At 41.9% G+C, this 261,128-nt stretch overlaps 7 protein-coding genes and 1 non-coding gene across 12 annotated transcripts; 4 read left to right on the top strand and 4 right to left on the bottom strand.

The window, feature by feature from the left end:
* The first annotated feature begins 21,266 nt into the window (after positions 1–21,266).
* Positions 21,267–61,426, top strand: cfap97 (cilia and flagella associated protein 97). 2 transcript variants are annotated; one of them, XM_020497027.2, is made up of 10 exons: positions 21,267–21,580; positions 21,805–21,927; positions 22,467–22,537; positions 28,719–29,072; positions 29,972–30,150; positions 32,777–32,945; positions 35,256–35,634; positions 35,852–36,153; positions 58,486–58,654; positions 60,420–61,426. In XM_020497027.2, the coding sequence occupies exons 4-10, from the start codon at positions 28,752–28,754 to the stop codon at positions 60,548–60,550; spliced, it is 1,650 nt and encodes a 549-aa protein (XP_020352616.1). In that variant the 5' UTR covers positions 21,267–21,580; positions 21,805–21,927; positions 22,467–22,537; positions 28,719–28,751; the 3' UTR covers positions 60,551–61,426. The 2 variants fall into 2 exon arrangements, with proteins under 2 accessions (XP_020352616.1, XP_020352615.1); XM_020497026.2 differs by lacking the exons at positions 21,267–21,580; positions 21,805–21,927; positions 22,467–22,537 and adding an exon at positions 27,561–27,841.
* Positions 39,674–39,765, bottom strand: trnar-ucu (transfer RNA arginine (anticodon UCU)). The gene is given in 2 exon segments: positions 39,674–39,709; positions 39,729–39,765. It is a non-coding gene; the product is annotated as a tRNA-Arg (tRNA).
* Positions 61,427–62,259: 833 nt separating the features above from the next.
* On the bottom strand, positions 62,260–65,360 carry slc25a4 (solute carrier family 25 member 4). The gene is made up of 4 exons (XM_020497025.2): positions 65,114–65,360; positions 63,353–63,839; positions 63,082–63,222; positions 62,260–62,891 (listed from the first exon to the last, which is right to left on the bottom strand). Exons 1-4 carry the CDS (start codon positions 65,222–65,224, stop codon positions 62,734–62,736), a joined length of 897 nt encoding a protein of 298 aa, XP_020352614.1. The 5' UTR covers positions 65,225–65,360; the 3' UTR covers positions 62,260–62,733.
* Positions 65,361–66,492: 1,132 nt separating this feature from the next.
* si:ch211-197n1.2 (EF-hand calcium-binding domain-containing protein 6) lies at positions 66,493–148,329 on the top strand. The gene is made up of 18 exons (XM_020497024.2): positions 66,493–68,284; positions 69,643–69,809; positions 71,135–71,235; positions 71,518–71,595; positions 73,127–73,315; positions 79,444–79,584; positions 82,215–82,351; positions 83,493–83,635; positions 83,792–83,991; positions 87,191–87,301; positions 95,084–95,149; positions 97,220–97,330; positions 129,755–129,890; positions 134,562–134,686; positions 137,620–137,863; positions 146,116–146,288; positions 146,530–146,701; positions 147,074–148,329. Exons 1-18 carry the CDS (start codon positions 67,951–67,953, stop codon positions 147,311–147,313), a joined length of 2,868 nt encoding a protein of 955 aa, XP_020352613.2. The 5' UTR covers positions 66,493–67,950; the 3' UTR covers positions 147,314–148,329.
* A 10,457-nt stretch (positions 148,330–158,786) lies between these two features.
* Positions 158,787–161,514, bottom strand: helt (helt bHLH transcription factor). Its single transcript, XM_020496096.2, has 4 exons — positions 161,323–161,514; positions 160,614–160,718; positions 160,290–160,386; positions 158,787–160,039 (listed from the first exon to the last, which is right to left on the bottom strand). The coding sequence occupies exons 1-4, from the start codon at positions 161,347–161,349 to the stop codon at positions 159,555–159,557; spliced, it is 714 nt and encodes a 237-aa protein (XP_020351685.1). The 5' UTR covers positions 161,350–161,514; the 3' UTR covers positions 158,787–159,554.
* A 12,530-nt stretch (positions 161,515–174,044) lies between these two features.
* On the top strand, positions 174,045–227,835 carry acsl1a (acyl-CoA synthetase long chain family member 1a). Of its 2 annotated transcripts, none has more exons than XM_020497023.2 (21): positions 174,045–174,149; positions 199,257–199,458; positions 207,226–207,340; positions 208,248–208,312; positions 208,623–208,724; positions 209,432–209,531; positions 210,135–210,310; positions 210,557–210,589; positions 210,789–210,840; positions 212,364–212,437; positions 213,055–213,132; positions 213,628–213,762; positions 214,327–214,461; positions 219,758–219,853; positions 220,406–220,478; positions 220,756–220,844; positions 222,802–222,918; positions 223,929–224,072; positions 224,311–224,412; positions 225,546–225,617; positions 225,833–227,835. In XM_020497023.2, the coding sequence occupies exons 2-21, from the start codon at positions 199,264–199,266 to the stop codon at positions 225,971–225,973; spliced, it is 2,094 nt and encodes a 697-aa protein (XP_020352612.1). In that variant the 5' UTR covers positions 174,045–174,149; positions 199,257–199,263; the 3' UTR covers positions 225,974–227,835. The 2 variants fall into 2 exon arrangements, with proteins under 2 accessions (XP_020352612.1, XP_020352610.1); XM_020497021.2 differs by lacking the exon at positions 213,055–213,132 and adding an exon at positions 212,935–213,012.
* A 1,659-nt stretch (positions 227,836–229,494) lies between these two features.
* primpol (primase and polymerase (DNA-directed)) lies at positions 229,495–251,686 on the bottom strand. Of its 3 annotated transcripts, XM_031837602.1 has the most exons (15): positions 251,348–251,441; positions 250,987–251,051; positions 250,678–250,893; positions 250,214–250,308; positions 249,925–250,063; positions 247,590–247,737; positions 245,210–245,312; positions 244,288–244,397; positions 243,832–243,994; positions 242,564–242,667; positions 240,840–240,926; positions 237,637–237,745; positions 231,501–231,577; positions 231,240–231,286; positions 229,495–231,037 (listed from the first exon to the last, which is right to left on the bottom strand). In XM_031837602.1, the coding sequence occupies exons 3-15, from the start codon at positions 250,858–250,860 to the stop codon at positions 230,756–230,758; spliced, it is 1,647 nt and encodes a 548-aa protein (XP_031693462.1). In that variant the 5' UTR covers positions 250,861–250,893; positions 250,987–251,051; positions 251,348–251,441; the 3' UTR covers positions 229,495–230,755. The 3 variants fall into 3 exon arrangements, with proteins under 3 accessions (XP_031693462.1, XP_020352607.1, XP_020352606.1); XM_020497018.2 differs by lacking the exons at positions 250,987–251,051; positions 251,348–251,441 and adding an exon at positions 251,442–251,686; XM_020497017.2 differs by lacking the exon at positions 250,987–251,051.
* Positions 251,687–251,728: 42 nt separating this feature from the next.
* casp3a (caspase 3, apoptosis-related cysteine peptidase a) lies at positions 251,729–258,386 on the top strand. The gene is made up of 6 exons (XM_020497020.2): positions 251,729–252,000; positions 252,830–252,969; positions 254,288–254,416; positions 255,230–255,405; positions 256,638–256,752; positions 256,990–258,386. The coding sequence occupies exons 1-6, from the start codon at positions 251,936–251,938 to the stop codon at positions 257,217–257,219; spliced, it is 855 nt and encodes a 284-aa protein (XP_020352609.1). The 5' UTR covers positions 251,729–251,935; the 3' UTR covers positions 257,220–258,386.
* Positions 258,387–261,128: the final 2,742 nt, after the last annotated feature.

The raw sequence follows: 261,128 nt of genomic DNA, 5'->3' as shown, positions 1-261,128 counted from the left end.
GACTTTAATGCAGGAAACTTAAATCCTTTTTTACTTAATTTATACCAGCAATCTTTATTGCACTCCACACTGCCCTTTCCCACCTGGACATAAGGAACACCTACGTGAGAATGTTGTTCATTGACTACAGTTCAACGTTCAACAACAGTGCCCTCTAAACTCATCACTAAACTAAGGACCCTGGGACTAAACACCTCCCTCTGCAACTGGATCCTGGACTTTCTGACGGGCCACCCCCAGGTGGTAAGGGTAGGCAACAACACATCTGCCACACTGATCCTCAACACAGGGCCCCTCAGGGGTGCGTGCTTAGCCTATTGGGAGGAGGTCAGAGACAACAACCTCTCCCTCAACGTGATCAAGACAAAGGAGCTGAACATGGACTACAGTCAAAGGAGGGTCGGGCACGCCCCGGTTCACATCAACAGTGCTGTAGTGGAGCGGGTCGAGAGCTTCAAGTTCCTTGGTGTCCACATCACCAACAAACTATCATGGCCCAAACACACCAAGACAGTCGTGAAGAGGGCACAACAATGCCTATTACCCCTCGGGAGACTGAAAAGATTTGGCATGGATTCTCAAAAAGTTATACAGCTGCACCATCGAGAGCATCACCGCCTGGTATGGCAACTGCTCGGCATCCGACCGCAAGGTACTACAGAGGATAGTGCGTATGTCCCAGTACATCACCTTGGCCAAGCTTCCTGCCATACAGTACCTCTTTACCGGGCGGTGTCAGAGGAAGGCCCTAAAAATTGTCAATGACTCCAGCCACCCTAGTCACAGACTGTTCTCTCTGCTACCACACAGCAATTAGTACCAGAGCGGCAAGACTATGTTCCAAAAGGCTCCTTAACAGCTTCTACCCCAAGCCATAAGAATGCTGAACAGTTAATCAAATGGCTACCCAGACTATTTGCATTGACCCCCACCTTTTTTTTACGCTGCTGGTACCCCCTGTACAGTGGGGCAAAAAAGTATTTAGTCAGCCACCAATTGTGCAAGTTCTCCCACTTAAAAAGATGAGAGAGGCCTGTAATTTTCATCATAGGTACACTTCAACTATGACAGACAAAATGAGAAGAAAAATCCAGAAAATCACATTGTAGGATTTTTTATGAATTTATTTGCAAGGTATTTGGTCACACTTGTATTACCTGTATTAATGGCACCTGTTTGAATTTGTCCAAACACGACGAGTTGAGTTTTTACCAAAAAGTTATATTTTGGTTTCATCTGACCATATGACATTCTCCCAATCTTCTTCTGGATCATCCAAATGCTCTCTAGCAAACTTCAGACGGGCCTGGACATGTACTGGCTTAAGCAGGGGGACACGTCTGGCTTTGCAGGATTTGAGTCCCTGGCGGCGTAGTGTGTTACTGATGGTAGGCTTTGTTACTTTGGTCCCAGCTCTCTGCAGGTCATTCACTAGGTCCCCCCATGTGGTTCTGGGATTTTTGCTCACCGTTCTTGTGATCATTTTGACCCCACGGGGTGAGATCTTGCGTGGAGCCCCAGATCGAGGGAGATTATCAGTGGTCTTGTATGTCTTCCATTTCCTAATAATTGCTCCCACAGTTGATTTCTTCAAACCAAGCTGCTTACCTATTGCAGTTTCAGTCTTCCCAGCCTGGTGCAGGTCTACAATTTTGTTTCTGGTGTCCTTTGACAGCTCTTTGGTCTTGGCCATAGTGGAGTTTGGAGTGTGACTGTTTGAGGTTGTGGACAGGTGTCTTTTATACTGATAACAAGTTCAAACAGGTGCCATTAATACAGGTAACGAGTGGAGGACAGAGGAGCCTCTTAAAGAAGAAGTTACAGGTCTGTGAGAGCCAGAAATCTTGCTTGTTTGTAGGTGACCAAATACTTATTTTCCACCATAATTTGCAAATAAATTCATTAAAAATCCTACAATGTGATTTTCTCGATTTTTTTTCTCATTTTGTCTGTCATGGTTGAAGTGTACCTATAATGAAAATTACAGGCCTCTCTCATCTTTTGTGGGATGTGTGAGAACTTGCACAATTGGTGGCTGACTAAATACTTTTTTCCCCACTGTATATGGTAAAATGGTTCTAGCTTGCATGTCTCCCTGGGTGCTCAGGCACGTAGCCTGCCTAGCTCACAAACTAGAATCAGGGCGCCCACTCCGACAAGGTTAATTGACCCACAGCCCCAACCGGTGACATGATATCATTGACATGACGTGCAAATGAGCGATAGAAAACCGATCGCACAAATATCACCATTCCCAAATAAATTGTACGGGTGCCCCATGCAGCCCCCGCAAGATGCCGCCCTGGGTGGCTGCCCATGTCGCCTAGACCAAAATCCGCCACTGAATTCATGCAAGCATGATTAAGTCACTTTGGGTAAAAGTGTCTGTAAAATGGCATATTCAGTTTGACAAATCAACATTGAGATGTCGCACACTTCTGAATAATATCCTGGGATCAGGTGATTATCCTGGAGGCTGGGAGGTTCGCAAAAAGTACTTTCATTTAAAGGGTGTCAGGCTGGGATGTCCTTCAACCTGGAACAAGGGGGAAGAAATTAACTTCACTGCTCAAATTTTAGTGCTGGTTCAAGTTGCAAATTGAAAGCTTCCATTTTTCTGTATGTTATTGGACAGGATGCATTGGACATTTACAAAAGCTTTCAGCAAGACGACGCAAACTTGACATTGACTGTGCTAATGGCAAAATTTGAGGACTACTTTGTACCAAGCCAGAACGTCACGTTTGAGAGATACAATTTTTTCTCTCATGATCAGAAACAAGGAGACAGTTTTGACCAGTATTTGACTGAGCTGAACACACTGAGCAAAACGTGTGAATTTTAAAATCTGAAAGACTCACTAGTGAAAGACAGGATAGTCTGTGGCATACTTGATAATTGACTCAAGGAGAGATTGCTGCGTGAGCAAAATGTTACTTTGGATAAAGCAGTGAATATGTGTCGAGCAGCTGAAACCACCAGAGCACAAGCTAAAGAGCTGTGCAGGGATGAGACGTCAGTGTATGCAATAAAAAGAGAGGAGCAATAGACACAACGCCTTACAAAACAAAAACAAGCAAAAGAGAGAAATCAAAACCCTACATGTGGAAAAATTTTATTTATCCACAAGCCAAAAAAATGCCCTGCATATGGCAAATCATGTAACAACTGTGGGAAAAATAATCATTTCTCAAAATGCTGCAAAGCTGAGGCTACAAAGAAAAAGGTTCACACAGTCGAGGAGATTGAAGAATTCTTTGTTGATTCTGTGGAAATATGCAATGCAGTAAATGCTGAATGGATTGTGCCATTGACTGTGAATGAAACTGTAATACCATTCAAGCTTGAGACTGGAGCACAGGTAAACCTGTTATCGCTGGATGACTACAAAACACTGAAGGTGAAGAGCAAATACACCCGGTGAAAATTAAGGTTACTGGTTATACTGGGGAGAACATACCAGTCAGAGGTAGCTGCATAGTAACTTTACAGCATAAAGGAAAACAGTTCAGAGCACAGCTGCTGATTGTGGAAAATAGTGTACAGCCTATTCTAGGAATCATTGCATGTGAAAAGCTCAATTTGTTAAAAAGAGTTACATCACAGACTGAAAATGACCAAGAATCAATACTGGCTGAGTATGAGGATGTGTTTGAGGGTCTTCGATGTTTAACAGGAGAACACAAAATATGTACTGATGACAAAATTACTACAGTTGTGCATGCATGCAGAAAAGTTCCATTTGCACTGAGGAAAAAGCTCAAAGAGGAACTTGGACGCATGGAAAAGATGGATGTCATCACAAAAATGGATGAACCTACAGAATGGGTAAGCTCACTGGTTATTGTGGTAAAAAGAACGGCGATCTCAGGATATGTCTAGACCCGAGAGATCTCAACAAAGCAATCAAGAGAGAGCATTTCAAGTTGCCAACCAGAGAAGAGATAATGTCGCAGTTTGCTGGAGCAAAGTGGTTCAGTAAGCTTCATGCCTCAATCAGGATTCTGGCAAATGAAGCTAGACGATGCAAGCTCAAGGCTATGCACATTCAACACACCTGAGGGCAGGTACAGATTTCTTCGTCTACCATATGGGGTTCTCTCAGCGCCAGAGGTCTACCACAAGACAATCCACATGATCTTCGAGCACATTCCAGGAGTGGAGACTATGATGGATGACATCATCGTCTGGGGGTCCACAAAAGACGAACACGCTGCGAGAGTGAGACAAGTGCTGGACCTGACACGAAAAGTCAACCTAAAACTAAACAAGGACAAATGCGAGTTTGGTGTGAAAACACTTACCTTCGTGGGAGATGTACTTTCAGAGGATGGAGTCAAACCAGACCTGAGCAAAACATCAGCCATCAACAACATGGAGCGCCTGAAGAACAAGGACGATGTGAGACGCTTCATGGGCATGATCGCCTACCTTGCAAAGTTCATACCTCAACTGTCAGCACAGTCCGCTCCACTCAGATGTCTTCTGGAACAGAAAAATTAATGGGAATGGTCCCATGAACAGGAAAACTGCTTCAAAAACCTAAAGAAGACAATCACAAAAGAGCCAGTTCTCAGGTTCTATGATCCAGAGAAAAGCACAAGGATTTCTGCAGACGCGTCACAGTTTGGCCTGGGAGCAGTTCTTCTGCAACAGCATGACGACACATGGCAACCCGTCGCTTATGCGTCCAGAGCCTTGACAGGCGCAGAGACAAGGTATGCACAAACAGAGAAACTACTGGCAAGCACATATGCTTGCGAAAGGTTTCACCAATACGTCTACGGACGAGACTTCGAAGTAGAAACCGACCACAAACCATTGGTGTCAATCATGTCTAAGCCACTTAATTATTGTCCAATGAGAATCCAGAGAATGTTGATCAGACTGCAAAAGTATGATGTGAAGATAATCTATATCCCAGGAAAGTTCATGTTCGCCGCCGACACTCTTTCTCGAGCAGTTGACAAGAAGGAGAGCTTCGACACACAGAAAAACACTGAGATTCAGGTCTACGTCGACATGATCGTAAGCATCACTTCCTGTGTCTTCTGAGAAAATGGAGCAGATCAAAGAGAGAGACCGCAGCTGACCAAACAATGACAGAGTTGAAAGAAACAACACTGATAGGATGGCCCGCACAGAAAAACAACTGTCCAAGGAGAATACAGGATTACTGGATATGCAAAGCAGAGCTCACTGTTGTGGCTGACATAGTGTTCAAGGGCAACAAGATTGTCATTCCCATGACACTACACAAAGAAATGCTACAGAAAATACACGAGGGCCACTTGGGTGAGGAAAAATGCAAACGACGAGCACGAGAAGTAATGTACTGGCCAAGAATGAACCAGGAAATCAGCCAGACCACTGCTTCATGTGAACTGTGTTTGACCTATAGGCCAAAGCAGCAAGCAGAGCCACCAATGCCTCATCCAGTACCCAACAGACCCTACTACAAAGTTGGATTTGACCTTTTTGACTGCAATGGCAAAAGTCACATTGTTGTTACCGACTACTACTCAAACTACCCTGAAGTAGCAACACTGCCAACTACCTCCAGCAAAGCTGTAATCACCTACCTGAAATCAGTCTTTGCAAGACATGGGGTTGCGTCTGAACTGTGTCGGACAATGGCCTGCAGTTTTCAAGTTCTGAATTCCGATCGTTCGCAGACGACTGGGGATTCCGACACAACACCTCCAGCCCCAACTACCCAAGGTCCAACGGCTTAGCAGAGAGTTCAGTCCAAATTGTCAAAGGTCTGATGAAAAAGGCACACGATTGAAGGGAGGATTTCCCAAAAAATCTGATGATCTACCAAAGCGCACTGCTGCAGAACAGACTTTCACCTGCACAAATGTTGATGGGACGTCGCATCAGAACCAACCTACCCATCCATGAGGACTTGCTAACACCCAGAGGTGCAGAAAGACAAACAAAAACAGCGACACAACAAAAGTGCAAGACACTTACCTGAACTGAAACCTGGAGATCATGTACGACTCCGAGACATCCCTACAGGAACCTGGATGCAGCAAGGGTGTGTGCAGAGAGAAGTTGCACCGCGATCCTATGAGATCCAAACGGAGCATGGATCACAACTGAGACGAAACAGAGTGGATCTAAGGCAGCAGCCATTCACTCAAGGGACTGAGATTCATCGGGAGGATACTGCTGAAGCGTCAAATGCCTTTAAAAATGGACAATTCAGTCAGAACACCCTGACTGACAATGAACGCTGTCCAACTGTTTCAGGAAGCACTTCAGCAGAACGACCAAAAAGGACTGTCAAAGCCCCTGAAAGGCTTATTGAGAATTGCTAAAAATAAATAAATAATGCAAGAAAGGGGCACCTGGACTGAATGTTTTGTTAATGTGAATAGAAATAGAGCCACAATAGAGTATTGTTGGACAGACTATATTTAGTTGAAAAACGATTTTATTTTTAAGAAGAAGAAAAAATTGGGGGAAAGAAATGTGTTATTGAAAATGGCATGTTATGCAGGTTGAGTAAACAAATGTGATGTGACATGTGTAGTTACATAGAAAAGTCGTTTTCTTTTAAAGGAAAGAAGATGTGTTGTTATGTGTTAATAACATTTAGACTACGTTACCCAGCAGGCTATGCGGGAGTTGGTTAAAGAATGCCTTGCATGGCTAAACATGGAGTTTTCTAGCTGAAGTATATGTTCATTAAAAGTAGTTAAACCTACGCCCCGGTTTGTCATTGTATAAGGAACAAACATAACATCAATCAGGTCATAAACTTAGGCTATTGTAACAAGGCACATGCCAGCGTTATAGGCCGACTGCCTGTGCCCAGATGCCCACTAGGCTTTCATGGCAATGATTCGTTAGAGTTCACTTTGCCACGAATGAGCCCTGTTGCAGCTGTCACTTTCATCCGCTATAAGGGTGGCAGCATTAGGATCACGTCCAGCTCCCGTCTACTTATGTGATCTAGTGGTGGAAAGCATTGTTTTTCAACATTGCGTAATTATATTGATATATCTAGTGAACTGTCACACCCTGATCTGATTCACCTGTCTTGTGCTTGTCTCCACCCCCTCCAGGTGTCTCCCATTTTCCCCATTATCCCATGTGCATTTATACCTGCGTTTTCTGTTTGTCTGTTGCCAGTTCGTCTTGTCCGCCAAGTCCTACCACCGTGTTCCTGTGTTTCCTGTGCTCTAGTTTTTGTTTTTCTTAGTCTTCCCAGTTCTGACCTTTCTGCCTGTCCTGACCCTGATCCTGCCTGCCGTCCTGTACCTGCCTGACTCTGATTTGGATTACAACCCTTTGCCTGCCTTGACTTACCATTTTGTTTGCCCCTTGTACTATAATAAACTCTGAAACTCGAACTATCCGCCTCCTGTGTCTGAATCTGGGTCTTAGCCTGAGCCCTGATATGAACAATGGATGAGCAACAATGGACGTGACGGATAGAAGTAGTCACTACAGATGTGATCAAGCCTTACATCAAAGTTGCCTGAAGCTGGATGGAAAGTGCTATGCCCTGACCAGTTATTCAGAAGAAAATCCCCTATTACTGTCTAATTTACATAAGTTAACTTACCAGTGTGGACCCTAAACAAACACATTCTACACATTTACAAACTACCTGTTTTAAAGTGTTCTTACAACAATTTTGTTACTGAAGCTTATATATAAAATAACCTGACAATGATCCGCATCATATTGGTAGACAAAAATTGTAAGTGTGTTATGCAGGTAAACACAACTATCCTTACAATGCAAATCAGTAATATGAAGCATTGTTGATCCATCCTGTTCCAATGTAATGGATGTAGGATTTTCTACTGCCTAGAATTGAGGCCTTTCCCATTCATTAGGAATTTAGCTAGGCCCCTCTTGGTTCTCATTGGCAAAGACTGAACTAACTTTAGGGGTTATATGTTAGACTCTCCTTTTCCACTTTGCCCAACATGTTATACGACAGAGGTTGTAAATAAACAATTTTTAAGGTAATATAACTTTGATCATTATTATAGTACTGTGAAACCCATAGCCGAATGGTTTCAGACTGAGCGTTTCTCAGTCTGAGGTGTCCATTTACTTACAGTAGTGTGTTGAGTAGTTATTGCTTTTTCTTCAGTGGAAATACAGAATATGTATAAAAATACCACAAAAGCTAAATCAAGCAGACATGTATGACTATTTTATCATGTTAATCATTCCTGAAACATGCAAACTACAAACATGAAATGCGTTATGAAGGAACTTGTGTAGGTAACAGAAGGCCTACATGATTTTCTTCATAATGCATTTCAGGTTTTGTGGAGCCTCAATTACACAATTTTCTTCATAATGCATTTATTACAAGGCTACACTTTTTCATGTACACTATCAGTCAAAAGTTTAAGAACACCTACTCATTCAAGGGTTTTTCTTAATTTTTAAAAACTATTTTCTACATTGTCGAATAATAGTGAAGACATCAAAACTATGAAATAACACATATGGAATCATGTAGTAACCAAAAAGGTGTTAAACAAATCAAAATATATTTTATATTTGAGATTCTTCAAAGTAGCCACCCTTTGCCTTGATGACAGCTTTGCACACTCTTGAAATTCTCTCAACTAGCTTCATGAGGTACTCACCTGGAATGCATTTCAATTAACAGGTGTGCCTTGTTAAATGTGAATTGTTAAAAGCCAATCAGTTGTGTTGTGACAAGGTAGAGGTGGTATACAGAAGATAGCCCTATTTGGTAAAAGAACAAGTCCATATTATGGCAAGAACAGCTCAAATAAGCAAAGAGAAATGGCAGTCCATCATTACTTTAAGACATGAAGGTCAGTAAATATGGAAAATGTCAAGAACTTTTAAAGTTTGTTCAAGTGAAATCTCAAAAACCATCAAGCACTATGATGAAACTGGCTTTCATGAGGACCGCCACAGGAAAGGAAGATGCAGAGTTCCCTCGGCTGCAGAGGACAAGTTCATTAGAGTTACCAGACCCAGAAATTTCATCCCAACTAAAATGCTTCACAGAGTTCAAGTCACAGACACATCTCAACATCAACTCTTCAGAGGAGACTGCATGAATCGGGCCTTAATGGTTAAATTGCTGCAAAGAAACCACTACTACAGGACATCAATAATAAGAAGAGACTTTGTTGCGGAAATTCTAATCAAAAGGAAGAGAGACTGCAGATTCTTCAAAACAACAACTTTTTATTATAAGATTTGCACATCTATAGCTGGTTAACAATCCCTTCAACAGTGCAACGTTACGAGCCCCAACGAACAAGAGTTTGGTCTCAGCTTTTAGAACCTTTTTCTACAGGGCAGTTTATCAGGTGTGTGAGAGTATGGTGGAAACATAGCGCACAATTACAAACTGATGTCAGTTTTAGTTACTCCTGTCTGCTGATAGAATTGTCGCTGCTGCTCAAGCTAGCCTCTGTTATCTTCATATCTCTACATAGCTGTGCTCTTGAAAGATACGAAAAGAACAGGATGGACCAAAAACTATGGTCACTCAGAGGCTCTTTGTCTTTGGCCGTGTGACTAAGTTGAACAGAGAAAGAGTGGAAAAATATCAGCTTCTTCTTACAAGACCTTGAAACAGACAGTGGAAATGTACAGGTTTAAGGTTCATACAGCACATGTGCAGAAAAGAGTTTGTCAATTTCCACCATAACTTGTTTGGGACAAGAAACACAAGCAATGGACATTAGACCGGTGGAAATCTGTCCTTTGGTATGATGAGTCCAAATATGAGATTTTTGGTTTCAACCGCCGTGTATTTGTGTGGTTCCCACCATGAAGCATGGAGGAGGAGGTGTGATGGTGGGGGGGTGCTTTGCTGGTAACATTGTCTGTGATTTATTTAGAATTCAAGGCACACTTAACCAGCATGGCTACCACAGCATTCTGCAGTGATACGCCATCCCATCTGGTTTGCACTTAGTGGGACTATCATTTGTTTTTCAACAGGACAATGACCCAAAACACACCTCCAGGCTGTGTAAAGGCTATTTGACCAAGAAGTAGAATCATGGAGTGCTGCATCAGATGACCTGGCTTCCATAATCACCCAACCTCAACCCAATTGAGATGATTTTGGATGAGTTGGACTGCAGAGTGAAGAAAAAGCAGCCAACAAGTGCTCAGTATATGTGCAAACTACTTCAAGACTGTTGGAAAAGCATTCCTCGTGAAGCTGGTTGAGAGAATACCAAGTGTGCAAAGCTGTCATCAAGGCAAAGAGTGGCCACTGAAGAATCTCAAAATAAAAAATATATTTGGATTTGTTTAACACCTTTTTGGTTACTACATGATTCCATATGTGTTATTTCATAGTTTATTCTACAATGTAGAAAATAGTAAAAATAAAGAAAAACCCTTGAATGAGTAGGTCTGTCCAAACTTTTGACTGGTACTGTATATAGGCACAGCAAGCATCTAAAGGCACAGAAGTAGAGTGTGGTGGAACAGAGGAGCTCACTTTCCTAAATCAAAGGCGATAATTTCACATACAATTCTTTGTTGTCCTATAGACAGTGTAGCGTAGCCATAGAAACAATCCCCCCCCAACCCCCACTCTGTGCCTCCCTGTTATTGTCATGCAAATGACATGACAGTGACGAGAGACAGGTTGATTTGGGTTATTCCAATGTTTTTTTTCCCTATGTAGGGTTGGGGCCCTTTTGTTTAAGCATGTTATTCCTGCGTCTAACCAGATTATTAAAACCCTGTGTGACAAATGGAGAGGAGGAGAACAGTAGCTTTGAGATGCAGCAAGGCATCATGCTTATCCCAAGATGATTATTGCTTACTGGACAGTCTCATTGTTACTGCCTTTGCAGTTGAGCACTCTCATTTTTCTGTTAGATGGATGAGGATTGTGATTCCTGTTGAATTAACTCTACTTATACAATGTGTAGCCTTATTCATATTTTTAAATGACTCAGTTATAAAAGCCCAATTTACCCTGAGTATGAAACACTAGACAAAATTGGCCCAATCACGTTTTTGACCTCAACTTCTAATCAATTACTTCTATGGAGCTGTGTCGAAAAGGTATGTTTTTTCCCTTATAAGACGCAAGATGCTCTGCTTTGAGTATATGACAGTTGCGCTCCCCTGAGAAACTGTGAGAGGAGACATGTTTTTTGTTGCTAAGATATTCTCACCTGGCCTTTGTGTACTAGCTTGTGTATTCCTTTGTCAAAACAAAACACAATGAGAATGTTGACAATTGAACAGCAATTTTGTAAATAGTAATTATTACAGAACACCTAGAAACAGTAAAAAGCGATTTATTTTAAATGTTATTACAAAAGAACTACAAAATAGAAGTTATTTATTTTAAATCCACAATTTCAATCCCTCCACAGACTCGTATGGGATCTAGATAATTGTTCTAACCTCTCTGGATTACAACTTAATTATGATAAGTGCACTATATTACCCATAGGATCACAAAAAAATACAACTTTTACATTATCATGTAGTTTACAAAAAAAATGGTCTGATGGTGAAGTGGGCATACTCTGTATTCATATTCCGAAAGAAAGAAATTATCTCACTACAATACATGTTAATAGAAAGTTAGCAAAAATAGTGCATTCAACATGTCAGTACTTTTTACAAAACCAAGTAGTGAGGAAGTCAACATCTCCTCTACTTTGAACTATGAGAGATTGACATGCATATTATTAATGTTAGCTCTACATGAACATTTAAGGGCCAGTTGTGCTGCCCTGTTCTGGGTTGTTGTACTTTTTCCAAGTCCCTCTTGGTGGAAACTGATCACACGACTGGGCAGTAGTTCAGGTGCGACAAAACTAGGGCCTGTAGGACTTGCCTGATATTGTTGTTAAGAAGGCAGAGCGGCTCTTTATTATGGACAGGCCTCTACCCATCTTAGCGACTGTTGCATCAATATGTCTTGACCGTAAAAGTAGACAACACAGGGTTACTCCAAGCATTTCCACATTATTCATTACAAGATTTAGTTGAGGTTTAGTGAATGATTTGTCCCATATACAATGCTATTAGTTTTTGAAATATTTAGGAATAACTTTTTTCTTGCCACCCATTCTGAAACTGACTGCAGCTCTTTGTTAAGTGTTGCAGTCAATGTAGTAGCTGACATATATAGTGTTGAGTCATCCGCATACATAGACACACATTCTTTACTCAGAGAGTCAGGTCATTATTTTAGTAATGGGCCTAGACAGCTGCCCTGGGGAATGCCCTACTTGGAATGTTGGAGAGGCTACCATTAAAGAATAACTTCTGTGTTCTGTTAGACAGGTAATTCTCAATCCACATTATAGAAGGTGGTGTAAAGCCAAAACATATATCCGTTTTTCCAGCAGTATACTATGATCGATAATGTCACAAGCCACACAGAAATCAGTAATTTGTTTAAGTGGTGTGCATGTTGAATTTCCCTCACTATAAGCGTGCTGAAAATATGTTAATTTATTTACTTTAAAAAAACACTGTAACTGGTCAAACACCATTTTTTACAAATGTTTACTAAGTATTGGTAACAGACTGATTTGTTCTACTATTTGAGGCAGTTGTAACGGTTTCCTTTAGGTGAAAGAGAGTCGGACCAAAATGCAGCGTGTAGATTGCGATCCATGTTTATTAAACTGAAGCAACACGTCTAAATACGTAACGAAAACCGAAACAGCCTAATACTGGTGCAAATAAACACAGAACAAGGACATCAGGACACTAAGGACAATCACCCACGAACACTCAAAGAATATGGCTGCCTAAATATGGTTCCCAATCAGAGACAACGATAAACACCTGCCTCTGATTGAGAACCACTTCAGACAGCCATAGACTTAACTAGAACACCCCACTAAGCTACAATCCCAACACACCACATACAAAAACCCATGCCACACCCTGGCCTGACCAAATAAACACAAAATACTTCGACCAGGGCGTGACAGCAGTAAAGGGTGCTTTACTATTCTTGGGTAGCGTAATGACTTTTGCTTCCTTCCTGGCACACACTTTTTTGTAAGATTGATGAGATGGCAAATAGGAGTGGAAATATCATTCCTAATCATCCTCAGTAATTTTACATTCAAGTTGTCAGACCCAGGTGACTTCTCATTGTTGGTAGACCATATTAATTTGTTCACCTCTTCCACACTCACTTTAAAAATTATAATGCTTGTCTTTCATAATTTAGTCAGTTATACTTGGAAGTGTAGGTGTCACGCCCTGACCGTAGAGCTTTTTATATCTCTATTTTGGTTTGGTTAGGGTGTGATTTGGGTGGGCATTCTATGTAAATTTTTCTATGTTTTGGCCGGGTTATGGTTCACTCTTTTAGAAAGAGTGTCCAGATTGTCTAGCCCGGCTGATTTGTAGGGGTCCAGATTTTGCAGCTTTCAGAACATCAGCTATCTGGATTTGGGTGAAGGAGAAATGGGAACGCTTGGGCGAGTTGCTGTGGGGGGTTTGCTGATCAGGTTAGGGGTAGCCAGGTGGAACGCATGGCCAGCCATAGATAAATGCTTATTGAAATTCTCAGTTATAGTGGATTTATCGGTGGTGAGTGTTTCCCAGCCTCAGTGAAGTGGGCAGCTGGGAGGTGCTCTTGGAGCTGTCCTTCTGCTTGTCTCCACCCATCTTCCCCACTTATCCTCTGGGTATTTATACACTGTTTGTGTCAGTTTGTCTTGTTTGTTAAGCTTACCATTGTTTGTCCTGTCTTCTCCCAGCCTCTTTTTTTCATCCTCCTGGTTTCTGACCCTTGCCTGTCCTGACCCTGTACCTGCCCACCGTCCTGTACCTTTGCTCCACCTCTGGATTACCGAACTCTGCCTGTCCCTGAGCCTGCCTGCCGTCCTGCACGTTTGCTCCTACTCTGGATTACCGAACTCTGCCTGTCCCCGACCCCTGCCTGCCTTGCCCTGTTTGTCTGCCCTTGTTACAATTAACATTGTTACTTCACAGTCTGCACTTGCGTCTTACCTTGATACCTGATAGGAGCTGAGTTTTCCTTTTTGCCTAAAATTTAATTTAAGGTGCTCCAAAGCATTTTTACTATAATTCTTGATATCATTTATTTTTGTGTCATAGTAGTTTCTTATTCTTTTTGTTCTGTTTAGCCACATTATTTCTCAATTTGCAGTAGGTTTGCCAATTGGTTATGCAGCCAGACTTATTCTCCATTCCTTTTGCCTCATCCCTCTCAACCAATCCACAGGGATTTAACCATTTTTTCAGTCATTTTCTTAATGGGTGCATGCATTTTAGTAACTGGAGTAAACAATTTCACAAATGTGTCAAGTGCAGAGATTGGTTGCTCTTGATTACACACCACAGACCATCAAATATTCTTCACAAGGATGTAGATTTCATTCCTATGCTGTTTGTAAATACCCCGGTAGCTCGACTGATAACCGGAACTAGGTTGCAGTCACTTTAGTTTGAAGCTTTTCCTTGAGTGGGCAGCTTGATCAAAGCCAGTCAATATTTAGGTTCCCCAGAAAATATTCTTCTCAGTTGATATCACATACATTATCAAGCACTTCACACATATTATCCAGGTACTGACTGTTAGCACTTGGTGGTCTATAACAGCTTCCCACCAGAATGGGCTTTATGTGAGGCAGATGAACCTGTAGCCATATTACTTCACCAGTATTTGGCATGAGATCCTCTCTAAGCTTTACTGGAATGTTGCTCTGAATATGCAACACCAACCCCGTTAGCATTGCTGTAGATGTTATAACCATGTATTGCTACCGCTATATCAAAGGTAGTATCTAAGTCAGTTTCAGAGATAGTCAGTATATGAATGTCATCGGTTATTAACGATTTCATGTGCCTTGTTTCTTAGGCAACACATGTTAATGTGGGCAATTTATTTGCACTATTCGGGAATGCTTGATTGTTTTACTGAGCGGCTTATCAGAAGTAGACATCAATCAATCAAATGTATTTATAATGCCCTACTTACATCAGCTGATGTCACAAAGTGCTGTACTGAAACCCAGCCTAAAACCCCAAACAGCAAGCAATGCAGGTGTAGAAGCACGGTGGCAAGGAAAAACTCCCTAGAAAGGCCAGAACCTAGGAAGAAACCTAGAGAGTAACCATGCTATGAGGGGTGGCCAGTCCTCTTCTGGCTGTGCCGGGTGTAGACTATAACAGAACATGGCCAAGATGTTCAAATGTTCATAGATGACCAGCAGGGTCAAATAATACACTACAAATAGTCAGCTCTCAAAAACAAGAAAAAAAAGCTATAAAATGTGGGAAATATTACTTAAAATAAGCAAAATTATTTGCCAACAGAACAGGACATTTTTACTTGCCAAATGTTTTTAAACAAGTAAAAATATATCAAAGAACGCACAGATATCTTAAAACTTGTGCGTGCAGACTAAAAACAAGTAATTTGTCTGGATACAAAGAAAAGATTTAAGAATAATTTTCTCAATATGTCGGAAAATGTGCTTAAATGTAGCAAATGCTAGTGCCATCATTTTGAAATAAGGCTATATGTTTAGTAAATATATGCAAAAACAACAACAAAGGCCATTGGTGGTCAAGGTGAAAATGTAAGACCAATGGGAAGATAACAAACATAACATTGCTTAAACCTTCTTATAATATACAACAAACGCCCTGCCTATTTATTAAAGGTTATCGGATCGGTTCTCAGATGGGCCAATACACAGTTCTGTTATCGGGACTGGAAATAAAAAAATTGTATTGTGCAACCCTAGTCAGTAATTCACTTTTTCTACTCGGCCATAGCCTTTTTATATGAAGATGTCATGTCATGGATGGCGTCCGAGAGGACTTATGTCTGCAGCACAGAGAAGAGTGTTGCAATGCACTTGGGATATGTGATGTGAAAGGCGTAATAACACGCCATGAGATACGTCACGCTGGCATAGATGTCCTCTTTTAGGAAGGTCACCACAGGCACGGTTCAAATGGCCAGTACGCAGTTGGTTTCACAGACAATCACGACAGGGCTGAAGAGTGGTCTTGCCTGAAGTAAGGTGTTGGGGTCTTCTGCAGACTGACACAAACACAAAGAGAAAAACAAATATGACCACAAAGACAATTCACACTCTTTGTAGGTTATGGTTAAGTAATGAAGTAGTTTACCCCTGTCCCTGCTATGGCTTCTCACGCTGCTCAGTTCCCACACCGTATCTCATTTGAGATTCGGTCTAGTGTTAAACAGGCTAAAGAAGCATAGGCCTACTTAAAATTAATACATTTGCTTACATGAACCAGTTCTCTGAAGCAGGGATACACTTGAAGTATCTTGGTTGGCCTGTCCTGCTCCTTAGTAGCATCAGTCGATGTAGGCCCGTCTTGCTTGGAATTCAAGGTCCAGGAGCTGGGAAACATCCTTCTGGTTGGGTCTGGCCTTGGTTTAGTACATCTCCTGTAGAGTTTTATAATGTCTCGCCTGGTTCTGTAGGCTCTCAGTAGTTTCTGATGCCAGAAAACCCGACCAAATAACATTTAAAAATGTAGACTGAAATTAAGACCAGTGATTCCGCTGGTACTACCCCCCCCCCCCCCAACCTCTCATTCCACAGAAAACACTGAAGACTAAACAAACAGTCTTTTTTGTTTCTAGTCCCTCATTTAGAATAGTAGAAGTTGCATTTATACAGAAACACTACCCACTATTTCAATTTGTGTACTTACCACCCAACTGTTCAACCTCTGGGGTGCTGCATCTAGATTGTGGGGATCTCTCCAAGATCAGGGTTGAGGAGGTGGATTCATCAGTCTCATCAGTGGACATCTCCTGGCTGCTCTGAAATCTAAGGCTTCGTGGCCTCTTTCTTGAAGGGGTCGCTCCCTGCTTCTTTTTGGGGGTTGTCACATTCTGAATCCTTTTCAAAAGCTGCTTCTTCACAGATTCCTAACAAACAACAAATTGTTTGTGTTATAAATCACATTAAACAAAATCGAATCCAGAAATGAAACGATACAAGCAGACACATGTTGCTCTGATTGATCTGGATGAAGCACATCCCTCCTATTTTGAGTGTCAGATGTTTGCACTTTGGCTGCCAGGTTCCAACAGTGCTACGTTTGGAAACATGTGTTGAATACCTGAGTAGTGATTTACCCACTCAGCTCCACTGGTTGTAGATCTAAACCAAAAGATAGTGCAAGCTAATTAAACTAACGTTAACGCTAAATTGTCTCCCATATTGAAAATCTTAGGCAGTTAATCTTTGCTTGCCTAGTGTTGATGTCATTTTCCATGGTTGGTACTTGGAAGCCTGTCCTTCCTGTCTCTCCATGTTGGGGATCCCAGTCTGCTCTGGACGAGACCCCCCTACTTTTTAGTTCTGAGAGCCTTACGGACTGTCTGACAGGTTCGATCAGGTCTGTCACTGTTCCTACCATTACCCCTTCCACATGGAATGTGCTCCCTCCACGTTCAGCTTCGTCTATCATAGTTCTGGCTTGAGCTACAGACTTCCGGATGTCCCGTCCCATTTCCTCCTCATCACGTCCAGGTCTACTTTCGTTTTCCTCGTCTTTACTGGGGTGATCTCTTGACGAAGCCCCGACGGAACATTTTCCCTGTGACACCCACGACCCTTGATCATCTTCTTTATCTCTGCGTCCGTACCAGTCAGTGTTCGGAGTAGAGGAGAGCTGAATAAGATCGTGGCCCTCTTTCCTTAAGAGGCCCGGTTGAGATCCACCTTCCCTTGGTTGTGTGTAGTTCGGCAGGGACCCACCTGGGCCTTGTAGTGCTATGGGGCTTGAGCAATCGGGCCTTTCTTCACAGACTAGTAGGCCATCTTGAATACCCACAGTCATGTTCCCTTTTAGCTGTCCTCCCTGCACCATAAAGACCGGGGCCTGTACGGCGGCTGGGGAGGTGTGGGTTTTAAACGGGTTGTGTGGGAGGTGTGTGAATGGATTTTGTGAATAGGGAGGTGGCACTTCTCTTCCTGTGGCAGTGGTGGGTATAGAGAGGGCGGGGCTGATGGGGTGGTCACGGTGGGCGGTAGTGGTTTGTGGTTGTTGATTTTGCCTTCTCTGACGTCATCTGAGGCCCCGGCAAGCATATCAGGTTTTTTGTGTGGGCGTGTCCTTTTTGTCTCTTGAATTGCCCACGTTCCTATTTTTAGCTCAGCTTCCGCGCTCTTCCTATTCTTCGTCCCTTTATTTAAAAAAAAAAGCCTCTTATTTATTTCTGTTTCTCTGTTATTACTGTGTTCCACTGCTTCCTCTAATTCTCTCTCCATAGCGACGAGCTGTTCCCTTGACGGGGCGACTCCACTAATGTAACCTGCCTGTGTCCATTTCAGCCTAATTCCCTCCCATACTTTCTTTATAGATTTATATTCCTGTTTTCCCCCTGATCTCTCCTGTATTCTCAGATCTAAATATTCGTTGAATTTGAGTTTGGGAATGGTGGTTGTGGCCTTTCTGTCATTTAACTATGTCTGGGTTTAATAACTATCTTCATACACTTAGCCCGTCACTTAGTCTAAACCAGCGATGTATTCACGGTGCTCACACAGACTTATCTCTTGTGTCTCACCCTCGTGCACAAAGAGTTTTGTAGAATTACTATACTATAATATCGATGGGGATATTCGCGAGATAATTATGCGTCTAGGATAGTTTATTGGAGTAGACTGTACTAAAATATTGAAAAGGGATATTCGCGAGATAATTATGCGTCTAAGGTATTTATAAAAAATAAAAATAAAATCTACAACTACCCACATTTCTACTGCCTGGCCAAATGTTAGTGTCCCTAACACCTACTTTTGGGTCAGTGTCAATGTATTCAACTGCCTTCTATAATATTGGCAACTAATTCTAGGCAACACCAACAGCTCGAATTGGACAAAAATCAACTCATTACACAGCATGGCGGCCGCACCACCCCGCCCCACTTTTGACTCGGCGGTCAATTTTAGAGTCAGTGGTCAGTATCACTCGGTCTCATGAAACGGTCAATCAGTGACATTAATCTGGAGAGATCAGGTTTAATTCCTTCACTCCTAGTCCAATCTTAATCTATAACCGAGGCTCCTGGTGGGATGCCAGCTCCACCAGTCCCAGTCTTGGCTACACGTCTCGATCAATTAACAAAACATTTCATACATTTCATTTCACAGAGTCATCAAATCCTCACTGTGCACCTATACGATCGCCACATCATCTAGTGTCAGGCTATGTAGATAAGATTTACAATATATCACAGAGTCATCAAATTCCTCACTGTACACCTGATCGATTCATATCAACCACTGTCAGGCTATTTGAATATGAAATGACAATTTATCACTCAGATATCATTACGGAATGCCTTTTGTTATCGGATAATTTTTCCCATAAATTTAACAGGAATTCATACCTACGCCTTTAGTACTTCTGATCAATAATTTGGATAATGACTATGATATAATATGCAGATTTTGATTTAACAGGTTTCTGCCTACCTTATATTGTCGAGCTCTTTAGATCAGTTTCCTAAGGCGAGTTGAATCCCCGATGGCTCCTAGTAAACAGGTCGCCCGTCCTTTGAATCAGTCGTCAACTTGTCTTTTCTCTCATCAACTCTCTATGGACCGAATTCATGGGTTTAAACCATCCTCTGCTACCAATTTGTTGATGAATAGGTATATGAGAAACGAGACCAAGTCGAGACGCTGGACAAGGCGGATACGGTATAGTAAAGGCCGTTTATTCAAGAGTAATTATATCTGGCAATTACTTGCATGGCTCCGTTTCGTCAAGTTCTCGTGCGAACCATTGGAAAAAGAAAGAGAGCCCGGTCACAATCGTACAGTTCATTTTATAGATTGAAATGACGTAGGTAGATTCTAGTAGTCCTGGCTTTCTGGTAGGTTGTTTGCAGATGATAGACAGTCTCCTACAGCCTGGTGTCAGTATCCCATTGGTTCTCGACGGAGTTCTTTGTCTTTGGAGCCCATCCAGAAGGGGAGGGGCTGCGTGTGTGTGTGTGTGTGTGTGTGTGTGTGTGTGCGTTCCTGTCTTGGCAAGTCTGTGTGTCTTTACAGTGAGGGTCTGTGTGAGAGATATTCTGTATGGCCCTTCCATGTTTTACTGTGAAAATACGTTGCTATGTGTTGTCACAGTTATAGCAATGCAATAGCAGTAAGCTGGTCATTTGCATAGGAAATAGCACTTCATTACACTAGCTAAGATTGTAGACAATGACTGACACCATCGATAATTTAGCTTCGCTGTCTTTGGCGCCCTTTCTATTTATTTTCTATTGTCAATAGAAAGGGTGCCAAAGACTGCAAAGCTAAATAATCGAAGGTGTCAGTAATTAGGGCACATTTACAACTCATCAACGAATGGCCGTTCGTGCAGTTATTAACTGCTAAAAGTCAACGTTAAAGTACCTAGTTCAAATTAGCATGCTAACTTGGTTAGCCAACTTTCCAATTCAAATGAACGTTAGCTAATGTTAGCTTGCTAAGGAGAAAGATAAACGGGTATAAACAAATGAACATTACCTTTTAATACTGCGGTTGATATATGTTCCATGCCTGGATGTGTGTCATCCATGCCAACTTCATTCATGGTGTTAGATGACTCAAAGATTTGGACCGTCTTTGACATTTTTGTTATAGGCCTCCCTTATGTAGCTAGATAATGTGTGAACGTATGTACGTCCGTTAAGCATTATCACACGAGGGGGAGTGCTGAATATCAGCACAGCTGTGATTCGGTCATAGGTACGAGGCCGCAGATAATAATATTCAGTATAACAGCACGACCACGAGTGTGATATTGCATTTATACAACAGTTCTACAAGCGCAATTTACTAGTTAACAGTAATAAGCAACATCAGATTGTGATTTGTTTATTTATTTAATAATTTATTTGGCTCCGTCAACACACATAGTTCCACAACTGGACTGAGACACATAGTTCCCCAACTGGTCTGGGACTGGACTGTTGCCAAGCACCACATATACATTTTCCTACACACTAACTTGCTACTGCTACTTTGTATAGGTCTACACTTACCGTCCTCTCCTGACGACCATTCATAATTGAACTCAAATGTTATTTTTGGAAATATGTTCATCTTTGCGGTGCGAAGTTAGTTACAATTTAAGATAGATAACGATCGTTAATGTAATTAACGGTTATTAGAACACCTGTAAAGCGGAGTGATACATGTATAGTTAAAAGTCCCAGTGCTGTTGTACTCTAATCAAATTACTGGTCGTATTATAAATACTTGTCAACATCATTTTCAGTTCTTTCCGCCCTTTTCATCGAAAGCAGTGGGAACGTTTTACTTGCGTTTTCTTTTAGTAATGTTCAAGATGCTTTGGCGGTGCGTTTTTATTACTTTTGAATTGAAACTCTTATTGAGCCATATCAATAGATTGCAGTCGCAGCCCTGATTTCTGGTTGCTCTGTGGTATTGACGGATGCACTGAGAAATATAGAGTGTACAATTCCTTCTATCATCATGTAAAGAGAAACCACCTTCAACACCTACTTGATTGCATCCGACCAGATGAACAGCCATCGGAGGAAAGCAAAGTACCATCGGAACAAGTAAGTAGCTAGTTAGCATATTTAATGAACGGACGATACACGGACCAAAGTCCTACTGTCCATAGGCTATTCGATCATTTTAGCTATAATGACTCTCATGGCTAAAGCTGGGTTAATGTGAAAATAATCAATGATAAATAGGAACAAAACACATAAATAGCTCTATTGGTGAAACAAAATACCATTTCAAATAATAATCTGTTTCTTTGATGTGTGGTACACAGGACAACATTCAACCCGATCAGCTACTAGCTAACTCCAGCATCACTAATAATCAACTCCATACATCTGACTCAGATGAAGGGCAAAGGGGCATTAACCAACACGGAGCTGTCACAGTGCAACAAGTAAGTTACTCGGTTGGTGGCAATCAACTGAAATTGACCATATTTTTAAAGTACTTACATTTACTAATAGCATTCACAGTCAGTCTTCGCAACCACTTATCCTGCCACAAACATTATACTTGTCATGAACTAGTAATGTCCAGCCCGCACATGTCAGGATACTACATTCAATGTAAAATATATATATATATATATATATATATATATATATATATATATATATATTAAAAAAGGATCTGACAACACATGCCACTGCTTTTGTGATAAATGCCAGAGCCAAGCATGGTCTCTCACAGGTAAGATGCTTTTTCTGAACAGAGCACAGCATTTGGTTTGTTACATTATGCAGAGCATTTTGTAGTGGTTCAGTGATGGTTGAGTTCATCCTCAGTGCTATGTTGTCCACCTTACTATTATTGATCCCTTATGTTAATGAATATGTCATAAGCAAATCTGAATATCATAGGTAAACATGATGGTGTGTTCCAACCTCCATGACTGATGACTTCCCCACCTCTCTCGCTCTCTCTCATTTTCAGAAAGGCGTGAATGACATTGTTCTGGGGTACAGCAGTATCAATCATCACTATTGGACAACCTCAGGAAGCAGGTCAGGTCAACTTGAAAAAGATGCAATGGATATATTTGACAATTTCATTGACCCTTTTGCTGGTGTTGCAACAACATATAGACAGGACAGTGTTATTAAGAAGCAGTTTAGCTGTTTGGACGCAGAGGAAATTCCAATTGCTCGAACCATATGCAGGATCAAATGTGGAGGATCAAAATACATTTTCATCAAAGATAATAAAATCATTTATATACCATTAGTCAAAAGTCTAGAACAGTTCTTATCAAACCCAAGGATTTTGTCTATGGTTGAAAAGGGACCCCAGATGTGCAGGGAAAGTTTTTTTAATGACATTGTTGATGGTGCTCTTCTAAAATCACATCCCTTATTTTCAGAGAAACCAAAGGCATTGCAGATTGTTCTGTACACGGATTAAGTAGAAATTTGTAATCCACTAGGATCCTTTACATCAAAAAACAAGTTGTTAATGGTGTACGACACCATAGGAAATATACATCCAAAATACAGGTCTAAACTGGCTGCTATCAGGCTACTTGCCATGGCTAGATCAGCAGACCTCTGTCAATCTGGTGTAGATGTAATATTGAATAGAATCATGGAAGACATGGATGATTGTACAGTGGGGTTAAAATGCTAACTATTAATGGAGAGAAAACGATATATGGTGCCATGGTCCCTCTCTGTGGAGACACCCTGGCACAACATGAACTAGCAGGGTTCAAAGAGCGTGTGGGCTTTGCCTACAGTAAGTGCAGACACTGTGAGTGTTCTTTTGACTACATGCAGTCACACTTCAATGAGGATGCATATACTAAAAGGGCATTGGAAAAGCATGTCAGACAGTGTGATGAAATAGAAAAGGCACAGACGGACTTGCTTCGCAACAGCCTGAGAACAACATATGGGATCAATAGAAGGAGCAAGTTAGTTGAATTCCCAGCCTTTGATATCATACAACAAACTCCGCAATACATTATGCATGTCATTCTGGAGGGCATAGCCCCATTGGAAGTCAAATGTGTTTTGAATCATCTTGTCTTGTCAGGACAACTTGATCTGGACACAGTGAATTCTGTTATTCTTGGTTTCCCTTATTCCCCTCTAGATGTTAGAGATCGGCCATTCCCAATTTCTGTTAGTACATTAACGTCAAGTGATGGTAAACTAAAACAGTAATCTGTGCAAATGCTTGTCCTGCTAAGGATATTGCCATTTGTTTTGGAGAGTTTGGAAGTCAATGCATATATACACACAACTGATAATTGAGCTAATAGAGATTGTACAGATAGTATTTGCACCTGTTCTTTCCATTGTGACTATGTCTAGGTTGAAGGAGCTTTTTCCAGACTGCAATGTTACACCTAAACAGCATTATGATACATTTGCCATCACAGATAAAGTTATTGGGGTCAATGGTTAGACATATGTGTATGCGGTTTGAGTCTTAACATGGTTTCTTTAAACAATGGGCTTCCAAGCTCAATATAAAAAATATTTGCAAGTCTTTGATCAATCAGAACCAAATATATGAAAGCTGCCAAAATGTTGACAGTTCCAATGCACCCATTTTTTTCAAATGAAAGTGAGATGGGACCTGTATCAGAGGTTAAAGAAATAAACAATATTTACGTAGAAAATTGAGGGACTTCCTAGGTTTCAATGAAGTAAACCATGCTGTATCAGTCAAATGGCTTGTAATAAATTCTAATAAATACATAACTCAGAAGTCCATGATCTTTGCCAAAGTATGCCAGGATTTGGACTGGTCAAAAACATATTTCTTGTTGATTCTAGGCTTTATTGTTTGGAATATCAACCATTTCAAACTATATGCTTTGATAGAAACATCATGGTTTATCAAGTTGAGGTCCCACACCTTGCACAGGCCACTGAGTTAGTGGATGCTAAAAAGCTGGTTTATTTAACCTCTTACACAATTAGCAACAAGATCCAAACTTATGTACAAGTCAAATACCATCTTGGGGATGTAATAGAATTGTTCAAATGACTCAAAGTGTGTTCCCCAGATATGAAAAGTGTACTGTCTTTTTTCTGTACTGTATTTTGTCTACATGATTGCTGTGCTGTGTGTAAGATTGACATTAAAACAGTGAATTCCATTTGGTTATCTGTTCTAGTTTCGAGCACTAAGTTACTCAGAACCAGTAATAACAATCTCAGTAACAAGTTATCTTATTAAGATAATTAAGGACAAAAAATCTTGAAACAAGTGAAATGCTCCAACATAAAAACTGTCTGATAAGAAGAAAAACAAGCATATATTGCCTTGATTTAAGATATTTAATCTTACTTAGATTTAAATTTTTGTAGTGTAATAATCACAGTGGTTGTAGAAGGTGTAACAGGTCAGCACCTCAGGAGTAAATGTCAGTTGACTTTTCATAGCCGATCATTCAGAGTATCTTTACCGCTCCTGCTGTCTCTAGAGAGTTGAAAACAGCAGGTCTGGGACAGGTAGCACGTCCAGTGAACAGGTCAGGGTTCCATAGCCGCAGGCAGAACAGTTGAAACTGGAGCAGCAGCACGGCCAGGTAGTCCTGAGGCATGGTCCTCCAAGAGAAAGAAAGAAAGAGAGAAAGAAAGAAAGAAAGAAAGAAAGAGAGAGAGAATTAAAGAGAGCATACTTAAATTCACACAGGACACTGGATAAGACAGGATAAATACTCAAGATATAACAGACTGACCCTAGCCCCCCAACACAAACTATTGCAGCATAAATACTGGAGGCTGAGACAGGAGGGGTCGGGAGACACTGTGACCCCGTCCGATGACGGGGCCAAACAGGCAGTGATATTTATGTTTGAGCTGATAGTGGAGGGTGAGCTGCATCCAGCCAACTTCCTACGAGGGCACACCACCTCAGTGCTAACAATATAACTCTGGTTCATAGACACATACTTACTGCATGCAATTGATATAGGATCAATAGAGGCATTCAAGGGACTTAGAGGGACATAAATTAATTTACTTACATTATGACTTACAATGCTTCTGGGACTATGTACATTTTCTGCAGCACTACGACAACTCAGCGATACAAGTAGGGATTATCTGAGCAGGGCTTGGTTCATTGATAAGTCATTCTCTCAACGAAGCCTTGAAATGTGTGGAAAGAGTCCAGGAGTCAAGATGATTTGGATGGACTTCGTCATGCCTGTAGAACATCTTCTGTTTCCAAAAGGTGTCAAAGTTATCTATAAAAGGTATGCCAACAGAATGGCAGTAGTCTTTAAACCAGATATGAAGTGCTAAGGGCCTCCTGAACCTTTCGTATCCGCGACCCAGCGTCGGCATGGGACCAGAAATAATTGGATGCTTTTCAGAGCCTTGGAATGGCAAGCCAGACAAAATTAAACAGGCCTATTTATCTAATGAATATGTATTCGGAGGGCAGAAATGACTGAATATTAAAGCATTAGACCTCTCACTAAAGGCTTAAATCATACAAAAGATATACTCAAATCCAAACTGTTTCGCTAGCAGATTAGTAAGAATGTCAGCCCGTGTTCAAGAAGGGCCTTTTTCCCTTTATTCAGATTACAACCTCTCACTTTCGGGATTTGAAAATAAATATATATTTTTTAAAACAAGCGGGTGGAGGATTTCTGTTTAATCCTCAAAAGACAGAACAAATATTACAACAATTTACATTGTCTAATTCTCTGTATGGTAATAATAACCTATTTTATATTGTAAAGTGGTTTCTTGCATCATACAACACAATACAATTTACAGTCACCTATTTGGCACATCATGTTACAGACCAAGTAAAAAAGTATTAATATCAAGCCCTTCATAATGTAAAAACATTTTTTAAAGTCTCATGCAATGTAGGCCTGCGCTGAACACCACATATAGGCTATATCATAGAAATCAAAAGCTTTTTCCATGTGAAAATGTTATGGGATTTGCTCCATAGGTTTTGTTGGTAGGCCTACATTATGCTCAGATAGCCACAATAGCCTATTGGCTACTGTCTAAAACTGTAAGGGTACAGCCTCAGTGTTCACTGTAAATTCTCACAATGTTCAAGTTTCTGCTCACAAGACCTAAAATTTGCTCAGTGCCCCCCAAAATTGTAGGGAGCATTGGTCACAGCTCTCGCAATTGTCAGCTGTTGTTAGAATGCATTAGATTGACAGTAACAGTCAGTCAGATTAGGCTACAGATAAAACACCGGCTGATGTTGTCAAGCATATTCAGTTCATATCCATAGTGTTAATATTTGTTTAGTGATTTAAATTAAGACCCCATCCCCAAAAGCTTATTCCAGCAGGTTATTGGACAATACAAGCAATTTTTACCTCTAAATCGCCTCACTATTCATGTTGAATAAATTAGAATGTCAATTTCAACTAAGCAAATTGCTAAATCGTTCAGTTTACATCTTGCCTAGGCTACTGTAGGCTATCTGAAATTAGATGTAGGCCTATCAGGGGCTATAGGCTACCTGCATTTAGCTAAGCAAACCAATGGCAAACTGAATTGCAATCATAAACCAAGATTTGTGTCAGTAGCCTATGCCTATAGAAATGACAAGCCAATCTAGCAGATAGGCCATTTATAACGGGTTGTATGTAGTCTTAACATTTGGCACTTATTATTAAGGCACCATTGCCAGAAAAATTGCATACCATTCGTTTTTTAAAGTTCTTCCAAGTGTTTCTTGGGTAGAGATTTCGATATCCTCTGTCTAACTTTCATCACTCTAACTCTCCTGTCAATTTTATGCCAAAAGTATACAGTTAAATCGACACCCATTGATAGAAAATGATCTGGACTGAATGATCTTTTCTCTTGCAACATATTCAAACTCATTTATTACTTTAGCGAACTCGCAATACTTATTATTTTGATGGAAACCTGATCGTAACGTCATTACAAGTTACTTAGAAGATAATCCATTTTAATTTGTTCGATTAATTTATGGAAAAACAGTTTATTGGATTTCATGTGTCAAGTACTCTCTTGCTGCGCAAAAACGATAGTTTTCAGGCCTTGGGGTGGTTTGAGGGTCATTGGGCTAGAAATAAGGTAACCTGGCAACCCTGTCCACAGGGTTTAGTCTTCCGGAAAGCCACACCAAAAAGAAGAAGACGTTGCTTAGTTACATTAGCTATCCAACCCACACATATTTAGTCTAGCTTCGTTTCATGTAACGTTAGCAAACTACTTTCAATATGCCATTTAAAGTAACGTTACATGGAGACTGCTTGGTTATAACGGCATAGACAAAAAGAACAAAGCTAGCTAATTAACCAACTGATTTGTCTTGAGTCATACACTTAGCGTGCATGCCAGGTAAGATCGTAAAAAAAAACATATAGTGTGCTTTATTGTAGCTAGCTAACGTTAGCTAGCTAGGTTAGGCTGACGTTAGCAGAGCTTTCTTGATAGGATCAGCTGCCTTGATGCGGTCTTTTGTAGGATACTGACTTGATAACGTTATAGTAAAGTTAACTGTCTGTCTTTATGCTAGCTAGCTAACTTCCATTTGAGATGTGGATGTTTTACTTGAGCTAGCTAACGTTACTAGCTTTCCCATCAATCAAGGCTACACTGAAGCGTTATATGCAGTGTCCTGTAGACAAATAAATCACTGAATGCAGAATGCCCTGGGTAACGTTACTTTGGGTACTGACTGTAAATGTGTCAGTCTTTCTACTAGCTAGGTAACGTTAACTACTAGCTAGCTTAACAGTAACTAGCTAACGTTAACGTCAGTGATATCAAGGAACTTCCACACCGTGCTAACGCTAACGTACACCTATTAACTGTTTTACTAGAGTTAGCTAGCTCTTCTATTAGAAATGTGGATGTTTTACGTTGATCAATAAAACCTGCAATTAAGTGCTATATGCATTGTCCTGTGGTCAAATAAAATAGCTAAATGCCTTTGGCATTAGGTACTGTAAATGTGCTTTTTAGACTTCCCTCACAGTTAGCTAGCTACTGTAGCTGACATTATGTAGGTAGCTAGATTGTGTGTGCGAGGCAGTTTATCAACAAATACAATGCATATAGCCTAAACATTGCTAATGCTGGTTTGATTAAATATGTCAATCATTGATGATTGGAGGGTCACCTATAGGCTACCGTTTCGAATTTAAATGAAGTATTAACCAGCTGAGAGTATCGAATATAAATAAAATAAAAATGTCCCCTTATCTCTCTCCAGTTCTCGACCAGAGTGCTGAAGGAGACAACTGTTATGTACAGCCCCAAAGAACTGGAGGGCGAGGTGGATCACTCGTTTTTCGACAGCGACGCTGATTGTGACAGCATCAGCAAAGAGCAAGGGAAGAGTGAAAGAAAGAGTGAAATAAGCTCTGAGGCTAGAAAGGAGCCAGACATCCAGCCGGAGGCTCCACAGACAGAGCGGCGTAGTGGTACAGAGAGGTCCGGTGGTGGTACTAGGGACCCTAGTCCTGCAGGAGTAATATTTCAACCGAGGACAGAGGAGAAGGGTCATGGCTTTGAGGCCGAAGACAGGAGGAGCAGGTCTTCTAGCATATCGTCCAATAAATCAGAGGTAGGCATGCTAATGGTGAGGCTATTTGGTGAATGTTCTGTAACAAAGGCATGAACAAGGATTGTCTGATGAAAATAACCACTGTCATCTTTTACCCTTTCCCTTGTGACTTTTCCCAACCCCTTTACCCAGGTCAAGGTAAAGTCACAAGGAAAGGGCAACAAGTGCTTTTATTATAAAATCAGAATGCACCCTATCTGTAACCGATTTACAGTGCACATGCAGGCATAACAGTATGCAGGAGTAATAACTTGTACTAGACAAGTTGCGGGGCTCCTGAGGGGCGCAGCGGTCTAAGGCACTGCATCTCAGTGCTAAAGGCGTTACTACAGACCCTGGTTCGATTCCAGGCTGTATCACAACCAGCCGTGATTGGGAGTCCCATAGGTCTGTGCACATTTGGCCCAGCGTCATCCGGTTTAGGGTTTGGCCGAGATAGGCCGTTATTGTAAATAAGAACTTGTTCTTAACTGACTTGCCTAGTTTAATAAAATTGTAAAAAAAAGTCTGTGGCTTCATCATTCTACATTACGCCACAAGGTGGCATTATGCCACTCAATATAAACTGCCCAGGCATGGGGTACATTGGAATTGAGGCCTAATCAAAATCAATGTCAAGGAAGCATAATTATTTGAAAAAAAGATATGATTTAATCTTAAAAATGTCCATTAGAATTCCAATTGTTTTTATACAATACAGTACAGATTTAAAACAAACAGTATCAAATCAAATGCAATCCTCATCATTCATGTTCTTAGTGATAATCATTTCAATAACATGTCCATCAAAAGCTTGAGAACTGTTCCATGACCAGGGAGCTGCCTAAAACAAATATGTCTAACCATGGTCTATTGTAATATTTGTAGTAGTTGTAAACTATATTCACTTACCTGTCTAGTCGGAGGTGAAGGACGGCAGCGGTGCAGAGGAGGTATCTAGCATCCACTCTAAGAGCTCCAGCGACATCCGCACGGCATCATCGGCAGAGGAGCAGGAAGAAGGCGCCGATGATGAAGATGGCTATCATCAGAGCCAAGATGAAAGCGAGGAAGAGTCAGGGAGGCCACTGGGTCAAAGGTTCAAAGATTTAATGATTTTTTTTCCAGATTTTTTAAATTTATTTTTAGGAATCCTATATTTCCTTCTCAAAATTTAAATCAGCATACAATTTCTTATCTTCGTGTATTTATTATTTATGTGGCTATTGAGATTATAAATGTCTTTCCCAAAGGAGGCCTGGCCAAGATAGCAGCAAACAAGCATGTAACATTATGCAGGAGTGTCAAACTCATTTCGTGGAGGGCAGTGTCTGCTAGTTTTTGTTATTTCCTTTCAATTTGTGTCCAATTAAGACCTAAACAACCAGGTGAGGGTAGTTCTTAACTAATCAGTGACCTTAACTCAATGAGTCCCACTGTAATGCTGGTGCATTTTGGAATTATAACCCTTTTTAAACATTTTTGTTTGAGTTAAAGACTACTGAGTTGGACCATTGGATGTGTTTATTTCGTCTGCATCCGTAGATACCAATACTGAATCAGAGAGGTGCGGGTGGCTGCCTTAGTTGACGTCCACATCATCGGCGAGCAGTTGTTGTTGGGGGTTAACTGCCTTGCTCATTAGTCTGTGATTAACGGGGGCTGAGCTAGAGCAGTGTTTGTGAGACATGGGTGGATCCTCAAGGAGCCCGGGCTGGGTCTTACAAAAACATCTGTAGAGTCCTAATTGTTTGAGCTACAAACTATTAAAAGATATCTACTCTGAGACTCACAAACATGCACATGTAACATGTTTTGTTTTATGATGTTCACAAGCTACATGAGTTGTTAGGTAAGGGGTTCTTCTACATAGAAGATCATAGGAAATCCCAGGACATAGTGTGTATAATACTGTAAAAAGGTCACATACAGTGGGGAGAACAAGTATTTGATACAGGTTTTCCTATTTACAAAGCATGTAGAGGTCTGTAATTTTTATCATAGCTACACTTCAACTGTGAGAGACGGAATCTAAAACAAAAATGCAGAAAATCACATTGTATGATTTTTAAGTAATTAATTTGCATTTTATTGCATGACATAAGTATTTGATACATCAGAAAAGCATAACTTAATATTTGGTACAGAAACCTTTGTTTGCAATTACAGAGATCATATGTTTCCTGTAGTTCTTGACCAGGTTTGCACACACTGCAGCAGGGATTTTGGCCCACTCCTCCATACAGACCTTCTCCAGATCCTTCAGGTTTCGGGGCTGTCCCTGGGCAATATGGACTTTCAGCTCCCTCCAAAGATTTTCTATTGGGTTCAGGTCTGGAGACTGGCAAGGCCACTCCAGGACCTTGAGATGCTTCTTATGGAGCTACTCCTTAGTTGCCCGGGCGGTGTGTTTGGGATCATTGTCATGCTGAAAGACCCAGCCACGTTTCATCTTCAATGCCCTTGCTGATGGAAGGAGGTTTTCACTCAAAATCTCACGATACATGGCCCCATTTATTCTTTCCTTTACACGGATCAGTCGTCCTGGTCCCTTTGCAGAAAAACAGCCCCAAAGCATGATGTTTCCACCCCATGCTTCACAGTAGGTATGGTGTTCTTTGGATGCAACTCAGCATTCTTTGTCCTCCAAACACGATGAGTTGAGTTTTTACCCAAAATTTCTATTTTGGTTTCATCTGACCATATGACATTCTCCCAATCTTCTTCTGGATCATCCAAATGCTCTCTAGCAAACTTCAGACGGGCCTGGATATGTACTGGCTTAAGCAGGGGGACACGTCCGGCACTGCAGGATTTGAGTCCCTGGCAGCGTAGTGTGTTACTGATGGTAGGCTTTGTTACTTTGGTCCCAGCTCTCTGCAGGTCATTCACTAGGTCCCCCGTGTGGTTCTGGGATTTTTGCTCACTTATTTCCTAATAATTGCTCCCACAGTTGATTTCTTCAAACCAAGCTGCTTACCTATTGCAGATTCAGTCTTCCCAGCCTGGTGCAGGTCTACAATTTTGTTTCTGGTGTCCTTTGACAGCTCTTTGGTCTTGGCCATAGTGGAGTTTGGAGTGTGACTGTTTGAGGTTGTGGACAGGTGTCTTTTATACTGATAACAAGTTCAAACAGGTGCCATTAATACAGGTAACGAGTGGAGGACAGAGGAGCCTCTTAAAGAAGAAGTTACAGGTCTGTGAGAGCCAGAAATCTTGCTTGTTTGTAGGTGACCAAATACTTATTTTCCACCATAATTTGCAAATAAATTCATAAAAAATCCTACAATGTGATTTTCAGGATTTTCTTTCTCATTTTGTCTGTCATAGTTGAAGTGTACCTATGATGAAAATTACAGGCCTCTCTCATCTTTTGAAGTGGGAGAACTTGCACAATTGGTGGCTGACTAAATACTTTTTTGCCCCACTGTATATGAAAGTTGGATAAATGGAAAGCCAATTTTAGATGGGGTCTCAGGACTGATAGGGTTAATTGATCAATCATGTACAAGTGAGGAGTGAAAACCTGCAGACACTTGCCATCCGTGCAATGATTTTGACACCTGTGCATTACAGACATCAAATCAACAGTATAGTGTTCCTATATGCAGGCAAAGCATTTGCGTCCTCTATTCACCAGGTTGTGTTCTTATCTAGACTGTGCCATGTCATTCAGTTGGATGGGTAAGCCTTTGTTTCATGACCTTATATTTTGTTAACCCAAGGTTGATACCCGGACCTAATGGGACACAACACGTCATTCCCAAGAAGCCTGTCAGGAAGCTCCGCCACAGGAGTTTGTCCCCATCTTCCACTTCATCCGAGTCGGAGACGGATGAGAGCTACAGCAGTGGGGAGAGCTGCTCCTCCGAGCCCTCTCACTCTTTGGACATGGTAGGATTACAACTTGTTCTTGTCTAACTGGCTGAGGCTAGTCATTCTCAATCCTGCTCCTGGAGAGAGCTGCTCTACTGCTCGGCTTCGTACGCATACCCAATGGTTACTTCGAGGAAGGGAGGAAAGAAGGATGCATTTTAAGAGTATTCGCATAGGGTCTAGCTATTTGTCCCAGCTCAGTAGTGAAACACCTGGGTTGAATTCACCATGAACCAAACGGGCTGAAATGGGGAGGGACCTAATAAGAAACACTCATTTTTATAGCAAAATGTTTTGCTACGGTTTGCACTAATGAAGATGAGGACGGTAAGGGGGTCTTCTACACGGCTCCAAAAAATAAAGGGAGCACTAAAATAACACATCCTAGATCTGAATGAATTAAATATTCTTATTAAATACTTTTTTCTTTCCATAGTTGAATGTGCTGACAACAAAATCACACAAAAATTGTCAATGGAAATGAAATGTATCAACCCATAGAGGTCTGGATTTGGAGTCACACTCAAAATGAAAGTGGAAAACCACACTACAGGCTGATCCAACTTTGATGTAATGTTCTTAAAACAAGTCAAAATTAGGATCAGTAGTGTGTGTGGCCTCCACGTGCCTGTATGACCTCCCTACAAAGCCTGGGCATGCTCCTGATGAGGTGGCGGATGGTCTCCTGAGGGATCTCCTCCCAGACCTGGACTAAAGCATCCGCCAACTCCTGGACAGTCTGGTGCAACGTGGCGTTGGTGGATGGAGCGAGACATGATGTCCCAGATGTGCTCAATTGGATTCAGGTCGGGGGAACGGGCGGGCCAGTCCATGCCTTCCTCTTGCAGGAACTGCTGACACACTCCAGCCACATGAGGTCTAGGATTGTCTTGCATTAGATTAGGAGGAACCCAGGGCCAACCGCACCAGCATATGGTCTTACAAGGGGTCTGAGGATCTCATCTCGGTACCTAATGGCAGTCAGGCTACCTCTGGCGAGCACATGGAGGGCTGTGCGTCCCCCCAAAGAAATGCCACCCCACACCATGACTGACCCACCGCCAAACCGGTCATGCTGGAGGATGTTGCAGGTAGTAGAACGTTCTCCACGGCGTCTCCAGACTGTCACGTCTGTCACATGTGCTCAGTGTGAACCTGCTTTCATCTGTGAAGAGCGCAGGGCGCCAGTGGCGAATTTGCCAATCTTGGTGTTCTCTGGCATATGAAAAACGTCCTACACAGTGTTAGGCTGTAAGCACAACCTCCACCTGTGTACGTCGGGCCCTCATACCACCCTCATGGAGTCTGTTTCTGACCGTTTGAGCAGACATCTGCACATTTGTGGCCTGCTGGAGGTCATTTTGCAGTGCTCCTCCTGCTCCTCCTTGCACAAAGGTGGAGGTAGCGGTCCTGCTGCTGGGTTGTTGCCCTCCTACGGCCTCCTCCACGTCTCCTGGTGTACTGGCCTGTCTCCTGGTAGCGCCTCCATGCTCTTGACACTACGCTGACAGACACAGCAAATCTTCTTGCCACAGCTCGCATTGATGTGCCATCCTGGATGAGCTGCACTACCTGAGCCACTTGTGTGGGTTGTAGACTCCGTCTCATGCTACCACTAGAGTGAAAGCACCGACAGCATTCAAAAGTGACCAAAACATCAGCCAGGAAGCATAGGAACTGAGAAGTGGTCTGTGGTCCCCACCTGTAGAACCACTTCTTTATTGGGGGTGTCTTGCTAATTGCCTATAATTTCCACCTGTTGTCTATTCCATTTGCACAACAGCATGTGAAATTTATTGTCAATCAGTGTTGCTTCCTAAGTGGACAGTTTGATTTCACAGAAGTGTGATTGACTTGGAGTTACCTTGTGTTGTTTAAGTGTTCCCTTTATTTTTTTGAGCAGTGTATATAGAATATCATAGAAATCCTAGGACCTAGTGTCTATAATACTGTAAAAAGCTCACATAGTTGCTGTCACAAACTCCACACAGTTGTAATTGACTAGTTGGACATTCATTTGCCACTGAGCCTTATTTTTTTCAAAATCTGTTGATGAGTTGAATCAGGTGTGATGGCGCTAAGCTGGGACAAAAACCTGCAGTACTTAACTGGCACAGGAGTACTGAGAATCACTGCTAACTGTATGTCGATCTGCATAACAGTCTGGAAAAGGGCATCAGCATCTGCTAAATGACTCAAATGTAAATGTTGGCACTGTTATGGTTGCAGTAAGTTGTTCAACAGGAGGTAAGACACTCTTAAAATCCAGAATTTATCTTGTTTTAACTGTTAAAACAACTCCCTGAATGCATCTTATTCTTCCTTCAGGTGCATACTGGATGCCCAGAGCCCTCTCCCAAGCCCGGGCTCCCAACCCACCAGACATCCATGCCCTCCTCCCCCAGATGGAGGCCCCCCAGGCTGGGCTCGGCAGCGCTCAGAGAGATGCCTCACACCACCGTCACCCTTGAAGAAGAGGAAGACACAGTGACTGACGTGACCCCACTGTCCACCCCCGACGTCAGCCCGGCCCAGTCCCTGGACCTGGGAGTGGGGAGGGTGGTGGTGGAGGAGGAGGGTGTGGGGCCTGGGGGTGTGGGTGTCAGGCAGCATAGAGGGACAGAGGGGAGCGCTCCCACTGGTAACCTCAGCAGCATACCCCAGGAGGAGGAGGAAGGGGGCTCCTGGAACCCAGATGTAGAAGAAGGTGAGGTGGGGAGAAGCAGGGGCTGAGGTGTATGTGCGGGCAGGGGGGTCAGTCCAGGAGGACAGGAGCTATCTGAGAAAGTGGCGGTTTACATATGTTTTTTATAAATATTTTCATTGACATGCAGATGCTCCATTTGTAACAAATCAGACAGCTAACTAACAAAATGTTTATCTGCTGCTTCCTCCTCTGTCATCTCTCCCTCCTCTCTCTGAAGCCTTCCTCAGTCGCCTGGAGAGTGGCCTGGCCATCGACTGCCCCAGTGGAGGCAGGAATAGGAAGAATTACTCCTTTAGCAACGACGAGGTGCGGCAAATTGACCGGGAGAACCAGAGGCTGCTGCGCCAGCTGTCGCGCCCCTCGCCCCACTCGCGACCGGGTAGTACTGGGGGCACCAGCACCACCAGTAGCTCCCGGAGGAGGTCCAACGGAGGAGGAGGGGGTCCGCCCCCTGTCCGCCTCTACCACAGCGCCCTCAACAGGCAGCGCGAGCAGCAGCGTATCGAGAAGGAGAACCTGGTGAGTGTTCTTCTCTTTTTGTGTGTGTAACTTATCTTTTGTAATTGGGTGTTTGGCTTTATTGTTTCAAAGTTAAAATGTGTTTATTGGGATTTTTTGTTTATTTCAAGCTCAAATGAGTCCAGGCTTGCTTCAAAGTGGATGTACAGTGCCGTGAAAAAGTATTTGACCCCTTTCTGATTTTTCTATATTTTTTAAGCTAAAGGTGGCACAACCAGTTTGAGTGTAAGGCAATTACTTTTTCACACAGGGGCATTAGGTGTTGCATAACTTTGTTTATGAAATAGGTATGTAACTGTTGTTATTTGTTCACTCGGGTTCCCTTTATCTAATATTAGGATTTGGTTGAAGATCTGATAACGCTAGCATCAATCATATACAACAGTAGAGGAAATTAGAAAGTGGGCTTATACTTTTTCACAGCACTGTAGCTGTGCCATCAGGAGCATATTATTGTATATTATGGTTAGAAGATCGCTATGAACTTGGCACTTGGCTTCACCCTATGATGTACGTTGCTGCAGCAAAGGCATTTTGAAAAAGTAACTCTTTACTGCCCAGAACTGTTCCATGTTATGTACAGACTAAAAGTTCCACGTCCTTAAATGAGGCCTTGCTGGCTAAACCCAAAGTCCCAAACAATCCTCCAAAGGACAATATTTCTGTGAATTTTCTGGAAAACATATGTAATGGGCATTTTGGTTCCATTTTCACACAAACTGCTGCCTGCGTGCACACAATTTTACTCCGAAAACTATAATCCTCTACTTGTGAGGCAGTGGAGGCTCCTCAGAGGATGAAGGGGAGGACCATCCTCCTCAGTGAATTTCATAAAAATATGAATGGTTAAACATTTTAAAAGTTTTCCTTTTTAGATTAAACTATACTAAATATAATCACGTCACAAAATAATTGATTAAAACATACTATTTTGCAAAGAAGGTCTACATTAGCCTCAACAGCACTCTGTAGGGTAGCAACATGATGTAGCTGGAGAACAGCTAACATGTTGTCAACCCGATCAGAGAATTAAATCTAGTACTGAAAGCATAAGCTACAGCTAGCTAGCACTGCAGTGCATAACATGTGGTGAGTAGTTGACTCAGAGAAAGACAATAGGTGAACAGTTTTGAACAAATACATTTCTTCCAAACTGAAGGAGAAGCAAGAGAGAAATATACAGTGCATTTGGAAAGTATTCCGACCCCTTCACTTTTTCCACATTTGGTTACGTTACAGAATTATTCTAACATTGATTAAATTATTGTTTTCCCTCATCAATCCCACATAATGACAAAGCGAAAACAGGTTTTTAGACATTTTTGCAAATGTATTACAAAAGAAACTGAAATACATTATTTACAGTATTAAGACCCTTTGCTATGATACTCGAAATTGAGCTCCGATGCATCCTGTTTCCATTTATCATCCTTGATATGTTTCGACAACTTGATTGGAGTCCACCTGAGGTAAATTCAATTGATTGGACATGATTTGGAAAGGCACACACCTGTCTATATAATGTTCCACAGTTCACAGTGCATGTCAGAGCAAAAACCAAGCCATGAGGTCGAAGGAATTGTCCGTAGAGCGTCAAGACAGGATTGTAATCAAGGCACAGGGGAAGGGTACTAAAAACATGTCTGCAGCATTGAAGGTCCCCAAGAACAGTGGCCTCCATCATTCTTAACTTCTTGCGTCGAGCAATCCCGTATCCGGGAGCGTAATCATAGCCTCAAGCTCATTACCATAATGCAACGTTAACTATTAATGAAAATCGCAAATGAAATGAAATAAATATATTGATTTTCAAAATATTATTTTCAACCATAGCTACACAAGCATTTGTGTAAGAGTATTGATAGCTAGCATAGCATTAAGCCTAGCATTCAGCAGGCAACATTTTCACAAAAACAAGAAAAGCATTCGAATAAAATCAATTTACCTTTGAAGAACTTCAGATGTTTTCAATGAGGAGACTCTCAGTTCGATAGCAAATGTTCAGTTTTTCCAAAAAGATTATTTGTGTAGGAGAAATCGCTCCGTTTTGTTCATCACGTTTGGCTAAGAAAACCCCCCGAAAATTCAACGCCAAACTTTTTTCCAAATTAACTCCATAATATCAACAGAAACATGGAAAACGTTGTTTAGAATCAATCCTCAAGGTGTTTTTCACATATCTATTCGATGATAAGTCATTCGTGGCAGTTGGGTTTCTCCTCTGACGCAAATGGAAAAATACACGCAGCTGGAGATTACGCAATAATTGCAACGGAGGACACCAAGCGAGCACCTGGTAAATGTAGTCTCTTATGGTCAATCTTCCAATGATATGCCTACAAATACGTCACAATGCTGCAGACACCTTGGGGAAACGACAGAAAGTGTAGGCTCATTCCTTGCGCATTCACAGCCATATAAGGAGACATTGGAACACAGCGCTTTCAAAATTTGGGGCATTTCCTGTTTGAAATTTCATCTTGGTTTCGCCTGTAGCATCAGTTCTCTGGCACTCACAGATAATATCTTTGCAGTTTTGGAAACGTCAGAGTGTTTTCTTTCCAAAGCTGTCAATTATATGCATAGTCGAGCATCTTTTCGTGACAAAATATCTTGTTTAAAAAGGGAACGTTTTTTTATCCATAAATTAAAAGAGCGCCCCCTATATCCAAGAAGTTAAATGGGTGGGGGTTTGGAACCACCAAGGCTCTTCCTAGAGCTGACTGCCCGTCCATACTGAGCAATCGGGGGAGAAGGGCCTTGGTCAGGGAGGTGACTAAGAACCCAATAGTCACTCTGACAGAGCTCCAGAGTTCCTCTGTGGAGGTGGGAGAACCTTCCAGAAGGACAACCATCTCCGCAGCACTCCATCAATCAAGTGGCCAGATGGAAACCACTCCTCAGTAAAAGGCACATGACAGCCCGCTTGGAGTTTGCCAAAAGGCACCTAAAGAAACAAGATTCTCTGGTCTGATGAAACCAAGTTGGAACTCTTTGGTCTGAATGCCAAGCGTCACATCTGGAGGAAACCTGGCACCATCCCTACGGTGAAGCATGGTGGTGGCAGCATCATGATGTGGGGATGTTTTTCAGCGGCAGGTACTGGGAGACTAGTCAGGATCCAGGCAAAGATTCCAAAGGTGTTTCAACAAAGTACTGAGTAAAGGGTCTGAATACTTTTTATTTTTAATACATTTGCAAAAAAAAGTTTGACCTGTTTTTGCTTGTCATGGTGTGGTATTGTGTGTAGATTGATGAGGGGGGGAAAACTATTTAATCAATTTTAGAATAAGGCTGTAACAAAATGTTGAAAAAAGTCACTATGTTCAATTTAGCTCACAAAAATGTGTGTTTTTAGTAGCTCGTTGAGAAATTATTATATGTATTTAACCAAAGATATATATCAGAATTTTGCCTTACTCAAGTCTCTTTCGAAATGCTATACTACTTTTTTCAACTAAGATAATTTTTGTCTTCCTTTATAATTTTTTCCTGTATCACTTTCTTTAAACAAAAAGTGCGACTCCGGTGGGACTCGAACCCACAACCTTTGAATCACCTCACATTCACAAGCCTAGAAGTCCAATGCGCTATCCATTGCGCCACGGAGCCACCTGTTGCACATGTGTGAAACTGAATATTTTGAAGTGTGTGTGTGTGTGTGTGTGTGTGTGTGTGTGTGTGTGTGTGTGTGTGTGTGTGTGTGTGTGTGTGTGTGGGGGAGGGAGGGAGGGAGGGAGGGAGGGAGGGAGGGAGGGAGGGAGGGAGGGAGGGAGGGAGGGAGGGAGGGAGGGAGGGAGGGAGGGAGGGAGGGAGGGAGGGAGGGAGGGAGGGAGGGAGGGAGGGAGAATTGCCAGGGTTGCGTATGCTGTCTGTGTGTCTGAGAGCACAGGCCGGTCAGTGAAAGCAGACACAGTACAGCCATAGAAAGACTGTAGCAGGTGGCAGTGGACACAACAGTGGTGGCAGCACAGATTGACATTATATAGAGTTCAAGGCCAACCCCAACCTCTACTCCAACAGCCCTGTACTAAGAGAGATTTGTTTTAGTATTTATTATAGATCCCCATTAGCTGCTGCCATTGCAGCAGCTACTCTTCCTGGGGTCCAGCAAAATTAAGGCAGTTTATACAATGAGAATTGTTTTAAACACTGTAAATGTTTAATTTAAAGGTTTTATGGCACAGATTACTATATTTAATATAGGAGAGTCACGCCTATTCCTTCCTAGCGCTCATACCATTTTTGGGTTGGATCTTGCCTTAAACTGGTTTAGCGCCTAATCTACTGCTCTCCAAACTTTATTTGGAAAGTATGGAAATATTAAACACAATCATGCACTGAGACATAAAAAAGGCATTCCATTAAAATAATAATTTCTTAGGTGGTCACTGGTGTCGTGTCTTTACTATCATTAAATTAAGACTTTTAGTTTTTATCAAAGATGCTCTGTAATTAGTATTACGCGATTAAACTGATTAATCATGTAACTGTAATTAACTTGGAAGTCGGGGCACCAAGGAAAATATTCAGATTACAAAGTTATAATTTCCTAAAATAACTTTTCAGATATTTTATATCTGATCAAATAGTCTTCTGAATAATGAATTATTTATTTTACCTCACGTTAGTCTCATTCCAAACGTCATAAATTGTTGGTTATCTGCACAAACCCAGTCTTCACTATGAGTCATCCATACATCAATTGTCTTAAATCATTTATTTATGACTAACTAAGTAATTCACAGAAATGCATAAACAAACCAACAAAGTCTATATGGTTACAAGAAATGATAAGGGAATGTGCCCTAGTGGGCTAAACCGGCATCACGGCTTTGTGGACAAAATGGGGAGTGGGAGTCAGCTGAGAAGTCACTACAGAGTTGATAATTATAACAATTGAAATGCTAATCCTTTACACATGAACGCTGACTCATTCGGGAACAATTGCAATCAATATATATATTTACGTTCAGTGTGTCGTCTTCATCACTGTTGAAAAGTTTTTCTTTTGTAGAATTGTCTGTCTCTCTCTCTCTCTGTCATGGTTATAGTGGATAGTTCAGAGTGACATTCATTCATGTTGTTGTAGAATGGATGTTTCGGCGGTTGTCGTTCTCCGCGTTCAATGATACCGAATTCCTAGCTGCAGACTAGTAATTAATATCAAAGACTTGTTCTTATTCTGTCGGTATCGATAGTCTAAGAGTTTAACCACGTGGTATGGTTAAAAGATTCAGCAATGGTCTGCAACCTTTGTACTCCCATGATTGAGAGAAACATGGTCTGCTTGAGAATTTCTCAAAGTTGGGTTTTATTCGGAATTGCAGAAAAGGGCTGTTCCAGGATGCCTGACCCTAACTAGGCTCATGGGCGGTCCTCTGATTTAGTTCAACTCAAAAGGGAATTGGAGTTTCCTTCATTAAACAGTCCAAAATCACATTACACAATTTTACAAACAGTATCATACTCACTCATTCATCTTATACAACAATTACATGTAAACCTCATATCTGAGGCTATTATATAAAGAGCGTTATGGTAATGTGGCCACACCGTCTCCAATGAGCTTCCCCAAGTTGTAACAAACAGACCAGTTCGTAGCTGGATTCTTCTCCGATCTTTTATACCTTCTCCGGAACATGAAATTTGTTTGGACCTCAAGTTCTTTTGTTCTCTATGAAACTTCACTCTCTGTCTCTATACTGTGTGGCCATGAGGCAGGTTCTTCTCCTCAGGAATTTACGACCTCTCTCTGACCACAGCAGCCTAGTTGAAGGAGGCAAGGGGGAGGCAGGGAGAGGGGGATGGGGCTTGCTGTACCCAAAGAGGGCAACGTCATGACACTGTTTACTAATGGAAAGTACAATCTAGTAAACCTCACATCGGGTGACGTGTCGATGCAGAAAGGGGCATCTTTACAATTGCACTGTTCAACACCCCCATATGGATTTGGTGTAATTGAGGGATATAAGTATTGGGAGCAGCATAGTCTCTTGTGACTCTAGCACTGCTTTTAAAGGGATAGTTAAACTAATTTACATATTTAGATACAATGCCTTCAGAAAGTATTAATACTTACTCCACATTTTGTTGTTAGTTTGAATTCAAAATGTATTAAATAGTTGTTGTTTTTTCACCCATCTACACACAATACCCCATAATGAAAGTGAAAACATGTTTAATTTTTTTTTTCTCATTTATTGAAAATGAAATACAGAAATATCTCATTTACATAAGTATTCACAGCCCTGAGTTAATACATGTTAGAATCTCCTTTGGCAGCGATTACCGCTGTGAGTCTTTCTGAGTAAGTATCTAAGACCTTTGCATACCTGGATTGTACAATATTTGCCCATTTATTATTTTCAAAATTCTTTAAACTCAAATTGGTTGTTGATCATTGCTAGACAACCATTTTCAAGTCTTGCCATAGATTTTCAAGCAGATTTAAGTCAAAAATGTAATTCCCCAACTCAGAAACATAGTCAGGTCCCACAGCACATTGGAGTTGAAATTAAATAATGAATATGAGCTGAAAGTGTAGACGTTCAGCTTTAATTTGAGGGTATATAAATCCAAATCGGGTGAACTGTGTAGGAATCACAGTACTTTTATATGTGGACCGAAAGTAATTGGACAATTGGCTGCTCATCTGTTACATTGCTAGGTGTGTGTTATTCCCTTATTAGTTCATTTACAAGTTAGCAGATGAAACGTCTAGAGATTTTAAGTGTGGCATTTGCCTTTGGAATCTGTTGCTGTTAACCCTCAATAAAAGTTCCAAAGAGATGTCACTGCCAGTGAAGCAAGCCATTATAAGGCTGAAAAATCTAAACAAGTCCGCTAGAGAGATATCAAAAACATTAGGTGTGGCAAATCAACTATTTGGTACATTCTTAAAAAGAAAGAATGCACTGGTGAGCTCAGGAACACGAAGAGGCCCGGAAGACCTTTCCCTGATGAAGAAAATACCCTTCACAATAATTGGCCAGAACAAGAACACCCTTCAGGAGGTAGGCGTATCTGTGTCAAAGGCAACAATCAAGAGAAGACTTTACCAGAGTAAATACAGATGGTTTACCACAAGATGTAAATCATTGGTAAGCCTCAAAAACAGCCTGACCAGATTAGAGTTTGCCAAAAAACATTTTAAAAAGCCTGTACAGTTTTGAAACAACATCTTATGGACAGATGAGACAAAGATCAACTTGTACCAGAATGATAGGAAAAGAAGAGTATGGAGAAGGGAAGTAACTGCTCATGATCCGAAGCATACCACCTCATCTGTGAAGCAAGGTGGAGGTAGTGTTATGGCGTGGGCATGTAGATGGGGAAACCCATGGAGCGGTGCACAATTGGACTGGGCGCAATGCATGCTGACACGGTCGCCAGGTGTACAGTGTTTGCTTCGACACATTGGTGCGGATGGCTTCCGGATTAAGCGGGCATTGTGTCAAGAAGAAGTGCGGCTTGGCTGGGTTGTGTTTCGGAGGATGCACGCCTCTCGACCTTCGCCTCTCCCGAGTCCGCACGGGAGTTGCAGCGATGGGACAAGACCGTAACTACCAATTGGATACCATGAAATTGGGGAGAAAAAGGGGTAAAAGTAATAAAACATCTATTTAAAAAAATAGATAAAATGAAGGCAAAACGCTGCAATAACAAGCAGGAACTGAAGACAGCTGCAGCAAAGGCCTGGCAGAGCATCATAAGGGAAGAAACCCAGCATCTGTTGATTTCTATGGGTTCCAGACTTCAGGGAGTCATTGACTGCAAAGGATTTGCAGTATTAAAACATCCCAATTTAAATGTATGATTATGTTAGTTTGTCCAATTACGTTTGTGCCCCTAAAATGCTATGTATAAAAATGGTTGTAATTCGTACACGGTTCATCCAAAACCCTTAAATTAAAGATGAAAGTCTACACTTAAAGCACATTGTGATTGTTACCTTGTTACCAAATCCATTGTGGTGGCATACAGAGTCAAAATTATAGAAGTTGTGTCACTGTCCAAATACTTATGGACCTGACTGTACACTGACTTCTAGGTAAGCAACTCCAGTGTGGATTTGACCTTCGTTTTAGGTTATTGTCCTCCTGAAAGGTGAATTAATCTCCCAGTGTCTGGATTAAAGCAGATTGACCCAGTGCTTCGCTGATCCAGTGCTTCGCCTGTTCTTCACTCTATTCCGTAGATTATTTTTATCCTGAAAAACTCCCCAGTCCTTAAGGATTAAAAGCATACCCATAACATGATGCAGCCACCACTATGCTTTAAAAATATGGAGAGTGGTACTCAGTAATGTGTTGTATTGGATTTGCCCCAAACATAGCACTTTGTATTCAGGACAAAAAGTTAAATCACTTTGCCACATTTTTTGCAGTATTACTTTAGTGCCTTCTGTACAGGCTTCTTTCTTTTCCCTCTGTCAATTAGGTTAGTATTTTTGGAGTAACTACAATGTTGTTGATCCATCCGCAGTTTTCTCCTGTCACAGCCATTAACCTCTGTTTTAAAGTCATAATTGGCCTGGTTTCCTTCCTCTCGGCAACAGAGTTAGGAAGGACGCCTGTATCTTTGTAGTGACTAGGTGTATTGATACACCATCCAAAGTGTAAATAATAACTTCACCATGCTCAAAAGTATATTCTAAATTAAATAAAATTTGTCACATTGATTTTAACAAAATTGACAATGTGGACCCAGAGGATATCACTTGAAAGTATTAATTAAACACTTGTTTCCAAAGTGTTTCTCAATGGTAAAAACAATAATGAATATAATGATTTAAAAGGCAAGACATAATTACAAATAACCATAAATACATTCATTTATATTGACATCCTGAAAAGTGGCATTATTCACTGCACTTCTCCCTAACCTTAAAAATCAACCATATTCATTTCACGTTAAAAAAAGCTATTAATTGCAAATCATACCGATCCTTCAAATAAATACATCTGACCAGCAGTAAGGGGCACAAGGGGCCGTGGAGTGTTTTTTTCTTACTTAGACAATGTCCAAATGAAAATCTTTGCCTGCTTTTTAAAGCTATTTTTACTTTTTCTTTGCTTGATCTCAAAGGGAAGGCTATTCCATAGACAAATGCCTCGCAGTACTGTTTACTCTTGGGATTTTACAAGACATAACACTAGATCTGGTATTGTGGCTGTGTTGGTTATGGAGTAGACCATATCAATGTGGTTTTTCATGTAACCTGGGGCATATTTAATAAGATGTCAAACATATGATTATGTTTAAGTTGGTCCACTCTGGACTCGAAAGGCATCAAGCCCACCTCCCGGAACTCCTGTACCCCCATGTGGGTCCTAGGGGGGACATTCAGCATATACAGTGGAGCAAAAAAGTATTTAGTCAGCCACCAATTGTACAAAGTTCTCCCACTTAAAAAGATGAGAGGCCTGTAATTTTCATCATAGGTACACTTCAACTATGACAGACAAAATGAGAAAGAAAATCCAGAAAATCACATTGTAGGATTTTAAATGAATTTATTTGCAAATTATGATGGAAAATAAGTATTTGGTCAATAACAAAAGTTTACCTCAATACTTTGTTATATACCCTTTGTTGGCAATGACAGAGGTCAAACGTTTTCTGTAAGTCTTCACAAGGTTTTCACACACTGTTGCTGGTATTTTGGCCCATTCCTCCATGCAGATCTCCTCTAGAGCAGTGATGTTTTGGGGCTGTTCTTGGGCAACACGGACTTTCAACTCTCTCCAAAGATTTTCTAAGGGGTTGAGATCTGGAGACTGGCTAGGCCACTCCAGGACCTTGAAATGCTTCTTACGAAGCCACTCCTTCGTTGCCCGGGCGGTGTGTTTGGGATCATTGTCATGCTGAAAGACCCAGCCACGTTTCATCTTCAATGCCCTTGCTGATGGAAGGAGGTTTTCACTCAAAATCTCACGATACATGGCCCCAGCCATTCTTTCCTTTACACGGATCAGTTGTCCTGGTCCCTTTGCAGAAAAACAGCCCCAAAGCATGATGTTTCCACCCCCATGCTTCACAGTAGGTACAGTGCCTTGCGAAATTATTCGGCCCCCTTGAACTTTGCAACCTTTTGCCACATTTCAGGCTTCAAACATAAAGATATAAAACTGTATTTTTTTGTGAAGAATCAACAACAAGTGGGACAATCATGAAGTGGAACGACATTTATTGGATATTTCAAACTTTTTTAACAAATCAAAAACTGAAAAATTGGGCGTGCAAAATTATTCAGCCCCTTTACTTTCAGTGCAGCAAACTCTCTCCAGAAGTTCAGTGAGGATCTCTGAATGATCCAATGTTGACCTAAATGACTAATGATGATAAATACAATCCACCTGTGTGTAATCAAGTCTCCATATAAATGCACCTGCACTGTGATAGTCTCAGAGGTCCGTTAAAAGCGCAGAGAGCATCATGAAGAACAAGGAACACACCAGGCAGGTCCGAGATACTGTTGTGAAGAAGTTTAAAGCCGGACTTGGATACAAAAAGATTTCCCAAGCTTTAAACATCCCAAGGAGCACTGTGCAAGCGATAATATTGAAATGGAAGGAGTATCAGACCACTGCAAATCTACCAAGACCTGGCTGTCCCTCTAAACTTTCAGCTCATACAAGGAGAAGACTGATCAGAGATGCAGCCAAGAGGCCCATGATCACTCTGGATGAACTGCAGAGATCTACAGCTGAGGTGGGAGACTCTGTCCATAGGACAACAATCAGTCGTATATTGCACAAATTTGGCCTTTATGGAAGAGTGGCAAGAAGAAAGCCATTTCTTAAAGATATCCATAAAAAGTGTTGTTTAAAGTTTGCCACAAGCCACCTGGGAGACACACCAAACAAGTGGAAGAAGGTGCTCTGGTCAGATGAAACCAAAATTGAACTTTTTGGCAACAATGCAAAACGTTATGTTTGGCGTAAAAGCAACACAGCTCATCACCCTGAACACACCATCCCCACTGTCAAACATGGTGGTGGCAGCATCATGGTGTGGGCCTGCTTTTCTTCAGCAGGGACAGGGAAGATGGTTAAAATTGATGGGAAGATGGATGGAGCCAAATACAGGACCATTCTGGAAGAAAACCTGATGGAGTCTGCAAAAGACCTGAGACTGGGACGGAGATTTGTCTTCCAACAAGACAATGATCCAAAACATAAAGCAAAATCTACAATGGAATGGTTCAATAATAAACATATCCAGGTGTTAGAATGGCCAAGTCAAAGTCCAGACCTGAATCCAATTGAGAATCTGTGGAAAGAACTGAAAACTGCTGTTCACAAATGCTCTCCATCCAACCTCACTGAGCTCGAGCTGTTTTGCAAGGAGGAATGGGAAAAAATTTCAGTCTCTCGATGTGCAAAACTGATAGACATACCCCAAGCGACTTACAGCTGTAATCGCAGCAAAAGGTGGTGCTACAAAGTATTAACTTAAGGGGGCTGAATAATTTTGCACGCCCAATTTTTCAGTTTTTGATTTGTTAAAAAAGTTTGAAATATCCAATAAATGTCGTTCCACTTCATGATTGTGTCCCACTTGTTGTTGATTCTTCACAAAAAAATACAGTTTTATATCTTTATGTTTGAAGCCTGAAATGTGGCAAAAGGTCGCAAAGTTCAAGGGGGCCGAATACTTTCGCAAGGCACTGTATGGTGTTCTTTGGATGCAACTCAGCATTCTTTGTCCTCCAAACACGACGAGTTGAGTTTTTACCAAAAAGTTCTATTTTGGTTTCATATGACATTCTCCAAATCTTCTTCTGGATCATCCAAATGCTCTCTAGCAAACTTCAGACGGGCCTGGACATGTACTGGCTTATGCAGTGGGACACGTCTGGCACTGCAGGATTTGAGTCCCTGGCGGCGTAGTGTGTTACTGATGGTAGGCTTTGTTACTTTGGTCCCAGCTCTCTGCAGGTCATTCACTAGGTCCCCCCGTGTGGTTCTGGGATTTTTGCTCACCGCTCTTGTGATCATTTTGACCCCACGGGTGAGATCTTGCGTGGAGCAAGATCGAGGGAGATTATCAGTGGTCTTGTATGTCTTCCATTTCCTAATAATTGCTCCCACAGTTGATTTCTTCAAACCAAGCTGCTTACCTATTGCAGATTCAGTCTTCCCAGCCTGGTGCAGGTCTACAATTGTGTTTCTGGTGTCCTTTGACAGTTCTTTGGTCTTGGCCATAGTGGAGTTTGGGGTGTGACTGTTTGAGGTTGTGGACAGGTGTCTTTTATACTGATAACAAGTTCAAACAGGTGCCATTAATACAGGTAACGAGTAGAGGACAGAGGAGCCTCTTAAAGAAGAAGTTACAGGTCTGTGAGAGCCAGAAATGTTGCTTGTTTGTTGGTGATCAAATACTTATTTTCCACCATAATTTGCAAATAAATTCATAAAAAATCCTACAATGTGATTTTCTCGATTTTTTATTTTTTTTTTCTCATTTTGTCTAATGAAAATTACAGGCCTCATCTTTTTAAGTGGGAGAACTTGCACAATTGGTGGCTGACTAAATACTTTTTTGCCCCACTGTACCTGATAACATTATTTTGCATGACCTGCATTCGCTTTTTCAGCTTTTTGATAGCCCACTATACCAAGCAGAGCAGGCATAATCAAAATGACACTGAATCAAGGTTGAGACCAGCAGTTTCTTAACTTTAATGTTAAAATATTGAATGTTATGATATAAACATTTCAATTTGTTCACCATTTTAGAAAGGATTTTAGCAGCAATCAGGTCTCTAGAAAAGGATTGATCTAGGGACACACCAAGATAAGATACTTGTTTTAGATTCAATCTCCTTGCCTGCACAGTTTACCGTTATCTTGTCAGCCCTAAGCATGGCATTCCATGGCTAAAATCAGTTGATGATAGGACTTAGACAAGTTGAATACAACAGGTAGACCTTACCGTTAAATGCTTACTAGCCGTTAACCAACAATGCAGTTCAAGAAATAGAGTTAAGAAAATGTTTACTAAATAAAATAAAGTAGCAGAATAAAATAACAATACCGAGGCTATATACAGGGGGTACTGGTACCGAGTCAATGTACAGGTTAGTCGAGGTAATTTGTACATGTAGGTAGGGGTTAAGTGACTATGCATAGATAATAAACAGCGAGTAGCAGCAGTGTAAAAACAAAGGGGGGCGGGGGGGGGTCAATGTAAATTGTCCTTGTGGCCATTTGATTAATTGTGCAGTAGTCTTGTGGCTTGGGGGTAGAAGCTGTTAAGGAGCCTTTTGGACCTAGACTTGGTGCTCAGGTACCGCTTGCTGTTTGGGAGCAGAGAGAACACTCTATGCCTTGGGTGACTGGAGTCTTTGAAAATGTTTTGGATCCTGGACTTCCAGACGGGCTGCCCCCAGGTGGTGAGGGTAGGTAGCAACACATCCGCCATGCTGATCCTCAACACAGAGGCCCCTCAGGGGTGGGTGCTCAGTCCCCTCTTGTACTCCCTGTTCACTCATGACTGCACGGTCAGGCACGACTCCAACATCATCATTAAGCTTTCCGATGACACAATAGTGTCACCAACAATGACGAGACAACCTATAAAGAGGAGGTCAGAGACCTGGCCATGTGGGGCCAGGACAACAACTTCTCCCTCAACGTGATGAAGGAGATGATTGTGGACTACAGGAAAAAGAGGATCGAGCATGCCCCCATTCTCATCGATTGGGCTGGAGTGGAACAGGTTGAGAGCTTCAGGTTCCTTCAGGTGTCCACATCACCAACGAACTAACATGGTCCATGCACACCAAGACAGCCGTGAAGAGGGCACGACAAAGCCTATTCCCCCTCAGGAAACTGAAAAGATTTGGCATGGGTCCTCAGGTACTCAAAAAGTTATACAGCTGCAGCTGCACCATCGAGAGCATCCTGACTTGGCCACGCATTTGTGGGTGAACAGTGAGTACAGGAGGGGACTGAGCACGCTGATGATCAGCGTGGCAGATGTGTTGCTGCCTACCCTTACCACCTGGGAGGCGGCCCGTCAGGAAGTCCAGGGTCCAGATGCAGAGGGAGGTGTTTAGGCTCCTTAGCTTAGTGATGAGCTTTGTGGGCACTGTGATGTTGTGGGCACTATGCATTCTCACATAGGTGTTCCTTTTGAGTGCTACAGGGCGGGAGTCATTTTAGGCAGGTTACCTTTGCTTTCTTGGGCACAGGGACTATGATTGTCTGCTTGAAACATGTTGGGATTACAGACTTGGTCAGGGAGAGGTTGAAAATGTCAGTGAAGACACTTGCCATTTGGTCCACGCATGCTCTGAGTGCACGTCCTAATAATACGTCTGGCCCCGCGGCCTTGTGAATGTTGACCTGTGTAAAGGTCTTGCTCACATCGGCTATGGAGAGCATGATCATAGTTATCCAGAACAGCTGGTGCTCTCATGCATGCTTCAGTGTTGCTTGTTTGCTAGTTTGCAAGCCCTGCCACATTATATATATATTATAATTTGTTTTGCCCGTCTACCAATAGGTGCCGTTCTTTGCGAGGCTTTGGAAAACCTCCCTGGTCTTTGTGGTTGACTTTTGCATGTGTGGGGTACAGAGATGATGTAGTCATTAAAAAAAAACATTATTTTCTATGTGGTGTTCTAGTTTAGTTTTTCTATGTTGGTGTTTGGTATGATTCCCAATTAGAGGCAGCTGGCTATCACTGTCTCTAATTGGGGATCATATTTAAGTAGCATTTTTTCCACCTGTGTTTTATGGGATATTGTTTTGAGTATGTGCACGTAGCACCTCTGTAGTCACGGTTTGTTGTTCGTTTTTTGTTTTGCTAAGTTTCACTTTCAATAAATTATGTGGAACTCAACATCCGTCTCTGGTCCGTCTCTACAAACGAACTTGACAAATATTCTGGAATTTATCTAATAATTGTTTGCAGTGATTAGATAAAGTATGTCATCCTATATGTCAGAAAGTCACCCTTTTATCTCCAAAACTCGCACTGTTATTGTGCAATGAGCAGTGCTGGCTGGGACAGGCTGTACAGTACTGTAGCTGTCTTGCAGTGCTCTCTTTCGCTCTTTCTTGCTCTCTCTCTCTTAACTCATCAAGAGGGGGAGGAGAGTTTCTCTCCCTCACGCTCTCCCTCCCTCTATTCTTAGTGTGGTAATTGAATATACCGTGTGATGTATATACACCTCTCTCAAACTCGCACACACACTCTGTCTCTCCATTGACAGATGGCACATTTGTCCAGCATTGGAGTTGTTCAGGGTAGTTGACTGTCCTTCTCACTCATTGTACACTATATAGTTTGAGAGAAGGTATCACTTTATGTGTAGAATCCCAAGTAGATGGTTTGTAGATGTTCAATTACCATCAACAACATTTCAACTAACGATCCACTAACAATAGCCCTAACCCTGACCTTAACCTAACCCTTATTCTAACCCTAACTTTACCAAGCAGTTGCATATCAACAGATAGTATGGCTCTATGCATATTTTATGATATTGTTATACACATTGTCTGAGAGATTGTATTGGTTTACACAAAATATTTTATATATATTTTCTAGCAAGGGGTTTAGTTATAGTACCGGTCAGTTCTGCCTCCTATGGAGTATGGGGGACCATTCTTAACCTTTCCCCTATTTCCATTCCTAGTTCTTCCTGACGGTCTCACTTACTGATATTTCCTCTCCGTAGGGCTTGTTGGTGGGAGCGTGACTGCATGTGACATTTTGAGCTACTGGCTGGTTATTTTTACTCTCAATGGGCCACGTTTTTACCTCTGCTTTTCAGGGCTCACTATACTCTCCCAGTTTCATTAAGGTCTCTGGTGGTAATGGCCTTGGAAATGTTTCTGTTTCTACATGAACTGTCTACTCACATTAGATAGTTGAAATATATATAAAAATGCCATATGATCTTGCCACAGTGACCCAATTATTTTGTGTTTTGGTAATGTGTTTGGCTAATACTTTAGTTTAATTTCCACTTTTATTTATCCAGTTTCTCATTGAAATAAAATCTATTTGCAAGAGACCTAGCTATTGAACATGATCGGAGGGGTCAAGTAGTTTTAATTAGTGTGGACTGTGTCTAAAGAAGAGTTCATGTGAACTCGTGCCATGTACTTCCAATAAGGGCAAGGTCATGGCTAAGGGCCAACCAACCAGTTAAATTAGGGAGAGGGGCCCAAAGCCTCATAAGTCAGCAAAGCGTTTCTCTTTACCAAGGAATGGTAAAGGGGGGGGGTTATGACATCGTAGAACCTCATCTGCATGCTCATCTTATTGACCGGATTTAATCAAATCCATCTCTGAATGAACTACTGTGCAACATAAATTTAATAGGACTCTCTCTCTCTCTTTCTCTTACTCACTCACTCACTGACTCACTCACTCACTCACATACAAAAGCTGTGCAGTAGACATACGGTGTTCACAGTTAATGTACATATGTTGTGTTTTTAACTAACTACCAGCACACATACTTTGCGGCTGTCGCAAATCAAAATATGTCCAGATTGCGTCATCTTTTGTCAATAATGTGTTAAAGATAGAGTCAGCGATATGACGTAGATGCAGAAAGTAAAGAGCATAGTAGTTCAATTTCCGCAACAACTTAGTGCGTTGAAGCGTGAGGATCAACTTCACTGCTGTTTTGGTGCCCTGGCTCATCTCAATATCTTCAGTGCTGCTCGTGGCAACATCATTTCGCATCATTTCGCCTTTAAAAGGGCAATCAACAGTTGCCATATCCATTTATGGACTCATAGTGCATTTGGCTTGACTAGTTCCACATTTTGTTACATTACAGCCTTATTTTAAAATCCTCATCAATCTACACATAATACCCCAAAATGACAAAGGAAATACAGGTTTTTAGAAATTTTTGCAAATGTCTAAAAAAGAAAAAAATATCACACCTGTATTTGGGGAGTTTCTCCCATTCTTCTCTGTAGATCCTCTCAAACTCTGTCAGGTTGGATGGGGAGAGTCGCTGCACAGCCATTTTCAGGTCTCTCCAGAGATTTTGGATCGGGTTCAAGTCCGGGCTCTGGCTGGGCCAAACAAGGACATTCAGAGACTTGTCCCGAAGCCACTCCTGCGCTGTCTCGGCTGTTTGCTTAGGGTCGTTGTCCTGTTGGAAGGTGAACCTTCGTCCCAGTCTGAGGTCCTGAGTGCTCTGGAACAGGTTTTCGTCAAGGATCTCTCTCTGTACATTGCTCCTTTCATCTTTCCCTCGATCCTGACAGTCCCGGGCGCTGAAAAACACCACCATGCTTCACCGTAGGGATGGTGCCAGGTTTCTTCTAGACGTGATGCTTGGCATTCAGGCCAAAGAGTTCAATCTTGGTTTCATCAGACCAGAGAATCTTGTTTCTCATGGTCGGAGTTTCGTTTAGGTGCCTTTTGGAAAACTCCAAGCGGGCTGTCATGTGCCTTTTACTGAAAGGTTGCTTCCGTCTGGCCTGATTGATGGAGTGCTGCAGAGATGGTGGTCCTTCTGGAAGGTTATCCCATCTGCACAGAGGAACTCTGTCAGAGTGACCATCGGGTTCTTGGTCATCTCCCTGACCACGGCCCTTCTCCCCCAATTGCTCAGTTTGGCCGGGCGGTCAGCTCTAGGAAGTGTCTTGCTCGTTCCAAACTTCTTCCATTTAAGAATGATGGTGGCTACTGTGTTCTTGGGGACCTTCAATGCTGCAGACATTTTTTGATACCTTTCCTCAGATCTGTGCATCAACAGAATCCTATCTCGGAGCTCTATGGATAATTCCGTTTTTGCTCTGACATGAATTGTCAACTGTGGGACCTCTTATATAGAAAAATGTGTGCCTTTACAAATTATGTCTAATCAGTTGAATTTACCACCGTTGGATTCCAAGTTGTAGAAACATCTCAAGGATGATCAATGGAAACAGGATGCACCTGAGCTCAATTTCGAATCTCATAGCAAAGGGTCTGAATCCTTAAATTAGGTATTTCTGTTTGTAGTTTTTTAAATACATTTGCAAAAGAAAATCTGAACCTGTTTTCACCTTTTTATTGTGGGGTATTGTGTGTAGATTGAGGGAAAACAATAATTTAATACATTTTAGAAAAAGGCTGTAACGTAACAAATTGTGGGAAAAGTCAAAGGGTCTGAATACTTACCGAAGGCACTCTATATACCCATTGATTCTTGAAGAATATGACTTATATATGCCTCATGAGCTTAGTTCAACTTTCATACCCCATCAGAACCCTAAATATGGGCCTCCCGAGTGGTGCAGTGGTCTAAGGCCACTAGAGATTGGTTCGAGTCCAGGCTCGGTCACAGCCGGCCGCGACCTGGAGACCCATGGGGCGGTGTGCAATTGGCCCAGCGTCGTCCGGGTTAGGGGAGGGTTTGGCCGGCAGGGATGTTCTTGTCCCATAGCACACTAGCAACTCCTGTGGAGGGCCGGAAGCAATGCATGTTGACACGGTCGCCAGGTGTACAGTGTTTCCTCCAACACTTTGGTGCGGCTGGCTTCCGGGTTAAGCGGGCGTTATGTCAAGAAGCAGCTTGGCTGGGTTGTGTTTCGGAGGACGCACAGCTCTCGACCTTCGCCTCTCCCGAGTCCGTACGGGACTTGGAGCGATGGGACAAGACTGTAACTACCAATTGGGGAGAAAAAGGGGAACAAAACAATTCATAAACAAACCCAAAATATAAGCTTGTTTTACTCCAGTGTTTGTAAACAAAGTAAATGTTAACAAACACTGTTTTGCTGTTTTTTTAAACATGTTTAAAACTGTACTTTTTGTATCATGGATGGTCAGTCCTTTCATCCTTAACTCTGTCTTTGAATTTGAGAGTGGTTATATTTCTACAGCCAATTCATGAACATGCACCTGTGGAACGGTCATTAAGACACGAACAGCTGACAGATTGTAGGCAATTAAGGTCATAGTTATGAAAACTTAGGACACTAAAAAGGCCTTTCTACTGACTCTGAAAAACACCAAAAGAAAGATGGCCAGGGTCCCTGCTCATCTAGACATGCTGCAAGGAGGCATGAGGACTGCAGATGTGGCCAGGGCAATAAATTGCAATGTCTGTACTGTGAGACGCCTAAGACAGGGAGACAGGACTGACAGCTGATCATCCTCGCAGTGGCAGACCACATGTAACAGCACCTGCACAGGATCGGTACATCCGAAAATCACACCTGTGGGTCAGGTACAGGATGGCAACAACAACTACCCGAGTTACACCAGGAACGCACAATCCCACCATCAGTGTCCACAATAGGCTGAGAGAGGCTGGACTGAGGGCTTGTCGGCCTGTTGTAAGGCATGTTCGCACCAGACATCACCGGCAACAACGTTGCCTATGGGCACAAACCCACCATCTCTGGACCAGAGAGGACTGGCAATAAGTGCTCTTCACTGACGAGTCGCGGTTTTGTCTCACCAGGGGTGATGGTCGGATTCGCGTTTATGGTCGAAGAAATGAGCATTACATTGAGGCCTGTACTCTGGAGCGGGATCGATTTGGAGGTGGAGGGCCCGTCATGGTCTGGGGCAGTGGGTCACAGCATCATTGGACTGAGCCTGTTGTCATTACAGGCAATCTCAACGCTGTACGTTACAGGGGAGACATCCTCCTCCCTCATGTGGTACCCTTCCCGCAGGCTCATCCTGACATGACCCTCCAGCATGACAATGCCACCAGCCGTACTGCTTGTTCTGTGTGTGATTTCCTGCCAGACAGGAATGTCAGTGTTCTGCCATGGCCAGCGAAGAGCCCGGATCTCAATCCCATTGAGCATGCCTGGGACCTGTTGTATCGGAGGGTGAGAGCTAGGGCCATTCCCCCCCAGAAATGTCTGGGAACTTGCTGGTGCCTTGGTGGGTGAGTGGGGTAACATCTCACAGCAAGAACTGGCAAATCTTGGGGAATCCATGAGGAGGAGATGCACTGCAGTACTTAATGCAGCTGGTGGCCACACTGTTACTTTTGACCTCCCCCCTTTGTTCAGGGATACTTTATTCCATTTCTGTTAGTCATGTCTGTGGAACTTTTTTAGTTTGTATCTCAATTGTATAATCTTGTTATGTTCATACAAATATTTACACATGTTAAGTTTGCTGAAAATAAACGCAGTTGACAGCGAGAGGACGTTTATTTTGGTTTTATAATGGTAATGGCTCATGTCCAGTGGATTTGTAAGGCTTGTTCCCTTTGACACTGTTGACAGATCCAATTTGTTTAACTGAAGTGTGCTAATAATATTATGTGTGTGCAGCATGCCTGCAGCTGCCTACTCTATCAATGACACTGGGCTGGCATAATCAAAATAGACAAAGTGGTCTGTAGTGCACAATTACACAATATTTACCTTTTGAAACACTATTAGCTTATACTGTACAGTCGTGGCCAAAAGTTGAGAATGACACAAATATTAATTTTCACAAAGTCTGCTGCCTCAGTTTGTATGATGGCAATTTGCATATACTCCAGAATGTTATGAAGAGTGATCAGATGAATTGCAAAGTCCCTCTTTGCCATGCAAATGACCTGAATCCCCCCAAAACATTTCCACTGCATTTCAGCCCTGCCACAAAAGTACCAGCTGACGTAATGTCAGTGATTCTCTCGTTAACACAGGTGTGAGTGTTGACGAGGACAAGGCTGGAGATCACTCTGTCATGATGATTGAGTTTGAATAACAGACTGGAAGCTTCAAAAGGAGGGTGGTGCTTGGAATCATTGTTCTTTCTCTGTCAAACATGGTTACCTGCAAGGAAACATGTGCCGTCATCATTGCTTTGCACAAAAAGGGCTTCACCGGCAAGGATATTGCTGCCAGTAAGATTGCACCTAAATCAACCATTTATCGGATCATCAAGAACTTCAAGGAAAGCGGTTCAATTGTTGTGAAGAAGGCTTCAGAGCGCCCAAGAAAGTCCAGCTAGCGCTAGGACCGTCTCCTACAGTTGATTCAGCTGCGGGATCGGGGCACCACCAGTACAGAGCTTGCTCAGGAATGGCAGCAGGCAGGTGTGAGTGCATCTGCACGCACAGTGAGGCGAAGACTTTTGGAGGATGGCCCAGTGTCAAGAAGGGCAGCAAAGAAGCCACTTCTCTCCAGGAAAAGCATCAGGGAAAGAATGATATTCTGCAAAAGGTGCAGGGATTGGACTGCTGAGGACTGGGATAAAGTAATTTTCTCTGAATCCCCTTTCCGATTGTTTGGGGCATCCGGACAAAAGCTTGTCTGGAGAAGACAAGGTGAGCGCTACCATCTGTCCTGTGTCATGCCAACAGTACTTCATCCTGAGACCATTCATGTGTGGGGTTGCTTCTCAGCCAATGGAGTGGGCTCACTCACAATTTTGCCTAAGAACACAGCCATGAATAAAGAATGGTACCAACACACTCCGAGATCAACTTTTCCCAACCATCCAGGAACAGTTTGGTGATGAACAATGCCTTTTCCAGCATGGTGGAGCACCTTGCCATAAGGCAAAAGTGATAACTAAGTGGCTCGGGGAACAAAACATTGATATTTTGGGTCCATGGCCAGGAAACTCCAAAGACCTTAATCCCATTGAGAACTTGTGGTCAATCCTCAAGAGGTGGGTGGACAAACAACAACCCACAAATTCTGACAAACTCCAAGCATTGATTATGCAAGAATGGGCTGCCATCAGTCAGGATGTGGCCCAGAAGTTAATTGACAGCATGCCAGGTTGGATTGCAGAGGTCTTGAAAAAGAAGGGTCAAAACTGCAAATATTGACTCTGCATCAACTTCATGTAATTGTTAATAAAAGCCTTTGACACAGTTATGAAATGCTTGCAATTATACTTCAGTGTTCCATAGTAACATCTGACAAAATATCTAAAGAAACTGAAGCAGCAAGCTTTGTGGAAATTCATATTTTTGTCATTCCTAAAACTTTTGGCCATGACTGTATACCATTCGGTACCAGATAGTTACCAATGGTGTTGAATACTTTGCAGTACCTAAAGGTATCCATTGCTAGACACACAATTATATTATGATTTTCAGGTCCAATCTGGAAAAGGAATGTAAAATAGTGTTTTATGCTCTGCCAGTGTTTGAAAATGTTGATGGGCACCTAATGGCTTCATAACCCTCACCGTATTAATAGAGCAGTTAATAGCCATTTCATATCTGCATACGTCACCTTATGACAACGACCGCAAGTTAATATTGTAGTTATGTCTTGCAATTGGTGTTTGCACTGCATTTGAATGTGATATGTATATGTTATGAATGTCTTAGGATGACATTATACAGGTACCTTCATTGAAATTGTTACCACCATTTCTCACCAGGCTTTCCTGCGGAGGCTAGAGTCAGTGAGGCCTACCCGGGGCATGAAGAGGGCAGAGCAGCTGGCAGACTACCAGCGCCAGGCCGGATACCTGGGCATCGCCACCTCGCTCTCTGCCATGGACAGATCGCCCTCCAAGATGGAGCGGTCCTCCAGCAGAACGCCACCAGGTCAACTCTCTGAAGAACTGATGCTCAATAGCTCTCAATAGCCCAAAGACAATACTTATTTCTGTCATTCATTAAGAGAGACTGAATTGGCATCTTTTATTTTTGTTCTTTTGAAGGATCACTTTACTCAAAACATATTTTGGTATTTTTTCCATTAGTCCACTGTTAAAATATTCCCTTTTTTATTTTAGCATGTAATGTTTTCGAGATCATAAGCACTGAGCACTTCCACTGTAGCCAGGGCAAACAAATTTTCATGATATCAAAAATAAATCATAGCATTCACTAGTTTTTACATGATGAAGTAGAATCATGATGAGAAATAATATTAAAATGTATATTCCTAAAACATAAGTTGGAAATGATATTGTTGCTGCTTCCTGTATTTTTTATATATACTATATACTATAGCCGAGTGTCACCGGTTTTAAATGTCCAAATTCATAATCAATATGCTGAAATAAGTTGTGATATTTGAAGACTAAAACATACATATTACTCCCTAATGTATGCACACGTGTCACACTTGTGTTCAGATTACTTGTATTTTGATAAATTATCTGCTCACGCATAGGGCTGCTCACGCATAGGGCTGCTCACGGTGATTGTCAAACTAACTGCCGGTCTCACGGTAATTGACCATTAATTAACATAAACGCATGTAGCATCTTCTGGCTTCAACACATAAGCCTACAAGCCACTGATGCAGACCTTTGGAGCATCTACATTTTATAAAGTCTAATAAATCCATGTAATATAGCCTACACCATCACAATAAATCCATTATTTATTTTAGACAGGTCTAAAGAAACATGATATGAAGAAAATATAGTTATTTCAGAAGAACAGGATAGCATACTCTGAGTTGTCCTTATGTATGGTACTGATCTGGCTATGCCATATGGCTGTGGGCTACACTAGTTCATTTAGCAGACAACATTTGCTTAGAATTCCATGGAATTATTTTATAGTATGAAGAATACAATTGAATAAAATAAAATATATTTTTTCCAAATGATTTGAGTGAATGCGCACATGTGGAAATCTGTGGTGAGCGGTTAACAAAGAAACAGTTACTCCTATATGCTTAATTTAGAGTTATTTATGTAACTTTAGTTGAGCTATATGTTTTGATTTTTAATACTTTCTAAGGCTACATGATGCGACTCTAATGATGATTTGAAAAAAGTTGCATGAAAGGCATGAGCTCTGCTTAGTTTTTTGTGCAGGCTGTACACACTTTATCAGTCTCTCTCTTTCACAATTTGACAAGCACTTGATAATGCCTCAAATTTCCCGGCGGCATCCGCTTTGTGTGGCCGTACTGCATACTGTACTGAAAGTGGCTACTGACATGCACCATTTTTCTTATGAACAAATATTAAAATATAGTTTTTGAGTGATCTGTGTTTAAAATGCACAAAATTATAACAAATGCTCACAGCTGTTTTTTTGTTTCCCTTTTTCCCACCCCACAAACGTCAAATGTGATGTACTGTTGTACTCGAATGTACATAGCCCATATATTTTTACATTGAGGGAGTTAAATTTGGGAGAAGGTAGTACATCATATGTGTAGTATAGTAATACTAGTATGTAATTGATGTAGTAGCAATAGTATGTAAATCAGTAGTACTATTGATGCATGTTGTCTTGTTGTTTCATCATATGTGTAGTATAGTAATACTAGCATATAATTAATGTAGTAGTAATAGTATGTAAATCAGTAGGATTATTGACCCCTGTTTTGTTGTTTTTTCTTCAGGAAACAGCCCCAGGCCTGGCAGTACCAACCGCAACCACGATGGTGCCAGGGCATCATCTGCCATCGCTACCACCTCCACACCCCTACCCAGGCACGCCAGTACGGCAGCGTCCCGAGCAGCATGGTCCTGAGAGCTGTGCTCAGGGAGGAGCCCCATTCCCCAACTCCCCCACCCCTTCCAAGTCCTTACCTATAAGTCAATAGTTGCCCATAAACATTGATCCAAGGTCAGTTTGACATAAGTTGAGGTTGTTAGAGGAGTGTCCCACACAATGAAGGATCTGTGTCAGAGATGTGCGAAGCCAGAAATTGGTCACACTTTGTCCAAACTAAATCTCCATTGTGCTCTGATCATGCACTTGTCCAGTGATTCTGTTTTAGCCCTCAATTCTAATAAATAAAGGGATCTGACACTGTCTGTTTCCCAGATTTAGACTAAGCCTAAAATAACTTTCGATAAAAAAAATTCCTTGGAGCATACTTTTTAGTCCAGGAGTAGTAGGCTTCATTTGGGTCCGGAAAACCAGTCCTATATGATGTAAGAATGATAGTGTTGCCGTTATACAACAATTCTCATAAAACTGCTTCACTATTGCTTCCCAGGACCTACAGGTAGCTGCTATAAAGTATTGTGAACTGTTCTTCTGTTGTAATGGAAGATATAGCCTGGCTATAGCCTAGATATAGGTAATATGGTTCAACTATAAAAAATAAAATAAAAACATTCCTTTGTCAGCTTAGCAGGTGGTGCTTATCAATATGCTTAGTGAATAGAGTAAGCACTAAGTATTCCGTGCTGTATTTGCACTCTTGTGAAATATTTTCAAGTGGAACTTTTCTGTAATTGTTCTTACATTATCATGAATAATGAGAGAGATATATCTTTGTGGTCTGGTAAAGCTTTTTTTTTTGAATATTATGGGAGAATTAGTCATATATATTTTTATTGTGATCCTGTGCAAATTTCTTGATGTTTTCCAATAAAGCTGCTTGTTGCGCACACCAATCATGTCTGTCCGTGGTCAAATGAGCTCAAACAATGTCCACAGGACTTTTACACTTGTGGCAGCTGTCTTTTGTAGGCCAGTTAGCTGCATAGCATCCACGTGGCAACAAAGACTGCCAATGCAGACACACTTAACGGGCAGCAAATCTGGCATGTTGTGGACATGAATAATTATCACCCACAATGACATAATGTCACGCGCACACACACACGATGGCTACAACAGCGGCAGGGGGAATAGACCAGTGATTGGCTGTGTCATGGTCAGAAGTCCTGACACAGCACTATAAGTCATCAACAGAGAAAAAAACAAGGAAAATATTAACCAGTAGTTGTAATTAATTAGTACTATAAGCTTACTCAAATAAATTGTTTTTTGAGGGTTGGCACAGGAAAGGTAATACATTTGTATGTTGGTAGTGGTATTGCAAACATCAAGTTTGTTGGCCTTTTTTGTATTTTTTATGTAATTTATAGTAATGTCTATGTATAGCCTAGTAAAACCTGATGTTTGAGAAAATTTGAGTAATATTAGATTTGTATCTGTTATGTACATAACAAATACTATGAAGCATGGCAGCTGATGAGGCACTGGGCTATTTGATCCCCATCTAGGCTGGCTCCCAATAGAATGATCTCTATAACCAGCCCAAGAAAATGGGATGGATGATATTTCTAACCCTAAGTCCCCAAGTCAGACCCCGGAACTAGTAACCCTTGCCTAAATGTTTTGATGTATTATGTTATACTGTATATTATGTTATATATTGTATACAATATTTCAATAAAACATATATGAAATATGAATGACAAAGGAATGCACCAAAGCAGAGGGCCTAGTAGGTATTTTCATCTTTATTAAAATAAGTAAAATAATGTTTATTGTGGGACATGAGATATGACACAACACAGGAACATAAGGCCCTTGGAAGACAGCAGCTGCTGTGAAGAGTACATTCATTTGACTTACTATGAGAGAAAGAAAGAACTGAGGAGAGTGGATGAATCTTTGTTTGCAGTAGGCATGTAATTAAATGGAAAAATCCCTTTTCTGGACCAGTTTGACAGTCAACTGGCAGGCCTCGATGTGCGTTTATCTGTACATCTTGGGTAAGATATATACAGCTTTCAGAGTCGGTGCGTTCCTCACACATGACCAAATACACTGGCGAGAAGGATAACTAGCAACCAACTCCTGGGCTGGCTCAATAGAATACACATATACCCCCGATAATTCACCCAAGCTGTTATCATTATATGATCCAATTAAGACATGTGGTGAAGGGTTTCCTATGGAGTTGTGAATGTTTATGTGTACTTCTTGATCTCGTCGTAGAGCACCAAGACGAAGGCGCCGCCCATGCCTCGGATCACGTTGGACCAGGCCCCCTTGAAGAAGGCTTTGCCTCCCTCATTCTTGGCGATCTTCTTCCAGCAGTCGATTGTGCCAGTGTACATGATGTCCGCTATTGAAATCGACACATTGATCATTAAAATGTGAAATATAGGCCTACTGTAGGCAATTCAATGAGAATTGCCATGAGTAATGTGCTGTAACCTTTATTTTACTAGGCAAGTCAGTTAAGAACATATTCTTATTTACTATGACGGTCATTCATTGATATGATTCAACGAGTAGGCCTACAACTAGCTCACCTGATTTGCGTCCAGACTGCATCATCATACGACGTCTGACGGTGTCAAATGGGTATGAAATAATACCGGCAACTGCGGTGACGCTCTGGGCAATCATCCAGCTGACGAAGATGTGCGTGTTCTTGGGGTCGGGCAGCATACCTAGACGATGACGCAGAGCAACATAATTGGGATTCTGCGCCTATTTTTTGTAAAATACAATACTTTAAACAACGTCTGATTGCAAACAGCTACTTATATGTATGATTTTACTTTAGCTCATGCTCCTCACCCTTGGCTGTGTCATAGACTCCGAAGTAAGCAGCTCTGTAGATGATGATGCCCTGGACAGACACGTTGAATCCCTGGTACAGGCCCTTGATACCGTCGGCTTTGTAGATTTTGCTGAGACAGCTGCCAAGACCGCTGAACTCTCTCTCAGCTCCACTTTTTCCGATGTCGGCCGCGAGCCTGGTTCTGGCGAAGTCAAGTGGGTAAACGAAGCAAAGAGAGGTGGCACCGGCCGCGCCACCGGATGCCAGGTTCCCGGCGAACCAACGCCAGAACTGTGTCTTCTGGTCCACTCCTCCAAGGAAGATCTTCTTGTACTTGTCCTTGAAAGCGAAGTTGAGGGCTTGGGTGGGGAAGTAACGAATCACATTGGCCAGGTTGCCTCTCCAGAAGGAGATAAAGCCTTGCTCTTTGGGAATCCTCCTGACGCAGTCCATGATCCCTTTGTACTGCATTTCCTTTGTGATTTGTTGGCTGGCATGTTGGACCTGTAGAGCAGAACAACAGAAGACAATACATTTTTCAATTTAGCCTCAATTCAGTATGCAAAAAAACAACATGTCAATCGGATTTTATCATTGTACTTTAGGCCTACTTTGTATTACGCAACTGAAGTTGAGCTTTTTTACTTATTTTTATTTATTTATCCATTATTTTACCAGGTAAGTTGACTGAGAACAAGTTCTCATTTGCAGCAACGACCTGGGGAAAAGTTACAGGGGAGAGGAGGGGGATGAATGAGCCAATTGTAAACTGGGGATTATTAGGTGACCGTGGTAGTTTGAGGGCCAGATTGGGAATTTAGCCAGGACACCGGGGTTAACACCCCTACTCTTACGATAAGTGCCATGGGATCTTTAATGACCTCAGAGAGTCAGGAAACCTGTTTAACGTCCCATCCGAAAGACAGCACCCTACACAGGGCAGTGTCCCCAATCACTGCCCTGGGGCATTGGGATATTTTTTTTAGACCAGAGGAAAGAGTGCCTCCTACTGGCCCTCCAACACCACTTCCAGCAACATCCAGGAACTGACCAGGACCAACCCTGCTTAGCTTCAGAAGCAAGCCAGCAGTGGTATGCAGGGTGGTAATGCTTATAGCAAGAGCGTAACAATATTGAGTTTGTTGTTGGGAAAATTCCTAATTCACTTTAATTCAATGATACTCACGGGTTTGTAGGAATGCATGTGTGCAATTTTTGTTATAATGAGCTATTCTCAGCGCTGTTGTATACTGGCCATTGCTTCATGTCACTTGAGCACAGTCTGAGTGTATTGGGTTGCATGCGTCTGGATAAATTTAGCTGTAGCCTAGGCTTAAACCAAATATCGCCGCTCTTATATCCAAACGATTATCGACATTTTGGAATAATTAATTATCATCCTATTAATCGAAACATAGCATTACGTGTACTTGAAATCAACATTAAAATATAAGAACGCATCAAATAAATTAACTTTTTGTTATTCAAAATAGTCATTTTTCTTTCATGACCTGAAATTCATATGATTCGGTTTCTGTTCTGAATGAAAGGCCAAATCCTGAGTCCTATCGAATCCAATTAGAAAACTCAATACCACCTTGGACAGCGACAAGTCATGTGCGTAAGAAACGTCTCCAATGAGCTTTTCGCATGTCTTTCTGAATGAAAACCATTTGCCAAATTAATCTAATTGTATTACAATCTTACTCAATGGATAACCAATAATATATTAACTTTATGACAGAGACTGGAAAACAATTATTCTCACTCAGTCTTACCTGGAGCAACAACTTTACTCTCTCAATTGGAGCAACAGCTGTCTTGGAGATGGCAGCAGCAATGCCACCAGCCAAAAAGTCCTTAATGAAGCTAACCACCGCGTCCGACATGTTGTCAAGTTCCTCCTCGTGGAGTAGAGGTCAGACCGTAAAAGTTCCAGACAGTCCTCACCAAGACACCCTCAAAGAAACCCAACGCCCCTCCAAGTGGACGAAGCGCCCCCATCTCGCATAATATATCTGGGCTATATATCGCGAGAATTTGGGGGTGATGGATATGCAGACGGTCGAACAGATTGGCGAGGCTAAATAAATATCCTAGGTTAAGGTTCGAATCTTAGCCATGTCTATTAAATAAAGTGTAATAGAACACTTCGGGACTTTTAAAGGGCAAATTCAAGTCATTTTCCAGTTATACAGTGGTGTTAGATAATAATTCTTATTCTGCTATTTAATAACATCACAACATCACAGCTATTTATCATTATTTATGCACTATTTATTCTTTAGGCCAAAGTTTTATCGCAGTTTAGGGTGGGCACCATGATACAGTGTACAATTAACACATGGGTAGGCTAGCTTAGTTTAGCTTTTTAATGTATCTTCAGAATTCAATATATAGGTCTTATTGTTCTGATAAATGTGATTTAAGAGGTTAGGCCTGGAAATTAGGCCATCAAAATTCACACATTAACAGCGAGAGCGAGAGGGTGACATTGTTGCTGGTATGCATGCGACTTTGAAGACTTTAACTTAGCTTGCCAACTTTTTAACATTGTGGTGGTGTGGTGAGGATTTGCTTCATAGCCTGACCTGTAGCCTATGATGCGTTTTGAAGAGCCGGAAGCGCGCGCGTCTCCATTTAACAGAATGTCAATGTGACCTACAGCGCAGAAGTAGGTCATATGTGCTGATTATGGCCTTCTTTGTAATTATCATTAATTGTCAATGGAATTGTATTTTTCATATCTTCAGGCCTGTTCCTGCTAACAACGTTGGCTATTTAGGACCAGCTTTCACCCCTGGAACGAAAGTATTCCTCCGTTTTGTATGCATTAGGCCAACACCTTCAGCCAAACATGTTACAGTAGGTTCGTCGTTTTGACCATTTCTAACCTGTTGTTCCAGCTTTGAAAACAGACTCATATTCTTGCATTTCTCACACACAGGAAAGCATGTTTGATCGTTGCTTGGATACAGCCGAATATAGTCTCTTCCAGAACATTATGTAGCTTGTGACTTAACCAACACAATAGTAACCTATGTCAACAAAACATAAGCCCTGTAATTAAATGTACAAAAGGACCTGGAGTTGCTGCCAAACACCCGCGTTGCGCCCACACCATTCACTATCACTTGGTTGCTGAGACAGTAACAGTCGAATTCAATCAAGCTCTATTTTATTGGTATTTCTGGATGGCAAAACACAATACTTCTGTTTGCAAGAACAATAATGCATCAATAATGTACCTAAAATACTAATGTTTTGAATCAAAGAGATGTTAATGTACACACATATTAAGTTATAGCCTACTTGCTGTCTATAGTCTGTACTGTGTGGGAAGAATATAGCCTACTATTTTACTATAGAGTTTTCCTATACTTACAACCCTGATTACCGAGTTAATTATAAACTATCTGCCCCAAAACCATTGCTTTGCCCTTTCACCTGTGACAAATAATAACGTAGGTGAATGCCAGCAGAATCCCATTGATAACTAATAAGCTAATGAGTCTGTGTGGTTATAGAAGCCCACCTTGTTTCAAATTCCAAGCACAACGTTAATAGCCCATACATGCTCCTCGTGTCAGCAATTCCATGAGACCTATGGCTGCTTCGTGGAGATCAAGAGATCCTGCACACGAATAGGTCATGTGTGCGCGCAGGGGGCGTCGATGTCTACAGATAATTACCCGACAAATGCGTTGCTCCGTGCTCGGCGTGCATAGGAGCTTGACTTGTGCCCTGTTGCAATGGGACCAAATCCTACGCGCACGTGCCCGCACATTGCAATAGGCTAACTGCGCAAATTACGCAAATGGATGGTGGGATTTATTATCACTATATGACTACAGTTATGCAATGAGTAATGCGAGTAATGCTCTCACATTTCCCTGGTTTTGCTGCACACCAATTTTAGCAGTTGTTTGCAGGCTGCATAGCAACTGCGATCAGTGCATTGCATTTTGACAGGCAGCAATAAATATAATAGGCTATTGAAACCCACTCAAATAACTTTAAATGGGACGAATGCTATAGGCCTACTTTAAAACAAGTATAATTAAGGTTGCATGTAGGTTACATTTCCCACAGTTCGGAAAGTGTGTTGTTTAAAAAGTTAAAAATAAAAACCTTACATTGATGGCTTTTTGGAAATCCAACCAGTTTTCCACGTTGATTCAACTACATCACATTGCATTTTTTTGTAGAAATGACATGTAAACAACGTTGATTCAACCAGTTTTTGCGCAGTGGGGTATTTCAACTGTGAGGCTATCAATTTGTCAAGTTGCACACATAAAAATACCACATAAAGCCAAGAACAACACCATTGTTCTTTGAGTTGACAACTCCACCCCACCATTTACCACCGCAATAAATAAACTTTGATGGAGAGGGCTGGAGTGCTTTCTGTTGTCTGTAGCAACCGCGCACCTATAGCCTATTCTGCAAAACCAACTCGAGTTGGAGACGAGGCACAAAAAGTTAACCTTTGCCGTCGTACGCAGTGAAGGAACTTCAGCATAGAGTAGCATAAGCTATCGAGGAAGCATTAATAACGAATATAGTTGCTATCATCACCATGTGACGTTTGCGACCGTTTTTATCCTGGAGTATGACAGATACAATGTCTAGACTGTCCTCGGTTGCTTCTCTTCGACTACCAGCCATTCAGCACCCGTTATCAAGACTCATAGACCCAGAAACCCTCTCTCTCAGAGGATACTCCAGAGATTACGCTGGGAGTGACGAAGTTGTACCGCCGCTGTTGCGGGATGGGGACCTCGACTTTGTTTTCCGAGGTCAAAACACAAGAAGGGCCACAGGTTATCCTTATGACAAGGCTCCGCCGAAGCAGAGCAGTTTCAGCCTGGTCTCGCAGCCAATCCCCGAAGGAGTCGAAGTCTCAGTAGCCCTTGATCCGGTTAAACCACGGCTGCCCATCTTTGGTGAGTAGCCTATAGCAACCTGATCTCTAGCTAAACGAATAATAGGATGGAGAAATACTGCGCAACAAATTTGAATAGTCTCTCTCTCTCTCTCTCTCTCTCTCTCTCTCTCTCTCTCTCTCTCACACACACACACACACACACACACGAATTCCTTTCAGTACCATAAACAGCACCAGAACAGTTTCTCTGGTCCAAATCTCCATGTGGTGGCGCCCTTCTACAAAAAAATGTGCGACGTTTGGCCAGATGCTTCTGCTATTGGAGTTGGTAATTGTTGATTATCTTGGGAGTATTTTTTAAAGTGGATATGATCAGTGGTGGAAAAAGTACTCCGTTTTCATACTTGAGTAAAAGTAAAGATACCTTAATAGAAAATAACTCAAGTAAAAGTGAAAGTCGCCCAGTAAAATACAACTTGAGTAAAAGTCTAAAAGTATTTGGTTTTAAACAAACTTAAGTATCAAAAGTAAATGGATTTGATGAAATGTACATAAGCATCAAAAGTACAAGTACAATTATTAACCATTTCAAATTCCTTATATTAAGCAAACCAGATGGCACAATTATATATATTTACTGATAGCCAGGGACACACCCAACACTCAGACATAATTTACAAACAAAGCATTTGTGTTTAGTGAGTCTGCCAGATCAGAGGCAGTAGGGATGACCAGAGATGTTCTGGGAATTGGACCATTTTCCTGCCAAAATGTAACGAGTACTTTTGGGTGTCAGGGAAAATGTATGGAGTAAAAAGTACATGATTTTATTTAGGAATGTAGTGAAGTGAAAGTAAAAGTTGGCAAAAATCTAAATATCTAAGTAAAGTACAGATACCCCAAAAAACAACTTAAGTAGTGCTTTAAAGTATTTTTACTTAAGTACTTTTTACACCACTAGATATGATAGACTACTAGGTCTAGTCTCTTCAAATATGGCAAATGTAATGTAGAACTCAATGTCTAGTGTTATTACAAATTCCATGAACTGCTGGATTGCAGGGTTGGGATAAAGTTCCAATTCAATAATAGGAAGAAAGGGCAACTATTTTCAATAACTTCTCAATAAACTGAAAGGAATAGTAGAATATATTCATAAATTCAAATGACTTCCTGAACTGACTTCAAAATGGTAGATTTTTTACACCTATCCCATCAGATCGACTAGCCTAAATGCAATCCACAATGACTTTGTGACTGTGTGCACTAAACTGGAGAATGCCGATACCCAGAAATAATTACAATTAATGTGTTAAAATTAGGACTGGTGAACTGCAATGCAATTAAACAGAGTTTGCACTTATCAGGAGTGGTCATGATCCTGGTATGCTGTGAATGTGGTTGTACTTTGGATAGGTCAGCGGGTGGCACCAGAGAGCAGGGGGAGCCGAGTCACCAGCCTAACCAGAACCATAAAAACCAGCATCACCAGCCAAACCAATACCAGCAGAACCAGTATCCTTACCAGAACTACTACCGCAGCCTCCTTCCCTGAGGCCCAGCTCAGGATCCAAGTGGACCAGGTACTGTCCCTCCCTCTTTCCGCCTCTCTCCTTTCATCCGTTTTTGGTCTCTTTTTCCCTCTTTTCACTACATTTCACTCCATCTGACATCTCCTATTCAACTTCTCTCCATTTTTCAAGGGTGCTTATTCCTGTTCAACACTCAATGGAATTCTTGATTTAGGTCTAAGTCTGACCATTTGATCCATATTATATATTCCAAGACCACAGACAGCTTCTTAGCTATGAGCTCGACAACAGCAGAATTGTGCAGGAAGTCAGACAGTATTGCTCTCCTTCCACATCAAAGTCAGTCTCGTTCTTAGTTTAAATAACAGACACAGATATGATGTGGAGTTGGGGTCCGGAGTAACGAAAGGGGGTTCAGTGGGGTCCTTGAACCATGCTGAGGGAAAACCCATAGGTACCCAGAGAACCTCATCCCCATTGGTCAAGAATGGTTAAGAGGTAGAGAGGTAGAGAGGTAGAGATTAGCATTTTGAGTGTGAGTGTGTTATGGCTGAAATCTGCAGATGTCAGACGGGAATAGCTGACCAGGTTTAGCCCTGTCTAGAACCAATTGTTTTTCTTTATTTGTACTATTTTCTACATTGTAGAATAATAGTGAAGACAAAGCACAAATGCGCCCACGCAGGCATGCAAGTGCACACACACACACACACACACACACACACACACACACACACACACACACACACACACACACACACACACACACACACACACACACACACACACACACACACACACACACACACACACACACACACACACACACACACACACACAGTTCAGTCGTACATAATATGCTGTACACTCATGCACAATGCAGTGTTCAGAGTACACCTACTGTGTGCACACATAGACACACACACCAAGGCAAACATAAAAATGCACAGACAGTCGGGGATACTGCCTGTCAAAAGGGATCCACAACAGTTATCTTAATACCCAAACCCCCTCCCTTGCTCTTCCTTAGATCAGAAGAAGTCCCCTGATAATAGAGACGATGAACGTCAGTCAAAGTCCTAACCTACCAGCAGGAAGGGCTAGCCTGCCTATGACATCAGCATAGTTCCTAGTGGATGTCACTTAGCTTCCTCTGTTTTGTTGGATGTGAGATGTTGAGTCATTATTGTTTTGACATGGTCAAAGCTGTCAAAATGAATTTTGATTAAATGTTTCATGTTCTGATGGTTGATTGGTGTATTGAATGAACTAACAAAATGAATGAACAACTGACCAAATTAATTAACAAATTAATGCACTGAATAGACTGAGTGAGCTATAGTCACTGCATTGATATCTTTGTGTTCTACCTCCAGCTTGAGCACGAGCTAAGGCAGAACATTCAGTTGTTAGGACACTTGAACCTTCAACGAATGTTCAAGAACAACCATCCGGAGGGAAAAGCACTGGCCAACAGGTTAAGCTTTGACTAACACGAGCACGCACGCATGCACGCGTACACACACGCACACACACACACACACACACACACACACACACACACACACACACACACACACACACACACACACACACACACACACACACACACACGCACACACACACACTTTTAAAAAATGATATTACCTACACAAAATCTTCTCCCTATACATTAACACCTACAAACACACAGCTACAGGATGTCCTTTATCCTATATGGTTTCTTGATCCCTCCCCTCTCTCTTGTCTATGCTCACAGAGATGTGTTGCTGATGATCCTCACCAAGTTTCTGGGCCGATTCATCACACTGCAGCAGTACAGCCAGTTGCTGCTCCGGTTAGTACATCAACCAATTTTAATAAATATCACATTTTAGTAGTATAGTGCATTCAAATGCATTTGTTGCAAAGTGCTGGGTAAAGGAGTCAACGAGGTTGACAGTATAAAGAAAAAACATAATAGAAGTCTTAACTCTACAGGGCGGCAGGTAGCCTAGTGGGTAGAGTGTTGGGGCAGTAACTGAAAGGTCGCTGGTTCGAATACACGAACTGACATGGTGGAACATCTGTTGATGTGCCCTTGAGAAAGGCACTTAACTCTAATTTGCTCCCTTACAGAAAGAAAGAATAAACTCCTACTATGGCTGACTGTTTGAAACGACACATTTCACTGTACCTATCTGGTAGTACCAGTCAAAAGTTTGAACACACCTACTCATTCAAGTGTTTTTCTTTATTTTTACTATTTTCTACATGGTAGAATAATAGTGAAGACATCATAACTATGAAATAACATATGGAAACATGTAGTAACCAAAGAAGTGTTTAACAAATCAAAACATATACAATTATCTGTTCTTGCTATAATATGGACTTGGTCTTTTACCAAATAGGGCATTTATTTAAATTGCATTTATTTGTTCTGCAATTTCTGAAGCTGGCAACTCGAATGAACTTGTCCTCTGCAGCAGAAGTAACTCTAGGTCTTCCTTTCCTGTGGTTTATGGTTTTTGCGACTGCACTTGAAGAAACTTTCAAAGTTCTTGAAATGTTCCGGATTGACTGACCTTCATGTCTCAAAGTAATGATGGACTGTCGTTTCTCTTTGCTTATTTGAACTGTTCTTGACATAATATGGACTTGGTCTTTTACCAAATAGGTCTATCTTCTGTATACCACCCCTACCTTGTCACAACACAACTGATTGGCTCAAATGCATTAAGAAGGGAAGAAATTCCACATATTAACTGTTAACAAGGCACACCTGTTAATTTAAATGCATTCCAGGTAACTATCTCATGAAGCTGGTTGACAGAATGCCAAGAGTGTGCAAGGCTGTCATCAAGGCAAAGGGTGAAGAAGAATTTGAAGAATCTCAAATATAAAATATATTTTGATTTGTTTAACACTTTTTTGGTTACTACATGATTCAATATGTGTTATTTCATAGTTTTGATGTCTTTACTATTATTCTATGTAGAAAATAGTAAACATTTAAAAATAACTTGAATGAGTAGGTGTGTCCAAACTTTTGATTGGTACTGTATATATATATTTGTTTTGTCTAGCACACTCCTTTTCTAAAAGATGACTGTGTGTGAATGTTTGGTTTGATTCACTGAAACAAAACATGAACTAGCCTACAATGAACTTGCCATGTGTAATAGAGTCATCTAAAAACAAAACCAATGAACCTGGGTTGGGGTCAATTCAATTTCAACTAAATTCAAAAACTCAAACTCCTCATAGAAAACCATGAATAATTCTTAAATTTGATCAAATCTAAAATAATCTCAATTCATCCCTGCAGTTAACTACATCACTGGACTAAACCATACAGTAAAACATAACCTTTTTGAATCCTCCAGACTGCATTTGTCGAAGAAGGCAGCCATTAGCTTTGAGGAGCTGTGGGAGGCCATAAGAGAGTCTGGAGCAGGTGGACCAGCCACTTGGTCTAACCCCACCCAGGATCCCAGCACAGCCCCTCCCCTTTCTCCAGCTAAAGTCACAGCCTCTCAGACCCTATCCCTATTGCGGGGACAGGCCCAGAACAGGTAAGTCTGGATTGAGGACACCCATCCCCTAATTATTGTGAAACGATGCCGGATTCAAAACTTTGAATTTTCCAATTTAAATGATTATCCAAAATTCTTGCAACCAATATAATGTTATATATATATGGGGGATACAACCACCCCAGCTCTGAAGATTTTGTTGCGAAGAAACAGAATCATTAGAATACTTGTTTTGGTACTGTCCATATGTAGCTTGTTTTTGGTTGCAGGTTCAGGAATGGCGGAAGAATTGCAACATTTACCTGACGCTAACTCTGCAAAAAGCAATGCTGGGGGATTTGAAAAGTCATAGTCAATCGATCAACAATATAATAATACGTTTAGCAAAACATTTGATCTTTAATTTACAATCTGTAGAAGCTATGAGAATAGAAAGCCAAAATGTATATAGTATGTAAAAGATGAAAGTAGAAGCCTAGCTGTCCATTAGTTTACTCCATTAGGGGAGGGATGGCAGGGTTAGGAGAACATAATAAAGGAAAATGTATAAATACATTTTATATTCAAAAATGTATTAAATGTTTTTTTCCCCTCACCAATCTAAACACAATGCCCATAGTAACATAGCGAAAACAGGTTTTAAGAAATACAAAAACTGAAAAACTTTATTTACATAAGTATTTAAACCCTTTGCCACGAGACTCGAAATTGAGCTCAGGTGCATCCTGTTTCCATTGATCATCCTTGAGATGTTTCCACAACTGAGGTAAATTCATTAGATTGGACATGATTTGGAAAGGCACACACCTGTCTATATAAGTTCCCACAGTTGACAGGGCATGTCAGAGCAGAAACCAAGCCATGAGGTCGAAGGAATTGTCGATAGAGCTCCGAGACAGGATTGTGTCGAGGCACAGATCTGGGGAAAGGTACCAGAAAATGTCTGCAGCATTGAAGGTCCCCAAGAACACAGTGGCTGCCATCATTCTTAAATGGAAAAAGTTTGGAACCACCAAGACTCTTCCTAGAGCTGGCTTTCCGGCCGAACTGAGCAATTGGGGAAGAAGGGCCGTGGTCAGGGAGGTGACCAAGGACCCGATGGTCACTCTGACAGAGCTCCAGAGTTCCTCTGTGGAGGAGGGACAACCTTCCAGAAGGACAACTATCTCTGCATCACTCCACCAATCAGGCATTTATGGTATAATGGCCAGACAGAAGCCACTCCTCAGTAAAAGGCACATGACGGCCTCTTGGAGTTTGCAAAAAGGCACCGGACTCTCAGACCATGAGAAACAAGATTCTCTGGCCTGATGAAACCAAGATTGTACTCTTTGGCCTGAATGCCAAGCGTCTAGAGGAAAGCAGGCACCGTTCATCACCTGGCCAATACCATCTCTACGGTGAAGCATGGTGGTGGCAGCATCATGCTGTGGTTTTTTTTTCAGTGCAGGGACTGGAAGACTAGTCAGGATTGAGGGAAAGATGAATGCTGCTCCACAGCGCTCAGGACCTCAAACTGGTGCGACACTCCACATCCAACCTGACAGATTTTGAGATGATCTGCAGAGAAGAATGAGAGAAATTCCCCAAATACAGGTGTGCCAAGCCTGTAGCGTCGTACCCAAGAAGACTTGAGGCTGTAATCGCTGCCAAAGGTATTTCAACTAAGTACTGAGTCTGAATACTTATGTAAATGTCATATTTCAGTTTTTAATTTTTAATACATTTGCAAACATTTTAAAAATCGTGTACTTTGTCATTACGGGGTATTCTGTGTAGATTGATGAGGGGAAAAAACTATTTAATCCATTTTAGAATGAGGTTGTAACTTAAACAAAATGTGGAAAAAGTCAAGGGTTCTGAATACTTTCCAAATGCACTGATATATATATATATATATATATATATATATATATATATATATATATATATATTTATTTAGTTTTACAAAAAATATATATGGGGATTGGAAATTATGCAGACAATTACATTGATGGAAGCTACAATCTAAATGAAATGTTAAAGGTGATCTATCCCCCAATTTTTTGGTTTGTTTTATAAGTATAAATATTGTAAGTCATGCTATGGTTGTGCCGGGGTTGTACTTCAGACTTTAAGGAAAGTGTGAGTGTGTTATGGCTGAGATCTGCAAGTGTCAGACAGGTGGATGGTTAAGTTAGCATCTCTATTGCCTTCCTGAGAGCTGAAGTACTGTTGCCCCCCAGCCTAGAAATGCCTTGGCAATGCAGTGTCTAAATTCCAACATAGTGAAATCATGATATTGGTTGGGACAGATACTGTACCACAACCCCAAAAACTACATTACTAGACCATCAGTTCTGAAATCTCTGGGTCAAAGAAGGCTGGGGATTGACTAACCCTGGAAAGATAACTCTAGACAAAAGGCAGGCTTAGGGTGAGTTAGCTACAAAGCTTTCGGGAAACTCACCCCCTGGATAGTTAGATTCAAACAATGCAGAGCCAAAATGGCCCTTTCTGTTTTAAGTTAATGCTGACGCAATTCTCCCGCTTTAGAGCAATCTCAGTTCAAACTTGGTAGGATGCTTTAAACACTGGGCACATTCATACTCCCTTTCTATCGACAGAGGAGCCCAAAACCACAGGACTCAGGGGAAAGGAGATTATTTAAGTATTTACCTCTTCTCTTTGGTGCCATTGTCGGGGTGTCAAATGGTGTGTGTGTGTATATGTGTGAGTGTGTGTGGGTGGGTGTGGGCGCATGCGCAAGGGACAGTTTGTCATCAGCAGCTCTTGACCGGGGAGGTATGTGTGTCTCCCCTGTCAGGGCAAACTGGCAAACTGGCTGTGGTGGACAGACAGACAAACACACAGACACACACATAAACACATTCCAGCGGAGGCTGAGAAGGCCTGAGAGCCACCAGTTCAGAAATCCCCGTGACCAATTAGGAAGACCTGGAGACTCCTAGTCAGTTGGAGCAAAGAGAAGGGGAGAGGGGGAGTGAGAGACAGGGGGTGGGTGGGAGAGGGAGAGAAAGAGGGAAGAGTGAGGGAAAGAGAGCAGGAGGGGATTGAAAGGGAGGGAATACAAGAGAAAGAGTGACCAAAAAAGAACAGCATGAAAAACGAGGCAGTCGTGTAAAGTAACTAAGTAGTAACTAAGTACTACTTAAGTCGTTTTTGGGAATATGTGTACTCTACTTTACTATTTATATTTTTGACTACTTTTACTTTTACTCCACCAAATTAGAAACAAATATATGTAATTTTGCTCCCATACATTTTCCCTGACACCCGAAAGTACCAGTTACATATCAAATGCTCAGGCAGGACAGCAATATGGTCCAATTTAAAAACCTATCAATATAACACGTTGTCATCCCTACTGACTCTGATCTGGCCGACTCACTAAGCGGAAATAATGTGCTTGTAAATTATGTCTGAGTGTTGGAGTGTGCCCCTGGCTGTCCTTACATTTAAAAAACAAGAAAAATGTGTAGTCTGGTTTGCTTAATAAAAGGAATTTTATTTACTTTCACCTGTTACTTTTACTCAAGTATGACAATTGAGTACTTTTTCCACCACTGTACTTAATTAAGTACATTTAAAACCAGATACGTTTAGACTTTTACACAAGTAGTATTTTACTGTGTGACTTTCACACACTTTTACTTGAGTCATCTTTACTTGAGGTATCTTTACCTATATTCAAGAATGACAATTGAGTACGTTTTCCACTGAAAGGAGGAGAGAGAAAGTAAGAGGGTGGAGAGAAATGGAACTCAGGAATAGAGAGGAGTTAGAAGCACAGAAAGGAGAGAGAGAGAGAGAAAGAGAGAGAGAGAGAGAGAGAGAAAAGAAAGAGAGAGGGAGGGAGAGTCAAATGGTTGTGAACTCTTTAATCCTGTTACCCCTTACTGATGTGTCTGATTGACAGGACTTTTTGCTCGCTTTCCATAAGGCGTTCACCCGCAGGCGTCCTAGTATTGTTATCTTTTGAAAACGTCTGTTAGTCAGTCACACTAGCAGCCACCCTGTGGACACTAGGCTACATTTATAAAGTAAGTAAAAGTAACTAGCCTTGCACAAGCCTAGGCATTTGTGCAAGCCAGAATGGCTCATTGGAAATGGAAACTATCTGTTTATGTAGCCTGAGGCAGCTTGATGTACAAGTACACCCCCTGGACAGGACACTAGTCTATCGCAGGGCCTTACACCCAATCTATCTCCTTAACATTTACAAAGTATTAGTGTCAAATTTTCCAAAAATCAACTTTTTGGTCACCACCTATGAAGTCTATGCAAGTCTAAAAAACGATTGAATATTTGGATATCACTACTTAATTGGAGTGACATTTGGAAAACAAAGAAGCAGTCTTTTTTAATAGAGATCGTACTGTATATCTGCAATATGAATGCAACCAAGAATCTGCTATGTTTGGTGCTTAAATAGTCATCATGAATCCAAACACACACACACCTACAGTATGTACAGTGGGGCAAAAAAGTATTTAGTCAGACACCAATTGTGCAAGTTATCCCACTTAAAAAGATGAGAGAGGCCTGTCATTTTCATCATAGGTACACTTCAACTATGACAGACAAAATGAGAAAAGAAAATCCAGAAAATCACATTGTAGGATTTTTTATGAATTTATTTGCAAATTATGGTGGAAAATAAGTATTTGGTCACCTACAAACAAGCACGATTTCTGGCTCTCACAGACCTGTAACTTCTTCTTTAAGAGGCTCCTCTTTCCTACACTCGTTACCTGTATTAATGGCACCTGTTTGAACTTGTTCTCAGTATAAAAGACACCTGTCCACAACCTCAAACAGTCACACTCCAAACTCCACTATGGCCAAGACCAAAGAGCTGTCAAAGGACACCAGAAACAGAATCTGCAATAGTTAAGCAGCTTGGTTTGAAGAAATCAACTGTGGGAGCAATTATTAGGAAATGGAAGACATACAAGACCACTGATAATCTTCCTGGATCTGGGGCTCCACGCAAGATCTCACCCCGTGGGGTCAAAATGATCACAAGAACAGTGAGCAAAAATCCCAGAACCACACGGGGGGACCTAGTGAATGACCTGCAGAGAGCTGGGACCAAAGTAACAAAGCCTACCATCAGTAACACACTACGCCGCCAGGGACTGACATCCTGCAGTGCCAGACGTGTCCCCCTGCTTAAGCCAGTACATGTCCAGGCCCGTCTGAAGTTTGCTAGAGAGCATTTGGATGATCCAGAAGAAGATTGGGAGAATGTCATATGGTCAGATGAAACCAAAATAGAACTTTTGGGTAAAAACTCAACTCATCGTGTTTGGAGGACAAAGAATGCTGAGTTGCATCCAAAGAACACCATACCTACTGTGAAGCATGGGGGTGGAAACATCATGCTTTGGGGCTGTTTTTCTGCAAAGGGACCAGGACGACTGATCCGTGTAAAGGAAAGAATGAATGGGGCCATGTATCGTGAGATTTTGAGTGAAAACCTCCTTCCATCAGCAAGGGCATTGAAGAGGAAATGTGGCTGGGTCTTTCAGCATGATAATGATCCCAAACACACCGCCCGGGCAACGAACGAGTGGCTTCGTAAGAAGCATTTCAAGGTCCTGGAGTGGCCTAGCCAGTCTCCAGATCTCAACCCCATAGAAAATCTTTGGAGTGAGTTGAAAGTCCGTGTTGCCCAGCAACAGCCCCAAAACATCACTGCTCTAGAGGAGATCTGTATGGAGGAATGGGCCAAAATACCAGCAACAGTGTGTGAAAACCTTGTGAAGACTTACAGAAAACATTTGACCTCTGTCATTGCCAACAAAGGGTATATAACAAACTATTGAGATAAACTTTTGTTTTTGACCTTATTTTCCACCATAATTTGCAAATAAATTCATAAAAAATCCTACAATGTGATTTTCTGGATTTTTTTCTCATTTTGTCTGTCATAGTTGAAGTGTACCTATGATGAAAATTACAGGCCTCTCTCATCTTTTTAAGTGGGAGAACTTGCACAATTGGTGGCTGACTAAATACTTTTTTGCCCCACTGTATATGTATCTGAATGTCACAGAAACGTTTTCACTTTCCTAAGCTGAATGCTAGACCAAAGATAGATAGACAAGAGCATCTGCTTACAGCTGACTAAAATGTAAATGATGTGGTTCTCCCCACCACAGGTTCCTGGAGGTCATAGAGTCACGTCCCACAGAGCTAGGCCTACAGAGGATCAGTTTGATTGTAGCTCCAGAGCTGAAGAGATGTCTTGCACAGTTGGGCCTCAACTTAGAGGACCGGGAGTTTGAGAAGCTTTGGAAGAAGTGTGTTTCCCTCCTCAAAATCTCTCTCTATATATGTATAAATAATTTATGAATAATACGATGTGATACATAAGTAAAGTATAATGATTTTTGAAACGTTCAACATTATATACTGCATTTTCTGCATTTAAGTATGTGCATCAGAGTTGGAGTCAAATCAAATTTAAGTCAAATCAAATTTCCCTAAAAAAGCTGAAAAGGTGAAGCAATTTTTAAAAAATGTTTTAAAAAAAAAATATGCCGTTGAAGTCAGGAGTTTACATACACCTTAGCCAAATACATTTAAACTCAGTTTTCACAATTCCTGACATTTAATCCTAGTAAAAATTCCCTTTCTTAGGTCAGTTAGGATCACCACTTTAATTTAAGAATGTGAAATGTCAGAATAATAGTAGAGAGAAGGTCAAGGCTTTGTGATGGCCACTCCAATACCTTGACTTTGTTGTCCTTAAGCCATTTTGCCACAACTTTGGAAGTATACTTGGGGTCATTGTCCATTTGGAAGACCCATTTGCGACCAAGCTTTCAACTTCCTGACTGATGTCTTGAGATGTTGCTTCAATATATCCACATAATTTTCCTCCTCATGATGCCATCTATTTTGTGAAGTGCACCAGTCCCTCCTGCAGCAAAAGCACCCCCACAACATGATGCTGCCACCCCCGTGCTTCACGGTTGGGATGGTGGTCTTCGGCTTGCAAGCCTCCCCCTTTTTCCTCCAAACATAATGATGGTCATTATGGCCAAACAGTTCTATTCTTGTTTCATCAGACTAGAGGACTTTTCTCAAAAAGTACGATCTTTGTCCCCATGTGCAAGTTGCAAACCGTAGTCTGGCTTTTTTATGGTGGTTTTGGAGCAGTGGCTTCTTCCTTGCTGAGCGGCCTTTCAGGTTATGTAGATATAGGACTCGTTTACTGTGGATATAGATACTTTTGTACCTGTTTCCTCCAGCATCTTCACAGGGTCCTTTGCTGTTGTTCTGGGATTGATTTGCACTTTTTGCACCAAAGTACATTCATCTCTAGGAGACAGAACGTGTCTCCTTCGTGAGCGCTATAACGGCTGCATGGTTCCATGGTGTTTATGCTTGCGTACTATTGTTTGTACAGATGAATGTGGTACCTTCAGGCGTTCGGAAATTGCTCCCAAGGAAACAATTGTTGGAAAAATGACTTGTAGATATAGGACAAAGTAGATGTCCTAACCGACTTGCCAAAACTATAGTTTGTTAAAAAGACATTTGTGGAGTGGTGGAAAAACGAGTTTTAATGTCTCCAACCTAAGTTTATGTAAACTTCCAACTTCAACTGTATATACAGTACCAGTCAAAAGTTTGGTCACACCTACTTATTCCCGGGTTTTTCTTTATTTGTACTTTTTCTACAGTGTAGAATATTTATTTGAGATTCTTCAACGTAGCCCCCCTTTGCCTTGATGACAGCTTTGCAGACTCCTGGCATTCTCTCAACCATCTTCATTAGCCAGTCACCTGGAATGCATTTCAATTAACAGGTGTGCCATGTTAATTGCTTAATTGAGTTCAAGTAACAGACACCTCAACATCAACTGTTTAGAGGAGACTGCGTGAATTAGGTCTTCATGGTCGAATTGCTGCAAAGAAACACTATTAAAGGACACCAATAATAAGAAGAGACTTGATTGGGCCAAGAAACACGAGCAATGGACATTAGACCGGTGGAAATCTGTCCTTTGGTCTGATGAGTCCAAATTTGAGATTTTTGGTTCCAACCGCCGTGTCTTTGTGAGATGCAGAGTAGGTGAATGGATGAGCGCCGCATGTGTGGTTCCCACCGTGAAGCATGGAGGAGGAGGTGTGATGGTGGGGGGTGCTTTGCTGGTGACACTGTCTGTGATTAATTTAGAATTCAAGGCACACTTAACCAGCATGGCTACCACAGCATTCTGCAGCGATACGCCATCCCATCTGGTTTGCGCTTAGTGGGACTATCATTTGTTTTTCAACAGGACAATGACCCAACACACCTTGAGGCTGTATAAGAGCTATTTAACCAAGAAGGAGATTGATGGAGTGCTGCATCAGATGACCTGGCCTCCACAATCACCCGACCTCAACCCAATTGAGAGGGTTTGGGATGAGTTGGACCGCAGAGTGAAGGAAAAGCAGCCAACAAGTGCTCAGAATATGTGCAAACTCCTTCAAGACTGTGGGAAAAGCTTTCCAGGTGAAGCTAGTTTAGATAATGCCAATAGTGTGCAAAGCTGTCATCAAGGCAAAGGGTGGCTACTTTGAAGAATTTTAAGTCTAAACTATATTTTTATTTGTTTAACACTTTTTTGGTTACTACATGATTCAATATGTGTTATTTCATAGTTTTGATGTCTTCACAATTATTCTACAATGTAGAAAATATTAAAAAATAAAGAAAAACCCTTGAATGAGTAGGTGTGTCCAAACTTTTGACTGGTACTGTATATATTCAAACCACTTCATATATTGAGTGACTTCAATTCCAATGTTCACCATATGCATGTATGCATGTTCAGTATTTCCTTTATGTATTCATGTACTGTCTGTGTGCATTGTATGAGGAAAACTGTAGTGGTACACCTCATTGTATGATTTTAGAAAATATGTTGACGAACAGATTTGACAGCGAAGGACTTGGAGCCGTGAACGTGAGAGGTTTGCTAAGGAAACTTGGACTGAGCCAGAGAAAGACCTCAGACACCAACGATAATAATGATCAAGTTTCATCTTCTATCAATGGTGAAGACACCAAAGGTAAGAACAAATGAAAGACATTCTGCATATCTTCATATTCCATCAGAAACGGTATGAGTCAAAAGATGTGATGCTGTTCACCACATTTGGTAATGTCTCTTTGTTGTTACTTAAACTTCAGTATTTACTAAAGTTTTGACTCAAGTATTACGTTTTTACATATACTTAAAGATGCAGTCCGGGATCTTAAGCACAACAAATTTGTAACATATTTTACCAATTGAATTCATAACATATCATATGAATTGCACACACACACAAAAAGTTTTTTTGCAGGAAGTAACATATCAGACGAAATGGATGACATTGTACACAATTGGATGACGTAGTACACAAAAAACGGGAACCTGTTTTGGCTCGTGAGCACCACTTTCAAAACTGCTGTCTGAAATTAAACAAAAGTTCTGGAGCATCACTTTAAGTATTACGTTTTTAAGTAAGTATTAACTACTGCATTAACAAACATCTGTTAACGTTTCAGTGGGTTGGAGCATGGCTCTTGCAACACCAGGGTTGTGCCTTTGAATCCCGTAGTGTAAAACACTTAATGTAGGTGTCCCTTTCATATGTTGCATGGATAGAAGCATCTGCTAAATGACCATGTTATCAATTCTATTATCATACATTACATCCAGAGACAAGAACAGTTAGTGTTTGCTGTGACCAATAGTTACCAATAGAGGGCACTGTAGTATCATACCAGTCAAAGGCACCTCCCTTATAAAATACTGCACAGTTCTACATCTTTAATCCATTCAAAGTTCCCTAAATTAATATGTATCATTTTAAATGATTGATGTTGGATGTTCTTCTAATCTGAGTACCCCATAACCCCTATGATATTGAAGCTGTTACTCTCCACGGTATGACTGGGTTAATATGCAATCCACAGTTGGGATATAATGGGAAATTTCCGCTGTTTTTAAAGGTGCGATCTGTAGGTTTTCCACATGCAAACAAGCTTTATTGTCTTAAATAACTATTCGTTAATAAATTCATAAATTATTTATTAGTTAAGTTTAGGTACATGTAAATTCTTAAAATTTCGAGGGCTATGTGTCTGTAGCTGAAATTACCAGTGTGGAATTTTACAGTTTGCTCATCACTCTTTTTTTTACCCATCATGGCCTTATGCTTTCAGCCAGACCCAGGGCCCTGTCGAAGTCGGAGGAGGAGCGTGGGGTATCCATCACCATGGAGAAGTGGCTGAAGGACAAGTTTAGGGAGGGCGTCCAGAGAATGAAATCCCAGTTTGACCAACTGGATCCAGACCAGACCTGCAAGGTGAGTCTGTTGACAGCTAGGGATTGGAAACAGGTGAAGATTCAATATTGTTTCACTTTTAGTCAAACTATTGGCCTGGTATTGAACTGAAGAAAGAAATAAAGAAATTTGACGTATTGAAACTAGGTCTGTGTGTTTGCCGGGACATTTGTCTAGGTGGGCCTGGAGGAGTTTCTGCAGGTGCTGAAGATCTTTGGCCTGAATCTAAAGAGGGAGCATGTGGGCTTGTTTTTGGCTCGCTGTGGCCTGGGACTCAACAAGACAGGTGTGATCCATTACCCAGAGTTCCTCCGCATGTTTCAGGACCGCAGCGAGGAAGGGGTCACACATAGGATCCTATCCAATCCACAACACAGGTCAGAGGTCACAGCCGGACAGTTACAATCCAATGGGCAAAACTGGTTGTGTCCTTGAAGTTCTTTTGTGACATTGTTGTCCAGTTGTAAACTGTTTTTATTCTATTTAACTAGGCAAGTCAGTTAAGAACAAATTCTTATTTACAATGACGGCCAAACCCGGACGACTGGGCCAGTTGTGCACCTCCCTATGGGTCTCCCAATCACAGCCGGTTGTCATACAGCCTGGATTCAAACCAGGGGGTCTGTAGTGACACCTCTAGCGCTGAGATGCAGTGCCTTAGAGCACTGAGCCACTCGGGACCCCCAATACTTCACGTACAGTCATGGCCAAAAGTTTTGAGAATGACACAAATATATATTTTCACAAAGTGTGCTGCCTCAGTTTGTATGATGGCAATTGGCATATACTCCAGAATGTTATGAGGAGTGATCTGATGAATTGCAATTAATTGCAAAGTCCCTCTTTGCCATGCAAAATAACTTAATCCCCCAAAAACATTTACACTACATTTCAGCCCTGCCACAATAGGACCAGCTGACATCATGTCAGTGATTCTCTCATTAACACAGGTGTGAGTGTTGACGAGGACAAGGCTGGAGATCACTCTGTCATGCTGATTGAGTTCGAACAACAGACTGGAAGCTTCAAAAGGAGGGTGGTGCTTGGAATCATTGTTCTTTCTCTGTCAACCATGGTTACCTACAAGGAAACACGTGCCATCATCATTGCTTTTGCACAAAAAGGGCTTCACCGGCAAGGATATTGCTGCCAGTAAGATTGCACCTAAATCAACCATTTATCGGATCATCTAAAACTTCAAAGAGAGCAGTTCAATTGTTGTGAAGAAGGCTTCAGGGCACCCAAGAAAGTCCAGCAAGCGCCAGGACCGTCTCCAAAAGTTGATTCAGCTGCGGGATCGGGGCACCACCAGTACAAAGCTTGCTCAGGAATGGCAGCAGGCAGGTGTGAGTGCATCTGCACGCACAGTGAGGCAAAGACTTTTGGAGGATAGCCTGGTGTCAAGAAGGGCAGCAAAGAAGCCACTACTCTCCAGAAAAAACATCAGGGAAAGAATGATATTCTGCAAAAGGTAGAGGGATTGGACTGCTGAGGACTGGGGTAAAGTCATTTTTTCTGATTTTCAGATTGTTTGGGGCATCCGGAAAAAAGCTTGTCCGGATAAGACAAGGTGAGCGCTACCATCAGTCCTGTGTCATGCCAACAGTAAAGCATCCTGAAACCATTCATCTGTGGGGTTGCTTCTCAGCCAAGGGAGTGGGCTCACTCACAATTTTGCCAAAGAACACAGCCATGAATAAAGAATGGTACCAACACATCCTCCGAGAGCAACTTCTCCCAACCATCCAGGAACAGTTTGGCGACGAACAATGCCTTTTCCAGCATGATGGAGCACCTTGCCATAAGGCAAAAGTGATAACTAAGTGGCTCGGGGAACAAAACATCGATATTTTGGGTCCATGGCCAGGAAACTCCCCAGACCTTAATCCCATTGAGAACTTGTGGTCAATCCTCAAGAGGCGGCTGGACAAACAAAAATCCACAACTTCTGACAAACTCCAAGCATTGATTATGCAAGAATGGGCTGCCATCAGTCAGGATGTGGCCCAGAACTTAATTGACAGCATGCCAGGATGGATTGAAGAGGTCTTAAAAAAGAAGGGTCAAAACTGCAAATATTGACTGTTTGCATCAACCTCATGTAATTGTCAATAAAAGCCTTTGACACTTATGAAATGGTTGTAATTATACTTCAGTATTGCATAGTAACATCTGACAAAAACATCTAAAGACACTAAAGCTGCAAACTTTGGAAATTAATATTTGTGTCATTCTCAACTTTTGGCCACGACTGTATTATTAGCGACCACAGAATGTCTTTACCTGGTTGCAATCTGTTTATGTGACGTCTCATTAACCAGAAAACCAGTTTACACCCTTCAGTGATGTCATTATTAGGCTACGCACTCATGCACTGACTGGTTCAGTGGAACTGGTTTGTTCTTGTTTATGGATGTGTGATTTGATTTTGTATTTCGTCCTCATGCCCTGAGGGGACTTAATCGAAGTTACAGATTGTATATTTTACATGTAGTTTAGAGTTCGAGTTACGAAGGCTTCTGGAAGTGCACCCTTGAGCTGCGACTTTTACAGTAAAACGTGCCCAGAGTACTCCCGCTCACATCTAGCCTTCCTCTGTGCCACACTTATCAATTTATGCTTAAATGTTTAAAAGGCAGCAGAGGTTTACACTATGCTAGCTAGTAGGGTATTCAGAGGCTAATTTATTACTTTCCTGATTAAGGACCCTAAATTGGATAAAGTGGGACTAGCAAACATTAGCACAGATGAATTTAGTTGAGTTTACAGTCCCATTCCCGGGGATGAGTTACCACGACGATAGCATACGTCAGCCGTCCTTTGTCGGAGGTTATCTCTACCCAGATTAAGCGAAGTGTGTGTGCGTGCGTGTGTATGTGTGTGTTTGGGGGGCTGCTTGACATAAGACTTGCGAACAGGACTTGATGGGTGGGTTTTACGTATCATTGTGTACTTTGGGCTTTGGGGTATTTACGTTGGGTTGTTGAAGCCTGTAAACTGGAGTTAGGGATCTATGGTCACAGCACAAGTACACTGAATAGAAACATAAATGCAACATGTAACAATTTAAAAAATGGTACTAAGCTACAGTTCATATACGGAAATATATCTTGTGTGACCACCATTTGCCTCATGCAGTGTGACACATCTCCTACACATAGAGTTGATCAGGCTGTTGATAGGGGCCTGTGATAGTGGTCCGGACATTTTCAGCTTCCAGGAAATGTGTACAGATCTTTGCATTATCATGCTGAAACATGAGGTGATGGCGGCATATAAATGGCATGACAATGGGCCATTTATATGATGGCCCATTCGTCATGGTATCGCTGTCCAATCAAATTGCCATCGATTATACGGCGGCTAAGTGCTGTATCCAGGCACTCCATTCGTTCATTTTGGTACAGTGTGTCACCTTCTCTGATTATCAAGCTGTTTTCAAACACAAAGCATACCGGTATTAGATTTTTTAAATGTCATATACTATAAAACTTTATGTTTTTGCAGAACCAAAATGCCTACTGTTTATGCAAGAACGGGTATCCGGACAAGGCCAATGTCTTCTTTTTAACACAGGTTTCACCATATCCAGGGGAGCATCAGCCATGCGTCCACAGTCACCATGGTGGAGGCTAAACTGGCTCGACTCTTCCAGTCAGAGTACCTCGCTCTGTTAGAAATGTTTCAGTAAGTATAGAGTCACATGGTGACTCAACAAATAGCAAATATGAGCATATTGTAGCAGCTAGATACACTACATGACTAAAGGTACGTGGACACCTGCTCATTGAACATCTCATTCCAAAATCATGGACATTGATATGGAGTTTGCTGTTATAACAGCCTCCAGTCTTCTGGGAAGGCCTTCCAATAGATGTTGGAACATTGCCGCGGGGACCATTCAGTCACAAGAGCATTAGTGAGTTCAGGCACTGATGTTGGACGATTAGGCCTGGCTTGCAGTCATTCATCCCAAAGGTGTTCGTTGGGGTTTAGGTCAGAGCTCAATCAGTCAAGCCAGTCAAGTTCTTCCACACTGATCTCAACAAACCATTTCTGTATGGACCTCGCTTTGTGCACAGGGGCATTATCATGCTGAAACAGGAAAAGGCCTTCCCCAAACTATTGCCACAAAGTTGGAAGCATAGAATTGTCTAGAATGTCATTGTATGCTTAGCGTTAAGCTTTCCCTTCACTGTAACTACAGGGCCTAGCCCGACCCATGAAAAACAGCCCCAGGTAGGGTTGTGGCTGTCACAAATGTTCGTCAGCTGGTGATTTTCAAGCAAATAACTGTTGGTTTCACAGTAATTGACAGTTCATTAATATAAACAAATTTAGCATCTGGATACTTCCACACATAGCTTACAAGCCGCTGATGCAGACCTTTGGAACATTTACATTTTAAAAAGTCTAATAAATCCATGCTATATAGCCTACACCTTCACAATAAATCCGTTATTTATTTTAGACAGGTTTAAAGAAGTATGATATGAAGAAAATGTATTCTATTTCAGAAGTACAGAATAGCATACTCTGAGCTCTTCGTATGTTAGGTCCTGGGGCAGTATTCACAAAACCTTCTTAAGAAGAAATTCCTTCTTAATTAAGTGACATTTTTTCCTTAACTATAGTCTTAAGAAGAAAGTTAAGAAACATTGCCATTCCTCAATAAAGTTATTGGAAATGTTCTTAACAAGGTTTTTCCTAAGTTTCGTCCTAAGAAATAAGTAAAGAAGGAATGGGATTCATGAAATAATGCTTTAGAATTTCTTCTTGGAAATGTACTTAACTTTAGGACAGCTAAACCCTTGTCTTGAGACGAATGGATACTTTTGTAACCATAAATGTTTTCTTGCCCCACAGACAGAGTTGGCTACCGGATATTTACATACAGCAAGAACACAAATTAAACATGCATTATCTAGCTAGCTAGTAATTTACAATATATTACAATATTCTAGAAGCGTAAAAAGCTAGCGCTATATCTTTTCAATTTGCAAAGAAGAACTTGGATAGCTTAGCTAACATTTACGTCGTTAGCTATGTTGGCTATAATGTCTTTACGCTTTAGCTAGCTAACGTAGCTAATTAACTTACCGGTCGCACAGTCCCTCTACCACCATCTCTATGATGGACGACACCCTCTCCTCCAGCTGGTCCACATGAATGGTCTCTCAGCTCCCTTCTTCTTAGCAGCCAACTTGATGTCGGACCACTTCTTTTTTACGGTGTCACTGTCTCTTGCCATACCCCCAATGGCAGAGACAGACTTGGCCACTCTCGCCCATCCTTTCTTTTTGGTCTCTGCAGTGACCCCGCAGTTATCAAGTCTCCCCAACAGCAACCTTTTCCTGGGTGCTAAACTCAGCAAAAAAATAAACGTCCTCTCGCTGTCAACTGCGTTTATTTTCAGCAAACTTAACAAGTGTAATATTTGTATGAACATAACAAGATTCAACAACTGAGACATAAATTGAACAAGTTCCACAGACATGTGACTAACAGAAACGGGATAAAGTGTCCCTGAACAAAGGGGGGTCAAAATCAAAAGTAACAGTCAGTATCTGGTGTGGCCACCAGATGCATTAACTTAGGGCTGCAATCCCGTTAACGGGATCGATATGACAACAGCCAGTGAAAGTGCAGGGCGCCAAATTCAAAACAACAGAAACCTCATAATTAAAACTCCTCAAACATACAAGTATCTTATACCGTTTTAAAGGTAATCTTGTTGTTAATCCCACCACAGTGTCCGGTTTTAAATAGGGTTTACAGTCGGTTATGTTAGGTCACCACCAAGCCACAGAAAGACAGCCATTTTTCCAGACAAAGAGAGGAGTCACAAAAAGCACAAATAGAGATAAAATTAATCACTAACCTTTGATGATCTTCATCAGAGGACACTCATAGGACTTCATGTTACACAATACATATATGTTTTGTTTGATAAAGTTCATATTTATATAAAAAAATCTCAGTATACATTGGAGCTTTACATTCACTAGTTCCAAAAACATCCAGTGATATTGCAGAGAGCCACATCATTTTACAGAAATACTCATTATAAATGTTGATGAAAATTAAAGTGTTAGACATGGAAATATAGATATACCTCTCCTTAATGCAACCGCTATGTCAGATTTTTTTTTAACTTTACGGAGAAAGCAAACCATGCAATAATCTGAGATGGCGCTCAGAAAACAAATACAATTATCCGCCATGTTATGTTACAATTATCCGCCATCAGAATGCACTCCCAGGAATCGCATTTCCACAATAAATGTTTGATTTGTTCGATAATGTCCATTATTTATGTCCAAGTAGCTACTTTTGTTCGGGCGTTAGGTACACATATCCAAACGCTCGTGCAGGTCAGGCATAACGTCGGACAAAAAGTTATATTACAGGTCGTAGAAACATTTCAAACTAAGTATAGATTCAATCTTTAGGATGTTTTTATCATAAATCTTCACTAATGTTCCAACCGGAGAATTGCTTTGTGCTTAGAGAAGCCATGGAACGCAGGTCGCTATCATGTGAAATGTGCATGACCAGGAAATGGCTCTCTGCCAGTAACCTGACTTATTCAGCTCTTATTCAGCCCCACATCACAGTAGAAGCCTCATTCAAGTTTCTAAAGACGGTTTACATCTAGTGGAAGCCCTAGGAAGTGCAAATTCATTCATATCCCACTGTGAATTCAATAGGGGCTAGGTTGAAAATCTACCAATCTCAGATTTCTCACTTCCGGTTTGGATTTCTTCTCAGGTTTTTGCCTGCCATATGAGTTTTGTTATACTCACAGACATCATTCAAACAGTTTTAGAAATTTCAGAGTGTTTTCTATCCAATACTAATACTACTATGCATATATTAGCAACTGGGACTGAGAAGCAGGCCATTTACTCTGGGCACCTCTGGGCACCTTTCATCCAAGCTACTCAATACTGCCCCTGCAGCCATAAGAAGTTTAAGTACTGCAGTGCATCTCCTCCTCATGGACTGCACCAGATTTGCCAGTTCTTGCTGTGAGATGTTACCCCACTATTCCACCAAGGCACCTGCAAGTTCCCGGACATATCTGGGGGGAATGGCCCTAGCCCTCACTCTCCGATCCAACAACTCCCAGACGTGTTCAATGGGATTGAGATGTGGGCTCTTCGCTGGCCATGGCAGAACACTGACATTCCTGTCTTGCAGAAAATCATGCACAGAACGAGGAGTATGGCTGGTGACATTGTCATGCTGGAGGGTCATGTCAGGATGAGCCTGCAGGAAGGGTACCACAATGAGGGAGGAGAATGTCTTCCCTGTAACATACAGGGTTGAGATTGCCTGTAATGACAACAAGCTCAGTCCGATGATGCTGTGACACACCCCGCCCCAGACCATGACGGACCCTCCACCTCCAAAATCGAGGCCTCGATGTAACGCTCATTCCTTCGACGATAAACACGAATCTGACCATCACCCCTGGTGAGACAAAACCGCGACTCGTCAGTGAAGAGCACTTTTTGCTAGTCCTGTCTGGTCCAGCGATGGTGGGTTTGTGCTCATAGGCAACATTGTTGCCGGTGATGTCTGGTGAGGACCTGCCTTACAACAGGCCTACAAGCCCTCAGTCCAGCCTCTCTCAGCATCTTCCGGGCAGTCTGAGCACTGATGGAGTGATTGTGCGTTCCTGGTGTAACTCGGGCAGTTGTTGTTGGCATCCTGTACCTGTCCCGCAGGTGTGATGTTCGGATGTACCGATCCTGTGCAGGTGTTGTTACACGTGGTCTGCCACTGCGAGGACGATCAGCTATCCGTCCTGTCTCCTTGTAACGCTGTCTTAGGCGTCTCACAGTACGGACATTGCAATTTATTGCCCTAGCCACATCTGCAGTCCTCATGCCTCCTTGCAGCATGCCTAAGGCATGTTCCCGCAGATGAGCAGGGACCCTGGGCATCTTTCTTTTGGTGTTTTTCAGAGTCAGTAGAAAGGCCTCTTTTAGTGTCCTAAGTTTTCACAACTGTGACTAATTGTCTACCATCTGTAAACTGTAAACGACCGTTCCGCAGGTGCATGTTCATTATTTGTTTATGGTTCATTGAACAAGCATGGGAAACCGTGTTTAAACCCTTTACAATGAAGATCTGTGAAGTTATTTGGATTTTTACGAATTATCTTTTAAAGACAGGGTCCTGAGATAGGGACGTTTCTTTTTTTGCTGGGTTTCTTTCATCCACCATCACTTCAATCTCTTTTCCTGGTCATCCATTTTAGATTTTGATATGGCTAGTCTGATGTCTATAATGTATGAAAAATAACAAAATAACAAAATCCGATCATCCCTGTCACATAGGCTTATTTATTGGTTTCAAGTACGTCACTAATGTCAATGCAACATAAGAAGATACTAATGTAGTTCTTAAGAAAGATATGTGCTTAAAACCGATGTGCTTAATATTAGGAAAGTTGAGAAATAAATATAGTAGGACTAGCCTATAGAAAGCTGATGGGATCCTCCTTTTTTTAGTAGAGGCCATCAATTGTATCGCCTATAGGAACGTTGCGCAACGTGAGCTCATAGGCTCTCATGAAGTGTTTGATTTTCGAGCATATTTTCATTGATGTCAGAGCGATTAGACTAAAGGGACAATAGAGTGCTGACTACCAGGCAGTTAGCAAGTTTGGTAGGCTTCTAATGACCATCAGCAGCATCATAGTTTGGAGAAGCCTCATTATGGTGACAAAACGGTCACATGGAATATGACTGCCTTCATGACTCTTGACCGCTGGTGTGGCCTTAATACGATCACCGCAACAGTCTTAGCCCCAGACCATTATTCCCCCTCCACCAAACTTTATAGTTGGCACTATAAATTTGGGGCAGGTAGCGTTCTCCTGGCATCCGCCAAACCCAGATTCGTTCGTCGGACTGCCAGATGGTGAAGCGTAATTCATCACTCCAGAGAACGCGCTTCCACTGCTCCAGAGTCCAATGGCGGTGAATTTTACACCACTCCAGAACAACACTTGGCATTGCACTTGGTGATCTTAGGCTCATGTGTGCGGCAACTCGGCCAAGGTAACCCATTTCATGGAGCTCCCGACAAACAGTTCTTGTGCTGGCATTGCTTCCAGAGGCAGTTTGGAACTCGCTAGTGAGTTAAAAAATTATCATTATTATAATTTTTTTAAATTTTACCCCTTTTTCTCCCCAATTTCGTGGTATCCAATTGTTGTAGTAGCTACTATCTTGTCTCATCGCTACAACTCCCGTACGGGCTCGGGAGAGACGAAGGTTGAAAGTCATGCGTCCTCCGATACACAACCCAACCAAGCCGCACTGCTTCTTAACACAGTGTGCATCCAACCCGGAAGCCAGCCGCACCAATGCGCCGGAGGAAACACCGTGCACCTGGCCACCTTGGTTAGCGCACACTGCGCCCAGCCCGCCACAGGAGTCGCTGGTGCGCGATGAGACAAGGACACCCCTACCGACCAAGCCCTCCCTAACCCGGTGGCTGGGCCAATTGCTAGGCCAATTGTGCGTCGCCCCACGGACCTCCCGGTCGCGGCCGGTTACGACAGAGCCTGGGCGCGAACCCAGGGACTCTGATAGTACAGCGCCCTTAACCACTGCGCCACCCGGGAGGCCATTATCATTATTTTTTAAATAAATGTACCTTTATTTAACTAGGCAAGTCAATTAAGACCAAATTCTTATTTTCAATGACGGCCTAGGAACAGTGGGTTAACTGCCTTGTTCAGGGGCAGAACAACAGATTTGTACCTTTTCAGCTGGGGGATTTGAACTTTCAGTTACTAGACCAATGCTCTAGCCACTAGGCTAACCTGCCACCCGAGGACAGGCAAAACATGTTTACGAGTTTCAGTACTAGGCAGGCCCATTGTGACCCACCACTTCGCAGCTGAGCCTTTGCTGCTCCTAGACATTTCCACTTCACAATATCAGCACTTACAATTGGCTGGGGTAACTCTAGCAGGGCGAAATATGACAAACTGACTTGCTGGAAAGGTGGCATCCTATGACGATGCCATGTTTAATACACCTGTCAGCAACGGGTGTGGCTGAAATAGCCGAATCCACTAAAGGGATGTCCACATACTTTTGTATAGATAGTGTATGGTCATCTCAATTGGTTCCTGTCTTTCTTTATTTCTCTCTCTCTCACTCTCTTTCAATGTGCTTTCCAAAAGTTCATTCAACAGAACATAATGGGGAAAGTGATACATTTTATAGTTTCAGATATGCACTGAGTATACAAAACATTAAGAACACCTGCTCTTTCCATGACATAGCCTAACCAGGTGAATCCAGGTGAAAGATATGATACCTTATTGATGTCACTTGTTAAATCAACTTCAAACAGTGTAGATGAAGGGGAGAAGACAGGCTAATAAAGATTTCTAAGCCTTGAGACAATTGAGACATGGATTGTGTATGTGTGCCATTCAGAGGGAGAATGGGGAAGAGAAAATATTTAAGTGCCTTTGAACAGGGTATGGTAGGTGCCAGGAGCACAGGTTTGTGTCAAGAACTGCAACGCTGCTGGGTTTTGCACACTCAACAGTTTCCAGTGTGTATCAAGAATGGCTCACCCCTCAAAGGACATCCAGCCATCTTGATACAACTGTGGGAAGCATTGGAATCAACATGGGCCATTATCCCAGTGAAACGCTTTCGACACGTTCTAGAGTCCATGCCTGGACGAATTGCGGCTGTCCTGAGGGCAAGGGGGTGCAACTCAATATTAGTAAGGTGTTCTTAATGTTTGGTATACTCAGTGTAGCATAGTTTTGAGAATGAGGCTTTGATTCTAGCCCTTCTGTGCAGGGGTGAATATAGATATACCATCTCTGCCCTTTTCCCCTAGTGCTGTGTTTTAGTGAACCAGGCCCTCTCTTTACCACTTTCCACTACCGTTCTCTACATTTTGTGTCTCAATATGATTGGGGTCACACGCAGGCTTTTGCCTGGTCAGAGGTCATAAACTCCTACATTTCACCATAGTCATACCTCATTAAGATCAAGCCCTTAAAGTGTATAGTACCTCTTCACTTCAGGAAATGAACCAGCCTATGTCAGCTGGTCCTTGCTGCTTTAGAATAGAAGAAAACCTCTCCAAACTCAAACAACCTCTCCAAACTCAAACAACCTCTCCAAACTCAAACAACCTCTCCAAACTCAAACAACCTCTCCAAACTCAAACAACCTCTCCAACCTCTCCAAACTCAAACAACCTCTCCAAACTCAAAGCCCAAGCTGTCCTAATGCAAAAAAAAAACTTAACTGACCCAGTCCCAAACGTTTGTGATTATCTTGAACTGTGAACTGTGAATACATATGTACTTGGCACAAATGTTGAGTGGAATTCAACATGGAGGTCAGTGAAATAATACATCTGTCACATTAACATTTGACCTGGTCTTATTGAGGTGTTTTGTCTCTCCTACAGGAGCATTGATAAATGCCACAGGAGGGTGGTGAGCCAGGAGGAGTTTCGAGCAGCGATTGAGAGCAGGTATTTTGTCCCTCTCCTGTTCCTCTCGTAGGTTTTGACTTTGTTGTATTGAGGTGCCATTTTTAGAACATCCTTGGATTGTCCAGCTAATTTAATTTGAAGCGCATTGTGGTTTCACACACAGTACCAGTCAAAAGTTTGGATACACCTACTCAATTCCAGGATTTTTCTTTATTTTTACTATTTTCTTGGCCAATTGTGCTTCTCCTCATGGGTCTCCCGGTCGAGGCCAGATCTGTAGTTTGCATTGCATTTTGTAGTTTGTATTGCAGATTGCATTTTTGCAAACACTGGAGTGCCTTGGACCGCCCTGCCACTCGGAAAATCCATGTCATTTCATTATTTTTATTTATTTTTAAATGTACTATTCATTTCTACTATTCATCTAATGAATGGCCTAATATGTAGCTGATATTTAGCATCTTACTTCGATTACACATCTGTAGCCTCTCTCTTCCAGCTGTTCCTGTGCACACTATAGGCTATAGGCAACGCAAGCCTCTCCGCTATTCCTCTTCACGTGAAATCTCAGGAAAATCTATAGGCTACAAAAGCTATAGGACATATCTTTTTAGCCTTTTTTATATTAGACCTACTCGCCTTTTCTTGGCGAGAAGCAGGCTTGCTGAATGTAAAATAGGCTTAGGCCAAACGAACTGTCGGGGAAAGTTAAGGAGCGTTGGTGTGATCACTTTGGCAAGGGATGAGAACATTGTAGCATTAATGCAGGGACAGACAGAGAGAAAGCACAGCGAAAAAGAAGAACCAAACGAATTGACAATCATTAGAAAAATGGAAATCATGATGACATAATGTAAAAGATGGCTAAACAGCGTTTGTTGTTGATTTGCTACATTTATTGAGTTAAGAAAAAAATCATTACATGTACATTGAATAATTATTTGCAGTTGTCACTATGACAATGAACATAACCTGAAGCACTGAATGGTCTGTGTTACCACCGATTTACAAGTTTTCTCTCTGAAAAATGTAGTTAATTTAATCTGATTGTCGTAAGGTTCCATGACTTTGTCCACACAGGGCATCTGAACACACAAAATACATTAGATTACTTTCATTACATTTTGGGTGTTTTATACCTGTGGTATTCCCGTCAAAATGACCGGTCATTAGATATGAACAGGTGAGACTACAATTAGTGAATAAAATTGAGTTCAGGCACTTGCCCATTCATCGGATGGACACACTTCCTTTCCCAGACCTCCACATGCATGTGTGTTTGAGCACACACACACACACACACACACACAACACCTCACTCCCCTTGGCTTCCATGGCAATCCCCACGGGAACCTTCCCCAATAGAATCTTTCCCCCACGGTAAACACACCTGTTGGTATTCTCTCAAACAATCTCAGCATTCTTTCAATAATATATAGAACTTTTCTCGCAGCTCTAGTATACAAGGCTTTTTTGAAGTCTTGAACATAAAACTTTCTGCGTTACAAGTGTTACCAATTTGGAGTTTTGTAAATAGTTTTGAAAATTCACAACATACTTGTGAAAATAGCACCAAAGCGATGGGAAAAAAACAGTATATGTCCTCCTCATGTAGACTGGATGAAGGTGTCTTCGTCTATATAACCCTCAACCATCCAGATGTTGTTTTGAAAATGCCAAATTAATCTGTGCTAAGTTAGTTTGCCTCTATGTGTATTTCTCCGGTTGACTAGTTTGAGGTGTACTGCATGTCTGTGTGTGTATATATATGTGTGTGTCTGCCTGCGTGTGAGTGTATGAGCATATATTTGTGTGTGACATCGTTGTGCACCATTAATCCTCTGATTGAGAGAGGATGTGTCCATCTCAATGTGATGGCTGGAGAGAGAGCTGATTGACACTTGACCCGGCTGTGTGGGGCGAGGAGGGGGCCTTTTCAGAGGGCTAATGACCAGCGGCTGCTCAGGGGCATTGTGGGCCATGGCTAAGTGACTGGGCCGGATGACCACCCTCTGTTCTGACCCAATGCCTCTCTTTTGTCCCCCCTCAAACCCTTTTCTTGCACCGTTAACCCCTCTGGACACACACATACACACACACCCTCTCTAGATTTGGCCTGGAGGTCGCGGAACCTGAGTTTGACCAGCTGCTGGACAGGCTGCCCCTGGACAAGGACGGAAATGTCCAGTACCCAGTCTTCATGGCCGTTTTCGACACAAGGTAATCCCCCCGACTCACCCCCACCCCTTCTCTCCTTGACCACTCCACCATCCCTTCACTGGCGTTAACTTGCCTCCCCCTTTCTCTCTCTCTCTCTCCATTTTTCTCACTCTTTCACTCTCTCTCTCTTTTACTTTCTCGTTCTCTCTCTTCAGTGAAATCTCTCCACTTTGCTCCCTGAATGCAGCTTTAAAATGTAGGACATCTTCACCCATTTATTTTTATTTGTTGTTAATTAGCTCTGTCTCCGTTTTCGGCACGTGTTGTAAACTTCCCCTAAACCAGCGATTCTCAACTGGTGGACCCACATTTTGGTTGTGGGAGGTTTTGAATGGGTTGCGAGTGTCTGAGTAAAAAGAGTACAAATACTACAGTCGGAACTTAAATGACTAGGTATAAAATGTGTATAAATGATACTGAACCTATATTTTCAATAATTTATTCTCTGAACTATTTTGTGGTCTCAAAGCAGTAAGCTTAACATTCTTCATCGAGAATATGGGCAAAATGTAATTATTGACAATGGAAAAGGTGGGACTATTGTTCCCTTGTCATATCATTTGTACATTTACTATCAATATAGCATTAATATAGGATTAAGCATTTTTGATTAAGCATTTTTGCAACAACAAAAAAATCACGCTGCGAATATTGGATTGTGACTGAGACAACCTGGTTCAATTTGGGTCCTGAGGCAAAACCCGTTGAGAACTACTGCCCTAAACCACTATTATATCCAAATGGTGAAGTAAAGGGTTAAGGCTCTACAATTAACTAACATAGATCCTCTTTTAGTTATTGGTCTTGCACACTCATTTAGAAATCCTCAGTCTTGAATCCAGCCTAGGAAAATCATAGAAGATCATAAAGTAATGTCAAATGAAGTACAATAGTAGCCAGTAAAGTTTTATGGAGAGGTTTATGGTCCAGCACTGTTCATTTATATGTATATGTAATCATCCTCCATAACCTTTCAAACCTCAAAATAAACTAATATTGCTCTTCTTGCTTAGTTCTTTTTTGGGGGGTTCATAATGGAATATGGAACAGAACCAGTTTTGTATTTTTTTGTATTTTACATTCCTGTGAAACATTTTAATTCAAAGGATAATCATATAGAATTTTTAAATATATATGTTTAAACATATTTTGTACAAATTAAAAAAGCATTGTATGTATTCCCACCGCTGTAGCTTATTGCTTTTGTTTGCATCCTGAAACATTGCTGACATTGACAACTTTCAGAATGCTATTCCACACTCAATTATTTGTTTTGATTTTGACATTTTTAATATTCCTTTTAGACTGCAGAAGGCCAGTCAAAACATTTATTTTATTTCAACAAGTAATGTCTTGAATGTAGATTTGGATTCATAGTATTCAGCATTTTTACATTGCCCTGTGTTTTAGGCTCGAAGAATCACAAACTACTTGGTAGTGTGTTTTCCTTCTTCTTAATTTGATCTATATTGTCACAGAAAAATAATCCTTCAGATTTGAACGTTTAGTCCATAATGTTCCTTGATTGGTGTCTAGGCTATTAGCTGGCCGAAATAGGCTACATGAATGTGCAATACTGTTTATACAGCTATGTGTTAGTGTGGGTTTTCAGTGAATTTGTGTAAATCACAAAACATACTCAGCAAAAAAAGGAGTGAACAAATTAAGATCCCACCTCTATATATATCAATCGAATTCAGAGCAATTTTACTATAGATTAAATCCTGATATTACACAAATAGTTAAGTATGTTATTATTTTCAAATATATAATTTTTCATCATTTATTCACTTATTCTCAAGTTGTTTCTATTCACTTGACACAAAGTTAGGGTTGAAGATATATAGGTCAACAAGGTTAAACGTGATGGGCGAGTGAGAGGACAGCATCTTATGCACGTGAACCCCCAAGTTGCCTTGCACCATCCAATGAATGGCCAACAAAAACCATCCCAGTGTAAACGTTTCTTAAATTGAACAGGGTAATGAATTTTAAACTGCCATAGTAACTTCTCCCAGACATGTGGTTTTAGTGTGTGAGTGTGGGAGGGTGTGTGTGGTTTGGATTTGTGGATGTGTCTGTGTCTCTGTGTGTGTGTGTGTATGAATGTGAGGATGTGTGTGTGTGTGTGTGTGTGTGTGTGTGTGTGTGTGTGTGTGTGTGTGTGTGTGTGTGTGCGTGTGCGTGTGCGTGTGCGTGTGCGTGTGCGTGTGCGTGTGTGTGTGTGTGTATGGGATAAAGACCTAGAAAACCAGCCTGGCTTAGTTGACAGGTGACAAGGGTTATTTTGAATGGGGATTTTGTAATACCAACAGTGTGGAAAGGCCTGGGTACCAAGGGAGCCCTGAAAAGAGAGAAAGAGAACTTTTATGCTAGCAAAGGAGGAGAGAAAAGCCACCCGAGACTCCGGGGGACTTAGGATCTCCCTAATCAAACTGCTCCACTGTCTAGCGCGCTCATTTTTATTCAAACCAGAGAAAAAGCTAAATAATTTCAATCGGATTGATCCCCTGTGTCAGTGCCTGTGTGGTATTTTCACTCCCTTTTCTTCCTGTTTGTCCTCAACTTTGACATATCAGTCAGGCAGGGCCCTGGGCTGTCCATACAGAGGCCTGCTCCAGAGGCGGCTGAATGTTTGAAATGTTGGATAAATTGTTTTGGAATTAACGTCAGCTAATAACATACCATACCCAAAACTTGGTTTGTGACACAAAACACAGTGAGAATAATTAACAAACTTAACTTATGTCCAAACAACTCATGTTCTCATTTCCCTATGGTATCGAGTACAAACCTAATCAATCTCAAACAACAACTGAGACAACCACAACAATGTAGTTCAATATACGCCAGCCAATCAGTGTGCCTGTTGTGTTTCTACTTTGGTATTACATACACTTGCGAAGGCCATCCTTTTCGGTCCTGAGTGACATGTTTTGGATGGAAAGCAGATAACATATCAACCAGCATGAGACAAGATTCCCCTAGGTGCAGATAAAGGATCAGCCTCCATCCCCCAATCCTAACCGTAACCAATAGTGTTGTGAATTCAAAACTCTCCCAAGATCAGCGTCTACTCTAAGGACAACTTTACCCTATCCCCAAAAATGTACATCAACATCAGACAGAAAAAGAGGCAACTCTGATTCACTAATATAAGCTGATCATAATTGTATTATTATTTAAAGGTTGATTTATTGATGGATTTTATTTGACAGTAAAAAAAAATATACATACACATACACACAGTACATACATTTTTGAAACATGGGAATCACACAATAAAATCAATTACTTATTTCCATTGTGGTCCCTTAAAGTGCATGGTAAAACACATTACATAGATACAGGAATTGATACATTATAGATGCAGACATGAACATGGCTTCAGTCATCAGCCAGCTTTTGGCATATATATATATTTTTTTTATCAGGTTGGTATAGCTTTAAGTTGTTGTAGTAGTTTGTTCCACTCAAAAGTAACACTATATAGAAAAGTGTTCTTACCGGATAGTCTTACATTTGAAATGGTCAATATCAGAGTCTCTGGTGAACATCTCATAATAAAAGTAAAATCATTGGATAGGTAGGCTACCTGGGAGCTGTGTCGGTAATAATTATTTGGACCAGGCCAAGTTAAATTAATACAACCCTTTACTCTACCGATTTCCAGCCTAGCAGATTAAATTTCTCAACCTCCACATTAGTACATAGAGCGAGTTTAAAGGTAGCAAAATGACGAAACACTTCACTCTAACACAATCACTGCGCATGTGCACAGGCTAACTTCACACTGTGTACAGCGTGGTGGCCACGGGACCAAAACAGTGGAAGAGTTCAGCCTCGCACTTCAACGCTCATAGTTTTTGCAGAAATGTACCCACTATGCTGTTTACTTTCTTACTTTATATCTACCTCATATTGCTAAAACAAAACAAGCTTGTTTTGACTGGTCTGTAGTTTATTCTTTAGATGTTCGGGGATGCTGGTGAACCATGACGTGCACACATAGTCAATGACACTGAACTAGCGCACCTGCCAGAGTCTTTAGGATGTCGCCATCAAGACATTTTGAAAGAATGATTAAAAGCATGATTTTGGCATGAATTTTGCATGAAGCATGAATTTGGCCTGCAAGGTACAACTTTGGGTAACACTTTTTGACAAAAGGTTGCTATCTGTCATATTTACCGAAAAATGAATGCTTTAGAATTGTCCACACTTAGATCAGTTTCAACAGTGATTGGGTTAATGAGAGGCCGTAAGAGTGTGTGAAGGAATAATTGGGATTTAAAGGACTCAAAAGTTTTGGAGGGGTTAAACACCGCTGATGTGACATAGGCCCGTTGAACGGGTGGAGGCATTTACTCAGGCATACAGAGGCCACTCTCTGACTCCTGGAATCCCCCCAAGAAAGATGCAGCCAAAACAAAAAAAGATGTCATCCTTATCCTCCGTCTCTGAGGTGGCGGCCATAACTGCTTAAACAGGCTCCGATTAAATCATCCAGTGTTTGTGTGGTCTTCCTGGTATGGAGGAGAGGAGGGGAGAGGGAGGGAACAGGAAAACGTTCGGCTCCAGCTCAGATCCGTGTGTGGGAACCACAGGGGGAGAAATCCACGCCAGGACACCCCCCCGCCTTCCCCCATCCCTTTTTCTCTCTGTCCATTTTTGGGGTTTTCATTTTTTATTCATAGGGTGATAGGGGTGGAGGGAAGGGTGCTGTGGAGAGCAAGGAGGCAGAGGTGTGCGTGCGAGTGTGTGTGTAGGAGCGAGCGAGCGAGTGTGTGCATATACGCATGTGTGTGTGTGTGTGCATGCATACATGTATTGATGGTTGGGGCAATAGCAGTACAACTTGGTTTTAGGCCTCGGACCAGGGCCTATGGTAACAATAACAATGGCCACAGTGTTGTTGAGGGAGTTGCGTCCAGGACTTTCGGACATTCTTCCCATGTGAGTATAATCACTACTGGGAGGTAGCTCCATTAAGGATTACCATCTCATTAATAGTATCCATGACTTTTGTTCAAAGGCTACTTGTTGTAATGTTGCCTTGTGGATGACGCCTAATCCTCTGAGCCTGCAGCTGTAGGGAAGGAGAGGGGCAGATCCAATCTCTCTCTCTCTCTCTCTCTCTCCCTCTCTCTCTCTCTCTCTCTCACACTCTCTCACACACTCTCTCACACACTCTCTCACACTCTCTCACACACACAGGGCATCTTCCAGTACATCCCGGACGGCCTGGCGGGGATCAGGCCCCCTGAAAGACAGATACAAACAACAGTCAAATACAAAGTTCCCCCCTTTTTGGAGAATAAGAAACATCCATTCTGAACTTCCACCCACCCTGATCCCCTCCGTAAAGCCAAAGCCTAGCCACCCTCCCCGTCCTCCCCCCAGTTACTCCCCTTCGCCCCCCAGTCCCCTGTCCCAGCGCTCCTGGCTCTCGTCCTCCCATTCAGGCCTCCCTTCTCCGACACGCACGGCACTCCTCTCAGATGGTGGGCCAGATTAGGAGGCGAACAATACAGTTTTCAATGTAAAATGTGCATCTAGTTAGGCTCTTTTTTATCCCTCCATCTCTACTCTTTTACCCTGGGATGGGAAAGAGAAAGGGAATAAGAGGACCATTCACCAAGTTATCTCTGGGTGTCTTGTCTCGGCAAACGATGGAGAATTCTCTTTATCTCTCTCTCACTCTGTTTTTCAGTTCAACGTTATTTACCACAGTGCAGAGGGAGCAGCAAGAATTTCAGTATCTCAGTTTTTACCTGTTTTGAAGTCATTTCTTTCAGCTTTGTATACGTACTGTATATGTACATACTATATCTGTATTTACAGTGCATTCGGAAAGTATTCACTTTTTCAAAATATGTCCACATTGTTGCATTACAGCTTTTTCCCTCATCAATCTACACACAATACCCCATAATGACAAAGCAAAAACTGTTTTTTTCCCAAATGTTTGCACATTTAGTATTTAGACCCTTTACCCAGTACTTTGTTGAAGCATCTTTGACAGCGATTACAGCCTTGAGTCTTCTTGGATATGACGCTAAAAGCTCGGCACACCTGTATTTGGGGAGTTTCTCCCATTCTTCTCTGCAGATTCTCTCAAGCTCTGTCAGGTTGGATGGAGAGAGTCGCTGCAAAGCTATTTTCAGGTCTCTCCAGAGATGTTCGATTAGGTTCAAGTCCGGGCTCTGGCTAGGCTACTCAAGGACATTCAGAGACTTGTCCCGAAGCCACTCCTGCGGTGTCTTGGCTGTGTGCTTAGGGTCGTTGTCCCGTTGGAAGGTGAACCTTCGCCCCAGTCTGAGGTCCTGAGTGCTTTGCTCCATTCATCTTTCCCTCGATCCCGACTAGTCTCCCAGTCCCTGCCACTGAAAAACATCCCCACAGCATGATGCTACCACCACTATGCCTCACCTTAGGGATGGTGCCAGGTTTCCTCCAGACGTGACGCTTGGCATTCAGGCCAAATAGTTTCTATCTTGGTTTTATCAGACCATAAGATTGTCATGCTTACAAACACACAAACATACATATAACTCACAAACAATGTATGCAAGTCAATTTTTATCAAGAATGTTTGCCCCTAAAGAACTCTCAGACCTTGTTTCTCACAGTACATGGGGCCAGGATTCCTAGTAGCACTCATAATGCAGTCTTTTTACTTGCAGTAAAAAGCAGCTTCCTAAGTCTTCTAACTTTCATTGTTCAAAAAGTGAAAGTATAATATTTTTTACCTCGAAGATTGTTGGACCCTATTGTCCTCCACTTGTGCTCCAATAGAAGGCCATCAAATTTATTTACTTAAATGAGTGAGTATTTATTTGGCCTTCATTCAACTTTATATGGTTATGTAGATTTCCTGTGTAAATTAAAGGGACTATCCAAAGCAACTTACAGTCGTGCGTGCATACATTTGACGTATGGGTGGTCCCAGGAATCATACCCACTACCTTGGCGTTACCAGCGCCATGCTCTGCCAACTGAGCTAGAAAGGACCAAGTAACTTGGCAGAGGGCACTGCCAACCCAGCACTGCCCTCTCAGATGCCCTCCAATAATGGCCTCTCAAGCCCTTGTTTGTTTTGCCCCCCAAAAATACACTTTTTGTTACATAGACAGAAAGCAGACTTGTTTTGTGGACTTGGTGTTCTAATTATGAAAAGCCTTGTTAGATACCCTAGGAAAAGCAAACAGACAGACAGATAGACAGACAGACAGACAGACAGACAGACAGACAGACAGACAGACAGACAGACAGACAGACAGACAGACAGACAGACAGACAGACAGACAGACAGACAGACAGACAGACAGACAGACAGACAGACAGACAGACAGACAGACAGACAGACAGACAGACAGACAGACAGACAGACAGACAGACAGACAGACAGACAGAGAGATCCTTTGCATATTGTTCAGATCAACCAGAGATCGTAGTTTAATGGTGCAAAATATGTAGGAAAAATGTGCAAATGGCTAAATAGAGTGTTTATTGCGAGTGTTTATGTAAAAGAGATGCTTCAGAAACACACTTGATGAGTGACCTGACGCCTTAAGACTTGTGTTGGCTTACCAGGATAATGTCTAGGCTTTAGTTCTGCGGGCTATCACAGTATTGTGACGGCAGGAGACCCGGGTGTGTGCGTGTCTGTGCTGACTTGTGTTCTTGCCTGGTCCTGCTGTGCTGTTGTTGGTGCCCTGGTGTCTGACCTGGATGCCCCACTGTGATGGCCACCGTGGGGTTATAAGGTTACCTAACCCCTTCAGCCTTTTCCGTTCACACTCTCCACACCTCTCCCTCCCTCAGTCCCTCATCCTTCCCTATCCTGGGCCGCACACATTACAAGAGAATGCTCTTTAATTGGCTTTTTTTCAAAGAAAATAAACAAATATGTTTTTTAAAATCTAATATTACTGCTTGCATGAATTACTTGATGTTGAATAGAGTTCCATGTATTCATGGCTCTATGTAGTATTGTGCGCCTCCCATGGTCTGTTCTGGACTTAGGGATTGTGAAGATACCTCTGGTGGCATGTCTTGTGGGGTATGCATGGGTGTCCGGGTTGAATGCCAGTAATTCAAACAGACAACTTAGTGCGTTTAACTTCTTATGGCTGCAGGGGCAGTATTGAGTAGCTTGGATGAAAAGGTGCCCAGAGGTGCCCAGAGTAAACTGCCTGCTCCTCAGTCCCAGTTCCTAATATATGCATATTATTATTAGTATTGGAAAACACTCTGAAGTTTCTAAAACCGTTTGAATGATGTCTGTGAGTATAACAGAACTCATATGGCAGGCAAAAATCTGAGAAAAAAATCCAACCAGGAAGTGGGAAATCTGAGGTTGGTCGATTTTCAACTCAGTTACAGTGGGATATTGGTCCTCTTGCACTTCCTAAGGCTTCCGCTAGATGTCAACTGTCTTTAGAAACTTGTTTGAGGCTTCTACTGTGAAGTGGGGCCGAATGAGAGTGGATTGAGTCAGAGGTCTGGCAGCAGTCATGCGCTGGTCACGCGCATTTCACACGAGAGGTATCTCCCGTTCCTTTGCTTTTCAGAAGACAAAGGAATTCTCCGGTTGGAATATTATTGAAGATTTATGTTAAAAACATCCTAAAGATTGATTCCATACATCGTTTGACAAGTTTCTACGGTCTGTAAAGGAACATTTTGACATTTCGTCTGCAATTTCTTGAGTATTGATTTGTTTACCAAACACAGTAACAAAAGATTCCAAGAACACAGGATGAGATGTTACTATCCTTTGTGCAAGCACTTCCAAGAGTTAATGAACAGTGAGCCTGGTGAAATTTGGGGAGCGCATCGTCAGTAGTGTACCTTTGGTTCCTAGGGTGTTTCGGCCTTTCACACTATACACCCTCCCCAAAGGCGGCCAGCGACAGGGTGATCAATCCTACGCTTGCGTCCCATTCCCAATTAGTCATAGGAGTTGCCTTGTTGATGATAGCCAACATCCTATGGGACTATGCATGGCAGGGGCGTCCTCCTCCCTGAGTCAAGCATTGTTGACCGCATACCTCCTGGCCCTCTCACTTCGGGGCCCAGCTGGGGTCTTTCCTCTTCATCCAGAGCCACTGACTGCTGCCTTCTGCCACCTCCGATACAGCTTTGATTGCCGAACGCTGGCTCTGGCCCTTAATTCCAAGGTCTCTAAGCAGTCTGGTTGTAGATGTTGCCACAAAACCTCTGCAGCCCACCTCCACTGGTCGGACTTCTGTGTTCCAGCCATGATGCCGTGCTTCGGCAGCTAGATCGGCATAGCGCAGATGTTTTCGCTCATAAGCCTCATCTACTGAGTCCTCCCAGGGTACTGTGAGCTCAATGATGAAGACCTTCTTGAGCGAACGGGACCAGAGCACCATGTCAGGTCTTAGGGTGGTGGTTGCAATCTCCGGAGGAAACACAAGTTGCCGGCCAATGTCAGCTAGCATTTTCCAGTCGCGGGCCAAGCGCAGCTGGTCTCGCTCTAATGGTGTCGAGCCGCGCTTCGGTGGTTTAGCCCCTTCGCGGACAAAGTTTGTCCGTAAGGGGTGTGATGCTGCTGGGGGTGGTAGGGAGTTGGTGGCAGCTCGCTTGTCCTCCAGGGCGGACGCAAGGTTTTTAAGGACTTGGTTGTGACGCCAAGTGTAGCGTCCTTGGGTGAGGCTTGTTTTACACCCCGTGAGAATGTGCCTGAGGTTGGCTGGCATGGAACAGAGGGCACAGTCCGGATCTTCACCATACCATTGGTGAAGATTAACTGGAGTTGGAAGGACGTCATATGTTGCTCTGATGGAAAAGCTCAACCGCCTCGCTTCCATGGCCCACAGATCCTTCCAGTTGATCTTCCTCTTCTCCACACTGTCCCATCGAGTCCACTGTCCCTGTTTGGAAAGAGAGACTGCCTTGGCCCACCTTGCAGCCTCCTCCTGATGGCGTACTTCCTGCACTACCATCTTCCGCCGCTCTGGTGCAGTGGCCTTACTCCAAGCAGCACGGCTAGTTAGCCCAAGGCCTCCTCTCCCTTGCTGAACATGACCCACAATGTCAGCATGTCTGAGGGCTGCTGTTGCCTCCTGGACTGCTTTTTCTGGCCTCCATTTGCGCCCAGTTGCCAAGGTCGGCGCGTTGTTGCTCACCACTGGGTCTCGAGATTCATTCAGTGTCATCTGGAGCCTGGTTTTTGAACACTTGAATTCCTCTGTTAGACTGGTGAGGGGCAGCTTGAGGACACCATCTCCATAGAGGCCGATGGTGGTAAGGCATCGTGGAACTCCAAGCCACTTCTTTAAGTAGCCTGTGACTCCTCTTTCCATCTTCTCCACTGTTGAGATTGGAACCTCATACACTGCTAAGGGCCACAACACCCGGGGTAGGAGACCAAACTGCAGACACCAGGCCTTTAACTTTCCAGGTAGCTGGGTGTTGTCGATGGACTGTAGGCTACTACTGATGTCTTTACGCAGCTGTTGCACCTGGTCTTTGTCCTTCAGGCTTGCATCATACCACCTTCCAAGGCTTTTTACCGGCTGCTCAGACACTGTTGGGATTTGGTCATCTCCGATGAAGAATTTCAGGTCAGAGAGTACTCCCTTCACAATCGAGATGCTGCGTGACTTGGATGGTTTAATCTTCATACGGGCCCAGCTGATGTTCTCCTCGAGTTTTCTGAGCAGTCTCCTGGTGCATGGGACAGTGGTAGTCAATGTTGTAATGTCGTCCATGTAGGCTCTGAGTGGAGGGAGGCGGAAACCAGAGTCGACTCGCTGTCCACCAGCAACCCATTTTGAGGATCTGATGATAACCTCCATTGCCATTATGAATGCCAACGGAGAAATGGTACATCCTGCCATTATACCTACATTCAGGCACTGCCATGAGGTGGTGAACTCTGAGGTGGTGAAGCAGAACTGCAGATCCTGGAAGTACGACTTCACCAGGGTTGTGATGGTGTCCGGTATGTGGAAAAATCTGAAGGCAGACCACAGGAGTTCATGGGGCACAGAGCCAAATGCATTGGCGAGGTCGAGAAAGACTACATGGAGGTCCCTTTTCTCCACCTTGGCCATTTGGATCTGGTGCCAGATCATGCTGGAATGTTCCAAGCAGCCAGAGAACCCTGATATTCCTGCCTTCTGTACAGATGTATCGACGTACGCATTCCTTTGCAGGTACTCGGCCATCCTCTGGGCAATGACCCTAAAGAAGATTTTACCCTCGACATTCAGTAAGGAGATTGGGCGGAATTGGCTGATGTTCACTGCATCCTTCTCCTTAGGGATCAGGACCCCGCCTGCCCTACGCCACACTTTGGGTATTATCTTATTTTTCCAAGCTGTTCTCATAAGCCTCCAGAGGAACCTCAGGACGTCTGGTGCGTTCTTATACACTTTGTACGGGACTCCATTTGGCCCCGGGGCTGATGCTGTTCTTGCCCGTCGAACTGTGTTTTCCACCTCTTTCCATGTCGGAGGGCTGGTCTCAATATGATGGGGGGTTCAATGGGTGGGATATCTGATGGGATGGCCAGATGTTCATGTCGCTTTGAGTCAAAGTTTGTTGTTCTCAGGTGCTCCTCTAGGTCTTTCTTTGTTGTTTTTAGAGCTCCACTTTTTTCCTTCGTGAAGAGACTTTTAAGGAACTTGAAGGGATCTTTATAGAATCGAGTTCTAGTTTGTTCTTTCTTCCTTCTGCGTTTCCGTAGGTTCTCTGCTCTACAGAGGGATGCCAACCGGGTTTTGATATCAGCCTGAAGTGCCTCTATGCCCTCCTTCTCCACTTCCGAGGCCTTCTTCCACTGTTTCTTAAGCTGTCGCCTTTCTTGAACGAGGCGCTTGATTTCTTGTTGCCTCCTGGAAACTGGTGGGGTTGGAACCTTTCTCCCGCCTTTTGCCTCTTCCACTCCAAATCTTTCTGTCCCGTACTCATAGATAATGTCCCCCATCCTCTCCAACTTCTTCTCCACTGTGCCTCGAAGTGTCTCGAGGGTCAAGGTAAGGTCAGTATTCACTGTTTCCCACAACTTCTTGTCACTGGCGCCGGGCCACTTCACATATGGTCTGTGCCCTGGTAGTCTCCTCTCGACTGCAGGTCTGGGAGGCTCGGTGAGTTCCACTACTGTTGTTGGTTCCACCTCAGTTGTTACTTCGGTGCTTGAGTTTCCCTCCTCCATGACAGTGGTACTGATGCACTGCAAACTATGGTTTGCGTCCAGTTGCTGTGCTTCATTCGACTGATTTGATCGCTTTCGCAGAAAGTAATCAATGCGAGGCCTCTGTCTCTCTTTACCCAAACACCCCTTCTTCCCCTGGTGGATCCTCAACCCATGGTGTGATGTAACTTTCCTCCAACCACAGACACATACCTGCATCTGTTTGTGGCCCGCTGTTGCAGCAGAACTTGTGACAGTTGCTGTGGTGTTCTCTTGTGCTGTGCTCTCATTACTCGTAGTCGTTTCCGGTCCAGTCGTTACCATGTTGTCAGCCGATGAGTCATCTTCCGCCCCCGCTCTCGCAGACTCTAGGGGTATTCTCGTATGTTGACTTTCTGTAGCTAAAGCGGGTGTTTCCAACATACTGCGACGCATGGGAAACTACAGAAATGGGAAGCTACCCCATGACTGTCCCAGTGGGGTCTATTCCCTCCTGTCAGCCGTCTCTCCGTGCCGCCACAAGGACTTTCCCCTGTTGTCAGCTGATCTTTCTCAGCAGTCACTGGACAAGTCCAGATATTCAGATTCCAAGAACACAGGATGAGATGTTACTATCCTTTGTGCAAGCACTTCCAAGAGTTAATGAACAGTGAGCCTGGTGAAATTTGGGGAGCGCATCGTCAGTAGTGTACCTAAGTAGCTATTTGGACATAAATGATGGACGTTATCGAACAAATCAAACATTTATTGTGGACATGGGATTCCTGGGAGTGCATTCTGATGAAGATCATCAAAGGTAAGTGAATATTTATAATGTTATTTCTGTCTTCTGTTGACTCCAACATGGCGGATATATGTATTTGTTCTCTGAGCGCTGTTCTCAGATTATAGCATGGTTTGCTTTTTCTATAAAGCTTTTTTGAAATCTGACACAGCGGTTGCATTAAGGAGAAGTATATTTTTAATTCCATGTATAACACTTGTATTTTCATCAACATTTATGATGAGTATTTCTGTAAAATGATGTGGCTCTCTGCAAAATCACCGGATGTTTTTGGAACTACTGAACATAACACGCCCAATGTATACTGAGATTTTTTAGATATAAATATGAACTTTACCAAACAAAACATACATGTATAGTGTAACATGAAGTCCTATGAGTGTCATCTGATGAAGATCATCAAAGGTTAGTGATTCATTTTATCTCTATTTGTGCTTTTTGTGACTCCTCCCTTTGGCTGGAAAAATGGCTGTGTTTTTCTGTGGCTTGGCTCTGACCTAACATAATCGTTTGTGGTGCTTTCGCTGTAAAGCCTATCTGGACACAACACGATTACCTTTAAAATGGTACAATATACTTGTATGCTTGAGGAATTTTAATTATGAGATTTCTGTTGTTTTGAATTTGGTGCCCTGCACTTTCACTGGCTGTTGTCATATCGATCCCGTTAACGGAATTGCAGCCCTAAGAAGTTTTTAACATGTCAATACCTCTCACATATACAAGTAGTGATGAAGTCAATCTCTCCTCCACTTTGAGCCAGGTGACATTGACATGCACATTATTAATGTTAGCTCCCTGTGTTTATCCAGGGGCTAGCTGCGCTGCCCTGTTCTGAGCAAATTGCAATTTTCCCTCTGTGTCACCTGACCACACGACTGAACAGTAGTCCAGCTGCGACAAAACTAGGGCCTGTAGGACCTACCTTGTTAGTAGTGCTGTTGAGAATGCAGAGCAGTGCTTTATTATGGACAGACTTCACCCCATCCAAGCTACTATTGTATCAATATGTTTTGACCATGATAGTTTACAATCCAGGGTTACACCAAGCAGTTTAGTCTCCTCAACTTTCTCAATTTCCACATTATTGAGGTTTAGGGTTTCGTGAACGATTTGTCTCAAATACATAACTTTTAGTTGTTGAAATATGTATCACTAACTTATTCCTTGCCACCCATTCTGAAACTAACTGCAGCTCTTTGTTAAGTGTTGCAGTCATTTCAGTCGATGTAGTAGCTGACGTGTATAGTGTCATCCACATACATAGACACACTGGCTTTATTTATTAGAAACATGGGGCAAGCAAAGGGCAGGTTGAGGGCAGGTTCGTGATCAGGTCAGAGTCAGGCAGGTACAGGACGGCAGGCAGGCTTGGGGTCAAGGGTGGAGACAAGCACAAAGACAGGTGAAACAGATCAGGGTGGGTCAGCTTGTCTTTCATAATTTGGTCAGATATACTTGGATGTGCAGTGTCAGCGTTTGTTGGTGGCATGTCATGCCTAAGTTTGCTAATTATGCCAATTTAAAAAATCATTAAAGTATTTGACAATATCAGTGGGTGTTGTGATGAATGATCGATCTGATTCAATGAATGATGGAGCGGAGTTTGCCTTTTTGCACAAAATTTCATTTATGGTGATGCTTTTTTACTATTATTTATGTCATTTATCTTTGTTTCATAGTGTAGTTTCTTCTTGTTTTTATTCAGTTTAGTCACATGATATCTCAATTTGCAGTATGTTTGCAAATTGGTTGTAGAGCCAGACCTATGTGCATGTTTATTAGTAACTGGGGTAAGCAATTTCATAAATGTGTCAAGTGCAACGTCTGGTTGCTCGTCATTACACACAACGGACCAACAAATATTCTTCACATCAAAAAAACATAACATAACACTACAAAACGTATTATATGACATCTTATTCATTATATTAGGCCCAGCCTTTGGAACTTTGGATTTCCTAGATATGGCTACTATTGTGATAGTGCCGGTGTGGTGCCCTCCCTGAAAGCTGTGCCTTCCCTGAAATCTGTGCTGTGACAGACTGTCTAGACACGTTGGAATGAATATCCTGCCTTGCGTTGCTGTGTGGTGGAAGTTGGAGGTCGGTATTTGCGCTGCGACATAACGTCTAGATGCGCTGGGCTTCCTAGCCCAGGATATCCCCCACCGGGTGGACTCGCCACCGGTGATTGGCGGATCTACTGGGCCCGCTGCTGCCTCACTGTGCGCTAGCCTACTGCAAGGTGACTGGGCACATTGTCCAGATCCACACACTGGGCAAAATCACTGTCAGCACACTCCTGCTGCGGCTGTTCAACGCGCTGGCGTTCTAACGCGGAACCTAAACTGGCTGCGCACGTGCGCCATCGTGCGCCATCGTGTGCCATCGTGCATACATTTATTTTGTGATCACGACACGCAGGTTATGATATCAAAACATACTCTGAACCAATGACATTAAGTTGGGGACGAAAAGCATTAAACATTTATGGCAATTTATCTAGTTAGCGTGCACTTGCTAGCTAATTTGTCCTATTTAGCAAGCTTGCTGTTTGCTAGCTAATTTGTCCTGGGATATAAACATTCGGTTGTTATTTTACCTGAAATGCACAAGGTCCTCTACTCCAACAATGAATTCACAGATAAAACGTAAACCAAATTCCTTTCTCATCATATCTCCTCCTTCCTCAGGCTTCTTATTTACTTTGGACTGTATATGGCGGTTGGCAACCAACTTTATTGTGCATTACTACAACCGACTGAAGTGTGGACGTCAGTTCATCTTTCAATCACCCACATCTTATCGGCAGACTCAGTAGCCTCGGTTTTTCTGATGACTGCCTTGCCTGGTTCACCAACTACTTTGCAGACAGAGTTCAGTGTGTCAAATCGGAGGGCATGCTGTCCGGTCCTCTGGCAGTCTCTATGGGGGTGCAACAGGGTTCAATTCTCGGGCCGACTCTTTTCTCTGTATATATCCATGATGTTGCTCTTGCTGCGGGCGATTCCCTAATCCACCTCTACGCAGACGACACCATTCTGTATACTTCCGGCCCGTCCTTGGACACTGTGCTATCTAACCTCCAAACGAGCTTCAATGCCATACAACACTCCTTCCGTGGCCTCCAACTGCTCTTAAACGCTAGTAAAACCAAATGCATGCTTTTCAACCGTTCGCTGCCTTCACCCGCACGCCCGACTAGCATCACCACCCTGGATGGTTCCGACCTAGAATATGTGGACATCTATAAGTACCTAGGTGTCTGGCTAGACTGTAAACTCTCCTTCCAGGCTCATATCAAACATCTCCAATCTAAAATCAAATCTAGAGTCGGCTTTCTATTCCGCAACACAGCCTCCTTTACTCACGCCGCCAAACTTACCCTAGTAAAACTGACTATCCTACCGATCCTCGACTTTGGTGATGTCATCTACAAAATTGCTTCCAACACTCTACTCAGCAAACTGGATGCAGTTTATCACAGTGTCATCCGTTTTGTTACTAAAGCACCTTATACCACCCACCACTGCGACCTGTATGCTCTAGTCGGCTGGCCCTCGCTACATATTCGTCGCCATACCCACTGGCTCCAGGTCATCTACAAGTCCATGCTAGGTAAAGCTCCGCCTTATCTCAGTTCACTGGTCACGATGGCAACACCCACCCATAGCACGCGCTCCAGCAGGTGTATCTCACTGATCATCCCTAAAGCCAACACCTCATTTGGCCGCCTTTCGTTCCAGTTCTCTGCTGCCTGTGACTGGAACGAATTGCAAAAATCGCTGAAGTTGGAGACTTTTATCTCCCTCACCAACTTCAAACATCTGCTATCTGAGCAGCTAACCGATCGCTGCAGCTGAACATAGTCTATCGGTAAATAGCCCACCCAATTTGACCTACCTCTTCCCCATATTTATTTACTTTTCTGCTCTTTTGCACACCAATATCTCTACCTGTTCATGACCACCTGATCATTTATCACTCCAGTGTTAATCTGCAAAATTTTACTTATTCGCCTACCTCCTCATGCCTTTTGCACACAATGTAAATAGACTCTTTTTTTTCTACTGTGTTATTGACTTGTTAATTGCTCCGTGCTCCTTTGCACCCCAGTATCTCTACTTGCACACTCATCTTCTGCACATTCTACCATTCCAGTGTTTAATTGCTATATTGCAATTACTTCGTCACCATGGCCTATTTATTGCCTTTACCTCCCTTAATCCTACCCCATTTGCACATACTGTATATAGACTTTTTCTACTGTATTATTGACTGTATGTTTGTTTACTCCATGTGTAACTCTGTGTTGTCTGTTCACAATGCTATGCTTTATCTTGGCCAGGTCGCAGTTGCAAATGAGAACTTGTTCTCAACTAGCCTACCTGGTTAAATAAAGGTGAAATAAAAATAAAATAAATAAAAATGGGTATATGCTCCTAAACACCATCGAGGAGATGGCACGTGGGTATATGCTCCTAAAAACCAATGAGGAGATTGGAGAGGCCCGGACTTGCAGCACATAGAACCTATTTCTATTTTAGCACCTGGCCACGCAGATGCTCGCTGAGGCGCACGAGCGGTGTGGGTGCAATGATTGAATAACATGTATGTGTACATTTATTTTGCAGCGCGAGCAGTGCAGTCAGCATGTAAGGCAACAACGCTCAGGCACACACTTGGTTTCTAACTCTACTAGACCTGTAGTCTACAGCTGAACATTTTAATTTGTTTTCTTTTTGTTTTAGTGAGTTGTTGGATTCAGTGGTTAAAATTGATATTTTTGTACAAAGGGTTTTAATCGCTGCCTACATGGGTTATGGCTCATTGCATAGTCTCAGCTATCAAAACCAATCTCATCTCTTTACCTCAGAGATACCGTTAAACCCTACTTTGACTGATGGTATATCAGTTTTTATCTTTCAGAGGGATCTCATTGTGTTACCATTTGACTCTTACTGTGACATGCTCATAAAACTTTCTCATCTACAAGGTTTGGTCTGGCAAAAAAAAAATGTATTTGTTGTTTCAGATGACTGTAGTTTGGATTATTTTAAATAATCTAAGTGGAGAGATTTTAGGAAGCAACAAATCAAGGTGTTTCATTATTCTTCTGCTTTTGGTGTCAGGAAACATTCATCCAAAACCAAGCCCATTGGCTATGGATGAACTTCCGACTCCAATTTATTTTAACAACTAGATCAGGGTTGGGACTGATGCATATTAATGTAAGGAAACTGATGCTGAAAATGGACATTAAAGTCCGGGTTCACACTGCTGACCCAGATGTGTTAGTTCTGTTTGACACCTGGCTTAAGAAATCTAAATCAGTCTATCGGCTTGGATGGTTATAATGTTTATCCATGTGACCGATGAAGTAAGGGGGTAGGTATAGCCATCTATATTAAAATTAGATATGTGGTTACTGAACTAAGGTCTTTATCTTGTTGTTAGCATTGAAACTGCAGTTATCGAAAGCTGTGAATTTAGAATTAATAGGATGTTATGGACCTTCATCTGCAAAAGTAGAATCCCTGGATTCTCTGGCTGAACTAATGCATGGTTGGGGGAAAAATTAAATGGTCCTCATGGGTGATTTAAACTGGGACTAGTTATCGCCAAATTATAATTTTACTCAAATTATAAATGCAGTCATAAGACTCAATTCAAGTCAACACTATGTTATTCTAACTAACAATCCACATAAATACTCGGCCGATGGTATTTTCTCTAATGATTTAAGTGATCATTGTGCAGTTGCTTGCATTAGAGACACCAAAATCCCCAAAGTGACCCCTCGGTTCATAATCAAACAACATTTTACACAGTTCTGTGAGCTGACATTCCTGCATGAACTTTATACAAGCAATTTGGATAAGATTACGCTTATTCCAGACATCGAAGAGGGATTCTCCTATTTTCATTCCATGTTTTCTACTATCTGTGATAAACACGCCCCTCTCAAAAAGTACCGGGTAAGAGGTAGAGACAATCCCTGGTTTACAGGGGAATTATCTGTTTTGATCCATGATCAAAATACACAATGGGCTAAAGCCAGAAAGGTTCATTCCCGGGCTGAATGTCAGTTATTCAGGTCACTGAGAAATAAGTGCACCTTTTTATTTACGGAAATGCAAATCTAGCTTTGATTAGGAATCTACCAAGTCAAACCTCAATAACCTGATGAAATTATGGAAAACCATTAAATCCATGAATGCTAACACAAACTCCTCTGGTCTTCTGCTGAAATTGACCTCAAATTCAATGGAAGTGACAGACAAGAATAAACTGTTGACATGTTTAATGAGCTTTTTGCTAAAGCTGAGCATTTATTTGATATTGAAGTCAAATCAAATCAAATCAAATGTATTTATATAGCCCTTCGTACATCAGCTGATATCTCAAAGTGCTGTACAGAAACCCAGCCTAAAACCCCAAACAGCAAGCAATGCAGGTGGAGAAGCACGGTGGCTAGGAAAAACTCCCTAGAAAGGCCAATACCTAGGAAGAAACCTAGAGAGGAACCAGGCTATGTGGGGTGGCCAGTCCTCTTCTGGCTGTGCCGGGTGGAGATTATAACAGAACATGGTCAAGATGTTCAATGTTCATAAATGACCAGCATGGTCGAATAATAATAAGGCAGAACAGTTGAAACTAGAGCAGCAGCACAGTCAGGTGGAAGTTGAAACTGGAGCAGCAGCATGGCCAGGTAGACTGGGGACAGCAAGGAGTCATCATGTCAGGTAGTCCTGGGGCATGGTCCTAGGGCTCAGGTCAGTTGAAACTGGAACAGCAGCATGGCCAGGTGGACTGGGGACAGCAAGGAGTCATCATGTCAGGTAGTCCTGGGGCATGGTCCTAGGGCTCAGGTCCTCCGAGAGAGAGAAAGAAAGAGAGAAGGAGAGAATTAGAGAACGCACACTTAGATTCACACAGGACACCGAATAGGACAGGAGAAGTACTCCAGATATAACAAACTGACCCCAGCCCCCCGACACATAAACTACTGCAGCATAAATACTGGAGGCTGAGACAGGAGGGGTCAGGAGACACTGTGGCCCCATCCGAGGACACCCCCGGACAGGGCCAAACAGGAAGGATATAACCCCACCCACTTTGCCAAAGCACAGCCCCCACACCACTAGAGGGATATCTTCAACCACCAACCTACCATCCTGAGACAAGGCTGAGTATAGCCCACAAAGATCTCCGCCACGGCACAACCCAAGAGGGGGGGGGGGGCGCCAACCCAGACAGGATGACCACAACAGTGAATCAACCCACTCAGGTGACGCACCCCCTCCAGGGACGGCATGAGAGAGCCCCAGCAAGCCAGTGACTCAGCCCCTGTAATAGTCCTTCCTAACATCTCGAATGAGGCGGTGAATCAAATCAAATCAAATTGTATTTGTCACATGCGCCAAATACAACAGGTGTAGACCTTACTTACAAGCCCTTAACCAACAATGCAGTTTTAAGAAACAAACTATGGTTAATAAAGTATTTACTAAATAAACTGAAGTAAACAATACATTTAAAAAAATAAGGAAATAGAAAAATGAAAAATAAATAACGAGGCTATAGACAGGGTCAATGTGCAGGGGCACAGGTTAGTCGAGGTAATTGAGGTAATATGTACATGTAGGTAGAGGTAAAGTGACTATGCATAGAAAATAAACAGAGAGTAGCAGCAGCTACCATCATACCATTATAAGATGGTGGCAGGGCAGTTTCGCTGAGCGTGTTGTGTGACATTGTTTGTTTGTTTAAAGTTTTTTTAACTTAGCAAAACCATTATAGGCTGAGATGGTTGTCATTATACAACAGGTAAATGGGGGTTAGCTGTAGCCATTTGGTTAGCTGTTCAGGAGTCTTATGGCTTAGAGGTAGAAGCTGTAAAAAAGTATTTTGGACCTAGGCTTGGCGCTCCATTACCGCTTGCCGTGTGGTAGCAGAGAGAACAGTCTATGACTAGGGTGGCTGAAGTCTTTGGAAATTTTTAGGGCCTTCCTCTGACACCGCCTGGTATAGAGGTCCTGGATGGCAGGAAGCTTGGCCCCAGTGATGTACTGGGCCATATGCACTACCCTCTGTAGTGCTTTGTGGTCGGAGGCCGAGCAATTGCAATACCAGGCGGTGATGCATCCAGTGCTCTCGATGGTGCAGATGAATAACTTTTTGAGGATCAGAGGACCAATATCAAATGTCTCCAGAAGCGGAATAGGCATTGTCGTGCCCTCTTCACAACTGTCTTGATGTGTTTTGACCATGACAGTTCGTTGGTGATGTTGACACCAAGGAAGGCGTGCTCGGCCCTCCTTTTTGTGTAGTCCACGATCATCTCCTTTGTCTTGATCATGTTGAGGGAGAGGTTGTTGTCCTGGCACCCACTGCCAGGTCTTTGACCTCCTCCCTATTTTATTTTTACATTTTTTATTTCACCTTTATTTAACCAGGTAGGCTAGTTGAGAACAAGTTCTCCTTTGAAACTGTGACCTGGTCAAGATAAAGCAAAGCAGTTTGACACATACAACAACACAGAGTTACACATGGAATAAACAAACATACAGTCAATAATACAGTAGAAAAAGTCTATATACAGTATGTGCAAATGGGGTAGGATAAGGGAGGTAAAGGCAATAAATAGGCCATGGTGACGAAGTAATTGCAATATAGCAATTAAACACTGGAATGGTAGAATGTGCAGAAGATGAGTGTGCAAGTAGAGATACTGGGGTGCAAAGGAGCAAGATAAATAAATAAATACAGTATGGGAATGAGGTAGTTGGATGGGCTATTTACAGATGGGCTATGTACAGGTGCAGTGATCTGTGAGGTACTCTGACAACTGGTGCTTAAAGCTTGTGAGGGAGATAGTGATTTTTGCAGTTCGTTCCAGTCATTGGCAGCAGAGAACTGGAAGGATAGGCGGCCAAAGGAAGAATTGGCTTTGGGGGTGACCAGTGAGATATACCTGCTGGAGCGCGTGCTACGGATGGGTGCCGTTATGGTGACCAGTGAGCTGAGATAAGTTGGGGCTTTACCTAGCAGAGACTTGTAGATGACCTGGAGCCAGTGGGTTTGGCAACGAGTATGAAGCGAGGGCCAGCCAATGAGAGAGTACAGGTCGCAGTGGTGGGTAGTATATGGGGCTTTGGTGACAAAACGGATGGCACTGTGATAGACTGCATCCAATTTCTTGAGTAGAGTATTGGAGGCTATTTTGTAAATGACATCGCTGAAGTCAAGGATCAGTAGGATGGTCAGTTTTACGAGGGTATGTTTGGCAGTATGAATGAAGGATGCTTAGTTGCGAAATAGGAACCCGGTTCTAGATTTAATTTTGGAATGGAGATGCTTAATGTGAGTCTGGAAGGAGAGTTTACAGTCTAACCAGACACCTAGGTATTTGAAGTTGTCCACATATTCTAAATCAGAACCGTCCAGAGTAATGATGCTGGACGGGCGGGCAGGTGCGGGCAGCGATCAGTTGAAGAGCATGCATTTAGTTTTACTTGCATTTAAGAGCAGTTGGAGGCCACGGAAGGAGAGTTGTATGGCATTGAAGCTTGTCTGGAGCTTAGTTAACACAGTGTCCAAAGAAAGGCCAGAGGTATACAGAATGGTGTTGTCTGCGTAAAGGTGGATCAAAGAATCACCAGCAGCAAGAGCCACATAATTGATCTATACAGAGAAGAAAGTCAGCCAGGGAATTGAACCCTGTGGCACCCCCATAGAGACTGCCAGAGGTCCGGGACAACAGGCCCTCCGATTTGACACACTGAACTCTATCAGAGAAGTAGTTGGTGAACCAGGCAAGGCAATCATTTGAGAAACCAAGGATGTTGAGTCTGCCAATAAGAATGTTGTGATTGACAGAGTCGAAAGCCTTAGCCAGGTTGATGAATACGGCTGCACAGTATTGTCTCTTATCGATGGCGGTTATGATATCGTTTAGGACCATTAGCGTGGCTGAGGTGCACCCTTGACCAGCTCTGAAACCAGATTGCATAGCGGAGAAGGTACGGTGGGATTCGAAATGGTCAGTAATCTGTTTGTTAACGTGGCTTTCGAAGACCTTAGAAAGGCAGGGTAGGATAGATACAGGTCTGTAGGAGTTTGAAGAGAGGATGACCACTGCAGCTTTCCAATCTATGGGATTCTGAGATGAAACAAAAGAGAGGTTCAACAGGCTAGTAATAGGGGTTGCAACAAACAGATCATTTTAGAAAGAGAGTGTCCAGATTGTCTAGCCCGGCTGATTTGTAGGGGTCCAGATTTTGCAGCTCTTTCGGAACATCAGCTATCTGGATTTGGGTGAAGGAGAAATGGGGGAGGCTTGGGCAAGTTGCTGTGGGGGGTGCAGGGCTGTTGATCAGGGTAGGGGTAGCCCCGTGGAACGCATGGCCAGCCGTAGAAAAATGCTTCTTGAAATTCTCAGTTATAGTGGATTTATCGGTGGTGACAGTGTTTCCTAGCCTCAGTGCAGTGGGCAGCTGGGAGGAGGTGCTCTTATTCTTCATGGACTTTACAGTGTCCCAGAACCTTTTTGAGTTTGTGCTACAGGATGCAAATTTCTGCTTGAAAAAGCTGGTCTTAGCTTTCCTAACTGCCTGTGTATATTTTTTCCTAACTTCCCTGAAAAGTTGCATAATACAGAACGCCACAGGATGTTTTTGTGCTGGTCAAGGGCAGTCAGGTCTAAGGGCTATATCTGGTCCTGGTTCTATATTTTTTGAATGGGGCATGCTTATTTAAGATGGTGAGGAAAGCACTTTTAAAGAATAACCAGGCATCCTCTACTGACGGGATGAGGTCAATATCCTTCCAGGATACCCGTGCCAGGTCGATTAGAAAGTCCTGCTCGCTGAAGTGTTTTAGGGAGCGTTTGACAGTGATGAGGGGTGGTTGTTTGGCCGCATTCCCATTCCGGATGTAGGCAATGAGGCAGTGAACGCTGAGATCTTGGGTGAAAACAGCAGAGGTGTATTTAGAGGGCAAGTTGGTTAGGATGATATCTATGAGGGTGCCCGTGTTTACAGCTTTTGGGTTGTACCTGGTAGGTTAATTGATCATTTGTGTGAGATTGAGGGCATCAAGCTTAGAATGTAGGATGGCCGGGGTGTTAAGCATGTCCCAGTTTAGGTCACCTAGCAGCACGAGCTCTGAAGATAAATGGGGGGCAATCAGTTCACATATGGTGTCCAGAGCACAGCTGGGGGCAGAGGGTGGTCTATAGCAAGCGGCAACAGTGAGAGACTTGTTTCTGGAAAAGTGGATTTTTAAAAGTAGAAGCTCAAATTGTTTGGATACAGACCTGGATAGTAAGACAGAACTCTGCAGGCTATCTCTGCAGTAGATTGCAACCCAGCCCCCTTTGGCAGTTCTATCTTGTCGGAAAATGTTATAGTTAGGGATGGAAATTTCAGGGTTATTGGTGGTCTTCCTAAGCCAGGATTCAGACACGGCTAGGACATCCCGGTTGGCAGAGTGTGCTAAGACAGAATGATCCGGCCTCTGCCGTGTCTCAAAGTAGATTGTGAGGTCAGATCCACAGAACTCACCTGAGAAGAGGGCTGCTGAGACACCGGCTGCGTGCAGGCCACAACAAATGTTATAGGTCTGGTCTGATCCAGAGAGCAAGGCCCAGCGGAGGGGGGCCGCGGTGGTCCAGGATGTGCCCAGGCAGTTGATTGACTAGGACAGGGAGCGGTAGCTGGAGGGGCATCCACAGCCATGGAGGGAGCACCCAAGTCCCCGGCAGAAGACAGCTGGTACAGGGACTCCAAGCAATTTGAAGCTCTTAAGTCCGGACGCAGGGGAAGAGGGCAGACGCGACGAGAACGAATCTTCTCCTTCTTTCTGGTTCCGACACGCATCCATTTACTCTCACCTGGAGTCGAAAAATGAGCAGCCATTTTCTGGTTCAAGCTAGTAGAGGGGTGCAGTGGTGGAGTCCAGGAAGGTTCCATTATGATCCTCTTGGATGTTTTGATGCCTATAGTCTCATAGATTCTGCACATCCCCACATTTGAATTTTCATAACATTTAGTGTAAGAGTAAGACCCCAGTTAGCACATTTGGATTTTTGGAAGTTGTTAGATCGTATGTTTTGGGTTTGACATTGGTTATGGGAATGAAGCCATACATTAAATGTATTTAAAACGTTCTGAGAATAGAGTTGAAAATTGTACCTGTTCTGGGAAAATCAATTTTTAGGTTGCAGGGAGTTCTGCAAACATTTTTAACTGCAAACAGTTTTCCTGGGATGTTTTATTAAAGCTCTGAGCACGAAGATTATAGGTTATTTGGAGGTTTCTTAATAACTTCCTTAAAACTGAAGGAATGTTTCAATAATACTTTTAATAACACTGATAGTGTCACGAACCTTGCCGAAGACGGTGCCTCTTCCTGTTCGGGCGGTGCTCGGCGGTCGTCGTCGCCGGCCTATTAGCTGCCATCGATTTCCTTTCCGTTTGTTTTTGGTTATTGGGTAATTGGGTACACCTGTTTTGTATTAGGGTTTGTTTGTATGGTATTTAAGGGCACTAGGCCTGCTGGGTATTTGTGCGGGCTTGTTTGTGTTACTCTGCGTTTGATGGTGTGAGTTATTTGTACATTTATTCTCCGGACTATTTTGTCCTGTTGTTTGGACCGGCAACCTATTATACGCCCTGTGTGTTGGCGTGACTGTTTTGTTGCACTGGGGAATAAATTTGAAGGAAAGACTGAACCCTGCTCTCTGCGCCTGATTCCACCCACCACCACTCCTAATTGATCGTAACAGAAGCCCGCACCTTTTAAAATGGAATCAGCAGGAGCAGCGACCACCCCTCTCCCCACTATGGAGGAGCGCGTTCACCACCACACAGCGGTCCTTCATCGGATTGGTACCGCGATGGACCAGATGATGGAGAGGATGGAACGATGGGAGAGGAGTGGCCTACCGACGTCTACCCCAGCTCCCCCACTGCCGACATCACCTACTCCACCTACGTCATCCTCTGGGTCCGGCGCACTGCGTCTCTCCCCCCCGAGGGAGTACGATGGAGCGGCGGCTGGGTGCCAGGGATTTTTGCTCCAGCTAGAGCTCTACCTGGCTACCGTGCATCCGGCTCCCTCGGGTGAGGAGAGTGTGAGCCTCCTCGTCTCCTGTTTAACGGGCAGGGCCCTGGACTGGGCTAACGCGGTCTGGAACAGTCCAGACTCGGCTCGGGACAACTACCTGGAGTTCACCCGCCGTTTCCGAGCTGTGTTCGATCATCCACCAGAGGGTAAAGCGGCGGGTGAGCGACTGTTCCACCTCAGACAGGAGACGAGGAGCGCACAGGACTTCGCGTTGGAGTTTAGGACCCTAGCTGCTGGTGCTGGGTGGAATGACAGGGCCCTGATGGACCATTACCGGTGTAGTCTCCGGGAGGACGTCCGTCGGGAGCTAGCTTGCAGGGACACAACTCTCTCCCTGGATGAACTAATAGACATGTCTATTCGATTGGACAACCTGCTAGCTGCCCGCGGGCGTTCAGAAGGGGTCCTGTTAATTCCACCTTCCAGCTCTCCCACTCCCACTCCGATGGAGTTGGGAGGAGCTGCATCTAGGGGGATCAGAGGGGGCTCCTCCTGCTCCTATTGTGGACGGAGAGGACACACTTCGGACCGGTGTTGAAGAAGTCCCTCTGGGAGTCGAGAGGGTCGGCGGAACACTCCTCGGCCACCCCAGGTGAGTAAGCACCAAACTCACCCAGAGCTCCCTGTTGGTCACATGTTTTTGTAAAAAAAAAATCCTGCGTTTTTCCCCTCTCTTCAGCATAAGGCGCTAGTCGATTCAGGCGCAGCTGGGAGTTTTATGGATCGTGGACTCGCCCGTAAATTGGGTATTCCGTTAGTACAGATAGACCCACCTGTCCCCGTGCACTCCTTAGATAGCCGACCGTTAGGGTCAGGGTTGGTCAGGGAGGCCACGATTCCGCTGGACATGGTAACGCAGGGGAATCATAGGGAGAGGATCAGTTTCTACCTTATTGATTCACCTGGGTTTCCGGTGGTGTTGGGGGTTCCCTGGCTGGCTATTCACAATCCCCTTATTTCCTGGAAACAGGGGGCTCTTAAGGGGTGGTCAGACGAGTGTTCAGAGAGGTGTATAGGAGTTTCCATCGGTGCCACGACGGTGGAGAGTCCAGACCAGGTTTCCACCGTGCGCATTCCCCCAGAATATGCCGATTTGGCTATCGCTTTTAGTAAGAAGAGGGCGACCAAATTACCACCTCATCGACGGTGGGATTGCGTGATAAACCTCCAGGAGAACGCTGCACTTCCCCGGAGTCATGTGTACCCGCTGTCACAGGAGGAGACGGTGGCTATGGAAACATATGTCACGGAAGCTCTGAGACAGGGGTACATTCGGCCCTCCATGTCACCCTTCTCCTCAAGTTTCTTTTTTGTGAGGAAAAAGGAGGGAGGTCTGCGTCCGTGCATTGATTATCGAGGTCTCAATTCGATCACAGTGGGTTTTAGTTATCCGCTACCTCTCATCGCTACGGCGGTGGAATCATTCCACGGAGCGCGTTTCTTCACAAAACTGGACCTCAGGAGCGCATATAATCTGGTGCGTATTCGGGGAGGAGACGAGTGGAAAACAGCGTTTAGTACCACATCAGGCCACTATGAGTACCTCGTCATGCCGTATGGGTTGATGAATGCTCCAGCCGTCTTCCAATCCTTTGTAGATGAGATTCTCAGGGACTTGCACGGGCAGGGTGTGGTAGTGTATATTGATGACATCTTGATTTATTCTGCCACACGCGCCGCGCATGTTTCCCTGGTGCGCAGGGTTCTTGGGCGACTGCTGGAGCATGACCTATACGTCAAGGCTGAGAAATGTGTGTTCTCCAAACCAGCCGTTTCCTTCCTGGGTTATCGCATTTCCAGCTCGGGGATGATGATGGAGTGTGACCGCGTTAACGCCGTGCGTAATTGGCATACTCCGACCACGGTAAAGGAGGTGCAGCGATTTTTAGGGTTTGCCAATTACTACCGGAGGTTTATCCGGGGTTTTGGCCAAGTAGCGGCGCCCATTACCTCACTGCTAAAGGGGGGGCCGGTGCGTCTGCAGTGGTCAGCAGAGGCTGATGGAGCCTTCAACCAGTTGAAGGCACTGTTCACTGGGGCTCCCGTGTTGGCGCATCCGGACCCTTCGTTAGCATTCATAGTGGAGGTGGATGCGTCCGAGGCTGGGGTTGGAGCCGTGCTGTCTCAGCGCTCGGGTACGCCACCGAAGCTCCGTCCCTGCGCTTTCTTTTCTAAGAAGCTGGGTCCGGCGGAGCGGAACTATGATGTGGGGGACCGGGAGTTACTAGCTATGGTAAAAGCCCTGAAGGTGTGGAGACACTGGCTAGAGGGGGCTAAACACCCTTTTCTCATCTGGACTGACCACCGTAATCTGGAGTATATTCGAGCAGCGAGGAGACTGAATCCGCGTCAGGCTAGGTGGGCCATGTTCTTTACACGTTTTAGATTTACGATCTCTTACAGACCAGGTTCCCTCAACACTAAGGCCGACGCGCTGTCCCGTCTCTATGACACCGAGGACCGGGCCATCGAACCCACTCCCATCCTTCCAGCCTCTCGGCTGGTGGCCCCAGTGGTATGGGAGGTGGACGCGGACATCGAGCGAGCGTTGAGGGTTGAACCTGCGCCTACACAGTGTCCGACTGGTAGAAGTTACGTACCGCTTGGTGTCCGTGATAAGTTGATTCGGTGGGCCCACACACTACCGTCTGCGGGTCATCCGGGGATTGATAGGACAGTGCGGGGTCTTAGGGGGAAATACTGGTGGCCCACCTTAGCTAGGGATGTGAGGCTCTATGTCTCTTCCTGTTCGGTATGCGCCCAGAGTAAGGCTCCTAGGCACCTTCCTCGAGGGAAGTTACAGCCCCTCCCGGTTCCACAACGGCCATGGTCCCATCTCTCGGTAGATTTCCTTACTGATCTTCCCCCATCTCAGGGGAACACTACCGTTCTGGTCGTTGTGGATCGGTTCTCTAAGTCCTGCCGTCTCCTCCCATTGCCTGGTCTCCCTACGGCCCTACAGACTGCAGAGGCTCTATTTACCCACGTCTTCCGGCACTATGGGGTTCCAGAGGATATCGTCTCCGATCGGGGTCCCCAGTTCACGTCTCGGGTTTGGAAGGCGTTTATGGAGCGTCTGGGGATCTCGGTCAGCCTTACCTCTGGTTATCACCCCGAAAGTAATGGGCAGGTGGAGAGAGTAAACCAGGAAGTGGGCAGGTTTCTGAGGTCGTATTGCCAGCTGGTCCCCTACAAGACAGTGAGGTACCGGAGGTCCCTCCACCCCCTCTGGAGATCGAGGGGTCCCCGGTGTACACAGTACGAGCTATTCTGGACTCGAGACGCCGGGTGAGGGGCCTGCAGTACCTCGTGGACTGGGAGGGGTACGGTCCGGAGGAGAGGTGCTGGGTACCGGGGAGGGACATTTTAGATCCTTCCCTCTTGAGGGATTTCCATCGCCTCCACCCGGATCGCCCTGCGCCTCGTCCTCCGGGTCGTCCTCGAGGCCGGGGTCGGCGCGCTGTGGGAGCCGCGCGTCAGGGGGGGGGTACTGTCACGAACCTTGCCGAAGACGGTGCCTCTTCCTGTTCGGCCGGTGCTCGGCGGTCGTCGTCGCCGGCCTATTAGCTGCCATCGATTTCCTTTCCGTTTGTTTTTGGTTATTGGGTAATTGGGTACACCTGTTTTGTATTAGGGTTTGTTTGTATGGTATTTAAGGGCACTAGGCCTGCTGGGTATTTGTGCGGGCTTGTTTGTGTTACTCTGCGTTTGATGGTGTGAGTTATTTGTACATTTATTCTCCGGACTATTTTGTCCTGTTGTTTGGACCGGCAACCTATTATACGCCCTGTGTGTTGGCGTGACTGTTTTGTTGCACTGGGGAATAAATTTGAAGGAAAGACTGAACCCTGCTCTCTGCGCCTGATTCCACCCACCACCACTCCTAATTGATCGTAACAGATTATTTTGTGTTAACTTTTTTGAACTCCAAGCACAGTTAGGATATGTGGAAATTCATTTCCTTAGACATGAATCATGCAAACACATTAATTGTTCTATTTTGAAACGACATCAGTGGGATTCAAATCTATAATCTTCTGTTCCTTATCCATGGAATTAGTCCACTGCACTACCAGGATGGAACCAGCATGCTATGTTATTTTACACATATAAAGCTGTTCATTTTAGACTACTCAGACAGACCCTATTTCAAAGGAAACAAACACTCATTAAGATCAGGTGTGGCCAATTAGTGGGTGCAGCTAACACACCTGAACACACGTAACAAGATAGAGTTTTGTTGATGCTAAGAACGGAAGATGTATATGTTTTTAACCCCAAGTCTAAGCCCTGTCTAAGCTGGGGGAGGGTTATACTAAGCTAAATGGAATTGTTTTAAGAAGGTTCCTTTAGCTATTAGATTTTTTAGTTTAAGACCCCTTGAAGTATAAAATAAAATATCTAAACAAATTATTTGATAACATTTTTTGGTGGGGCCTTACTGCTATTAACCCATACAAACACATTGAATAACATATTCAGATCATGGAACAAAAACATCACTTTAAAAAAAATGTAAACGACTAAACAGTGTCCATATATTTTTTTCAACTGGTACCAGGGGACCTTCAGACAAGTCTTGTGAGGCCTGTGGACATCCTAGAACAAAACATGTATGAGTTTGTGAGAGTCTCACCTTACCACAGAGGAATCATATTAGTGTGTAGCCCAAACTGTACAGATGCTACAGAGAGAAGTTGGAATATTGGCTGTAATATTGGCTGTACTGACTTCAGATGAGTCCTAAGATGCTTGTGGGGGTCGAAGAGCAAAACGGAGACACCATCGTGTTTGCGAGAGTCTCATCTATACATAGAGGGGTAATAGTAGGAAAAACCGTTTGGACGCTACAGACGATTTCCCGGATGTCTCATGGTCTGACAAACACGGTTCTAGCTCTGTCACATTTTACCGCAAATGCGAAAGTGTTACATGCAATGCAAAAAAACATATTTAAACTGACAGATTTTTATGGTTATTTTTGTATTATGCTATTGTATTCACCCTTAGGTTAAATAGCATTCATAGAAAGTTCTCTGAACATTTCAAAAGTTTTCTTGTGGTTTTTATGGAAAGTTTTCTTAACGTTCTGGAAAAATCTGAGAACATGACTAAGTAGAACCATGAGGAAACCTGTAGGAAATGCTATGCTGAAGTACCAAAATTCTCACAGCAGAGTGTTGTTTCTTAATGTTCTGTGAATTCTCACCAAGCTCGAAGAAATATATGGTTTTCAGAATGTTATGTGCTAGCTTGGATATGTCTGTAGTTGTGTGGAGCCATAGTGTGAGTGGAATGCAGATCTGGGTTGAAATAGTCTGGCAAACACTATAGGTGTGCTTGATTTGGCCTACCCGGCGCACTGGGTTTGCACTTTCGGGACTTTTCTATTGATAAAGTTAAATCAAGTGTGCCTAAATTATTTTTAAGAATACTAATTCATTTCAACCCTGATCTGGTAGAATGAAATAGGGGATTGGCTTTTGTACATTTCCAGCCTCTGCTTCAGACCTGTAGTTTAGTGGGAGTGTCACCTACAGCCCCATGTTGGTGTAAAGAATGTCCCCCCTCACCACACTTTACACAATAAACATCCATACACACACACACACACACACACACACAGGTTATTGATTCAAATCATTCAGTTACTTGTGATAAAGTCCTCAACCCAACTACCCTGTCAGCTCATATTTCAGCTTTGTTTTTTACGCCTGATTGGTTTTGTCCCGATTGGTCTCCTGATTGTGACCTCTGGCGCGTGACCTTTAAAACCTACAGTCGTCCCCAACACTGGCTCTGACACTGGCCCCGGCCCACAGCCAAAGGAGCCAAAGGCAGAGGAGTGGCTGGGCCATTTCTCCAGACAAAAGCAGGGCGGCAGGGGTGGCTGGGAGGACACACCAGCCCAGCCCCTCATGAGTCCAGTCAAGCGGACAGGGAGCAAATTAGGACCAGTGGTTTTTGTCTGCCCTTTCTTTTGGCTCCCTTACAGGGTTGACTGGCATGTCAAGTTTGTCAGGTGCACTCAAACTGTTTGACCACATCACACGTCCTTTCAGGCTGCCTCAAAGCGTTTCATGTCTTCGTCCCTGATTCGTGTTGTCGCTTTGCGTATGTGCCTCGTTGGGCCACTGAAGCATATGTGTAGAAAAGGTGCAGGCTTGGGGGCCCCGACACAAAGCAACCCCTGCTTTTATTAAGAGACTCACTGCACTGCTACATTATCCTGCCCTTTAAGACATTCTTCAAGCGACCTTTTCAAGTGAGCAAAATCTCCCAGAGCACAAAACAGTGCAATTGAGACTGAAATAATCTCTCTGTTAATTGAATTCCAGGAGAGGAGTTCCCAGCCTTTTCGAGGCAAGTCCTGCAGGGAATTTGGGGCGTACAAACGAAGAACAGGAGGGGCTAAACGTGCAACTCGAGAATGAGGAGAGTGGGACTCTGGGACGGGGACGGAGTGTGGCACAGGTATATTGACTTTTCCTCATATCTTATTATGTTTAGCATGTTTTGCATATATCCGCCATTATCTAGTTCCTAACGTTCTATCATCTTCGCCTAATTTCAGTTTGTGACAAAACAATGTACAGGTAACTACCAAGATAAAGGAAAAACCAACATAAAGCGTCTTAATAGGGTGTTGGGCCACCACGAGCTACCAGAACAGATTCAATACACTTTGGGATAGATTCTGGAACTCTATTGGAGGAACGCAACACCATTCTTCCATAAGAAATTCCATAATTTGGTGTTTTGTTGATGGTGGTAGAAAATGCTGTCTCAAGCTCTGCTCCAGAATCTCCCATAATGGTTCAATTGTGTAGAGATCTGGGCCCAGATTTACAAAACCTTCTTAAGAATAAATTTCTTCTTAACTGCCATTTTTTCCTTAACTGTAGACTTAAAAAGAAAGTTAAGCAAAGTTGCTATTCCTCAAAAAAGTTATTGGAAATATTCTTGGGCTATTTCTTATGTTCGCCTTAGATTCTTGAAAATAACGTTTTTCAATTTGTTCTTAATTCCAAGATAGCTAAACCCTTGTCTTAAACTCAATGAGTGAAGTGAAAAATTCTTCCCTAGTTATTTTGCTCAAAATCTAAAAGGTCCAACCTAGATTCAAGCCAATCTCTTAGGTATTGAACATGTTATTACTCCAACCTTGTGAAAGTGACAAACTGATACATTTTTGTCAAAAACAACTTTATATCGATGGAGTGCCATTGATTTTGACGACCTGGGCCCAGATTCACGAAACACTTCTTATGCAAAAACTTAAGAATGTTCTTTAGATAAAAATAAGAAGTTCATAAGATAGTTCGTTAGTGCAATTCCTCAACAATATCGTAAGATTTAATGATTTTCTTCCGAGCTTCTCAAATATCTTCTTACAGATCTTAAGATGTTTGTTGCTAGGCAACGGTGTTTGGTATCTAGCTAGCAATGGCAATCATGTTAACATATTTCTTACTGAGAATATCGTTCTAAAACATGGGTTTCTTGGGTTTAAAGTAACTTTCAGATGGGGTTTGTGAGTGAACTAAACATGTTCAATTACTTTCATGTGCTTTTTGTCGCACTGCCCTGAGTTTAAGACAAGGGTTTAGCTATCTTGGAATTAACAACATTATACAACTTTATTTTCAAGAATCAAATTTCTTCTTAACTTTATGCTTAAGGATAAACATAAGAAATAGCGCAAGAAAATGTCCAATAACCTTTTTGAGGAATAGCAACTTTGCTTAAATTTCTTCTTAAGTCTATAGTTAAGAAAAAAATGGCAGTTAAGAAGATATTGCTTCTTAAGAAGATTTTGTGACTCTGGGCCCTGGTGACGGAGATGACCAGGTATAGGGTTTACATAATTTTCATGCTCATCAAACCATTCAGTGACCACTCGTGGACAGGGGCATTGTCATCCCACAGGGGCATAGCCATGGTAACCAAAATAATGGCATGCCCAGCATTTTTATAGATGGCCCTAAGCATGATGAAATGTTAATTGCTTAATTTACTCATAAACCACACTGGTTTTCAATATACTTTGTATTCCTCATTTACAAAAGTGTTCATTATTTTGGAAGTTACCTGTATAGTGTAGAGCAGTGGTCACCAACCTGTCGATCCTTTCTGTAAAAAATACAGAGGTAAAGCCTAGCATTCCAATGTTTTAAATTTTTGTTTTGTGCTGTTAATTGAAAGGTGCACTTGATTCAGCTGTCCTAGCCTGCCGGGAAGGCTTTTTTCTTTTTCAACCATTTCATGTGTCTGAAGGTAGGACTCCGCCTACCCGGCAGGCCCAGAGAGCAAATTAAGTGCACCTATAGGCCAATCAGATAGTTCAAATGAACATGTCTGCACAGTTTCCTCGAGCCATAGACTGTAAAAAGAAGCCTTGAACGCAGAGCAAAGTTTATACTGTGAGATTTCTCAACTTTTGACCTGAGAGAGACTTTTTTTTAAATTTCATGTTTAGGTAGTTATTTAGCACTTGCAACACTTTGTTCAACACTTTTACAATCCATAAAATGCGCATTCTCCCTACTTCCACTCACGCTACAACCAGCACAGCAGCTGCAATGAAGGAGTATATAACAAAGTGTTCCGATAAGCTTGCATTGTTACTGTTATACGCTTGTGTCTTTTTTAATATCAAGGAATATTTCACTTTCTTTGGTCATAGGAATAACAACATGAATTGGTGCATGAGGCAGAAATAATGCAGTGCGACTTGAGTTTGCCATCAACTGGAAGACCGTGTCCCCTTTTCTCAGAGGAGGGAGGGACTGTGAGTCGGGTCACTTGGGTGAGAGGCAGCCTCACCGCTACTCACTCCCTCCCCTCAGACTGACCATCAGATGCAGGCCATCAGTCCAGTACAAAAAAAATTAAAGCATAGCTAATATGCAGTGATAATGTATTGGGCCTATGGCCTACTGCACAAACATAATGTTAATGTTGCATAGGTTATGTTTTTTTAAAGTCATGCTAAAGAAAAATCTGAGCGAAAGCATTTTCACTCAGAAAAAAAAAGATGCAAAACCGGAACTGGAAGCATAGAAATAATGTTCTTCAGACTTGCCTTCAATGACAATGACAGATCTGTAACACACATTTCTATATGAATTTGGTCAGTTCACCCACAAAGCTACATTCTGGACTTTTAAAGGAAAGATTCACCCATTTTGAATGTTGTGTTATATTTGTGCAACTCTGAGCGATGTACTATCGATTCCCGGGGTCATTTCATGTGTATCTGATCGATTTGCCATTAATGATTTTCCCTCATATAAAGTGCCATTCCGGCTGTATTTCTGCCTGCTTGAGCAGCTTTCCTACTTGCAGAGTCAAAATAAGAGCTTATGTGTAACTGCTTTCTTCTGTGGACGAAGGCGAGGACCAAAGCGCAGCGTTGTTAGTGTTCATCATGTTTAATAACGACGATAAACGTGAACACTACAAAATACAAAACATCTAATGTGAAAAAACCTAAACAGTTCTGTCTGGTGTAGACACATGAAGACAGAAGACAACCACCCACAAAACCCAACACAAAACAGGCTACCTAAATATGGTTCCTAATCAGAGACAATGACTAACACCCTGACGTCCTCACGTCCTGACCAACACTAAAACAAAGAAAACACAAAAGAACTATGGTCAGAACGTGACATTATGTTATGTATTATTATTATTATTATTATTATTATCAGCAGTAAAGGTAGTAGTAGTAGTAGCTGTACTACAATCTAAGAAAAAAAGGGTCTATCTCAAACCTAAATTGGTTCTTTGGCTGTCCCCGTAGGAGAAGCCTTTAAAGAACACTTTTTGGTTCCAGGTAGAACCCTGATGGGTTCCATGTCGGACCCTTTCCACAGAGGGTTTTACATGGAACCCAAAAGGGTTCTCCTATGGGGACAGCCGAGGAACCCTTTTGGAACTGTTTTTTTGTTGTTGTATTATTATTAATAGTAGTAGTAGTAGTAATAATAATAGTAGTAATAATAAAATGAGTTGTTGTTAAAACCTCTTGAAACTAGGGGGCACAATTTTTATTTTGGAAAAATAACGTTCCCAAAGTAAACCGCATATTTCTCAGGACCAGATGCTTGAATATGCATATAATTGACAGCTTAGGATAGAAAACACTCTAAAGTTTCCAAAACTGTCAAAATATTGTCTGTGAGTATAACACAACTGATATTGCAGGCGAAAGCCTAAGAAAAATCCAATCAGGAAGTGACTCATGTTTTGAAACCGTTGTGTTCCTATACACCCCTATTGGCCACTGAAAGGGATGTTAACCAGATTCCTTTTTCTACGTATTCCCTAAGGTGTCTCCAGCATTTTGACATAGTTTCACGCCTTTATGTTGAAGAATGAGCATAAACGACTACATTGCGTAAGTGGCCAGCTGAGGGCTCTCAGAGTGATTCTTGCGTAAAATACATTTTTCCTCTCGCTCCTACTGAAAAGCCAATTGTCCCGGTTGATATATTATCGAATAGATATTTGAAAAACACCTTGAGGATTGATTATAAAAAACGTTTGCCATGTTTCTGTCGATATTATGAATATAATTTGTAATTTTTTTCGCCGTTGTCGTGACTGCTATTTCCGGTGGATTTCTGAACATAACGTGACAAACAAACTGAGATATTTTGGGTATAAAAATTATCTTTATGGATCAAAAGGAACATTTGCTGTCTAACTGGGAGTCTCGTCAGTGAAAACATTCGAAGATCATCAAGGGTAAACGGTTAATTTGATTGCTTTTCTGATTTTCGTGACCAAGCTTCCTGCTGCTAGCTGGACATAATGCTATGCTAGGCTATCAATAAACTTAATTTCGATAAAAGCATAATTTCAAAATCTGAGATAACAGGGTGATTAACAAAAGGCTAAGCTGTGTTTCACTATATTTCACTTGTGAATATTTTCTAGTAATATTTTTGGACCGTTGCGCTATGCTAATTAGTGTAGTTGACAATTCTCCCGGATCCGGGATGGGTAGTTCTGTAGATGTCATATGTTTTGCCAGATTCATAAGTTGACACTATTGATATCCATAGAATTCCATTGTGAATTTTAAGAGTGTATGGTGTAAATGTCAGATGTGGCACATCTGTCTCTTTTCAATAGCTGTTCCAGATCATTAAGGCCCTGGTGAAGAACCACTACCAGGCAGCAGAGCGAGTCTTTGAGAAGCTAGATGAGAAGAACACCAAACGTCTCAGTCAAGAGACCTTCTACCAGCTTCTAAAGAGGTACATTCTGCCTGTTTCGCAAATGACACCCTATTCCCTACAATCTGCACTACTTTTGAGCAAAGTAGTACACTATGTAAGAAATAGGATGCTATTTGTGACGCATCACTTGTCTTTCTCTTAAATCATGTTAATTATCACAAAAACAATATGATCATTATATCAACGTATAGTATATACTGTATGTGAATATACATGAACATATATTCACACACAGTGGTGTAAAGTACTACTTAAGTTGTTTTTTGGGGTATCTGTACTTTACTTTACTATTTGTATTTTTGATTACTTTTTATTTTACTCCACTACATTCCCAAAGAAATAATGTACTTTTTACTCCTTACATTGTCCTTGACACTCAAAAGTATTAGTTACATTTTGAATGCTTAGCAGGATAGGAAAATTGTCTAATTCACACACGTATGAAGAGAAAATGTGTGGTCATCCCTACTGCTTCTGATCTGGCAGACTAACTAAACACTAATGCTTCGTTTGTAAATTATGTCTGAGTGTTGAAGGAATTTGAAATGATTTATACTTTTGATACTTAAGTATATTTTAGCGATTACATTTACTTTTGATACTTAAGTACATTTAAACCAAATACTTTTAGGCTTTTACTCAAGTAGTATTTTACCAGGAGACTTTTACTTGAGTAATTTTCTTTTAAGTTATCTTTACTTTTACTCAAGTATGACAATTGGGTACTTTCCCCAACACTGTTCACACACAATTTCAACTCACTGGTAAAGGGATGATGCCCCAACAAACACAGATCATTCCTAAAAATGTGAAATGTTTCTCTGAATCGCTTATATTGTTTTGCTTCACTGTAAAATAAATACAAATGTAACTGTTTAAATGTCTAAGTTTGCTGGACTAAAACATGTTGAGCTGACATGGAATACTTTACTAGCCAAGGCAGTTTGTTCACTTTAAGCTGAATTTTAAAAAATTATGTTGTGTGAACTTACTGTAGGTATTGAAGTTTGACTTTGCAACTACAGTAGCTGAGTCAACCACACAATGTGTTTCGTTTGCAGAACTAATTTAGACCCTCAACTTTGCTGCAACTGAAAATATTGTGTTTTGTTATCTAAAGTAATCATTTGCCATTTGACAAGACATGATTTTCATCTTTATTTCCACAGAACTGAGAAGTAAATTTCTAAATTTGTTTTAAATAATCATTTTTTACCTAAGCTCTTTTGATGGAAAACATTACTCAAAATATGAATAATTGATTGGTGTTTAGATATAATGATATTATAGTCTATAACAAAAAGGCTTTTAATCTGAACTTTTTCCCCAACAGAATAATACTATTCTTCAGGCAATGTCTTGGGAAATTACTCAAAATGCATTATATGCCCCCAGTTCCTGTGAGCATCTCTCAATGGTTTCACAGAGTTATGGAATGCATACTGCCTCTTTGTCTTACCACCGTGTCAAATCAACTGATTCATCTTTAGTACTTCTCAGATGTCACACAACCCTGTCTCTCCTCGTGACACAAGTGCCCCTTGTTGTGGCGCCACATGATAACCAAAGCCACCCTCGCGATACTCACACAGTCATACGCACTGATCTGAGGGTCGCTTTGGAGACCTTTTGTCCACAAAAACAATGGCCATCAAAAGCAGCACTTTCTCCTGGCAAATGATGCCTTAATTGTGGGAGTTAACAAGCCTGCTCTTTTTTTCCCATGAATAACAAAGCGTTTACTGTGATTTTGTTTTTCTTGAGAGCACAGGCAGACCATTTTCTATGACGTATTGCACGCTTGTTTTGGTGTTCCCATGTCATGCTCTGTTCTGCATTGGGCTCCATGTCTATCAGAATCCCACTACCAAAGAAGAGTGACAAAGACTGAGAGACTGGGGATACCTTTTCAAAGTTTGGGGAACATTTTGAAAAAATGTATTGTTCATTTATCTGAGTCTTCTTTTGACCCTTTCCCACTTGTTTTCTCCTTTATATCGTTTCCCTCCTTTATCTGTCTATTCATTTTTTGGCTGGAATATCCCAGTGGCTGCCCTAAATAGAGGTAGTGTTGAATAGAACATCTCCATGGATTTGCATAATCTCGGGCATTGGGGTTCTCAGTGCGGGTGAGCACATTGAGGGTCGTGCCAACTGCGAAAAGGTAAACCCTTCATCCCTTGGCAGGGGGGACACTCACCCTACCCTTCCAGAGTCTTAGTACAATAACTTAGTAGTCAGAATCCACCAGGTCCACAGCTAATATACCACATCTAGCCAGTTAAAACTTTCCCTTCTGAGATACTCCCGCTATCTGTAATATTTTCCACTCAATCCAGTTTTTTGGGGATGTTATATATATATTTTAGGATTTGTCATTTGAAAACATTTTATATCTGACATATATCCATCTACATTGGTTATATAAAAATCGAATAACGAAAATAGTTAAATTATCAGGGTCAAATCTGTTTCTCTTCAAAGGACTTCTTTACTCATCAATAACATATTCTCAGGGAGCTGAGAGTCAGGCAGTATAACTGTGTAGACGTTTATTTTGGTATTTTTTTTTTTTACATTTCTTACAGACCCATTCATGTCTGCTCTCTTACAGTGCTTCCCATTCTTTGGCCTCCGGTCGATGCCAACAAGGCCTAAGATAGCTGCTTGCTCTCTGATGGGAAACTGTTGCTTATGTGCTGGGTTGGCTGCCAAGTTTTGGCATTGTTATTGGTGAAGTGGGGATTGGGGGATGGGTGGGTGGGTGGGTGAGGGGGATTGGGCAAGCAAAAAGGGGGCCCTTAAACCCTGTGAGATAGTAGTTATTCATCTATATGTAGTGGGAATTGTCCCCCTCTTCTTTCTCCATCCCTTTCTCCCCCTTTTCTCACTCTCTTGTTCCTTCTCTCCCTCTCGCTCTGTCTCTCTCTTTTCATCTTTTCATCCTGCAGATTTGACATCCACCCCGAAGTGAGCCGGGGGGAGATCCGACATCTTTGGGTCACTTTGATTACCAACCAGGACAGGACGCTGGATTTCTTGCAGCTTGCGCGCCACTTTGGCTACTCTCCCAAGTCCTCGTGCTTTCCCAACGCCAAGCGCAGCCCCCCGAAGAAAGGGGATGAGAATCTCCGGCAGTGCTCCAGAAAGCTCCACTGTGTGTCTGACATACTTGCAGATGGAGTGCGTGCCAAGGTAGGGGTAAGGGGGCAGGGGTGGGAAGATAAGAGCGGGGGTAGAGGGGACTTACAAAGTGAACCAGGGTAAGCCCCTATCGCCTTCAACACACACACATACAACACTGTGCTACCCACGTCTGTCTAATGGGACCTCAATTGCGAGCTTGTTTAAGGTTACAGCATAGTGTGTGTGTGTGTGTGTTAGGGGGGACTGTTGGCTGTTGGGAGGGTATGAGAACAGGGGGCCATGGAAGTTCACTAGGGGGACTTGCTGCTCACACTCACCCAGCAGAGAGAGCATTGTCCTTCACATGGGAGAACCAGAGGACCTCCACTGCTGTCTCCCTACCACCATATCCCCACTCATGTGAGTTTGGATGGGGAGGCCACTCAGCTTTGGTGCAACTCTCAGAGAACCTCCCAACTGCCCCTTCCCTTCTACCTTCCCTGTGATCATGATAATAATATTCATCCCACTTTAAACAAAGCACAACTTTTAAGGATTAACGAAGCCTTTATAACCCCTTTTTTAAAGAATAGTGGAATTACACTTATATATTTTCCAGATTTGAAATAACAGAGGGGGATACAGATTGGACAAACAGATTGAAGGGTTGGAGCTGGGTTTGAACCTCGATCTCTGGTGGAGAGAGTGGTATAGCTGACATATGTGTCTTGAGCCAGGAGATTTACTACTAGACCACCGGCTCGTTACACTATAAACCATTTATAAGACCTACTGTATATAGATGCTTCCACTATCTTTGTAAGCAAATATCATTCCGTATTGTCTCAGTTGGTACTAGATAGAACATGGCCCCTGTCCCAGTCTGTGGAGAAAACAACCTGTGGTTACCTATGTTACCCCATTGGCCCAGGAAAAAGATATATAGTTGTCTGCTTGTTTTAGTCGATTACAAAACTACATTTAAGAAAAGTACAGCATGTCTAAAGATTACTTTCCAACATTGCCTGCTCACAGGCTTTATCACTACTTAGAAAAACATAATATTGTAGGGCTTCCCTCATGCACCTTTTAATACTTTTACTCAAGTATGACATTTGGGTACTTTTTCCACCACTGCAAAAACGACTTTGCTGTTATGGAGAACACTGTCCATTGAGCTAGAGATCAGTCAGTCTAGTAATTTAATCTAACTTTACTTTCTGGATCTTAGGGAAAAGGCGGCGAGCTATCTGGTACTCTCGAGTCCACAAAGTTTTGACTTTTCCTCGTCCCATTTTGTTACTGTGATTAGCTACTGCCTGTTCTGCCTCCCCATCTTATGGGAGCGAGCAGGTGAGGCGCTATCTTCGCTCTTGACAACCCTCCTCCATGGAGCAGGGCCAAGACATACAGTACCAGTTACGTAGCTGTCCTACTGCCCAGGATTATATACAGTACCAGTCCAAAGTCTGGACTCACCTACTCATTCAAGGGTTTTTCTTTATGTTTCCTATTTTCTACATTGTAGAATAATAGTGAAGACATCAGAACTATGATTGACTGTATGTTTGTTTTACTCCATGTGTAACTCTGTGTCGTTGTATGTGTCGAACTGCTTTGCTTTATCTTGGCCAGGTCTCAACTTGCCTACCTGGTTAAATAAAGGTGACAAAAAAATGAAATAACACATGGAATCATGTAGTAACCAAAGAAGTGTTAAACAAATCCAAATATATTTTATATTTCAGATTCTTCAAATCAGCCACCCTTTGCCTTGATGATAGCTTACAGTCTTGTCATTCTCTCAACTCGCTTCACCTGGAATGCTTTCCCAACAGTCTTGAAGGGGTTCCCACATATGCTGAGCACGTTTTGGTTGCTTTTCCTTTACTCTGCATTCCAACTCATCCCAAACCATCTCAATTGGGTTGAGGTAGGTGATTTTGGAGGCCAGGTCATCTGATGCGGCACTCCATCATTCTACTTCTTGGTCAAATAGCCCTTACACAGTCTGGAACCTTACACAGTCCTGTTGAAAAACAAATCACAGTCCCAGATGGGATGTTATATCGCTGCAGAACGATGTGGTAGCCATGCTGATTTAGTGTGCATTGAATTATAAATAAATCACAGACAGTGTCACCAGCAAAGCACCCCCACACCATCACACCTCCTCCTCCATGCTTCACGGTGGTAACCACACATGCGGAGATCATCCGTTCACCTACTCTGCGTCTCACAAAGAAATGGCAGTTGGAACCAAAAATGTAAAGTCTGGACTCATCAGACCAAAGGAAAGATTTCCACTGGTCTAATGTCCATTGCTTCAAGTCTCTTCTTCTTATTGGTGTCCTTTTTATAGTGTTATTTTTTGCAGCAATTTGACCATGGAGGACTGATTCACACAGTCTCCTCTGAAAAGTTGATGTTGAGATGTGTCTGTTACTTGAACTCTATGAAACATTTATTTTACCTGCAATTTTTGAGGCTGGTAACTCTAACAAACTCTAACAAACAATCCTCTGCAGCAGAGGTAACGCTGAGTGTTCCTTTCCTGTGGCGGTCTTCATGAGAGCCAGTTTCACCATAGTGCTTGATGGTTTTTACGACTGCACTTGAAGAAACTTTCAAAGTTCTTTACATTTTCCGCATTGACTGATCTTCATGTCTTAAAGTAATGATAGACTGTCATTTCTCTTTATTTATTTGAGCTGTTCTTGCCATAATATGGACTTGCTTTTTTACCAATTAGGGCTATCTTCTGTATACCTCCCCTACCTTGTCACAACACAATTGATTGGCTCAAATGCATTAAGAAGGAAAGAAATTCAACAAATTAATTTTAAACAAGGCATACTTGTTCATTTAAATGCATTCCAGATGACTACCTCATGAAGCTGGTTGAGAGAATTCCAAGAGTGTGCAAAGCTGTCATAAAGGGTGACTACTTTGAAGAATCTCAAATATAAAATATATTTTGATTTGTTTAACAGTTTTTTGGATTACTACATAATTCCATACGTGTTATTTCATAGTTTTGATGTCTTCACTAGTATTATACAATGTAGAAAATAAGAAAAATAAAGAAAAATCCTTGAATGAGTAGGTGTGTCCGAACATTTGACTGGTACTGTATGTATATATACACTACAGTTCAAAAGTTTGGGGTTACTTAGACATTTCTTTTTTTTTCAAAGAAAGAAAGAAAGAAAGAAAGAGTTGTGCACCGGGGCCTCCCACTTCTTTTTCTATTCTGGTTAGGGCCAGTTTGCTCTGTTTTGTGAAGGGAGTGGTACACAGCATTGTATGAGATCTTCAGTTTCTTGTCAATTTATTGTATGGAATAGCCTTCATTTCTCAGAACAAGAGTAGACTGACAAGTTTCAGAACAAAGTTCTTTGTTTCTGGCCATTTTGAGCCTGTAATCGAACCCACAGATGTTGATGCTCAAGGTACTCAACTAGTCTAAAGAAGGACAGTTTTATTGCTTCATTAATCAGAACTGTTTTCAGCTGTGCTAACATAATTGCAAAAGACCGTGCCCATGCCGTTTGGGGTGGACGAGCTGACACACCCAGGAAAAAATGGGTGATGCCAAATACTTTCTCTCTTCCACCCCATTCTTTAGAAACTAAATCCACTATACTGGATCATTTACTAAGTGACAGAAGCCAATCCATTTATCTAAAAAATTGCGTTTCAAATGACTGACTTGCGTCATTAACTGCTCTCAACATGTGCAGGAGGTGGCTCAGGGATTAGCCACTACATACATAGAATTTCCCCATCAGCTGGTGTGCGTTTAAATTGGGGGACAGACTAATTGAGCCTTTCCTTTCCTCTGAGTTTAGACATGCAGCCCAATTCTAGTCTTTTTTTCACAAATTGGTCTTTAGACTAATCAGATCTGAAAACTTTAGACTAATCAGATCTGAAAAAGATCTGATTGATCAGAATTGGCTGCATTATACATGACCAGTGACCCTTGACCCAGCAAATAATGCCCTCCAGTTTACAAAACAAGTTCAAACGTCCCTAGCCATACAACATATACCCAACACATAAGTCAAGCCAAAACGGTTCCAACAAGGTAGGCTATAAGATATTTGAAAACCATTGCATGTGGTATATACAGTACAGTGTAGTACTGGTATAAATAGATGACAGCTTTGCAGTTTATGGTGATCATATCGAAAACAAAAGTTTATTTGAATTGTCACTTCAGCAAACTATCCTGATTAAAAGACAGCAAAGGTATTTATAAGGAACTACAATGACATACAATATATATACAAAAGTATGTGGACACAACTTTAAATGAGTGGTTTCGGCTATTTCAGCCACATCCGTTGCTGACAGGTGTATAAAATTGAGCACACCGCCATGCAATCTCCATAGACAAACATTGTCAGTAGAATGGCCTTACTGAATGCCACCTTTGCAACGAGGCAGGTCGTTACATTTCTGCCCTGCTGTTATTGTGAAGTGTAAACGTCTAGGAGCAACGGTTCAGCCGCGAAATTGTAGGCCACACAAGCTCACAGAGCGGGGACCACCAAGTGCTGAAGCACGTAGCACGTAAAAATTGTCTGTCCTCGGTTGCAACACTCACTACCGAATTCCAAACTGCCTCTGGAAGCAATGTCGGCACAATAACTACTCGTCAAGAGCTTCGTGAAATGGTTTTCCATGGCTGAGCAGCTACACACATGACTAAGATCACAATTCGCAATGCCAAGCGTCGGCTGGAGTGGTGTAAAGCTCGCCGCCATTGAACTCTCACCATCGGACGAATTAGGGTTTGGCGTATGCCAGGAGAAAGCTATTTGCCCCAATGCATAGATGCAAATTATAACGTCTGGTGGAGTACGAATAATGGTCTGGGGCTGTTTTTCATGGGTTGGGCTAGGCCTCTTACTTCCAGTGAAGTGAAATCTTAACGCTACAGTAGACAATGACATTCTAGACGATTCTGTGCTTCCAACTTTGTGGCAACAGTTTGGGGAAGGCCCTTTCCTGTTTCAGGATGACAATGCCCCTGTGCACAAAGCGAGGTCCAAAAATAAATGGTTTGTCAAGATTGATGTGGAAGAACTTGACTGGCCTTCACAGAGCCCTGACCTCAGCCCCAACATCAGTGCCCGACCTCACCAATGCACTTGTGGCTGAATGGAAGTAGGCCCCCTCAGCAATGTTCCAACATCTGGTGAAAAGCCTTCCCAGAAGAGTGGAGGCTGTTGTAGCAGTAAAGGGGGGACCAACTCCATATTAATGCCCATGATTTTGGAATGAGATCATTAATGATAAATAAAATAAACAAGTTGAAAAAGATTTCATCAGGTCATTTCAACACCAACTCAAAATATAAAATGTATTTTATATCTTGTCATTCTGATATATTCAAATCATAAAGCCAATATTTTCATTTCACAGGCTAGAGTATACTGTGCACATACAGTTGAAGTCGGAAGTTTACATACACTTAGGTCGCAGTCATTAAAACTCGTTTTTTCAACCACTCCACAAATGTCTTGTTAACAAACTATAATTTTGGCAAGTCGGTTAGGACATCTACTTTGTGCATGACACAAGTAATATTTCTAACAATTGTTTACAGACAGATTATTTTACTTCACAATAATTCACTGTATCACAATTCCAGTGGGTCAGAAGTTTACATACACTAAGTTGACTGTGCCTTTAAACAGCTTGGAAAATTCCAGAAAATTATGTCATGATTTTAGAAGCTTCTGATAGGCTGATTGACATAATTTGAGTGAACTGGAGGTGTACCTGTGCATGTATTTCAAGGCCTCCCTTCAAACTCATGGTAAAATCAAAAGAAATCAGCCAAGACCTCAGGAAAAAACTTGTAGACCTCCATAAGTCTGGTTGATCCTTGGGAGCAATTTCCAAACGCCTGAAGGTACCACGTTCATCTGTATAAACAATAGTATGCAAGTATAAACACCATGGGACCACGCAGCCGTCATACCACTCAGGAAGGAGACGTGTTCTGTCTCCTAGAGATGAACATACTTTGGTGTGAAAAGTGCAAATCAATCCCAGAACAACAGCAAAGGACCTTGTGAAGATGCTGGAGGAAACAGGTACAAAAGTATCTATATCCACAGTAAAACGAGTCCTATATCGACATAACCTGAAAGGCCGCTCAGCCAGGAAGAAGCCACTGCTCCAAAACCGCAATAAAAAAACTGACTACGGTTTGCTAATGCACATGGGGACAAAGATTGTCCTTTCAAAAAATGTTCTCTGGTCTGATGAAACAAATATAGAACTGTTTGGCCATAATGACCATCATTATGTTTGGAGGAAAAGAGGGAGGCTTGCAAGCCGAAGAACCCATCCCAACCGTGAAGCACGGGGGTGGCAGCATCATGTTGTGGGGGTGTTTTGCTGCAGGAGGGACTGGTGCACGTCACATCATGAGAAAGGAAAATTATGTGGATATATTGAAGCAACATCTCAAGACATCAGTCAGGAAGTTAAAGCTTGGTCGCAAATGGATCTTCCAAATGGACAATGACCCCAAGAATACTTCCAAAGTTGTGGCAAAATGGCTTAAGGACAAAAAAGTCAAGGTATTGGAGTGGCCATCACAAAGCCCTGATCTCAATCTCATAGACAATTTGTAGGCAATGCTACCAAATACTAATTGAGTGTATGTACACTTCTGACCCACTGGGAATGTGATGAAAGAAATAAAAGGTGAGATAATTCATTCTCTCTACTATTATTCTGACATTTCACATTATTAAAATAAAGTAGTGATCCCAACTGACCTAAGACAGGACATTTTTACTAGGATTAAATGTCAGGAATTGGGAAAAACTGAGTTTAAATGTATGTGGCTAAGGTGTACTGTATGTAAACGTCCGACTTCAACTGTATAATCTTGGCATTTCAAATCACATTACCAGCTTCAATTAAGCCATTTCATACCAGTTTGAATTGCTTGAGGAAAGTGAATGAATTGGTGTAGCTCTTATCAGAGATCAGCTACAACGGGGTATGATTGCATTTCAGAAATACAGGTGCAGTGACCCTTCTATGACCTAAACGAGCGCAGTGGGGTCTCATGATGAGCCACCCTCTACTAAAAACCCTCTCGACCAGTGCTGAGGAGACAGGGATTGATAAGACCTTCATTGCCCATGTGTATAGATTTGGGAATCAGTCTTTGAATTTAGCCCAGAAGATAAGTGCAGCATCTGTGTCAATGTCTTGGATGACATCAAAGTATTTGCTTATCTGAGTAGAGATGCTTGCATCCCGGGCTGAGTAGCACTGGTTCCTGTGAGTTTGATAATGGGTTAGGAGCCGAAGACATTTGATTGGGGGAGAATCCTTGGATCGATCGGTGCAAGCTACCAAATCCAGTGACGTTTCCCCATCCACCATGGTCTCGGGTTCAGTGATCAAGGTGTCTGGAAAACATAAAGGAACAAAACAAACATAATTGATTAGGCTATCACAGAACATTCCCTAATCTCACTTTGCTTGTAAGATTTTATGCACATTGATAGCTTGCTAGCAAACATCCTTGCCTATTGATTTATTATAGTAGCAGGATAACAGGATGCAGCAGCAATCTAAATGATCAGACCCGAAACATGCTGTGAGAAGTGATCGGGTAGATTATGAAGTGAGTGAACTGAGACAGCTTGCGTGAAATATGAAGCGAGTGAATGGTGACAGCTTTGCTTTATCCAGTCAGAGCAGCAGGACTCATGTACAGCCCGCTTGGGTACCAACGCCCAGCAGCGCATTTGTCTTGGCCCCTTAAATTAGGGGGGAAAAACAGGAAAAACGGCTCTCAATACATTGCTGTTTGTGATTTTAAAATTCTAATAACTGGGCAATTAGGAAAAGGCAGATTTATCTTAAAACAAAATCAAACCTCATGGGGCCTATGGCCTATGGCGGTTCTAGTGTAAGGTCCTTTTATGGCCCAGAAAGTGATCGAGTTTATCCAGAACTGTTGTGTTGTTTCTAAGTGGAACACGTCACTTACGCCCAATCTCTAAGCCTTTAGTTCGTCCTGAGACCTGTCTATTGTGCTTAAGATCCTTTCACAGCAGCTACTAGCCGCTGAAAAATGTGGAGATGTAATATTCCTACATTTTTAGCTTTGCTAATGCCCTTGGCATCCCTAAGCGTATATGTGGACTGTGCTAGCCACTATTCACATCTGCAGTCTGTCCAGGGTTTTTTCAGGTTAATGTACCTAACCCCATCTTTGGCCCAGGTCAACTTTTTCTCATTGTCGCCATTATTTCCCTCCCTCTATACTGGCCTAGGTGGAGCTGTCATTGGATGAGTTGCGGGTGGAGTTTGAGGAGTTGGATCCTTATAGGACGGGGTTTGTGAGCCAGGAGGAGTTCCAGGAAGTGCTGAAAGGTCTGTGTGTGCACCTCGATGACTACGAGTGGGAGATGCTGGCTCGAAAGTTTGACATCAACAGGGATGGAAGGTGGGTGAATTTCCAGAAATTCTGACTAGTTGACATACAGGATGGCCTATCCCTGTTTAAGTTTTTTACACAAACCTAACATTTTTGCACAAACATAAAATTGCTTCTAGAATCAGAGCATGGATCTGGAACCATCAGACTGATGTTCCATCTGATTGTGCCTCAGCTACATCCCTCAAGCGGCTATGGCCAATGGTTTTGATCCTTATATCGTGAATGAGCAGCAACACTCCATCCTCAGGGTTTCCTTCGTTGAGTTCCTGAGGCCCTTTGGGAGACGGAAACAGCCGTGGAGGCATGGATCCAACATGGCCGGCATACTACAGTTCCATAACGAAACAGAGGATCTGTCTGCAGAGAAAGGCTCTTCCTTGCGTGACCAAGTACCACTGAGCAAAAGACTAAGGAAGAAGGTACACGGACTAACTTTTAATCAGTGCGTTCCACCATAGATTTAGGATATTTCAATCCACTTCCATATCCTCATAGACTGCAAGATCTAGTTAAACCCCATTCTGCATGATGAAAACCTTACACTGATTCAATTTCATAATGAGCTTTATCGAATAATTGCTGCTAAAAGAAAATTATAACACTCCTTTGGAATAAGTTAGAGTTATGTGAGACTTCTTGTATGAGAACCATATTAGTATTGTTTTTTTTTCAGAACAATTGTTTTTATTGAGTCACATAAGCAGAACAATTAATAAGAATTACACTATAGTTTTATTAATTTTGCTTTGAGTTGAAAACCTCCCCATCTCCCCATGACACCCTCCACCCAGCTTCAGCGGCAGGGCAAGATTCTGCGTCGGGCCTTCCACAGGCTGGACAGCTCCGACAGTGGCTACCTCTCCCCAGGCGAGTTCCGAGCGGCTCTGCGGCTGTGTGACGTACCCTTGGACCCGGAGGAGTACTACCATGTCTTGGCCGGGCTGGACCGAGACCTGGCAGGCCGGGTGGCCTATCGCCGGCTGATCCAGGACATACGCAAGAGAAGAACCTCTGGGACTAGAGTAAAGTAAAGAGTCATCATCATCCGTCATAATGACGTCATTTCCGGGTTGAAATAGTTTTTTCTGGTTGATGTGACGTCAGATTATACAACAAATTTAAGACGTATTTTCCTGGTCACTAAAAGATGTCTAAATAACGTCCTTTTACAATCGCCTTACAACCTGACCGTGATGTTACAAAATATGCCATCTTGTCATTGCAACCAGATTTGCCTGCTGGGCAAATCAGCAGGGGCAATTTGCGTTGCATTAGGTTGTCAAAATGACATACAAACAACATTTAGACATCAAATCAAATGTATTGGTCACATACACATGTTTAGCAGATGTTATTGCGGGTGTGGCGAAATGCTGTACATGACTGTATTTATTTAAGTGTCACTCCACAATAATACAACCCAGCTATCACATAATGTTTTGAGAAACACGTTTCTTAGAGCTTGGTGAAAGTGTGGTTGTCCTCTGGTTGTTTTGCATTCCCATTCTGGGAATGGTGCAGGATACCCAGCTAGCACATAACATTCTGAGAATTATGTTATAAATTAAGAAACAATGTTCTCCTGTGAGAATGCCAGTACTTCAGCATAACGTTTTCTATAGGTTTCCTCATTGTTCTATTTAAAATAATATTCTCAGGATGTTCAGAGAACTTTTTAAAAAACAACGTTCTTCTGTGGGAATTTCAGTACTTCAGCGTAACATTTTCTGCAAGTTTCTTCATGGTTCTATTTAATGTCATGTTCTCAGAACATTCAGAGAATGTTAAGAAACAATGTAGTTGCTAGGACTTTCTGGCAGTGGTCTGAGTGGAAGGGGAAAACTGAAAACTAGCTGTTATTGACAGAGAGGTTTGGAACTCTCGCTCTTAGTAGTCAATTAACTAATTTACCAATCTTTTCAAACACGTCTCACACTAAAAGGGCATTGTCATAATGTTCATGATTTCCCAATATTATTCCAACGTATGAAAATATATACAGTGCCTTCTGAAAGTATTTACACCCTTTGACTTTTTCCACATTTTGTTTTGGTACAGTCTGAATTAAAAATGGATTAAATTGAGATTTTGTTTCACTAGTCTACATCCCATAATGTCAAAGTGGGATTTTGTTTGTAGATTATTATTATTTTATATAAAACATTTAAAGCTGAAATGTCATGAGGCAATCAATAAGTATTCAGCCCCTTTGTTATGGCAAGCCTAAATAAGTTTAGGAGTAAAAATGTGCTTAACAAATCGCAAAATAAGTTGCATGGACTCATTCTGTGTTCAATAATAGTGGTTAACATCATTTTTTTTATAACTACCCCATCGTTGTACCCCACACATACAATTATCTGTGAATGTCCCTCAATCGAGTAGTACATTTCAAGCACAGATTCAACCGCAAAGACCAAGGAGATTTTTCAACAACTCGCAAAGGGCACCGATTGGTAGTGTAAAAATAAAAAAGCAGACGCTAAATATCCCTATGGGCATGGTGAAGTTATGAATTAGGATTTGGATAGTGTATCAACAGGCATCCTTCCTAACTCAGTTTACAGAGAAGAAGGAAACTGCTCAGGGATTTCACCATGAGGCCAATAGTCACTTTAAAACAGTTACAGAGTTAAAAGGCTCAGATAGGAGAAAATTGAGGATGGATCAACAACATTGTAGTTACTCCAAAATGCTAACCTAAATGACAGTGTGAAAAGAAGGAAGCCCGTACAGAAAAAAAATATTCCAAAACATGCATCCTGTTTGCAATAAGGCACTAAAGTAAAACTGCAAAACTTGGCAAAGAAATACATTTTTCGTCCTGAATAGAAAGCGTTATGTTTGGTGCAAATCCAACACAACACATCACTAAGTACCACTCTTCATATTTTCAAGCATAGTGGTGGCTGCATCATGTTATGGGTATGCTTTATCGGTATGCTTGTCATCAAGTAATAGGACTTTTTTTTAGGATAAAAATAAATGGAATAAAGCTAAGCACAGGCAAAATCCTAGAGGAAAACCTGGTTCAGTCTGCTTTCCAACAGACACACAAATTCATCTTTCAGCAGGACAATAACCTAAAACACAAGGCCAAATATACATTGGAATTGCTTACCAAGACGACGTTGAATGCTCCTGAGTGGCCTAGTTACAGTTTTGACTTGAAAATCTATGGCAAGACTTCAAAATGGCTGTCTAGCAATCATCAACAACCAACTTGACAGAGCTTGAAGAATTTTTGTGCAAATGAGCAAATATTGTACAATCCGTGTTTGCAAAGCACTTAGAGACTTACCTAGAAAGACTCACAGCTGTAATCACTGCCAAAGGTGATTCTAACATGTATTGACTTAGGGGTGTGAATAATTATGTAAATGAGATATTTCTGTATTACATTTTCAATACATTTCCAAACATTTCTAAAAACATGTTTTTAGACATGGCAGTTGATCTTTATCAAGGGATGTTATTCAGTTGTTGAAATGCACCTGCAACAAGGATAGCTCAGATGTGCAAGTACCTTTTTACATTTTATAGATTAATAAAAAATAAAACACCTTGATTAGATAGGTATTCACCCCACTGAGTAAATACATGTTAGAAACACTTTTGGCAGTCATTAGAGGTATGAGTCTTCATGGATAAGTCTCTAACAGCTTTGTACACCTGGATTGTCCATTATTAAAAGACAAATATTCAAGCTCTGTCAAGGAGTTGGGCATCATGGCTGAACAGCCACTTTAAAGTCTTGCCATATATTTTCAAGCAGATTTAAGTCAAAACTGTAAGTTCAAAGTTCATTGTCTTCATGGTAAGCAACTATAGTGTAGATTTCACCTTGTGTTGTAGGTTATTGTCCTGCAGAAATATGAATTCCTCTCCCAGTGTCTGGTGTAATGCAGACTGATAAAGGTTTCCTCTAGAATTTTGCCTGAGCTTAGCTCTATCCCATTTATTTTTATCCTGAAAAACTCCCCAGTCTTTGCAGTTGTCAAGCATAACCATTTCATGATGCAGCCACCACCATGCTTGAAAATAAGGAGGCAGTTCCTCAGTGATGTGTTGGATATTCCCAAACATAAGACTTTGCATTTAGGCCAAAACGTGTATTTTTTGCAGTATTTTGCAGTATTGAACATGCAGGATGCATGTTTTTGGAATATTTTTATTCTGTATATTTGTATAATTTTTTTTACTCTGTCTTTGAGGTCATTATTGTGGAGTCACTACAATGTTGTTGATCTGTCCACAGTTTTCTCCCATCACAGTCATTGAACTCTGTAGCTGTTTTAAAATCAATATTGCCCTCATGGTGACATCCCTGAGTTTCCTTCCTGTCCTGCATCTCAGTTCATAAGGACAAATGTATCTCATGTGTCTGTGTGGTTTAATACATCATCCACAGCATAACTATTATCTTGACCATTCTTAAAGAGATATTCAATGTCTGATGTATTATATTTACCCATCTACCAATCACTGACCCACTTTATGAGGCTTTTCCCTGGTCTTTGTAGTTGAAACTATGCTTCAAGTTCAATATTTGACTGAGGGACCTTACAGATAGATGTTGTATGTATGGGTGACAGAGGAAGCGGTAGTCCTTAAAAAATAATTTCAACCTCTATTATTTCACACAGAGTGTGTAGATCAATGACACCAAAAAAATCTAAATTCAATCTATATCAATCCCACTTTGTAACGCAACAATGTGAAAAAAGACTTACGATACACATTGTATCTGTTTCACTGTTTAAAAATGAAAAAACAATATCTATCTACTCCCCCCAGTCAGAAGTATTTGGACAAATTCACTTGAAGTCTATTAAAGTAGTCAAAAGCTTAGTATTTGGTCCCATATTCATAATTTGTTCATGATTATCCAAAAGTGTTCAGAAACATCTTCTATTCTTATTTACAATAAAAGTGACGCCAAAATGACACAATACATTATTCACCATTCAGTTCCTATTGGGAAAAACATTATCCAAACCACAATTAAAACAAACTTCAAATGGATCCAACAAGTTTGTAGAGTCAATCGTTTGATGTAGTCATTGCGTGCTAGGAATATGGGACCAAATACTGAACTTTTGACTGCTTTAATACACTATTAGTGAATTTTTCCAAATACATAGTGTTTTCATTTTCAGCGGTTAAACAGATATGTATGAAAATGTATGAAAATACCCTCATATGAAACATTTGATCACAAATTCAAAATGCTTGAGGAAAGAGCCAAATGTAAAAATAAAAAATAAAAATGCTTCACTGTTCAAATAAATGAGGAGGGGAGTGTATATATTTCAGCCGGATCACCCGTGATACAAGTCAGTATTTGACATCCATCCATGTCTGAGGACAATTGGGAGATGACGTGGAAACCAGCCACAAGGAGCAACAGTGTTATCTTCAAGTAGGTTTCGATTTAGTTATGGCGTTGTATCTGCCTCTGATTCCAAAGGTTGCAAGTTTGAATCCAGTAATAGAAAGTTGTTTTTCATATTTTTTGTTTTAAGACTATCGCAAACCTTAACTCTTACCTTAACCATTCAGAGTTAATGCCTGAACTTAACACTAACCTTAAAATTTTAGAGTTAATGCCTTAACTTATTCTTATACACTTTGAAATTTGACGTTTGGAACAACTTTGAAATTTGACGTTTGAGAAACATGAATGAACTTCTAATTCTGATATGTGAGACTGTGAGAGCTAGAAGCTACATATATGAGTGAGAAAGTTAGACCAAAAAAATGCCAACCTCCCATGCAAGAATCTGCCTCTGATTCCGAAGGTTGCAAGTTTGAATCCAGCGATAGAAAGTCGTTTTTTATATTTTTGTTTTAAGCCTATCCCAAACCTAAACTCTTACTTGTCTCCCGAGTGGTGCAGCAGTCTAAGGAGCTATCTCAGTGCTAGAGCCATCACTACAGATCACAACCGGCCATGATCGGGAGTCCCATAGGGCGACGCACAATTGGCCCAGCGCTGTCCGGGTTAGGGAGGGTTTGGCCGGGGTAGGCCGTCATTGTAAATAAGAATTTGTTCCTAACTGACTTGCCTAGTTAAATAAAGGTTCAATAAAAATAATTTTAACGATTAAGACTGTGAGATCTGGTAGATATACAGTACCAGTCAAAGGTTTGTACACACCTACTCATTCAAGGGTTTTTCTTTATTTTGACTATTTTCTACATTGTGGAATAATAGTGAAGACATCAAAACTTGTTGAGAGAATGCCAAGAGTGTGCAAAGCTGTCATCAAGGCAAAGAGTGGCTACTTTGAAGAATCTAAAATCTATATGGATTTGTTTAACACTTTTTTGGGTATTATATAATTCCGTATCTGTTATCTCATAGTTTTGATTCATTATTCTTTTGAATCATTATTTTGATTCATTATTCTACAATGTAGAAAATAGTAAAAATAAATAGTAAAAATAAAGAAAGACCCTTGACTGAGTAGGTGTATCCAAACTTTTGACTGGTACTGTACATGTGAGTGAGAAAGATATCAAATACCCCCCCCCCCCCCCCCCCCCCCCAACAATGCTAACCTTCCCTGTTATTGTAATGGTGAGAGGTTAGCATGTCTTGGGGGTATGATATTTCTGCATCTGTAGCTTTCTCACTCATCATTATTCACGATTCATTCAGGACTATCCGTAATCATGGTCTAGAAGTGTTTAGAAACATATTCAATTCTTGTTCATGATAAAAGTGACTCCAAAATGACATGATACATTATTTACTATTCATTAGTATTCATCTGAAACACAACCAAAAAATACAGCAATTGTTTGTGGCTACATTTGACTACTTTAATACACATGGAAATGAATTTGCCACAATACTTTTGGTCCCCTAAAATGGGGGGACTATGTACATAATGTGCTATAATTTCTAAACAGTTAACCTGATATTGATGAAGAAAACACTCTCAAATTAAAGCTGACTGTCTTTGTATAATTTCAAATCCAAAGTGCTGGAGTACAGAGCCAAAACAACAAATAATATGTCACTGTCCCAATGCTTTTGGTGCTCATATGTAACAAACACTCCATGTGCTTCAGTTTCAACATTCCTGTAAAGAGGTAACTCTGAAAGAGTGGATTGTGAAATTTCAGTGTGTGATATTAATACAAAAGATGAACATTCTCTAACCAGTGAGACATGCAAAGCTCACTCATTGAGAATCAGTTTACATAACAATAAATGTTTTTGGGGGGGATCCTTTGTTTCTGTGTTCAATTTATTATTATTCATGGTGAGTGCTGTTGCTAAATCTTACTCATCTGGCTGAAAAGGGAGTCTTTTTTTCTCCACTAAACTCTGTTTTTAGAGCACGGATTTAAACCAATATTGGGGCTGTTGGGACCAAGTATTCTTTCAAAAGCCCTCCTCTTTTATCTTATTATCACTTTTCCATCTGCGTGGGCACTTTGTCTTTCTTCCCCTTTTGGTCAGTAGCTGGCGAGGCGATGAACGTTGTCCATTTATCCATCCTCTAGTCCACACAAGGACACCTGCAGACTCCTCACTCTCTTTGCTTTTACTCGCACCCATGGGACACTCTGGCTAATTAGTGTGTGTGTTTGTGTGTTTGTGTGTGTGTGTGTGTGTGTGTGTGTTAGTGTGTGTGTGTGTGTGTGTGTGTGTGTGTGTGTGTGTGTGTGTGTGTGTGTGTGTGTGTGTGTGTGTGTGTGTGTGTGTGTGTGAGTGTGTGTGTGTGTGAAAGTGTACTTGTTGGTGGAAGCAGGAGAGGAGAATGGTAGCAGGGCTCCCTGACCTGGGCAGAAGAGGGGAGAGGGCCTGGGGGAGAGGGGCCTGGGGTGCCCAGCAAGCAGCTTTAGTCCTTCCCTTCTACAGAGAACACTTTGATTTCATGGGGGTGATTATTTTTCTTCCGAATCACTCAAGGATGAAGCCCAAGGAACCAGAGATTGTCCTCCCATTCAGGCCCACCACAATGGAGCAACCCTAGCAAAAACCACTATGAGTTTCTCACTTTCTTTTTTACCTCTCTTTTCTCACCGCTCTTTTGGAAAGCAATGCCATACAACTTACTTAAAGAAAGAGTGAAGGGACAGGGGTTGGGGAGGAGATTAGTTGAGTTATTGAGAGACAAGGGAAGAGCATTTAAGGCACAAGCTGGACAAAATCAGCTCCCTACTGGTCTGAAGACATTTTATTTTCTATGTGAGGGAAAGTCAGAGGCCCTGCCACAATTGAGTTCTCAGAGTCTAGCTAAAAGTTTTTCCAAATTTAAATGGGTCCAAATATTTTTAAAGGAGGGAAAGAAGGCTGAAATGGTCTAAATTTAAATTGAAGGTTCGAAGATTTTTTAAAGAATGGCAATAGGGCTGAAAATGTACAAAGTTTTCATGGAAGGGTTGAAATATACATATATTTTCATGATGGCATAAGACATGGACCATGGTCGAGGCAAGAGCACTTTTTTAGTTGGCTTGCAAATCCAAGGTTGATTTTATCTCTCTGCTGATAAAATGGTTGGGCTAGAGCACTGTCCTCCTCCAATGTTGGATCAACAATGCACACCATGGCTCACTGACAATTGTATGCAAATGAAGGGCAACTTTTAAACCAAGGTGGCCGTCATCTTGTTCTCGGAACTGCAAACCTTAATCCGACCCACAATGATGAATAGTCTACCCTAATTTGCCTAAATAAATGGAAATTATGCAACTTGCCTATGCCGAAAGTGTGTGAGAACTCTCATATTTCATCTGTAATCCTTGAAAATCCCATCATGAAGAATCCCCAAATCATAATCTTAAAAAACATTTGCATTACTGGTGTTGTGGAACATTTTCACTTCATTGTCAGAATACATCAAGAGACCTCTTTATTTCTTACTGGCATGAAGAACTGATCTTTTCCCTACTAACAATAGTTCACCCATTATAACCATGAATAACAGTGTAGATACAGACATGTATTGATATTTGTGACAAAAGACTGTTGTTGGTAATTGAAAGCTCATTGATAAACTTTAGCTCGGCTGAGGGACCGAGGGGTGAATGGGACCTAACATGCAAGCTTGTTTAAGTTAGGGGCTTAAAGCATGGAGTTGCCCCCCTTCCCAGAAACCCCTGTTTCTCATGATGTTAACGGACAGAGATGAACCCTTCCCTAGAAGAACCTCCTCTTTGAGAGAGAATGTCGACAAACCGTGTTTGTCATTTGAATTATATTTAAATATAGCTGGAAGTGCCCCTAGAAACCATTGCTTCTCTCTATGTTGAAACAAGGAGATTAATCCTTTCCTTTAGCCCTCAAACCTCTCTGTGTGTGAGAGAGAGTGTCGCATATTCGTATTTGTTATAAGCAATCTATTTAAATATAGGTGGAGAAAACTAGGGAGAGTGCAACCTTGCATGATGGTAAAAGGCCAAGGGCCTCACCATATCCTACAATGCCATGCAAATTGGCCACTTGGTGGAGCTATAACAATTTATTTAAAATGCAAACTTTGAAAGGTCATGCACCTCACCCCATCCGTGTGACATAGTCCTGACATTTGGTACTAATTTCCCTCTCCTCACAGTCAACAAATGTATTCTTTGTTTTCTTTATTATTTTGGTTTGGTCAGGGTGTGACAAGGGTGGTTTGTTAAGTTTTGTCTTGTCTAGGGGTTTTTGTACATCTATGGGGTTTTGGTTTGTCTAGGTAAATGTATGTCTATGGTTGCCTAGATTGGTTCTCAATTAGCGGCAGCTGTTTATCGTTGTCTCTGATTGGGAACCATATTTAGGTAGCCATATTCCTTGGTTTATCTGTGGGTTATTGTCTATGTGTAGTTGCCTGTGTCAGCACTTAGTTTATATAGTGGCACATTTGTTAAGTGTTCTTCGTTTATTAAAAAGAAGTATGTATTCTCATCACGCTGCGCCTTGGTCTCCTCTATACGACCAACGTGACACCTCAAGGACCCATAATGTCCACCATGATGGATTTGTAGATGAAACTTTGTCTGTAGCATCTCTCTGTAGCATCTCTCATCTCTGTAGCTCTCTCAAGGCAATATTATATAGCACACATGCTAAGGGATATGAGTCTAGCTAATTTGTCAATTAAAGTATGGCTCAGTTTGGCTGCATTGTGACATTATTGGACAGGGAAAAACATTCATGCAGATTCATTGGCTTATTGCTGCCATATTGTTTGAGCAAGAGTGTTGTAAAATGTTGTTTGAAGATGTGCATCCATAGATAGCAGCAGTGCCTTCAGAAAGTATTCACACCCCTGGACTTTTTCCACATTTTGTTGTGTTACAGCCTGACTTTCAAATCGTTTTTTTATGCCACTGATCTACACACAATACCACATATCAAATGGAATTATGTTTTTAGTCAAATTAAAAACTGAAATGTCTTGAGTCAACAATTATTCACTACAAGAGTCCTTCCTAACTCGGAGAGGAAGGAAACCACTCAGGGATTTCACCATGGGGCCAATGGTGATTTTAAACCATTTTAAATGCCTGTGATAGGAGAAAACTGAGGATGGATAAAGAACACTGTAGAACACTGTCCACAATACTAGCCTAAATTACAGAGCGAAAAGACGAAAGCCTGCACATAATACAAATATTCCAAAACATGCATCCTGTTTGCAATAAGTCACTAAATACTGCAAAAAAAATGTGGCAAAGTAATTAACTTTTTGTCCTGAACACAAAACATTATGTTTGGGGCAAATCCAACACAACACATCACTGAGTACCACTCTTCATATTCATGGGTATGCTTGTCGTTGGCAAGGACTAAGCATAAAAAGAAAAGGAATAGAGCTAAGCACAGGCAAAGTCCTAGAGGAAAACCTGGTTGAGTCTGCTTTCCAACAGAAACTGGGAGACAAATCCACTTTTCAGCAGTACAATAACCTAAAACACAAGCCCAAATGCACACAAGTTATTTACCAAGACAACATTGAATGTTCCTGTGGCTGAGTTACAGTTTTGACTTGAATTGTCTTGAAAATCTATGGCAATCTATGGCGACATAAAAAAAAAAAAAAAAGGGAAAATATTGTACTATCCAGGTTTGCAAAAGTCTTAGAGACTTACCCAGAAAGACTCACAGCTGTAATCACTGCACAAATTGTTCTAACATGCAATGATTTAGGGGGTTGAATACTTATCTAATCAAAATATATTAGTGTTTTATGTGGTGTGGTGCTGACTGGTGTAGTGGTTCTGGAGAAGAAGACTTTTAAAGTAGTCAACATCATTAAAAATCTTTAAAAGTCCAAAATGTGCTTATTGCATGATCTGTTTAATTTGGAGTTTGGATATTTGGCAAGCGTGATAAGGAGCACAGATTTAGCTCATTTTAGGGTGGTGTGTCAAATTTGCCCTGATGGTGGCACATTGGGCCCACAGCTTGAACCCCGACATTGCTGCTTGCAGCTAAATTTTGTTATTTGCATTTTATTTAAATATAGGTGGAGAAAACTAGGGATGGATGGATGGTGCACTGTGAATATGCACTGTTATTAATGGATCACCCAGGAAAGAAGCTTAATGTCAATCATGGTGTTGGAGTTCAACAGACCATTGCATAAAATTACACTTATTCCAATCACCTATTCTGATGGATAATATGATCAGCTTGTTAATTTGTGTTTAACCAAGAAGAAGTGCACAATACCTTATTGACCCCATCTTAAAAAATGTGTAGCCCAAATCTGGCAGAAGTATATGATGGAGCTTGTGTATGACCTAATATGTTGTCATCAATATTTTCATAATCATATTTCATAATGTGGTATTATTTTACTCAATGATTTTAATATATATATATATTATCCCATCACTTAACAAGACAACACCTCTCACTATAGCCATTGGTTGCACTGAAGCACTGCCTTTAAATAACTTAGTAAAAGCATTGATAAATATGTAGGATCTTAATTTGAGCCAGTACACTACTGCTGGAAAATAATACTGCAGCAACAGGAAATGTGAATTATTATGTGGATTATAATTAATGGAAATGTTGGTAGGGGTGATAGATTTTTGTAAGGAAAAATCAAGCCTGTAATTTAAAAGTGAAAATTACAAACTCAGCAGTGTTTTTAAATCTCACATACACTACAAGTTTTTGTAATCCTGCAACAGGGTGGTCAGTTTTAGGTCTTACATCTGTACTTCACCCAGAAGTGTGCCAAAACATTAGTTCAGCAATGAGTTATAATGAATAATATGTATTTGGGAGTGTGACTTTCTTTCTTTTTTGAAACTTTCAATAGCCATTAAAAATCTTCAATTCATAGAAAAGCAACCTCCAGCATGTTTATGCTGGTACATATGCTTTAATAAGTAAGAGGAGTAACTGATGAGGAAGAGGAAAGAAACTGTCTGATGAGGAAGAGGAGAGTAGCCTAACTGTCAACCTCAACATATAATTCATATTTGAGTTCATAAGAGTTCATCCTTCACAGAAGAAGAGAATTCCCAGTTTAGTGAGTTAGTTCAGTGTTTATTTAATTGTAAGTGTCCTAAGGTCCTATCGATACATGACACCTGCCTATAGAGGTTAAAGATAAGTGGACCACGGTTGCTTGTCAACAAGCATCTTACTGGCATTTAAATAGGCCACAATCCGTGTCCACTAACATTGCTATACGCTCCAAAAATGCTAGGATATTCTGGAACTTGCTAAATAACCTGTTAAGGACGTTATATATATTTCTTAATTCCATTATTTTACTTTTAGATGTTGATGTATTGTTGTGAATTATTATATGCTACTGCACTGTTGTAGCTTGTAACACAAGCTACACCCGCAATAAACACCTTCTAAATGTGTGCATGTGACCAATAAAATGTGATTCAATTTGATTAAAAACGGTTTGAATAAAAGCACCACACCCTTGGTTAGTTGAAAATAAGCTGTGAAAAAAAGTTAACTAGCCTATCCCTTTAAGAAATAAAAATATATATTTGTGTAGAAATGGCCAGAGCTCTTCTGTAATAAATGATTTAGAAGAATGAACAATTAGGCCTATTCATAATCAATAGACCAACGCTATTATACCATCAGGTTTTTAGGGAGGTTTTCACCAATTGATTAACAATGTACGTTATAACACCACAAGAAAACAACAAACTGTGGGAAATAAACATATATCTTTAAAAAAGAAAGATGTATTGTACAGTATACAATATCCACAATCTTTAAGTATTTATTATGAACACATATATAAATAAAGACAACACAAAATGGTAACCGGATTCTATTTACAACGCATGTTGCGTACTGTGCAAACTGAACGCATTCGCGTGCGGGTGGCCGTTGAAAAAGTTGAAGTAGTGATGGTCAAGTCCTTGCACTGGTGACAGGTAGCCACCATGGTGCTGTTGCGTCGGTGCGGAAAGCGGCACCGTTGGGTACGAGATGGTCGGGCTGCGCGCCGTGCTGTGCCAAGAGAAGTGTCCGGGTGGGCTCTGCTGAAACACGGAGTCGTTGGGGCTGTGACTCTGGAGTGACTCCGGGGAGGAGTGCAACTGGCACAGATAATCTGCCTGGTCTGGAAACGCGCCCAGTGAGCCGAACACCGGCTCGGTAGCGACCCGGGACTTGGACTGAAGAAAGGCCAGGATCCTTGCGTACTTGATGTCTTTGGTCTCAACCCTCTCCTCCGTGGTCAGGTAGTGCACCAGGTTCTTCATGCACTCGTGGTAGCCGTAGTGGAAGTAGTTGGCGAACTCCCCCAGTAGCTCACCTAAAAGGAATCCGAAGAAGGTGACGATTAGAAAACACACAGAAACTCCAATATTCTTTAACTTAAGCTATTACATTACAAATGTGAGCATATATTTACGATATAGACTACAGTGATGATGATTGATATTACGACGATAAATATGTCAACGAGACAGCCGGAATGGAGTCAAGGAAGGTGGAACAGGATACGGATGCGCTCTGGGTGAGAGCCCCGGGTCTGTGCGCTTGGAGCGGACAGGAAAACGCACCCTTTTCTCTGCCTCGGGGGAAGTCTGCAGAGTGGAGCGCTCGTAGATACTGAACTGTCATCTCCAGAATCTCGGCCTTCTCCAGCTTTCCAGAGTTCTATCATCAGAAAAAAAGATATTAGAAAAATAATATTACGTCGTTTAAATACACAAAATCAAACAGATGGCAGACATTATGTAGGCTACGCTATTTGTCACGCATAGCAAGGATTTAATAATGCAATAAGACATATATTTAGCCAATATAAAACCCTGAATAAGATAATTTAGGCGATTGTTTATGAATTGTGAACAAGATTATTTAATTGTACAACTGCATGCTACCTGTTTCGCGCGCGCCATTGGCACGGTTTTCCCCAGTTCGTTTAGACAGCGGTTGATGCGATCTCGTCTTCTTTTTTCTATTACTTTATGGGAGATGGGAGTTCTCTGTTGAAAAATAACAACGCAAACGATTAGACAAACAAACATAATCAACAGTAGGCCATGTCTAAAGTGTATAGCTCTGGAAACCTAGAACAAAAAGCTGATTGAAACTAGAATGAAGACGAAACTACTTGGAAACCAAACGGCAAAGAGACGTTGCCTTGCCTTGCCTAGCCACCTTGGTGCGCTTTGGTGCACTAGAGCGCAACAGCGCTACTGAGCATCACATGGGCCAAGGCAGGTGCCAAAGCTCAAACACAACCATGGAGTATGGCACTAATGTGCTTCGAACCGTCAATTATACTATTGCAGTGACAACTTCAGCCACTTTTCTTCTTTAAAATAATTATTTACATTTTTTTGTCGTTTTTGCTAACTCAAATGTGTACTATATTGGTTACGTTTTCGATAAAGTGCGCAAAAGCATAGTAGGCTATCAGATCAATTTCCATGGAACCAAATTTCGCCTTTGACTACACATATACATAATGATGGTACATTATGAGTACCAAAGTAAAATATTGTAATAAATATTCAAATAACGACTAGAAAAGGCCACGGTTTCCGAGTAGGTTTCCATCCCAGAGCGCAGAAGGGGAGCGCCTACCTTGCGATCCTTCATCTTGGATGCCATCCTTTAGCAAAGTGCCGATAAAGTTCTAATTCAAAATAGTAATGCCGTGAGGAAGTTTGGATGTGTTCCTTAGCTTGTAGACTAGGTAGACTGAGAGGTGAGCTGAGAAGCTGCCCCTTATAAAGCGATCATCCGAGGGACTCCAGCATTCATGGTCTAAATTATTCCGTAGGATTAAAGAGCAAGCTTCTAGTAAATGTGTGCATTTAGGATCAGTTAAAGAACAAGTAAAAAGTCTGAAGCCATCGGCTAGCAGGGGGGCAGACTTGCTTTGTTCATCCACGTGGCTGTTCAAAAGACATGCACGTGATTGCTTTTAGAATATTATTTGCATAGTAACAACCCAGGCGGGAAATGTGAATTGAGCGTTGGGTTCGCCTGATCCGACCAGGCGCAGTGCGCGCACTGAAAACAAAGCCGCCGAAAAAAGACCCCTCTTTTTTCCAACTCGCGTTTCTCACACGATCGCCTGTTTACAAATCCCAGCAAGCGAACTTAACTTCCACCCAAGCCCTGTCTGAGTTTTAAGGCCTGTCCAGTGCCATTAGAGTAATTAAGTAAGCCTTTAATAGGCTGTTCCGCCAAGTTCAAGGGAGATCTTTTGGAGACGGAGTCCCCCGTTTGTTCTCCTCGTTTCTCACACGACTTGGTGACACGTCCATCTTTTATGAGAGATGGCAAGCTTTTTGTTTACATTCTTTTTTTCGTGTGAGTCCTAGGCAGGTGTGTGATGGGCCTGGCACACGAGCGTCGCCTGCGTACCGGCCGGCGTCTTCAGCAGTCTTTGGCACACGAGGGTTACCCACCACTGAGGACTCTTTGGAGAGGCTCAATTTGTATCCTATTATCCTATAAGAAAATGTCTATTGAGTCGAGTGAATAGTTTCATTGGCCTAAATTTTAATAATGCTGTGAAAGAAAAGGGAGAAATAAAGAAGAATGCAGCTGGTGTGAACGTGCATTATCCCCGTCACCTGCGTCAGGGGTAGCCTGGAGACCCCTATTCATTTGCCTAATTTCGGTCAACTTAACAAACTTTGGGAGAAATTATTCTGGTATTGTTGTGAAGGGTGAAGCTTTCTGATCGAATTAAGAGCATGTTTTGATCCGGTAAACGTCATTAGAAAGAAAGAAACAATCGCGTTTAAAGGGGCCTGGGTAATGCGCCAAGTGGAGACGCCAAAGCGCAAACTTCACAAAGGAGCCTAGTAAATACCACAGGGGACTTTTGTACCCTCACATTGCTCAAGTTTTCCCCAACAAAGGGCATTATTTTATACTTGAATACATTTCGTACAACAATTGTCTATTTTCTTCAAACATATTTTCACAGCAAGTTTAACAACAGGTTTATTGTGTACGCTCCGTCTCACAGATTCAGCCTTGGGTCTCATGCGCCAAAACCGTTTGCTCGTCTGCTTTTTTTCATCAGGACGTTTTAATCTTGAAAGTTTCGCCGTGTTTCATATAATTGATCCTGTGTGCAACTTTGGAGAGAAAAAAAGAAATAAAAGAAATGGAGATTAAATAAAATATAAAGGATCCCAGGACTTCTAAAGTGTTGGAGACTTTTATAGCACCACTAGAGAAAGGCGCCATTGAACAGGACTGGGGCATTAAATCCCATTACTTATATTGTGGATTTTTTAACACGTCTTTATACATGTGGTCTTTGAAATAAGAACAACAACGTTTTTAAGACTTTTTATTCAGTTTTATAGTATGACTATTTTCTGTCGAAAGTCTAAAACGAGACTTTAGGAACTATACACGTTGGTTAAAGACGATGCGTCATAGTTTTCTTACCGTGTGACACGTTTTATAACTACATTTTATTTTTTCAAACATTAAATTACATGTTTTCTAATCACTGTGGTAAAAATCGAGTTATGAGTTTGCTTAATGATTTGTTATTGTCATTTGTACGATTTACATAGATGTAAAACAGGCATGGTGCACTGGTGGATGTTTGGGCACTAGGACTGCTGCGTCTCCATACTGTATACTCCATATACCATAATGCTCCATACTATACACATTTGAATTGTTCAGATCACGTGGGATGTTTAAAATAATGATAAATATCTTTTCATATGGCGTTATTTGTTCAGTATTCTAACCACAATAAAACAAATATCATATTCAGTCATCTGATGTATGAAGCCTAATTATTTATTAATACCATAAAATACAATAACTTAAGGGGAGCACAGATTGTATTTTAGGTTCTGCATTAAACAACAATAATAAGTGCATAAGAGCAGATCAAGTCCATGACAAACTCTAATATTTTGCAATAAATAAAATAAGCACCAAATGCCTTATACAGGTAATGTAAAATCTACCTGGTCTCAGAGCATTTCATTTTATTCTGTATGTAAATCAGAGACACACCATTTAGTATGATATGTTACATTTTGTATGGGATGTATTCATTTTTGGATGTCCATGATATGTTATGAATTACAATTCATATTATATGTTACAAATTTGAAAAATGTATATGTTAAGAATTTGCAAAACGTACAATATGTTTCAAATTTGGTTAAGTGGCTAACAATAATGTTAGCTAGGCTAGGGGTTAGGGTTAAGGTTAGGGTTAGTTTAGGAGTTTGGTTAAAGGAAGGGAAGGGAAGGGTTAGCTAAAAGGGTTATGGTTAGGGTTAGGGGAAGTGTTAGCTAAGGTTAGGGTTAGGGGAAGGGTTAGCTAAAAGGGTCAAGGTTAGGGGAAGGGGTAGCTAACATGCTAAGTAGTTTGAAAGTAGCTAAAAGTAGTAAGTTGTCAAAAAGTTGCTAACATGCTAAAGTTGGCCACGATGAGATTCGAACTCGCAACCTTTGGGTTGCTTGATGTTCACTATACATGCTCACCCATTCACCCTGACCAACCATCCTACTTTCGTTTTTGCGTTAAGTAACCATCTGTTTTATGTAACCATTCAAAACGTAACATATCATACTAATTTGAGTGTCCCAGATTTACATTTACTATGTTACTTCTAGTCTGTGAGACCAGGCTGGTAAAATATGCCAATAGATTATTATCTGAGCAACATAATACCACCAACAGCAAACACATAGTATTTTCTTAAGAAAATGCACAGTTATACATTAGGAGTTGAGTCATATTAATTTTCAATGCAAATAATGCAAATAATCAGAGACATAGTTGTGCTATTGACCAATCAAAGCTCACTATAGCTTCCAGCCCCTACTAGACTAAGTGGAGTTGCAATTTTAAACCTAGCTTCCTTTTCCTCTGAAAACCACATGTAGAAACTCTGCTCAGGCGTTTCTCTTACGCCTGCTACTTTAGGTTAAACCCCTACTGGATTAACTGTTGATACCTAACACTACCAAGTATACTTGCTAGCACCACAATGAGGGCAAAGCTATCATGGTTATCCAAATGTTCACTGAAAGTTAACATGAGTAAGGTTGATCCAAGCGTAAACAGTTTAGGTGCAATGGCAGGTTAAAGTGGGTGAAAGGAAGAAAAGGTCTAGGCTACCTAACAGCCTGAATCCATGTAAAACAAAATCATATTGGCAGCGGTTGCATCCCACTGGGCACAGATGTCAGTTCAACGTCCAGTTTTGATTTAAATTTGGTTGTTGTTAACTAATGTGAATTCAGCAAAAAATGTCATCCTGTCATTGGATTTAGGTTGGGTGAAAAAAAATCCCAAATATCCCATAATAAGTTGCATAGACTCATTCTGTCTGCAATAACAAGTGTTTAACATGATTTTTTAATGAGTACCTCATCTCTGTACCCCACACATACAATTATCTTTAAGGTCCTTCAGTTGAGCAATGATTTCCAAACACAGATACAACCACAAGGACCAGGGGAGGTGTTCCAATGTGTCACAAAGAAGGGTACCTATTGGTAAATGGGTAAAAAAAATAAGGAAGAAATATATATTTCACTACAAAGATACAGGCGTCCTTCCTAACTCAGTTGCCAGAGAAGAAGGTAACCGCTCAGGGATTTCCTTCCTCTCCGGCAAACAGTTGCAGAGTTTAATAGCTGTGATAGAAGAAAACTGAGGATGCCTCAACAACATTGTAGTTTCTCCACAATACTAACCTAATTGAAAGAGTGAAAAGGATTAAGTCTGTACATAATACAAATATTCCAAAACATGCATCCTGTTTGCAACAAGGCACTAAAGTAATACTTCACAAAATGTGATAAAGCAATCTTTTTTTTCCTGAATACAGTGTTATGTTTTGGGCAAATCCAATGCAACACATTACTGATTACCATGCTGCATATTCTCAAGCATATTTTTCATAAATGTAATCATTATGGACTGAAGAAATGGAATGGCTTCAAGCACAGGCAAAATCCTAGAGGAAAACCTGGTTCAGTCTGCTTTCCAGCTGACACTGGGAGATGAATTCACCTTTCAGCAGGACAATAACCTAAAACACAAGGCCAAATACACACTGAAGTTGCTTACTAAGAACAGTGAATATTCCTAAGCAGCAGAGTTACAGTTTTGACTTAAATCTGATTGAAAAGTTATGGCAAGACCTGAAAATGGTTGTCTAGCAATGATCAACAACCAATTTGACAGAGCTTGAAGAATTTTGAAAAGAATAATGGGCAAATGTTGCACAATTCAGTTGTGAATAGTGCTTAGAGATTTACCCAGAAAGACTCACACCTGTAACAGCTGCCCAAGGTGATTCTAACATGTATTGACTCAGGGCGTTGAATACTAATGAAGATTAGTGTTTTATTTTTCATAAATGTTTAAGGCACTGTATCATAATCCCCCTGCATAATGTTATTATTGAATATTCCAGCAAGTACCATCACGTAAAATGAGAATCAACCAATGTTTCTCCCTAAGTATAATTTAACATACTCATCAAACGAATGTACTAAACCATGCAATTTTTATTTTTATTTTCTTTCATTACAATAATATTCTACTCATATAGGTTAAAAACCTCATTCGAAGAACTGCGTAGGCATATGAGGTAGTCAATGTTTTTAACCTATTTCTGAAATTATTAGTTGTAGGTATAAGAATGATTTCTTATAAAACAAAAAAAATTCCAGTCCTTATGGTAATGAAGTGTCAACCACTGGACGCTGCGTTGTCATGCGCTGCGCTGTGACCCGCAATGACCTATCGTGAGTCCCAGACACCAATCCTTTAGCTTCTCGCGCCACCCTGAGTCTGATCTGCCTCAGTTCACACGCTCACCATTGTGTGTGAAAATCAAATAAATAAGGAATACAAACAGAAATAATACATGGTGAAAATAATGATGGTTGAATGTAAATCATCAATGTTATCATATTACCGGTTTTTTTCAATCACTTTGGCACATTTTTTAGATGTATGTGGTACTATATTAAAAAAACTAAGTACAAAACTCTAAACTGATAACAATTGTAATGCCCTATCTTTTGATTGCGCATTCTTTGCGTTTTTCACAGTTTTTTCCCTGAGTCATTCATGCAAAATCAAGTTATTCTGTGAAATACCATGAGAACATTTAGTTTAGTCACCAATTCATCAGATAATGAATGATAGGCTGACCATTTAGTCATTTTAACTAGGCTACAATTTACAGTTATTTTCAATGGCTTTGGTGCTATTTTCAGAAGTATGCCTATGTGGGGAATTTTCAACTCCAAACTGGTAACCCTTGTAAAACAGCAAGCCTTGTATTCAAAATATGTTATTGTGCATTCATATTGTTTGGAGACATCTTTCACCACACAACCTTTGATCCAAAATATAAGTTTACTGTGGAATACCATGAGAACATTGAGTTAATCACCAAAACACAACATAATGATATCTTCTCAATTGAGTCCTTTTAACAACCATTTAATCCAATAGCAAAAAATGCGTGTTTAAAAATTGCCCTTTGAATATAATATGCTACAGTACTGTAAATTACAGTACATTACACTGTTTTCACATTACACATTTCACTACCCATAAACATTTCCTGAAAATCTAATTTCCATCATTTCTATGCCATGTGTGGTCAAAGGTGAAGACATCATTCACAATCAGGGATGCAACAAAATAAATGTATTGCTCAAATATAATGACAACATAGGTGTACTGTAATCAAATGAAACAAATTAATGCCTGACAAGCCTCTTTTGAGGATTAGCAACACCGGAGGGTTTGTTTTATTTTTAGGGTAGCCATATTCTACAGGCAGACGGTCCAGATCCGAACCCAGAATGGGGTCAATGCGGACTGCGTGTTTCCCGACTTTAACAATTGTTTTTATTTTTTAGGAACTCAGTCGGGCTTTCAATTTAATGCAGTTTGGGGTTGCATGGGTGGGTCGCAAGGTGGGACTTGGTAACTAAACCGATAATTTACAATATCCATACCTTTGCCACCTAGGAAATTTGTGGCAAAGGTATCTTCTCAAATAGTCGTTGAGTACCCCTTGGTATAAGAGATGCATTTGTTACATACTATACAGTAGACTACATCTCTGATTTGTAAATATATATAAATATTTTACTTACTGTGAAGTAAAATCCTAATAGTTATGATCATAATCAAAATGTGCTTATGGTTTTGAAACATCGACAGATGTTCGACAGATTTTTCACATTGTCGCCTCCGGTATTCAAACCAGCAACTTTTCAGTTACTGGCACAATGTTCTAACAACGAGGCTACTGCTGCCTATAACCCCCCTTGGGTTGTGACGTGGCGGAGACCTTTGGGGGCTATACTCGGCCTTGTCTCAGGATGGTAAGTTGGTGGTTGAAGATATCCCTCTAGTGGTGTGGGGGTTTTGCTTGGCAAAGTGGGTGGGGTTATATCCTGCCTGGGGGTATTGTCGGACGGGACCACAGTGTCTCCCGACCCCTCCTGTCTCAGCCTCCAGTATTTATGCTGCAGTAGTTTATGTGTCGGGGGGCTAGGGGCAGTCTGTTATATCTGGAGTATTTCTCCTGTCTTATCCGGTGTCCTGTGTGAATTTAAGTATGTTCTCTCTAATTCTCTCTCTTTCTTTCTCTCTTTCTTTCTCTCTTTCGTACTTTCTTTCTCTCTCTCTCTCTGAGGACCTGAGCCCTAGGACCATGCCTCAGGACTACCTGGCCTGATGACTCCTTGCTGTCCCCAGTCCACCTGGCCATGCTGCTGCTCCAGTTTCAACTGTTCTGCCTGTGGCTATGGAACCCTGACCTGTTCACCGGATGTACTACCTGTCCCAGACCTGCTGTTTTCAACTCTCTAGAGACAGCAGGAGTGGTAGAGATACTCTGAATGATCGGCTATGAAAAGCCAGCTAACATTTACCCCTGAGGTGCTGACCTGTTGCACCCTCGACAACCACTGTGATTATTATTATTTGAACCTGCTGATCATCTATGAACATTTTAACATCTTGGCCATGTTCTGTTATAGTCTCCACCCGGCACAGCCAGAAGAGGACTGGCCAACCCTCATAGCCTGGTCCTCTCTAGGTTTCTTCCTAAGTTCTGTCCTTTCTATGGAGTTTTTCCTAGCCACCGTGATTCTACACCTGCATTGCTCGCTGTTTGGGGTTTTAGGCTGGGTTTCTATACAGCACTTTCTGACACCAGCTTATGTAAGAAGTGCTTTATAATTGATTTGATTGATTGTAATGGCAGGTTGTGAGCAAGTTGAGAAATGTGAGTCTTACTGTTTCATTATCCTTATACAGTACATACGTAAGACAAATCATCAGAAATAGGGGTACGACAGTTATGTATTCCATTTCTGCCGCATGCAACATTGTACTAAATCACCTTTTCCACATGACTTGTAAACTGATGCTGTATCCCCTGCTTGAAATGAATCAGCTCACAGTGTATCATTGACATTTAGATAACGAGTGGAATATATTATTAAATACAACCCAGGTATTTCAGAAGTGCATTGTGCATACACAACACTATAATTCATGATGGTAGCAACAACGCTCTAAAAAACGTGGTGTTCTACAAGGGTTCTTCTAAGATCAGTAAAGTTTGAGAAACCTTAGGGTTCTTGGCACTGAAAATTACCCCCAAAAGCTTCTTCAAGAACCCCATAGGAGGTGGGGTTCATTGAGGAACCTCCTTAGTTGGTGTTTTTGTTGTTGTTGCAGGAACCCAACTGCCCAACTGAAACATTTGGATTTGAATATGAAAGGAGAGCAGGCCCAGACACTTAACTGAAAAATGTAAAGATCTCAATTTAAGGTAAGGTTTGTCCCTTATATGATCTAAATTGATATTGTTTTATGATGATACCATCTTTCATATTTGTGGGAAAAAGGACACACTAATAAGTATGATCCCCAATTAGAGGTAACGATCATCAGCTGCCTCCAATTGGGAACCATACACACACACACACACACACACACACACACACACACACACACACACACACACACACCAACATAGAAATATAATACCTAGAAACCCCCCCCCCCCTAGTCACACCCTGACCTAAAACACTCAGGGCGTGACAATACAACAGGAAACTTGTTCGATCACCATACAATGCAAACTCACTCATTCTGGCTATGGATATGGAGAACATCAACACATTAACATCACGTCACTAAAATCATTATTAACACTGACAACTAAAATATTGTGTTACTGCTATGCATATTAATAATAATAATAATAATAATAATAATAGGGCAGGGGGAATAGTTCAAAAACGAACCCCAAAAGGTTATTCAAAATGTTTTTTGAGGATCCATTTAAAGGGTTCTTTGAATAACATATAGGGGTTCCCCCACAGTTTCAATTTGAAGAACCCCTAAAGGATACTCCAGGAACCTTTTCTTTTTAGAGTGTAGAGTGAATCTTTCCACTTTGTCCTATTGGAGCACACTGGTGGATGGAGAATAATGATGTAGTACAGCCACATCCATATACTCATGTCAAATTGATATAGAAATGTACAGTGTTCAGCAGTTAGCAAACTATACGTTACAACTAAGCACTATATAATTTGAGTTCAGTAGTTATCCATTTTGAGCAGTTTGATTAGGTGATAATAGTATTGTTAAAAAAATGACAAGAAAATAATATTAAAAGTAAAGTGAATATTGCATTTTGAGAAAAGCAGATACTTTGATTGAATATGTAGACTTTCCAAATTGAAAGAGTGATTTTCTGCAATGAACAGGTGACTTTGTAAATGTATTTGTTTTACTCAGTCAAAATGTGCTTATAGTTTTGAAACATAAGCCATTTTGAGAATCTACTTTGATTTTTTTGCTTAGAGTTAAAATGTACAACATACTTGCACCAAAGTGATTGTAAAAACTGTAACGCTACCTATAATTGAAGTGTTGATAATTTTTTATCAGAAAAAAATGCCTATTTTGTAGCCTACAGATGTCAGATCTTAATAAGACCCATTTTGTCGCAGGAGGAAAACAATCCTGCTGCAGGGGGATTTGAATGAATATTGAATATTTAGAATCGCCAAAAGGGGGCAATTAGAAGTGAAGTTTGCACTACCGTACCTAGGGGTCTATGGTTTAAAACAATTCTAGCATTCACATGTTTATGAATGTTATGCATTTTATTGCAATACCGAATAAAGTAATATGTAGTCAGCCATTCAAATAGATACTCTTCAAATTGACAATGAAATAATGACTAAATTATCCTCTTTAGTTTAAGCTTTAGATTAGAACCTTTTGTCTTTGACATTTCATTGAATAAACATAACTGATAGTCTGACATCAATGATTTGCTTAGTCTCACTTTGATGGGTCCTACTCTAGGGTGCGCCATTGGTCTGGTCACATTAAATATTGAGCAAAACAAATAATGGGGTTCATCATTTGATCAAATAACAGTTTTCGATAATCAAACATTTATGGTTAGAAAGAAAGGCAAAGCTTTCCAATGATGTAAAATTAAAAGCCTGTAATTGAATGTAAAAAAGTTGATTGATAAAACACTTTGTACTATTGATGATGTACCTGTATATGAATATGAAATATTGTTATTACAGTATGAACAGATTCCAGTTATGACCACAATAGGAAGCAAACATACATTGTAGACATTAAACTCGTCAGTCATCTGTGTGGCCATGCACGCCTCCAACTCAATCATCAAGTTTGCAGGCGACACTACAGTGGTAGGCTTGATTACCAACAACGATGAGACGGCCTACAGGGAGGAGGTGAGGGCCCTCGGAGTGTGGTGTCAGGAAAATAACCTCATACTCACTGAAAACACACACAAACTTTTACAGATGCACAATCGAGAGCATCCTGTCGGGCTGTATCACCACCTGGTATGGCAACTGCTCCGCCCACAACCGTAAGGCTCTCCAGAGGGTAGTGAGGTCTGCACAACGCATCACCGGGGGAAAACTATCTGCCCTCCAGGACACCTACACTACCTGATGTCACAGAAAGGCCAAAAAGATCATGAAGGACAACAACCACCCGAGCCACTGCCTGTTCACCCCGCTATCACCCAGAAGGCGAGGTCAGTACAGGTGCATCAAAGCTGGGACCGAGAGACTGAAAAACAGCTTCTATCTCAAGGTCATCAGACTGTTAAACAGCCATTACTACCATTGAGTGACTGCTGCCAACATACCTTCTCAAATCTCTAGCCACTTTAATAATAAAAAAATTGATGTAAATGTATCCCTAGTCACTTTAAACAATGCCACTTTATATAATGTTTACATACCCTACATTACTCATCTCATATGTATACACTGTACTCTATACCATCTACTGCATCTTGCCTATGCCACACGGCCATCGCTCATCAATATATTTATATGTACATATTCTTATTCATCCCTTTACACTTGTGTGTATAAGGTAGTTGTTGTGAAATTGTTTGATTACTCGTTAGATATTACTGTACAGTCGGAACTAGAAGCACAAGCATTTCGCTACACTCGCAATAACATTTGCTAACCATGTGTATGTGACCAATAAAATTGGATTTGATTTGATTTGATGGCAGACCTTTGTGTTGGATGAGTTGAGTTGACACCCATTCAACTCTAAGTGCATTGAGCACCTCGTGGAAAAGCACTATAGAAATCCAATCCATTATGTTCATAATTATTGTTTGTCATCAGCTTAAAGGGGTAGAACATATAGACCTACTGTCAGGGATGGCCCCCACATCAGCCCATTTTTTCCCCTTGTAACATTAACCTGAACTGCTCTATGGAAAGTCCATTCAACCTACTGTTTTTCCCAAGTGGGGAAAAGTGAGAGATGGGATGTAGTGGTGGGTTGCTTTATGACTTTGCGGTTGTGGCTGCAGATGGGGCTCTGCACAGAACTATTGGCCAGATTTACCCAAGTTTGCACTAGATGCCATATTGGCACCTATTTCTTTCAGTAAAGGATAAAACACCAAAAACTGTCTTCGTCTACACTGTTACTACACATCTACACACATACACGTATTCTAGACTTTTAGTTGCTATTTATGTACTGTCCTTTACGTTCAGTCCTCTGCAGCTGGTAGTTGGTAGAGCATGGCTTTTGCAACACCAGGATAGTGGTTTAATTCCTGGGTTCTCCCTAACGTAAAAATGGTATGCACGCTTTACTGTAAGACTGCTAAAAGGCATATATTATTATTATTATCACTATATTATTTCATAAAACAGGTGGACATGGAACATCCTTTTCTCAGACAAACAGTGTTGTACACAGATTGTACACACATTTTTTTAAATGTACGTATTTGGACAATAGTACGTTTTTTTACTTTACATTCATTCCCCATCATTGGGATCAGCCACTGGCTTGGTTGAGGCACCTGCTGTTGTTGACCAATCCTAGGGAATGTCACCAGCTCCCTCAGATTTCTCTGTGCTCTTTTGTTGAATGCTTGCTTCCATGAGTCGACACACCACAATTGCTCTATTGAATTGGAGATCTGGACACTGATGGCCGGTCAAGAACAAGAACAAGTTTGTGTTCCTTTTTGCCATTTATCAAATGGGATTGAATGTGTTTGATGATGTATATGTTGGTTTGTCAATATGTGATCAAACTTTCAATTCTTTTCAGGGAGCTTTTTGGCACAATAGAAGCACAGGTTTAGGGCACAAGGCTAAAGGGATTTTTTAAAACGGATTTTAAAGTGACATTAAAGCATAAATTCATCCTGTAAATGTTAGTTGTCACCATCAGATCACAGAATACAGTGTGTGAGTAACTTGACTGTTGACTGACAATCTTAATATTAGTTGGTTGGATGAAGTTAAGTTAGGCTAGACAGCATAAGCAATTGAGCAGTTGGCTCCATACAATGTCCTTTACATACTGTAGGCTATAATGTCCTTTAGCCTGGTGGAATATCATTGTTTGTCCTATGAGAAAAAGGGTAGGCCTAATTAATGGATGTCTGATAATGTGGCAAAACTGTGTTGTCAAAAACAACAACAAAAATGTAATAAAATCGTAGGCTACATGAATTGTTCTGATAAAGATTGTATTGAAATTGAATTTGGAACTAAATTGAACTTGTCTGAACAAACTTGCTTCCGAAGCATCTTTAAAAAACAAATACAAGTTGTTTGAGCAAATTTGAATAATGTGACGTAAATAAAGTGTGATGGAATGTGCAAAAAGATGGACGCGTACGTAAACGTTCAATAAAAATTGTCCAATGAAAACACGCCTTTGAAAATTGTATGGGGAAAATATTAGACAGCATCACTGATTGGCCAAGCAGCTGCTTTACAAGTGAGATCCACTGTTGAGCGCTACATCCTCTTTAAAGATTGTGAATGGTTCACGCCTAGGAGGCTGCCTGACACAGGTTTGTTGGATGTTTAACTTTATGCTTGGCCTGTTCAATTATATTATTCCAAGTTTGTGCTCAATAACTATGTAAAAATAAGAACTGCATTGTGTGTTTGTTTGCGCAATAACTGGGTCATTAAAAAAACAAGTCGCTCAGTTTTCAAAAGGCGTTACGTTAGATGTCTGATGGTGGATTCATTCGTTTTAAATGTAGATAATATCCATCATATTGTCAATACAGATTACGTGCACATCGCTGGCTGGATAGACTACGCATTTTAAGACGTAGGCCTATACAAAAACAATATTTATATTTTACAGGCGTTTCCTATTTCGTAGCATGCTCGGTGAATCAACACGTAGTCATAAAAATAGCTATCTGCTGTATAACTTTTTCTTCCTCTAAACTATATATCAACTTCTTGCGACCGCAAACTAAAGACGACATTTTCAAGGCAGTCTAGTGGAAGAGCTTGAGTAAAAAGGTCGTATGAGTTGTGAACTGAAAGAAGATACGTGAGACACTCAACGTTTATTATCGTGATGCGCGCTTTTAGAACTTGTGAAAGGAGCCCGAATGACGCCATTGTTAGTTAATTCGCTAATATTGTAATAGAAGTTTAAAAGGAGACAATGTATCCATTGTCAAACTCGTGTTGTGGCATCCCCGCCTTGTCATTTGCTTCGACAGTGCTGAGTTACTATAAGGGAATCTCGAAAAATATTCATAGGTCAATTGATTTACTTTTTAAAACCATTTATTTAAACCAGCAACATAAAATACAATATTTCCACTAGTAAAGCAAAAGCGATAGGCTACTCCGATGCATAGAGAAAACAATTGAAATACTTTTGATTTTGAAATTAACAGTAACTTTCTTTATCATGTTTCATTTTAAAGGGAAATTGGGATACCGATTTAAGTGATCGTGCAAGGTTCTGTTGAAATTGCAATGTAGCAATTTATTTTCAAATAGTAGCTCAAAGCCTATTAATGCTGCATTAGCCTACTCAGGGTTTCAGTCTTAGTGACCTTTTCAAATGAAGATTAATTTTTTCTTTCTATAAACAGTTCATTCCTAAGCATTTTTAAGCTTAGTACAGGTGGCAAGATTTAGACCTGTTGGTGTTACTAAGTCCTCAATGTTTTTTGCCAGAAAGCTGTAATGCACACTTTCCTAACCCTGCCCTGCCTAGGCCAGTCCAGGGTGGCTTCAAGTTCACAGCAATTTCAAAGGCATACACTTGCTACCAATGGATGTAGCCTACTTATTAGGCCCAAGTTCAAATATTGACAGGTGCCATTGAAACTTGGTTTGGTAGAACACCTGAACATTTGACGTCATAAGCTAGGCCAATACCTGGCTCGTTGTGGTACAGCAGACAACCACATTGGAGGAATTATGTGGAATGTTGCCTTGATTCACTGTCTGAGTGCGCTGCTTTTAACCGGCTCTCTTGTTGACAATATTCTTGAGATGCAAACCATTTTTTTTCTCCACTGGATTGGTCTGCCATGGGGTTATCATCTGGCGTAGCATTGTTCATATACTACAAAGGGGATAGTATTTTGTCAGTATTACAGTACCGCTGTTCCTTTCTTTAGGTGAAAGGTGAAATTCTCCTATTGAGAGTTGACTACAACCCCCAGGGATAGTGTGTTCCTGGAAATCTGGAGTAGTCTGCATAATAAAAAAAAAAAGTTGTCAGTAGTAGCATGCATTCATGCCTCTTTGAATTCAGATATGAAGTGATGTGTTGACTGACAACCATGTGGTAACTTCTACAGAAGATCTTCTCACGCCTTTTACGATATATTACAAAGGGATTCTGCTACGATGTCTGGTTCGTATTTGTATGTTACAGATGTTATCTCTCTCCAAATGTGCCACAAAATGGATCCGGAAACATGTACACTGCTCAAAAAAATAAAGGGAACACTTAAACAACACAATGTAACTCCAAGTCAATCACGCTTCTGTGAAATCAAACTGTCCACTTAGGAAGCAAAACTGATTGACAATAAATTTCACATGCTGTTGTGCAAATGGAATAGACAACAGGTGGAAATTATAGGCATTTAGCAAGACCCCCAATAAAGGAGTGGTTCTGCAGGTGGGGACCACAGACCACTTCTCAGTTCCTATGCTTCCTGGCTGATGTTTTGGTCACTTTTGAATGCTGGAGGTGCTTTCACTCTAGTGGTAGCATGAGACGGAGTCTACAACCCACACAAGTGGCTCAGGTAGTGCAGCTCATCCAGGATGGCACATCAATGCGAGATGTGGCAAGACGGTTTGCTGTGTCTGTCAGCGTAGTGTCCAGAGCATGGAGGCGCTACCAGGAGACAGGCCAGTACATCAGGAGACGTGGAAGAGGCCGTAGGAGGGCAAACAACCCAGCAGCAGGACCGCTATCTCCGCCTTTGTGCAAGGAGGAGCACTGCCAGAGCCCTGCAAAATGACCTCCAGCAGGCCACAAATGTACATGTCTGCTCAAACGGTCAGAAACAGACTCCATGAGGGGAGTATGAGGGTCCGACGTCCACAGGTGGGGGTTGTGCTTACAGCCCAACACCGTGCAGGACGTTTGGCATTTGCCAGAGAACACCAAGATTGGCAAATTCGCCACTGGCACCCTGTGCTCTTCACAGATGAAAGCAGGTTCACACTGAGCACATGTGACAGTCTGCTGCCTGCAACATCCTCCAGCATGACCGGTTTGGCAGTGGGTCAGTCATGGTGTGGAGTGGCATTTCTTTGGTGGGGCCCCACAGCCCTCCATGTGCTCGCCAGAGGTAGCCTGACTGCCATTAGGTACCGAGATGAGATCCTCAGACCCCTTGTGAGACCATATGCTGGTGTTGTTGGCCCTGGGTTCCTCCTACTGCAAGACAATGCAAGACCTCATGTGGCTGGAGTGTGTCAGCAGTTCCTGCAAAAGGAAGGCATTGATGCTATGGACTGGCCCGCCCCAATTGAATCCAATTGAGCACATCTGGGACATGTCTCGCTCCATCCACCAATGCCACGTTGCACCACAGACTGTCCAAGAGTTGTAGGGTGGTCATACAGGCACGTGGAGGCCACACACACTACTGAGCCTCATTTTGACTAGTTTTAAGGACATTACATCAAAGTTGAATCAGCCTGTAGTGTGGTTTTCCATTTTGATTTTGAGTGTGACTCCAAATCCAGACCTCCATGGGTTGATAAATTTGATTTCCATTGATAATTTGTGTCATTTTGTTGTCAGCACATTCAACTATGTAAAGGAAAAAAGTATTTCATAAGAATATTTCATTCATTCATTCAGATCTAGGATGTGTTATTTTAGTGTTCCCTTTATTTTTGTTGAGCAGTGTTTAAAAAAAAAAATAATTATGCCTGAAATAGGAGATGGACCACAATGTGTCTATTTTTTTATTAATCAAAGGTGGAAATCCTCAGGAAGTTTAGGCCTAGTTGTTGCTTAATCTTGAATCTAACTGCAGTTAGCTGTCTAAAGTTAGACATGACACACTTTAAATCTACAATTGCTACATCCCTTTGTGGACTTAAATTGAGATGGATAAACTCAGCAAAAAAGAAATGTCCTCATTGTCAACTGTTTATTTTCAGAAAAGTTAACAAGTGTAAATATTTGTATGATCATAACAAGATTCAACAACTGAGACACAAACTGAACAAGTTCCACAGATGTGTGACAAACAGAAATGGAGTAATGTGTCCCTGAACAAAGGGGGGGTCAAAATCAAAAGTAACAGTCAGTATCTGGTGTGGCCACCAGCTGCATTAAGTACTGCAGTGCATCTCCTACTCATGGGCTGCACCAGATTTGCTAGTTCTTGCTGTGAGATGTTACCCCACTCTTCCACCAAGGCACCTGCAAGTTCCTGGACATTTCTGGGGGGGAATGGCCCTAGCACTCACCCTCTGTTCCAACAGGTCCCAGACGTGCTAAATGGGATTGAGACCGGGTCATTGCAGAACACCGACATTCCTGTCTTGCAGAAAATCACGCACAGAACAAGCAGAAAAGTTGGTGGCATTGTCATGCTGGAAGGTCCTGTCAGGATGAGCCTGCAGGAAGCGTACCACATGAGGGAGGAGGATGTCTTCCCTGTAACGCACAGCATTGAGATTGCCTGTAATGACGACAAGCTCAGTCCGATGATGCTGTGACACACCGCCCCAGAACATGATGGACCCTCCACCTCCAAATCGATCCTGCTCCAGACTGCAGGCCTCGGTGTAACGCTCATTCCTTCGACGATAAACATGAATCCGACCATCACCCCTGGTGAGACAAAACCGTAACTCGTCAGTGAAGAGCACACTTTGCCAGTCCTGTCTGGTCCAGCGACGGTGGGTTTGTGCCCATAGGCGACGACGTTGCCGGTGATGTAAGGCAGGTCCTCACCAGATAACAGGCCTACAAGCCCTCAGTCCAGCATCTCTCAGCCAATTTCAGACAGTCTGAGCACTGATGGAGGGATTGTGCATTCCTGGTGTAACTCGGGCAGTTGTTGTTGCCATTCTGTACCTGTCCCGTAGGTGTGATGTTCGGATGTACTGATCCTCTGCAGGTGTTGTTACACGTGGTCTGCCACTTCGAGGATGATCAGCTGTCCGTCCTGTCTCCCTGTAGCGCAGTCTTAGGCGTTTCACAGTACGGACATGGCAATGTATTGCCCTAGCCACATCTGCAGTCTTCATGCCTCCTTGCAGCATGTCTAATGCATGTTCCCGCAGATGAGCAGGGACCCTGGGCATCTCTCTTGTTTTTTTTTCGTAGTCAGTAGGAAGGCCTCTTTAGTGTCCTAAGTTTTCATCACTGTGACCTTAATCGCCTACCGTCTGTAAGTAGTTAGTGTCTTAAAGACCGTTCCCATAGCTGCATGTTCATTAATTGTTTATGGTTCATTGAACATGCATGGGAAACAGTGTTTAAACCCTTTACACCTTTACATTGGAGATCTGTGAAGTTATTAGGATTTTTACGAATTATTTGAAAGACGGTCCCGAAAAGGGACGATTCTTTTTATCACGTTTTCTATTCTTATCACTTGTGAATGATGCCCAGCATGTGCAGTAAGGCAACTTTTTCAAATCATAGGCACACACATGTAGCCTAGCACATAGGCCTATATGTTTTGGTAAGGTTGGTATCTAACTAAACAGGCCAAATAACTCCATGTAGCCTATAGTCCTAGGTTCCCTGGAACACCGTTAGAGAACACAGCCTAGTGAAACATCTTCTTATAAACCCAGTCATTGCACAAACGCATGTGAAAACTGAGCCATTACAATGACCGCTAAAAGATACCAAAAAGCCTGGCTTTTTTTGCATGGCTTATTTCTTTGCATCGGGAAAAATATGGCTTTTCTTTATAAAAAGACATTTCATGCAATTCTACTACACTTTATATGACTGGAGACACTAGCAGAATCTTTTTTTTAAATGACAAATTACAGGGTAGCCTACTCTGCTGAAACTGACAAATGGCTCAATAAAAACTACATTGTCCATATAATAGGCCTACAAGAAAGGGAGAGCCATAGTATATGATGTCCATCTAAATTGGAGGAGGAAATAATAAAAAAATAAGTACCACTGACCCAACAATGATGATAAATAGTGAATGTGCGCACTCACCTGGGATATTGCCGATGCTCTCCGTTGGTGCCAATAAGATGGGCTATACTGTTGTTCGCTCAGTTAAATTGAGAGTTTTGATAACTAAAAGACAGATGAGTTGTCTCATTATCTTCTCTTTACAGCATTTAATTTTACCATGTTTTCCTGAAATTTGTATTTTGAAATATTGCCATATGCCTGGCTTGGCGCCTCCTACTTTTCAGACAGTCGCAATTTAACAAAAACCTTCCCCAATTATGTCTGCTGCATTTCCTTCCGACTATGCAATACGATTTACAATCAAATGATTTTCTGTGGCCAAATCATGCTTTAGTAGCCTATTTTAATTTTGTATAGACGAGAGTAGGCTATATAATTTTAATTCAATTTACTTTAGGAAAAGCTTCCCCTAGCCTTATGGATGCACTGCCTATGCTTGCATATTAATAACAACCTCATTTGCTATTTGAGTACAGGCTATGGATTACTTTTTTTGTTTGTTTTTTGTAGGCCATTCTAAATAAATGGTTCCATCCATAGGCTCTATGTAAAGACTAGATTAAATTAAGGGGTGAGAATTATCAAGTGCTTGTCAAATTGTGAATGAGAGACTGAAGTGTGTGTAGCCTGCGCAAGAAGAAGAGCTCATTACTTTTTTTTTCTTCAAGTCATCCTTAGTTGCATAATGCAGACTTTAGAAAGTATTACAAATCTAAAAGTATAGCCTAATGCTTGTATCACAACTGAAGTGTCATAAATAACTCTAAATGAAGTATATAGGAGGACCTGTTTCTTTTTTAATTGCTCAACACAGAATAGAGCGCATTATGTGGAAGCTAGGAGATGCTAAACGTGTTTGTTAATTAAAATGGTCAGTTACTTTGAGACCGACAGTTTCGTGACCCTCTTTCCATTTAACCAGCATCCTCACCCAAACGAACACTGACTGACACCGGATGTCCGTGGACATATTTTTTTTAAACTCCAGGTGTCATGTCATAGCTGACACCTGATTCTTTCTGCAGACATTTTTTATTATTAATTCAGAGCAGATATTTAAGCGTTTATGGAAAACGTGGTCACCTAAAGGGGATTTTACTGAAATTCTTTACCAAACTTTGTACCTGCACAGTACTTCCAGTAAATGTGTTTTTGTAAAAATGTCTAAATTGTTAAGTAGTCCTTGTGCATAGAGTTGTATGGTTCGTTACTTTTAAATCAATAAAAAAAAAATGTTCGCCATAGATTTTAAGTTGCATTGACGCTACCGTGGAATTGCCCATCAGTAACACTGGTCTTGTTGGCTCGTAACCAACCATGCTATTTTTTTAAAATATTTTTTTTGCGTTGTACATGGTGTTGCTGCTACTGTCTCTTATGACCGAAAATAGCTTGTGGACATCAGAACTGCGATGGCTCACCTTAAACTGGACAAAGAGTTCTTCAATGAGTCGGAGGGGAAGGATATAATACAGACACCAGGCCCAGATCCCTGTTATTCGCTGAAGAAGGAAATGCAGATTTTGCGGAAAGTGATCGGGGTGCCTTGTGCGAATCAGGCGATGAGTGGCTTATCTGCCTTTGCCTTCCATCCTGCTAGCTAACGTTCAATCGCCGGAAAATAAAATGGGACAAACTGAAAGCATGTTTATCCTACCAACCGGACATAAAAAACGGTAATATCTTATGTTTCACAGAGTCTTGGCTGAACGATGATATTAAGAACATACAGCTGGCGGGTTATACACTCTTTCGACAGAACAGCAGCCTCTGGTAAGACACGGGTCGGGGGCCTATGCATTTATGTAAACGGCTGGTCCACAATATCTAAGGAAGTCTTGAGGTTTTGCTCGCCTGAGGTAGAGTATCTCATAAGCTGTAGAGCACAATTCTCTAAGTAGATAGTTTCATCTGTATTTTTCATAGCTGTCTACAAACCACCACAGACTGATGCTGGTACTAAAACCGCACGCTGTGAGCTGTACACCGCCATAAGAAAACAGGGAAACACTCATCCAGAGGCGGCGCTCCTAGTGTCCGGGACTTTAATGCAGGGAAAACTTAAATCAGTTTTACCTAATTTCTATCAGCATGTTAAACATGCAACCAGAGGGAGAAAAAAAATCCTAGACCGCCTTTACTTCACACACAGAAATGCACACCAAGCTCTCCCTCAATTCTTCTGAGGAGTACACCACATCAGTCACTGGCTTTATCAATAATTGCATCGATGACGTTGTGACCGTACGTACCCCAACCAGAAGCCATGGATTACAGGCAACATTCGCACTGAGCTCAAGGGTAGAGCTGCCGCTCCGACACTCATCGGATGTGACGGGGCCTGCAAACTATTAGACTACAAAAGGTAACAGAGCCGAGAGCTGCCCGGTGACACGAGCCTACCAGATAAGTTAAATAACTTCTATGCTCGCTTCGAGGCAAGTAACACGGAAACATGCATGAGAGAATCAGCTGTTCCGGACGACTGTGTGATCACGCTCTCCACAGCCAATGTGAGGAAGACCTTTAAACAGGTCAACATTCAGACCGCAGGGTCAGACAGATTACCAGGACGTGTACTCTGAGCATGCACTGGCCAACTAGGCAAGTGTCTTCACTGACATTTTCATCCTTTCCCTGTCTGCGTCTGTAATACCAACATGTTTCAAGCAGACCACCATAGTCCCAGTGCCCAAGAACACGAAGGTAACCTGCCTAAATGACTACCAACTCATAGCACTCACGTCTGTAGCTATGAAATGCTTTGAAAGTCTGGTCATGGCTCACATCAACTCCATTATCCTAGAAACCCTAGAACCCCTCCAATTTGCATACTGCACCAGCAGATCCACAGATGAATCTGTGTTGCACTCCACACTGCAGTTTCACACCTGGACAAAAGGAACACTTATGTGAGAATGCTAATTCATTGACTACAGCCCAGCGTCCAACACCATAGTGCCCTCAAAGCTCATCACTAAACTAAGGACCTCAGGACTAAACACCTCCCTCTGCAACTGGATCCTGGACAGGCTGGCCCCAGGTGGTAAGGGTAGGTATCAACACATCCGCCAAGCTGATCCTCAGCATGGGGGCCCCTCAGGGGGTGCGTGTTCAGCCCCCTCCTGTACTCCCTGTTCACTCATGACTGCACGGCCAGGCACATCTCCAACTCGATCATTACGTTTTCTGATGACAACAGTGGTAGGCCTGATCGCCAACAACGATGAGACAGCCTATAGGGAGGAATTCAGAGACTTGACCGCGTGGTGCAAGGGCAACAAACTCTCCCTCAACGTGATCAAGACAAAGACGATGATTGTGGACTACAGGAAAATGAAGACCGATTATGCCCCCATTCTCATCGACGGGGCTGTTGTGGAGCAGAATAAGCGCTTCGAGTTCCTTGGCATCCACTTCACCAACAAACTAACATGGTCCAAGCACGCCACGACAGTCGTCAAGAGTCATCAAATGGCTATCCAGACTATTTGCATCCCCCCACCTCTGGAATGCTGCTGCTACTCTGTTATTATCTATGCATAGTCTATGCATATGTAGGGCTGGGCTATATGACTATATAATATATACAGTGCCTTGCGAAAGTATTCGGCCCCCTTGAACTTTGCGACCTTTTGCCACATTTCAGGCTTCAAACATAAAGAAACTGTATTTTTTTGTGAAAAATCAACAAGTGGGACACAATCATGAAGTGGAACGACATTTATTGGATATTTCAAACTTTTTTAACAAATCAAAAACTGAAAAATTGGGCGTGCAAAATTATTCAGCCCCCTTAAGTTAATACTTTGTAGCGCCACCTTTTGCTGCGATTACAGCTGTAAGTCGCTTGGGGTATGTCTCTATCAGTTTTGCACATCGAGAGACTGACATTTTTTCCCATTCCTCCTTGCAAAACATCTCGAGCTTAGTGAGGTTGGATGGAGAGCATTTGTGAACAGCAGTTTTCAGTTCTTTCCACAGATTCTCGATTGGGTTCAGGTCTGGACTTTGACTTGGCCATTCTAACACCTGGATATGTTTATTTTTTAACCATTCCATTGTAGATTTTTCTTTATGTTTTGGATCATTGTCTTGTTGGAAGACAAATCTCCGTCCCAGTCTCAGGTCTTTTGCAGACTCCATCAGGTTTTCTTCCAGAATGGTCCTGTATTTGGCTCCATCCATCTTCCCATCAATTTTAACCATCTTCCCTGTCCCTGCTGAAGAAAAGCAGGCCCAAACCATGATGCTGCCACCACCATGTTTGACAGTGGGGATGGTGTGTTCAGGGTGATGAGCTGTGTTGCTTTTACGCCAAACATAACGTTTTGCATTGTTGCCAAAAAGTTCAATTTTGGTTTCATCTGACCAGAGCACCTTCTTCCACATGTTTGGTGTGTCTCCCAGGTGGCTTGTGGCAAACTTTAAACAACACTTTTTATGGATATCTTTAAGAAATGTCTTTCTTCTTGCCACTCTTCCATAAAGGCCAGATTTGTGCAATATACGACTGATTGTCCATAGGACAACAGAGTCTCCCACCTCAGCTGTAGATCTCTGCAGTTCATCCAGAGTGATCATGGGCCTCTTGGCTGCATCTCTGATCAGTCTTCTCCTTGTATGAGCTGAAAGTTGAGGGACGGCCAGGTCTTGGTAGATTTGCAGTGGTCTGATACTGCTTCCATTTCAATATTATCGCTTGCACAGTGCTCCTTGGGATGTTTAAAGCTTGTGAAATCTTTTTTATATCCAAATCCGGCTTTAAACTTCTTCACAACAGTATCTCGGACCTGCCTGGTGTGTTCCTTGTTCTTCATGATGCTCTCTGCACTTTTAACGGACCTCTGAGACTATCACAGTGCAGGTGCATTTATACGGAGACTTGATTACACACAGGTGGATTGTATTTATCATCATTAGTCATTTAGGTCAACATTGGATCATTCAGAGATCCTCACTGAACTTCTGGAGAGAGTTTGCTGCACTGAAAGTAAAGGGGCTGAATAATTTTGCACGCCCAATTTTTCAGTTTTTGATTTGTTAAAGTTTGAAATATCCAATAAATGTCGTTCCACTTCATGATTGTGTCCCACTTGCTGATTCTTCACAAAAAAATACAGTTTTATAAATTTATGTTTGAAGCCTGAAATGTGGCAAAAGGTCGCAAAGTTCAAGTGGGCCGAATACTTTCGCAAGGCACTGTATATATATCGTGTGATGATGAAACGTCTATGGTATCCTATTTTGCTCTATCGTTTATTTTGTTGTCGCAAATCACACTTTACAGCAATATTTTTTGTCAATTGGACGACACTTTCGGTTCTTCCACGTGCCGTGTGGAAGAATTTGCATCACAAACAAACATGGAGGAGAGTGAATGTGACAGATCACGGCGACACGGAACTTGTAACTAAAAGAGGGGCTACTTCGGTCCGATGGACGTGGTCTGACACTGACCAGAAAACCGTCCTCTGCTAAATATTCCTCAGGCAGACTTTCAACTCCCTCCAAAGAATTTCTATGGGGTTGAGATCTGGAGACTGGCTAGGCCACTCCAGGACCTTGAAATGATTCTTACGAAGGCACTCCTTCGATGCCCAGGCGGTGTGTTTGGTATCATTGTCATGCTGAAAGACCCAGCCATGTTTCATCTTCAATGCCCTTTCTGAAATCTTATGATACATGGCCCCACTCATTCTGTCCTTTACACGGATCAGTCGTCCTGGTCCCTTTGCAGAAAAACAACCCCGACGCATGATGTTTATACACCCATGCTTCACAGTAGGTATCTTCTTTGGATGCAACTCCGCATTCTTTGTCCTCCAAACACGACGTTGAGTTTTTACAAAAAATTTGGTTTCATCTGACCATATGACATATGACATTCTCCCAATCTTCTTCTGGATCATCCAAATGCTCTCTAGCAAACCTCAGACGGGCCTGGACATGTACTGGCTTAAGCAGAGGGACACGTCTGGCACTACAGGATTTGAGTCCCTGGCGGCGTAGTGTGTTACTGATGGTAGGCTTTGTTACTTTGGTTCCAGCTCTCTGCAGGTCATTCACTAGGTCCCCCCGTGTGGTTCTGGGATTTTTGCTCGCTGTTCTTGTGATCATTTTGACCCCACGGGGTGAGATCTTGCGTGGAGCCCCAGATCGAGGGAGATTATCAGTGGTCTTGTAGGTCTTCCATTTCCTAGTAATTGCTCCCACAGTTGATTTCTTCAAAACAAGCTGCTTACCTATTGTAGATGCAGTCTTCCCAGCCTGGTACAGGTCTAAAACTTTGTTTCTGGTGTCCTTTGACTGCTCTTTGGTCTTGGCCATAGTCTTTTTTATACTGATAACAACTTCAAAAAGGTGCCATTAATACAGGTAACGAGTGGAGGACAGAGGAGCCTCTTACAGGTCTGTGTTACAGGTTTGTAGGTGACCAAATAATTTGCAAATAAAATCTTTTTTTTTTTCTTATTTAGTCTGTCATAGTTGAAGTGTACCTATGATAAATTACAGGCCTCATCTTTTTAAGTGGGAGAACTTGCACAATTGGTGGCTGACTAAATACTTTTTTTTCCCCTAGTGTGTGTGTGTGTGTGTGTGTGTGTGTGTATATATATTACACACAAGGATATTTTTAGACCTATATTTTTGCAGATTTCTATACATTCATATTCTGTTATGTTTAATTTAAAATTTGCACCAAGGTTCTAAATAAAAGGAGAGAATCAAATATGAGTAAGTACCTTTTTTATATGTTGAGTATAATTCAAAGGTAATCAGAAGTAGGCCTTTACATGTGGTCATTTTATATAAACTATTTATCCATTGATATTACAGAATGTGCAATATCGTGATATGTATCGTTATTGGGATATGAAATGACCTATATCGTGATGAGAATTTGGCCAGATTGCCCAGCCCTACCTACATGCACATATTACCTTGACACCGGTGCCCCCCGCACATTGACTCTGTACCGGTTCCCCCTGTATATAGCCCCGCTATTGTTATTTACTGCTGCTCTTTAATAATTTGTTATTCTTATGTCTTTTTTTAGGTATTTTCTAGAACTGCCTTGTTGGGTAAGGGCTTGTAAGTAAGCCTTTCACTATAAGGTCTACACCTGTTGTATTCGGCGCATGTGACAAAACATTTGATTTAATTTGCTGCGGTGCACACAGACCAATTGCTCTAGTTTACAAACTTGTGATTATCATGCGGAGGATTCTTGTCCTGTCAGCTTTGAAGTACAATGACCGCATTCATCCCAAACCATTCAAGGGAATCTAGAAATGGAGGCATGTGGTGTGGAAACTCTTGGTCCTCTCGCTCTCTCTTTCGTCTCGAATGTTCGGCGTCTCTCACATGAGAATCTAGCATTTTCCACTTCAGATTACGGAGCTCTCCTGTTCTTTCTTCCTCCCTCCCTTCTCACACCACTCTGTGGAACAGGGCCAAGGGTGCACTGCCTCTCCACCGCGACCCGCCTGCTCCGCTCGTCTTTTGGCGGGGGTTACTAACGGCCAAAGACCTCAGGCCACAGCAAGTCAGTGAGCCTTTATTTACACAACACTTCTACCAAGGCTCTGACCACGGCCTGGTCAAACAGGAAATCGGCACTCGGGCAGGGTCGAGCTGTAAGGTATTAGCGCGTCATTGACAAGCCCCATTCCGTTGAGTGGAAAGTTAGAGCTTACCTCTGTCTCTGTAAACGGCTAAATGAGCTAAAGCTGATGAGATTACGGGTATTTAATGCTTTCCATTGATAGTTAGATGCTAAATGGATATTAGTCCAAATTGTTTTGTAGCATTTCGGTGTGAAGGCGTGGTGATTTTAAATTGTTTGCGAAGATAATCAATAGTCCCTAAAATAAAAGATGATGATGATGATGATAATAATGTATAGCCACATTGGGATCGGAGTGCTGTAACGAACGTTGATATTTTTATATGTATGAATGTGCATTATAACATTTGGGGTTTAGGCCTAATGGTTCTTCACCACTGGATGACAATTTATCCTGTGACACTAAGTCTTTTTGAGCTGAGGTATGAACCGAATCATGACGCATGGATTTAGGAAACCTTTGCACGCCTGCATTTTATTTTAATGGTAAGACTGCAGGTTTGGCGCTTTGTTTGATGCTGCATGTAGAGATGCGTACAGAGCTCTTCTCTTTTTGATCATGGTTATGAATGGCTTTTTGACAAACGCACATGCAGTTTGAAATTTAAACTAGGTGAAAATTGGGTCTGATTTTATCAAGTATGACTTTGAAATTGTCCCCTACCATGTTTTTAGGATTCATAGCCCAGACTCATATACTTAGGTGCAATCTGTAAATGTCATTTCCAAATAAAAGTGCTGACCCTGGTTTTATTTGTAAATGGGAGTGATGGGTCTTGGCAAATAAAGGGATTCTACACTCTGCAGTGTGTTGGTGGGAGCTTCATGGAAACTTGGCAGGTTAGGAAAGCCTGGTCCCACATTTGTTTGTGCTATATGGCTACAGTTAGGCATGAGAATGACCATAGGAGTTGGCAAGACTGCACAAACAGATTTGGGACCGGGCTATGGCTAGTTTTGAAGCCATTTTAGCAGACTGTCTTTCGGTCCTGTTGACCGGGAGGCTGCAGTCACCGAGCCATGCCTGCAGTGCGGACAACCTTCCCTCACATTCATCCCTCACATTCACCCCTCCCCAATGTCCCATCTCTCTATGACCCTGTACAGTGTGTTCGTGACCCAGCACATTTGATTTCCTCTCAGGTCACCTGCTGTCCTCATGAATGCCTCTCTCCCCACCAAAGTCACCTTTGTGTCCAAAGCGGAGTGGGGATTTAGGGTGAAAGATGAGGCTGTGTCCGTGCGGGGCTAATTATAGAAGGATGGATCGCTTTGCAGTTACCTCCACCTCCCCACCCCCCTACACTCAGTCCACAACTAGCCACCTCAGTCACACTAGTCTGGATTGACCTCCCTGCTATCCTTGCAGTAAAATACATCTATTATGCTTCCCCCAACGCGTGTGTCTCGTATGTTAACTTTGTATGTATAGAATGATGATCCCCCTGCCCCTTTACTACAACATCATCCAGGGCTATTTGTAGCTAATGCTGTTGAATGATCAATTTTTTAAATTAATTTTTATTTTATCTTTATTTACCCAGGCAAGTCAGTTAAGAACAAATTCTTATTTTCAATGAACAGGCAGAACGACAGATGTGTATCTTGTCAGCTCGGGGGTTTGAACTCGCAACCTTCCGGTTACTAGTCCAACGCTCTAACCACTAGGCTACCCTGCCGCCCCAATCAATGAGGCATCAGCGCTTAACAAATCACAACATGCATGCGCACACACACAGCCTATTCAATAACTGAATAGTGCATGGCAGTTGAGTTTTTTTTTTTCTGTATGCCAAAGGTTGTTGCACTAAGCTAGAGTATCCATACTGTGCTAATTCAGGAGAGAATACATATGCTACAGGGATGGTGCTGCTGATTTCCTCCAATTGGGAGTTTTCACATCACTGAGACTGGAAGCCTGTTGGTTTTGGTCCTGAGAATTCAAGGTGGATACAAGAGGGGCTTTTCAGGAGGGTGCAACGTTACAGAATTGCATCTTCCTGAATGTTCTATCTCAAAGTGAGCTCTATTTGAATTAGATGTATGTCAATTGCCAGGTTCAGAAAGTCCCACTTCACTGAATACACTACATCTAGAAGTAGAGTTGCTGGTATTGTGACAGTGTAAGCCCTCTGGTCATTTCTAACTGTAAACAATTGAAACTGAGCTAGCACGCTGCTTTCATACACCTATAGCAGTTTAAATCCCTAGTCTTCTAAAGAATTCCCATAATTTTAGCTTTAGAGGATATGTTTCTGGACCAGGCCTTGGAGTGGGAATGGGCTAGGCATTGTATCTGAAGCAGGCCTATGAGTGGGTAGGGGCTAGGGGTTGTATCTGGAACAAGCCTAGGAGTGGGAAAGGTTTAAAAGCCTGGCTTCAGGACTTGGGATAGTGTGCTTAATACAGATCCTAGTCTGCAAGCTGACAATCTCTGGGGCTTTCACTTCCTTGAAGTCTAACACTCTTAGACTCTCCAGTCTACTCAGGTTATTGTTTGCGTGCCTTTTCAGACCTGGGTTTCAAATAGAGGTTGACCAATTATGATTTTTTTTCAACGCCGATACCGATTTTGAATCCGATTAATCCACTTATTTTTATTTATTTATTTGTAATAATTACAATACTGAATGAACACTTAACTTAATACATCAATAAAATCAATTTAGCCTCAAATAAATAATGAAATGTGTTCAATTTGGTTTAAATAATGCAAAAACAAAGTGTTGGAGAAGAAAGTAAAAGTGCAATATGTGCCATGTAAGAAAGCTAACGTTTCAGTTCCTTGCTCGGAACAGGAGAACATATGAAAGCTGGTGGTTCCTTTTAACATGAGTCTTCAATGTTCCCAGGTAAGAAGTTTTAGGTTGTAGTTATTATAGGACTCTTTCTCTCTCTATACCATTTTGTATTTCATTAACCTTTGACTATTGGATATTCTTATAGGCACTTTAGTATTGCCAGTAACAGTATAGCTTCCGTCCCTCTCCTCTCCTCCCTGGCATCAAACAAGGAAAACATCGACAACAGCCACCCTCGAAGCAGCGTTACCCATGCAGAGCAAGGGGAACAACTACTCCAAGTCTCAGAGCGAGTGTTTGAAACGCTATTAGCGCGCACCCCGCTAACTAGCTAGCCATTTCACATCAGTTACACCAACCAAATCTTGGGAGTTGATAGGCTTGAAGTCATAAACAGTGCAATGCTTGAAGCATTGGGAAGAGCTGCTGGCAAAACGCACAAATGTGCTGTTTGAATGAATGCTTACGAGCCTGCAGGTGCCTACCACCGCTGTCACTGCTCTATCAAATCATAAACTTAAATATAATAACACGCAGACGACACCATTCTGTATACTTCTGGCCCCTCTTTGGACACTGTGTTAACTAACCTCCAGACGAGCTTCAATGCCATACAACTCTCCTTCCGTGGCCTCCAACTGCTCTTAAACACAAGCAAAACTAAATGCATGCTATTCAATCTGCCCGCACCTGCTTGCCCGTCCGGCATCACTACTCTGGACGGCTCCGACTTAATACGTGGACAACTACAAATACCTGGGTGTCTGGTCAGACTGTAAACTCTCCTTCCAGACTCACATTAAGCATCTTCAATCAAAAATTACATCTAGAATCGGCTTCCTATAGCGCAACAAAGAATCCTTCACTCATGCTGCCAAACATACCCTCGTAAAACTGACCATCCTACCGATCCTCGACTTCGGTGATGTCGTCTATAAAATTGCCTCCAACACTCTACTCAACAAACTGGATGCAGTCTATCACAGTGCCATCTGTTTTGTCACCAAAGCCCCATACACTACCCACCATTGCGACCTGTACACTCTCGTTGGTTGGCCCTTGCTTCATGCTCGTCGCCAAACCCACTGGCTACAGGTTATCTACAAGTCTCTCCTTGGTAAAGCCCCGCCTTATTTCTGCTCACTGGTCACCACAGCAGCACCCTCTCGTAGCACACGCTCCAGCAGGTATATCTGTGGTCACCCCCAAACCCAATTCCTCCTTTGGTCGTCTTTCCTTCCAGTTCTCTGCTGCCCATGACTGGAACAAATTGCAAAAATCTCTGAAGCTGGAGACTCACATCTCCCTCACTAGCTTTAAGCACCAGCTGTCAGCGCAGCTCAAAGATCACTGCACCTGTACACAGTCCATCTGTAAATAGCCCATCAATCTACCTACCTCATCACCATACTGTTATTTATTTATTTTGCTCCTTTGCACCCCAGTATTTCTACTTGCACATTCATCTTCTGCCGATCTACCATTCCAGTGTTTTAATTGCTATATTGTAATTACTTCGCCACCATGGCCTATTTATTGCCTTAACTCCCTTATCTTACCTCATTTGCACTCACTGTATATAGACTTTATGTTTTGTTTTTTCTACTGTATTATTGACTGTTTATTCCATGTGTAACTCTGTATGTGTCGAATTGCTACGCTGTATGTTTGCCAGGTCGCAGTTGCAAATGAGAACTTGTTCTCAACTAGCCTACCTGGTGAAATAAAACCAATAAAATAAATAGGAAATGTTACCATTTCATGTCTTAAATCTCCTTTTCGGATATGGGAAGTCACGCTTTCTTTTTTCTTAAAAAAAAAATATATACATAGATCGATATGTAAATATGGTTGATTCTATCATCTTAGACCTGGACTGGTGAAGTCATCTGGCTTCACTGCCCCGTGTTTTTCTAGGAAGAGCTTTCTCTGAATTGTGTACGTTATAGCAAACTCATAGCTTTCCCCCCATAACAAGGGGAAGCCATTGTCTACAGCCAAACTAAGCTACACTGAACAAAAATATAAATGCAACCGTTTCAAAGATTTTAGAGTTTTTAAAGTTTGTATCAGGAAATCAGTCAATTGAAATAAATCCATTAGGCCCTGATCTATGGATTTCACATCACTAGGAGTACAGATATGCATCTGTTTGTCACAGAACTTAAAAGTGTGGATCAGAAACCCCAGATACTGACTGGTTGACTACCATTTGCCTCATGCAGTGTGACACCTCTCCTTCGCATAGAGTTGATCAGGCTGTTTCTTGTGGCCTGTGGAATGTTGTCCCACTCCTTCAATGGTTGTGAGAAGTTGCTGGATGTTGGGGCCTCCCGAGTGGTGCAGTGGTCTAAGGCGCTGCATCGCAGTGCTTGAGGCGTCACTACAGACCTGAGTTCGATCCCAGGCTGTGTCACAACCGCCCGTGACCTGGAGGTTCATGAGGCGACACAATTGGCCCAGTGTCGTCTGGGTTAGGGGAGGGTTTGGCCGGCCAGGATTTCCTTATCCCATCGCACTCTAGCTACTCCTTGTGGAGGGTTGTGTGCCTGCAAGCTGACTTTGTCTGCAATGTTTCCTCCGTCACATTGGTGTGGCTGGCATCCAGGTTAAGCGAGCAGTGTGTCAAGAAGCAGTGCTGCTTGGCAGGGTTGTTTCAGAGGACGCATGGCTATCGACCTTTTGTCTTCCCCGAGTCCCTTCGCTGCAACTCCCCTATGGAAAAGACTAACTACCAATTTGCTATCACAAAATCAGGGTGAAAAAGGTAAAAAAAAAACTGTTGCTGGATATTGGCAGGAACTGGAAAATGCTGTCGTACACGTCAATGCAGGACATGGAAGAACTGGGACATTTTCAGCTTCCTGGATTTGTGTACAGATTCTTGCGACATGGCTTGTTTAAACATGAGGTGATGGTGGTGGATGAATGGCACGACAAAGGGCCTCAGGATCTCGTCACTGTCTGTAGCTTATGCCTGCCCATACCATAACCCCTCCCCCACCATGGGCCACTTTGTTCACAACGTTGACATCAGCAAACTGCTTTTCCACTTCACGCCATACATGCTATCTGCCAGGTACAGTTGAAACCGGTATTTATCTGTGAAGAGCACACTTCTCCAGCATGCCAGTGGCCATCGAAGTCTGTTTTTCGGCGTCGTAACAGTCAGGTCGAGACCCTGGTGAGGACGATGAGTACTCACATGAGCTTCCCTGAGACGGTTTCTGACATTTTGTGCAGAAATTTTGTAAAAACCCAGTTTGTCAGCTGTCCGAGTGGCTGGTCTCTGATGATCCCACAGGTGAAGAAGCCGGATGTGGAGAGGCTGGCTTGGTTACACGTGGTTTTTGAGGCCGGGCTGTGTCGCAGCCAGCCGTTATTGGGAGAACTGTGAGGCGACGGATAATTGGCCCAGTGTCGTCCGGGTTAGGGATGGTTTGGCCGGCCGGGATGTCCTTGTCACATCACGCTCTAGCGACTCCTGTAGGAGGTCCGGCGCATGCACGATGACATGGTTACAAGGTGTACAGTATTGGTGCGGCTGGCTTCCGGGTTAAGCGTCAAACAGTGCAGCTTGGCGGGGTTGTGTTTCAGAGAACACACAACTCTCGACCTTCACCTTTCCCGAGTCCCATCGCTACAACTCCCATATGGCCAAGACTAACTACCAATTGGCTATGACGAAAAAAGGGGTAAAACAATTACGGAGGCGGCTTATGGTAGAGAAATGAACATTGAATTCTCTGGCATCAGCTCTGGTGGACATTCCTGCAGTCAGCATGCCAATTGCACATTCCCTCAATTTGAGACATCTGTGAAGTTGTCACAACACAATGCCACATCTTATTGTCCCCAGCACAAGGTGCTGTGTAATGATTATGCTGTTTAATCAGCATCTTGATATGCCGCACCTGCGAGATGGATGGATTATTTTGGCAAAGGATGCTCAGTAATAGTGATGTAAATTTGAGAAAAATAAAAGCTTTGTACATGGGACAATTCTGTGATCTTTTAATTCAGCTCATGAAACATGGGACTAACACCTTTACATGTTGCGTTTTTATATTTTTGTTCGGTATAGTTGATCCTTCTCTTGTCAATCCCCTACAGTTATCCTGTATGTGAATACTTTGTTGCAGCGTATTCAAAACTTGTGCAGGGCACCAACAATTAACCTACCATTTTTAACAACCTGAATTTTACAATTTTATATTTTGAATATGGCTCAGGTTAACCACTCTTCTATGTTAGTAAGTAAAAGTAGCTAGTAAGTTACACTCCATATTTTATTAACATCACACGCCATATCCCGGGGATCTGCAAGAATGTTGCTGTATAAACCTAGATCGTCTGACTCATGCACTTGACTTGCCCTGAAATGACTGAACCTCATACCACTTTCTTTTTAGCTGTTGACAGCGCTGTATTCTGTGTGTCCTGCGGTCAAACAGACCAGCTGGATTGTGAACCCCCCCCCCCCCCTCAGTTTTTTCCAATGTCTTCAGTTTTCTGGCTGAGTGGGGTGACTGGTGGGCGAGTGCTGCCATTGGCCCATCATCCTCCCAGGCCAATTATGGAGGGGCTGGCTGGAGGGGGAGAAGCAGCGCAGGGTTACCTTTAGCCTGGAAACGAGTCTCAGCCAAGCCATGTGATGCCTGTGGCATGTCCCCCCCCCCCCCCCCCAGCTGACTGAGGCGCGCACATATGCGCCTTATGTGTGTGGGGTATACATGCATACAGACGCTTGTATGCGCATACCACACACTTAGGAGACTGGGCAGGTTGGTATGGAAACATAAGAGTGGGGCTGAGAGGGAAATGACAATGGTTTTTAAGTATAGCGAGCATTCGGCGGTGGTAGTTACCCTAGTCTTAATAATTCCACCATTTTGTTTGACCAAAGCAGTTTTTCATATCTAGAGGTTGTTCAGGAAAAACTGCAACATTTACCCTCTACCTCTTTGTTATAATCTCTAATTTCCCTGGCAGTGTGTGTGCGTCATGCTACCAGCTATTCCCGTGAATGGCCTGTTTACGTGAGATTAGATTCTTCTTCATTAACATGTTTCAGATGTGATGGCTCTTCCATTAGCAACATTAGCATCCTGGACTAAATCTTCAATCACTATGATGGGGATCTATTCAGGCTTTTGTGGTTGGGGCTGGCACGGTAATTCTATAATCGTGTAACCAACAATAATGGATTAAGACATCATGAAAATAAATGTTTTAATACATTCATTTTAGAATTTATATTAGTCGGAGTTTACTTAGACCTTTGCCAACTACATTTCAACTCAGTTTTTCACCATTCCTGACATTTTAATACTCGTAAAAGGTCAGTTAGGACCTTTTATTTTAAGAATGGTTGGTATGGAAACAAAGATAAGAGATTTTTATTTCAGCTTTTATTTCTTTCGTCACATTCCCTATCGGTCAGAAGTTTAAATACATTCAATTAGTATTTGATAGCATTGCCTTTAAATTGTTTAACTTGGCTCAAACATTTTGGGTAGCCTTCCACAAGCTTCCCACAATAAGTTGGGTGAATTTTGGCCCATTCCTCCTGACAGCGCTGGTGTAACGGAGTCAGGTTTGTAGGGCTCCTTGCTCGCACATGCTTTTTCAGTTCTGCCCACAAATGTTCTATAGGATTGAGATCGGGGCTTTTTCTTCCAAACACAACGATGGTCATTATGGCCAAACAGTTCTATTTTTGTTTAATCAGACCAGAGGACATTTCTCCAAAAAGTACAATCTTTGTCCCCATGTGCAGTTGCAAACTGTGGTCTGGCTTTTTTTTATGGCGGTCAGAGAGGTGCGGGGGGCTGCCAGTAAGTAAACACAGAACACTCTCTGATTTGAGTCTTTGGTTGCTTAGACAATACCCCACCCCTGAAGCAGCAGCACATGCAGTCAAGATTGAATGAGAGGACAATGTATTTAATTTAATAAATATTTTTTATAACGATGGTCACTTCAAAATGTCCATGACAGTCACAGCCCTATTTGTGGTCCTAACCCAGACCGGCACACGCTTTTCAAGGACTGCCTCCTTGTGCGGAGCTCCAATGAGTGGCTCAGAAGAGGGTCAGCGCCTCATGCGCCTGCTGTTTTGAAAGTGAGCGTCGCCCTGTTCATAGTTTTCACAACTAAGAGGTCTACTGTAGCTCAGTCCCCTCTGGGAGCAATTGCTACTACTTCAGGTATACAAGGTAAAGGTACCTCTACTGATACAGAGCAGTTAGTCTCTCTTTCTTGTGGCTATTTTTCAATGATTGTCATAATGTGAATTTCATTTGATTTTTTTAATATTTTCTTAGGCTAAAATGTGACTGCCACTGTTCTTGGAAGTCAAAATTGAGCCATCTCCCTGTCTAACTAAACATTCAGTCATCAATAGTGGCAGGCAGTCTAGGGGCAAAGGGCATAGGGTGAATATTCACTCTTTCCTGTTTCTCTCTACCTCTCACGCTGATCTCTGTAATTGTGCCAAGACAGGATGAAGCACCTTTGAGACTGCTGGGCAGTTTCCAATGGTAACAAACCTCTGCCCTGCAAAGAAGTGCTTTTTAAGAACAAACGGGATCATCCAAAAACTATTGTCACAATTGAAGGGAAATGAGAGTAGAAGTGTAGTCTTTAGTTTTTAAAGACCCTTCACGGTTTTAATGCTAAAAGGTGTTGGTTCATGGTGTTGTATTGACTCAAAATGTCTTTCTTCTGAAGCTAAACAGGGTTGGTCATGGTCAGTCCCCAGATGGGAGACCAGATGCTGCTGGAAGTGGTGTTGGAGGGCCAGTAGGAGCACCCTTTCCTCTGGTCTAAAAAAATGTCCCAATTCCCCAGGGCAGTGATTGGGGACATTGCCCTGTGTAGGGTGCTGTCTTTCAGATGGGATGTTAAACGGATGTCTTGACTCTCTGTGGTCACTAAAGTTCCCATGACACTTATCGTAAGAGTAGGGGTGTTAACCCCGGTGTCCTGGCTAAATTTCCAATCTGGCCTTCATACCATGGCCACCTAATCATCCACAGCTTACAATTGGCTCATTCATCCCTCTCCCCTGTAACTATTCCCCAGGTCGTTGCTGTAAATGAGAATGTGTTCTCAGTCAACTTACTGGTAAAATAATAAAATAGACTAGTAATACAACTTTCAGTTTGGCTGAATGTCGTTGTATTGACAGAAGAGCTGTTGACATTGAACATGTTGTGAGGTGACTTTCCTTCACAGACTGTAACCTATGACGGTCACACTGGTCTCCATGTGGATAGTGAGTGTCTAGAGCCTCAGGGCCTTGTACTATAAGATGCCTCTTTCTTCCTTACGGTAATACTATTCAAAAAAGTATATATTTCTTTGTATTTTCATTGTTGGACATAAGACTTAACACCAGGAAATCTATTTTTATTTAGGAAATATGTTCCCAAGTATTCCCATGCGTTAGATATAATATATTTCACTAAAACATTTCAATGTTTGGGCTTCTTGTGGTCAATTTGCAGTCTACAAATTATTTTATTTTTATGCTCCAGCACCCCGACCAGCCGCTCAAGAAACAATCGGCCCGCTGCTGATTAGTGTTGACAATACCTGCTGTAGAAAGTACCCACACAGTAGTCACATGTTGCCTTACACCCTGGACTATCAATCCACCCCCTTTGCTTGGATCAATTAAACCGTGCTGGATCATGAGATTTAATGCTGACTTCAAGGAAGTGTTTATACAGGGCTCTGGCCTTGTGTGCAGGGAAGAGTGGATTCCAGTGAGCTCACTATCAAAGCACTCCAAACAGGAAATGTCACTGTCTTACTTCCCCACAGAAAATGAGATGTGCCATGTGCGGGTGTTCTGATATCATGATGGAAACCTGTGTTCAGGATTGGTTTGTGGAATGTTTTGAGTGTCAGTTTGCCTCCCCCAAGGCATTCATTATGTTTGCACGTCAAGTGTATGGTGATGGGGAAAATAATAGAATATAATACAAGGAGCTATGAGGCCTCCCGGGTGGCGACGTGGTCTAAGGCACTGCAGTGCTACTGTAGCTGTGCCACTAGAGATCCTGCTTCAAGTCCAGGCTCTGTCACAGCCTGCTGCGACCGGGAGACCCATGGGGTGGCGCACAATTTGGCCCAGCATCATCCGGGTTAGGGGAGGGTTTGGCCGGCAGGGAAGTTCTTGTCCCGTTGCCCACTAGCGACTCCTGTGGCGCATCGGGTGCAATGCACGCTGACATTGTCGCCAGGTGTACGGTGTTTCCAACACATTGGTGTGGCTGGCTTCCGGATTAAGTGGGCATTGTGTCAAGAAGCAGTGCGGCTTGGCTGGGTAGTATTCCGGAGGACCCACTGCTCTCGACCTTCACCTCTCCCGAGTCCGTACGGGAATTTCAGCGACGGACAAGATTGTAACTACCGATTGGCTACCACGAAATTGGAGAGAAAAAGGGGTAAACTTAAAAAGGAACTATTTTCCTCCCTTGAAATCAGTTTGAGGTGTTGTGCTAAACCCTTTCTCTCCCATCTTGTTTACGTTTTTCATGAAATGTGTAGCTCTGTCTCAATGTTCTGAAGTGATTTCCTCATTTCCGTCAGCTGCACTGGTCTAAGATTGTATGCGATCAAGGAAGTCGATTTTTAGCAATCTACTTATTATAGGTGAGTGCAGACAAAGGAAAGAAAGCCATTTGAGAGTAATGGGACCAACCAATTTCAGTAGTATCTACTATAATGTTTCTAGAACCAAGGGGATAAGATGGGTACAAACTATGTTGGTAATAAATGTAGCTCCACCCTCAACCAAAGCTCCTTGAAGTAAAACATGTCACCCCAAATGTGCTCCGTCCTCAGTGTGCAGGGTAGGCGATTGGAACCGGGCACGAGGCCTCCTCTGGCGATTATTGCTTTCCCCTATGCAGTTCTTTCATGTCTTTACATAGAGGTAGTAAGGTGCTAGGGGAGATGGAAATTTAACTTTTCAAATACTACAGATGTGTTACACTAAATGTTTGTTCTCTCTCTCTCTCCCTCTCTCTCTCTACAACAGAGAGAAGATGCAGGCCCAGGAGCTCCTGAGACAGCTGCGGATCCCAGAGTTGGAGGATGTGCGCCAGTACATGCACAGCCTGCCCACCAACATGCTGATGGGTGTGGGCGCCCTTGCCGCCCTCACCACCTACTGGTACGCCACGCGGCCCAAGGCCCTCAAGCCGCCCTGCGACCTCAACATGCAGTCCGTGGCCATGGCGGTAAGGGACCGTTTTCGTTACTTCTATTTCTTTATGTTCAAATCCCAGTGTGCCCCTTTTTTTTTATGTTCCAGCACAAGTCCAAAGAGCATAGGTTTCCTTTGTTTCTGAGACAACTTGTCTAACAGCATAGGAGGAAGTGATGAGGAAATAATGGATGGATTTGTCATCAAAAAAAGGCTACACGTGACAAAAGACAACTGTCTATAGATGCATCAGTCTTCATTACTGTATGGCATTGTACTTGTCCACAGTATGTTATTCTTGTGTACATTTTCTAAAGAGCGTTGTAATGTTAACTTGGTTTAAGGCGGTTCAAAAGTTCAGACCGTTAATATGGGTGCTTTGGACAATGTGTCATGTATTTTTAGTACTGTAGCCGTTGGTTTGTGTCTGCACAGGTTAATATACAGGTTAATTTTATTAACAACACTTTGAAGTGTTGGATGAGATTTTTCTCTTTCTACTTTCAAAATATTATATCCCAGTAACAGAGTAGGCCAGACAACAAGTGTGCTTGTCTGAGCATGTAGTCCAAGACTATTTAGATTTGAGTGAGTCACTGATTGTGTGTACTAGTACAGATTGAAGCATTTTACGGGACTCCCCCGATTCAATTGGATACCAAGTAAGTCCCTGTATTTATCTTGCTTAAGAAGTGAGATTAATGGGTGTGTGTGAGTGAGTGCACACACCCCGGGGTTGGCAGTGGGAAGACTTGAGAAATCTGTTCCTGCTCTGACCTACGTAAACACAAGAAGTTCTTTACTGTGCCAGCACTGCATTCCTACAGTCCTCATCTGTTATTGTGTGTGTCGACGACATTGAAAATGTGTAATAGAATTGTGTGGTGTAATGAAAAACACTAGTGTCTTCGTTCTTTCAGCCAACCCTCTATTCAACGTACAATACAAAGTCATAATGCAGGCCGATACTCATATCATGATTCATTACTAATGGTAAATACTGGGGTGGGGGCAGTCTTCTCTTCTAGCATCTGCTGCCTGTTTTTCTATGAAGTTTGAAAAGGTAAAAAGTCAGTCTTGTTTGAGAAGATGTAGCAGTGGTTTGAACACACATACCCTAATGATATACAGTTCTCAAAGCTGGTCCCAGGAGGACCAGAGAGTAGGGTGGAATTACACTCTAGACACTGATCTTGGGTCAGTTTAGCATTTTCCCTAGAAATGTTTAAGGTTAGGATTGGGTGAGAGGAAGCTGATCCTAGATCTGTACCTTGAGGAAACTTCACCCAGAGCGGAGAATCAGAGAGAGACCACAATGTAACTGGGCCTGTCAGCATGGGCCCATTTGTCACCATGACAACCATCTAGGATGTGTTCTATTCCAGAGAAATAGACACCACTCCTCACTCACCCCCTCTGTCCTTGTTCACTCCACTTCACCCAGCTACAACTTGCCTCTTCTCTGCCCCCCTTCACTCGCACTCATTCACTGTGAGTGGAAGGTGACCAGTTTCTCTAACCTCAGCCACCCCAGGTAGCCTAGCTAGCTTTACCCTAGCTTTATTTAGTCATTTCAGATCCTCAAAGGGGGAGTGAGTCTAGTGCAGCTGTGGCCAACACAGAGCACATAGCAGTTTTTAGTCGTTTTTTTGTTTTGCTCTGTGGTTGACGGCTGCAGAAACGGATTGGCCATAGGGCAGTTAAGACAAATGCCAGATGGACTGGTCCATCTTAAACCTGTGGACATTTGTAAATATATGTTTTGCATAGAATTTTATGCTCATTTGGTTAATAATGGGGGCCCAAAGAAGAAAAAGAGAAAAATGGGCCAAATTATCTGGTCAAATTTGGGGTTCTTGGAGGGAAATGATTAGGAGTAGGTATTGATAGAGAGGAGAGGGAAGGAGTTTGATGTACACACTGTACAGTTGCCCCACCCTTAATACTCAAAACAAATAATTGTGTTCCTTAACCTTTTTATTTAACTAAATAAAACATTTAAATAATAAAAAAATGAGTATACTGATTTTTGAAATGCGCTATGTAACCAAAAGTATGTGGACACCTTGTTGAACATCTCATTGCAAAATCACGGGCATTAATATGGAGTTGGTTCCCCCTTTAGTCTCCATTCTTCTGGGAAGGCTTTCCACTAGATCTTGGAACATTGCTGCGGCATTCCAATTCATCTCGAAGGTGTTTGATGGGGTTGAGGTCAGGGCTCTGTGCAGGCCAGTTAAGTTCTTCCACACTGATCTCGACAAACCATTTCTGTATGAACCTCGCTTTGTGCGCTGGGGCATTGTCATGCTAAAACAGGGAAGGGTCTTTCCCAAACTGTTGCCACAAAGTTGGAAGCACAGAATTCTCAAGAATGTCATTGTATGCTGTAGCATTAATATTTCCCTTCACTGGAACTAAGGGGCCAGGCCCAAACCATGAAAAACGGCCCCAGCTCATTCTTCCACCTCCACCAAACTTTACAGTTGGCACTATGCATTCGGGCAAGTAGCGTTCTCCTGGCATACGCAGAACCCAGATTTTGTCCATCTGACTGCCAGATGATGAAGAGTGATTAATCACCCCAGAGAACGCGTTTCCACTGCTCCAGAGTCAAATGGTGGTGAGCTTCACACCACTCCAGCCAATGCTTGGCATTGCGCATGGTGATCTTAGGCTTGTGTGCGACTGCTCGGCCATGGAAACCCATTTCATGAAGCTACCAACGAACAGTTCTTGTGCTGGTGTTGCTTCCAGAAGCAGTTTGGACCTTAGTAGTTAGTGTTGCAACCGAGGACAGACAATTTATTTCCACTTCAGCATTCGCCGGTACCGTTCTGCGAGCTTGTGTGTCCTTCCACTTCGCGGCTGAGCCGCTGTTGCTCCTAGACATTTCCACTTGACAATAAGAGCACTTACTGTTGGCTGGGCCAGCTCTAGTAGGACATTAATATAAATGACTTGTTGGAAAGGTGGCACCCTAGGACAGTGCCACGTTGAAAGTCACTGAGCTCTTCAGTAAGGCCATTGTACTGCCAATTTTTGGCTATGGATATTGCATGGCTGTGTGTTTTGATTTTGATACACTTCTCAGCAATGGGTGTTGCTGAAATGGCCAAATCCACTCATTTGAAGGTGTATCCACATACGTGTTTGTGCGTATAGTGCCTTCCCGAAAATATTCAGACCCCTTGACTTTTTTTCACATCTTGTTTTCGTTACAGCCTTATTTCAATATGGATTATTAAAAAAAACTCTGCAATCTACACACTACCTCATAATGACAACTTGAGAATAGGTTTTTATAAATTGTTGCTAATTAATTACAAAAAAATGCCATATTTACTTAAGTATTCAGACCCTTTTCTATGGGACTTGAAATTTGATCTCCGGTGGATCCTGTGTCCATTGATCATGCTTGAGATGTTTCTACAACTTGATTGGAGTCCACCTGTGGTAAATTCAATTGCTTGGACATGATTTGGAAAGGCACACACCTTTCTACATAAGGTCACACAGTTGACAGTGCATGTCAGCGCAAAAACCAAGCCATGATGTCGAAGGAATTGGCCATAGAGCTACGAGACAGGGTTGTGTCAAGACACAGATCTGGGGATGGGTACCAAAAAATTTCTGCAGGGTTGAAGGTCCCAAGAACACAGTGGCCTCATCATACTTAAATGGAAGAAGTTTGGAACCACCAAGACTCTTCCTAGAGCTGGCCGCCCAGCAAAACTGAGCAATCGGGGGTGAAGGGCCTTGGTCAGGGAGGTCACTCGGACAGAGCACTAGAGTTCGTCTGCAGCGCTCCACCAATCAGGCCTTTATGGTAGAGTGGCCAGACGGAAGCCACTCCTCAATAAAAGGCACATGACAGCCCACTTGGAGGTCTCCAAAAGGCACCTAAAGACTTTCAGACCATGAGAAACAAAATGTTCTGTTCTGATGAAACCAAGATTCAACTCTTTCGCCTGAATGCTAAGCGTCACGTCTGGAGGAAACCTGGCACCATTCCTACGGTAAAGCATGGTGATGGCAGCATGCTGTGGGGATGTTTTTCAGGGACTGGGAGACTAGTCGAGATCAAGGGACAGCTGAACAGAGCAAAGTACAGAGATCCTTGAGGAAAACCTGCTCAGGACCTCAGACTAGGGTGAAGGTTCACCTTCCAACAGACAACGACCCTAAGCACACAGCCAAGACAACGCAGGAGTGGCTTTGGGACTATTCTCAATGCCCTTGATTGGCCCAGCCAGAGCCTGGTCTTGAACCTCTCTGTGAGACCTGAAAATAGCTGTGCAGCGACGCTCCCCATCCAACCTGACAGTGCTTGAGAGGCTCTGCAGAAAAGAATGGGAGAAACTTCCCAAATACAGGTGTACCAAGCTTGTAGCGTCATATCCAAGAAGACTCGAGGCTGTAGTTGCTGCCAAAGGTGCTTCAACAAAGTACTGCGTAAAGGGTCTGAATAGTAATATTTCAATTTTTATATTTGTTATAAATGTACACTTTTTTGCTTTGTCATTATGGGTGTGTAGATTTTAGGGGGGAATACATTTTTTATTTTTTAGAATGTGTAAGAATGTGAAAAGTCAAGGGGTCTGAATACTTTCCGAATGCACTGTGTAATGTATGTTCAAAGATTCATCCACCCAGGACTTATCCATCAACATTGTGGAATATGCATTGTAAGTCACAGCCTTCATTAGGAAATGTGTTGCTTATACCCACTAACAATCCGGACATCCTACCCCAACCAAAATCCCTGAATGAATTAAGATATCTGTACAATGCTGAGAGCTTGTTCTGCAAGGGTCAATGTCAGCAGAACGAACCCCAATGACTCGGTGGCACGTGACTCGTACAAGGCAAGCAGTTAAGAGCTCTGTAAATCTATTAGGGCCGCAAAAAGACAACACATATGTTCGACAGCTAACTCTTGTCGCATGTGGTAAGGACTACAGACTACAAAAGCAAATCCATCTGTGCAGTTCCCATAGAAGCCTCCCTCTCAGACAAGCTTAACAGTCTATGGTCAATTTGAGGCAGAAAATACCGAGCCATCCTGGAAGACTCTCGCTGCTCCGGGTGTCCAGGTGCTTTTGTTCACCGAGGCTGACGTGAGAAACTCTCGAATGAATAAATACTCAGTCGCCTGTCATGATGGCTTCCCTGGCCAGTGTGTGCTGACCAGCTGGTGGGTGTCTTCTCTGACATTTTCAACCTGTCCCAGGCTTTAGTGCCCACCAACTTTAAGGAGGCAACCATTGTCCCGGTGCCCAAAGAAAAACTAGGTGACATGCCCAAGACTCTCGCCCCATTGCACTCACCTCCGTCATTAAGTGCTTCGAGTGGCTGGTCATGGCCCACATCAAGGCCAGAATGCCAGGCACACTCCAATTTGCCTACCGCTCCAACAGATCCACAGATGGCTTTTTCATCGCTATTTACATGACAACACATCTGGACAAGATGAACTCCTGTGTGAGAATGCTGTTCCTTGACTACAGTTCAGCATTCAACACTATTGTTCCCACCAAGCTCAGAATCCTGGGTCTGGACACCACCCTCTTCAACTGGATCCTGGACTTCCTGACCGGCAGGTAGACCACAAGCTGTGAGGATCAGCAACAATATCCCCTACACACGGACTCTTGAAGCAGCGGCCCACCAGGGGTGTGTTCTCAGTTCTCAGTGTTCACCCACAACTGCGTGGGTTTGCACGACACCAATTCCATCAAGTTTGCTGACGACACCATGGTTGTAGGCCTGAACCAACAACAACATCCGCCTATAGGGAGGAGGTGAGCTGGCATTGTGGTGTCATTACACTATCTCTCCTTCAACGTCAGCAAAACAAAGGAGTTGATTCTTGACTTCAGGAAGCAGAAGAGGAAACATGCCCCAATCCACATCAACAGGACTGCAGTAGAGTCATATGTTTAAGTTCCTCAGTGTCCACATCACCGAGAACTTGCCATGGACCAATAACCCCATCACTCTATGCGAGAGGGCGCAACAGCGTCTCTCCTTCCTAAGGCAGCTGAAGAAATTTGGCATGCCGCCCTGGGTCCTCTCCAAATACTACCACGGCACCATTTTAACATACTGACAGGTTGCACCATGGCCTGGTACAGGAATGGCTCAGAAGCTCGAAAAGCCATCGGACTGCTGAACACTTGAACTGGACTGACCACCTGCTCTGATTTATACGCAACACACACACACACACACCCTTTTGCCCTCAGAACAGCCTCAGTTAGTTGGGGCACGGACTCTACAAGGTGTGGAAAGTGTTCCACAGGGATGCTGGCACATGTTGACGCCAAAGCTTCCCACAGTTGTCTCAAGTTGGCTGTATGCACTTTGGGTGGAGGACCGTTCTTGATACACATGGGAAACTGTTTAGTGTGGAAAAACCCAGCAGCATTGCAGTTCTTGACACAAATCGATACGCCTGGCACCTACCATACCCTGTTCAAAGCACTTAAATATTTTGTCCTGGCAATTCAACCTCTAAATGGCACACATGCACAATCCATGTCTCCGTTGTCTCAAGGTTTAAAAATCCTTCTTTAACCTGTCTCCTCGCCTTCATCTACACTGATTTGAAGTGAATTTATTAAGGGATCATGGTGTTCACCTGGTCAGTCTGTCATGGAAAGAGCAGGTGTTAATGTTTTGTGTGCTCCATTTCATGCAGTTTATATTCATGCTAAACTCACATCACAAATACTGCTACCAGGCTCTATTTATACTGCTCAATTTATATATTTGCACATCCTTCTCCAATACACATGTAAATATTGGACTAAATTGTACCTTCCTGTATTATACTTTCTGTTCATATTCTTATCTTTTATTGTTTACTTGTTGAAGGAACATGCAAGTAAGCATTTCGTTAGATGTATAACACAGGTTTCCCATACATATGACTAATAATGTGTACCCATGCTATTTGGAGCATGCTAACATGGGTCCTAACATGCGTATTGTTTTGCACTAAACCATGCTGTAGCCAAGTAAATAACCTGAAATCTGTGCTGAATCTTTTGCTCCATAGAATACTTTTTACGTATCCATAAAGGTTGTGTGTGTGTGTGTGTGTGTGTGACCGAACTGCCATTATAAATATGACACAACACACAACCACGATCAAGTTTCTGTGTGTCTCTGTCTGTCAAGTCAGCCTGAATGGTCTCATTGTGACCGAAATAGGATCTGGGGAGTGCCTTTGGATGTTTGGCTTATTTCTTAAAGCTACATAAAAGCAATTTTTTTTTGCAAATGTGCTTTTGTTAAATCATCCCCTGTTTGGCAAAGTTTGCTGTCGTTGTTAGGAAGGAATAGTCTTCACACAGTTCGCAACGAGCCAGGCGGCCCAAACTGCTGCATATACCCTGACTCTGTTGCAAGAGAAGTGACACAATTTTCCTAGTTAAAAGATGTTAGCAGGCAATATTAACTAAATATGCAGGTTTAAAAATATACTTGTCTATTGATTTTAAGACTAGGTAACCGTAAGGTTGCAAGATTGAATCCCTGAGCTGACAAGGTAAAAATCTGTCGTTCTGCCCCTGAACAAGGCAGTTGACCCACCGTTCCTAGGCCGTCATTTTAAATAAGTATGTGTTTTTAACTGACTTGCCTAGTTAAATAAAGAAAAAAAATGGCCAAATCGGTGTCCAAAAATACAGATTTCCGATTGTTATGAAAACTTGGAATCGGCCCTAATTAATCGGTCGACCTCTATTTCAAAATGTTCTTAAGACCCAACTTAACTATGTCTCTCTCCTCACAGGGTGACGGTTATGTCAGGCGGTCTATTCTGAATAACGACGATGAGCACATGACACACTACTACAGTGATGCGCGGACCATGTACGAAGTATTCCTCCGAGGCCTGCGGGTGTCCAGTGAGTACTCTTCAACAAACACAACGGGTTTTTTTTGGGGGGGGGGTGTATTTTTTAAAATCTTTGTAGACTCTAAGGACAACAGGCATGCTGCCACAGACAAGTCAGTCTTAATAGTAAGCAACCTTATTAGTAAATCAATATTTTGATAGTTCATTTGAGTAATGTACAGTTGAGGGAGATGTATGTTATGCTGACAAATAGTCTGTATATATTGCAAAAACATGGCAAGGTAAACCACAACACAATGATTTGATGGTAATGTGCCTAATTCAATTGAAATCACCACATGCAATATTATACAGTTATCATCGTCTGAAACTCTCTACCTCTAGGAATTTAGGGTTTCTTAACTTTTTTCATTAAAGTTGTTCTACTAAAACTGTCTGCATCATGCTATTATTTTCAGCAGCACACCATTGGGATGTGCGCATTATTCTCCAAGATTGGTGCAATCCTGCCGACCTATGGTTGTAACCAGACCTAGGTTCAAATACTATTTTAAATCTTTCAAATACTTTTAGCCTTAGCTTTTGTCACCTGGAGCGCCAGATGGAAGGATTTGTACGTGTGCGTTCCATTGTGCCAGGCAAGCTCAATCAAGCACCAACAAAAATGAGTTTGAATAGTATTTTAACCCTGGTCTGGTTCTAACTGACTTGTGGCTTATTATAAAATCAACTTGTATTGGTCGTGTACACAGATTTGCACATTATCGCAGGTGCAGCAAAATGTTTATGTTCCCGAGGGCCAACACTGGAGTAATAATGAACAATGTAAACAAAATTCTACAACTTTTGTATTAAGTTGTGAGAAGAATATCGTACAAGGACCATGGTTTTCCATCAGTAAGCATTTAGAGAACCGCAGTGTTGTCGTCACAAGGGCACTGTCTTTTACTTTCCAGATGATGGGCCCTGTCTAGGATCACGAAAACCCAACCAGCCTTACGAGTGGCTGTCATACCGAGAGGTGAGCTATACTGCCATTTTTTTTAGATGGGAAAAGGTAGTTCCAGTTGGCTTCTCTTTGAGCAATGGACTTTAGACATTTTATAGCTAATTTGGTTAATTAGTTCGTTCTTCAGTCAGTTTAACAATGAACTGAATAGGATATATACGCCATTAACAAATGAGAGATTTGCATAGTGCCCATCTTTATATAGATGTTTTACTTTTTTATCTTTGTAATTCATAACAATGAATTCCCTCAAACCGGTATGGGTCATATGATTGTTCAAATGGGGAAAAGTAAGAGCGTCTTTGCTATTTGTTTTGTGAAGGTTGCAGACAAAGCCGAGTGCATTGGCTCGGCTCTCCTCCACAGGGGGCACTCCCAGACTGGAGACAAGCATATCGGCATCTTTTCCCAGAACAGGCCAGAGGTAAGAGGAATGAGCAGCAACAATTCTTTCTCTCCCTCTTTCTTGCACACTCTTGCTTTTACTTGTGCGCACATCCCCTTTTACATATAGGCCTGTTTTAAGGCCGGTCCTCACTAGACATCGCCAGCAACAACGTCGCCTATGGGTACAGACCCACCGTCGCTGGACCAGACCGGACTGGCAAAAAGTGCTCTTCACTGACGAGTCGCGTTTATTGTCAAGGAATGAGCTTTACACAGAGACCTGTACTCTGGAGCGGGATCGAGGTGGAGGGTCCGTCATGGTCTGGGGAGGTGTGTCACAGTATCATCGGACTGAGCTTGTTGTCATTGCAGGCACTCAACGCTGTGCGTTACAGGGAAGGCAACTTGCAGGTGCCTTGGTGGAAGAGTGAGGTAACATCTCACAGCAAGAACTGGCAAATCTGGTGCAGTCCATGAGGAGGAGATGCACTGCAGTACTTAGTATCTGGTGTGACCACCAGTCACATGTCTGTGGAAGTTGTGTAGTTCGTTTGTTGAATCTTATGTTCATACAAATACTTAGACATGTTAAGTTTGCTGAAAATAAATGCAGTTGACAGTGAGGTTGTTTCTTTTTTTGCTGATTTTAGTATATGCTTTTAGCAGGAACTATTTCGGACCTCTGCGTCAAACCTTGATAAAACTTTACCCCTGTACTGATGTTATCCATGTCCTCTCCTACAGTGGACCATTTCAGAGCTGGCCTGTTACACATATTCCCTGGTGTGTGTACCACTGTATGACACGCTAGGCCTTGAGGCCATTGAATACATCATCGACCAAGGTATGTCACAGCGCAACCACAAACACAATTTGGAACAAGGTCACAAAAGTGCGGGCTGATATCCAAAATCGACCCCTAGACTTTTCCTTCGAAATAGAATAACTAGAACAGGAAAAGCCCCTTAGTCTGTCAATTTTACTCATGGGTTCCACACACACAATATTCTATATTACAGATCTACATGTGCGAAGGGGCTACAGTAACTACATTCCACACTGGCAAATGTGTCTGTCTTTGCTTCCTCACAAGCTGTAGAATGAACTAGTATCAACCAGCAGACACGGCAGCCCTCAAATATTTGTTTATGATATAGAAGTTATTATTTCAAACATTACTTTAGATTGTCATATAAACTTATGGAGCATTATGATACACTGAAATCTCACAATAACACTGAAAACGTAAAAGAGTTTATGCAGATTACATGTCATTAGATGACAAGTCATGGTTATGTCACTACTGTAGGCATTATACAAGAACGTTCAATTAATGTGTAACTAAATTAATATCTCAGGACAAAAGACAGGACTATACCTCGACCGTCACGGAACATCAAAAAAATATGTTGACAATAAATAACCCAGTGCCATCCCATGTTTTCAGCCGCCGTCTCTACGGTGATCTGCGACTTGGCGGAGAAAGCGCGGCTCATCCTGGACTGCGTGAGCGGCAAGGAGCACACATTGAAGACCATCGTGCTCATGGAGGCCTTTGACGAGGAGCTGATGGCCCGCGGGCAGCAGAGCAGCATCGAGATCCTTAGCCTGAAGGATGTGGAGGTAAGCTCTAAAATGTAATGTACTTCTATGTTTACAGTATTCCCGTTTAGCCAAGGCTCTTATCCAGAGGCTCATTGAGAAAACCAGCTTGTTCGAGCAGGGTCTTCATTTTGATCTTTTCTCTAGTGTTGTTTGGTTATGCATATCCCAGATATGTTTTCTTATGTTAGAGCTGATGTTTCAATGTGGGGAAAAATGTAACTGAATTGTGTCATGTTTTCTTTACTGTTCCTTTGTCACCCTCAGGCTGTTGGCAAGGCCCACCACCACCAGCCATTGGTGAGTAGGACTGTTCAAATCCATATTGCTGTTCATTCAAACAGTGGTGATTTTAATGAATCACAAAGAAACAAATAATATAAGTAGTAGGTTATTACTGTCTTTACTATGTTATTTGTTAGTGAATATCTGGTATGTCTGTACTGTTAAAATAACGTGCTACTAGTTCGCTCTTAAATCTCTTTGTGGTCTGATATAGCCCCCAACACCAGAGGACCTGGCACTCATCTGCTTCACTAGTGGAACCACAGGTGTGTGTGCATTAATTCTGCCTTCATGTCTTTTCTCGGTATTTCAGAATTTGCATATCTCACATTAAAACAATCAAATGTATTTTATAAAGCTGTTTTTTTTTTTTTTACATCGGTAGTTGTCACAAATAGCTTTACAGCTTCTACTCCCAAGGCATAAGACTGCTGAAGAAATAAATTAAATGGCCACCCGGACTATTTGCATTGCCCCCCCTTTGTTTTACACTGCTGCTACTCGCTGTTTATTATCAATGCATAGTCACTTTACCCCTACCTACATGTACAAATGACCCAATCCTACTTGAGTAAAAGTCTAGAAGTATTTGGTTTTCAATATACTTAAGTAGCAAAAATACATGTAATTGATCAAATATACTTAAGTGTCAAAAGTGTTAATAATTTCAAATTCCTTATATTAAGCAAACCAGACAGAACCATGTTATTTACTCTTTTTTTAAATGTACAGATAGCCAGGGGCACGCTCCAACGCTTAGACATAAATTATAAGATTGTGAATTGAACCATTTTCATGTCCTGCTAAGCATTCAAAATGTAAGAAGTAAAAAGTACATTTTGTTTAGGAATATAGTGAAGTAAAAGTTGTCCCAAATATAAATCTTGAAGTACAGATACGACCAAGTAAAAATACTACACCACTGCAAATTACCTCAACTAACCTGTACCCCTGCCCATTGACTCGTTACCGGTACCCCTGTATATAGCCTCGTTATTACTTTTTATTTGATTTTAGTAAATATTTTCTTAATTCTATTTCTTGAACTGCATTGTTGGTTAAGGACTTGTAAGTAAGCATTTCACGGTAAGGTCTACCTACACCTGTTGTATTCGGCGCATGTGACAAATAAAATATGAATTGATTTGAGATACCCATCATAAAACCCCATAGAATAAGCAATGCAGAGGTAGAAGCACTGTGGCCAGGAAAAACGAATTGGAACAGGAAGAAACCTAGAGGGGTGACCAGTCCTCTTCTCGCTGTACCGGGTAGAGATTTAAGAGTACGATTTTAAGTCCCGATTTTGTTTTGCCAAGATGTTCAAATGTTCATAGGGGACCAGCAGGGTCGGAGAATAACCATAATGGCTATAGAGGGTTCAAACACTTCAAGACTCTTAAGGTCAGGCTTTTCATAGTCAGGGATTCAAAGTAGAGAGAGTAGACATTTTAAAAGTATGAACAGTCTTATTTCAAAAGCAACACAGTAGAAAAATAGGCCAGGACACTGACATGTATAATGTAATACAAATAGTATGATAGTCAAGTGTGAAGAAACACTCTCTGACATACTGTGCACATGCATGATCAGGAGGATGTGTGTTACACTTGGACCCTCGTGACAAGAATGATCCAGTTGATAAACTGTACTAATCTGTTTCCATGAATGGAGACTCCCACACACATGAATTACTGACTCTTTTTATTAGTGATATTGTGTACTGAAAACGTGAAGCATCTAACCTTCAAGATTTAATAAATGGTCACTTGTTTTCTTTTACTCCCAGGAAACCCAAAGGGTGGAATGCTTACACATGGCAATGTTATTGCCAATTGTGCTGCTTTCATCAAGATAACAGAGGTAAACTAACCACCCTTTTGATTAATTTGTTCCTTGAATGGCTTATCAAAGGAAGTGTAAGCATTGTGAATATCAAAAGAAATATAGGTATCGTGAAACTAAGTGTTTTCTTATAACAGTAAGTATAATTTATTCAACCTGGTAACAATTTCTTATTTGCAATAACAAACCTGGCTTAAAAACAGCTATTTTTATCTTAACATTTTCCTCTGCTTAGATGGGCAAGTAAAACAAAATGGGCACTTATTAACATGACACTAAGCATAATATGTACTGTTGTATTCCACAATGTGTGGAAAGCTGCTATTTACCAAGCCGCCTTTGCACTTCCTTACCCACCCCCCTGCTAAATGCCCTTTAAAATCCAGTCAGTTATTTTTTTTCTCGCTCTTGTTCCTCAATCTTCATGTTGACTGACTTTCCTGTCTGTCCTCTCCTATCCGTTCCCTTGTTTTCCTTTTTTCCCTTCCATATCTTTTTCCGCTCTGTCTACTCAGAGCATACTCAAGCCCAGCACTAAGGATGTGCTCATCTCCTTCCTGCCATTGGCCCACATGTTTGAGAGGGTTTTTGAGGTAATGCAATGCCTGACGCGGGTGGGTGTGTGTCTTCCGCAGGTGCACTGCATGCTGAACCTCCACGACATTCACATGTCCTACCTACCTCTAGCACACATGTTTGAGAGGGTAGTGGAGGTACGTACTGAAACTGATAGAATGACGAGAAGCAGGAACCCCTCGTTTCATTTGACCCTTGTTAAAACTGAGACTGCAAGGATTGACCATCCATGATATCAGAATTTGAGTTTTAACCTTGTTTTGTGTCTATATAGTGTTTTGTTTACATTTTTAGAGTGAAATAAGCTTATTTTGGATTCTGATGGGGTATGACAGTTGGACGAAGCTCATCAGGCATAAGTTATATTCTTCAAGAATCTGTGTGGATAAATATAATTATTTTAAAAGGCCAAAAATGGTTGTAGCAATTGCGGATTGCCCCCTTTTTTTTTAAATACACTTGATGTCAAATAATTGAGCTTAGCTTGATTTAGTTTGCCCACTACCACAAAAGTGCAAACTCAAAGCTAGATCACCTAAAATGTATTGGAACATATTTGACACGTGTACTTGACAGTTAACGGACACTTCCTTTTTCATCTGCCGCCTCCTCACACCTCCACCCTTCTCCAGGGAGTGATCCTGGTGCACGGTGCACGGATTGGCTACTTCCAGGGGGACATTCGGCTCCTGATGGACGACCTGAAGACCCTGCAGCCAACAGTCTTCCCTGTCGTCCCCCGCCTGCTCAACCGCATGTTTGACAAGGTCAGATATACTGTAGACCCTGAAGGATGTTTTCAACAATAATATGACCGTATCATTTAGTACCAGTAGCTGGATTTATTTTAACGGGACATGCATAAAAGATTAATAGAAAAATGTATTGGAATAGTTGTACATGTGTATTGAAACCTTACTTAAAGCATGGGTAGGTGTGGGCAATGGTATGAAAACCAAGACGCTTCATAAACATTGCAAAGGTGGGTTGAACTGAATTTGACCACAAAGGTTTCAAATAGCTCAGTGGCCTAGATTGCTTTGGGGTTTGATATATTGTTGAATACTCTCTTTTCTTTGGAGAAGGGGTGGTAGGTAGCCCAGAGGTCAGACAGGTGGACCAGTAGCTGGACAGGCACTGGTTCAAATCCTGGGCTTGGCTATAAAAGAGCAAACTGAACTGTCAACCAATGGGCTGCTGCTTTCCAGATTGTTGCTATCCATCCACTCCAGTTTTGCCCTTGATGAAGGCACAAGGTTGGGAGCTGGGCATAAGACCAATATCCTTTGAAAGATAAATAAATAAGATTTATTTTCCTCTCTCCTTCAAAGATCTTCGGACAGGCCAACACACCACTGAAAAGATGGCTGCTGGTTTTCGCCTCCAGGAGGAAGCATGCGGAAATGATGAATGGCATAGTCAGGAAGGACAGCTTGTGGGACAAGCTCATCTTCCAAAAAGTCCAGGTACCCATGGATAGGAACCTGATGGTCGTGCTAGAAAGGACAATGTTGACTTTAATGTTGCAACTTATATGAGCCATGTTTTGGTTTCGGGTTCTGGGTGAGGGTTAAGGTTAGGAACGGCAGGTAGCCTAGTGGTTAGTGTTGGGCCATGAGCCAAAAGGTTGCTAGATCGAATCCCCGAGCAAGGTAAAGGTAAAAATATGTTAAATAAAAATGTTTTTTAGGATTGTGGGTATTGTAAAGATGAGGGTTAATGGTAAAAATAATTGGTGGTAAGAAAGTGCCACACATTAGTATTTTTCATCATGGCAAATTTGTATAAAGCATTATGATGCAACACTTAAAAGGATTAGCCCCCTTTAAAAAAAAATAACATTCGCCTGAGATGACATACCCAAATCTAACTGCCTGTAGCTCAGGCCCTGAAGCAAGGATATGCCTGTTTTGGTACCATTTGAAAGGAAACACTTTGAAGTTTATGGAAATGTGAAGGGTATGTTGGAGAATATAACACATTAGATCTGGTAAAATATAATACAAAGAAAAAAAGAAAATATATATGTGTGTGTGTCATCTTTGAAAGGCCATGTTATTCCAGCCCAGGTGCAATTTAGATTTTGGCCACTAGGTGGCATCAGTGTATGTCAAGTTTTAGCCTTATCCAATGAACCATTGCATTTCTGTTAAAAATGTTGTATCAAGACTGCCCAAATGTGCCTAATTTGTTTCTTAACTTTTAATGTTCAAAATTGTGCACTCTTCTCAAACAATAGTATGATATTCTTTCACTGAAAAAGCTACTATAAGTTGGACATTGCAGTTGGATAACAATAATTGAATCTGTCTGCCAAGATCAGATATGTCTATGAAATGTTCTTGTTACTTACAGGCTAATGCCATTAGCATTAAGTTATGTTAGCTCAAACGTCCCGTGGAAGGCACACCGATCCCAAAGGAGTTTGATTGGGGGGAAAAATGCACTGAGTAGCATGTTGTTTCCAACATCGTCCCCGATTGAATACCCCCACAGACCCCAATATCGAAAAATACTTTTATCTTAAGGTTGTCTATTGCAGTGGTTCTCAAATGGTTTTGCCTCTGGACCCATATTTAACCAGGTTGTCTGTCGCGACCCAGTATTTGCATTGCAAGAAATTGCTTGAAATGCAATCTGTAAAACTATACTGAACAAAAATATAGATGCAAAAATGTCATTGATTCTACTGAGTTACAGTTCAGATAAAGAAATCGGTCAATTGAAATAAATGCCCTAATCTATGGATTTTACATGACTGGGCAAGGGCACAGCCATGGTTTGGCCTGATAAGGCAAAGGCCCAGCCAATCAGAATTTGTTTTTCTCTACAAAAGGGCTTTATTATAGACACACCCACTCAGACGAACCCGCAGGTGAAGAAGTCTGATGTGGCGGTCCTGGGCTGCTGTTACATGTGGTCTGCGGTTGTGAGTCTGGTTGGACATGCTGCTGAATCGTCTAAAACAATGTTGGATGCAGCTTATGGTAGAGAATTAACATTAATTGAACATTTCTGCAGTCAGCATGCCAATTGCATGCACTCTCAACTGCCTTTTTATTGTCCTCAGCACAAGGTGGACCTGTGTAATGATCATGCTGTTTTAATGAGCTTCTTGATAGCCACACCTGTCAGGTGGATGGATTAACTTTGCAAAGGGGAAATGCTCACTAACAGGGATGCGCACACAACTTGAGAGAGAGAGAAGCTTAATGTGTGTATGGAACATTTCTGGGTTATTTTCTCAGCTCATGAAACATGGGACCAACACTTTACATGTTACGTTTTTATATTTTTTTATGTCTGTTTTAAATGCTGTATTTTCATTACATTTCTACATTTAATGTCATGGGAACAACATTCTCAACACATTCATTGTTAGTAATGACTTTTTGCCCATATTCTTGATCAGTGACGATTTTAGCATGTAAATCTTGGTGGGGCAGACTCCCCACAATTTTTTTGAATGCTTGGCAGCAAAGCCGCTACACAACACAGCACTAAACAATACATTAATTGGACTATAATGGTGAAAGTGCGCACAATGTTAGGGCCTACACAAAGCTGTCCCAACAGCAGTCCCTAAGTCAGGTGTAGTAGCAGTGGTAAGATTCTCTTGAACTCACTGAGGTCTGAAATGTCCAAGTTTCCAGTTGTTTTGAATGCAGCAGAAGTTGTGCTGGAATGACAGCATGGCCAATGTTGAATGTTTATCCTTTGAAGCTTGGAAAAGAGACTCTTAAACCCAGACTTGGCCCACACACACCAACTCCCCTGAATAGCAAGCTAGTGACTGTTTAGCAGATGCTTGCAGTTAGCCACTAATTCCTTCCGAACCACTCATTGTTGAATTTGCGATTTTCAACTTCTTGTGTGATGTTTATGGCCGATGAGCACCAATTCGCTTTATCGATAATTTCTCTTCATATGACAAAGATTGAAAAGGATTTGCCAGTAGATTATCGACTTGATTCCTTCATGATGATCAGTCCAATCATAGCTACGGTAGATATGTTATTTGATGTAAATTTATCTGTGGCCAATGACCTTTTGCCTTCTTGGATGGGCACTTGTAATATAACTATGGCAGCACCCAAGGGGCTTGAATTTTCTAGCACTCACCTTAGATTTTGTGGTGATTTAGTGTCCCTATGAGTGACAGAACACTAAGCCAATTACGTGGCAACTAGAGAACATTACCAACCCCTATGCTAAGTATTTTCTGTTGGCTGCCCCACCACCACAGATGGCAAAAAAGAGACCATGTTTCTATGCGGCTTTATTAACTCAATGATTTTATTTATATATATATTTTTTGTTATTTGATGGCAGATATCAAATGTTATTTGTCACATGTGCCGAATACAACAGGTAGACCTTACAGTGAAATGCTTACTTACAAGCCCTTAACCATCAATGCAGTTTTAAGAAAAATACCTAAATAAGATATTAATATAAAAGTAACAAATAATTAATGCTCAGCAGTACAATAACAATAGCGAGGCTATACCGGTACCCCCTATATACAGGGGGTACCGGTACGGAGTCAGTGTGCAGTAATGTGTACAGTACAAATATTCATTTTCAGTCTGCTGCCTCAGTTTGTATGATGGCAATTTGCATATACTCCAGAATGATCAGATTAATTGCAAAGTCCCTCTTTGCCATGCAAATGAACTGAATCGCCCAAAACATTTCCACTGCATTTCAGCGCTGCCACAAAAGTACCAGCTGACATGTCAGTGATTCTCTCGTTAACACAGGTGTGAGTGTTGACGAGGACAAGGCTGGAGCTCACTCTGTCATGATTGAGTTTGAATAACAGACTGGAAGCTTCAAAAGGAGGGTGGTGCTTGGAATCATTGTTCTTTCTCTGTCAAACATGGTTACCTGCAAGGAAACACGTGCCGTCATCATTGCTTTGCACAAAAAGGGCTTCACAGGCAAGGATATTGCTGCCAGTAAGATTGCACCTAAATTAACCATTTATCGGATCATCAAGAACTTCAAGGAGAGCAATTCAATAGTTGTGAAGAAGGCTTCAGGGCTCCCAAGAAAGTCCAGCAAGCAACAGGACCGTCTCCTAAAGTCGATTTTAGCTGCTGGATCAAGGCACCACCAGTACTGAGCTTGCTCAGGAATGGCAGCAGGCAGGTGTGAGTGCATCTGCATGCACAGTGAGGCGAAGGACTTTTGGAGGATGGCCTGGTGTCAAGAAGGGCAGCAAAGAAGCCACTTCTCTCCAGGAAAAACATCAGGGAAAGATTGATATTCTGCAAAAGGTACAGGGATTGGACTGCTGAAGACTGGGGTAAAGTCATTTTCTCTGAATCCCCTTTCCGATTGTTTGGGGCATCTGGAAAAAATCTTGTCCAGAGAAGGCAAGGTGAGTGCTACCATCAGTCCTGCGTGATGCCAACAGTAAAGCATCCTGGGACTATTCATGTGTGGGGTTGCTTCTCCGCCAAGGGAGTAGGCTCACTCACAATTTTGCCTAAGAACACAGCCATGAATAAAGAATGGTAACAACACATCCTCAGAGAGCAACTCCTCCCAACCATCCAGGAACAGTTTGGTGATGAACCGTGCCTTTTCCAGCGTGATGGAGCACCTTGCCATAAGGCAAAAGTGATAACTAAGTGGCTCGGGGAGCAAAACATCTATATTTTGGGTCCATGGCCAGGAAACTCCCCAGACCTTAATCCCATTGAGAACTTGTGGTCAATCCTCAAGAGGCGGGTGGACAAACAAAAATCCACAACTTCTGACAAACTCCAAGCATTGATTATGCAAGAATGGGCTGTCATCAGTCAGGATGTGGACCAGAAGTTAATTGACAGCATGCCAGGGCGGATTGCCGAGGTCTTGAAAAAGAAGGGTCAAAACTGCAACTATTGACTGTTTGCATCGACTTCATGTAATTGTCAATAAAAGCTTTTGACACTTATGAAATGCTTGTAATTATACTTCAGTATTGCATAGTAACATCTGACAAAAATATCTAACACACTGAAGCAGCGAACTTTGTGGAAATTAATATTTGTCATGCTCAATTTTTGGCCACCACTGTACATGTAGGTAGATGTAATAAAGTATTTTTTTTTTAAAGTTTTTTTTTTAACACTGAACAAATTCTTATTTACAATGACAGCCTACTGGGGAACAGTGGGTTAACTGCCTTGTTCAGGGGCAGAACGACAGATTTTTATCTTGTCAAAACTAAGGATGGTTTCTGGGATAATGGTGTTGATGTGAGCCATGACCAGCATTTTAAAGCATTTCATGCTACATATGGGAGTGCTACAGGTCGGTAGTCATTTAGGCAGGTTACCTTAGTGTTCTTTGGCACAATGACTATGGTGGTCTGGTTGAAACATGTTGTTATTACAGACTCAGTCAGGGACTGGTTGAAAATGTCAGTGAAAGCGCTTGCCGGTTGGTCAGCGCATGCTCTGACTACACGTTCTGGTAATCAGTCTGGCCTTGTGAATGTTGACCTGTCTAAAAGTTTCAATGTTACTTGCCCCATTGCGAGCATGGAAGTAATGCAGACACATATTAATGCCAAAATAACATTTGTAAATTGTAAATTCATCTCTACACGACTGGCATATTGTTTTTCTTCCCCCCCCCCCCCCCCCAAAAAAAAATATATATATAATTACTCAGACACGTGCTGCGACCCAAATTTGAGAATCGCTGTTCTATTGTGTGAGGTACAACCATGGATGTCAATAACGTCTTTCCTTCTTTGTTCTCCAGAACAGTCTTGGGGGTCGTGTGAGGCTGATGATCACAGGAGCGGCCCCAGTGTCTCCAACCGTCCTGACCTTCATTCGGGCCGCTCTTGGCTGCCAGGTGAGACCTCCCTTCATGGATTTACAAATTAAATGACAGGTGCAAGAAAGGATAAACTCCCTCTATCCATGTTTACACCAATCCAATGCTTATAAATGCGTGGGGAAGAGTGTACAAATGCAACCTTTCTCAGGAATTTGGATGCGGAGCCTGGTTGCGTTCCAATTCTCTAACCTAATTCTCATGCCTTTTTTAAAAGCATTGTTTGGATTGGTGCAAGCATGGCTGGAAGGAGTTTCCCCCATATTCATCACACCTTTTTAATCCTTCAGGGGGAGTTTACAAGTAGAGAATTGGAATCTAGCCCGTCTCATACCCTAGAGAAGCAGGTCCCTCTTTGACCTTTCCTGTTTGTTCAACAGGATTCGCCTTAGAAAGATTGGCAATAATGTTCTTTCTATCAGTCAAAACAATCACGTCATGCTTGGGAATCAACCTCGCACCTTTCGGCACTCAGGCTGCTGTGGTGCAGAAAGATAGATGATACTAGTATGAGAAACACAAGTTAATTACAATGCTTTCAAATAAATATCTGCTGCCTCTACTTGACAGTTTTACGAAGGCTATGGTCAGACTGAGTGCACAGCCGGGTGCACCATGTCCATGCCTGGGGATTGGACAGCAGGTAATACACATATTCAAGCGTTACTGAAGCATTCAATTGCTACCACATCGCACAATGCATACCACATCGCACAATGCATACCACCACATGTTTAATCCAACAAACAAGTCACACATGTCTCTACTCTGATTCTACAATGAACAAGAACAGTTTTACTTCGGTGTCTTGTGTGGCTCACTGGAACCTTCATGAAACCTTATGAGACCATGTTGGTATTATGAAAGAACAGCCAAATAAAGTGTTACTGGAATGTGACAACGCATCTCTTTTTGCCCAGGTCATGTGGGGGCTCCACTGCCCTGCAACTATGTAAAGCTGGTGGACGTGACTGAGATGAACTACTTTGCTGCCAATGGGGAAGGAGAGGTTAGGTGTTTAGACCAATGGAAGTCCCACCTCAGTCTCAAATTGCTCCCTGTCCCTCCCCCTTGGCCCTAACTAGTCGATGTTAGCATATCTGAAGGGTCTGGATAGGTATAAGCACTACAGTGGTAAAGCTTCCACCATTCTGATCTGCAAACATTGAAGAATAAGGGCTAAGCCCAGTGGTAGGGTTTTAAGTTTGTTTTAAGTTTGTTTGGAGTTTGACAAAACAATGTAAACACCATGGAAATTCCACACATGGGGCCCCCGTGTTGATAGATCAGAATCTCCTCATTAACAAACATCAAAATGTGCCTGTCAACTCCAATACATGTTCATGTCATTGTCACAAAATCAACTGCATTACACTTAAAAACGACTTCATATACCACCATCGCTCTCTATATGGCTAGCTATGCTACCAGCTTATCTGAACAGGAGTTAGCATTTAGCAGACAGACACTATATATACAAAGGTATGTGGACACGCCTTCAAATGAGTGGATTCAGCTATTTAGTCACATCTGTTGCTGATGGGTGTATAAAATCGAGCACACAGCCATGCAATCTCCACAGCCAAACATTGGCAGTAGAATGGCCTTACTGAAGGGCTCCATGGCATTCAACATGGCACCGTCATAGGATGCCACTTTTCTAACGAGTCAGTTCATAAAACTTCTGCTCTGCTAAAGCTGCCCCAGTCAACTGTAAGTGCTGTTATTGTGAAATGGAAACGTCTCGGAGCAGCAACGGCTCAGCCATGAAGTGGTAGGCCACACAAGCTCACGTAACGGGAGTGCCGAAGCATGTAGTGCGTAAAATTGTCTGTTGGTTGCAACACTCACCGAGTTCTAAGATGCCTCCGGAAGCAACATCGTCACAAGAGACTGTTTGTCGGGAGCTTTGTGAAATGGGTTTCCCTATGGCCAAGCAGCCGCACACATGACTAAGGTCACCGTGCTCAATGCCAAGCGTCGGCTGGAGTAGTGTAAAGCTCACTGCTGTTAGACTCTGGAGCAGTGGAAACTCATTCTCTGGAGTGATGAATTACGATTCACCATCTAGCAGTCAGACGGATGTGTCTGGGTTTGGCGGATGCCAGGAGAACGCTACCTGCCCCAATGCATTTGGTGGAGGAGGAATAATGGGGCTGTTTTTTATGGTTTGGGCTAAGCCCCTTAGTTACAGTGAAGGGAAATCTTAATGCTACAGCATACAATGACATTCTAGACGATGCTGTGCTTCCAACTTTGTATCAACAGTTTGGGGAAGGCCTTTTCCTGTTTCAGCATGACAATGCCCCTGTGCACAAAGCGAGGTACACACAAATGGTTTGTCGTGATCGGTGTGGAAGAACTTAACTGGCCTGCACAGAGCCCTGACCTCAACCCCATCAAACACGTTTGGGATGAATTGAAAGGCCGACTGCAACCAGGCCTAATCACTCAACATCAGTGCCCGACCTCACGAATGCTTTTTATGGCTGAATGAACGCAATCTCCGCAGCAATGTTCCAACATCTAGTGGAAAGCCTTCCCAGAAGAGTGAAGGCTTTTATAGCAGCAAAGGGGGATCAACTCCATATTAATGCACATGATTTTGGAATGAGATGTTTGAGCAGCATGTGTCCATATACTTTTGGTCACGTAGTGGATTTTCTAAACCCTAAAGAACAACTTCTAAACATTATGCAGCGACAACAGCCAAATCAGATTTTAGTAACCACATTATGGGCCTGCTAGAACGGGTTTGATTAATATCCACGTCGTTTTTGAATGGGCGCCAATGACTGTCCTTGGTCTCCCTTCCATTGATCTCTTTACCGTGTGTATTGGGACCGACTGGAATACTGGGGTGGGGGTGTTCCCAGCTTGCTTTGATACTTCACAATTGAGGAGGTTGGTGTGTATCCTGGTCCCATGTTTGTATTTGATGTATATATAATTCTGCTTCTTCGCAGGTGTGTGTGAAAGGACCAAACGTATTCAAGGGCTACCTGAATGACCCGGAGAAGACAAAGGAGGCCTTGGATCAGGATGGCTGGCTCCACACCGGAGACATTGGGAAGTGGCTGCCTGTAAGTACTGTCAACTCTACACTAGGCTATGCTTTTTAATGTTTTTTTTTAAATCAGCTAGCTCGGTTTCCCAATTCTGATCCTGGAGACCCAATCTTTAGGCATGATGACTTGATTAGTTGAATCAACTGTTAGTGCTATGGCAAAAACAAAAATGTGCACCCCTTTGGGTCCCCAGGACCAAGATTGGGAAACATTGAGCTAGCCTATAAGGCAGGGATGGGAAATTGTCCTCTGGTGGGGCTTGCACGGTTACCATTTTTGTGCCAGAATTTTTAAATATGTTTTTATTTATTTTTAACTTTATTTAACTAGGCAAGTCAGTTAAGAACAAATTCTTATTTTCAATGATGGCCTAGGAACCGTGGGTTAACTGCCTGTTCAGGGGCAGAAGGACAGATTTTTTTTACCTTGGCAGCTCGAGGATTCAATCATGCAACCTTTCGGTTACTAGTCCAACACTCTAACCACAAGGCTACCTGCCGCCACAGAATGCCCAAGAATACTCCCCACACATCGGGTAGAGAGGTGAGGAGTGAAATATGCCAGTTTGGAATAAGGGGGATGATTAGGTGGCCATGATGAAATGGGGCCAGGTTGGGAGTTTAGCCATGACAATGGGATTAACACCCCTACTCTTATGATAATTGCAATGGGATTTTTAATGACCACAGAGGGTCAGGACACCCATTTATTGTCCCATCCAAAAGATGGCACACTACGCAGGGCAATGTTCCCTTCACTGCCCTGGGGCATTGGGATCTCCTTAACCCTCCAACACCACTGCCAGCAGCATCTGTTATCCCATCCAGGGAGCGACCAGGACCGACCCTGCTTAGCTGATGACCCAGGGCCTACCCTGCTTAGCTGATGATGAAATAAGTACCAGGCAAAAGATCAGCAGACATTATGCCTCAATCTATGACTGACTAAGAGTGGGAAAGTAGTAATGGGGCGAAATCTGATGTAGTTAACTAAGTACTGATTAAGTTTGTTTACTCTACTTTCAGAATGGTATTCTGAAGATCGTGGACAGGAAGAAGCACATCTTCAAGCTGGCTCAAGGAGAGTACATTGCCCCGGAGAAGGTCGAGAACATCTACATCCGGAGCGACCCCGTGGCCCAGATCTTTGTCCATGGCGATAGCTTGCAGGTTTGTGACGTGCCAAGTCTTCTGCTGTGCTATTGAAACACTTTGTTTGTGGTTGGGTATGTACATGCATAATGTTGGTTGTGGATGTGTGCACCATCTAATTGAAACTTTTTTGGGTGACACTTATGACTTTCATATATAAGCCACTGCATGTAAATGTTGATACATTTGTAAATTAGTGTAAATGCTTATGGAATTCTAAAAAGCTAAATGTTTTAAAATGTCTTGTTTGACACAGGCATGCCTGGTGGGCATTGTGGTGCCTGATCCAGACTTCTTACCAGGATGGGCAAAGAAGAAGGGCATCGAGGGTTCTTATTTGGAGATGTGTGCAAGCAAGGTTAGCTAGCTTCAATGGTATGGCAGATTTACCTGACAGTGTATTCAGTGGCTGATTTTCCACAGTCCATGCTAGCATACCTCTTACACTTCAACAAGTGTTGTCCTCAGCAAAATGTCACTGGATCTTGCAGAGCCTCTACAGTAACTCGTGGTCCAAACACAACAAGACAGTCGCGAAGAGGGCACGACAACGCCTTTTCCCCCTCAGGAGACTGAAAATATGGCATTGGTCCCCAGATCCTGAAAATTCTACAGCTGCACCATTGAGAGCATTCTGACCGGTTGCATCACTACGTGGTATGGTGATGCCATACCCCCTTAGAGGGTAGTGCGTATGCACCAGTACATCACTGGGGCCAAGCTTCCTGCCATCCAGGACCTACTGTATATACTAGACATAGTCAGAGGAACGCCCCCAAAAAATATTTTCTAGACTGTTGTCTCGACTACCGTAGGGTAAGCAGTACCGAAGCGCCAAGTCAAGGTCCAAAAGGCTCCTTAACAGCTTCTACCCCCAAGCCATAAGTCTGCTGAACAATTAATCAAATGCCCCCCCCCCCCCCTCCCCCCTCTTGTTTTTACACTGCTGTTACTCTTCTTATCTATGCATAGTCACTTTACCCCTGCCGACATGTACAAATTACCTTGGCTACCCCCACACATTGACGCGGTACAGGTACCCCCTGGATATAGCCTTGTTATTGTTTTTATATTATTCAGTTTATTTAGTAAATATTTTCTTAACTCTATTTATTGAACTGTGTTGTTGGTTAAGAGCTTCTGTGTAAACATTTCACAGTAAGCTCTGCACCTGTTGTGTTTGGTGCATGTGACAAATAAGATTTGCGTGTAAAGCCTTAGAATGAAGGCTTACACGGTTACCATTTTTGTGCATGCTAGTGTGGATATCGGAACAGAACCAATCTCATCTCAAACACATCACAGTTTTTGTTTGTACTGAAAGTGCTCCATATAGAAAATGTGACTTCTGACATGCACATTTTGGGTGGGATTGTATTAATGATAGACTAATGAACAAAATACTGAAAGATAGTTTGAGTGAACTTTTTTAAGTACAGCCATTAAGATGTATTGTCTACACTGCCTTGTCTGAAGTGCCTATCTTTCCAGGAGATGAAAAATGCCATTCTGGAGGACATTCTGAGGCTGGGGAAAGAAGGGGGGCTGAAGTCTTTTGAGCAGGTGAGGAATCCTTCCTTAACGATCCACACATTCCTTAGGGACCATTTAGACACGGTAACACTCACAAGTGATGTTGGTTCCAAATTGTGCATGATTATAATGCTGCCTCTAGCCCAGAGTACTCTTGGAGGGAAAAAACAAAACAACATTTGCATCTCAATGGGATGCTAAACACATAATAAGCTGAATAATTAATAACATGCTGTCTCGTGCAGGTGAGAGATATCTCGCTGCACACTGAGATGTTCTCCGTCCAGAACGGCCTCCTGACGCCCACGCTAAAGGCCAAGAGGACAGACCTCCGCAGTCACTTCCGAGAGCAGATTGACCTGCTCTATGCCAAGATCAAGATGTGAATCCCAGGTAGAGGGGAAAGGGAAGCAGAGGGTGACAATCTGGAAACCATAGCCCGCTCCCCTTGACTGTAATGCTCATCGGAGGTGACGGTTGTGGCCCTCTCTTGTCTACTGTGACAGTGTCTTTGGTCCCATTGTGCTGTAGAAGAGATGGCGTGTGTGAGAGAGAGTGACTTATGTTAAACCGGGATTCAAACAAACGTAGGTAGACCCATGCACTGTGATTAGACTTTTTTAAAGGTGATTTTCCCAGAGATCACGTTTGCCATAAACGCAGCGCAATCACTTTTAGGAGTAGATTGCAGTGCACAGGTTGTTTATCTACATTTGTTTATATTTAGGCCATAGTGAAAGGGGGAGAGGTTCATGCCTTATTGTCCATGTGACTCTGTCAACCATTCCTGTCAGCCATTACAAGTGCCGATCGAGTCGCCTGTTAGGAGTTTCTCGACTATCTCAGTCGGTAATCCCTCAATTGTCAGTTTCAATTAACCCGTTTTTACTAATCATCTCTAAGTTCTGACAAACTTTAGTTTTATTCTCTTTTGTTTGTATATCTGCTTTTTATGTTTCAAGACCACACCCATGCAGACATTTCAGTTGTTGAAAGACAGACAAATCACCATACGCAACATATTAGTACTGTCTTGTTCAACTTGAGAAATACAGTAGCTATTTATAGCAGTCTAATGTTTGTTTCTTTTAATTTAAGTTGATATTTAATATCATTGATGAATGTTACACTATTTACAGTATCTGTAGAAAAGTCACGAGAGGACTTCAATGGGTCACGGTTGATACAGTAGAAGTGCATGTTTTCTTTTTTTTTCTGCATTCCCTTGTTTTTCAACGTTTTACTGTCAGAAGGCCTTGTCTGAACCTTCCGTAACTATTTTAGCACAAGACAAGTAGGAAGATGTCCATTCAGAAAGGTGTTATGATCTTGTGAATGGCCGCAAAGGAAATAAGCCTCCCACACAGCAGGGATAAAAGACTGCATGTGCAATACCGGAACAAAAACACACAACCTAAAGTGCCACCAATGTCTCTGCTCTCACACAGAAACATTTATTCCGTAAGTGTCCTTTTAAAACTACAGTGGCCTCAATGTGCCAAAATGCACACGCTGGGACCTGTTCTATCCATAGAAAACAGTCCTGCCGGCCAAGGGATACCTGGGTCATATTCAGCAGGCAACAATCAGGAGCCTAGCAGCCCAATTCCAATTCTCTCACCGAAATGTGCACTTGTTCTCCCCCCTCATGGATGTAAAATTAATAATTGGGTGTAAAATGGTGCAAGGTATTTCTAGATAGCCCATGCTTCAAACGGAGGTGGTGGAACTGACTTTTGTCCATTTGGAATGCACACTCGCCATCCGTTTTGAAGATGTTTTCTCCCATTTGATGCCTAATGAAAGACCCTGGAGAATGATCAGGTTAAGCTGGCCAGTATCAAGCCATGGCTCGCTTGCCCCTTGAGTTAGTTTTTTTGGGACAAAAATAGTGACTTTGTTTGGCCTAACCATCATTTACCTCTATATAAGGAACCACATTATAGACATTTCAGTCTCCTTTGAGATCTAACAAAGGAAAAAAAGGGTCCTTTTATGAATTCAGGTTATTTAACAATGAATTAGGTCAATGTGCATCATTGAGCACTTGTTTGTTAACATTGTTCTGTACATGATTGGGTTTATCTGCTTGATCATGTTTCGAGACACCATCACAGACGGCCAATACTAGGAACTTGAGCTCTCCTTAAATCGACAGTGTTCGGTTTCAATGTGTTTTTGTACAGGAGTAAAATTCATACCTTTCATTTACTCCACTGTACCAAATAAACCTGTTTGTCCTACTGTAGCCCTCTCTGCTTCATTGTACTTTTTTGTTGTTGTATACAGACATTATTTGAGATGTACACAACATGATGAAACTGATTTCAGCCATCCCAAAAAACGTTAAACATTTTTCATTATTTGTTTATTTAGATTCCCGTTAGCGTTTTCAGAAGCATCTGCTACTCTTCCTGGGGTCCACAAAAAACATGACAAGTAACAAAACACTGATAGACAAGGACAGTTACAATATACAAACAATGCATTTAAAAAATGTTTGTTGCCTCTGCTCCATGAGATGTTTAATCCGTTTCCAAAATGTAATTTTGATATTTGCTTGAGTAATTGTAACTGGGAGTTCCATACATTCATGGCTCTGTATAATAATGTGCGTTGCTGTGAATTCGTTTTGGACTTCGGGACTGTGAAGAGACCCCTGGTGGCATGTCTTGTGGGATATGTATAGGTGTCTAAACTAAATGCTATTTGATAATGCATACAATCCTGGAATTTTCATTTGCAGTAATATTTCTCAAACTAGAAGAGCAGTTCATCTATCATGAACCCTCACCCAGGATAGACTGGTGTGCATCTTATGTATGGGCTGCTGTTTTGAGCCAGCTGCAGCTTTGCTAGGTCTTTCTTTGCCGCACTTTACCATATTACCAGATGGACAGTAATCAAGGTGGGACAAGCCTTAACAACTTGATTGTTGTATAAACATTTTTTTTAAATACATACACCATTTCCCCATCTTCATGACTTGATAATTGACCCTCCAATGTTATACCTAGGAGTTAGCTTCCTCAACCTACTCAGTGGTCACACCCTTTATGCACAACTCCAGTTGAGGTTTAGGTCTTACTGTTTTGAAGCAAATAAAATGCTTTTAGTTTTGTATTTAAGACTAGTTTATTATTAACCACCCATTCTGATACTAAATCTTTATTTAGAATTTCAGTGAGCTCACTGGCTTTTGGGAGCTGACATGTTAAGTGTGGAATCATCCACATAGTCATTTTAGCTTCGTGTACGACCTGTGGCAAATCATTTATAAAAATAGAGGCTTAACGGACCAAGGCACTTGCCCTGAGGGACACTGCACTTTACATATCTGATGTTAAACATCCATTTGACACTGGGTTCTATTGGCTAAATAACTATCCAACCATGTGATTGCAGGTGACGTAAAGTCTTAGCAAGTGAGTTTCTTTAATAACAATTTAAGATCAAAGGCTACACTGAAATCTAACAATACAGCTCCAACTATCTTATTATCCATTTATTTTAACCAATCTTTCATCTTAGTCAATGCAGTATTAGTTGAGTGCCTGAAGAATTACCTTGTGTGGCTCAGTTGGTAGAGCATGGCACTTGCAACGCCTGGATTGTCGGTACGATTTGCACGGGTGACCAGTACAAATAAATGTATCCACTCACTACTGGAAGTCGCTCTGGATAAGAGCGTCTGCTAAATGTAAAATGTATTTGGTCAAACACAATTTTCTCCATCAGTTTACTAAGAACAGGCTGCAAACTGATTGGACGGCTGTTAGAGCCAGCAAAGTGTGCTTTACTATTTTTAGGCAGTGGAATTACTTTAGCTTCCTTCCATGCTTGGTGACTCAATTTGCAGAAATGGTTCGCAGTCATATCACCCAGAAAATAATCCAGAACAAACAAGGACCAGAAAACTGAACATTTACCAACTCCTTACCTGTTATCAGAAACATCCTGTATACAATTCTACGCTATCGGAACCAGTAGGGCCGACATTCAATGCAAGGTGCTTTATTGTGCAGCGCACTACACAGCTGACGATGCTCTTTTTAATGGCATATTCCCAGACATTTGTGGTAATTGTCACACTATAACACGTCCAACATTTTCTACCATGAGAGCTACTTAATTAAAAATATTTTTAGATTTTGTTGCATTTTCACTCAAATACAATTGTTTCATATAGAAACATAATTGGATGTTCTGAGTCCATGGCAATGCTTGAATCTGGAGGAAACAAAAAAATCCATGTGTAATTAACCTTTAATTGCATATCTATGTGGAATGTGTACTGCTGCTGCTCATTTCATGGCAAAGTTTGCAAATAATACAGGTTTTGGGAAAGTATTTCTGGCTACACAGTGATAGACAAACGCAAATTAATACAAATTAATATGGCAGATATTGTGTTAGGTTTGGGTTTTTAATCCAATAGTTGCTGACCAGGGGTTTGATGTCAATGCGGCATTGACTAGATAGTAGCTGAGAGGTTGCAGTCTGATACTTGTGAGATTTGTTTATGACCGTTTGCAGTGGAACACATGACAATTGCATGTACTTTCAGAATTGTTTGGCTTGCTACTCATAGGTGGGCTGCGAGCTATCTGCACCTTGCAATTGACCTGTTGGAGACCCCTGCTATAGGCCTAGGTAATTGGGAAAAACCACTGTTTTATAAAGTGCATTAACAGCCAGTAATTGAAATTGAGGATTGTACTGAATTTCAATGTTTTTATTTAGCCTTTATTTAACCAGGCAAGTCAGTTAAGAACAAATTCTTATTTACAATGACTGCCTACCCCTGACGAACCCTAACCCGGACGACAATGGGCAAATTGTGCGGCCGGTTGTGATGCAGTCTGGAATCGAACCAGGGTCTGTAGTGACTCCTTTAGCACTAAGATGCAGTGCCTTAGACCACTGCGTCACTCAGGAGCCTGTATTACAAATGATAAATGAACTGTTGGACAAGTATAACCTCCCTCTAATGCAGTCTTCTTCCATTCTGCTCCTGTAGACTCACAGGCTGGCAGGCTTTTGTTCCAGCCCAGCACCTCAACACACCATCAAGCCCTTGAATAGTTGAATGGGGTGGGTTCCCCCTGAGCTGGAGCAAAAGCCTGGTCACCCTGTCTCTCCATGAACAGAATTGAAGGAAAATGCACTTAGCACTTAGTGGCCGACAAGCACAAATCTTTGAGGGACTCAAACTCAGTCATGGTTTGGAGCAGAAGCTCATCTGGGACATCATCCTCTGCCAAATCGCCTGTGCTTCTCTCAACATCCTCCAGGGCCTCCAGGTAAGCCTGGTCATCCCCACAGGAATCGCGGTCTTCTCCCTGGGGAAGTGTTGCTGCCGAGCCCCCCAGGTACTTCTCCACTGGGAGTGTCTGGCTGAGCTCGATGTTCCCCACGTCGTCCATCAGATATGCCTGGTCCTCCTCATCCTGCCACCAAATAGACAAACACACAGCTTTATTTTTTACTTTTGGGATTCTTTTTTGAGACCCATTCATGTAGCCAGAGAAAGTCAGGTACCCAACAGTCTCTGTTTCTTGTGGTGATATGGCCATTTTAATAGAAAATTACAAGTGTGACTGAGGCGAATCAGACTTTTGTAGCAGTGAGGGGAACAGGTGCAGAACTCACCATTGTTATGAAGTAGCTGACGCAGATGTCCTGTGGTAATGGGTAACCTGGAAGAGTAATGACTGGTTTAAAAGGCACAATCTGTAAGATTTCCTGCTGTTCCAGTCATTTGAATTCATGACATACTGGTACACCAATCACCTAAAACACAGGCTCTTGATTGTGGTGATAAGACTACGTGTGTCAATAGTATTAGATCTATTTAATCAAAGTCAGCACTATCTTTACTTCAATAATATTTCAATGTTAACCAGCGCATACTAGAAGATCTGAAGCTCTTGCAAGCAGGGTCATGACACTTCTGGTACCAGACCTCCTGTTTAAGATCCACCAGAATCCTGTGGGGGAAAAAGAGAAAGAACAGTCAGGGGGACAAAAGTAAATTCCTTGTGTTGAGTTGAGTTTATTTTTATTTTTACAGGGACAGTGCACATTAATCAACATTTCAGTAAAAGTGCCGGTTTTAGCCAACCGGCTAATTTTCAACCGCAGTCCCTGGGCAGGTTATTAAAAACAATTACAATATAGACAATAGCAACATAGAACAAGCAAGACATAGCATACAGACAGAGCAACATAGGACAAGCAAGACGTAGCATACAGACAGAGCAGCATAAAACAAAAAGCAGCAAGACAAAGTTCATAAAAGCAACAAAGTGTTTCCACACCTCAAACAATTTCGTATAAATCGGAAATTAGCTAGGTTGAATTTGGTTATTTGAATTACCTTTTTCACATGCTTTTTAAAAGAGAGGTTGGAATCAAGTATGATGCCAAGGTACTTAAAATCGGATACCACCTGGAGCTTCTCCCCTGACACATAGACATCTGGCTCAGTAGCATCTGTTGCCCTCTTTGTGAAGAACATGCAAACAGTTTTTTTCACATTGAGATGCAAACACGAGTCACTGAGCCACTTTGTAACCTGGACCATTACAGTAGTGAGTTCTTGTGCAGCTTGTTGTTTGCTCTTTGCATGCACATATATGTTGTGAGGAGGAGGCAAGAGAAGGTCCTAGGGGAGGAATCAAGGATCTCCTCAGATGCATTTTGAGGTGGTTAAGGAATCAAGAAAACGTTAGATTCACCAAAGAGTATCAATATACTGTCAAGAGACTGGATTGAGTGCTCTAACAATTGGAGCAGGTGGGAACATTCTAGCCAATGAGAGGGCAGATTTGCATGTGAACAACAGGCACAACTCCAATATATATACACTGCTCAAAAAAATAAAGGGAACACTTAAACAACACAATGTAACTCCAAGTCAATCACACTTCTGTGAAATCAAACTGTCCACTTAGGAAGCAACACTGATTGACAAATGTCACATGCTGTTGTGCAAATGGAATAGACAACAGGTGGAAATTATAGGCAATTAACAAGACACCCCCAATAAAGGAGTGGTTCTGCAGGTGGTGACCACAGACCACTTTTCAGTTCCTATGCTTCCTGGCTGATGTTTTGGTCACTTTTGAATGCTGGAGGTGCTTTCACTCTAGTGGTAGCATGAGACAGTCTACAACCCACACAAGTGGCTCAGGTAGTGCAGCTCATCCAGGATGGGACATCAATGCGAGCTGTGGCAAGACGGTTTGCTGTGTCTGTCAGCGTAGTGTCCAGAGCATGGAGGTGCTACCAGGAGACAGGCCAGTACATCAGGAGACGTTGAAGAGGCCGTAGGAGGGCAACAACCCAGCAGCAGGACCGCTACCTCCGCCTTTGTGCAATGAGAAGCAGGAGGAGCACTGCCAGAGCCCTGCAAAATGACCTCCAGCAGGCCACAAATGTGCATGTGTCTGCTCAAACGGTCAGAAACAGACTCCATGAGGGTGGTATGAGGGCCCGACGTCCACAGGTGGCAGTTGTGCTTACATCCCAACAACGTGCAGAACGTTTGGCATTTGCCAGAGAACACCAAGATTGGCAAATTCGCCACTGGCGCCCTGTGCTCTTCACAGATGAAAGCAGGTTCACACTGAGCACATGTGACAGACGTGACAGAGTCTGGAGACGCCGTGGAGAACGCTCTGCTGCCTGCAACATCCTCCAGCATGACCGGTTTGGCGGTGGGTCAGTCATGGTGTGGCGTGGCATTTATTTGGGGGGCCGGACAGCCCTCCATGTGCTCGCCAGAGGTAGCCTGACTGCCATTACGTACCGAGATGAGATCCTCAGACCCCTTGTGAGACCATATGCTGGTGCGGTTGGCCCTGGGTTCCTCCTAATGCAAGACAATGCTAGACCTCATGTGGCTGGAGTGTGTCAGCAGTTCCTGCAAGAGGAAGGCATTGATGCTATGGACTGGCCCGCCCGTTCCCCAGACCTGAATCCAATTGAGCACATCTGGGACATCATGTCTCGCTCCATCCACCAACGCCACATTACACCAGACTGTCCAGGACAGTCTGGCCCAGGACACACTACTGAGCCTCATTTTGACTTGTTTTAAGGACATTACATCAATGTTGGATCAGCCTGTAGTGTGGTGATCCACTTTAATTTTGAGTGTGACTCCAAATCCAGACCTCCATGGGTTGATAAATTTGATTTCCATTGATGATTTGTGTGATTTTGTTGTCAGCACATTCAACTATGTAAAGAAAAAAGTATTTAATAAGAATATTTCATTCATTCAGATCTAGGATGTGTTATTTTAGTGTTCCCTTTATTTTTTTGAGCAGTGTATATAAAAAAAATCTCAGTTGCAGGGATGCCATGTGTCCACTTACAGTGCATTCGGAAAGTATTCAGACCCCTTGAATTTTGACATTTCTTTACAGCCTTATTCTTTTTTTCTCAATCTACACACAATACCCCATAATGCCAAAGCAAAAACAGATTTTTTGAAATGTTGAAAAACTGAACTGAACTATTACATTCACATAAGTATTCAGACCCTTTACTCAGTACTTTGTTGAATCAATCAATCAAATGTATTTATAAAGCCCTCCTTACATCAGCTGATGTCAAAGTGCTGTATAGAAACCTAGCCTAAAACCCCAAACAGCAAGCAATGCAGGTGTAGAAGCACGGTGGCTAGGAAAATCTCTAGAAAGGCCAGAACTTAGGAAGAAACCTAGAGAGGAACCAGGATATGAGAGGTAGCCAGTAATGAAGCACCTTTGGCAGCGATTACAGCCTCGAGTCTTCTTGGGTATGACGCTACAAGTTTGGCACACCTGTATTTGGGGAGTTTCTACCATTCTAATCTGCAGATCCTCTCAAGCTCTGTCTGGTTGGATGGGGAATGTCGCTGCACAGCTATTTTCAGGTCTCTCCAGATGTTGGCTCGGGTTTAAGTCTGGGTTCTGGCTGGGCCACTCAAGGACATTCCTGTGTTATCTTGGATGTGTGCTCATGGTCATTGTCCTGTTGGAAGGTGAGCCTTCGCCCCAATCTGAGGTCCTGAGCAGGTTTTCATCAAGGATCTCTCTGTAATTTGCTCTGTTCATCTTTCCCTCAATCCTGACTAGTCCCTGCCACTGAAATACATCTCCACCACCATAATTCACCATAGGGATGGTGTCAGGTTTTCTCCAGACGTGAAGCTTGGAATTCAGGCCAAAGAGTTCAGAGAATCTTGTTTCTTATGGTCTGAGAGTCCTTTAGGTGCCTTTTGTGCAAAGTTCAAGCGGGCTGTATTTGTATTTATTACAGATGCCAAAGCAGCAGCTAATCTTCTTGGGGTCCAGCAAAATTGAGGCAGTTTATACAATAAAAAAAAACATTACAATACATTCACAACACACTGTGTGCCCTCAGGCCCCTACTCCACCACTACCACATATCTACAGTACTAAATCCATGTTTATGTATAGTGCGTATGTTATCGTGTGTGTGTGTGTGTGTCTGTACCAATGTTTGTGTTGCTTCACAGTCCCCGCTGTTCCATAAGGTGTTTTTTAAAATCTGTTTTTTTAAATCTAATTCTACTGCTTGCGTCAGTTACTTGATGTGGAATAGAGTTCCATGTAGTCATGGCTCTATGTAGTACTGTGTGCCTCCCATAGTCTGTTCTGGACTTGGGGACTGTGAAGAGACCTCTTGTAGCATGTCTTGTGGGGTATGCATGGGTTGGTGCATTCAACATGTCAATACTTCTCATAAATAAAAGTAGTGATGAAGTCAATCTCTTCCACTTTCAGCCAGGAGAGATTGACATGCATATTATTAATATTAGCGCTCAGTGTAAATCCAAGGGCCAGCCATGCTGCCCTGTTCTGAGCCAATTGCAATTTTCCTAAGACCTTTTTTTGTGGTACCTGACCACACGACTGAACAGTAGGCAAGGTGCAACAAAACTAGGGCCTGTAGGACCTGCCTCGTTGATAGGGTTGTTAGGAAGGCAGAGCATCACTTTATTATAGACAGTCTCCCCATCTTAGCTACTACTGCATCAATATGTTTTGACCATGACAGTTTACAATCCAGGGTTACTCCAAGAAGTTTAGTCATCTCAATTTGCACATTATTTATTACAAGATTTAGTTGAGGTTTAAGGATATGTGAGTGTTTGGTTCCAAATACAATGCTTTTAGTTTTAGAAATATTTAGGGCTAACTTATTCCTTGCCACCCGCTCTGAAACTAACTGCAGCTCTTTGTTGAGGGATGCAATCATTTCAGTCGCTGCAGTAGCTGACGTGTATAGTGTTGAGTCATCCGCATACATAGACACTCTTTACTCAAAGTCAGTGGCATGTCGTTAGTGAAAAATGTAAAAAGTAAAGGGCCTAAACAGCTACCCTAGGTGATTCCTTATTCTAACTGGATTATATTTGAGAGGCCTCCATTAAAGAACTCCCTGTGTGTTTTGTTAGACAAGTAACTCTTTCTCCACATTATAGCAGGGGATGTAAAGTCATAACACATACTTTTTTCCAGCAGCAGTCTATGATCGATAATGTCAAAAGCGGCACTGAAGTCTAACAAGACAGCCCCCACAATCATTTTATCGTCAATTTCTCTCAGCCAATCAGTCATTTGTGTCAGTGCTGTGCTTGTTGAATGTCCTTCCCTATAAAGCATGCTGAAATGCTGTTGTCATTTTGTTTACTGTGAAATAGCATTGTATCTGGTCAAGCACAATTGTTTTCCAGAAGTTTACTAAGGGTTGGTAATAGGCTGATTGGTCTACTATTTGAGCCACTAAAGGGGGTTTACTATTCTTGGGTAACAGAATGACTTTAGCTTCCCCCCAGGCCTGAGGGCACACGCTCTCCAGTAGGCTTAAATTGAAGATGTGGCAAATAGGAGTGTCATGTGCCTATTACTGAGGAGTGGCTTCCATCTGGCCACTCTATCATTGGTGGAGTGCTAGAGAGATGATTGTTCTCCCATCTCCACAGAGAAACTCGGGAGCTCTGTCAGAGTGACCATCGGGATCTTGGTCACCTCCCTGACCAATGCCCTTCTCCCCTGACTGCGCAGTTTGGCCCGGGCGGCCAGTTCTAGGAAGAGTCTTGGTGGTTTCAAACTTCTTCTATTTAAGAATGATGGATGCCACTGTCTTCTTTGGGACCTTCAATGCTGCTGACATTTTTTCTGACACTTCCCCAGATCTGTGCCTCGACACAATCCTGTCACGGAGCTCCATGGACAATTCCTTCGACCTCATGGCTTGGTTTTTGCTCTGACATACACTGTTATCTGTGGGACCTTATATAGACAGGTGTGTGCCTTTACAAATCATGCACAATCAATTGAATTGACCACAGGTGGACTCCAATTTGTAGAAACATCGCAAGGATGATCAATGGAAACGGGATGCACCTGAGCTCAATTTTGACTCTCATAGCAAAGGTTCTGAATACTAAGGTATTTATGTTTTTAACTGTTTTCGATTCGTCATTATAGGGTATTGTGTGTAGATTTATGAAAATTGTAATTTCATACATTTTAGAATAGAACGTAACAAAATGTGGAAAAGGGGAAGGGATCTGAATACCTTCGAATCCACTGTTTATGTACATTTGTAACAACCTAAACATTACAAAACTTCAATTCAATCAAATAAGCCTCAAGTAGCAAATTAGGAATACATTTTTTTATGTTGACCAAACACTCTTCCATTGACCTCTATACAAAAATCCCCACTCCCAATGCTTGACGCTATATTTTCGCGTGGACAGATGCTTTCCCTCTTGCTCTCTGGATTCGGTAACAAAGGGCTTTATCACAATGCATTTAAAATGGCTTCCTCTCCTTCAACTGCACTGATCTGAAAGAACAGGATAGGTGGAAAGAACATGGTGGCCACCTATAGGGCTATTTGCTTTCACCCGTCCAGTTATTTTAGATCAATACATAATCCAGTAAGGAGAAAAGGAGAGGAAGGAAGGATGACACTTTGGACTACTGAGACAGATCCCCTCAAATCCAAACTAGACACTCACATGATGTTGTTGCTTTTGTGGCACCGGTGAACATTCTGACACCAGCGGTACTTTAGGATGTCGTAGACAAGTAGCTGCTCTGAAACAAAGTAATTCCACCGTCGTATGCCTGTCAGGGAAAATATTGGAAACTTTTATATTTCAACACTTCAACTTGGTTAATTTGATACACTACAGATCTTTAATGCAGCAGCAGTTAGATTGTTTTATTATATACTAGAGGTCGACCGATTAATTGGAATGGCCGATTAATTAGGGCCGATTTCAAGTTTTCATAACAATCGGAAATCTGTATTTTTGGACACCGATTTAAAACTTTTTTTAAACACCTTTATTTAACTAGGCAAGTCAGTTAACCTGTTGAGTGTAGGGGGCAGTATTTTGATGTTTGGATGAAAAACGTACCCAAATTAAACTGCCTATTTCTCAGGCCAGTATCTAGAATATGCATATAATTGTCAGATTAGGATAGAAAAAACTCTAAAGTTTCAAACTGTCAAAATATTGTCTGTGAGTAAAACAGAACTGATATTGCAGGCGAAAACCTGAGGAAAATCCAACCCGGAAGTGCTGTTTTTCCTGAAAGCTCTCTGTTCCATTGCCTGCCTTCGCTCCATTTAAAGGGATATCAACCAGATTCATTTTCCTATGGCTTCCACATGTTGTGAACAGTCTTAGACATAGTTTCTGGCTTTTATTTTGAAAAATGAGTGAGAAAGATCACATCGCACCATTGTATGGCTGGGTGCCAGCAGCATTTGGAATGCAGACATTTTCTCCCTCTCTCCTATTGAAGAAGGTACAGTCCGGTTGAAATATTATTGATTATATTGTAAAAACAACCTGAGGATTGATTATAAAAAAATACGTTTTACATGCTTCTATGAACTTTACGGAATTTTCGTCTGCCCAGTCGTGACCGCTCGAGCTTGTGGATTTCTGAACATAACACGCCAACCAAATGGAGGTATTTTGGATATAAAAATAATCTTTATGGAACAAAAGGAACATTTATTGTGTAACCGGGAGTCTCGTGAGTGCAAACATCCGAAGATCATCAAAGGTAAACGATTCATTTATTGTTTTTCTGACTTTCGTGACCAATCTACTTGGCTGCTAGCTGTTTGTAATGTTTTGTCTACTGAGAGAGATGTCCTTACATAAAAGCTTTTTTTGAAATCTGACATGCCAGGTGGATTAACAACAAGCTACGCTGTGTTTTGCTATATTGCACTTGTGATTTCATGAAAATGTAATAATTTTTAGTAATTTAATTTGAATTTGGCGCTCTGCAATTCAGCGGTTGTTGACGAAAATGATCCCGCTAACAGGTGCATCAAGAAGTTAAGAACATTCTTATTTTCAATGACGGCCTAGGAATGGTGGGTGAACTACCTTGTTCAGGGGCAGAACGACAGATTTTTACCTTGTCAGCTCGGTGATTCAGTCTTGCAACCTTACGGTTAACTAGTCCAACGCTCTAACCATCTGCCTTACATTGCACTCCACAAGGAGCCTGCCTGTTACGTGAATGCAGTAAGAAGCCACGGTAAGTTGCTAGCTAGCATTAAACTTATCTTATAAAAAACAATCAATCATAATCACTAGTTATCTAGCGTGTCCTGTGTTGCATATAATCGATGCGGTGTGCATTCGCGAAAAAGGACTGTCGTTGCTCCAACGTGTACCTAACCATAAACATCAATGCCAATTCACAAGTATAGATTTTTAAACCTGCATATTTAGTTAATATTGCCTACTAACATGAATTTCTTTTAACTAGGAAAATTGTGTCACTTCTCTTGCAACAGAGTCAGGGTATATGCAGCAGTTTGGGCCGCCTGGCTCGTTGCGAACTGTGTGAAGACTATCTTCCTAACAACGACAGCCAACTTCGCCAAATGGGGGATGATTTAACAAAAGTGCATTTGCGAAAAGCACAATCGTTGCACGACTGTACCTAACCATAAACATCAATGCCTTTCTTAAAATCAATACACAGAAGTATATAGTTTTAAACCTGCATATTTAGGTGACATTGTGTCACTTCTCTTGCGTTCATTGCATGCAGAGTAAGGGTATATGCAACAGTTTGGGCCGCCTGGCTCGTTGCGAACTAATTTGCCAGAATTTTACATAATTATGACATAACATTGAAGGTTGTGCAATGTAACAGGAATATTTAGACTTATGGATGCCAGTTCCGTATTTCACTGAAAGAATAAATGTTTTGTTTTCGAGATGATAATTTCCAGATTCGACCATATTAATTACCTAAGATTCGTATTTCTGTGTGTTATTATATTATAATTAAGTCTATGATTTGATAGAGCAGTCTGACTGAGCGGTGGTAGGCACCAGCAGGCTCGTAAGCATTCATTCAAACAGCGCTTTCGTGCGTTTTGCCAGCAGCTCTTCGCAATGCTTCAAGTATTGCGCTGTTTATGACTTCAAGCCTATCAACTCCAGAGATTAGACTGGTGTAACCAATGTGAAATGGCTAGCTAGTTAGCGGGGTGAACGCTAATAGCGTTTCAAACGTCACTCGCTCTGAGACTTGGAGTAGTTGTTCCCCTTGCTCTGCATGGGTAACACTGCTTCGAGGGTGGCTGTTGTCGATGTGTTCCTGGTTCGAGCCCAGGTAGGAGCGAGGAGAGGGACGGAAGCTATTACACTGGCAATACTAAAGTGCCTATAAGAATATCCTGTAGTCAAAGGTATATGAAATACAAATCGTATAGAGAGAAATAGTCCTATAATTCACATAATAACTACAACCTAAAACTTCTGACCTGGAATATTGAAGACTCATGTTAAAAGGAACCACCAGCTTTCATATGTTCTCCTGTTCTGAGCAAGGAACTGAAACGTTAGCTTTCTTACATGGCACATATTGCACTTTTACTTTGTTTTTGCATTATTTAAACCAAATTGAACATGTTTTATTATTTATTTGAGGCTAAATCGATTTTATTGATGTATTATATTGAGTTAAAATAAGTGTTCATTCATTATTGTTGTAATTGTCATTATTACAAATAAATTGTAAAATATCGGCCGATTAATCGGTATCCGCTTTTTTTTGGGGTCCTTCAATAAATCGGTATCGGCTTTGAAAATTCATAATAGGTCGACCTCTATTACATACAGTGCATCTAAAATAATACATACAGTATTTATCTAACAGCTGCTTTAAAACTTACTTCCTTGGATGCCATCCTTTTTCACCACAGAAAGAACAAAGTTGTCCACTTCTTTGTGGGGAGAACACTGGTAGCCTCCCAAAGAGTCTTATATTGAAGGATGACAAACAAAACAATATCTTTCATAGAAAAGCTATTAAATTCAATAACCCCTGTTTTCTTCAGTCAAAACCAGTATTAGCCAGAAGTTTAACATTGGCAATGAAATCTTCAGACCTGGGTCAAATACATATGTCATATTCCTTAAAATACTAGACGTGAGCTTGACATAGCCTGCCTGGCGCAATGGAATAGTCCCAAAAGTGCATACAAAATACAAAAGTGAATTCATCTGTGTCTGTATATCTTTTCTAGAATAATAGTGAAGACATCAAAACTATGAAATAACACATATGGAATCATGTATTAACCAAAAAAAGTGTTAAACAAATCAAAATATATTTTATTTTTGAGATTCTTCAAAGTAGTCAACCTTTGCCTTGACAGCTTTGCACACAGAGTATTCATTCCCTTGACTTATTTCACATTTTGTTGTGTTACAGCCTGAAAAAAAATGTATTAAACAGATTTTTTCTCTCACCCATCTACACACAATACTTGATAATAACAAAGTGAAAATATGTGTTTTAATTTTTTTGGCGCATTTATTTAAAATAAAATGCAGAAATAATTTACAAAAGTATTCACACCCCTGAGTCTTACTGGGTACGTCTAAGAGCTTCCCACATCTGGATTGTGTAACATTTCCACATTCTTTTCAAAATTCTTTCAGCTCTGTTCAACTGGTTGTTGATCATTGCTAGACAACTATTTTCAGGTCTTGCCAAAGATTTTAAAGTAGATTTAAGTCAAAAATGTAACTTGTTCACTCAGGAACATTCACTGTCTTCTTGGTAAGCACCTCCAGTGTAGATGTGGCCTTGTGTTTTAGGTTATTGTCGTGGTGAAAGGTGAATTAATCTCCCAGTGTCTGATGTAAAGCAGCTTCCTTCTTTTCACTTTGTCATTTAGGTTAGTATTGTGGAGTTACTACAATTTTGTTGATCCAGCCTCAGTTTTCTCCTGTCACAGCCATTAAACTCTAACTGTTTTAAAGTCATCATTGGCCTCATGGTGAAATCCATGAGTGGTTTCCTTCCTATCTGCCCACTGAGTTGGGATAGATGCCTTTATCTTTATAGTGACTTGGTGTATTGACACACCATCCAAAGCCTTATTAATAACTTCACTATGCTCAAAGGGATATTCAATGTCTGCTTTATTAAAAAAATATATTAATTAAGGACTCTCTACCAATAGGTGCACTATTTTGCGAGGGTTTAGAAAACCTCCCTGGTTGAATCTGTGTTTGAAATTCATTGCTTGATTGAGGGGTCATATAATTATGTGTGGGGTACAGAGATGAGGTAGTATGGTGTTAAACACCATTATTGCACACAGTGCGTCCATGTAACTTATTATCTGAGTTGTTAAGCAAATTGTTATGAACTGATTTAGGCTTGCCATAACAAAGGGGTTGAATACCTATTGACTCAAGACATTTCAGCTTTTCAATTGTAAACATTTCTAAAAACATAATTCCATGACATTATGGGGTATTGTGTGTAGACCAGTGACAAATAATCTCGTATTTTATAGAATGATTCACCTGGTTTGGGTGAGGTCATTAACAACTTTGCTCGCACGGACACAACACACACAGCTCTGTCTTCTGGGGTCAGTACCTGAAACACAGTGTGAAGTCGAACCCAGCTGAGCATGAGGCTTGGGGCATATCCCGTCCCTCTCGTCATGGAGGTCCCATGTCAGAATCTTCTGACCGGTGAAACTGCAGACCAATATTGAAATTAGAGGTTGACCGATTAATTAGGGCTCCAATCTTGCAGTTAACTAATCCAACGCAATAACGACCTTCCTCTCTCTCGTTGCACTCCACAAGGAGACTGCCTGTTACACAAATGCAGTAAGCCAAGGTAAGTTGCTAGCTAGCATTAAACTTAACTTATAAAAAACAATCAATCATAATCACTAGTTAACTACACATGGTTGATGATATTACTATATATTATCTAGCGTGTCCTACGTTGCATATAATCTGACTGACCATACAAGCATACAAGTATCTGACTGAGCGGTGGTAGGCAGAAGCAGGCGCGTAAACATTCATTCAAACAGCACTTTTGTGCGTTTTTTGCCAGCAGCTCTTCATTGTGCGTCAAGCATTGCGCTGTTTATGACTTCAAGCCTATCAACTCCCGAGATGAGGCTTTGCTAACCGAAGTGAAATGGCTAGCTAGTTAGCGCACGCTAACTAGAGGGACGGAAGCTATATTGTTTCACTAGCAATACTAAAGTGCCTATAAGAACATCCAATAGTCATAGGTTAATGAAATACAAATGGTATAGAGGGAAGGGAAATAGTCCTATAATTCCTATAATAACTACAACCTAAAACTTCTTACCTGGGAATATTGAAGACTCATGTTAAAAGGAACCACCAGCTTTCATATGTTCTCATGTTCTGAGCAAGGAACTGAAACATTAGCTTTCTTACATAGCATATATTGCACTTTTACTTTCTTCTCCAACACTTTGTTTTTGCATTATTTTACTTGAGGCTAAATTGATTTTATTATATTAAGTTAAAATAAGTGTTAATTCAGTATTGTTGTAATTGTCATTATTACAACAATAATCGGTATTGGCGTTGAAAAATCACAATCGGTCGACCTCTAATTGAAATGTCAGAATATTAAGCATGTTGAATAGTCAAGTGATAGCATTTTTTTTAATGATTTCAACCAGCTTTGCCAGGTCAGTACACAGTCAAGTCACCTGTAGTTCCTGGGTAAAGTTTCCCCTAGGTACAGATCTAGGATCACCATCCCCTGAGACATCCCCATAAATGCCAACCTGCCCAGTTATGGGGAAAATGCTAAACTGACCAAAGATCAGAATCTAGGGGCAACTCCACCCTTCACTTAATCTGTACCTTACGTTGCTGATTAAGGAGGACTGGAACAAGCTCTCCTCTGCAGAGATGTTCCTTTTAGGCTTGGTGATGAACTTGTTGTCCTCTGCGACAGTGAAGGCTACATTCTTCCCCACCTTAGATGACTTGTAGAGACGGAAGTTTCTGTTCTTGGTGTACACACCTACATTTCATTCATTGTAACATAAATTAACACAAACAAGTGGAAATTAGTATTACTGACACATTTTAAAATGCATTGACAAGATAAATCAAATTCCATACAACTATAGACTGGTTATAAAAAATAAATAATTGATGGACAAACACAGCAATAAAATAGAGATATAATCATCTAAAACAGAACAAAATTCAAAGATAACAAAGATTAGTTGTCAATGCTTGTATCTACTATTTAAGCCTCATTTGAAAGTAAAGGTAAAATCGACTTTTCAAGATGCTTCAGGTGACACTTACCGAGGTCAACAAAAAGCCCATCCTGTCCGTCCTTGTTTTTCACCAACAGGAAGCTGAGGTCCCTCTCTTCCTGTCTGGGCCTCTTGGCCTGTGGACTTCCAATCAGCCCCCTAATAATAATAATACATAGGATTTACAGTCAGGTCCATAATTATTGGTACCCTTGATAAAGATAACCATAAAAAGACTGTATAAGATAAATAATACAAATACTGAGCTATATTGTATGCTCAATTTAATTCCATTTTTTTAAAATTATATTATTTTATACTAATATAACTGCACAGGGAAAGAGATTTTGTTTCATAAGAAAGATAGGGGTCAAAATTATTGGCACCCCCGTTTTCAATGTATGGAGTATAACAAAACTGAGCCTTTTTCGAAAATGTTTAATGAGATTGGAGAACACGTTCAGAAGGATCTTAGACCATTCCTCCATACAGAGTCTTTCAAGATCCTTGATATCCTTTGTCTGCTCTTATGGATTGCCCTCTTTAATCCAATCTTATTAAACATTTTAGAATGAAGCTCAGTTTTGCTATCCTCACAAGGGGAGGGTGCTAGAGTACTGAAAAGAGAGGGGCCAATTATTTTGACCCCTATATTTGAGAATTTTTGTATTACTGTTTAAACAAAATATATTTCATTAAGCAATTGTATTAGTATAAAATATAATTTCCCCATTATATGGAACATGCAATATATCTCAGTATTTGTATTATTTATTTTATACAGTATTTTGTGCCAATATTTATCAAGGATGCCAATTATTATGGACCTGACTTTTCTAAACCCTTAAGTATTGTGTTGTAGTATTGAATGAATCTATCAATTTGTTTCTTAGTTAGTAATTGCGTTAAATCTCTTGGAATAATAAGATAAAGTGTTACCAAAATTTGTTTTAGAACATCAAATGACAGACCTTTTGCCACTGTCCTCTGTGACTCCACCCATGTCATTCTCAAGTTCACTTCCCCTCCTATTCACGCTCAGCACTGGTTGCAGAATCAAATGGATAAATTGCCCTTTAAAAAAGACGAAATGCATACTTGATTTACTGATGAGAGATATTTTTTAAATCAGCACAAGCCTACATTGATTAGAAAACAATTCATTTTATTTTCTACCTCCAATATAAAGCAATAATATTGTGAAGTTGAGTTTAATATCGATACTGAACAAGAATATAAAAGCAACATGCAACAATTTCATTGATTTTACAGAGTTACAGTATTTCATATGAGGAAATCAGTCAATTGAAATAAATAAATTAGGCCCTAATCTATGAATATCACATGACTGGGAATACAGATATGCATATGTTGGTCACAAAAGAAATGGGCCTCAGGATCTCATCACTGTATTTTTGTGCATTCAAATTGCCATCGATAAAATCTAATTGTGTTTGTTGTCCATAGTTTATGCCTGCCCATACCATAACCCCACCCCCACAATGGGGCACTCTGTTCACAACAGCAAACTGCTCGCCCATACGACGCCATACACGTGGTCTGCAGATGTGAGGCTGGTTGGACATACTGCCAAATTCTCTAAAAAGACGTTGGAGGCGTTATGGTAGAGGAATTAACATGAAATTATCTGGCAACTGCTCAGGAGGACATTCCTGCAGTCAGCATGCCAACAGAACATTTCTGGGATCTTTGGGACCAACACTTTACATGTTGTGTTTATATTGTTGTTCAGTGTATACAGTTGAAGTCGGAAGTTTACATGTGTCATTTTAAAACTCGTTTTTCAACCTCTCCAGAAATGAATTGTTAACAAACTATAGTTTTGGTAAGTCAGTTAGGACATCTACTGTGTGCATGACAAAAGTCATTTTTCCAACAATTGTTTACAGACAGATCATTTCACTTATAATTCACTGTATCACAATTCCAGTGGGTCAGAAGTTGACATGCACTAAGTTAACTGTGCCTTTAAACAGCTTGGACAATTCCAGAAAATGATGTCATGGCTTTAGAAGTTTCTGATAGGCTAATTGACATAATTTGAGTCAATTGGAGGTGTTCTTGTGAATGTATTTAAATTCCTACCTTCAAACTCTGTCCCTCTTTGCTTGACAACATGGGAAAATAAAAAGAAATCAGCCAAGACCTCCACAAGTCTGGTTCATCCTTGGGAGCAATTTCCAAATGTCTGAAGGTACCACGCTCATCTGTACAAACAATAGTACGCAAGTATAAACACCATGGGACTACGCAGCCGTCATAGCGCTCACCAAGGAGACGCGTTCTGCCTCCTATAGATGAACGTGCTTTGGTGCGAAAAGTGCAAATCAATCCCAGAACAAAAAGCAAAGGACCGTGTGAAGATACTGGAGGAAACAGGTACAAAAGTATCTATATCCATAGTAAAACAGGTCCTATATCGACATAACCTGAAAAAGCCAGACTGCGGTTTGCAACTGCACATGGGGACAAAGATCGTACTTTTTGGAGAAATGTCCTCTGGTCTGATGAAACAAAAAATTCAACTGTTTGGACTATAATGTCCATCGTTATGTGAGCAGGAAAAAGGGGGAGGCTTGCAAGCCGAAGAACCCATCCCAACTGTGAAGCCCGGGGGTGGCAGCATTATGCTGTGGGGGTGCTTTGCTGCTGGAGGGACTGGTGCACTTCACAAAATAGATGGCCTGAGGGAGGACAATTATAAGTAAATATTGAAGCAACATCTCAAGACATCAGTCAGGAAGTTAAAGCTTGGTCGCAAATGGGTCTTCAAAATGGACAATGACCCCAAGCATACTTCCAAAGTTGTGGCAAAATGGCTTAAGGACAACAAAGTCAAGGTATTGAAGTGGCCATCACAAAGCCCTGACCTCAATCCTATAGAAATTTGTGGGCAGAACTGAAAAAGTGTGTGCGAGCAAGGAGGACAACAAACCTGTTTCAGTTACACCAACTCTGTCAGGAGGAATGGGCCAAAATTCCCCCAACTTATTGTGGGAAGCTTGTGGAAGGCTACCCGAAATGTTTGACCCAAGTTCAACAGTTTAAAGGCAATGCTACCAAATACTAATTGAGTGTATGAAAACTTCTGACCCACTGGGAATGTGAGGAAATAAATAGAATATGAAATAAATCACTCTCTCTACTACTATTCTGACATTTCACATTCTTAAAATAAAGTGGTGATCCTAACTGACCTAAGACAGGGAATTTTTACGAGGATTAAATGTATTTGGCTAAGGTGTATGTAAACTTCTGACTTCAACTGTATATCTCTATCTACGGTCTCGTTTCCACTTTTTTCATCAGAGACAGTAGGAGATTACGTACCGACATGTAGGTTATCCTTAAATGCTGCATTCGGTAAAATGAAGATGAGATGGCGACTGAATTTTTCCTCTGTGCTGGAGTCAAGGTTCAGAACATCTTTCCCAGAGCACTCAATCCCATACACCTCCTCCAGCTTCTCACACACATACTGTAAACACACAGGAGAAAACAGCGTTACCAAATATAAATATTAATAAACATGTTGAAGTATGTACCATCGACATTAAAGGTTCAATCTGTGATTGCTACATCCATTTTTGGACTTCTAAATTAATTATGTACACTACCATTCAAAAGTTTGGGGTCACTTAGAAATGTCCTTGTTTTTGAAAGAAACCACATTTTTTGTTAATTAAAATAACATCAAATTGATCAGAAATACAGGGTGGACATTGTTAATGTTGTAAATGACTTTTGTAACGGGAAACGTATGATTTTTTATGGAATATCAACATAGGCGTACAGAGGCCCATTGTCATCAACCATCACTCCTGTGTTCCAATGGCAAGTTGTGTTAGCTAATCCAAGTTTATCATTTTAAAAAGCTAATTGATCATTAAAAAACGTTTTTGCAATTATGTTAGCACAGCTGAAAACTTTTGTCCTGATTAAAGAAGTAATACAACTGTCCTTCTTTAGACTAGTTGAGTATGTGGAGCATCAGCATCTGTGGGTTCGATTACAGGCTGAAACTCGTCAGTCTATTCTTGTTCTGAGAAATGAAGGCTATTCCATGCGATAAATTGCCAAGAAACTGAATATCTCGTGCAACGCTGTGTACTACTCCCTTCACAGAACAGCACAAACTGGCCCTAACCAGAATAGAAACAGGAGTGGGAGGCCCCGGTGCACAACTGAGCAAGAGGACATTATAGTGACTAGTTTGAGAAACAGATGCCTCACAAGTCCTAAACTGGTAGCTTCATTAAATAGTACCCGCAATGTCAACAGTGAAGAGGCGACTCCAGGATGCTGGGCATTTAGACAGAGTTGCAAAGAAAAAGCCATATCTCAGTGGCCAATAAAAAGAAAAGATTAATATGGGCAAAAGAACACAGACACTGGACAGAGGAAGATTGGAAAAAAGTGTTATGGACAGACAAATCTAAGTTTGAGGTGTTCAGATCACAAAGAACAACATTCGTGAGATGCAGAAAAAATGAAAAGATGCTGGAGGAGTGTTGACACCATCTGTCAAGCATGGTGGAGGCAATGTGATGGTCATGGGGTGCTTTGGTGGTGGTAAAGTGGGAGATTTGTAAAGGGGATCTTAAAGAAGGAAGGATATCACTCCATTTTGCAACGTCATGCCATACCCTGTATGTGCGTAATTGGAGCCAACTTTTTCCTACAACAGGAACCCAAAGCACAGCTCCAAACTATGCAATAACTATTTAGAGAAGAAGCAGTCAGCTGGTATTCTGTCTATAATGGAGTGGACAGCACAGTCACCGGACCTCAGCCCTATTGAGCTGTTGTGGGAGCAGCTTGACCGTATGGTACGTAAGAAGTGCCCATCAAGCCAGTCCAACTTGTGGGAGGTGCTTCAGGAAGCATGGGGTGAAATCTCTTCAGATTACCTCAACAAATTGACAACTAGAATGCCAAAGGTCTGCAAGGCTGTAATTGCTGCAAATGGAGGATTCTTTGACGAAAGCAAAGTTTGAAGGACACAATTATTATTTCAATTAAAAATCATTATTTATAACCTTGTCTTGACTATATTTCCTATTCATTTTGCAACTAATTTCATATATGTTTTCATGGAAAACAAGGACATTTCTAAGTGACCCCAAACTTTTGAACGGTATTGATTCTTGAAGAATATAACTTATGCTGTACTGTCATACCATCAGAACCTAAAATATAAGCTTGTTTTTCTCCATTGTTTGTAAACAATGTAGCTGTAAACAAACACTGTATAGCCTCAAAACATGATTAAAATTATGCAAGTGAGTCTTTGCATCCATAGCTCTGTCTATGAATTTGAGAGTGGATACATTAATATTTAATTCCTCAGAATGTACAACAAAAAACAACTTTCTATAGATCCCACTTCATTTGGACCATCAGTCATAAGGGCTACATAACACTGTCATAACAATTAAATAACATTTGTCCTAAACAGTCTTGGCAGCTGGCTTCACCTTATGGCAACTGACTTTACACTGTCATGCCACAAACCATTCATTTGATTAGCCAGTTTGCCTCGCCAATAGGCTGATCTAAACATTTGTGTGTGTCATGTCAGTGTAAAGTAAATTGTCATAACAACATATTTGACCCAAGTCTATTTTGCACTTGAGAGGGAAGGAAGCATTCAATGTTTGCGTACCTGGATGAGGGAGGCCACCATGCACTTCCCATCAAAGCCCTTATTGGAGGGCCTGTGGAACTCCAAGTCAAAATATAGCTTGCAAACAGCCCCCTCTGGGATCACCTCATAGCAATGCATCAGAGATTGCCTGTAGGTACTAATTAGTTGAAATTGAAAGGGTTGAAGTGCAGTAGTACCATTGGTTAACAGTCTTCAGTTATGACAAATAGGACTTTCTTATTTCTTAACTGCCTATGAAGGTATAAATAAAGTTGTATTGAAGTGAATGGTGTAACCTTATACATACCTGTAGTAATGCCATAGCTCACTGTAACTGGTGACCAGGAAGATCCTCTGACCCATCTTTGCCTGTTCCTTCTCAAGTGCAAACACGTGTACGTCCTTTGAATTAGAGGGCAGTCAAAACTACAGTTAGCTGAAAACAATGTCATTTTTTCTGTTATTATGACTCATTGGGGCAGCAGCGTAGCCTAGTGGTTAGAGCGTTGGACTAGTAACCGAAAGGTTGCATGGTCGAATCCCCGAGCTGACAAGGTACACATCTGTCATTCTGCCCCTGAACAGGGCAGTTAACCCACTTAAATAAAGGTAATATAAAATGGAGGTGCAATGAAACACACATCACACAAAAGGACATAAAGCCTGCTCACAGATCTGTTTGTGCTGTCTTGTCAAATCCTATGGTCAAGGTCAAACATGACAGCACAAACGGATCTGGCACCACGTTACTCCAGACATGCTGGTGCATACCTCTCTGCAACTCTGTGCAAAGTTGATAGCCATACATTGACGAGGGAAGAGCTTCCATATGGAGGATGGCTGCCATGGCCGGGACAGCCTAGGTTTGTAGCATGAGGTCAAAGGACACTGCTGGAAGGACTGAGCTAGTTCTTCCACCTTCTTCAATCTGTTTTCCCAATCACCTTTGTTCATCTTCTATGTGATGCTGGCTGCCACCAGTCATTTCTGCATGTAAGAAATAAAATAAAATCAAGTTGTTGATTAGTGTTATTAATATCTAACTTAGCAATGATCAATAATGAAGGAATTACAATAGACCTATGGCTCCATCTCTGATTTTTCATTCACAGCCATGTGATTGTGAAGCCCCATCATTATTAGACCTAGCAGAGAACGGATGGAATGTGGCTGGATTAATGTAGCTAGCTAGGGCCAACTTTGAAATTCAGACACATTGGATGCAATGACTGACAGCCCGTGAGAATGACAAGATTGTTTTAGCTACATTCATACATTTGTTTGCAAGCATTCGATTGTGTATGAATTGGTACCAATTAAATGTGTATACAGCCTGATTAAATCAGACTCGCCATACACACTGCACATTTAGCCGGAGTTGAGTTTAATATGTAATGTTGTTAATGCTAGTAACACTAAAATGTATAATAATATGTCAAACCTGCTTAACGTTTCCTAAACTAAGCTAATTGGCTAGCTAGCTAGCTAACGTTACAGAATTCGACTTAAAGCAGGAACTGAATCTATCTACTTACAGGAACCCGTGTTGAAAACGTTGTTTTTCAGCGAAATGTTACGTACTTCATGGAAGAACGTATGGTGCGTTCCAGTGCGCTAGAAGTGTGCCTTACTATCCAATTAATTGAGCACATGCTGAATTCGTGCAATATGGATATGAAATATTGCAAATGCATATAGCCCACCAATATGGAGCCACCATTTATATGTACACGTTTATTATTATCAATATTATTTTTAGATGGGTTCATATGAGTTGTGTGGAAGTGTGGAAACCGAACGCCCCCTTACATTGGTTTCGATTGTGACGTATTCTAATATTGTTTACTCCGGACGCTACTATTGGTTGGTTGCGGACTGTTGTTTGTAACAAAGAACTATAGGAAGACATGTGCATACAATATATTGGCTTGATATAAGGGTGGCCATTTGCACGGTCTGACCAAAACTTTACTAACAACATTTTTTATATAGTCACTGACATTTGTTTGAAATCGATTCGCAGAATACCATGTCAGCAGCCAACGATTTGAGTGCTGGGGACTGCGTTGACGCTAGGCGGGGCGATGGACAAGAGTGAGATTCTTTGTTATCTCAATGCATGTATTTTACGAAGTAGCCTAGCAAACCGTGGTAAAGTTGTTTTGAGTTGCGATATTCACCAGTCATTCGGACGACCACATGTTATTATACATTTTTGTAATGAAATCAGGACATTAGGCGACATTGTTACTTGATGATCGTGTTGCGGCCATGGAGTTTGATGCCTATATTTGGTCCATGCTAGACAACATACAGGAAATTGCCAAAATTGTTATTGTGTCACGCCTATAGTTGACACACAGCCATATATACGACTAAAAAGAGACGTTTTACAATAGGAGATCTATTGTATCTCTTTTGAAAAAGTATTATATTTTTATTCATAGATATTGCTTAACAGTCTGAGAGAGAGAGAAGGCACAGGGTCAGCCACATGGCAACACCCCTGGGAGAATTTTGGGTTAAGGGCCTGCCTGGGAAATGCTTTTGAAATGCATCCTTCCACCCCTTCTTAAAGTAATCACTGATTCTACAGATGAAAAGTAAGGGTACCATCTCACAGCTTCCACACAATCCACATGTCTGATCAGTTATTACTTTGAGGGAAGGATGCTCAAAAGTATTTCAACGGTTCAAGTGTATACTTACTCAAAACCCAGTCTGAGATCTGACTTACACAGAGTATCAGCTTGGCGTATTGCTGTAATCTAACTAGTGGTCCTGTGTTTCTCAGTTGGTAAGAGCTACCAATGACAAAGTCGTACGTTCAATTCTCAGAGGGATTCTCAGTGTGCATGACACACGAAAATGTAAGTGACTTTGGATGAAAGCGTCTGCTAAGTGGCATCTATTTGTTTCCTAGGTCAGAGGGCCCCTGTGGTGGCTCTGGGTCTATGCAGGTGGATGCCAAGCCTCAGTCCCATAGCTTCAGGTACAGCCTCAGCTACCCCAGCATTGGCCAGTGTATCATCATTAACAACAAGAACTTTGACAGAAGAACAGGTATTGTGTTCGTTCATTTGTAGACTCCGGGTCTAGGCTATGTCTAATACTTATGTTTTGTATTTGCATAACGCTTGTTGTTCAGCTTCTTCTCAGTGGGGGAAACTAGTTGAAATTACATCATTATAACCTGATTATGTAAAATGGTTGTAATGACATTACCTCACCCAGCTTTGTCTGCTGGGTTACTACTATAAGAATATTTGTAAAGGCAGTGATGAAAAGTACTTAAGTAAAAATACTTTAAAGTACTATTTAAGTCGTTTTCTTTGTAGTATCTGTACTTTACTATTTAGATTTTATACAACTTTTACTTCACTACATTCCTAAAGAAAATAATGTACTTTTTACTCCATACATTTTCCCCAATACCCAAAAGTATGTTACATTTTGAATGCTTAGCAGAACAGGAAAATGGTCCAATTCACACACTTATCAAGAGAACATCCCTGGTCATCCCTACTGCCTCTGACCTGGAGGACTCACTAAACACACATGCTTGTTTTGTAAAATATGTGTGAGTGTTGGCGTGTGCCTCTGGCTAGCCAAATAAAATAAAAATGGTTCTGTCTGGTTTGCTTTATATAAGGAATTTGCAATTATTTATGTTTTTACCTTTTGATACTTATATATATATGACCCCTTTTTCATGGTATACAATTGGTAGTTTACAGTATTGTCCCATTGCTGCAACTCCCATACAGACTCAGGAGAGGCGCGAAGGTCAAGAGCCGTGCATCCTCCGAAACACAACTCAGCCAAGCCGCACTGCTTCTTGACACAATGCCCGCTTAACCCGGAAGCCAGTCACACCAATGTGTTGGAGTGTTCTTGTCGCCATACACGTGGCGACTGTGTCAGGCCTGCCACAGGAGCTTGTGAGCGATGGGACAAGAACATCCCCGCCTTACAAGCCCTCCCCTTACTCGGACTACGCTGGGCCGATTGTGCGCCGCCCCATGGGTCTCCCGGTTGCGGCTGGCTGCAACAGAGCCTCTAGTGGCACAGCTGGCACTGCGAATCAGTGCCTTAGACCACTTCGCCACTCGGGAGGCCCCTATATTTTTGGAATTACATTTACTTTTGATACTTAATTATATTTAAAACCCAACACTTTTAGACTTACTCAAGTAGTATTTTACTGGGTGACTCACTTTTACTTGTCATTTTAAGGTATCTTTGCTTTTACTCAAGTATGACAATTAGGTACATTTTCCACTACTGTGTAAAGGCTGTATGTACACAATGATGACACACATTACATATCCAGAAAGCAAATTGAATTAGTCTAATAACTTGACTTACTTTGTTTTTAAAGGTATGAATGTACGCAATGGCACAGATGTGGATGCAGGCAACGTGATGAAGGTGTTTGGGAAACTGGGTTATAAGGTGAAGGTTTACAATGACCAGAAAGTGGACCAGATCAAGCATGTTTTAACCACAGGTAAGCATGTTTGAAAGTCAGCACCACCACTGACAACCACCACGAAGATGGGTTTGTCTTCGTATAAAGATCATACACAGAAGACATTCAGTAAATTATGTTTTAAAAGCAGCCCATTCACAATAAAAACAAGTGAAAGTACATTGTCTCCTGTACTTAAACTGAGAATCAACAATATTACGTTTCCACGAGCAACAGGGTTAAGCAAAAACATAGCAGGTGAGCACGATGCAAAACGATCCGCTCTCAGTGTCTGCACATGTGCTCTGTGTCTGTTGCGCTTCATTCACTCACCTGCAACGTGATAGCTGTGTGAAAACATTGGTGAAGAAAATGAGCGTCTCGTTTCTCACTTGTTCTGGAAATTGTCCCAATACTGCTCTTGTCTATCTTTTTAAAGGGGCAATCCGAAGTTGAAACAATAACAAAACGCCTTCCCCACAAATGTTTCAGTAAAAAGTTGAGAGATGGGGCTGAAGAAATGTAACCATTCCCAACTCATAGACAGAGCTATGGATGCCAGGACTGATCATGATATCAACATTATAGTTTTAACCATGTTTTAAAATGCTGTACAGTGTCTGTTTACATTTACTTCGTTTACAAACATTGAAGTAATGCAAGCTTATATTTTGGGTTCTGATGGAGTATGACAGTTTAACTAAGCTCATGGGGAATTTATGTTATGTTCTTCAAGAATCAATGGGTACATCAATAATCAATCATTTATAAGTAAAAAATATATGTAGCAACAGCAGATAGAGCCTTTTAAATTCTGTGAAGGACCAATCAAAAACTTGATGCTGTTTCCAGCCTCCAAGGAGGACCACAGCTGCTCCGCTTCGTTCGTGTGTGTCCTGCTGAGTCACGGGGATGATGGCGTGTTCTTCGGGACGGATGCCTCCATCGAGCTCAAGAGCCTCACCAGCCTGTTCCGGGGCGACCGCTGCAACTCGCTGGTGGGCAAGCCCAAACTCTTCTTCATCCAGGTACTGTGGCCATTATTATTTATTTATTTTTATTTCACTTTATTTAACCAGGTAGGCAAGTTGAGAACAAGTTCTCATTTACAATTGCGACCTGGCCAAGATAAAGCAAAGCATTTCGACACATACAACAACAGAGTTACACATGGAGTAAAAACAAACATACAGTCAATACTACAGTAGAAACAAGTCTATATACGATGTGAGCAAATGAGGTGAGATAAGGGAGGTAAAGGAAAAACAAAGGCCATGGTGGCAAAGTAAATACAATATAGCAAGTAAAACACTGGAATGGAAGAATGTGCAAAGTAGAAATAAAAATAATGGGGTGCAAAGGAGCAAAATAAATAAAATAAAATAAATACAGTAGGGAAAGAGGTGTTGTTTGGCTAAATTATAGATGGGCTATGCACAGGTGCAGTAATCTGTGAGCTGCTCTGACAGCTGGTGCTTAAAGCTAGTGAGGGAGATAAGTGTTTCCAGTTTCAGAGATTTTTGTAGTTCCAAACCAAAGCACTAGAACAACAATATGAAGTTAAGGTTAAAAGAAGGTATAAGATAGAGGCTAATTGAATCCCCTACTGACAAAACAGGTTCGTCTCGTCCACAGTCAAATCAAATAAAAAATGTATTTGTCACATGCGCCGAATACAACCTTACAGTGAAATGCTTACTTATAAGCCCTTAACCAACAAAGTAGTTAAGAAAAAAATACTAAGAAATAAAAGTAATAAATAATAAAAAAGCAGCAGTAAAATAAGAATAGCGAGGCTATATACAGGGGGTACCGGTACACAGTCGATGTGTGGGGGCACTGGTTAGTTAAGGTACATATTACCTAAAATACATGTAGGTTATTAAAGTGACTGCATAGATAATAGAGAGTATCAGCAGTGTAAAATAGGGTGGGGGGGGGGGCAATGCAAATAGTCTGGGTAACCATTTTATTTGATGTTCAGGAGTCTTATGGCTTGGGGCTAGAAGCTGTTTAGAAGCCTCTTGGACCTAGAATTGGCACTCTTATACCGCTTGCCGTGCAGTAGCAGAGAGAACAGTCTATGGCTAGGGTGGCTGGAGTCTGACAATTTTTAGGGCCTTCCTCTGACACTGCCTGGTATAGAGGTCCTGGATGACAGGAAGAGGTGAGGGAGGGATTGTTCAAAAGGTAGCCTTTGCGTTCGTGTGTGACTGTGACTGATCCATGTCTCCTGTTCCCCCATGTGTGTGACAAGCAGGCTTGCAGAGGTACTGATCTGGACGGGGGCATCGAGGCAGACAGCAGTTCAGATGGGAGTTCAACCAAGATCCCTGTGGAAGCAGACTTCCTCTATGCCTACTCCACAGCTCCAGGTCCAAGACATGTTCCAAAGCCACACACACACACACACATAGAAGCAGTCTCCAGTCAGATTTCCTTGAGGTGTGCACAGATCTATAAGTAATTGGATCTGTGAATGCAAGGCTACCACCCTCTTACTTTACCAATCCATCCAATTTAGATCTGTTATTATCTGAGCATGGATGCATTTTCTGAATTATTCAAACCAGGCCCTTGACTCTTATGTGCTCTCACATGTCTTCCCACAGGCTACTACTCATGGAGAAACACTCAGACTGGCTCCTGGTTTATCCAATCTCTGTGTGAGATGATTGGCAAGTACAGCAAAGAGCTGGAGGTCCAACACATCCTGACCCGGGTCAACCACAAGGTGGCGACAGAGTTTGAGTCTGCGTCAAACTCTCCCGGCTTCGATGCCAAGAAGCAGATCCCCTGCATTGTATCAATGCTGACCAAAGAGATGTACTTTACATCCTGAACGGAGAAAGGTTTGAAGAAGCTCCTCATTTGCCTGGTCCCAGATTGGTTTTAGCTGTCTCGCCAACTCCTATGGTCACACTCCTGGTACCAGCTTCTATCTGAGTGAGGGCAATAGATGTGTGTTTGTTTTGGTTGTGGATTGTATTAGCTGAATTTTTAACACCACTGCTCAATCACTCTAGCTCAAGTTGGACTTGGTTTAAACTTGTAGGCTTAAGTATCACATTTTATGTTGGAGGTTGAAACCTCTGTCATGCTTTCAGCCTGATGTCAAGAAGTTGACTCTTCTTCAGGGTAGGGGTCAGTTTACATTTCAATTCCATCAACTGAGGAAGTGTGAAATCCTAATTGTAAATGTTAAATTTAGAAGACTTCCTAAATGCACTGATTGATTTGAAAGTTGAATTGACCCTAACCCTGTTTCTTACTGAATGATCCCTTGTGTGTAAAGTTTAACGGAGGATGTGTATAACGTTTTGGGAGTAGATTGCAGGGGTAGTGTGTAGTAATCAAATCGTGGATGTGCAACTCATCTACAAGCACCAGCATTTTTCCCTCATTTTTCTTTAAACTTTTTATTTGATTATTTTTACAATGTCTAGAACCACACATTTTGTTGGATACTTGAATGAGTAGTCGAAGTGCATTTCTGAAGGGATTATGTTACATTTGTCTTTTGTGTGGGTTTAAATTGATATTTTTTTAATTGCCAGATATTGTGTAGGTTCGTTATAGTTATTCTGTGAAAAAAACTATCCTGTTAAATTAATTCTGCAGAAATAAGGCTTCAAAGTGGGTCAATTGAAAGCTCTTCCTGACCTGAACATGACCAAATGCTTAATCTGTTTGTAGGTTAAAAACATTTTCTCCTGTCCTGGCGTAACAAATGTTTGGTATGTTGATAGTATGTGTATGCCGATAGACAGGATGTGTCCTCTCTAACTTGGCAGAGACATTTTGTCTATATATTAAAGGCCCAGTTGTAGAAGCTTAAAGGTGCACTCCGGTAGTGATGTGCGGGTCAGCTGTTTTATTCACCCGCCCGCAATTGCTAATAACCCATCTGCAACCACCCAACTATATGTGAAAATGCAATAAGATTTTCTGTGCAAAATGTACACGTGACATCAGTTTGACAGGAATTAAAGCTGTGAAAATGACCTAACATGTTTCTGATAAGATTTCAGTTCGGCTGCAAGAACTGCTTCATTCTGCAGGAGTTAAATATATTATAAATAATCATAATGGTGCCAGAGGAGATGGCTCTTAACCAATTGTGCTATTTTGTATGTGTTTTTGTCGCGTTATTTGTAACTTAGTACATAATGTTTCTGCCACCGTCTATTAGGACCGAAACGAGCTTCTAGATATCAGAACAGTGATAATTCACCTCAAACTGGACAACACATTTGCCACACTGATCCTCACCCTGAGGGGCCCCAGTGTTGTGTGCTTAGTACTCCCTGTTCACTCACGACTGCACGGCTCCAACACCATTAAATTTGCAAATGACACAACGGTGGTAGGCCTGATCACCAACAACGATGAGACCGCCCACAAGAAGGACGTCAGAGACCTGGAAGTGTCTCCCTCAATGTGAGAGCTTCAAGTTCCTTGGTGTCCACATCACCAACAAAATATCATGATCCAAACACACCAAGACAGTTGTGATGAGGGCACGACGATGATCTTTTCAGTCCCCCTCAGGAGACTGAAACTGTTTGGCATGGGTAATCAGATCCTCAAAAAGTTCAACAGCTGCACCATCGAGAGCATGGTATGGCAACTGCTCGGCTTTTGACAGCAAGACGCTACAGAGTGTAGTGGGTACGGCCCAGTACATCATTGGGGCCAAGCTTCCTGCCATATACCAGATGGTGGGTGTCAGAGGAAGGCCCTAAATATTGCCACCCTAGTCATAGACTGTTCTCTCTTCTGCCACATGGCAAGCGGTGCCGGAGAACCAAGTCTAGTTCCAAAAGGCTTCTGATCAGCTTCTACCCCCAAGACTGCTGAACAGCTAATCAAATGGCTACCCGGACTATTTGCATTGACCCCCCCCCCCCCCCCCCTTTTTTTTTACACTGATTAGGCTAATTGTTACAGAGAACAGTTTATTGTGATAGCAGTTTACAGTTTATTATCCATCTGAACAGTACAGTTCCCCATCTTGTGACTGTCAAATTTGTATAGTGTCTCAAAATCATCACACATAACATCTTTCCCAAACATTAGGCCACTGTTCTGGTCCTCACTTCTTTTAATTTTCAACTCTCCATTTTGCAGCTTTTCTCTTATTGAATTACACTTCAGCATTGTCTCTTTTTTCTCAGTGGGTCGAAGTTAACTTTTTCTGCCCAAGTTTCCAAAAGCATGTGGAAATTGGCATGTATTTGCTGCGCGTACAGTTACATGCTGACCAGATGTGCGCCATCACACGCATGTTGATTTTGTCCATCCACACCAGATGCGATCAGGACACAGGTTGAAATATCAAAACAAATTCTGAACCAATTACATTAATTTCGGGACAGGTTGATAAGCAAACATTTATGACAATTTAGCTAGCTTGCTGTTGCTAGCTCTTTTGTCCTGTGATATAAACATTGGGTTGTTATTTTACCTGAAATGCACAAGGTCCTCTACCTGTGACAATTAATCCACAGATAAAACATTATTTTTCTAGTAATCTTTCCTACTTCAGGCTTCTTCTTTGGACTTTAAATAGTGGTTGGCAACCAACTTTAAGGTGCATTACCACTACCAACTGGACTGGAGTGTGGACCTCACTTCATCTTTCAATCACCCACGTGGGTATATGCTCCTAAAAACCAACGAGGAGACGACACGTGGGTGCATGCTCCTAAGGAAATGGGAGAGGCGGGAAAGATGTAAACCGTCATTGCCTCTTGATCACATTTGTCATACTGTAATTGTTTTGAATTTCACTTAGTTGGTGAAGTTCTCGAAGCTCCAACAATTATAGTTACAGTTTTCGGTTCTGCTTTATATAATAAATGGCGCAACAATCATATTTACATTATAGTCAGATGGGTAAAGCGTAACTACAGATTAGGCACATTGTTACAGAGTGCAATTTATTGTGATAGCAGTTTACAGTTGTGTCATTACACATTGGGATATTCACACATTAGATTAGCAAACATTGTACGATGTAGCGATATGTTCGTTCCTTTCCTCCTTGTCAATCATTGGTCAAATTAGCATTATGACCATATATTTAATTAAATAATTCAAAACCTTTTAATGCAATTGCAGACAGAAGTTGACAATCAGGAACATAGTACGCATGTTTCAGAGTAAGTTCTGCATCAAACAAAAAGTCTCAAGTTTTGTTACATCCTCAGTCTAGCCTGGTGATGTCACTACCTACGTCATTAGCTTTTTTACTCCCGAGACCAAAACCCTGCCTCCCAAGCTATATAAACAATGGCTTTTAGTGTTATCTAAAACTTAGCAGTAAACGTCCACTCCCCAAAGTTGATTTATTGTGGAATGTTTGACTAGTCTTATCTCCTCCACTCCCCTGCAGAGCTTCTTCTTCACAGTCACACATTACTCAGAGGGGCCTCTTTTTAATGAGGCAAAGAGGTTTTATAGCCCCTCCCCTTCTATTAATACAACATGAGAATAATCAATTATTCCAATACATCAAACATCTTGGTACAACCCTTTTCATGACACTTAGATGCACCTGACAGTACCTACAAAGTAATTAGGCCTACCATGTAAATCAATTATTATATTGTAATTTTAAAGTAGGACCGTTTCTCATATTTACATTGTCAAATTCAATGCATGGAGTTATGATGGATTTTTGCTAATAACTTTTTAATACTGTCCTTTGGTGATATGGTTGTCCATAGAGAAACATGTATGTATTACC

This window comes from Oncorhynchus kisutch, linkage group LG12 (genome assembly GCF_002021735.2).
Source record: "Oncorhynchus kisutch isolate 150728-3 linkage group LG12, Okis_V2, whole genome shotgun sequence".
Classification (NCBI taxonomy): Eukaryota; Metazoa; Chordata; class Actinopteri; order Salmoniformes; family Salmonidae; genus Oncorhynchus; species Oncorhynchus kisutch.
This window is presented reverse-complemented; position numbering and strand designations above follow the sequence as displayed.

Coding starts and splice junctions, on each gene's coding strand:
- cfap97 (XM_020497027.2), top strand. CDS start 28,752: ATGTACAGCCCCAAAGAACTGGAGGGCGAGGTGGATCACTCGTTTTTC. Junction 30,151..32,776: donor GGGAGGCCACTGGGTCAAAG/GTTCAAAGATTT, acceptor TGTTAACCCAAG/GTTGATACCCGGACCTAATG. Junction 36,154..58,485: donor GTATCGAGAAGGAGAACCTG/GTGAGTGTTCTT, acceptor ATTTCTCACCAG/GCTTTCCTGCGGAGGCTAGA.
- slc25a4 (XM_020497025.2), bottom strand. CDS start 65,224: ATGTCGGACGCGGTGGTTAGCTTCATTAAGGACTTTTTGGCTGGTGGC. Junction 63,840..65,113: donor GAGTAAAGTTGTTGCTCCAG/GTAAGACTGAGT, acceptor TCTGCTCTACAG/GTCCAACATGCCAGCCAACA. Junction 62,892..63,081: donor GCAGTCTGGACGCAAATCAG/GTGAGCTAGTTG, acceptor CGATTTCAATAG/CGGACATCATGTACACTGGC.
- si:ch211-197n1.2 (XM_020497024.2), top strand. CDS start 67,951: ATGACAGATACAATGTCTAGACTGTCCTCGGTTGCTTCTCTTCGACTA. Junction 82,352..83,492: donor CAATGGTGAAGACACCAAAG/GTAAGAACAAAT, acceptor TTATGCTTTCAG/CCAGACCCAGGGCCCTGTCG. Junction 146,702..147,073: donor GCAAAAGACTAAGGAAGAAG/GTACACGGACTA, acceptor CCCTCCACCCAG/CTTCAGCGGCAGGGCAAGAT.
- helt (XM_020496096.2), bottom strand. CDS start 161,349: ATGGCATCCAAGATGAAGGATCGCAAG. Junction 160,387..160,613: donor CAATGGCGCGCGCGAAACAG/GTAGCATGCAGT, acceptor TTCTGATGATAG/AACTCTGGAAAGCTGGAGAA. Junction 160,040..160,289: donor CCCCCGAGGCAGAGAAAAGG/GTGCGTTTTCCT, acceptor GATTCCTTTTAG/GTGAGCTACTGGGGGAGTTC.
- acsl1a (XM_020497023.2), top strand. CDS start 199,264: ATGCAGGCCCAGGAGCTCCTGAGACAGCTGCGGATCCCAGAGTTGGAG. Junction 207,341..208,247: donor CCGAGGCCTGCGGGTGTCCA/GTGAGTACTCTT, acceptor TTTACTTTCCAG/ATGATGGGCCCTGTCTAGGA. Junction 208,313..208,622: donor AGTGGCTGTCATACCGAGAG/GTGAGCTATACT, acceptor TGTTTTGTGAAG/GTTGCAGACAAAGCCGAGTG.
- primpol (XM_020497018.2), bottom strand. CDS start 250,860: ATGAACAAAGGTGATTGGGAAAACAGATTGAAGAAGGTGGAAGAACTA. Junction 250,064..250,213: donor GAGCTATGGCATTACTACAG/GTATGTATAAGG, acceptor TCAACTAATTAG/TACCTACAGGCAATCTCTGA. Junction 240,927..242,563: donor GACTTCACACTGTGTTTCAG/GTACTGACCCCA, acceptor CTTCAATATAAG/ACTCTTTGGGAGGCTACCAG.
- casp3a (XM_020497020.2), top strand. CDS start 251,936: ATGTCAGCAGCCAACGATTTGAGTGCTGGGGACTGCGTTGACGCTAGG. Junction 255,406..256,637: donor CCAAACTCTTCTTCATCCAG/GTACTGTGGCCA, acceptor TGTGACAAGCAG/GCTTGCAGAGGTACTGATCT. Junction 256,753..256,989: donor TGCCTACTCCACAGCTCCAG/GTCCAAGACATG, acceptor GTCTTCCCACAG/GCTACTACTCATGGAGAAAC.